General features: G+C 43.8%; 2 protein-coding genes across 3 annotated transcripts; both read right to left on the bottom strand.

Annotated features, from left to right (window-relative positions):
* Positions 1-12,522: 12,522 nt before the first annotated feature.
* On the bottom strand, positions 12,523-136,159 carry VPS26A (VPS26, retromer complex component A). Of its 2 annotated transcripts, XM_029609658.1 has the most exons (10): positions 136,005-136,159; positions 110,275-110,424; positions 101,863-101,938; positions 100,735-100,891; positions 62,088-62,252; positions 46,659-46,765; positions 45,369-45,437; positions 41,383-41,525; positions 14,713-14,756; positions 12,523-13,547 (listed from the first exon to the last, which is right to left on the bottom strand). In XM_029609658.1, exons 1-9 carry the CDS (start codon positions 136,005-136,007, stop codon positions 14,727-14,729), a joined length of 900 nt encoding a protein of 299 aa, XP_029465518.1. In that variant the 5' UTR covers positions 136,008-136,159; the 3' UTR covers positions 12,523-13,547; positions 14,713-14,726. The 2 variants fall into 2 exon arrangements, with proteins under 2 accessions (XP_029465518.1, XP_029465517.1); XM_029609657.1 differs by lacking the exon at positions 14,713-14,756 and having other exon boundaries at positions 136,005-136,157.
* Positions 136,160-170,053: 33,894 nt separating this feature from the next.
* Positions 170,054-179,663, bottom strand: SRGN (serglycin). The gene is made up of 3 exons (XM_029609656.1): positions 179,387-179,663; positions 176,334-176,481; positions 170,054-172,249 (listed from the first exon to the last, which is right to left on the bottom strand). The coding sequence occupies exons 1-3, from the start codon at positions 179,646-179,648 to the stop codon at positions 172,081-172,083; spliced, it is 579 nt and encodes a 192-aa protein (XP_029465516.1). The 5' UTR covers positions 179,649-179,663; the 3' UTR covers positions 170,054-172,080.
* Between the last annotated feature and the right edge of the window lie 57,558 nt (positions 179,664-237,221).

The raw sequence follows: 237,221 nt of genomic DNA, 5'->3' as shown, positions 1-237,221 counted from the left end.
CCTGAAACTGATCGCCTTCACTCCGTCACCAGGAAACCCTGTAATCTTTCATAAAAGAAATCATCAACAGTCTACTTCTACACCATGTCCCTCAAATCGCCTTCGCCTGTACTTCCTCCTGCTGCTATGTATTGTTTTTATTTTATTGTAATTTATTTATTTATTTATTTTTTTAATAATGCCCCCCAGTGTCCTTTCCAGGGCACTGGACGGGCCTGCTTAGTGCGTCTCCCGCCCCTCCTGTTACTTAAGTTCCCCCACTCTTGTTCCCTCCTCTTTTCCCGAGATCCGCTACGGTTTTGGTCCCCTCGTGATTCCTTTGCTCTGGGCCTGGGAGCACTTGGTACTAGGGTGGGCACCATTGCATACTGCGCACGCGTGCCTGAACTTGCACTCTGGAAACAAGCAAGTAGGTCTGTTGAATCTCCAGCAAACATCGCTGATCGTGATGCTTGCCTTTGAATCTCTGACAGGCTTCTGCTCCTTTATCCCCCACTGTGTTGCTCATGCCACCCGTCACGGGATCCCCTAAGCCTACTGATACTCCCGCCCCTAGCTTTCCTTGTTTGGCACTCTTATTCATCATCTGCATGAGCAATAGATTGTCCTGCTTACCCCAGGACATGAATCTATTCCCTGCCGTCTTTTCCCTGAATAGCTCGTCGTAATTGAGCCAGGCCCAACCTTCATAGTCCTTAAACGCTCCCAGAATACTGTCACAATACGCTAGTAGTGCTCCAGGCTGGTAATGCCCCACTACACTCGCTAAGCGAAGGAAGCCTCTCATCCAGTTTAAGATGTTCTTCGGAACTTTATTCCCTGGTACTCTCTCACCCTTGCGTTTACTGCCTTTCCTGGTTCTCCTCTTACTGCCCCTCCTGCCATCCAATAACTGGAAGATGTTTACATACTTACGTCTCTTGATTCTGCTACGTAGTTTCCCTGGCACCCCTTCCCACAATTCTGTTAGAGATGCCAAAGCTGGGTGCCCCATGTCCTGCTCTGGACCCAAACCGCTCGCCCTTTCCCATCTAGCAATCGTGCTGGAGTCTGTGTAGGACTCTGATGACGAACTGCTACTCATATCGCTTGAGGAGGTATCTCTCTTGCGCTTAATCTTGCTTCTATTCCTTGTCCTCTGTTCCCCTATCCTCTCTTTACCTTCTTCCATTACAAGGATCCGGCTCCTGGCAGCTTCTCTTCCCACTCTGCCTGGACACCCTGGAGTCTGTTTTGTGATTTGAAGATAACCCGTTGGTGTTTCCCGCCATTCTTCACTTCTGGATATACCCGGACGCTCCTCAGAGTACCCTGCAACAACAGATGGACTGTCCGCAATATCCACACCTGAAACATGTGGTTGCCCAGGACCTCGGGTACCCAAATTATGCCTCCTTTCACCTTCAGGAATACCAAGGAATTCCCTACCTGCTCGGCTTATATTATCCTCCTGCCCTTTCCGCCCCTCTGTTATCACTATGCCAAGCAGGCCAACCCCCGAAACCCTTATCGCCCGTGCTGTGGCTAAAGGTCGTACACTGCAAATCCATATGCCCACTCCTGGACTCCCTACCCACTTCCCTTTCCTTTTGCATCTGGCCGCACTCACCACATATGTGCTCCGCCTCTGCCCTCCGCCGAGCATTTCCGCTGCCGAACATCTTCTCCGCTCCTTCTTTTTTCCTGCTCCAGCCTCTCCCTTCCGCCTGGATCCCTGTTTGGTCTGCACCTCCCTTCTGCCTCTCCATTCTACTTCTGCTGACGCTGGCTATCCTCCTGGCAACGGCCCCCGGTCCTCGCTGCGTCGCTCTCTTCCGCACAGCTCCCTCTCTCGTGACCCTCTGCTACCCTTCAGCTTGCTTGGCTCCCTCAGTGAGGTCTTCGTTCTGCGTGGTTGCGCTTTTGCCCTGCCCCCACCGTGCTCTGCCGCGTGGGCCCTGGGCGGCTCCCATCTGATCCCTGTCGGCGATTCACTGCCGGACCCGGAGGCATGCAGTGACAAATCCAGGGGGAGGGCCTCGCTGTCTTCCGGTGCCATACCCGGCGTAATGAATGGCGTCGAACTCGCCTCAGGGCCACTCTCTCCAGAGCTAGCCTCGTATCTGCGCTCCCTAGCCTCACCCGGGATGGGGGTAGGTGGGCCTTCTCTGTCTCCCTCAGACCGAGCAAATCTTGCCGCCACTGCACCCCGACTTCCTTTTTTCCTGAAAACCTGCCCCGAAGTGCCCGCTTGCTTCCTCTTTCACCTCTCTCCCTCATGTTCGCTGCCTCCATGCGACGATAAATCCCCTTGCCCTTTGCCTACCGGCACAAAATTCTGGCGCTCCTTCCCTTAGTCTCCCTCTCGGCAAACTGCTGCGCTGCCTGCCGACCCTGACGTCAATTCCCCTCAACCAATCTGTGCCTCCTATTTGAATTTCTCCTAACTGCTTCCCCTCCTCCCCCCGACCTCAGGGCATTGCCTCCTGCACACGCTTTTCCCCTGTTTTATATCCGCCATGCTGTAATCCAGCATGACTTGCTTTCACTAAAGACTCATCAGACTAATAATGTCACTCATTAGAGCTATAGAACACATCTATTTGGAGAAACTTCCCTAACAGAAACTATGTAAACATTATAACATCGATGTACCAACAAAGCATTGGGAGAACAACCCTAACAAAAGAGAAAAAAGAAATTGTGATCACCTGGGACATTCCTACTCCCACCGACAATAAAATCAGATATTGTGGTAAAGGCAAAAAACACAAGAACGGCATCGCTGATAAAGATGTCGGTATCCAGTGACTATTCTGTGGATTGAGATTCTTAAGTACCAAGGGATACAATCAAAAAAATGGCAGAAAGATACAGAAATAGTCCCAATTATATTGGGTGCCAATGGCTTAATTAAGAATTTCCAAGCACACCTTAATATATTACCTGTCGAGATTACATCCTGTGAACTCCAGAAGAAGGTTCTCTTTGGCACAATGAAAGTACTAAGAAGGGTATTAGCAATAAAGTTGAGAGCTTGAGACTGTTCCCATGAAATCCTGGTTTATGAATGAGGTTCATTCCTGTCAAGTTATGTGCAAAACAAACCCTGTTATGTTAGACCACTCCTTATACGTGGGATTTCTCCTCTCCTCTCCTCAGTTGTCTGAGACAGAGGTCATATTTATTTATTTATTTATTTACAGAATTTATAGCCCACCTTATTACCAGGCAATCTGCTCAAGGCAGGTAACAATCAAATAAAATACATTATAGCAATAAAAAACAATGCATTCACTAACATTTAAAATTCAACAAGTAAAAGCCCTGCTGTATAACTGAGCCTTTAAAGCTTTTTGCGTTTTAGAAACAGAGTTTAAAGCTTTCCTAAAACACTTATCTGCCATACCTCTTTTATGACCTCACTCTGGGCTATAGCAGGCTGATTTTAAAACGAGTGGGCGTGCACCCATACACAAGCAGAGATAGCAAGTGTTGCTTACCTGTGACAGGTGTTCTCAATGGACAGCAGGATGTTAGTCCTCACATATGGGTGACATCACAGGATGGAGCCCTGTATGGAAAACCTTTCTGTCAAAGTTTCTACAAAGCTTTGACTGACACTGGCACACTGAGTGTACTGAGCATGCTCAGTCTGCAATTATCCCTGTGAGCCACAGGTGTCTCCCTCAGTCTCATCTTATAGCTAAAAGCACAAGCAAAACTAAAATAAACGTAAAAACGTATATAGACCCAACTCCGCGGGGTGGTGGGTGGGTTTCGTGAGGACGAACATTCTGCTGTCCTGTGAGAACACCTGTTACAGGTAAGGAACACTTGCCTTCTCACCGGACAAGCAGGATGGTAGTCCTCACATATGGGTGAGTACCGAGCTGAGGATGCCCGAGAGTGCACCAAATGTACCCAAAGGCCTGCAACAGGCACAACAACTGGGGTGTAATTTGGTAGAGGGCATCCGCACCCTACCGGGAAGGTGGAAGGGTGTTGGTACCTTATGCTAGAAAAAGGTTACGCAAGACAGACTGGCCGCAGATGGAATCCTGTCTTCCAGCTTTGTCCAGGCAATAATGGGCTGCAAATGTATGGAGGGAACTCCAGGTGGCAACCTTGCAGATGTCAGGAAGCGGCACCAATCGAAGGTGCGCTACTGAAGTCGCCATGGCCCTCACAGAGTGTGCTTTAACATGGTCTTGGAAAGGAATGCCAGCTTGCTGATAGCAAAAGGAGATGCAGTCCGCCAACCAGGAGGAAAGAGCCTGCTTACCCACAGGTTGCCCTAACTTGTTAGGATGGAAAGAGACGAATAATTGAGTGCTCTTCCTGTGGGCAACTGTACGGTCTAGATAAAATGCTAGAGCCCGTTTACAGTCAAGGGTATGCAGAGTCTGTTCCACGGAGTTGGAGTGGGGCCTGGGAAAGAAGATAGGTAGTATGATGGATTGATTAATATGAAACTCCGAAACTACCTTAGGTAAGAATTTAGGGTGAGTGTGGAGTACTGCCCGGTCCTGCAGGAGTTTAGTGTAAGGTGGATAGGTAACTAGGGCCTGTAGTTCACTAACCCTGCGAGCTGAAGTGATAGCCAAAGGGAATAACACTTTCCATGTGAGATATTTTAGGTCACAGGAGTGAAGAGGTTCGAAAGGTGGTTTCATAAGGCGACCAAGAACCAGATTAAGGTTCCAAGATGGGGCCGGAGGACGTAAAGGTGGCTTCAAATGGAGCAAGCCTTTAAGAAAGCGTGTTACAAGGGGTTGTACTGAAATAGGGACACCCCCGATACCTTTATGGAAGGCGGCTACCGCACTGACATGCATTCTAATGGAAGAGGTCTTTAGACTTGATTCTGATAAATGCCAGAGATAGTCCAAGAAATTGGACAGGAAAGGGGATCAAGGGACTGAGAAGTGCACCATGATGTATACCTTTTCCATTTGTATGAATAAGATTTTCTTGTGGAAGGCTTTCGTGAAGCGATCAGGACACGAGAAACTGAATCAGAAAGGTTAAATGGTTGAAGGACTAACCTTTCAACATCCATGCCTTCAGAGACAAGGCTTGGAGGTTGGGATGGAGGAGGCATCCGTCGTTTTGAGTGACCAGATGCGGGTCCTGTCCCAGAGGAATGTGCCTGCGGATGGAGAGATCCTGGAGTATGGGAAACCACACTTGGCGTGGCCAGTGCGGTGCTATCAGGATCATGGTTCCCCTGTCCTGACGTAGCTTCACGAGAGTCTTTGACAGAAGAGGAAGTGGAGGGAATGTATAAAGCAGACCGGTTGTCCACGTGAGGGAGAATGCATCCCTGGGCCGAGAGTGCTGGCTCTGAATGAGAGAGCAGTAATTGTCCACTTTGTGGTTCTGAGGGGACGCAAAGAGGTCTATGTGGGGATAACCCCATTGCTGGAATAGAGTGGTTGCTACCAAGGGAATGAGGGACCACTCGTGTGGGTGGAAGACATGGCTCAGTTTGTCTGCCAAGACATTGTTCACTCCCGGCAAGTAGGTGGCTCTGAGGTACATGGAGTGGGAGAGAGCTTCTGCCCAAATCTGCTCAGCTTCCTGACACAAAAGTAAGGTACCTGTGCACCCCTGCTTGTTTATGTACCACATGGCCACCTGGTTGTCCGTCTGAATCAAGATTACGTGGTTCGATAGGCAATCTTGAAAAGTCCTGAGAGCATGTCGTATTGCTCGAAGTTCCAGGAAGTTGATCTGGTGTTTGGCTTCCTCTGGAGACCAGAATCCTTGGGTTTGTAAATTGTTTACATGGGCTCCCCAACCGACGTTGGAAGCGTCGGTTGTGAGAATTATTTGAGGATCTGGTAGGTGAAAAGGCAAGCCCTGTAGGAGGTTGGATTGAGTTTTCCACCAGACAAGAGACAGACGGAGTGCATCGGTGATGCGAACAATGGAGGACAGAGGCTGAACAGCTTGGATCCATTGTGATCTCAGAGTCCATTGCATGACTCTCATGGCCAGGCGGGCCATGGGAGTCACAAACTGAGGAGGCCATGTGTCCCAGCAGAATGAGGAATTGTCGAGCTGTTGCTGTGCGTTGAGACTGCAACTGGCAAGCTAGGATTTGGACTCGTTGATGAGGAAGGAAGGCTTTTGCCTGTAAGGTGTCCAAGTCTGCCCCAATGAAGGATAAGGTCTGAGATGGGATTAAGTAGGATTTCTCATAATTGACAAGAAACCCTAGAGAAAGTAGAGTTTGAATTGTCAGAGTCAGGGAGGACAGAGCGATTTGCTGGGTTGGGGCCCTGATTAACCAATCGTCCAGATAGGGGTAGAAGTGGACACCTTCCTTCTTGAGAAATGCTGCAACTACCACGAGGCATTTGGTGAAAACTCGTGGTGTGGATGCCAGGCCGAAAGGGAGCACTTGGTATTGATAGTGATTTCGGCCTACTAAAAAACGGAGGTATTTGCGATGAGGTTGAGTGATCGCAATGTGAGTATAGGCGTCTTTTAGGTCTAGAGAGCAGAGCCAGTCCCCTCTTTGCAGCAGAGGGAGAAGCGAGCCCAGGGTTACCATCTTGAACTCTCTGTGAAGGTACTTGTTGAGGGCCCGTAGGTCCAGGATTGGTCGAAGTCCTCCTGACTTTTTTGGGATCAGAAAGTACCTGGAGTAGAACCCTAGTCCTTGTTGTGAGGGAGGAACGGGTTCTATAGCGTTTGACTGGAGGAGAAGGGAAACTTCCTGCTCGAGAAGAACAGAGCGATCGGTGAGTCCCCACGCCTGCATGGGTGGGGAGTCCGAAGGGAGAGTCAGGAAGTTGAGGTGGTAACCGTGTGCAATTATCGCTATCACCCATTGATCTGTGGTGATATGATACCATTTTTCTAGAAAGTGGCTTAACCGACCTCCTACTATGGTTGGAAGAGGGATTTGGCAACTGCTCTCTAATTGAAAGCCAAAAACCCGATGCAGGGCCAGGTTGTGGAGCTGCTGCGGGCTTTTGTTTTCGAGACTGGCGAGGCTGAGATTTATGGTAAGGCCTCGCAGACCTAGACTTGGTTTGTGGGGGATAATACTTCCGTGGACGGAAGGACTTTTTTGGGTCCTTCTTGAACGGCTGTTTAGAAGGTAAGTCAGAAGGAATGGATGAGAGCTGTTTAAGTGTCTCATGATGATCCTTCAATTCAGCAACTATTTGCTGAATTTGCTCACCAAACAAATTATCCCCTAGACAGGGCAGGTCAGAGAGCCTGTCCTGAACCTCCGGACGAAGGTCAGATGACTTAAGCCAAGCCAAGCCCAGCGTATTGCGGAGATGGCCGTAGCAGAAAGTCTGGTGGAAGCATCAAAGATGTCGTAAGCTGTTCTTATCTCATGTTTCCCAGCTTCAAACCCTTTATTTAGTAGGGATTGAAGTTGTGGTTGGAACTGCTCTGGTAAGGTATCTGAGTACTCCTGTATCTGTTTAAGAATGACCCTATTGTATTGGGTCATATATAGCTGATAAGAGGCTATTCTGGAAATTAGCATGGCTCCTTTGTATACTTTCCTACCTATACTATCTAGGAATTTATTTTCCTTAGTAGGAGGTATGGAAGAATGTGGCTTTATTCTTTTAGCTTTCTTTTGAGCTGACTCTACCACAACAGAGTGGTGGTCTAGCTGAGGTTTCTGAAAGGCAGGAGCTGACTGTACAAGATAGGTAGAGTCAGCTTTTTTGTTTACTGGAGCAACAGATCCAGGAGATTCCTAATTCTTTTTTAGAAGGTCCAGAAAAACCTGATGAATTGGAATAGAAGTGATGACTTTAGGGGCATCCAAGAATTGGAGCAACTCCATCATCTGGTGCCTGTCATCTTGCTCCGATTGAAGCTGAAAAGGGACCAACTCCGACATTTCCTTCACAAAATTTATGAAAGAGAGGTCCTCAGGAGGAGAACGCTTTCTACTCCCCGCAGGAGAGGGTGGTGAAGGCAAATCATCGGTGTCTGTGGAGGTATCATCACCCCAGGTGTCATAAGGATCAGGTTGCTGACCTGTAGGACCATGAGGGGGTTGGATACCTGAAGGTCCCGGTTGAGGCTCCGAGAAACTTGAAGGAATTGCCGGGGGTATCGAGAATGTCCTCGATGGCATCGGTGCCAGTGTCGGCATCGAAGGTATGGGTGCCGTCATCGAAATTCTCGATGGAGCTGATGTGCGTATCGCCCCCGTGGAATGTATCGGTGGCGAGGGACGACATGGTACTGATGGTACTACCCCCGAAGGGGGAATTCAGTACGGTGTTTCTCCACCCGATGAGATAGCTGTCGGAGACCCGGGTATCACCGGAGGAAGGGCAGTCATAAGCGCTTCCATCCAGGCAAGCAGCGGTGCCAGTGCTGCTGGAATCGGGTCGGTGACCGGTTCCACTCTCGGTGCCGGAGGAATCTGGAACCGTTGCATCGCCTTGTCGATGGCCTCCTGGACCAGCCGGTCCAGTTCTCCCCGGAGACCTGGGGTAACAATACCCGGCTCCACGGGAGAGGGAGGCTGAGGCTGAGCCGGAGGGACCACCGTCACCGGTGGAGTCGCGGCTCCCAAACCCCGAAGGGGTGAGGGTTGCCTCTGTGTCTGCGAGACAGGAGTGGACGGTGCCACTTCTGGTCGAGACTTCTTCGTAGGAGGCTCGGACAGTACTGAGGTCGATGACTTCGATTCCTCGATGGTCCGAGACTTGTGACGTCGATGGCGGTTTTTCTCTCCGATCCCCGCGATCTTCGGGGGAAGGGACAGGAGTCTATGGCCGCGGAGACATCGATGGCAGGCGGTCACCGGGAGGCTGTCGACGATGGTGAGACTTCGACGGTGCCAGTTCCGATGACATCGATGCAATCGATGGCGTCGGAGTGTGAGCATGGAAAAGGAGTCCCATTTTCTCCATTCTGGCTTTGCGACCTTTTGGTGTCATTAGGGCACATTTGGTGCAACTCAGGACATCATGCTCACTCCCCTAAACACAAAACACAGACTCTATGTGGGTCTGTGATGGACATAGTACGTGTACAGTCCGGGCACAGACGGAACCCCGACGCCATGGCCATAAGCCATAAATTTAGCCGCGGGACGGTAGACTGCTAATAGGCCTTGAGGGCCGAACTCGACGGTAGTCGACAAAAACAACGGCAAAAAACTTACCGAAGTACCGCGGAGCAAAATTTGAAGAGGGGAGACCCCTGAGGGGCAAATTTTTCTTCAAGAAATTAGTTGAAGAAATTCCTGTCAGGAATGTGGTAAGAGCTCCTTAACCGCGTGGCTTACTGCTGCGCAGAAAAAAGAAGACTGAAGGGAGACCCCTGCTGGCTGCAGGGTTAGTGCTGTGCTGGGCATGCCCAGTAGGGGCCAGTCAAAGTTCCTGAAACTTTGACAGAAGTTTTCCGTGGTTGGGCTCCATCCTCAATGTCACCCATTTGTGAGGACAACCTTCCTGCTTGTCCTGTGAGAAAAATTTTAACACCGAATTGCTTTCAATCTCTCTATCTGATACAATCTTAAGGGGTTTTGACTCTGGTCAAAATTACCTGTTAATTTTATTAGACTTGTTGGCTGCCTTCGATACGGTTGATCACCGTATTCTCATAACACGACTAAAAGAAATAGGAATACAGAATTCTGTTCTAGATTGGTTTACATCCTAAGCAATCGCAGTTTCCAAGTAAAAATAAAAAATACCCTTTCTAATACTTTTCCATTGGTAACTGGCATCCCACAGAGCTCTACCCTTTCTGCGACATTGTTCAATATTTATCTTTTACTTGTTTGCCACTTTTTATCAGGGTTAGGGGCCTTAACTTTCATATATATGCCGATGACATTCAGTTTCTTGTACCTATTAAAGATTCTTTAGATAAGGCAGTAAAGACTGTTTCAGTGTATATAGATATGATTAATCAGCTACTTGTACCCCTGAAATTAATTTTGAATACCAATAAAACTGAGATACTATTCTTAGAACGTAAATCTACAACAAGGGTTCTTTCGCCCATCTCGCTTAAAAATAATGTAGAGACACACCCATGCACTTTTGTTAGAGACCTCGGTGTTACAATTGATACAGAACTTGGGATGAAAAAGCATATTGCGTTAAAAGTTAGAGAAGGTTATTATAAATTACTTACCCTTCGTAAGATGAAACCTATGTTAGCACCAACAGAGTTCAGAACAGTTTGATTCTGTCAAATATAGATTACTGTAATGCATTATTGCTTGGCCTACCTAATTGTACCATTAGGCCGCTACAGGTTCTACAGAATGCAGCAGCATGCGTATTAACTGGAACAAAAAAATGTGAACACATCACTCCTGTTCTAATATCTTTACACTGGTTGCCTATAAAATATCGTGTGCAATACAAGGTAGCTTGCATTTTACACAAGATATTATATGGAAATAACATAGAATGGTTAAATTATTCAGTACATCTACATGTTCCACAAAGAGACCTTCGATCTAGCAATAAAGGTCTCCTATCTGTACCAACTATTAAGTCAGCAAGGCTCAGCGAGGCTCGTGACAGATCAATCTCTATCGCAGGCCCCAAATTATGGAATACACTGCCAACAGACTTAAGATTGCAAACAGACATCAAGAAATTTAAAACAGACTTGAAGACGTGGCTTTTCACATGCGCATACACAGAAGCGTAATTTAGTTAAATTTTATTTTAATTTAGTTATTTTAAGATCATAATCACAATGCATTAATGTTTTAAAGTTTCAAAGTTATAGATTCATGGTTTTATTGTTTTAGCTTGATTAAGATTTTCATTTTATGATTAGTCTATTAACTTGTCACTGATTAGATTACTATATTATTGTATACAACTGTATTTTATGTACACAGTTGTGATGGTTGAATAACTGATGTAATGGTATATAAAACCAAATAAACTATGATTACAAATTAAAATGGTTTGTGTCTGAATAGTTTCCATTTTTCCACATATGATTTTCCCTTTTTAAAAAATGTATAAGATATAATGTAGATCTTCACAGCTGGTGATTGCATATTTTATATTTCATTAGCATTTTGGAATTTAATTTTTAATATGCCAATAATACTTAATCTGAAGTCAATTTCTTGGCTTTTACAGAAGTTATAGCCTTAGAAGAGGATCGTCAATTAATTTAAACTGCCTGTTTTTTCATGTCTTTCCTCCTGTACAAGACAGGAAACAAACATAACAATGGTATTGAAGGCTGGAAAAGAAAAGACATTAAAATAACTTAGCAGGCCTTATTAGATTAGCACTAGTCCATACATGCACACATTCACAAATCATACTTTCGGCAAGCATTCTGTATACTAGAGCATTTTTTAAATTAAAATCACACTTTTCATATTATAAATCTTTGCTTTACTGTGCATTATTTAAACAGGATTGTAAACATAGCAGTAATTAAAGAGGCCAGCATCTTAAACTTTTATTTATTATAATAAATGGTTACATAAATTTGAGGCTGGTTAAATACAATCTTTTTCAAAATAGTTTGTAATTGTTTATACATTACATGCAAGTGACCATGAAAATATTTGGCATATTTTGCTTTCCAAACTTCTGAACAGGCACTTACATAAGAATGGGAATTCAAATTTATTTTCATTAACAGACAAACACATTAAAATACATATTCCAGCACATATTACATAGAATTTAACAGTACAGATCAGTGAATGTTATCAAAGTGCCATAGTAGTAAAACGAAAGCATCTTGCTTACTCACAAAGTAAGGTAATTGACAAAACTTGCACTAAGAGAGAAAAATATCCTGGCGCTTAAGCCAAGCTAAAAGTGCAAGTCGGCTTTCCCACAGCAGGCATCCTTGTTGCATATCTATCTCTCTTTTGCATCAGACTTCAATATGCTTGCATGTGAACACATGGATGATGACCCGGCAACTGATACTGATCAGACTTAAGAGCTTAAAGAAGATACATGGCTAATTTTGCTAGGGTGTTTTCATTTTTGTTAACATTTTTCGGATCATTAACTGGATAAGAACACAGATTGAGAAATTATTCCCTCTACCCACACTTGCTAAGGATAGATTCATATCTATATTACATATTATTCTTCTGTGATGGTTTCAAGAAGGTATGATGAGACAATGAAAATAAGGTTATAATTATGTACCACAAAAATAAAATCTTCAGTAGCTGGAAAGCTGCAGTGTATTTAATGTGCTCCTTTTGGGCCATATTCAGCAAGATGTATTAATACACAGAAACCCCGGAGTTCAGTCTGGATTGCAGACTGGCTCACTTAGGGTCTCTGCATACTTAAGGCACCCTGTAGGAACCGATATTTGCTTCTGGATCAGGTCCTCAGTGTACTTTTTTTTTCTTAACAGGAAATTGTCCATTGTAGTATTTATAGCAACTAAAGTGTAATATCTTTTCCTTATAACTTTTCCAGTCAAAATATTATTAAATTATGCAAATAACTACAGCTGTGCTGCAGTTTGTGTTCCTGAGCAGTCACAAGTTACATCATTCTGTAGACAACTTGTCTGAATAACTCTGCCTTTTTTTTTTTTTTTTTTTTTTACTTCTTTTGTAAATATAAGCTATATAATTATTGGAACATAACCCAATGAAAAATATTGCTGTTTTATTTAAATAACTTGTTACAAATCCATGTTAAACCAAAATATGAAGCGCCATTAACCTGTATTACTCAACACTGCTAGATTTTTAGAAAACCTGGAACATGGCTCCTTACTGACATAGCTGAAAGGAATTTTTACAGCATAGTAAGACACTATTTGAGATTGAACAGAGATAAAAGAAGTACAGCTCTATCGATAGAGAAGACTTCATAAGAAAAAAGGCTTTCAAAATTCATATTTCATTCTAGGTGCAGAGTAACATGGGCAGATATACTTAAATTAATCCAGTAGCTACTACTACATAAAGAACATTAATCTCTAGCTTTATTGTTTAGAAAGGAGGTAAGGAAATTTCTCATTTGGGATGTGAATACTGAATGTGCAAAGACAGCCAGAACCTAGAATTTATTGGTAATATATAAATATGTATCTTTCAGAACAGAGGCATATTTACATATGACACACAGAAAGCAAAATGTGCAATCTTTATTTCAGGAGAGTAAAAGGCTTAAGTTAGAAACATACCAGCACATATGCATAGAAACATGAGCTTGAAGCATACATGAGAGGATGAAAGTAAAATCTATGGTACCAAATGGTAGCTTGATGACCTTTCCAGTGTTTTTTTTTTTTTTTTCAGAAAGCTCTTTGCATTTATACACATATATACATACACACTTGAAGAATGTTTAGTAGTATGGTAAAGTAAAAGCAGCAATGTGAGATGACGGAAGACAATTACGTTGGAGTTTTGGCCTTTTGTCTTTTCCTACCAGCTGCTGCCATCTTTAGCCTGCTGATCTTTAACAACTCTTTTTCTTTCTTTACATTTCAGGCTGTTCAGCAGACGCTTGTGGCTCTGGAGATTCAAAACGCTGATGAAAATTTGTTCTTTTCCTCAGTTTCTCTGGTGCTTTTCTCCACAAAATAATCTCCTAATGGAAAAAATGCCAAATATTAACATATTTACATTTTCATTTGTTCAGCCACCAACTTGTAACCACAGCCCCTGGTTTCCTGTGTCAGATTTTTCAAAAATCTGTGACAATTGTGGCAAATTTGTATAAAGATTCACATCTCTCAGAATGAAAAACATAACCATTTCTTTTTATTGAAAATCTTTCACATTGTTTAAAAACAATTAAAATATACAAATACAAAATTTACCAAGTATAAGAATCAAATAATTATTAAGTAAAGACCTAAGTTAAACATTTAACTGCGACTTGTCACTTTGTTTTGAATTAACTAGTGAAACCATCCTTTTTCTTGAGAAAGCCCTTATCTTTCCGAGTATATGAGTTTACATATGCTGAAAATGCTGTCAGTATTAGGAGTCTGTCATGCTGTTAAGGAATCAGATATGATATATTGGATATGTGGTAATAGACACAAAGGGTGTGAATTAGCAAAAGTTTGAAAGGCTCCTATGAACTGAAATTTATGTCCTCTGTCAGCTGTGGGACACTAGCAGTTGCAGACTTCCAAAACACAACCAGGTCTTTCACAGCTGATGGGTACGCAGGAGCAAGAACCTTTGTATAAAGATATCCCTTTAGAAGAATTTCATCACTCCATCCAGGATTTTATTTTAAGAAAAATTTGAGGGCTCTCACATTGACTTTTTTTTCTGTCCACTCCAACCTCACTCTTTCCTCCTGTTCACTTCAGGAGAAGAGGAAAAGAGGGAGGGGACTGCATTAGGGAGCAGAGTGCCTCTTCTCTTCATTAATTTGCTGCTTCAGTCACAGCCTCATGCCCTTCCCCACCTGTTCCCCACAGGCTGCTTGTGAGGGAAGAGGCTGGAGCAGGAACGAGAGAGCGCCAACTGAAGGCAGGCATCCTGCAGCTTTCTTGAGAGGATTGAATTAGGAGGTGTGGGTGGGGTGGGAGCTTTAGGTTTGTTGATTGAGTGGCAAATTGTAAATTATGCAGCAACAGGCTAATTATGCATTTTCTCCCATGGCCACAGAATGAGAAATTACCATTTACCTGATAATTTCCTTTTCTTTAGGATAGTCAGATTAATCCAAAACAAGTGGGTTATGCACCTCTTCCAGCAGATGGAGACGGAGCAAACTGAAGTCACAGTATACATACCCCCTGTAGTGACATCAGCCTGCCAGTATTTTCTTCAAAAGCAACTGTGGACAGATTAGCAAAAAACTTGATTAAAAACAGATAACCATTTCAATACTCAGTCAACAGGCAACACTGAGCTCACACAAGAATGCATTAACACTAGCTTAGGGACTGGACTAACACTTACCGGTAATCACTAACATATAACCATGCAGGATGACCATAATACAATCATTGGTAGCCAAGGGAGGGAAGCTGGATTCATCTGACTGTCCTAAAGAAAAGGAAATTATCAGGTAAGTAGTAATTTCTCATTTCTTAGCATCCAGTCAGATGAATCCAGAACAAGTGGGATGTACCCAAGCTACTCCCAAATAGGGTGGGAGGCTGCCTGTGGTCCAGACAAAACCACATGTGCAAATGCTGTGTCCTCCCAGACTTGTACATCCAGTCAGTAATACCAGGAAAATGTATGAAAGGAAGACCATATAGCTGCTTTGGAAATGTCGACGGGAGACAATTTCACTTTCGCACATGTCACTGCCTGAGCCCTAGTGGAATAAGCCCAAACCTGACTAGGGAACAGCTTTTCAGAATCTACATATGCAGCTGTGAGTAGCTCCTTGATTCAGCAAGCTATTGTAGTCGGTGAAGCCGGTTCTGTCTAGTACCACTATGAAGTACAAAAAAGCAATCCATTTTCCGTAAAGGCTTAGTAACTTCCAGATATTTGAATATGTGTCTCTTCACATCCAAGAGCCGTAAGATGGTATACTCTTCTGCATTTCTTCCTCTATCCAGAGACGGTAGGGAGATAGAGTGTTTCAGGTGAAATTCAGTGACCACCTTCAGTAAAAAGGAAGGAACCATACACAACAATCGCCCCTGGAGTCACCCACAGGAAGGCTCTCGGCAAGACAGGGTTCGCAGTTCAGATACCCTAGGCGCCGAACAAATTGCCACAAGAAACACAGTCTTCAAGGTCCATAACCACATGGACAGAGTACATAATGATTTATAAGTAGGGCCCATTAAAAAATCCAATACCAAATTAAGACTCCATAAGGGCACTGGAAAACTGCAAGGGAGGACGAAGGTGTTTCACTCCTTTCAGGAAATGGGCCACATAAGGATGAGCCAATTGGGAACCCTTATATACCTGACCTCTGAAACAGGCGAGGACCGCTCTTGTATTTTCAAGGAATTGAGGGATAAGCCTTTATTCAAACCATCCTGCAAAATTCCAAAATGAGTGGGATCTTGGCCAAAGAGGGAAGAGTATGTCAATCCTCATACCAGGCCTCAAAAACTCACGAAATCCATGCATAGACCAAGGAAGTGGAAAACTTTCTAGCTTTTAGCAAGGGAAATCACTTCTATCAAGTAACCACATTTCTGCAAGTGAGCTCTTTCCATACCGTAAGACAAAAGAGAGTCAGATCTTTCTGAAAAACAGGTCTCTGCCATAACAGATTCCTGTATATTGGAAATTGAAAGGGGGGGGGGGGTATCCACCAGGAGCTGCCACAGATCCGCATACCATGGTCTCCTGGAATGGAGGAGTAGCCTAGTGGTTAGAGTAGTGGGTTACAAACCAGGGTTCAAATCCCACTGTTGCTCCTTGTGACCTTGGGCAAGTCACTTTACTCTCTGTTGCCTAAGGTACAAAATTAGATTGTAAGCCCTCTGGGAATAGGGAAATATCTATAATACCTGAATGTAATCCGCTTTGAAGTGCCACAAAGCGGAATACAAAAATCTAAATAAATAAATAAACAATAAGGAGCCAGTAAAGCACCATCCCATTCTGGTGCTCGATTCTTCAAATCTATCTGCCCAACACAGGCCATAGAAGAAAGGCATACAGTAAATTGTTTCCAGGCCCCTCCTGCACTAGTGCATCAATCCCCAACGACTGAGTCTCTACTGTGACTGAAGAATCGCGTGACTTTCACATTATGAGAAGTTGCCAGCAGGTCTAGAAACGGAAGACCCTAGCGATCCAGAATCAGCTAGAATGCAGCACTGGCATAAATTAGTGGGCACTCCAGATTGAGAAGCCCAAATGTGACAGGCAGAGCAAAGAGAAAGTTGCTTAAGTTTCTTAGGAACCAGTGCCAGTAGGCTGACAGTGCGCTGAGCGATGACCGGAGGCTTGCATCTAGCAGGTTTTTTTTTTTGCTTGTTTGTTTTCTTTTAAGAAGTCCAAACGTTCTAGGCGTCCAAAAACTTAGGTGTCTCAAATCTAGACGGCCCAATACCTAGGTGCCAGTAATAGGGGCACAGCTCAAAAGTTGATTCACTTGTGTGCATAAGTAAACATGGGCCACTAAAGCGCCTCTTAACTTGGACGCATAACAAGGCTTGACTAGACGTCCAGAAAACTGGATGCACGCATAGATGCACAACTAGACGCACATGCCGAACAGACAATCCTGTAGATGGCAGCCTAAGAACTGCGTGAAAGGCTGTTGAGGCCTACCTCGCGGCATGCAACAAAGAAGCCTGAGAGCATGGCCTAGAATATGGAGGATGCTCAACCTGCCAGGCTGTCCACATCCCTCGACCTCCCATGGAGTGGGACAAACATTGGAATGGCATGCCGAGCATGGAGACTGGGGGGAAGGAGGAAGCCCTATCAAAAAACACTGTCCTTCACTGTCTCTGTATTTATTGTATTCTCTCTTTTTTCCTTTTTTTTTTTTTTTTAAACTTACTGGAGCTCAGCCTTATCTGGCTGAGTACAAAGACGGTCTCTGGCTGTGAGGGGAGAGGGCAATTACCATCGCTGCTGCGCTTGACTTCCTGCCTTTCAGCTGCTTAAACAGCTAAGTCCATGCCAACTCAAAAACCAGCTACTGGTCCAAGGCACTCATCTGAGGGACCATGGAAATCACCTCAAGAATTCTTAACTGGGGGAGGGACCATTTGGTAACAGCAGGATAACGGGGCAAATTATTTTTCCTTATTTCTCCTTCTCAAATTGAAGCAATCCCCAGTAAGGAGATGCATGTCCACCATCTGCTGGAGACAGATAATTCTAACAGATTGATGTCAGTTTGCTCCATCTGCTGGTAGAGGTGCATAACCCACTTGTTCTGGATTCAACTGACTGGACGGTAAGAAGTCATGGAAGCCTGGAGTTACTGCTTGTAACCAAGTAATATGCTGGCTTTTCAACCACCGTATGTGTATGCACAATACCCCCAGGCTCCTGCAATTCTGCAGCCGCCAACAAGAGAAACCACAATAAGCAACATGCTGCACAAACAACAAACTTGAATATCCTCTATGCTAATTTAATAATCTGATGAAATCTACCATGCCTGCGGTCTTAGAACCCTATAATTAATCTCTCAATATCATGCTTCAATCCCTCTCCTTGCAGGTGGCTTTCAGAGGTGAAGCTGGAGCAGAAAAGCCAAACTTCTCTGCTTTCTAATTCAAGGGCAGATGCAATAAGATGCGTGTTGAAAACAGGCGCTTGTATTGAGCGCCCATTTTCCTAATGTGCATGCAATCACATCCCTGGGCACCTGATGTAGTATTTAAATGAGGGACTGTGTAAAAAAGGATGCACTAGGGGAGAATTGTGCATCCCTAGCACTCAAATGCATCAGGCAGCCACAATTGCAATGGGTGCTCATTATGTTCATTTTTATCTCGCTTCTGGCTGATTTTGCTGAGATTGCTGAAGACACCCAATAGCTAAGCACCCCTTGCTATATACATCTAAATTGTGCATCTAGAATGTATTTTTTTTTAATCAAGCCAATATACATTTATTTTTCAACACTGCAAGCAGTAAATTTAAGTGTCACAATGATACTAAGGAGGAGGAACCACAGAGGACTGTATTTTTTAATATCTCATGAGCCCCTGACTTGTGGATGGAGTTAAATTTGCCATATTAAAAAGTGTGTGTTGGGCACCTACCGATTTTCTACATCGGGAGAGAGGGTATTAGCTAATAGCCTCATCTACATGGAATTTACATATGATGGGAGCTCTCGGCTACGCATTTGTTTGGGCATGTGTTTTGGATGCACTAATCTCCTTATTGCATTGGGTGCTAGTCTCGTCCTGTCATGAAGGGAAAAGGAGAGAAAGGGGTGATTGTTGGAGTGGACAGTGCAATCAGTGTTTGATCCCTCAAAAGGTCTCTCTTTTCAACTTAAACCATAGACGATTACGATATATTTCCCGGATGGAGGGATGTCCCCTAAGAAGAAATATATCTGTTGCTAAACATACAACAATAGACAAAGACCTGGATATATTTTAGAAGTCACAACAAATAGAAGCAGCTATCTCTCCAATTAATCACTAAATAGATACAAGGAGAGAGGAGGAAGAATGTAATCCACAACTCCACAAGACATTTTTTTAATTTTTAATATCAACAAATGACAATATCATAAGTCAAGGCTCTATAAATCTTTAATCTGCAGCCTCTCGCCACGCAATGGGCCGCAGGCCATATTCAGCCTTTAGAGTATTTTTCATTTAATCATTTATTGTCATTTGTTGTTTTGTATTTAAACACTTATACTTTATTGTATCAATAGTTCTTTGTTGAATTTTTCACTTTTATATTAAACGCATCTTTCCCTTAAACTCTACCACCAAACACCAAATTTATAAAAAGGAATACTTAGCCCAACAAATCTGTTATATCACCAAGCTATGCTGTTCAAAAATGCTCCCAATATGAATCATGTTTCAACTGAACCTCAGTCTTCTTCAGGGGAAGAAGACTGAGGTTAGCCTTCCGAGAGGGCTAATAGGAAGGCTTCGCAGTTAGAAGATCGAGGATTGGCATCGATGTGAAGATTAAAATCTCCAAGGATTATGGCTGGAGAATCTAGTTTTAAGTATTTGGCTATGATTTCCACCATAGGAGAAGCGTCTTGATCTAAAAGACCAGGGGGAGCGTGAGGAGGATTTGGAGCGACTTGGATTTGAATAAGCCTACCTCCAGTTTAGGTATAGTATAGACAAATTCCAACCTCATTCCACTTTCACCCCCTCTATGCCTCCCGGTTCCATGGTCAGACCATTTCATGATCACCTCCACCATCAGGTCACTGACAGGATCTTCTGCGCCCCCTCAGGCGACCACTCTGTACTACAGAAAACCATGTCCTTCAGAAGACCTCGGCAACTCTCTAATCAAAGAACTTCCTAACCTGGATCTATCTAACCCCAATTCTGCTATTATCTCCTGGCAAAGTATTACTGAAACGATAGCCAATAATTTATGCCCACTGTCAAAAAAAAAACATAAATCCTTCTCAAAAATACAAGCAGCCATGGTTCTCTAATAAGCTCCATACCCAGAAGCAAAACCTAAGACGGAAAGAAAAAGAATGGAGGAAGAATCCCAATCCCCATTCTCCAACCATATACACAGCCGCCCTCCACCATTACAGAATGGCAACGCTTCGAACAAAAAGAGATTTCTATGCCCACTGTATCCACGATATGATGTTTGACGCGAAGGCTCTTTTCTCGTACGTATCGGAACTCACCAAAACTGCTCCCCCCTACCATCCCAGACGATACAGCCCAATCGAAGGCCAACGATCTGGCATTATTCTTTCAGAACAAAATCTCCAACACCCTGGCTAGATTACCTACCAGCTCAAACTCACTGCTTCCGGATACCCTCCACCTACCAAACACAGTCATAAGCTTAGAATCCTTTGATCCTACTCACACTTTAGAGGTGGAAAATCTGATAAAAAGAATGAAACCTCGACCCACCCTCTGACCAAATACCTTCAAAATTTCTGATTCTCATACCAGAAGACATCTCCAAATATCTAGCTAATATATCAATTGTTTCCCTCTCACATGGAATATTCCCAGATGCTCTCAAATCGGGCCACCCTCAAACCCATACTCAAAAAAACCGAACCCTGGACCCGGACGACCTCAACACTACCGCCCATTTCAATCTCTCGTTTTGTAGCTAAGATCATGGAGAAAATCCGTTAAATAAGCAACTTTTCAAATTACTTAGAAGACCATAATATCCTACACCTGTCACAATACGGTTTCCGAAAAGAACACAATACCGAAACCCTCATCTCACTCCTTGATCAAATATACATTGGCTTTGATAAAGGACAATCGTTCCTCCTAGCCCTTCTCGATATCTCTGCAGCTTTCGATACCGTAAATCATAATACCCTTCTAAACCGGCTATCAGACATAGGAATTGCAGGATCAGCTCTTAGATGGTTCGACTCCTTCCTTAGCAATTGAGGCTATAAGGTTAAAATCAATAACAAGGAATCCTCTCACACTAACGCCCCATTCGGAGTCCCCCAGGGCTCCTCCTTATCACCCACCCTGTTTAACATCTACATACTCCCTCTCTGCCCATTTACTCTCAAATCTAAAACTTAAGTTCTATATACATGCCTTTCCGGACTCTGACTGATGCTCTTCCACCAAATACAGAAAGACGGATTATCACCCATTAAACTGATACAGACATACCAAACACTGCACGTTAAACTTCTTGTTAAACTTCTATCATCCTCTTCTTCTTCTCCCAGTTAGAACCATCCTTGTTTTATTGTAACTGATTTTCCTGCGCACTTGTTATAACTTGTTATTATTTGTAAATGTATACTCTCATGTTATATTTATGCACGTTTATAATGTATTGATCACCCCTCGTTTTATGTAAACCGACATGATACGAATCTCCGTGAATGCCGGTATAGAAAAACTCAAATAAATAAAAAATAAAAAAAATATACGCAGATGATGTTCAAATTTTAATCCCCATATCCAATTCACTGGACTCAAACCTCAAATTATGGAACTCTCACCTGCAAACGATCAACCATCACCTTTCAAGCCTCAACCTGGTGCTCAACACTTCCAAGACAGAACTATTGCTAATCACCCCAGAAGGCAGTCCCTTCCATCACCAACTGCAATCTAACATACAAATATCCCACGCTAGAGATCTTGGAGTCATAATTGATAGTCACTTGAACCTAAAGCAATTTATAAAACACACGACAAAGGAGTGCTTCTACAAGCTACAAGTACTCAAAAAACTCAAACCGCTCCTATTCCATTATGATTTCAGATCTGTCCTCCAATCCATTCTGTTCTCCAAGATCGACTACTGCAATTCCATCTTGCAAGGTCTCCCGGCTTCTACTATAAAACCCCTCCAGTTGCTCCAAAATGCAGCGGCGAGAATTTTGACGAATACCAATCAGAGAGCGCATATCTCTCCCATTCTAAAAGATCTTCACTGGCTCCCACTAAACTTCAGGATTCTCCATAAATCACTCACAATTATCCACAAAAATATTCACCATCAGACCCCTCTTGATCTGCTACACCCTCTCAAATTGCACTCGACGGCCAGACCCTTAAGGGATGCCTACAAGGGATCCTTACATGTTCCTCTAATCAAAATTGTACACCATTCAAACATCAGAGACAGGACATTCTCTATCACAGGTCCCTCCATCTGGAACGCCATGCCTCTGGACCTCAGGCAGGAAACTTGTCTACTAACTTTTAAAAAGAAACTAAAAGACATGGCTGTTCTGCCGAGCCTTCCCCGCCTCTAGCCCAACAGCCTGACTTAGAATTGTTCCATCACTTATGTAAATAAACAAATGCTAAATCACGCTTACAAGTTATCATGAGGTCGGCTCCTTGCCTCCCTCCCATACTCTATTGAATATAGTACTTTATCTTCGTTCTCCCTCTCTTTTTTCCTACTCCCAGTTAAGGCATCCTTGTTATAATGTAACTTTATGCTCCTTTTAAATTGTCTCTTGTTGATTGGTTGGTTTATAGTTACTGCTTAGTTCGATGTAAACCGAGTTGATTTGTATCAAGAAAGTCGATTTATAAAAGCCTTTAATAAAATAAATAAATAAATAAAAAATGCTCTAAAGGCTGAATACGGCCTGCGGCCCATTGCGTGGGGAGAGGGTGCAGATTAAAGATTTATAGAGCCTTGACTTATGATATTGTCATTTGTTGATATTAAGAATTAAAAAAAAGTCTTGTGGAGTTGTGGATTACATTCTTCCTCCTCTCTCCTTGTATATATTTTAGAAGTCTGCAGATATTTATATTACAAAACTGGCAGAGATGGCATTAATTTGAATTAACAGCATGACAAACTCTGCTGATGCTGAGTGCAGCTTCAGTATATATAACCTCATAGACTTGGAAAGATGATCACGACTTTTTCAAAAAGATAAAAAGGATGGTTGCACTGTATTTCAAAGCAAAATTTAAAAAGTGGCATTTCACAATTAATGTTTAGTAACTTATATGTCTTTATTTGATAAATAGCCAATATTCGTATATGGTAGAAATGTTGTATTTGTGCTGTATAGTTTAAACGTTTAAAAACAAATATAAAAGGATTTCATTAAAAAATTGACTTTTTGGTATAGTGAGAAATGTGAAACTGTTAGTAAAATGGAGAATTTATCTGTTCATTTTTTCCATGAACCCTGCTACACCAGTCCAGTTTAGTCCAAATAGATGGGTTATGTCCCCTACAAGCAGATGGAGGCATAACACACATTTCCTCCATAACATCTTTGCCACCATGTAGGGTGGTGCAGCACAGATAAAACACAATATACCTATGACAAAGCACTGAAAACAAAACTATATTATTCAATTTAAAAATAAGAAATGTCAAACATACATGGCAAGAAATCCTCTCATATCCACTCTCCAGTACAAGAACTGTGGGGAGAAAAAGCAACAAACAGGATGGGAAACCACAACAGGTAGAAAGGAAGACCTGTTACTCAGAGTTCTACATCTGAGCTTAGAAGCAACTCAGACTCAAATACGCCCAAACTTCCCAGGAGGGTCCTGGACTGGTGTAGCAGGACTCGTGGAAAGAAAATTATACAGATACAAATTTCTCCTTCCATTTCTTCCTACTATAATCAGTCCAGTTTAGTCCAAACAGATTGGAAATACCCAACTACTTATAGAAAAAGAAGGTAATAGCTGCTTTATAAACGCCAACCCCAAAAGCTGTGTCCTCTTTAGCAGGAACATCCAATCAATAATGCTTCACAAAGGAATGTAAAGATGACCAAGTAGCCACCTTGCAAATGTCCTTCAGCGCAGAAAGAATGTTTTAGATACATTGGGGGCTAGGGTCATCTATGGGAACAGTAAGAGGCTCTATGTCAAAGATGGTTTACATCAGTCTGTGGAAGGCAAAAGGATCCTAAGTGAAAAATTTAAATCATATACCCTAAGGCATTTAAACTAGACGATGGGGGTGGCAAAGGAAACTGAAATGTCACCCCCAACATCTCCAAGAAGTGCGTGAAGACATTAACAAAAAACAATTGAATAGGGAAGAAAAGATGTCCAAGGAGAGAAGCTGGGAAGCTATGAGCACAAATGCCCATAGTCTGGACAACAAAATCCCAAATCTGCATGCTCTAATGGTGGAAACAGAGTTGGACATTGTAACTGTTACAGTGACTATGCACTTCTAGGGCAAATGAAAAAACCCCAAAACATTTTGCTGTGTTTTATTTTTTTCCTGCAAGGTTATGCTATAAAGAACTATAGCATTTCCTTGCTTCCCACAGACAGACAAATTCCTACAGTGACCTCCTGTGGCTGTGAGAAGGATTTTGGCACCAACAGAAGACTGCAGTATTGGGCCTAACTTTCTCCTGAAGGCCTGCAAGACTTCTGAATAGCACTCCCAAACAACTATGGCGTGCAAACAGAAAAAAATGATCTAGTCTTTTGCTTGGTAATGCAGAGCACCAACTGCTAATTCTGCTGGCTATTAAAATATTTTTGTCTTAAAAGAAAGCCATACCATCTATGTCAGACACTCAATATTTGAAAAGTAAATATCACTAGTAATATTAACTTTCTATAAAGTAACGTCTTAAGCCATTTTGGACATTCTTTCATCGGCTCAACTATAAAACTTCACTAATTTCCAGGAGAAGACATGTTTAAAACAGTTTGAAAGTTAGTCAGAACATGGCTCATCCAACTGGCTTTTAAAAGAAAAGCTATATTTTTCATTGTTGTATAGTTATTTATTGATTGGTTTTTTTATACCGTTATTCTAATAAACATCACACATTATGAAGGATTTTATTTATATTATGATGGGTTTTTATTTTATTTTATTTTTTTTAAATTTACTCTTTATTAAACGTTTCTCAATTTATAATCAAATATCACATTTCTGTGCATTACATAGGCAATTCAATGTGAAAAGACAATAACAAACATACAATATTCATCCATAATTTTTTCTTCCACAATGAAAACTATAACTGTTGGAGGCCTGATATAGTACATATCATGTATCGAATATTGACTTCAAGGAGAGGGGGTTGTCAAATCTATATTATTGGACTGTACTACTACTGGTTCAGGTGTTCCCAAATTAATCTCATTTTTATCCCTCAAAAAAGTTTGGAGGTGAGAAGGTTCTGTAAATATATATTTTTTCCCCTGAAAATTAATAAAACACTTGCTTGGGTATTTCAAATAAAATGTTGCTCCTAATTCCAAGGTTTTACTTTTCAGGAGTAAAAATTGCTTCCTCCTAGCCTGTGTAGGCTTGGATACATCAGGAAATATAAAAACCTTCTGCCCACAGAATAGAATATCTTTATTTTTAAAGAATTTTTCTAATATGAGTTCTTTATCCCTTTCTAACACGAAAGAAACAAACAATGTTGCTCTTTTAGATATTATATCAATGGATTCTTCCAGAAAGGTGGATACACCCAAGGTGTTGTCCACCTCTCTACCATTAACTCCACTAATTGGGGTTGGGAAATAATACATTTTTGATATTAAGGGAATTTCTTCACATGCTAAGTTTTCCTTCAAATATTTTTGTAACATCTCATATGGTGCAAGCAATCTTGTAATAGGGAAATTTACAAAACGAAGATTTTTAACCCTAAACATATTCTCTAAATTTTCCAACTCATTATGTATCATTACATTATCAGAAGTATGTAAATTTTCCAATAGTTTAACATTATGTAATTCTAAATTAACATTTCCCACTGATTTTTCTACATCCCTCAATTTCTTCTCATGTTCCTGTATAGCAACTTTATTCCCATTAACAACAGCTGAAAGGGAAGAATTCATTAAGGAAACATTTGAGTCCACTTTCAACAGCATCCTCCACAGATCTCCCATGGTAATTTTAGATTCATCTATGACAGTTGTTCGTAGACTATCTATTTTAATAGTTAAAGCTCCTCCACCTGCTTCTAACTCTGAGCAGGGAGGTGTCGCAAATTTCGGTGACAGAAGAACACTTTCAACGCCACTTACTTTTATGCTGTCTTCAACTTCTGTTGTTAAATCTGATCTTCTTCCAGGACTTAAAGAGACATCAAAAGTGTCTCTATTCGAGTCCTCCAATGGCATGTTGAACCTGGAAACATGAGAGTCCATAGGGCCAAATACCTGTGGAGCCGGCGATGAGGTCACAAGTTTCGCCTTCCTTTTCCGCCCCATAAATTATTCAAACTTCCAACTCCAATGCGACAAAGGCGATCAAAGCCGATCTAAGCCGTGCGCGCCAAAGGGGCGCGCGCGGCTTAGGCGACGCGCCGGCGGCTACTTCGCGCCACTACGACGTGGGCTTTAAACCTCGCGGTCCTCAGCTGATGATGTCACGGGAGCCCCGCAGGTGCAGGCAGTTCTTTCACTCTCCCTCCAATCAGCTGGGCAGGTTGTCGGCAGCCCCCTCCTCGGCAAAACAGGCAGGCCCCCTGGGTTTTTATTTTTTAAATTGTGTGTTTTATCACGAGTCTCTTAATTCTGCTGTACTTTATGTAATTATGCTATTCGCTTGAGCATTTTTTAATTGGAAAAAGCAAATAGTGAAGTGCCCCAGGCATCTGTACCTGGGACCACTGCTTTTTAACTTATTTATAAATGACCTACAATGGGAACAAGCAAGGTAATCATATTTGCTGATGATACAAAATTATTCAAGTTGCTAAATCACAAGAACTTTGTGAGAAATTAAGAGGACTTTGCAAGACTGGGCATCCAAATGGCAGATGACATTTAATGTGGACAAGTGCAAAGTGATACACTTAGGGACAGAGCAAATAAAATTATAGCCTACACAATGCAAAGTTCCATATTGGGCGCCACCACCCAGGGAAAGGATCTAGACGTCATTGGGGGATAATATGTTGAAATCCTTTGCTTAGTAGTGTGTGGCAAGGCCAGAACAAGAAAAAAGAAAGCAAATAGAGACGTTGATTAGGGGCTAAGCAGCATGGAATCTATCAACATTTTTGAGATTCTGCCAAGTACTTGTGATCTGCATTGACCTTTGGTCTGACCTGAGTCTGGCAAATCTTATTCCTGTTAGTACTGTTAAACCAGTCCAGACAAGTCTTCTCCCCCAACTGAATCCCTTCAAAAATGTTGATGATGAGATAATTTAATTGCTAAAGGCTCTAGCGATAACAGGAATAATAAGGGGGGACAAGGGACAGCCCTGCCTTGTGCCATGACCCAACTCCAATTTATCAGATAAGGAGCCATTAACCCAGATCTGTGCCATGGGACTATTTATTATACAATACTCGGACATAATCTAGAAAAGCTTTCCCACAATTATATTGCTGTAGTGCTCCACCTTCTGCTCAACTACTGCAAGTGTGTTGTGATTTGCTTCCAATTTGTCATGTAATTCATTCAAAGAGGACTGCTCAAGGATTTGCTTTCGGTTATTTACTCTTTTGGATAGTAGAAAGACTAGGGGGCACTCCATGAAGTTAGCATGGGGCACATTTAAAACTAATCGGAGAAAGTTCTTTTTTACTCACGCACAATTTGTTGCCGGAGGATGTGGTTAGTGCAGTTAATATAGCTGTGTTTAAAAAAGGATTGGATAAGTTCTTGGAGGAGAAGTCCATTACCTGCTATTAAGTTCACTTAGAGAATAGCCACTGCCATTAGCAATGGTTAACATGGAATAGTAGACTTAGTTGTTGGGTAATTGCCCAGGTATCTTATGGCATGGATTGGCCACTGTTGGAAACAGGATGCTGGGCTTGATGGCCCTTGGTCTGACCCAGTATGGCATTTTCTATGTTCTTATTTGGTAGCTGGGATTCAATGCAAAGACATGTAGAGTCACGCATTTGGGTGCGGGTAATCCAAAAGAACTGTATGTGATAGGGAGTGAAAGATTACATATATACAGACTGGAAGAGACCTTGGGATAATAGTGTCTGCCAATCGGAGGAAGAAGAGGCAATACTACAAGGTGATAGCTAAAGCCAGAGGAATGCTGGGATTAACAGAGAGGAAAACCAGTAAGAAAACAGGAGGTGATAATGCCCTTGTACAGATCCTTGGTGAGGCCTCATCTGGAGTAGTGTTCAGTACTGGAGCCCCCATATCTAAAAAAAGGAAAGAGACAGGATGGAGGGGGCCCAAAAGGCGACCATAATATGGGGTCTGTATAGAAAGACTTACTGAGGAGAGGCTGAAGGATATATGAATATGTAGACCCTGGAAGAGAACTGGCTGCAGGGAGGATATGATACAGACCTTCAGTTACCTGAGAGGATTTAACGATGTGCAAACTTTAAACCTTTTTCGATGGAAAGGAAACAGTAGAACTCCGGGTCACAAAATGAAAATCCAGGGGGAAAGACAGAGCCAACAAAAGGAAATATTTTTTCATGGAGAGGTGGTGGATGCCCAGAATGCCCTTCCAGAAGAGGTGGTAGTAAGGACAAGAACAGTAAACTAAGTCAAAACGGTATGGGTTATTAAACACTGTGGATCCCTAAAGGCTTTGAAGATATTAATAAAGAAAAGGAAGCATGGGGTAAAACCTGCACAGAACGACAGTTAATACTCTTAACCAGAAAGCATGAGAGATTAATACCTTTAACCAATTAGCCTTGATTTAGACACAAGTGCAACATCACTCTCCAATCTGACAGCAAGGCAGGGAAAAAAAGGGTATTGCATTCTGAAGACAGCCAATGCTGGACCCTAACTTTTACGGTCTGGGATACTGATATGCTGACACTGGGGATAAAGCTTCTATGGCCAAGTCCAAAAGCAAAGAACATTCAAGCAGCATTGATTGATTTATCAGGAAGGCTGCTCATCATGTAAACAATTTGCAGTAGTTTTGTTATGGGTTTGACAGTTGTTAACATAAGGCATGAGGGTAACATGCACAGCAGTTACTGCCTTTGGCAGACACTTGAGGGTAACCTGCATGGAGCGGCAGTTGCTGATATGGAAAGCTTGCTGGGCAGACAGGATGAAATATTTGGACTTTTTCTGCCGACAATACTGTTACTATTTTTTTTTAGTTTCTGGTTAATAGCAGCTAACACCACTTTAGTTAGCTCCCTCATTAAGGTGTCCAAAATTCTCTCCGCTGCGGAGATTACTTCCTGCACCATTTTATCCTCCACCAGCATGTTTGCCCGTACCCATTCCCATAGGCCCAGTAGACATCTCCTCCAACTTTATTTCAAAATTTTCCATGAAGAGAAGCCAACAATCGATAGAATACTGCAATAGACTCCAGCAGGTGAGTGAAAAAATGGTAAGTTTACCACAGATTCCCAGGGAGCTCTGCGACATCTGCCCAGCAATGCATCATCATCGGACGTGTATTTGTCACATTGTTAATATAAGCATGCTAAATCCTAAACACATTTTGCATTTACTCCATTGAGAAATTACTACTTTCCTGATAATTTCCTTTTCTTTAGTGAAGACAGGTTAATCCACACCAGTGGGTTCTGCACTACCAGCCGACAGAGAATGAGCAAAATTGATGTCACGGTATATATATACTCCTGCACTGATAGCCCACCAATACTCTCTACAAAAGCCAACTGTGGACAGACTATTTGATTATAACTATCAACAGTCAGATAACAGGGAACACTGAGCTCTGACAAAGAGTATAACATCACTAATATAGGGACTGAAAACTGACACTTACCAGTCATCCCCAGAAACTCAGCCATTCAGGATGACAATGACCATAGACCAGTAGCCAAGGGCAGGAAGGTGGATTAATCTGACTTCACTAAAGAAAAGGAAATTATCAGGTAGGTAGTAATTTCTGATTTCTTAGTATTCAGACATGTAAATCTACACCAGTGGGATGTACCAAAGCTACTCCTGAATAGGGCAGGAGGCTGCCCTCGGTCCAACCCACACCGCACGCTCAAAGGCTACTTCCTCCCGGGTCTGCACATCCAGGTGACAGTACCTGGAATGGTATATAATGGAAGATCACGTCACAGCTCGACAAAACTAGATGGGAGACAAAAATCAAAGCTCTGCTCATGACACTGCTCCAGGCCTAGTGGAATGAGCCCTAACCCATCTAAGTAATGGCTGCTCAGTATTCTCATACGCGACTGTGATAACGTCCTTAATCCAGCAGGTTATGGTAGCCCACGACTCCGACTCACCCTGTTTACTGTCACCATTGAGAACAAACAGGTGGTCAGTGTTCTTGAGAGGTTTAGAAACCTCCAACTACCTCATCAGATGCCTCTTGCCATCCAAGGTCCGCAACAAAGGATATTCGTTCATATTTCATTCCCTCCCTGTCCATCACTGGCAGGGAAAAGCAGAGTTGCTTACCTGTAACAGGTGTTCACCTAGGATAGCAGGATGTTAGTCCTCACACACATGGGTGACATCGGATGAAGCCTAGCATTGAAAACTTATGTCAAATCTAGAACTCTGACTATACATACCAAGCATGCCCCAGCATACCCTATACCACTCGTTCACATGAGTGAACGAGTCGTAACATAGAATTAAGATAATAGGAGAAACCCCAACTCCGCGGGGTGGTGGGCAGGTTTCGTAAGGTCTAACATTTACTGTCCTAGGAGAATACCTGTTACAGGTAAGCAACTCTGCTTTCTCCTAGGACAAGTAGGATGGTAGTCCTCACACATGGGTGAATCCCTAGCTATAGGCTGCTCCCCAACGCAAAAAGTGAACTAACAAGCACAAACCAGGCGCCAACGGGCACAACCACCACAGTGCTGTTGGTAACAGTGGGAGACAGCCTGAACCCAAACAAAGGGCCCTAGGAAGGGAGATATGGGTTCTACACCTCAAAGAGATTCCGAAGGACAGACTGGGCAAACCTACCATCAGAAAGGTGTCTTGCTGTTGTTGAGGCAGTTGCTCAGCCGCCTCCTGCACCTGCTTCCAGAAGTTGCGAGAATATTGGCTCATGTAGAGGTGGTAAGAGGCAATGCGGGCAATGACCTTAGCCCTCTGAAAGACCTTCCTCCAAAGGGTGTCCAGCGCTCTGTGATCCCTACCTGGTGGCGCTGAGGCATAGGTATGAGAGCGCTTGTCCTTCTTGAGAGCGGATTCAGCCACTACCGATTAGTGTGCTAGCTGAAGCTTTTCAACCCTGTTGGATGAGGTAAATCCAGTCTGCCTTCCAATTCACAGGAGGTACCACAAAGGGGTGCTCTCAAATCCTTAAAAGCAACTCCTTAAAGATCTCATGTACTGGGATCACAACGTTCTCTTTAGGAGCCTCATCAAATGAGGATTTCCAGCATCTTGTGCCTGATGTCGTCCTCAGTCATCAACTGAAATGGGATGGCCTCCGCCATCACCTTTACAAAGCCTGGGAAGATCAGGAAGATCAGGTCCTCAGGTGGAGACCTCCTTCACTCCTCTGGAGGAGACAGTTCTGAGGGGAGACCCTCCAAGTCCTCTGAGAAGGATTCTGCAGTGTCATTCTCCCAGGGGTCATAAGGGGCCTCATCCAAGCTGTAATCCACAGGGGATGGGGCCCTGGATACTCTGCCTTCATCCAGAAGCCTAGGCACCGGTGGCGGCCCCAGCAAAGCTGGATGGAGGGTTGCAGGCCACAGTGACACCACCGGCCCCGACGGGGCTTCCTCCACGGAGGAACTGGTGATGAGCACCGCATCAGTTGGGGGAGCATTGGTGCCCTGCCAGGCATTGATGGCTTCCTGGGAACTGGCACCAGCTGGGTCGGTAATACATAAGATGCTCCAGTAGCGTTTCCAGCAGGAAGAATGTGGGCACAGACACAGTCTGTGCCACTAGCTCAATGCCCCGCAGAGCCCAATTGATCGCCAGCTGGACTCTGCGCTCTAGCTTCTTCTCAAAAGCTGTCAATGCCAAAATGAACTGAGAGGCAGGAGGGGTGACCAGATCTTCTCGGATCCTTGAGGTGTATCGGTGACCGACACCAGGACAGGTGCAGAGAGTCATGGATCCCCCCTGCATTGATGGAGGATGGGCACTCCTCGCTGCAGGGTTGCTTCAGGGGCATAACAGCAAGCATCGGCGCCAACCCGAGCCTGGCACCGTGCATCGAAAGTGACTGGTGCCGATGCTTCCTCTGCTTCCCTTGGTGCTCGGCCCAGTCTTTTCCCCAGTGCAGAGATCGGCAGGGGCCTGTCCCCTGCACCCTATCTGCCGGTGGCATCGACAGAGCGGATGGCCTCGCCGGTGTCAATGGCTCGGTGTCCACTGGTGCAGCTCCATGGTTCTTCGGCTTTGATGCCACCGATGCTGATGGCTCGGACTTTCTCATCCCGATGAGCTTCTCAATCTTGTTGAGGCAAGCGTGATGTCCCTTCAAGGTCATCTGCTCGCACAGGCAGCACTCCCGAACATCAAGCGATGCCCCCAGGCAGAGGATACACACATCGTGTAGGTCCATAATGGACAGTCCCCTCGGGCGTCAATGAAAACCCAAGACCATGAAAATATGAACTGAAGGGGGAGAAAATGACAATGGAGGTAGCCAACAACAGACACCAGCGGGCACTGAGGCACTGCCGCCATGGGGGGACGGAAGCGAAAGAGAATGTACCGAACCGCCAAAAAACCTGACTAAGGAACAAAAGGGAACTGGAGAGGGACCTGCACCAAGAGAGTTGCGAGAAAAAGAACTTTAACTATTGGTGAAAAATTTTCCAACAACTTTCTTAACAAAAAGAGCACGAGCTCAGTAACCAAGAGGCGAAAGCTCTGCAGGAAAAAAAAAAGTCTGAAGAGGGCCCCCGTGTGGATGTGTGGTATAGGGCATGCTGGGCATGCTCTGTGTGCCTAGTCAAAGTTCTAGAAACTTTGACATGTTTTCTGTGCTGGGCTCCATCCGAATATGTCACCCATGCGTGTGAGGACTACCATCCTGCTTGTCCTAGGAGAAATGAATGATCCAAGAGAAACTCTGAGACTACTTTTGGCAAAAAAGACGGAACACGCCAGAGCTGGACCACCCCTGAAGATACCCACAGGAATGGTCCCCAGCAGAAGAGCCTGCAGCACAAAACTCCACGCACATAATTGCCATAACACTGTCCTCAAACTCAGAAACCTCAAGGAGAGGCGACATAGTAGCCAAAAATTGAAACTTGCCCAGAATTTCTAGAACCAGATTAAGGTTCCATAATAGCACCAGCAGCCGTAAGGGAGAACTGCCTTCAAAAACCAGACCACATCCAAATGGGCTGACAAGAGAGTCTATCATTCACCTGACCCTGGAACCGGGCAAGATCTGGCACTTGCATCTTCAAGGAACTCATCCTGTAAGGATTGCAAAATGAGCGGAATCTTTATCTAATGAGGAACGAGGAATGCTTCCTCTCATCAAGCCTCAAACACACTCCAAAGTTTAATTGTAAGCTAAAGAAGTGGAAACTTCCACGTTTTAAGCAAGGTGAAAAACTTAGCAGTGGAAAATCCACACTTCAGCAACCAAGCCCTTTCAAGGGCCATATCTTAAGGCAAAATCAAGCTGGATCTTTGTGAGAACAGATCCCTGTGGATTATAAACTGGAAGGAGAGTTCACCAGGAACCTCCACAATTGTGTCTACCATGGCTTCCTGTACCAACCTGGAGCCACCAGAAAAAACAAGATTTTGATCTTTTGAATCACTCTGCCCAACATGGGCTATGGGGAAAAGGCATACAGAAGCCTGCCTTCTGGCCTCTCCTGCCTTCGCACTGTGCGATATCGCCAGAAGTCTAAAACCAATAGACCCCCAGAGGCCACAGAGTTGGCACACCTCACCTCATATCTCCCAGTCTCTCGATCCAGACTCTGCCTGCTGAGAAAATCTGCTCTCACCGTGCCCTTTTCTGCCATGTTAGAAGGCAGAGATCTCCTGAAGATATACCTCTGCCCAGTCCCTGAGCTGGGCTATGTCCCGCAACATTTGCTGGCCCTTGGCACTTCCTTGACAATTTGCTTAAAACCACTGACATTGTATAGTCTGAACGTCCTTATAAGAATATAAGAACATAATGCTTGCCATACTGAGTCAGACCAAGGGTCCATCAAGCCCAGTATCCTGTTTCCAAGCTGGCCAAGCCAGGTCACAAGTACCTGGCAGGATCCCATGGGGTAGATAGATTCCAAGCTGGTTTTCCCAAGAATAAGCAATGGATTTCTGCAACTCTCCTTTAACAATTGTTAATGGACGTTTCCTCCAGGATGTTGTCCAAACCTTTTTTTACACACAGCTATACTAATAGCTTTCAGCACATCCTCTGAGAACGAATTCAAGAGCTTAATAGCTCTGGAATTCATGAGTATCAGCCAGTCTTCAGTCCACTTGATCCTGCAAGCAGTTGACGAACCGCAAGCATGCCAGCCAAATGGCATACACTTCCAGACAAGTGATGCCCCAGAGAGTCCTCTGCGCTGCAGAGCCCCTGTGCTATCAACTCCTGACAGTGAGCTCCTTAACCTCACATCCGTCGTGTGTATCAGCCAGTCCAGGGTCTGTAGGGACCACCCTTCCTTAGATTATCCGCTTTCAACTGCTACTGCTGTTGGATGCTTACCTACTCCGGAGGCTGAAATTGCATCGAGTAGTCCTGAGACTTCGTGCAAACAGTAAGCGCTGAAGAGGACCATTATGCGTCCTTGCCCATAGAACCATGTAGACTGCTCTTGGCCAGATCATCACCTTACACAAGGCCTGAAGACTCTCTTCCAGGCTCTTGGCCCAAATTAACCAAGCTAGGTATTGCAGAACCAGAATGCCATTCTCTCTCAGCCCTGCTATCACCACCCTGCCCTTGGCAAAGGTTCTGGGTAGGGTGGCTAGACAAAGGTAGCGCTCAAAACTGATAATGCTATCCCAAAACAGCAAACTGTGGAAACCGCTGATGCTCCATCCAAATAGGAATATGTAGATACGTCTGACAGATCCCAAAACACAGAAATTCCCCTCACTGTACTGCCATTATCACTGAGCTTAAGGTAGCCATACGGAATTGAGTCATTTGCCAATTACGACTGACTCCCTTTTTGGTCCAGGATGAGGTGAGAGGAACCTTTCTTCTTGGGAATAATAAAATAAATAGAATAACGGCCCCTATCTTCTTGTGACTCGGGCACTGGAATCAATGCTTGTCAGTTCAGGCCTCGACAACAAACTCCACTGCCTGCCTCTTCTGCGGAGAGAAGCCGAGATATGCCATGAAGATGTCCCTAGGCACAAAGAGAAGGCTGTAGAGCATAGTCTTCCCTTATCACTCCAGAACCCACTGGTCTGATGTGAACTTGACCCCCTTCAGATTAAAAGAAGATAGGCGACCCCTTATCTCCTGCTCTGTGAGATGGGTCACAGACCTTTGCTGAGGGGGTCGGAAGGCACTTCCACCCAAGCCTGTGCCCCGTCTGGGCTGAAAGGACTGAGCCCTATCTCAGGGACTGTCCTTTGAGAAGCCGCCCTTCTAGCAACCGAGGAACCTGGACTCATTTATTTGCGCCCCCCCCTTTTTTTTTTTTAAACTTGCTCCCAAACGAGAGTGATCCTTTAAGGGGAAATTCCATAAGATTAAACTTTGAAATTGTATCGGCTGAACAGCAGCTCAGCCACAGCTGCCACCTGGCTGCTATCTCCGAAGCCTTTCCTCTGGCAAAATTATGAACCAGGTCCAGTCTGCATCTGCCAAAAAGGTGGCCAGTTCTATCATTGCCCTGATATTCAAACCACACTTCTGAATTTTCTGAGAATGGATCAGACAAGTGTGAGCCACCAGGGAGCAGCGAGAGGCTATCTGCATCCTTCAATGCCATTCCCTCTTCCATAGGAATGATTGTCCACTTGGTGACAGAACTCACCAGGGCATTTCCATTTTATAAAATGCAACTGCTCTCTCTCTTGCTGCCGGATCCGGGAGGTACAGCCCTACCAAGACTCATCCCCCTTTAAAATTAGATTCCGGAGTGTCCCATTCAAGATCATAAAGCCTTGAACAACATCCATAATGGGATAGTAACTTCTTTGGCTCAGAAATGGAATTAACACCCGGCACTCCCAACATCTTTTTTGTCAGGATAAGAAGAGCTGGCAACTTATCTCTATGACAGAATGCTCCGTAAAGATCACTTTCGTTATCTGGGCCACCTGGGTCCCCATCATAGTAACCCATAGCAGGCCAAGACATACTCCAACGCTTACCCGCGGCACTAGATTTGCAGGATTCCATAGCTTGTGATACTAAATTTTTTTTTTGTTTTGTTTTTAGGTTGGCAGCTCCGCCAAACATACCTGTAGAAAGGAATGCTGCCCTGAAAACAATTCCCACCAAGGAAGGGCAGAAGGATCCATACTAAAACCATGGGGCATCGAACTGGCACCCACTGAGTTGCCCTCTCCCTGCTGAAATCCAGTTAGAGGGGCCTCAAAACCAAGCAAAAACTCTGACAGATCCCCTTCCAGACCCATTCCCGCATCCTGCTGGGAAGGGCTGGGCTCGGCAAAAACCAGCAAGAGATGATGTAAGCCACCATTGTCGCATTGTTGGAGAACACTCAAACCATACGTCCCTGAATCCAGGGTAGAAACGCTTGTAGGGCAAGACGTACCGCTCTTGTCTCGAGATGATTGATGGACCATGAGCCCTCTATTGGACACTAAAGCCCTTGGGAGGATCTGGTGTCGCACACAGCTCCCCAACCTGACAGACTCGCATCAGTGGAGACTATCAGCCAATTCGGTGGGTTCAAATCCACCCCCTTCTCCAGATTGTCACGCGAAAGCCACCATGACAGACTGGTTCTGGACTCTGGAAGCAGAGATAAGGGTAGGTGGAACTGCTCCGACACCGGACTCCACTGTGACAACAGCGCACGCTGTAACGGACGTAAGTGAGCGATCGCCCACGGAACCAAGTCCAAGGTGGATGCCATGGATCCCAGCACTTGCAGATGATGCCACACAGTGGGTGTTTGTCTGAGTAGAAGCGCCTGTCTCTGGCTCTGCAACTTGGCTACCCAGTCCGACGCCAGAAAGACTGCCTCGCAAGGTATCGAACCGGGCTCCCAAATAGGTCAGCTCTTGGGTGGGTTCCAGGTGACTCTTTTGAACATTGATGACCCATCCGAGCGATCTGAAGGTGAACATCACCATGCGAACCCATCTTTCGCAGTCCTCTCGGGTCTTGCTGCGAATCAGCCAGTTGTCCAGGTATGGATGGACCAGGATCCCCTCCTTGTGAAGGAAGGCTGCTACTACCACCATGATTTTGGTGAAAGTTCGAGGAGCTGTCGCCAGACCAAATGGAAGGGCCCGAAACTGGAAGTGTTGTCCCAAGACCTTGAAGCGTAAAAACCGCTGGTGACATAGCCGTATCGGAATATGCAGATAAGCCTCCTTAAGATCCAGGGATGCAAGGAACTCCCCCATCCGAACGGCAGCCAGTATCGTTCGCAGGGTTTGCATGCGAAAACGAGAAATTCGGAGACAATGGTTCACCTTCTGGAGGTCGAGGATGGGACGAAACGTGCCCTCCTTTTTGGGAACCACAATGTAAACCGAGTAACGTCCCCGACCCTCTTCTGCCTCCGGAACTGGGACAATGGCCTGTAGCTGGATCAGGCGCTGTAGGGTCTCCTGTATTGCTTCCTGCTTGCTGCGTGAGGCCACACAGGACTCCACGAACACCTCCCGCACGGGACATGAAAACTCTAGAGCGTAGCCTTCTCTGATCACCTCCAGGACCCAACGGTCTGAGGTGATCCTTGCCCATTCTGTGTAAAAGCTGGACAATCTGCCCCCGACAGCTTCGACGACGGAATGGGGACTTGTGGCTTCATTGAGAGGTGTCCAGAGTCCCGGCCGGGACAACGACCCCCTCAAAAGGACTGTTGCCGTCCTGAGGTCTGCTTAGACGTGGAAGGCAAGGAATACCTGCCGGAGCGAATTGGTGTGAATCCCGAAAATGCGACCACGAAGGAAACACCTTTCTGGTGGGCCTTTTATCTTCCGGCAACTTATGCCCCTTAGATTCTTCGAGTAACTTCACCAACTGCTCCAGTTCCTCACCGAACAGGAGATTACCCTTGAACAGGAGGTTACACAGCTGAGATTTTGAAGACAAATCTGCTGACCAATTGCGCAGCCACAGCAGTCGGCGCGCAGTCACCACAGAAACCATGCTGCGCGCTGAAGTTTGCACTAGTTTGTAAAGCGCATCCGCTACATATGCAATGCCCGCCTCCAAATGAGTGCCCTCCAGGGCGGCACCACTGCCAGCTCCTGTAGTGACGTTAGAGGCCTGAACCCAGCACAAACACGCCCTCTGCATAAGGCTGGCGCAGATCGTGGCCCGAAGACTCAATGCAACCACTTCAAAGACTCGCTTCAACTGGATCTCCAGCTTACGGTCCTGCATATCTTTTAAAGCGGCAGCACCCGCTACCGGAATAGTGGTCTTTTTTGTCACGGCCGAAACAGTCGCATCCACCTTTGGAATTTTCAGAAGATCCAAGACATCCATTGAAAGAGGATAGAGCTTGGCCATAGCTCTGCCCACCTTGAGTCCCACGTCCAGTGCGTCCCACTCGCGGGTCACCTGCTTGCAAAATTTAGGAAGTGGAAAGGACGAAGTGGGATCCCTTATTCCGTCAAGGACCAGATTAACCCCATCACTATCTGATTCTTCCTGAGAGATCTTAAGCCCCAGAATGTCCAACACCTGGGGAATAAGGGGTCGTAGTTCCTCCCGCTTAAAAAGGCGGACCAAGCTGGGATCATCCCTTTCTGTGGGTGGCAAATCATCCTCATCTGCATCATCCTGATCAAGGTCCCAAAGATCAGGAACCGAATCTGGAACCTGAGCCGAACCCGGGTCCGGAGCTCCAGAGGGTGGGGGTGGGGTCTGCGGCCCATGGGGACCATCACTTCCCCCGCGGGCCTGCTGTTCCTCGAGTCGACCCTACTTGAGCGACGGCTCGGAAAGACCCATTGACTGAGTTTGCCTCCTGAAGCCCCCTGCTTTCTGGCCAGGAAAGCCTGGTGCATCAACAACACAAACTCAGGCGAAAACCCCTCCAGGTCTCCATCCGCTGGAATGGGATCCTGAGGAGCCGGTTCAGCGCTGTCCTCCCCCACAAGGGCTAAGACTGGAGGGGAGCCCTCCTCCCTCGAGCCTCAACATGAAGACCCCCCCATCCCGGGGGAAGGGCTCAGGGCCCGACGAACTCTCCATCCCTAGGAGTAGGATAAGGGAGGGAAATCAAAACTAAAGTCTGTCTTCGCGCCCACAAGCCTGACAGACCAGGGAGAGAAAGCGAGGGCCCCTTGAAAAACCGCGCAGCCACACAGTCCAGAAGCTGAGGGGAGGAACGGAAAAAATAGAAAAAATGGCACGCTGCTGGCGGTCCGATACCAGAAAGGAGTCGAGGCCGCGATAACTTCCCCCACCGGAGCTGAAGAAAAAATGTGCGCTGAGACTGAGGCAGAAGAAAAAAATGCCGACAGGTCCGTTGCAACGCGCCACGCTGCTGAGCGCAGTGAGCCATGCCAAAATCTGGCTGGCGAAGAAAACACTTACCCCGTCCCTCCAGAGCAACCCGGAGCCCCGGGAGTTGAGGGAAAGGGGACCGGAGGGCTGCCAAACACCCCAGAGTGCCTGCAAGGCTGGCTGTCCTGACCCCTTACCTCAGCCGAAATCACAGAGGAAGTCACACTCAGTTTGGGGTTTTGTTTTTTTTTTAAACTTTACTGAGTCCTGTAGAGCAGAGAGGGTCGAAGGAGCAGCTTTGGGGGAGCAGCCACGGAGGTGAGAAACCAGGAGCCCCTGGTCTTCACACTCCGAGTGGTGACGGACGAAACCCAGACGGAGGTAACCAACCCCACGGACGTCCGGCTTCAACTGAGGGATGGCCCACGAAGGTGCCTAACACCTCAGGAAGCAATCCTGAAGAAAAAACCTGAAATTAAGAGTAAAAATCTAACTAACTAAACTGAAAAATTAACTAAGACTGCAGGTGCCTCTCTTCCAGTTGCTGGAGTCAGAGAAATACTGAGGGACTGAAGGTGGCACTCTTGTATACATGGCAGTGCCCAAAGATTTGCTCTCTGACTTCACCTGCTGGTAGGGATGCACAACCCACTTCTCTGGACTGATCCTTGTACATATAGGGAACCTACTAAGAGTCTTGCTGTGGCATTTTGTAATAGTTGTAGTGGTTTTAAGAGACATGCTAGAAGTCTTAGTAGTAAGGAATTACAGTAGTCTAGGTTTGAGGGAACCCCAGGCTGTAATGCAACAGGGTAAATCACATATATGCCAGCAATATATACGGCAAAAGTATATCTATCTATACCTATGGCAGCAGTGTAAATCGCAAGGCATTTAGGCTTCTTTACTACCAGCGCCATGGAATAAAATATCCACTAGCAGCACACTTACAACAAGCAACTGACAATTGTGCGTCTATACAAGGCGAACCCGTATGGTATGCCCAAGCAGAGGATACCCAAGTATGGGATGTTTAAATATATAAGCACATACTACGGATGCTCAAAACTTGTATGCCCAACGACGCGGCCCAGGCAGACGCGCAGGCGCGAACTGACATCGGGCACTATTTCACAGCAGGCCTGCACAGAAATAAAAAGCACGCGAATGCCACTGTGGTCCACCATGTGGCAACTCAGAAAGCCTGAGAGTTTGGCCAAGCCCAAAAGGTCACTCAACCTGCCAAAACTGCCACGACTCTCCATCCCCTCACGGAGGCAGAGGCAAACGTCGGATTGGCCTGCTGAGGCTCGGAAACCAGAATAGAAGAGAGGATGAGCGGAATCCTAACATTCTCTCTCATTTCCTTCTACTTCTCTCTCTCTCTTTTTTTTTTTTAAACAAGTAATCCCCTGTAGGGAAATGCACGTCCACCATCTGCTGGAGACAGAGATTAATGGAGGGCTGATTCAGTGCAGGGTTATATATACCTTGACATCATGTTTGCTCCGTCTCCATCTGCTGGTAGAGGTACATAACCCACTGGTATGGATCAACCTGTCTGAATGCTAAGAAACTGAATACTAGAATTTGTCCTTTCTAAAGTATTAAATGAAGGTCAGACTTATCATATGGCTCTGTGTTAAGCAGCTATTATGGCTATATTGTCTGTACTTGGAATGATGTTCTAGAATTAAAATCTTTTACAAAACTTTCCTTACAATCAAGTTTCACTTGGAACATATATTCATCTGTATATAGGATACATTTATTAGTGCCTAGGACTCTAGACAGTAATGGTTTCCCCAGTTTTATACATGTAGCAAAAATACATCAAGAAGATGAGATAAAAAATGAAGACAATGTTGTACCTGCTGTTTGAAGTACCGTCTATCTTCTTCATCTACGAGGACCAAGTTCAAAAAGTATCTCACTGAAAATTTTTTATTTACATCTCTCATTGTAGGAGTTGGATCATATCCTGCTAAGAATAATCTGATAGGAATGGATTCTCCTTTAAAAAAAATAATAAAGACCTCAGTAAGTAAAGCTGAAAAAGTGGCATGTCTAAGATACAACTATTCTTTCTGCTATCACCTTTCTACATTTCTTAAACCCCCATAGTTAAAGATTTCAAATTCATTTCATGTAGAATGTGAATTTTATTGAGAAACAATATACAGTTCTCCTATCTCATCCCATTCTGTGTCTGTATTTTTCATTACCTTTATATATGTATAAATTATATCTCATAAATATTAGGTATATTGAACGACTGCCTCAGGACAATTAGAGGCAAACACTGAATCAATAAGTATCACAAAGGAAAAATGGGCACATTAAAAGTGGGAACTATGTAACCCATATTCTAATGAACAGATTAATCTTAAATATGGCCCACTAAGTTATAAAAATTTCAAATATGTTACAAAGTCTTGGACATATCAGACCATAAAGTTTCAAAACTACATCACTTTTGAGAGTAAGTTTTGTCTCTCAAGTAAATAATGCAGTACCCTGGTCGCACAGATAACTTTATAAAAACTTGAAAACACAATTTAAAGTTCTAAAGGTATAACAGGACCTAATAATTTTTAAGTCTTCTGAAAATTCCTTCTGATGCAAAGTCTGAAAGCTGTAAAGCACATGATGTACAAATATTGTAACTGATTACATCTAAAAATATTAGCAGTAGAAATTCCTCTAAAGTTTAGCAGGGGCACTGGCCATATATGGAGTCTTTATAACCGCCATACTGCCTAAAATCATACAAAAATATATAAAAAATTCATCAACAAAAATATAAAATTTCAATGAGCTATAGGTTTATTGTATTCTATTCTGCATTAAAATATTTTAAAAGCCAAAATATTTATTGGCAAGATGTACATGTAAATGTGGGAGGCAAGGATATGACTGATTAATCATCGTATTCATGCTGCCTAACATACAATGAGAAATTACTACTTACAGATAAGTATCAGAGCTAAGGATAATTTTATTTTCCTTAGCTCTGACAGATGAATTCAGAACCGGTGGGTTATGCACCTCTACCAGCAGTTGGAGACAAAGCTGATGTCACAGTATATATACTCCTGAAGTGACATCAGCCTGCCAGTATTCTCTTCAAAAGCAACTGTGGACAGACTAGTAAAAACTTGATTAAAAACAGATAACATATATATAGAAACATAGAAATGACGGCAGAAAAAGACCAATCGGCCCATCCAGTCTGCCCAGCAAGCTCCCACACTTATTTTCCCATACTTATCTGTTTCATTATTCTTCCATACTTATCTGTTTCATCAACCATCAGGTTCAGGGCCCTTGTTGGTAACTGTTTGATTCAAATTTCCTGCCATCCCCTGTCATTGATGCAGAGAGTAATGTTGGAGTTGCATCACAGGTGAGCATAAGGCTTAAAGGTTAAGGGTCGTAGCCGCCGCATCAAGCAAGTTACCCTGATGCTTGGTTACCTAGACTGCACAGATCAATGCCTTGTTGGATGTTGTCTGATGTAAATCCTGTTTACCAGTGCATTTCTCCCTACCGCTGAAGCAAAGAGCAGTGCTGTATATGCATTCAAAGTGATGTATCAGGCCTAATTGGTTTAGGGTAGTAACCACAGTTATAAGCAAGCTACCCGCATGCTTATTTGTTTACCCAGATTGTGAAGTTCAGTCCTTGTTGGTTGTTATCTGAATGCAAATCCTCTTTTCCACATTTCCCCTTGCCGTTGAAGCAGAGAGCAATGTTGAAGTTGCATTAACTGTGCAAAGTCTTATTGAGTAAGGGTAGTAATCATCAGGTAATAGCCTCCACTCCACTACTCCACCCCCATGGCTCTTCTCTTCATTCCCATCCTCTAGCCTTTATGGATCCACAGTGTTTATCCCATGCCCCTTTGAAATCCTTCACAGTTTTAGAAAAACTTTATTAAGCAAACACAAACTTCTCAATAAACTTCTTACCTTAACCCTTATGTTGTAAATGAGTTGGTTATACACTACCTTCCTTCTTGGTCAGTGTACACTCACACCCTTCTCGTAGGCCAGCATGCTTTACAGGAGCTGCCTTCCTTCTGGAGGCTTAGGGAGCTCCTGAGGACAGCTAGGTCTGCGCTCTTATCCCAGCCCAAGCTGGGTCCCACCCTCTGAACTCTTCCCTGACCCCAAAGGGTCCCGCCCACAGAGCATTCTCTGTCTATGGAATTAAGGTAGACTAGGCTTCCAGCCTAGTCCTGCACATAAAACAGAAAGGAAACGTGGTCACTCTGTAACAATCCTTTTGAAGGTGTGATCTCCAGAAATGTATACAGCATTCAAATGGTGTCTCACTGGGGACTTAGAGGGACAATATCACTTTTTTTCTGTTGACCATTCATGACCCTATGCACCCAAGCATCCTTTGGGTTTTTGCTGTCGCCTTATCCATCTGTATGACCATCTTGAGATCTGATACAATCAACCTTAGATCCTGCTCTTGTTTTATGCATTGAAGAATTTCACCCCCTACACCAGTGATGGCGACCTCCAGTCCCTGAGTGCCACAAAGGCTTAGTAAAATCAGAGGAAGGTAATTCTTCCTGAGCCTCCAAAAAGTGCTGGCACAAGTTAGAGGGCACACCAGGCTGAGATGCCCGAATATGACAGGCAGCGCATAAGGAAAGGCATTTGGGTTTCTTAGCTATAGGGCCATTAGTCCATCAGTATGTTTAATGGGCGACTGAAGGTATGCATCCACCTGAACTCTTGCTGTAAATTTTTTTTTTTTTAATTTTATGCATCCAAAATTTAGGCATCCCAAGACTAGGCGCCCCAAACTTAAGTGCACAGACGCACCCAAATTGTGCAAACAGGATAAGATATCGCTATAACCTGGATGCCCAAACAGACGCTCATTTAAATGCTCAAAAACTGGGTGCACAACCACACGCACTGTCTGAACAGACGGTCCTGAAGAGGGCAGCCTAACGCGCAGGCAAAAGTGCGCGAAAACCCCGCCACAGCATTCCACACAGCACACAGTAAAAAAGCCTGAGCAGGGTCTAGCTGATAGAGGCTGCTCAACCCCGCCAGGCTGCCCATGTCCCTTAACCTCTCTCGGGGCGGGAAGAACGCCTGAACGATGTGTCGAGCACAGAGACCGGCAAAGGAAGAAGCCCTACACAAAAACTCTTCCTTTTTTTGTTTCTGTATTTCTTTCTTTTTTTTTTTCTTTTCCAAAACCTTACAGATAAGTATGGGAAAATAAGTGTGGGAGCTTGCTGGGCAGACTGGATGGGCCATTTGGTCTTTTTCTGCCGTCATTTCTATGTTTCTATATATATGTTATCTGTTTTTAATCAAGTTTTTACTAGTCTGTCCACAGTTGCTTTTGAAGAGAATACTGGCAGGCTGATGTTACTGCAGGAGTATATATACTGAGACATCAGTTTTGCTCCATCTCCATCTCCTGGCAGAGGTGCATATCACCCACTGGTTCTGCATTCATCTTTCTGGGTGCTAGGAAATAGCATTATTTTGGAAAGGGACTCCTAATATGTTTAAAATGCAGTCACCGCTAACTGAAATTGATCTCATTGAAAAGATTACATATTTACTTTGGGGGAAAACTGGACAAATATGATCAAACTTGGGGGAAGTACTGGAACAATTTGTATACTTGATTTATGAAGTTTTACTGTAGTACTTTGGGATTGGAAACAGACTTGTGTATGTATGAACTTTGGTAGTTCTAAATTTGTGTATTTGGATATATATTATGTATGATGCCTCTGACTTTGGGTGTATATATCATCTGTTAAATAAAAGTGAGTTAAAAATATATTTTAAAAGCCAAATATAAAAACAAATACCTTTTACTGGTGCCCCATCCATTATTTCATACTTTGCAATTGTTTCAGTTTCCGTCGTAGTGCTGGGTCCTATTCAATCACAGAAGAATTTTTGATAAACTTTTCAGTGTTTCTTGTTCTAAAAAAATGTTCTTCCCCTTTAAACTCATCAGGGCTGGCAAGAACACAATTGTGATTTTTAGTTTTACACAGTGCTGATATTAGAATATAGCACAATATATGGCAAAGTAATAAAACACTAATACGATGACTACAAAGTATATAAGTACAACAGCTAAAGGAATTTTATTCTAAGTCCCTGGCTATTGAAATGTTCATTGAAGTGGGTATGCAAGGCAGAACTTGAAAGTGGAAAGGTACTGCAAGGGAAATAGAGTTACAGAAAGTGCAGACAGAAAAGAAAAATGACCCTTTGGCTAAATATCAAAGGCTCAATTTGAACTGAATTCAGTAATCTTTCTGTACCTCTAAGCCCCAGTTAAAAACAAGCCTGGTATGTCTTAGGATGGCTTCCTCAATCACCAAATTGAGATTTTTTTTGTTAATCCATGGTTTGAATTGCCTTCTTCTACCTACAGCAAGCTCAATTTTGATCATTAATCTCTGCCACTTTAAAAGCTGGGCTGAGGTAAAGTTACATTTCAAAATGAGCTAGAACTGTACTTTTGTAAGTTTAAGTTAATTGTAGATTAGCTAAACAAAAATATTTATAGCAACATATTTTACATTTTCCAAATTACAGTAAAAGCAGAGGCAAGTGGTCAATCCCATTTTGCCACTATAAAACCTTTGGACACTTCAGCCCTATGAACTGAATTTTCAAAGGAGTTATGTGCATAAAAGTAGCAGTTTTCAAAAACCCATTTAGGTGCATAAAACCCATTTTTACACGTGCAAATCCTCCTAAGCTTGTATCTGAAGCAATGGAGGATGGAGTGACTTGCTCAAGGTCACAAGGAGCATCAGTCGGAGAAATGGGAAATGAACCCTGGCTTCCTTGATTCTTAGTAGAAGCTTCGGTTTTCCACAGTTTGGACTTTTTTTCTTTTTTTTCGGCCGCCCTGAATTTCGGGTTAGCACACACTAACCCTGAAAAATAAATTTTCCTGAAATTTCGAGAAAATGTGCTTCGTTTTTCGGGGTTGCCGAAACAGGACGAATGCACATCTCTAATTCTTAGCCTGCTGCTCTAACCACCAGGCTACTCTTCCACTCCTGGAACAATCATACAATAATTATGCAAGTTGAAATTCAGAAATGATTAATAAGAGAATTTTCTTTGTAGCTTACCTATTCCTGTAATCTCCTTTTTTATCACTTGTATCTCCATATGTTGAATTTTTATTCTTACCAAAAGAAAGTAAATTTTCCCAACAATCACATCTTTTAAGTGGTACCTTTGGACAATGCAAACAAAACCACAAATATTAAATTATCTGGGGGGAAAAGTGTGTTTTCCACTAGCAATACAAGTATCAATGCAGATATCCAGCTGTTTGTGCCCTGGGTACCTTTTTGTAACAGATCTCACAAGCCCAACAAAGAATGGGAAGTCAAAAGAAAATGAAATTATGCTCTACTTAAAATGTTTCCATACATCTTTAAAGATGAGCAACTGAAAGTTACTTTTATTTTTAGCCATACAACAGGTGTTACATGTCAGATCACTGGTTTTTCCATTTAAATAAATAACAATCAAATTTCACCACACACCATTTCATTCATGCTATCTAAGCATTGCACTTTTTGAGGTCACCATTTTAATTACATATACATTTTGCTGTAATTCAATTTTAAACGGATAATATTATTTGAATGCACAGTTGAATTTAATGCAACTTCAAAGATCATGTATGTTGAAATCATTTGTTAGGGCTCACACATGGGTGACATCATCGGATGGAGCCCTGGTCCAGAACTTTGATCTCAAAGAATCTATAGCTTTCAAACATGCCCTACTGAGCATGTGCAGATGTAATTGTCACCCTGACCCCTAGGCAGAGTCCCTCAGCCCATAATATAGATAATACATGGAGAAACCAACTCCCAGGTAAGGCGGCTGGATTTTGTGAGAACTAACATCCTGCTATCCTCAGAGAACACCTGTTACAGGTAAGCAACTCTGCTTTCTCAGAGGACAATTAGGATGGTAGTCCTCCCACATGGGTGAATCCCAAGCTATAGGGTGTCCAAGCAGGACAAGCGGGAAACCACACCATGCTGAAAGCATCACTTCTCTCTCTTTTGCCTGTGAGGCAGCCAACCCACTAAGGGGTCTAGGCGGGAAAAGAGTTGTGTTCCACAAAGAGAAAACCATAGAAAAGATGGAGACACAAAACCCTAATGCATAGCAGAGACGCCTAAGGCAGGGGAGTGATGCGAGTGCCAGCAAGAAACATACTCTGCATCATGGAAAACATAACAAGCAGGGTTTTGATTAGTAGACCCTGATGACAGTAGGTCTAGAACCTCCTGGATACAGAAAAAGTCTAGAGATGTAAACAAGAGAAGGAATCTTGGACAAAGACCACACAATTTCCTTCAGTGTTTCAAGACAATCAAAAAACCAACTGGCCCTGAGAACTCCCCAGAAAGAAACTGTGGTCCACCGACATCCAAAGGACATAATGTCTCTGCAGAAATATGCCCATGTTTGGCTAATAGGCATAATGGGCAGAAAACCCAAGCAACGCTTGGAAGAATAAATCAGCAACAATGACAGGGTCTGGGACAGACCTTACGTGCCAAAGTACCAGACATAGCTGACCATGCAGGTCAGCATCAAGAGTTTCAGGGGATGAAAGACAATCCCTGAATGGGATCGCTAGCCCAAACCCCTGAGCAGGGAGATAATTTAGACCTGAAGCTCAGTCACACTGCACCCTGTCAAGGGCAGGGCTATCCATCCTATCTATAGGATAGTTGAGGTGAGCAGGAAGACCCTTTGGGCAATCTAGTGAAGTGAGAAAAGCTAAAGGAAGTTTTGGCCAGAGCTTGGCGAAAATATAGGGGAAAAAGAGGTTCTCTTTCCTTGCAGGTATACAATAAGATATACCAGAATGCTGTAGCTTTTCCTCCCCTCCCCCCGACATTCCAACTGGAAGTCAGAAGAAGCGAAGAACACAAGGAGGCAGATTGCTGGACTTCCGGGTAAGCACAAGTCACCTGGCTGTATATCTCAACCACAAGCGAATAACTCACTGCCAATTCCAGTAGGGAGTTACCCACCGAGAGAGCCCTCAGCTTGCTTGGAACAGCTGAAGTTGAGAGCGAATTCCACAGGGAAGAAATCCAGAAACGCTCCACTAAGAGATAGGAAGCCAGGCTGCCGCAAATGTAAACCCCTGTCGAACAGGATTTCTTCATAGCCTGGAACCCCTAAAGGTACCAGGGTAGGGCAAAGGCGATTGCAAAACGGACTGCCCCGAACCTGGCTTAGTATTAATACCTAAGACATGATAGCATATACCTCCCTCAAGGAAGCACACGGTCCAGTAAATGGAACAATCGTTGCATGAACCAGGACTCCCTTATCCACAGACAGGGTTATCCCTAAAGAGCAGCACCTCTGTTGCAGGGTCCCTCGCCCCCTCCCCCAACTCCCTCAGCCATGGATATGGCAATAGGTTGAAAGGCATACTCGCCAATTAGATGGATTAGAACCATCATCACTGAGGTTAGGTCCTGCAGGCAAGAATGACTAGAATAGTGCTCCTTATCAAAAAACGTCCATTGAGTTCAGCAGGTATGAAAGGTGACTCCTGGACGGGAGAAACCCCTAACCTTCACCAGGGAGCTACTCTGGAAAGGCTCCCTCGCGAAATAGACCTGCTATGTGCCTTAGGACAACCTAAGGAGAGCACTACTGCTCGACTGGCTCTCTGATCCCATGAGGAACCGAGAGGGACCACCAGTCAGAAGCCGGGATATGCCTTCTCCAGGAAACAGTGAACAAGGGACAACCCTTGTAGGCATCCAGAGGGGAACCTATAAGAGTGGCCCTGGAACCCAGTCAAATCCCCCTTTCTGAAGGGACAGGAAAGCAACAGGAATCAGGGCCTCCCGATCCCAAAAAACCTGTCAACTCCCTAGTTGAGAGTTGAGACACAATCACTGATAGCTGAGGTTCAGCAACCAATCTGCCACTGGCAGCCACCCTCGGATGGGGAAGGCCACCACGGTAAATCAACAAAGAGTGCACAGGAAAACAGTCAGATGACTGCTGTTGCCATCCCCCAGCCCACAAGGGGATGCACCGATTCAAAGAATCGAGGCTCTGGTTAAGCGATAAACTTGCCAGGGACAAAGCCCCAGGGTTTCCCCACAAAGGGGTCTTTTGACTCAGAAGGGGTCAAATGGAGAAATTACTTACCTTATAATTTTGTTTTCCTTAGTGTAGACAGATGGACTCAGGACCAGGACCAATGGGTATAGTATGCTCCTGATAGCAGTTGGAGATGGATCAGATTTCAATCTGACTTCAACCCTAGTACATATACCCCTGCAGGACGCCATGCTCTTCAGTATTCTCTTCGAAAAGCAATTGTGGATATATGTGTGACTGAATAACTTGATTAACTTGCATAACTTAGTTAACTTAATTAACTTGAACTGGTTGATGTGGTTATAGCTGGAGACCGCCAGTGCACTCAACCGAGAAACACCAACACCCAGTAGGTATGGGTGCCCTAATTAGAGGGAAGCGTGGCTTATCTGTGTTTGTCTTGCTCTCGGGGATCGTCACCTGAGGTTTCCGTGATTGTCGGCAGCCGTGGGTGGGATGCTGAGTCCATCTGTCTACATTAAGGAAAACAAAATTATCAGGTAAGTAATTTCTCCATTTCCTAGTGTGTAGCAGATGGACTCAGGACCAATGGGATGTAAAAAAGCTACTCCCGAACTGGATGGGAAGCTGCTCGTGGCTCATTTAGTACTGCCCTTGCGAATGCTGTGTCCTCCCGAGCCTAAACATCCAGGCGGTAGAACCTAGAGAAGGTGTGGATGGAGGACCATGTTGCTGCCCGACAGATCTTGGCGGGTGACATCCAGTTGGTTTCCGCCCAGGACACTGCCTGGGCTCTAGTGGAATGGCCTTGACTTGTATAGAGGTGGGGGCTTGCCTGCCTTTACGTAGGCTGCCTTGATAACTTCTTTGATCCAGCGGGCTATGGTTGCCCGCGAGGCCACTTCCTCTTGTTTCTTCCAGCTGTGAGGGACAAATAGGTGGTCCGTCTTTCGTACGGATTCCGCCCTTTCCAGGTATCGAACTAGGAGTCTGCCGATGTTAAGGTGGCGAAGGCGGCGAGATTCTTCCCAGACCTTATGCTCGTCTGGCAATGGCAGAGAGATGGTTTGGTTTAGATAGAAGGGAGAGACCATTTTTGGGAGGAAAGAGGGGACTGTGCGCAGCTGTATGGATCCCGGTGTGAACCTGAGGAACGGTTCTCGACAGGGCAGTGCTTGAATCTCGGAGATGCGACGGGCCAAACAGACTGCCTCTAGAAATGCAGTCTTCAATGTTAGTAGTCAGAGGGACAGACCGCGGATGGGTCTGAAGGAGGCTCCCGCAAGGAAATCTAGGAATAGATTGAGATTCCATAGAAGCACCGGCCACTTTAGGGGTGGACAGATCTGTTTGACCCCTTTCAGGAAGCGGGAGACGTCCGGGTGAGAGGCTAGGCTGCCGCCCTCCACCTTGGCTCTGTAGCATGCCAACGCAGCCACCTGCACCTTGATAGAATTGAGAGGCAACCCCTTCTGTAAGCCGTTCTTCAGGAATTCCAGAATCGTGGGAATTTTGACTGTCCGTGGGGAGGATGTCGCGGTCTTCACACCAGGTTTCGAATATTCTCCATATCCTTATGTTAGAGATGTGGAAAACTTGCGCGCTCAGAGCAGGGTGTCAATCACTGCCCCCGAGTATCCGCTCTTCTTCAGGTGAGCCCTCTCAATGGCCAGACCGTAAGAGAGAATAGAGTTGGGTCTTCGTGGAGGATTGGGCCTTGTTGAGGAAGATCCCTGTGCGGAGGTAGAGGGAGAGGGCTCCCTATCAGTAGTCTTCGCATGTCTGCGTACCACGGCCTTCGTGGCCAGTCCGGGGCCACTAGAAGTACTGGTCCCCAGTGGTGTTCTATCTTGCGTATGATTCCGCCCAGTAGCAGCCACGGAGGGAAGGCGTATAGAAGGATTTCCTGTGGCCAGGCCTGGATGAGGGCATTGATCCCTTAGGATTGTGGTTCTCTGTCTGCGACTGAAGGAGTTGGGAACTTGTGTGTTGGACCGAGTTGCCAGGAGGTCCATGGCTGGTGTTTCCCTGAGGTTTACTATCAACTGGAAGGCTGTGGCCATTCCCCTGGGACTAGACTTTCGCTGCTGAGGTAGTCCGCAGCGATGTTGTCTCTTCCCGTGATGTGGGTGGCTGAGATCTCTCGTAGGTTTGATTCCACCCATGCCATTAGGGGGTCTATTTCCAGGGACTCCTGTTGGCTCCTGGTTCCTCCCTGGTGGTTGATGTAGGCCACTGTTGTGGCGTTGTTCGATATGACTGACCGATTCGCCCTGCAGTCTGTGACTGAACCATAGGCAGGCTAGCCTGACTGCTCGTGCTTCCAGTCGGTTGATGTTCCATCCCGACTCTTCCTTGTCCCATTGCCCCTGGGCAGTCAGTTCCTGGCAGTGGGCTCCCCACCCTCGTAGGCTCGCATCCGTGGTGAGAAGGATCCAGGTCAGCGGGGATAGCCTTACTCCCTTGCTCAGATGGTCTTCTTATAGCCACCACTGTAGCTGAGTTCGAACTTCCTCCGGGAGCTGGAGGCGGGCGGAGTAGTTCTGGGACATCGGATTCCATCGTGACAATAGGGAACACTGTAGGTGTCGCATGTGTGCTCTTGCCCATGGAATCACTTCCAGTGTGGATGACATGAGGCCGAGGACTTGGAAGTAGTCCCACACCTTGGGGCGAAGACTGCTTAACAGGTTTTGCAATTGGTTCATCAGTTTTGTTCTCCTTGTAGGAGTCAGAATGACCTTGTCTTGTCTGGTGTTGAACCGGACTTGCAGGTATTCCAGAGATTGGGAGAGCTGCAGACAGCTCTTGTTCATGTTGACCACCCACCCGAGGTTCTCCAATAGAGTTTTGACTCTGGTGGTCGCCTGATGACTTTCCTCTGGGGATTTTGCCCTGATCAGCCAGTTGTCCAGGTATGGGTGTACGAGGATTCCTTCTTTCCTTAGTGTCGCCATCGCTACCGCCATGATTTTGGTGAATGTTCGGAGTGCTGTGGCTAGCCCGAAGGGTAGTGCCTGGAACTGGTAGTGGTGGCCCAGGTTCGCGAAGCGTAGAAAGTGCTGATGCTCGTGGTGGACCAGGATGTGTGGGTAGGCTTCTGACAGATCCAGATGTGAGAAATTCTCCCGGCTGTATCGCTCTTATGACCGAGCGTAGGGTTTCCATGCGGAAGCGAGGGACCCTCAGGTGGCGGTTGACGGACTTGTGGTCCAGGATGGGTCGGAACGTACCCTCTTTCTTGGGAACAATAAAATAGATGGAATAGTCCCTGGAATTTTGTTGCATGGGCACCGGCGTTATGGCCTTTGAGGCAAGCAATTTGGTCAGCGTGGTTTCCACTGCCATCCTCTTGGAGGGGTCGTGGCAGGGAGATTTCACAAATTTGTCTGGGGGGATATTGTGGAAGTCCAGATAATATCCCTCTCGAAGGATGGTTAGGACCCACTTGTCCGAACTTATCTCGACCCATCTTTGGTAGAATAGGGCAAGTCTGCCCCCTATGGCTTCTTCCTGTGGATGGGTCGGCTGATTTTCATTGCAGGGTGCGGCTGGGGCCTGGACCAGAGCCGGCTCCCCTTTTGTTGTGCTTGTTCCAAAAGGACTGGCCCCTGCCTGCGGAGCGAGATGTTTGATATGTACTCTTGAACGGTTTGAAGCGCTGTGATCCTCTGCCCTTAGATGTTCGGGGAGAGGGGCGCTGGCTTCCCTTGTTCTTGTCCTCAGGTAGCCGCGGTAGTGGGGATTCGCCCCATTTGTCAGCTAACTTCTCCAGTTCGCTTCCGAACAGGAATGTTCCCTTAAAAGGCATTCTCATGAGTCTAGTCTTGGACGTCAGGTCGGCTGACCAGCTTCGGAGCCAGAGTTGCCTTTTGGCTGCCACAATGGAGGAAACGCCTCTGGCTGCAGTGCATACCAGGTCGGAGGTCGCATCCGTGAGGAATGATACTGCTGGTTCTAGTGCTTCGACGGGTGTGGTGGCATTCCTGGTCTTAGATAAGCAGGCGCGTGTCACCACGGCACAGCAGGCCGCGATCTGTAGTGATATAGCTGAAACGTCGAATGACTGTTTGAGGATGGATTCCAGACGTCTGTCCTGGGCATCCTTGAGTGCCGTTCCTCCCTCGACTGGGATGGTAGTGCACTTTGAGACAGCGCAGACCATGGCATCCACTTTGTGGAGTGCCAGGAGATCTTTCGCAGTGGGGTCCAGGGAATACATGGCTGCCAGGGTCCGTCCCCCTTTGAAAGTAGCCTCCGGAGACTCCCATTCCAGGTCAATCAGCTGTTGGACGGCTTGCAGCAAAGGGAAATGGCGGGAGGCCTGACGGAGTCCCTCAAGGAGGGGGTTCGTCTTCGGTTCCCCTGTGGCACTTGTGCCTGGGATAGCAAGCTCTTTCAGCTGTGCGCCACGAGGTCTGAAAGCTCGTCTCTGGCGAAGAACCGCCTCATGGTTCGGTAAGGTTCCGTTCCTGGAGGGATTTCTCCTTCCTCCAGGGAGTCTTGATCCTCGTCCGAGGTGTTCGTATCACCAGTGTTGGGGCTTTTGGGCGCGAGAGGCACATCTCTGGGTTTAGAGGGTCCCGGGATGTTAGGGTCCTCTAGGGGAAAGCTGTGGTTGTGTCATCGGGGGCGCCGGTTGCATGTGGACAAAGTATGTAGGCCTTTGAAGAATTCTACCCAGGAGAAAGATGCTGGGTCCAATTTGAGAGGCGCTGTATCCCCGGGAGCCCGTTTGAAGGAGGCTCTCTGCTGGGGGTAGCGAGGTCTGGTGTACTGAAGGGGGATCCGGATCCAGTACTGGCTGGGGAGGGGCCTTGATCTGGTTCATCCAGAGTCTCCTCACACTGTAGACACAGGGCTGTGGCCTCTTCATGCTGCACAGCTCTAATATGGCATGCTGGGCAGAGGACCTGAGACTTAAGCTTCTTGTCCGGTAGTGCTATGGTTTGTGCGCGTAGGATTGTTGAAATCTCCGGTTTGTGCATTCAATTCTAAGCCGGGAGGCTTAGTTATGCGCTCCGGGTGTGCCAAAGTTGTGCGCCACTGTGCGCAGGGGGTTTACTTATACGCCTGGCACAGTTGAGTGTGTGGCTGTGCACCCGGCGCCCTCGTGCGCATCGCTGGGCACACTGCACTTATGCACGCGCTGGTGTGCGCACAAGTGAATTTGTGCACACGGCCTGCCTATGTGTGTATGGATCGAATCGGCAGACAGGGTGGCGATCAAGCAAAAATGGCGATGACGACCACACGAGCAATATGGCGACCGCCTCGGAGGATCTCCATGTGGGAGGACCCTCGTATCGGACGGGGGTCTAGCCCGGATAGGGCTGATCAACCTGGTAGCACTGACACCAGCTGGCGATTGGTGCGGCTCTTCCAGCCTCTGAGACCGGAGACTTTTAGGAAGTTTTCTACCTTACCGTGTCTCGGCGTTTCCCGGTCTCGTTCCAGGCGGTCTCCGGCTGTGGGGGGAGAGGGAAAGGTACCTTCACCGCCGCGCTCAAAGTTGCACCCGCTGCCTCTCAGCCGCACCCGATGTCGGGGGACTAAGTCCACGCCGGGAACCGGCTGCCAGACTGAGGCTTACCTCTGAGGGATCGCAGAAATCACCTCAGGAATTCTCTACTGGGGAAGGGAGCAGTAGGTATCACCGCAGAAGAACGGGGCTCATCTTTAGAGATACGTGTTGCTTCTGTAGGCTTGTATGAACAGCCATGTTTTGAGTTTTTGTTTGAATTTTTTGGGGCAGAGTTCTTGTCGTAGATCAGGGGGCATGGTATTCCATAAGGTGGGTCCAGCAATAAATAGGGAGCGTTCTTTTGTGGACGTAAGGGCAGAGCCCTCTTTAATAATGCTCTCCAGGAAGCATTGGAGAATTTTGGGTGTGTAGGCTTAGTTAGGCCGCAGTAGTTAGAGGTTGGGGGGAGGAAGGGGGGCTGGGACAAGTCAGGCACTGTCCTCTGTGGCAGGGGTACCCGAATCGGTAGGCACCTTGGGGGTGGATGCCAGGGATTTGGGCGAACTGCATGTCCTATGGGGTGGTACAGGTTGCCCAGTTGTTGTTGCCCCCTTGCTTGGATACAAAGTGGGGGGCTAGAGGCAGCTGTCTTGCTGTGATAAGGCGGTCGGTGGTTCTATATACGGACAGGAGTTTGCAGTATTCGTATGTAGCTCGGGTACTGTACTAGTCTATAAAAGCTGTAGCCTGTTTTTTCCCCAAATACATTTCATAGTGTTTTTTATGACTGTAAGAACATGCCATACTGGGTCAGACCAAGGGTTCATCAAGCCCAGCATCCTGTTTCCAATAGTGGCCAATCCAGGCCTTAAGAGCCTGGCAAATACCCAAAAACTAGGTCTATTCCATGCTACTGTTGCTAGTAATAGCAGTGGCTATTTTCTAAGTCAACTTAATTAATAGCAGGTAATGGACTTCTCCCTCCAAGAACTTATCCAATCCTTTTTTAAACACAGCTACACTAACTGCACTATCCACATCCTCTGGCAACAAATTCCAGAGTTTAATTGTGCGGTGAGTGAAAAAGAACTTTCTCTGATTAGTTTTAAATGTGCTACATGCTAACTTCATGGAGTGCCCCCTAATCTTTCTATTTTCTGAAAGAGTAAGTAACTGATTCACATTAACCTGTTCTAGACCTCTCATGATTTTAAACACCTCTATCATATCCCCCCTCAGCTGTCTCTTCTCCAAGCTGAAAAGTCCTAACCTCTTTAGTCTTTCCTCATAGGGGAGCTGTTCCATTCTCTTCTCTGTACCTTCTCCATCGCAACTATATATTTTTTAAGATGCGGCGGCCAGAATTGTACACAGTATTCAAGGTGTGGTCTCACCAAGGAGCGATAGAGGCATTATGACATTTTCCATTTTATTCACCATTCCCTTACTAATAACTCCCAACATTGTTTGCTTTTTTGACTGCCAGAGCACACTGAACCGATGATTTCAATGTGACACCTAGATCTCTTTCTTGGGTGGTAGCTCTAATATGGAACCTAACATATTGTGTAACTATAGCATGGGTTATTTTTCCCTATATGTATCACCTTGCACTTATCCACATTAAATTTCATCTGCCATTAGGATGCCCAATTTTCCAGTCTCACAAGGTCTTCCTGCAATTTATCACAATCTGCTTGTGATTTAACTACTCTGAACAATTTTGTATCATCTGCAAATTTGATTACTGCACTTGTCATATTTCTTTCCAAATCATTTATAAATATATTGAAAAGTACGGGTCCCAATATAGACCCTTGAGGCACTCCATTGCCCACTCCCTTCCACTGAGAAAATTGCCATTTAATCCTACTCTCTGTTTCCTGTCTTTTAGCCAGTTTGTAATCCACGAAAGGACATCGCCACCTATCCCATGACTTTTTACTTTTCCTAGAAGCCTCTCATGAGGAACTTTGTCAAATGTCTTCTGAAAATCCAAATATACTACATCAATCGTTCACCTTTATCTACATGTTTATTAACTCCTTCAAAAAAGTGAAGCAAGACTTGCCTTGGGTAAAGCCATGCTGACTTTGTTCCATTAAACCATGTCTTTCTATATGTTCTGTGATTTTGATATTTAGAACACTTTCCACTATTTTTCCTGGTACTGAAGTCAGGCCAATTGGTCTGTAGTTTCCCGGATCGTCCCTGGAGCCCTTTTTAAATATTGGAGTTATATTACCCACCCTCCAGTCTTCAGGTACAATGGATGATTTTAATGATAGGTTACAAATTTTTACTAATAGGTCTGAAATTTCATTTTTTAGTTCCTTCAGAACATGGGGTGTATACCATCCGGTCCAGGTGATTTACTACTCTTCAATTTGTCAATCAGGCCTACCACATCTTCTAGGTTCACCGTGATTTGGTTCAGTCCATCTGAATCATTACCCATGAAAACCTTATCTGATACATGGTCTATTCCATGCTAGACACAGCCCTAGCATCCTGGCATAGCCTCACAGAAGACATTGCCAACAAACTATGCCCAATCTCCGAACGTATCATAAACACCGCAGCTAAACCCTCTAAGCCATGGTACACCCAGGAGCTAAAAACCCTAAAAGGCAATCTCAGACAAAAAGAAAGAAAATGGTGCAAGGACCCAACCCCGCAACATTCCTCCATATACAAAACAGCCTTACACACATATAGACAGTCTACCCTCAAACATAAGCGAGACTTCTATGGTAAAAAAATCCATGACTATAATTTCAACCCCAAAGTTCTTTTCTCCTACGTCGCCAGCCTCACCACCCCTGTCCCCCCCACTATCCCAGATTCCGAGGCCGTGGCCAAATGTGAAGAACTGGCCAACTATTTCCAAAGCAAAATCTCCAACCTTCTCTCCAGATTTCCCCCACCAACCCTTCCCCCCCTACTAACCCACCCTTGATCCCCTCCCTGTCCCAACCTTCAATGGCCACAATGGATCTTACTTCCTCTAAAGAAATTACAGGCCTCCTTCGAAAACTTAAGCCTGCCTCTCATCCCAACGACACCATTCCCACCAAAGCGCTAATAGCCATTCCCAACAGCATATCCAGCACCATAGCTGAGATTATCAACTGCTCCATCACCCACGGGATAGTCCCAGATTCCCTCAAACACGCTGTTGTCAAACCCCTCCTCAAGAAACCCTCCCTAGACCCGAAAGACCCTTCCAACTTCCGCCCCATTTCCAATCTCCCTTTTATCTCCAAACTTATGGAAAAGGTGGTAAATTCACAACTCATGGACTACCTAGAAAACCATGATATTCTCCATGTCTCCCAATTTGGATTCAGGAAGCACTTTAACACCGAATCCTTACTGCTCTCCCTCACTGACTATCTTCTCAGAGGTCTGGGACAAGGCCACAGTTACCTCCTCGCCCTTCTTGACATATCAGCGGCCTTTGACACCATCAGCCACCACCACCTCCTGACACGGCTAGAAAGCATCGGCATCTCAGGAATAGCTCTAGCTTGGTTCAAATCCTCTCTCTCTAACAAAGTTCTCTGTCAAAATTGGAAACAACCTATCTGCCTCATATCCCCTACAACAAGGAGTCCCGCAAGGCTCATCACTCTCTTCTACCCTATTCAATATTTACCTCACTCCTCTCTGACCTTAAACTCAAATTCTACCTTTATGCTGATGATGTACAGATCATCATTCCCATTCACAACTCCATATCTGACGCCCTGGAGCACTGGGAAAAGTGCCTTGCAGCCATCAACGCCCTCCTCACCAACCTTCAGCTTGCTCTCAACACCAACAAAACGGAACTCCTCCACATCTCCTCGCACCCCCCTGACCTCCTGCCTAACGACCCTAAACTTAACCTCCTCACAGCTCAACCTTCCGTTAGAGACCTCGGAGTCCTTCTTGATCCCAATCTAAGTATGAAACCTCACATCAATTCCATCCTCAAAACTGGCTTCTTCAAGCTCAATGTGCTAAAGAAACTCAGACCCCTGCTCTACGCCCATGACCTCCGCACAGTGATCCAAACCCCCCCCCCCCCAAGCCTGTATTATTTTCGGCACCAGGATTTCATTGGGTGGATGGCCCTCCCTGATGATGTCTTCAGCAAAAGAGGCAAGGGGGGAATTGTGAGCGTCTTCGTCACGACGGTTGATATCATGAGGTACTGGCGGTATTAGTCATCTTTTGCTGCTGACCGCGTTCCCACCCACTCTCCCTTGGTTAACAGTTGGGTAATCTGGGCAGTTAGCGGATTATGTTAGTTAGCAAATTATCTATACATTATGTATGTATATATTATTGCAGCTGGGGAGGGGGTGGGGGTACCCGAGGCAGTAGGCACCATGGGGGTGGATGCCAGGGATTTGGGCTAACTACATGTCCTACAGGGCGGTACTGGTAGCTCTGGTGGGCATAGGTTGCCCAGATGTTGTGGTCCCCTTGCTTGGATACATGGCAGGGGGCCTGGGGGCAGAGGCTGTCTTGCTGTGACAAGGCAGATGGTGGTTTGATGCCTGGACAGGGGTTTGCAGTATTTATATGTGGTTCGAGTACTGAGGCAGATTAGTTTGTGTTACTAGTCAATAAAAGCTGTGGCCTGTTTTTTCCCCAAATATGTTTTGTGGTGGGGTTTGTTTTTTTTTTTTTAGGAAGGTATTCTTGCTTTGTGGGTTTATGCATTGATGGCTGGTTGGAGGGTGTGGGAGCAGGGTGATGCGAGCTGCCAATGTTAATACCTGTGAGCCAAGAAAATCCACTAAAGTATTTCTGAAACCCTGTAGATAATGATTCAAGCATAGCTCAAATAATTTATTTATTAATCCTCACTATCCGTTGGGTTTATTAAATCTTTGGGAGCAGGCGTATGAGCAGATTACGTGGGGTAGCCTGTGCACATACCCCTGAAAGAAACCATTAAACAGAAAGAAGTAACAGCCTAAAAAAGCAACTGAAAATGGAGTGCCAAATCTTCAGTAAGTAATTATTCCGAGATAAATACCTCAAGAGGTATCAATAATGCACAAAGCCAAACATTTTTCAGAGAAAATAATCCCCTAGAAAAAGAAGTGGTAAGAGCCTTAACATGGGTGTACTCGGAAACAACATTAAGAAATATTTTTTTCACAGAAAAGGTGAACGTATCTCCCCTTCTGGGGGAGATGGTAGATACAAAGTTACAGAATTCAGAAAACCATGGGATAAGCACAGAGGATTCATGATTATGAAGTGAGGGAAAAGCAAAGACCCACTGAGGTTTGGGGCACTGCAGCAGGTAGAGAGTTGGGCAGACTAGATTAAGCTTGAGGTCCTTATTTGTCGTCATATTCTTTGTTTTTATGTCTTGCTTCTGAGTTGATCTCTTCTCCCCCCCCCAATCATGGTGATACAAAGTCCCTTAGTCTCTGAAAACAACATCCCAATAATGTTCTCTGTACTAACTAGCTTTAGATTAGGTAATTAGCACAATCAGTATCTGTAATAATTAGTATTATATCAGAACCCATAAGAATAATTTTTGTAATTTGGCACAAAAGAGACCTCCCGAACTTGGAAACTGGAAAGAAGAACAGATTAGTAAACAGCAAGATGAAACTTTAGTCAAGATGAAGCAAAGCAAGTGGTAACAAATGAGGAAGAAAATGAGGTACATGTAAACTAAGCAATAAGGACCCCAAAGCAAATGATGAGAACTTGGGAATAAAGATCTGAAAAAGCAGATGAAGCACTCAGAAACAGAAGAAAACTTGTATGAGGAACTAGGAAGAAAATGAGGACCTTGTAGCTGTCTATACCTCATCTCTGCTGCAGCTATGATGAGTGTCGATTTGCTTTGTGAATAAAGCTGTAATATTCTAAAGTAGCAAAAAGAACAAGTATGCTTCTGTTACTATATTGGATATGGCTCATAAGGGGATTCTGGTTATACCTCGACCCAACTGCTGCCATTAAGTACAATGAAGAAATGAAAAGCAGAAATGTCCTGTATGAAGAGATACATTTCAACACAAACAGATGCACCCACACTGAGAAGTTGCTACATCATGCATTTGTGGTTTGTTCCTATTTTCATTCTTTTTTTTTTTTTTGGTCCAGTGATTTCCTCCAGTTAATATAGGCTCCCAGTTTAATTAGAACTAGCCACTGTTGTGCTACAATGCTATGAGCCTTCATTCACAACTACCTGGGGATTTTCCTCCTATCCCCTTCTCAATACACATCCCAGTCATTGAAGTAACAGTCCTGAGCTCTTTCCAAAAACTTAAAATCATGAGCCCTAATTCTGGCCACTAGGTGTAACTTTCAAAGTGACTGACTCCCTCCCCAGAACCTCCAGCCCTGGCCAGCCCAGGGAACAGAAGACCTGACCATCAAACCCAAGTCTCCCACATGGCAGTGTGCATCACTGTTGCTGTCAGGGGCAAACTTTCTATTTTCTGTCTTGAACAAAAATGTTCTCCATGTAAACTACAATGCAGTATTAATTAGTAATGTGCATTCATTCTGCTTTATTTTATGCATGCATATTTTTTACGTACACAAAGTGTACTTAGTACATAACATTTATTTTATGCACAGAAATATGACTTTAGATGCAAAACAAAAATGTTGACAAAATGGTGACAGAAAAAGAGAACAATACAATATGACCTGAATAAAATTTTTCTTGTGACACCCCTAATATTAATCCCCATCCTAAACAAAATATGTATAACTGATTGCATTTTGATACTCAAGGAATTACTTTTTATTCAGGATTTCTAAATGTTCATTTTTTTTAAACTATAATATATAAGCATTAACTCGCTTTTATTTTGGTAAAAGTTTTAAAAGTTATATAGCTAAATGTATGTTATGTATATTACTTAGTCTGATTTTCTATGTACTATGATGTAAAATAATCACTTCAAATGGCATCATTTCACTGCAAAGCACTTACTTAGATTTATTGTACTCAAATTCTATATGCAGGCAGTCTTCTATGCCCACTTCCATTTTAATAGAGTTGTTAACATCTGGGTACGTAGCAAGCTGATGAACAATAAGATCATACTCCTTTACCAGGTCTGTTAGTCTCCTTACTACTGTCACTTTAAGAAAATACCTATAAAAAATAAAAAAAAAACCCTTAGTAAACAACCTTAATCACATTGATTTTTAAGACTTCATTAACAACCAGAAAAGATTTGGCAACTCTGTATTTTGTGTAAGCCAGTTATCTCGATGTTATAATTAAAAATATTTGTTGTTTATAATTTGAAAGCAATAAATAAAGAATTTAGAAGATTTGGCAACTCAACTCTATATGGAGCGAACCGAAGATACAATGAGCGGGAAAATGTTTTAATTTTAAAATGTAGGACTTCTCATTGGCTTTAGTCACATAAGCAATCTTCTAATCACTAGTATTCCAAAACAATATTTACAAACTTAAGTTAGATTAGCAGCCTTGCTTAAATTGTGACAAGGAAATTAACTTTCTTTTAATTCTGGACTGGGTTAGTGGCCTATATCCACTACTAATCCAGAATATATGTCTTTAAATAAGGATGCATTTCCAGAGACTGGTTTAACAAGACATAAACAGATACTTGCAATGCTCTACAGTAGTGGAGTGACAGTTCACAGGTTACAGTGCATAAATGACTTGCTCGAGATGACACAAAGCAGTAGACTAGACTAAAGTATCAAACTTGAGTCTCCACTTTCATAGATCTGTGCTACATTGCCAAAAGTATTATAAATGAATGTCCATAGTTTGTGGTGACATGCTGGTAAGCCTTGATGAATTATTTTGGCCACAAGACTATTACTTATTTCAGTAGCGCTACTAGATATTACACAGTGCTGTAAAGATACAAGACCACTCACATTCACCTCTCTCTAGCAGAAAGATGTCTATCAATTAAATGTGGGTGGCAAAGTCTACCAGTCCCTAAATTCAACAAACAAAATCTCCAACCTTTACCAGTCTAAGTTCCATTACAAGTAACGTTTGATGGCATAATTTGGCTTATGCTTGCAACAGTAGACTGCACAGACATATTCTGTAAAGGGCATACAAAGGTTTCACGTAGAGTGTATTTTAAGAGACCATACATGTTTGAAGTACTCAGAAATCCTTGCCATTTCCAAGAGATTATTTGGGAATGCCACCAGCAACATATATTTAAAACAAAAATCACCTAAAGCAGCGGTTCTTAACCAGTGCGTCGCCAAGCACATGCAGGTGTGTTGCCACACTTCCCGATCCCCTGCTGGCCCAGCTGCTCCTCCTGCTCCAGCAAAATGGAACTCTTCCTCCACCCGGGCGGCAGGAGAGCTGGAGTCAGTGGAACTCGCAGCACGGTCTCTTTTTCCTGCCCCCATGGCCCAGAAGAGGAAGTGAAGAGCAGCGGCCACCACGCAGGAAGAAGAGACCCTGTTAGGTAAAGTCTCTGCAGAGTCGGCCCAAAGAAGAGCAGCAGCATCAGCCCGGAGCAAAACGAGGAGCAATATCAGCCCCCACGGTCGATGGGACTCCTTTCTCGAGGCCACGAGGGCTGGAAGAGGAGGAGTCTGTTGCTGCTGCTAGTTCGGTGGAGAGAAAGGGAGTGAGCAAGCGTGTGTGTGTGTGTGTGACAGCATGTATGTAAGTGTGTGATTAAGAACCTGTTCATGTGATTAAGAGTATGCATGTAAGTGTGATTGAGAACCTAAGTGTAAGTGAGAGCATGTGTATATATGATTAAGACTGTGTCTGAGAGAGAGCATGCATGTAATTGTGTGGCTGAGAGCCTATGTAAGTGAGTGAGTGAGCGAGCCAGCAATTATGTAAATGTATGTGACTGAGAGAAAAGGGGAAATTTGCAAACAACCCCCCTCCTCCTAATTCACAACAACTCAGAGCACCTGGAAATAGAACGTATGGAAAACAGAGCAATTTTTAATTCTTATTATTTTAAATTATTGGGTCTTTGTGTCTGCTGTTTTGAAATATTTTATTGGTGTCTAGAAAATGTTTTTATATGAGTTTTTAATTATTGGATATTCATCAGCTTCTTTGAAATAATCTGTTCTTTTTATTTGTATGGTTTTACTGCTATTGATTTTATATTTCTTGCTTTATTTTATGAGGACTGGTGATTTCTTTTTTTCCTTTATTGCACTGCATACAGAGACTCTGGCTTGTTGCGGTTTCCAGTTCAGTTTTTCATTGCATGTTTCTATTTATGCTTTATGGTCTCTTTATTCTTTGTTAGGTGAGCATTTGCACATGTGACCAAGGTGAGGTGTTCAGCTGGCATGTACTTTCTGGATAGGGCTCTAGAACAACCTGGCTTGTTCCATTTTCCTAATAGAAGTATTGGAGTTTTAAGGCCTGGTGTAATATTTTCAGTGTTGCCTTTTCTTAGGTAAGGTGGTTACTGTTTGAATGCTGGAAGTTGGTGCTGTTCTGGTATAGGAGGCTTACTATTTATATAATAAGGGGCGGATTTTCAGAGCCCTGCTCGCCTAAATCCACCCAAAACCGGGTGGATTTAGGCGAGCAGGGCCCTGCGCGCCGGTGAGCCTATTTTACATAGGCCTACCGGCGCGCGCAGAGCCCCGGGACTCGCGTAAATCCCGGGGTTCTCCGAGGTGGGCATGTCGGAGGCGTGTCGGGGGCGGGCCCGGTCGTCGCGGCGTTTCGGGGGCGTGTCAGCAGCGTTTTGGGGGCGGGTACGGGGGCGTGGCTACGGCCCGGGGCGGTCCGGGGGCGTGGCCGCGCCCTCCGTACCCCGCCCCCAGGTCGCGGCCTGGCCCGCAGGAGGCCCGCTCGCGCGCGGGGATTTACTTCTCCCTTCGGGAGGCGTAAATCCCCGGAGAAAGGTAAGGGGGGGGGTGTAGACAGGGCCGGGCGGGTGGGTTAGGTAAAGGAAGCGAGGGGAAGGTGAGGGGAGGGCGTTAGAGGATTCCCTCCAAGGCCGCTCCGATTTCAGAGCGGCCTTGGAGGGAACGGGGGTAGGCTGCGCGGCTCGGCGCGCGCCGGCTATACAAAATCGATAGCCTTGCGCGCGCGGCTCCGCGCGTATCTACTAAAATCCAGCGTACTTTTGTTTGCGCCTGGAGCGCAAACAAAAGTAGGCCTATTCGCGGAGTCTGAAAATCCGCCCCTTTATGTTCAGAGAGTACACTCATTTTACCTTGTGTCATTCTTAACAATAAAAGTAACAGAGGGCCTTATTTATTTATGTTTATTTCCACCATAGATTGTAATGAGCAGTGTGTCACGCATGTGAGAACCATCTGTCAGGTGTGTCCAGACCAAAAAAAGGTTGAGAACCACTGACCCAAAGCATAAAGACCATATAAAAAACACAAAGCTCTGGATTTGTCAATAGGCACCCACTGGGGGGCGATTTAATAAGGTGCGCTGAAGCTGCTGTGGGTTTGTACGTGTGTTTTTCCTCGCAAAGCCCTATACGGGAATGTAATAAGCGCTCACAGACCTGCAGTTTTTCCTGCACGAATGATTGCTAACGGCATGCAAAGGAGGCAATTAACTAATCATAGGCAATGCAGGGAGCCGCGCTAGTGCAGGTTTTTTAATGCGGGTTTTTTACCGTCATAGTCAGGGCACGAGTTAAGTATCAGCGTCTGAGCGTCCTGAAAACCACCTAGCTGAGTGCCTATCTCAGCGGCCGAGTGGCCAGCTTAGCTAGGCGCTTTTCTGGGCATTGGAATGGCTTAAAGTGTTTCCCTAGGCGCTTTTCTGGGTGCCCGATCGTATAGATTCGTGACCAAATAAGTGCCAAGCTCAGCGCCCAAGTGGCAACAGCAGCTAGGCGCTTTACTTGGTCGCAAATGAATGCCGTCAGGTGCCCAGAAAGGCGCCTAGCTACCATTGCCGCTCAGGCGCAATCAAGTAAGCACCTAGCTCAACGCCTGAGCGGCAAGATTAGCTAGGCTCCTTTCTGGGTGCCCGATCATGCAGATTTTTCTGCCACGAACAGAAGAGCACGAGCAGCCTGATAGACGTTCAGCCAGTCACTTATCTCGACTTCAATGGCCAGCTTAGCAAAGTGCTTTTCACAGCATCCAAGGTAGGCGCTTCCCTCGGCGGACAGATACATGGCCAGAAGAGCAGCAAGATTGTTGTGAATTATCACCCATGAAAATATTTACCATCTTTTCTGCAGCATAGTTATTTGAAATATTACTTTCCAGAGTCATACTTTCACTTAATAGGGAGACCCGTTCGTTCGCTCACTTTTATCGTGGATTATTGGCATGGGTTTTGAGTGCGGATGCAGCCACTTATTACTTAGCCCCTTTATCAAGCTTAGGTACGTGATGGATTTCTGCATGCAAGTCATTTGCATAATTTATATTTTTTACATCCCACGGAAGCAGCAGCTTCAGCCGCGCGCAGTGATAAAAACCCGGGAACATAATGAGCATTTGTTTTGCTTCGGGTCTTATTACATCAGCCCCCATTATATCTGTACCCAGTGACGATGCTTACGTGATCTCACTTGGTGCTCAGACTGGTCTTTCCCCAATGCCGAGGAAGCAGAGGATCCCGAAGTCCAGGAGAGTGGTGAGATCATCAAGGCTCTCTCACCGTCCCTATGATCCTTCAAAGGACCGGCGAGAGGAATGGCGATGGGAAGCGTGTCGAGAGGCTCCCTGTGACTTCTCAGAGTTGAGAGATCTGAAGCAGGAGTAGATGGAGCAGACCTGGGTGCCTCGAAAAGTTTTTCCATCTTATCAAGGTGTGCCCAATAGCCTTTGGGGGTCATCTGGTCACCCAGACACCCACAGACGTCGTGAGAGGCCCCCAGGCAGAAGATACAGACCTCATGCAGATCCGTGATGGACATAGTCCGCGGACACCAATGAAAACCGGTTGATGCCATGAAAACACCCGGCATGCAATCGATGACCAGCGGTCACCGAGCGGCAAGGTGTCGGGGATCGACCGCAAACCAGAGGAAAAAACTGTAAGAAGGACCTACCGATCGAGGAGGCACCGACCACGAAGGTGGACCTGACGAGGAAGTTGAGAAAAAACCTGAACTTTGAGAGAAAAGAAAACAACGGAGCTCCATGAACCGCAAGGCAACTGCATTGCGGAAAAGAAGAGGCTAAAAGGGGACCTTGCGTGGACGCGCAGATAGCAGCATGCTGGGCATGCTCAGTGTGCTGGTCAAAGCTTCTAGAAACTTTGACAAGAGTTTTCTGTGCCGGGCTCCATTGGATGATGTCACTCACATGTGAGGACTACCATCCTGCTTGTCCTAGGAGAAACACCTTTATTTATCAGAAAAACATCTGGTAATGGTTGTATAGGCATTGATTTTTGGATGATAGACTATAGCAGGGGTCAGGAACCTTTTTGGCTGAGAGAGCCATAAATGCCACATATTTTAAAATGTAATTCCATGAGAGCCATACAATATGTTTAAAACTAAATACAAGTAAATGTGTGCATTTTATGTAAGATCACACTTTTAAAGTACAATAAGTCTCTGAAAATATTACACCAGGCCTTAAGACACCAATACATCTCCTATTAGGAAAACGGACCAAGTCAGGCTGCTATAGAGTCCTACACAGAAACTACACGCCAGCAGAAAACCTCACCTGAATCACGTGCTGTCCCTCACCTAACATAGAATAAAGAGACCAAAACGCATAACAAGAAGCATGCAGACAAAAACTGAATTGGAAACTGCAACAAGCCAGAGTCTCTGTATGCAGTGTAACAAAGGAAAAAAGAAACATCACACATCCTTATAAAACAAATCAAGAAATATAAAATCATCAGCAGTAAAACTGTACTAACAAAAAGAACATATTTCGAAACAGCTGATGAGTGGAATATCCAATAATTAAAAACTCATATAAAACATTTCCAGATACCAACAAAATATTTCAAAATAGCAGACACAAAGATCCAGTAATGAAAATAATAAGGATACAAAAATTTTTTTGCTCTGCATACCTGGGAACGTTTGATATCCAGGTGTCCTGAGATTGTTCTGAATTAGCAGGAGGTGGGGTGGTTTGCTTGGAACTTTCTCCTCTCTCAGTCACATACCAGCGCTCTCTCTCACACTGGCTCTCAATGACACACCTATACACACATGCTCTCAGTCACTCACATATACAAATGTTTTTTCTCTCTCACTTATATAGGCTCTTAATTACACATTTACACACATGCTGTCTATCTTTTCACGCTTACACACACACAGGCTTTCAATCACATAAATACATGCTGTCTTTTTCTCTCACACACAGACTCTCATTCACATGCTTACAAACATGTCCTCTCTTTCTCTCATTTACACACAGGCTCTCAATCACATACTCACATGCTCCCTCAGCTAAATCAGCTCTCAATCACACACAGACACACATGGTCTCTCTCTCTCATTTAAACACAGGCTCTCAATCACATACTCACATGCTCCCTCACCTAAATCAGCTCTCAATCACACAGACACACATGGTCTCTCTCTCTCATTTAAACACAGGCTCTCAATCACATACTCACATGCTCCATCACCTAAACCAGCTGTCAATCAGACACAGACACACATGATCTCTCTCTTACTTATACACACAGGCTCTTAATCATACATACACATGATCTCTCTCACACATAAAGGATCTCAATCATACACACATACTCTTTCAAACAAACAGGTTTTCAATTACAAACTTCCACATACAGGTTCCCAATGGTAAACTTACATTCATGCTCTCTCTCACAGGCAGGATCTCAATCACAGACATACTCTCTTTCACATATACAGGCTCTCAATCATTCACATACATGCAATCTCTCACTCACACACACAGGATCTCAAACACACATGCTTGCTCGCTCATTCACTCTCTCTCTCCCCCTCCACACCCCCCCCCCCCCCCCGGGACCTCGCGGCAGCAGCAGCCACCTCCCAACACTAACCTCCTTCATTTTCAGCCCTCGCGGAGGCGAAGGCGGAGTCCCATCGGCCGCGGTTGAAGATTTTCATTTTCCTCCGAGCCGCGCTGCAGTCGTCTTCCCGTCGGACACTAGCGTGCCTGCGCGGGTCTTCCCGCGCAGGCACCCGATGACTCCAGCGCTGGCACCCGGCTGACACCCGATGACTCCCGCGCAGGCACCCGGATGACTCCAGTCGGCATGCTCTCTTCTCCTCCCCCCCGCGGCCCGGAAGAGGAAGTGGTGAGCATCGGGTGCCTGCGCGGAAGAAGAGACCACGCTAGTGTGGTCTCTTCTTCCCGCGCAGGCACCCGATGCTCTCCACTTCCGGGCCACGGGGGGGGGGGGGGGGGGGGGGGGGGGAGAGGAGAAGAGAGCACGCCGGTGCCGCTGACTCCAGCTGTCCTGCCGCGTTCCGCCCGGGCTGACAGCATTTTAAGCCCGGGCGGCGGAGGACCGGGGAGCAGCTGGGTCAGCGGGGAACCGCGAAGTATGGCGACACTTGTCTGCGAGCCAGATGCAGCCCTCAAAAGAGCCATATCTGGCTCGCGAGCCATGGGTTCCCGACCCCTGGACTATAGGAATAAGCCAATAAAAAGGAGTGTAAAACTGAATCAAACTTTGCAGGCCTGAGCAGCACACAACAGAAATCAAGATACATGATGGGCCCTGCATAATAAAGATGCAACATTACATCAACTTGAATATATCAGATGAAAAACAGAAGATATTATTTTACTTTGAAATATTGTGAACAGGATCTATCTTCCATACAATTTGCAACATCACATCTTATTTTCTGAAAACAACAAAACCATAAATAGCTGCTGTAGAAGCCACATAAAAAATACATGACGAGACAACCAGTCATTTATATTCATTCAGACAAGTCATGAACAAACAAAAATGAAAGAAACCTAAAAAAAAAGAAAAGGGAAGTAGAATATAACATTTCCAGTGAATTGAATACCATAATTCATTCAATTTCTCTTTAACTTGTAAGAGTAGTAAAAAGTAAAACTGTTTCCCTGCTGCAATATAATCTTTAGATACTCTTCTAGAAGTATACATCAATTCATTCAGATCGCATCTAGCTTACCATCTGGCTAGCTAAATTCGATTTGTGCATTAAAAGCACAAATTCCATTGAGAAATGAGGTTTAGGCTTCCCGGGTAAAGAGGGAGGGGGGGGGAGGAGGTAGGGGAAACAGTTAAATCAGGCTCTCCTACTTCTTGCCCTAAATCTGAAGTAAAAACCCCCACCAAAATGGCCACCGTTCCCGCGGTTTTTTGGGTGTGGAATGGCCTAGCCACGCACTGGGAATGCCGACCCCGGGCCGTCGGTCTCGGCGCTGCTGCAGAGGGACCTTCCCCACCCAGCAGGCACCTGGAGCAGAGCCCCTCATGGGAGAGCCGCAAGGCAGGCTCGGCAGGCAGAAGAATGCGACATGATCAAAGGAAGCCGCCGCAAAGCCGATCAGCTGAGCTGGGCTGCAAGGGTAAGCGTATGCAGGCGAATGAACCCCTGCACGCAACCTCTACTTAATCAGAGCAGGGAGAAATTAAACCTGCTTTGTCTGCCAAGGTAATTGCTTTTATTTTTGGAGCAAATGCAGGGGAATTGATCTTCCCTGCTGGGAGACCCAAGGTATTAGCTTCTCAGGGTCAGTGCATCCAGAAAAGGGGAGTGACTGGACCACCAGTATCACCCCAAACAGCAATCAGGTCACTGGGAAAGGGAGCCTAGGCTGAATAATCAAGGGGCAAGCCTCCCTAGGCTCCCAGCAGAGCGAGGAGACAGAGCTGTCTCCGTCAGAGCAGAAGTTTTGAATGCAATCAGAGAAACTGTGCATATAAACAATTTGGATCCTTTTTTTTTTTTCCAAATTATAAAAGGATAGTGAATACTTGCTTGATCTTGCAAAAATCTTGAGAAGAAAACCTCACAGGGAAAGAGAAATTGAGGAAAAGAAGGGAACCGCAGGTTCGGCTGCCTGCATCTGCTGGAGACAGAGAAATACTGAAGGGATGCAGGGTAGGCTCTGTCCTAATATAAGATACCCTTTCAGTTTTTCTCTGTCTCCATCTGCTGGACAGGAGGCTCAACCCACTGTCTGGACTGATCCGAAAACGTACAGGGAACCATCTATATTCGGAGCCTAAACTATCAATGCCCAGTGCTTTACTGAATTTTAGTTTCCTAACTATAACATCCAGCTCTAATAAGGTGATGGGTAATTCTAAGAGCTCTCTGTTTTTCAAATAACTACAGGAAAGGAAGATCTTAAAAAATGGAATGCCTATCTATTGTCAATTGTGCACAAGAAGAATAAAGCTGAGTGTAGTAATTCTGAAAAATAGCTATGCCCATAATTGCCATATAGGTCTTTCATGTGTGTTGTATCTCTCGATTTTGAAGCCCTTTTCCATGTATGCTAATAGTCTACTAGCTTTATTACCAAAGCAAAATAGTTTACTTTTGTGTTGTATCCAATCTCTCTCATTGCTTATACATACATAGAATAAATAATTTAAATTGCATATAAGAGTTTCTATTTGTTGTTTATCTTCTATGAATAAAGAAGCAATTTTTTTTTCTTAGACATTTAACTTGGTGGTTAAAGCAAATATCTCAGAACCTTGAGTTTTGGCTCTCTTTGCCTCATATGCTATATTAGCTCCTCTTATTACTGATTTACTTGCAGCCCATCATATAGCATCAGATACACTTCCATTATCATTAAGTTCTAAATAATCCATTTGTCTCTCAAAATACACTGTAAATTGTTGATCTGTATAAAAATTTGGATTCATTCACCAATTAATGCTCTATTTATAGTCATCTAAGTGAAAGCTTAAAGTAACTGGAGCATGATCAGAGTGCAGTGATGTACCAATAGTTGCATTTTTTACATTAAAAAATAGAGAAGATGATTAATGTGCCCCAACATGAAGCTCAGTTATTAAAGAGGTCACTCCCGTTTCGGTGGACGAATAAACCTATTAGATACTTGGGCATATATATTGACGCGGATGTCACTAATCTACATGCCCTGAATTATTTACTGCTGCTCAAGACCGTGGATGCTGATCTACTTCGCTGGTATCAGGACTCACACTCATGGCTAGGCCGGATAGCCATCATTAAGATGAATATACTCCCACGCTTGCTGTACCTTTTTATAACGTTATCCATCTTTCTCTCCACTAGTTTTCTGCAGACGGCACAAAGAAAGATATTTGCCTTTATTTGGAGGAAACGACCACCCCTGGTTGCAAGGTCTATTCTTTATCGCTCTCAAGACCACAGAGGGATGAGTGTTCCAAATCTTGAATGGTATTACGCGGCATCCCAACTGAAGGCGATTCTCCATCTTCATAACTGCCGCAATCACCCGGCTCCCTGGCAGTTGATTGAACAGCATTTCCAAGGGGACATGCCTATTACAGCGATTTTTTGGCAGCCTAGCAATACCTGGCGACCGATTCTCACTCTTCCGCCTACGATTCAAACTACATTATGGATCTAGTCCCAAAAGAAGGCACAGTTAGTGGGATCTACTCTGTATCATCACTCCTCTACATTGTTCCATAACACCCAATTCCCAGCCGGTCTCCCCAGGTGAGCTTTTCAATTTTGGAGAGCCCAGAAATTAACCACTATTGGCTCCTGGCTCTCCCAAGGAAGGATTTTATCTTTTCCCACTATTGTACAGGATTGTGGGGCGTCTGCATCTTCTTACCTTGAGTACGCACAAGTGGCTCATTTTATCAGAACCTTACTGTCCTCCTCTCAAGTAGCAACTACTAGGACATTATTTGAAACATATTGTATGCAAACACAGGCTGTCAAATGAGCCGTCTCTAAACTATATAAACTCATTTTGGGTCCACAATCTACTAAACTTGAATCTTCAATCTCTTGGGAAAAGGACCTCCAACTTCAATGGGATTTGTCTGAATGGGAAGGTCTATTTCTCTTAGCTCGAAAAACTTCCATATCTGCCCACCTTCAGGAACAATGCCTAAAAATTCTCTATCGCTGGCATTATGTGCCCACTCGTATGCACCAGATCTACACTCATATTTCAAACACATGCTGGTGTCTTTGTGGTCAAGAAGGCACTTATTTACACATTTGGTGGACTTGTCCAATAGTTATCCCCTTCTGGGTACGAATAGAGACCTGGATCACAGCTATTGTAGGACAGGAGGTTACTGTATCCCCCTTCAATGCCCTACTGGGAGTACCAATAGAAGATTTGACAACACCCAATCAACGTCTCTGCCAGCAAATCTATATTATAACTCTAACGGCGCTGGCCTGCCACTGGAGAACTCCTCATCTTCCCAAACAAAAGGAACTACTGCAGCATCTACACCGCCTACAAGATTTGGAACGACTCACCGCCATACGCCACAAGCGAATGTCTACATTTCATGCAGTCTGGGCCCCTTTCAACTCCTGGTATCAAAACTTTAATTCTGTCCTCGAGTCTGATCAGTAGCCTTGACATTCATGTCTATTTTTGTACACCTATGTTCTGTTTGTATTATTGCTGTGAGTTTCACCTCTGAAGCCTAGCCATGACTCATAGTTCATTTTACTTTTTACTGTATTATATTAGTGAAAGAAATAATGCCACATTTAATATTATGGTTATTGAGGTTCTGCTACTCGCATAATATATGTTTGGTAAAGAAAATGGGAGGGGGGGGGATTGGGTCTAACTGTTTTGAAAACTGTATGGCACAACCTCTTGCTTGTAAATTGTCTCTTGGATTTCATTTATGCCAATAAAAGTTTCAAATACAAAAAAAAAAAATAGAGAAGATGAGAGTAGTATATAATCTATAATGAATAACTAATGTGAGGCACAGAACAGAAAGTAAAGTCTAGTTCCCTTGGGTGACGTGTATACCATATATCAAGTAAATGAAGTTCACGCATAAGAAACTTCAAACCACTATATTCATCATTTGCACAAGCAAGACTAGGTGGTTTTGCATCTTTTGGCATGTCCACTAAGGTACTGAAATCTCTTCCAATTATTACCATATGATTAGAGAATTAACTATTCTGTGTAATTAAATTTGTGTAGAGCATGTGAATAAACATTGGGTGCATATACATTACAAAAGACATAAGCTTGGTTATAAAGATTACCAGCAACAATAATGAATCTCTTTTCTGGATCTTTAACCACCTTCTCAGGCGTGAATGGCAAATCTTAATGAATTAATAGCAAGGTACCTCCTATTACTACTAGGCTACAAAGAAAAATAAGAATCTCCCCCCAGTCTTGCTTAAATTTAAGATGTTCCTTATCATTTAAGTGGGGTTCTTATAGAACCCCACTTAACACCGGATTTCATCTTTTTATACACGGATAGTAATTTTCTTTGTATAGAAGAATTTGTACTATCAGCATTCAGAGATATAACCTGAACATTTCCCATGTTAATGTATGTGTCTACAAAAGGACAACCATTAGATTCCAAAAGAAAAATTACTACAAAAGTTGCAGAATGTGCCGCCTCCCAGCCCAGTCATAATGAAGAAAAAAAAAAAAAGACATTATACATCTGGTACGAGAAATCTTTCATAGCAAAAATGTCTGCTTCCGGTACATAAACACATACATTCCATAATCACAAAGAATATGCAATGCAAAAACAAAAAAAACAAACAAAAAAAGAGACACACATGTTCCAAGGAACTGAATGCAACTGGGGAAATCTTCTACTACTTTCTTCATACTCCAGTCCAAACACCCAGCAAAGTTGAAGAGAATTCGGACTTTCTCAGTCACAATACGGAAAGACAAGTGGAACATAAATAGCATCTCATAAAAGGAAGATGATGATCTTTTGCAGATAATAATGAGGAATTTTATGTCCTTAGAAAAACTTAAGTTCCAAAAGCATTACACTAGAAATTCAACAACAAAGGACACCACTCAATTTGAAGCAGTCAAAAATATCTCCAGCAAAATAATGTTATAAGTATGCAGCATTTATAAGTCGTGTTATCAAACCTGATTTAGGCGGGGTATTGGTTAAAAGACCAAATCAGAATAGCATAGTAACAAACTGTTTATCCTGAAGACTAAGAACAGAATGTCTCCATAAATTTGCTCCACAGTACGTAACGAGATTTACCATTCCAAATAACCTGAAGTTGTTCCGGGTACAAATGAGAAAACGTTATGCTTTTATTTGCCAATTCTGCGCATATAGATGCCACAGCCTTACGTGCTGCCAACAACATTCATAGAATAATCATTGAATGATAAAATGTTTTGTCCCTGATATTCTAATGTATCTGTTTTCCTATATGCGATCATAAACTTCTGCTTCACTGCATAACTGAGAAAACACACTATTACCAGTTTCAGTCTTTTCAATTTCTTCTGTTATACTGAGGCACTCAAATTTGCACTGGTCCATCTCCATTGATAGGCCTAGCAATTCAGGCTACCATACTTGGAAGAGCTGAAACAACTCTGTGCCCTTGACAGTATCAAGTATACCAATCAATCTCAAATTGTTTTATCTTCCATGATTATCCTAGTTATCATTTTTAGCAGATAGCTCTTGCTTTTCTCAGGACTACAATTTAAGTAGTAATGGTATTCATGGTCGATTTATGTAAATGGGTGTCCCCCTAAAATGTCAAGTCTCACTGTATGTTTATCAAGTAATTCATGCATCCGGCCCACCGACGATTTAAGGCTATTTATTTATTTACTTACACGAACTTACTATTCCGCATTCTTCCCAAAACTGTTTCAAGTGGATTACAACAAATTTAAAACAAATATCGTTTAAAACATTCTAAACTTTAAACGAATCATACATTGAAATCAAAACAATACAAAATAAAAAGCATAAATTTGGACAATCCAGAAAAAACATTTAAAAGCTTCCTTGAGCAAATACATTTTTAGCACTTTCCTAAAACATTTACGATCACTTAGCAAACGTATTTCCAAAGGAATACTATTCCATAATCTTGTGCAATATGAGAAAAGGCCTGTTTAGATGTTTGCTGTAACTGTGCATCTTTAATATTCGTAATCACCGACAACTGTTGAGATTCAGAGCGAAAGATCCTGGAGGATGATGTATGTACACCAACTGTTTCAAATAAGCAGGGCTCTGTACAATAACCCAATGAATTAAAAATAAATCTTACACCTTATCCGAAACTCAAAAGGAAGCCAACGTAAATCATGTAAAATAGGTGAAATATGAGCAGATAACGGGCAGCCCGTGACAACCCGGGCAGCAGCATTCATTAATATTTGCAATGTCTCTACATTGCACTTAGGGAGGCCTATGTACAGGGCATTGCAATAACCCAGACGTTAAAACAAATGCCTGCATAACTGTCCCAAAGTCATTGCGATCCAAAATAAACCTCAATCTCCGCAACTTCCATAACTTTAAAAACAAACAAACAAAAAACCTCTATGCACAACCGCCTTAAATGTGGTTGCAATGTGAAACCAACAAGATCCCAAGGTCTTGGACTGTTTCCACAACAGAAACCTCAACCCCACCAATGTGACAATGGATTAAAGGCACTAGGTCAATCTTTCAGGTAATTGGTAAAATTTCAGTTTTCTTAACATTCGCTAATAAACCATTCTGCCTCATCCATAGAAGTATCTCCTTTATACTCTAATAGTATACAGGAGACAATTGTATATATGAATCAGTCATTAGATACAGTAATTGCAGATCATCCACATAAAGATAGATGGAATGAATGTGGCTTTCCAACAATTTACAAAGAGGAAGTAAGAAGATATCAAACAATGTTGTAAATAAACAAGATCCCCGAGGCACACAGCTCTGTAAAACTGTCCACTCGGAAGCATCATCTCCCACTTGAACCTGATATGATTGATTGTTTAAATATGATGAAAACTACTTCCCAACTATACTCCCTATCCCAATTTCTGCCAACCAAGTCAATAATATAGAATGTGAAACTGAATCAAATGCAGATGAAATGTCTAAAAAGACCATAACAATTGCTTGATTCTTATCCAGTTCTTGAAGAACATAATCTGCAAGACACTAACAGGGTTTCAGTGTTCTGCGTGCAATGGAATCCACTCTGATTAATATGTAAAATTTAATTATACTCAAGATAAGTCATCTATTGATTTAACACTAATTTCTCAATAATTTTCCCCACTGATGGTAAAACTGAAATCGGGCGATAATTGCCCAGATCAGCCCTACACAAAGAAGAACTTGAACCCTTTAAAATATGGTACACTGTCGCCTTCTTAAATAAATCCAGAAAGGATCCTTCCAGTAAGGATTGATTCACTAAACAAAAAGCTCTCCGATTGCATAAAACCCAAAATGAACAAGCATCCAAAGGACTCCGAGACTTTTTCAAACCTGACAGAACCCTGTAATTTCAGTTATAGCAGCCGATTCAAAAGAACTTTACCTCATCAACCAAATCAAAATTTGGGGGAGCCAATTCTATGCAATCCACAGTAGTAGCTGTGTAACACTTACCTTCCCAGAAATGCATCAGTTTGCTCCCACCAACCTAAACATTCACTGACAGCTCTGAAAACTCGGTCAGCCGTGTTACAAGAGTAAAGAGCTTATATAGCCAATTCAAGGACACCTTTAACTATGCATTAAAGTATTCTTTCCTTGACTTCAAAAATACAAGTTTATTTGGAGATCTACAATCGTATATCTGTTTTCGGCTTCAACAGTGCAACATTTTTCTCCAAAGATGTTCCGCACTTTGCAAAATTTTTTCAATTGAATCAAATTAGCATTAAACCATGGCACTCTGGGGTAGATTTTCAAATAGCGCGATTTGGCGTACTTTTGTTTGCGCATCAGGCGCAAACAAAAGTACGCTGGATTTTAGTAGATACGCGCGTAGCCGCTAAAATCCGGGATCGGCGCGCGCAAGGCTATTGATTCCGTATAGCCGGCGCGCGCCGAGCCGCACAGCCTACCTCCATTTCCTCCGAGGTCGCTCCGAAATCGGAGCGGCCTCGGAGGGAACTTTCTTTTGCCCTCCCCTCACCTTCCCCTACCTAACCCACCCGCCCGGCCCTGTCTAAACCCCACCCTTACCTTTGTTGGGGGATTTACGCCTCCCGGAGGGAGACGTAAATCCCCGCGCGCCAGCGGGCCGCTAGCGTGCCGGGATGCGACCTGGGGGCGGGTCCGGAGGGCGCGGCCACGCCCCCGGACCGCCCCGGCCCGTAACCACGCCCCCGAAACGCCCCCGAAACGCCACGCGGATCGGGTCCGCCCCCGACACGCCCCCCTCTGAAAACCCCGGGACTTACGCGAGTCCCGGGGCTCTGCGCGCGCCGGTAGGCCTATGTAAAATAGGCGCACCGGCGCGCAGGGCCCTGCTCGTCTAAATCCGCCCGGATTTAGGCGAGCAGGGCTCTTAAAATCCGCCCCTCTATGTCTTATGGTTTTATGCTTAATAACCTTTAAAGGTGCAACTTCTTCCATAACCTTGGTCGATGACGCCTGAAAAGATTCAGCCAAAGCATTAGCTAATGCTTTCATCAGTTTCTTTTACATTATCCCACTCCACTGCAAATTTGCTCATATCTATTTCATCCCCCAGCAAAGGTAAAGCAAAAAGAAATCAAATAATGGTCTGACCATAGAACCTCACTATAGCGTAATTCCGAAAAAATATTATTCGTTAAAAGCTCTGATGGAAGAAATATTAAATCTAAAATATGGCCAGCACGGTGAGTGGGGCTATCAACTGGGTCAACCCTATTGCAGCAATGATAGAGAGAAAATCTCAGGAAAAGGCATCAGTATAATCATACTGGATATTAAAATCCCCAATTAAAAGCAATGATTGATACCGTAGCAATAGAGGAGGAAAACATTTAATAGCACATGTATGGATTCCCTTGTTTTATCTGGAGGTCGATAAATCAATCCAATAGCCCAGTGGGCATAAGTAAGAACTAAACTTTCATTCCCACCTCCAAGCTTATGCTGAGTAAATAATACAGGGACAGTGGCACGGTAAACTAAAATCATCCCTCCACCTCTTCGTTTACTTCTGGCATGATGGAAAATTGAATAACCTAGAGGACACAGTTGCTTTAATTGCTGGACATCAGCATCTGTATGCCAGGATTCTGTAATAAAGAACAAATCAACATCATGCTCTAAGATTAATGTAAAATTGTATTTCCAATTGAATGAGAAATTACTACTTACCTGATAATTTCCTTTTCCTTAAGGTGGATAGATGGATTCAGGATCAATAGGTTATGCACCTCTGCCAGCAGATGGGAGACTGAGCAAATTGTCATCACAGTATATATACTCCTGCAGTGTCATCAGCCTGCCAGTATTCTCTTCAAAAGCAAATATGGACAGACTAGCAAAAACTTGATTGAAAACAGATAACCATTTCAATACTTAGCCAACAGGAAACACTTAGCTCAGACAAGAAATGAATGAATACTAATCGAGGGACTAGACTAACAGTTACTAGTAACCCCTGCAACATGCAGCCACGCCGATGGTCCATAATACAACTCTTCGGCAGACAAGAGCGGAAAGCTGAATTCATCTGTCAGGGCTAAGGACAACAAAATTATCAGGCAAGTAGTAATTTCTCATTTCCTAGCACCCAGACAGATGAATTCAGAACCAGTGAGATGTACTGAAAGCTACTACCGAATAGGGCAGGAAGCTGCCCGCAATCCTGTCAAAACCGCATGTGCAAAGGCTGTGTATTCCCGGGCCTGCACATCCAGACAATACTACCTAGCAAAAGTGTGTAAGGAGGACCTCGTCGCAGCTCGGCAAATGTCGATGGGAAACAACAACAATCTAACCTCCACCCATGACACTGCCTGAGCCCCAGTGGAATGAACCCTATCCCTATGCAGAGTAGGCAACGGTTCTTCAGCATCCACATATGCGGCTGTGACTACCTCCTTAATGTAGCCCATGAAGTTGGTTTATCCTGTTTTCCTCCATCATGAAGGACAAACATACAACCCGTCTTTCAGAAAGGTTTAGAAACCTCCAGCTACTGCACGACATGTCTCTTGACATCCAAGGGACGCAATAGGCAATATTCTTCCGCATCTTTTTCCTTATCCAAAGACGGCAAGGAAATGGATCAGTTCAAGTGAAAATCCAAGACCACTTTATTTATTTATTTATTTTTAGTTTTTCTATACCGATTTTCCTGCATAAAATGCATATCAAACCGGTTTACAATAAAACTGAATAAGCAGGAAGTAAAATTCCTTCGTCTAATACATTTAAACATCTGTAACGAAATAAATTTTTTTTTTTAAACAGTGCAAAAAGATAAACATTAATAAAGATTAAATTGTTAACCAAAACATATACATCGTATATACATATATGTCGTGCGCCTGGTGTAATAGCGCCGTTAATCGGGTTGCCGCTGACTGGTCATCGTGACGTCGGGGCTTACTTGACTTTAGGCAAGAATGAAGGAACAGTATGCAGCTGTATTACTCCTGGAGTCACCCGAAGGAACAGCTCCCGGCAAGACAAGGCCTGCAGCTCAGAAATTCAACACATAGAACATATCTAAACATATCTTACCTCTAAACACCATTCAACCTCTTCAAAACCTGCAGTATGCAGCTGCAAGAATCCTTTCAGGTGCCAAAAAGCATGACCACATCACCCCAGTGGCTGCCAATAAAATACAGGATCGAATATAAAGTTCTTTCCATTCAACATAAAATTATATATGAAGAACAGAAAAATTGGCTAAGCCCCTACATTCAATTCCATACCCCAAGTAGAAACCTGAGGTCAGCAAATAAAGGACTCCTAAAAACACCACCAACGCACTCAAATCAACTCACCTCTACTCAAAATAGAGCGATATCCCTTGGTAGCCCAAAACTTTGAAACTCCCTCCCAACTAAACTCAGAATTCAAGAAAACCTAAAAACATTCAAAAAAGAATTAAAAACTTGGTTGTTCAACAAAGCATATCAAACCACCCAAAGAATCAACTAATCATCACCGCCCTCCATTACAACCTCATGATTAAATGAATATCAGCACAACTATACTTTTCTAAAATAAGAATGAACTCGTTTTGATCTTAAGCATGAATTTGTTTACTATTAAGTCTAACAACATGTTGTTTTTACACCCCTTGTCAACCCCTTTATCCCTATAACCTTATTTTGTAAACCGTTATGATGGCGTTATTTTGAAGTTTCCGAATGACGGTATATAAAACTCGTTAAATAAAATAAAATAAATATCGCCACCAGAAACACTGTTTTCAAGATCAATAACCGCAAGGAAAGGCTACACAGTGGTCAAAACGTAGGGCCCACCAAGAAATCCAAACACCAGGTTAAGTCTCCACGAGGAAACTGGTAACTGCAAGGGAAAATGAAGATGTTCACTCCCTTCAAGAAACAGGCCACATCAGGAATAGACAATCAGGATTCACCATTCACCTAGCCCTTGAAACAGGAAAGAGCCGCAACCTGTACCATCAAGGAATTAAGGACCAACCCTTTATTTAACCCATCCTGCAAAAATTCCAACATTTATTTATTTATTTTATTTATTTGTTTTTTGTATACCGACATTCAGTCATATCCGTCATATTGGTTCACATACAACAAAAAAGATAAACAGTTAGAATGTGAAGAATATAAAAATAATTGTGTTACATAGAATAATAGAGAGAATTATAGTAGAGAGGAAAAATGAAAAAGAATAAGTAGAATATGAACATGAGTGGGATCTTAACTGAATAAGGAAGAACACCTCAATCCTCACACCAACACTCGTCAAACCCACACATAGGCTAAGGAAGTGGAGAATTTTCAAGCTCGTAGCAAGGTGGCAATCATTGCAGAAGAATATCCACGCTTCAACAAGCGAGCCCTTTCAAGGGCCATACTGTAAGACAAAACTGAGACGAATCTTCATGAAGGACAGGCCCCTGCTGCAACAGATCCTTGTGCAGCAGAAGATGAAGGGGTTCTCTACCAGGAGTCTTCGCAGATCTGCATACCATAGTCTTCTGGGCCAATTCAGCACCACCAGGCGCACCACCCCCCTGTGGCCTTCGATCCTGCAAACTACTCTGCCCAACACGGGCCATAGGGGAAAGGCATACAGCAGCTTATCTTCAAGTCAGACCCGCATGAAAGCATCACTACCCAAGGACCTCTGGTCTCTCCTGCGACTGAAGAATCGAGGAACCTTTGCATTGCGAGAAGTTGCCAGCAGGTCTAGGAATGAAAGGCCCCAGTGATCCACTATCAACTGAAACACCTCGTCCAACAATATCCATTCTCCTGGGTCCTGCTGAGAAAGTCTGCTCTTACATTGTCTTTTCCTGCAATGTGAAAGGCCGAGATCACCTGGAGATGCCCTTCCGCCAATTCCATAAGTTGGTCTATTTCCTGCAACACTTGCTGGCTCTTGGTTCCACCTTGCTGATTGATGGAAGCCACCATCGTTGCGTTGTCAGACATTATTGGGACCTCTCAACCCTGCAGCCTGCCAACGAACTGCCAGCATGCCAACCTATCCCCCCAGGCTTCCAGGCGACTGCTGCTCTAAAGAGACTCTTCTATATTCCAGCATCCTTGCACTGTTAGTTCCTGACAGTGAGCTCACCAACCCTGGAGACTCACATCTGTCATGAGTATCAACCAGTCTGGTGATGTCAGGGAAACTCCCTCTCTCAGATGCAACCACTGGAGATGAGAGCAGATTTTTTTTGGCAAGTAGAGCTGAAACCGAATAGTCCTGAGACTGTGGGTTCCAACGAGACAGCAGGAAGCGCTGAGGATGACGCATATGCGCTCTCACCCTCAGCACCACTTCCAGGGTTGCTGCCATCAAACCGAATAGCTGTAGATAGGACCAAACTGTCGGGCATATAGTGTTCACCAAAAGACGCACCTGTGACATCAACTTCTGAATCCAAACTTCTGGAAGGAAAACTTTGTACTGCTTCATGTCGAACTGAACACCCAGATACTCCAACGACTGAGATGGCTGAAGACTGCTCTTGGCTAGGTTCACCACCCAACCAAGCTCCTGCAACAGGGAGATCACCTTGTGAGTCACTGGGTGACTCTCTTCCAGAGACTTGGCTAGAAAAAGCCAGTCGTCCAAATACAGGTGTAGTAGGATTCCATCCTCTCTCAACTCTGCTGCCACCACCACCATAACCTTGGTAAAAGTTCTGGTAGCAGTGGCTAGACCAAAAGGCAGCACCCAAAACTGATAATAGCACCCCAACACCGCAAAATACAGAAAATGTTGGTATTCCAATCAGTTGGGAATATGGAGGTAGGCCTTAGACAGATCCAGGGAGGTCCGAAATTCCCGACTGCATGACTTATCATGGAGCGCAATGTTTCCATGCGAAAATGAGTCACCCACAAATGACAGTCGACTCGTTTGAGATCCAGGATGAGACGAAAAGAGCTCTTCTTCTTGGGCACAACAAAATTAATGCAATATCGATCCATACTTTGAGACGTCGGCACTAGAACCACAGCCCTCAGACTGAAGAGACTTGACAGCATAGATTCTACTGCCTCTTCTGCGGGGAGTGGCAAGGAGACTATGAACATGTCTCGAGGAACACTGCAAAATTCCAGCGCATGTCCTTCTCGTATCACCTCCAGGACCCACTGGTCCGATGTGATCTCAACCCACCTCTGTTAAAAGAGAGGCGTTCCTCTATCTCTTGTTCCAGAGGTTGGTTTGGCAAGCCTTCATTGTGAGGCTCGGGAGAATCCGCTACCTGAGCCTCGCTTGGGCTGTCTGGGACGAAAGGACTGAGACCTGCCGAAAGACCAAGTCCTCTGAAAGTTCGACCCTCTGTAGGGATGAAACTACTTGGAGCCCCTGAGATGACCCCTCATACCAAAGGGACACTGCAACTGCTTCTTATCCACCAGAACCAAGGAACTGGGGATTTGCCCCACTTACTGGCCAGTTTCTCCAACTCATTCCCAAACAAGAGTGAGCATTTAAAACGGCAATTTCGTAAGATTAGCTTTGGTGGTTGTATCAGCCAACCAATTTTGCAGCCATAATTGACGCCGGGCCGCTATTACCAAAGCCACTCCTCTAACCAAGGTACGGACCAAGTTGCAGCCCGCATTGGCTAAAGGCGGCAGCGGGTTCCATAATTGCTCTGGAATTCACTCCAGAATCATCACCCTCCTGAAAGAGAAGCAGACAAGAGTGAGTCACCAGGGAACAAAGGAAAATTATGTTCTTACCTGATAATTTTCGTTCCTGTAGTACCAAGGATCAGTCCAGACTGCTGGGTTATGCCTCCCGTCCAGGAGATTGAGTCAGAGAGAAACTGAAAAGGCACCACTCATATACCCTGGTGCGCCCCCTGCGATCCTTCAGTATAATCCATAACAAAGCAGTATGAATTTAGGAACAATGGCAAACTCTGTGACTAGATCAAGATAAATATGAACCTGTGGAAAACGAGGAAACCAGGCAAAAGCCATGAAACATAACCATATGAAAAATAGAACAAGTGCTCGGAAAAAACAATGGAATCTGAAAACGAAACACGACAGACGCGGGACTCTGCACTGACATGGGCGGGCGTCTGGACTGATCCTTGGTACTACAGGAACGAAAATTATCAGGTAAGAACATAATTTTCCTTTCCCTGTACGTACCAGGATCAGTCCAGACTGCTGGGAAGTACCCAAGCTGCCCTAAACGGGGTGGGATCCTGACAGTCCCGCACGAAGCACACCACTGCCAAACGAGTCTACCGGCGGAGCGCGGATGTCCAATCGGTAATGTCTAGCAAAAGTGTGCAACGACTTCCAAGTAGCCGCCCGGCAAATTTCCTGAGAGGAAATAAAACCACTCTCAGCCCAAGACGCCGCTTGGGAACGCAGAGAATGAGCCTTAAGACCGTCCGGAACGGCGCGACCTTGAGAAATGTAAGTAGAAACAATCGCCTCCTTCAACCAGCGGGCTATAGTAGCCTTGGAAGCTTTATTGCCTTTCTTTGGACCATTCCACAAGACAAAAAGATGATCAGACAACCGAAAAGGGTTGGTAATGTCCAGGTACCGTAAGAGTGTCCTCCGAACATCCAACCTGCGAAGCTCCGGGTGCCGAGACATCTCAGCACCGTCTACCACAAAGGCCGGTAGGTCCACAGTCTGGTTGACGTGAAAGGCGGAAACTACCTTAGGCAAAAAGGAAGGAACGGTACGCAGAGAAACCCCCGAATCAGAAATACGGAGAAAAGGTTCTCTACAGGATAACGCCTGAAGTTCAGAGATTCTGCGAGCAGAACAAATAGCGACGAGAAAAACTGTTTTGAGAGTGAGATCTTTGAGAGTAGCCCTTCGTAGCGGTTCAAACGGAGAAGTACATAGACCCCGGAGAACCAAATTTAAACTCCAAGAAGGACAGATAGGGCGTACCGGAGGTCGCAAATGTTTAACTCCTTTTAAAAATCGTGCAACGTCCGGGTGCATGGCAATGGAAAGTCTGTCAAGTTTACCGCGGTAACAGCCTAAGGCTGCCACCTGCACACGAAGAGAATTATAGGACAAACCTTTCTTTAGACCTTCTTGCAAAAAAGCCAGAATATGAGAGACCGTAGCCTGCCGCGACGACACTTTCAAACCCTTGCACCAAGAGTCAAAAACTTTCCATACCCTGACATAAGCAACCGAGGTAGAGGGCTTCCGAGCCTGTAGAAGAGTAGTAATGACCGACTCAGAATATCCCCTCTTTCTCAATTGCCGCCTCTCATAAGCCAAGCCGCTAGACAAAAGCGATCGGCCTGGTCGAAAAATACTGGACCCTGCCGTAGGAGACGAGGCAGATGACCGAGACGCAAGGGGCCGTCCACCGTTAGGTTGATGAGGTCGGCGAACCATGGCCTCCTTGGCCACTCCGGAGCTACCAGAACGACGGGTCCTGCGTGGGATTCGATCCGACGCAATATTTTTCCCACCAATGGCCACGGTGGAAACACGTACAGAAGAACTTGCGCGGGCCAGGGAAGAACTAGCGCGTCCACGCCTTCCGACCCGTGTTCCCTTCTGCGACTGAAGAAGCGAGCTGCCTTGGCATTCGAACGAGTCGCCATGAGGTCCAACTGGGGGGTCCCCCACCGGTGACAGATGAGTCTGAGTGCCTTGGGAGATAGTTCCCACTCTCCCGGATCTAATCGCTGCCGGCTGAGATAGTCTGCTTGAATGTTGTCGACTCCGGCGATGTGTGACGCAGCAATCCGAGACAGGTGCTCCTCTGCCCAATCCATCAGTTGGCTGGCTTCGGTTGCTACCGGAAGACTCCTTGTACCGCCTTGCCGATTTATATACGCCACCGTGGTTGCATTGTTGGACAAAACCCGAACCGCTCTGTTCCGAATCAAAGGCAGGAAGTGCTGTAACGCTAGGCGAACCGCCCTGGTTTCCAAACGATTGATAGACCACTTGGCCTGAGAAAGCGTCCAACGTCCCTGAGCGGACTGAGACTGACAGACTGCTCCCCACCCCGTCAGACTGGCATCGGTCGTGACAATGATCCATTGGGGTGGTTCCAAATCGATGCCTTGGAGCAAGTGGACCGGATCCAACCACCATTGCAGACTGGTCCTTACTGGGTGTAGGAGTGGCAAAGGTATCTGAAACTCCTCTGATTTGGGATCCCAACGCGACAGAAGCGCCCTCTGTAGCGGCCGCATATGCGCAAAAGACCACGGAACCAAATCCAGGGTGGACGCCATATAACCAAGAACCTGTAAATAATCCCATACCACTGGCAAGGGAAGGGCTAGGAGACGACGAACGTGCGCCATCAGACACTCCATCCTTGCCTGCGGCAGGAAAACTTTTCCCACTCTTGTATCGAACGAGGCGCCCAGAAATTCCAAATTCTGGGAGGGAATCAGTTGGCTCTTGGGATAATTGACTACCCAACCCAAGGAGTGTAGTCGGTGGAGTACTGTCTGAATTGCGGCCTCGCAGAGACGACGCGATTTTGCCCGAATGAGCCAGTCGTCCAAATACGGGTGGACCAATACTCCGTCCCTCCGGAGGCTCGCTGCCACCACCACCATTACCTTGGTGAATACTCTCGGAGCAGTCGCCAGCCCGAACGGAAGGGCACAGAACTGGAAATGAGATCCCAGGACCATAAAGCGGAGAAATCGTTGATGGAACTCTTGTATTCCTATGTGCAAGTAAGCCTCTGTGAGATCTAAGGAAGCCAAATACTCTCCTTTGTGGACCGCAGCGATGACTGAACGCAGGGTTTCCATCCGAAACCGCGGAATGCGCAATGCCTTGTTGACCCGCTTGAGATCCAGAATAGGGCGGAATGTGCCCTCCTTTTTGGGAACGATGAAATAGATGGAATAACGGCCTGTGCGTTGTTCGGCGGGCGGTACTGGCACTATGGCTCCCAGCGCCTGCAACCGCTGCAGGGTTTGAGCAATCCGCTGTTTTACCAGAGAACCGCTGGGAGAGATAAGGAACAAATCGCGCAGGGGCCGTGCAAAATCTAAGGCGTATCCGTGAGTTATAATGTCGAGGACCCATTGGTCGGTGGTAATTGCGGCCCATTCCTCCCGAAAGTAAGAGAGTCGTCCTCCGACCTCCGGGACGGAGGAATGGACCTGCGTCCCTTCATTGAGCCGCCTTAGAGGTGGCGAAGGTATGAGACGCCCCTGCGCGGGCTGGCCTTCTACCACGAAAGGAAGGAGTCCATGCTTGGGAACGCGTAGACGGCTGTCTTGAAGCGTAAGAGGAACCCCTCCCCGATCGAAAACGGCGCTGCCCGCGAAATCGCCCACGAAAGGTACCCGAAGTACGAAAAAATCTCGGCTTGTCCTCTGGCAACTTGAACACCTTATTCTCCCCCAAAGATCGAATAAGGTCTTCTAACTCGGTGCCAAATAATAGTTTGCCCCGAAAAGGAAAGGAACCGAGTTGGGCCTTGGAGGAAGAGTCTGCTGCCCAGTGACGCAGCCAGAGTAACCGCCGTGCCGACACTGCTGAAGACATAGACCGTGCCGAAGTGCGGAGGAGATCATAGAAGGCATCTGCGGCGTAGGCCACCGCGGATTCTATGCGGTTTGCTTGCTCAGCTTCCCCCGGAGGCAGATCCTGAGATGTCAACATCTGTTGTACCCAGCGAAGGGTAGCCCTTTGTACCATACAACTGCAAACGGCCGCCCGTACTCCCAATGCTGAAACCTCAAAGATTCGCTTAAGCAACATCTCCAACTTCCGATCTTGAAGATCCTTAAGGGCCGTACCCCCAGTTACGGGGATGGTGGTATGTTTTGCCATGGCAGTGACCGCCGAATCCACCTTTGGCACCCTAAGGAGCTCCAAAGAATCAGCAGGGAGTGGGTAAAGCTTATCCATAGCGCGGCTGACTCTCAGAGTAGCCTCCGGATTATCCCATTCCTTGGATACAAGCTGAAACAGTTTATTGTGAAAAGGAAAAGCATGTGAGGGTGTGCGAAGCCCGTCTAACTCAAAATCCCCTGGCTGGGAATTCGTTTCAACCTGGGATACCGGAATTCCTAGTTCTTGAAGAACATGAATGATCAAGGGATCTAATTCTTCTTTATGAAATAACCGAAGAATGAGAGGATCGTCCCCTTCAACTGGGTCCGCTGGGTCCGTACCCCCCACCTCCGTACCAGAATCCGGAACGGGTGGGTCCGGTGAAATAGGGTCCGGAGCTATATGCCGTAAAGGTTTAGGAGGAGGAGGAGGAGGGTCTGGATTTGGATCCCCTCCCAAGTTAGTAGAAATTTTGCCACGTTTATCTGGGGCAGGAGCACCCTGCTCCCATTCAGCTTCGGCCTCCATATAGGCCTTATGGAGCAAAAGAACAAATTGTGAGGTAAATGGATGAGGTCTTTTTAAAGAACCTCCCTTGGCTCCCATAGGTGGCAAATCTAGAAGCCCCGATAAACCGCGGGGTCTGTGGGGGCTAAGGTCCGGTGGGGACAGCGGTGGGAGGTCCTCTCCCTCCTCCGATGAAACGGCATCGCAATCAGGCCCTTCTAAAATGGCCGCCGAATTTTCTAAAATGGCCGCCGCCCCTGGTACCGGCAGCGAGGACTGCCGCGTTTTGCCCGACGCTGCCCGAGCCCCAAGACGCGGTGAGGGAGAGCTCCCGGCCACGGCAGGCCCCCGCGAGGAGCCCTCACCCCCGGGAAGGCACCGGGAGCAAAGGCCCTCGCGGGAGAGCCGGCGGCCGGGCTCCCCACATGCAGCACAAACTGACCCTCTGGGCATTTTTTTTTTTTTTTTTTTAAGAAGAAAGAACGGCGCGAAAAGGGGCCGGGTGACAAGCCACCCCTTCCGGAGACCACAGTGAGTAAGGCAGGCAGAGTAAAAATAAATTAAAAAATTACCTCGTTTTTTTTTTTTTTTTTTTTTAAACGTGTATAGCGCTGCTACCGGCAGCTATGAAAAAACCTCACAATTCAATTATATAATGGAGCCTGCAGAGGGTGTAGCATACCCATCTGACTAACTTCTCCGAGGAATTAAACTTCTCAGGAGGCGGAGAGGGAGAGTGACCGGCCCACCGATTAATTCTCCCCTCCTCTCACTGGGCAGGGCAGAGAGAAACTCCGGGAAAAGGCTGTAGGGCAGTGCCCTGCCTTGCCTGCTACTGCTCCTATTAACAGTGTTAAACTAGGTCTGTAATTAAATTGATCCAGTCACAGGATTCCTCAGAAAATCTTAAGTCAAACCTGATAGGGAAAACCCCCTCCCAATTTACAGGAGATCAGGACCGCAGGTTATGCTCTCTCATCTGCTGGAGTCAGAGATATACTGAAGGATCGCAGGGGGCGCACCAGGGTATATGAGTGGTGCCTTTTCAGTTTCTCTCTGACTCCATCTGCTGGACGGGAGGCATAACCCAGCAGTCTGGACTGATCCTGGTACGTACAGGGAACAAGAATCTATCTGCAATGTCATTGCCACTGCTTCAAATACTTGCTTAAGGATGGCTTCAATCCTCCTATCATGCACATCCTTCAAGGCCACTCCTCTCTCCACAAGGATAGTCATCCACTTAGAGACGGCACAGACAAGCGCATCCACTTTTGGAAAATGCAGGCGCTTTCTCACCACTGGATACAGGGGATACAGGCCTTCCAAGGTCTGACCCCCTTTGAAATTTGCCTCTGGGGCATCCCATTCAAGATCAATCAATTCTTGAATGGCTTCCATAACAGGGAATAAAACCCAAGAGGCTTTAACCAAGGAAACCAAAATGGGATTTTTCTTTGGCTCAGACAAGGAATCTGTCCCAGGCACTCCCAGCATCTTCAAAGTCTGGGAAATCAGGGCCTGCACTTCGTCTCTATGAAAAAAACACAATATAGCCCTATATGGTTCCAGTCCCGGAGGAATTTCCGCATCTTCCAGAGAATCAGGATCTGCTTAATCATCAGCGCCATCTGGATTCTTGTCAGGAATACCCGCAGCTAACCAAGCTGTGCTTTGGAGCTTAAACATAGAACCAGAAGAGGAAGAGGCCACTGCCTGAGGATCTGATCTGACAGAATTGGGTGGGGCTGAGGACTGCGCCTGAAGAAAAGATTGCAATCCTTGAAAAAATTCAATCCAAGGAAGGACAGGAGCCATGCCAAAACCAGAAGGCATTTGAGCGGGGCCTACTGAGCTGCCTTCCCCTGTGGAGGCACTAGTCAAGGGAGTTCCAAGGTCAGGGGTTCCTCCAGACATCAGGGAAGAACCAGGCTTAGTAAAATCAGGAGGAAGATAATTCTCCCTGAGCCTTTAAGCAGTGCTGACATGTTAGAAGGCATTCCAAGCTGAGATGCCTGAATATGACAGGCAACACAAAGAGAAAGGCGCTTAGGTTTCTTGGTCACCAGCGCCATTAATTTGTCAGTATGCTTAACACGTGACTTAAGAAGTGCATCCAGCCAATTCTTGCTGAAAAAATGTAAGCACACAAAATTTATGCAAACGCCCCAAGTCTATGCACTAAATGCGCTGTAACCGCGCCAAACTTGGATACACAACCAATACATGTTAGAATGTGCGCACAGGCAGTGCACCCAAAAGAAACTGGGCGCACAATTCGGATGCACAGCCGGATACACTGGGGTACATTTAAAAAAAAAGCGCGAGTGCGTACTTTTGTTTGCGCACCAGGCGCAAACAAAAGTACACCAGATTTCAATAGATACGCGCATAGCCACGCGTATCTTTTAAAATCCGGGGTCAGCGCGTGCAAGTGGGCACACATTTGTGCACCCTGCGCACGCTGTCCGTTCCGTCTGAGGCCGCTCCGAAATAGAAGCGGCCTCGGAGGGAACTTTCCTATCTAAACCCCCTACCCTTAGCGCAAAAGTTAGGTCTGCTCGAGGCAGGCGTAACTCGCGTGCGCCAGTGGCCCACTGGCGTGCCATCACCCGACCCGGGGGCTGGTCCGGAGGCCTTGGCCATGTCCCCCAGAACGCCGCCGGGCCGGCACCACGCCCCCCCAGAACGCCCCGAACGTCATGCCGACCCCGACACGCCCCCTAGCAAAGGCCCGGGACTTGCGTGCCGCCGAGCCTATGCAAAATAGGCTCGGCACACGCAGGGGGTTTTTTTTTTGTTTTTTTTTAAGGGTTATGCGTGTAACCCTTTTAAAATCCACCCCACTGTGCACACCCACGGTCCTGTAGAGGGCAGCTGAACACACAGAAAACGTGAAACCGCCACCACGGCCTACCATGTGGCGCACAGAAAAAAGCCTAACAGCGGGGCCTAGCCCACCAGGGCTACTCAACATGCCAGGCTGCCCAGTCCCCTGAACCCCGGCAGGAGCAGGAACGAATGTCGGAATGGTGCACCGACCACGGAGACCAGAGGAAGTCTTACACAACCCCTCTACTCAGTCTCTGACTTTTTTTGTTTTTAAATTTACCTGAGCTCAGCCCTTCCTGGCTGAGTACAGATTCGGTCTCCAGCTGCGGAGGGAAAGGGTATCTGCCATCACCACCACGCTCGGCTTCCTGCACCCGCTGCCTTTAAGCTGTACAATCAGCTAAGTCCATGCCGGCTGAAAAACCAGCTACCGGACCAAGGCACACATCTGAGGGACCATGGAAATCACCTCAGGAATTTTCAACTGGGGGAGAGACCATTTGGTATCACCACAAGAGAGCGGGGCTTTTTCATTTCTTTGTAAAATTCTCCTTCTAAAATCTAAAGCAATCCCCAGTACGGAGATGCACATCCACCATCTGCTGGAGATGGAGAATACTGGCGGACTGATGTCACTGCAGGAGTATATACACTGTAACGTCAGTTTGTTCCATCTCCATCTGCTGACAGAGGTGCATAACCCCCTTGTCATATCTGAAGCCCACCAATCGTATCCTAGTGGACTATGGTAATACCCAAATCAATATTAACTTTTGGATCCTATGCATGTTAAAGTCCTGAGAATAGAAAAGACTTGGACTTGCAGACTTTGGGACTTCATTAAACACTGCACTGCTCACTGCTATTTGCACAGAGTTCACACCTGTGGACTTGGCACCTGAGACTTTTTATGAAGCTCAAGCCTAAACTTCAAGGCTGAGCTCCCTGCTCAACCCAGCCCTTCTCCATTAACTTTGGAGTACTTGCCAGTCTCATGCTTGCCTAAGCCCGTGCAGACCATGCTCATCTTTGCTTCTGTCCCCTGCCTGCATAGCTTACAGAGGCATCTGCAAGTTCTGGGTCTGCCGCCCTGAGACGATGGTGTTAACCTGTCACTTGCTGCCAGAAGTCCAGCTGGCTGCCCTCCATGTTGAGGCAGGACCCTGTCCTCCAGAAGAATGACCCAACTGTAATGGAGGGTGAGAAAGCCCAAGACCATTTTTGAGACATTTTCCTGCATTCCTCATAAGCGTAAAATAAACTGGTTAAATTAGTACTTTAGGCTGGATAGTTAATTTGAAATGCATTTGAGAAATGCAAGATGGCTTTGAGTTAGATGCAGGGCTTTCCATAATTTTTTAACAAGAGTGATTTACTGTATTAAACCAGAAACTTAAAACAGTATCTACCATATACGGTAAAAAACCATTGTATGTTTATGCTGCTACAATAAATCTATTACAAACTTCTAAAAGGTATAGAATTCTGCTCCCTTTTATATGAACTTGACACTTATGCTATCAGATTTAAATAGTCCGGAGAAACTGAAGTAAAACCCCTTCAAGACTATTGTAATGCTTCTTTTGCATGCATGGAGAAAAAAAAACAAAAACTTTTTCAGGCTACAGTATTTGCATAAAGCAAAATTGCTTACCTTGTAATAGGTGTTATCCCAGGACAGCAGGATGTAGTCCTCACATATGGGTGACATCAATAATGGAGCCCTATGTACGGAAAACTTCTCTCAAAGTTTCTATGAAACTTTTGAATGGCACTGGAGTGCCTACTGAGCATGCCCAGCATGCTATGATATTCCCTGCCACAGGGGTCTCTCCTCAGTCTTGTATTGTAGCAATGAGCGTTAGCCAAAAATAAAATAATAAACGTATGAGGCCCAACTCCGCGGGGTGGCGGGTGGGTTTCGTGAGGACTACATCCTGCTGTCCTGGGATAACACCTATTACAAGGTAAGCAATTTTGCTTTATCCCAGGACAAGCAGGATGCTAGTCCTCACATATGGGTGATTAGCAAGCTAGAGGCTGAGTCATTTTGTGCTGAAATGACCGTAAGGTATTGTTATTGAAATGAATCAGTCGAAATCACAGCAGGTTGGATGTAGAAGGAGTTGGGATTACACTGGAAACAAGTTCTTTAAGACGGATTGTCCATAGGCTGAATCTTGTCTTCCCTCTTTGTCTAAGCAGTAGTGAGCTGCAAAGGTGTGAAGAGAACTCCATGTTGCTGCTTTACAAATGTCCAGAATAGGTACAGAGCGAAGGTGTGCTACTGAAGTTGACATCGCTCTGACTGAGTGTGCTTTTACTCGCCCTTGAAGAGTAAGGCCTGCTTTTTCATAACAAAATTGTATGCAATCTGCTAGCCAGTTTGACAGAGTATGCTTACCCACTGCTTTACCTGGCTTGTTTGGATCATAGGATACAAAAAGTTGACTGGATTTTCTTTGGGCTGTAGTGCGGTGTAAATAGAAGGAGAGCGCACGCTTACAGTCCAAGGTATGTAGGGCTCTTTCACCTTGATGGGAATGAGGCCTAGGAAAGAATGTAGGTAAAACTATTGACTGATTTAAGTGAAATTCTGTAACAACCTTAGGAAGGAACTTTGGATGTGTCCGGAGGACTACCCTGTCATGTAAGAACTTCGTAAAAGGCTCGTATGTGACTAGTGCTTGCAATTCACTGACCCTTCTGGCCGAAGTGATGGCTATAAGAAATACCGTTTTCCACGTAAGGTATTTAAGGTCACAAGTACTTATGGGCTCAAAGGGAGAACGCATAAGTCTAGTGAGTACTACGTTCAGATCCCATTGTATACTCGGGGAATGAACTGGAGGTTTAATGTGAGCTAGGCCTCTCATGAATTTAGTGACGAGAGGCTGTGTAGAGATAGGAGCGTCGTCCAGCTTATTATGGTAAGCTGAGATTGCACTTAAGTGTACCCTTACCGATGATGTCTGAAGACCAGAGTCTGAAAGATGGTAAAGGTAATCTAGTAGTGATGTAGTGGGGCAAGTGAAAGGATTTAAATCCTGCTGAGTGCACCACAGCGTAAACCGTTTCCATTTGTAGGAATAATTCTTTCTAGTGGAAGGTTTACGTGCAGCTATAAGTACTTGAGATATAGCGGATGGAAGGTTGAATTGCTGTAATATTAAGCTTTCAACATCCATGCTGTCAGGGACAGGGATTGAAGGTTGGGATGGCGCAACTGACCCTGTTCCTGAGTTATGAGATTGGGAGCTACTCCCAGGCGAATTGGATCCCTGACTGAAAGATCCAGTAGTGTGGGGAACCATACTTGTCGAGGCCAATATGGGGCTATGAGTATCATAGTCCCCTTGTCCTGTTTTAGCTTCACTAGTGTTTTGGTTATGAGCGGTATCGGAGGATACGCGTATAACAGGCCTGAGTTCCAATGGCGAGCAAATGCGTCCTTTGGCAGGCTGTTCTGCTGTCGGAGTAGAGAGCAGTAATTGTTCACTTTGTAGTTGAGCTGGGATGCAAAGAGATCTATCGTCGGTTGGCCCCAGCGCTGGAAGATTTTGGATGCTATTGTTGGATCCAAGGACCACTCGTGCGGTTGGAACTAACGACTGAGGCGATCCGCCACTGTGTTGTGGATGCCCGCTAGGTAGGTGGCCCGTAAAAGAATTGCATGTGTCAGGGCCCAGTCCCAGATCTGTGCTGCTTCTTGACAAAGGAAGTACGATCCTGTTCCTCCTTGTTTGTTGATGTACCACATTGCAACTGTGTTGTCCGTCTGGATTAAGACAGTCTTGTGTGATAGGCAGTCTTTGAATGCATGCAGCGCATAACGTATAGCTCGAAGCTCTAGGAAGTTTATCTGAAAAGTAGCTTCGAGTCGTGTCCACTTGCCCTGTGTCTTTAGATGACCAATATGTGCTCCCCAGCCTAAGGTGGATGCATCCGTAGTCAACGTCACTTGTGGCACTGGCTGCTGAAAAGGTAGACCTTTGAGCAGGTTGGGCATTAGCGTCCACCAGAGAAGTGCGGCTTTGAGCTCTGGTGTGATATAAACAGGAGTGGACATTGGTTGAGTGGCTTGTATCCACTGTATTTTGAGTGTCCATTGTAGAAGTCGCATGGTCAGTCTGGCCATGGGAGTTACATGAACCGTGGAAGCCATGTGCCCTAGAAGAATGAGGCACTGGTGAGCCGTCACCTTGAATCGGTTGCGGAGCTGGTGAGTTAAGAGGACAAGTGTCTGAGCATGGTCTTTTGGTAGAAAGGCGGTCGCTAGTGTCGTGTTTAGCTCTGCACCTATAAACTGTAGTAGATGAGTTGGTGACAGATGGGATTTCTGGTAATTGATGAGAAATCCCAAGGAATGAAGGACTTGGATGGTGAGCTTGAGGGACGTGACGGCACCTTCTTTTGAATGACTTTTGATGAGCCAATCGTCTAGATAAGGAAACACGTGCACCTTTTGTTTGTGTAGGTGTGCCACTGCTGCAGCCATGCATTTTGTGAACACTCTGGGTGCTGATGCTAGTCCGAATGGCAGCACCCTGTATTGAAAATGCTGATCTAGGACTTGAAACCGCAGGTACTGGCGATGCGGAGGGTAGATGGGGATGTGAGCGTAGGCATCTTGAAGATCCAGAGAGCAGAGCCAATCTCCCCTTTGAAGAAGAGGCAGAATGGAGCCTAGGGATACCATTCTGAATTTTTCTTTCTTGAGAAATTTGTTGAGATTTCTGAGGTCTAGGATAGGACGAAGGCCTCCTGTTTTCTTTGGAATGAGGAAATATCGGGAGTAGAATCCTCTGCCCTTCTGAGGACCAGGAACTGGTTCTATGGCCCTGATTCTCAGAAGGGTGGATAATTCTGTTTGAAGAATTATGGAGTGTTGATTTATTGAATGAGAGTGAAGTGGTGGATTCTCCATAGGGGTAGTTGAGAAATCCAACCTGTAACCGTGGGTCGTGATGGATAACACCCACTGGTCGGTGGTGATGGAGGCCCAATTGCTGAGAAAATGTTGAATGCGGCCTCCTACAGGTGTTTCGGGGAACGGATTTATGCTGCTGCTCTCTGGGGTTGTTCAGAAACCAGACGTGGCCGTTGTTTGTGGAGGCGGCTGAGGCCTCTGCTGCCTTTGCCTAGGTTGCTGGCGCTGTGTTGGACGGCTAGGCCTCTGTCTACCTGCTGGGGGGTAGTATCTTCGTTGGCGATAAGGCCTTCGAGTGTCTCTTTTTGGAAATTTTCTGGAAGAGGCCTGCGACTCCTGAGGCTGAGACGACAATTGCTTCAAAGTCTCTGAATGATCCTTAAGTGTCGCTACCGCTTCCTTTATTTTGTCTCCGAAGAGATTATCCCCTAAGCATGGTAGATCAGAGAGATGATCCTGGACTTCTGGGCGAAGATCCGATGCTTTTAGCCATGCCCATCGTCGTGCAGCTATAGCTGATGCGGACAACCTTGCTGCTGTCTCAAAAAAGTCGTAAGTGGCCCTGACTTCGTGTTTCCCCGAGTCAAGGCCTTTATGTACTAACGTTTGAAATGCCTCTTGGTATTGATCCGGTAAGGCCAGAGAAAGTTCCTGTACTTGCTTCCAAAGGTTTCTTTGGTATTGGTTCATGTACAGCTGGTAAGCTGTAATCTTCGATACCAGCATGGAACCCTGGAAAACTTTCCTGCCGAGGTTGTCCAACAACCTACTATCTTTTCCCGGCGGCACTGAAGCATGGGATTTCTGTCTCTTCGCCTTCTTTTGGGCGGACTCTACCACCACTGACTGGTGGGGCAGTTGTGGCCTTTGGAATCCCGGAGTTGGCTGCACTAAATAAGTGGCCTCAGCTCTCTTATTGATTGGGGAGACCGAACTTGGATGCTCCCAGATTCTTTGTTGAAGTTCCTGTAAGACTTCATGCACTGGGATTGCTAACATCTCCTTCGGTGGGTCTACGAACTGTAAGACTTCCAAAGTTTTCTGTCTTTGATCCACCTCTGTTTGTATAGGGAATGGGATGGTATCAGCCATTTCCCTAACAAAGTTCGTGAAGGAAAGATCCTCTGGTGGAGACTTCCTGTGATCCTTAGTTGGAGATGGCTCCGAGAATAAATCTTCTTCCGAAGAGTATTCTGAATGGGAATCATCCGATTCCTGCTGAGGCTTAGGATAAGGTGCTGATGGTCCTACAGGTGAATGTGGCCTAGGGGGCCTTGGCACCCCTGAAGGGCCTGGAAGTGGATCTTGCGGTGGTTGCCTTGTAAGGATTCCCAGTAGTGTGTCCAGTTTGTTGAAAACTGGGTGCAAAATGGGAACATCCTCCCGAGGAACCGGTGTTGGCATCGGCCTTCCTGGTGAGGGCACCGGCATGGGCATCGGCACCGAGGACGGAATCAGGGGAGGCGTACGAGGTAACGGTGAATCCACCGGGGTTGGAATCGATGTCGGTTCCCGCGGCATCGTCGATGACCCCGGAATCGTTAGTGCAGAGATGGGCATCGATGGATGTGGAATCGGCATCGATGGCGGTCTTGCGTCTCGAAGAGCCTGTTGCACCGCTTGACGAATGAGTATGTCAAGTTCCACACGCACAGCTGGTGAAAACAGAGCAGCTGTGGAGGGAGGCGGTGTTGGCGATGCCGATTCCTCCTCAGGGCCCTGAGGAGGTTCGGAACCCGGCACCGATATCGGTGGGGATCGCCCTTCAGTAGGCCTTGGAGCCTCTGCTTCCGTCCGGGTTTTCTTAGCAGGGGAGGCCTTACCTGTGTTAGTGTCTCCGGACACCGACTCCCGCCGTCGTCGATGGCGATGCTTCTCAGGCTGTTTGTCGCTTCCTGAAGTGGATGCCTTCGATGAAATCGACGGGGATGGAGTGGAAGCGTCCCCCGCAGCCGCAAGTTTCTTTTTTAATAGTAACTGCCGAACCGAGGCCGATGGCGAAGACTGGGCCGACGTCGACGATCTTGGCAGCAGCTGGACTGAAAAGAGCTGCTCCATCCTTTCGGCCCTCAGTCGTCGACCTTTCGTGGTCATTTCAGCACAGGATGAACACGCTTGGATGTTGTGATCCTTGCCGAGGCAAAGAACACATTCACCATGCGGATCAGTAATAGACATTGTTCTATTACAATTCGGGCATTTTTTGAACCCGGAGGCCATGGCGCCGGACAGCCGTCGACGGCGAACCCGAATTTTATCGTTCCCAGCCGGGAATCGAAAGAGAAAAAAGTTACCAGCCGGTAACAAATGGGAAAAACCCCTCGATGGATAAAAATTTAATTGAAATTTTCCGATTTTTTGTGGAGATGAAATTTCACCTCAGACTCCAATCAAACCGCGAGGCTAACCGCTTCGCAGAAAAAAGAAGACTGAGGAGAGACCCCTGTGGCAGGGAATATCATAGCATGCTGGGCATGCTCAGTAGGCACTCCAGTGCCATTCAAAAGTTTCATAGAAACTTTGAGAGAAGTTTTCCGTACATAGGGCTCCATTATTGATGTCACCCATATGTGAGGACTAGCATCCTGCTTGTCCTGGGATAATACTCAGATTAACATCTAACAGATTAAAATCCCCTACCAACACCAGCTCCCCTTTCCTGCTCACCTGTTGGATGTCTTCACCCAGTTTGTCCAGTTCCTCCCCATGCTGGAGGTCTGTAAACCACCCTGGTGTAAATGGAAGTGCCATCACTCCTTTCCAATACAGTACACAGTGACTCCCATTTTTCCCAAGCTCCCTGCATTTCAGTCCCATTTATACTGACAATTACTCCTCCCTCTTCTGCCAACCCTATATCCTTCCTAAATAGATTGTAGCCAGCGCAACTGTATCCCATTCACAAAACTCACTGAACCAGATCTCTGAAATGGCAACAATGTGCAAGTCCTCCTCCACCATAAAGGTTAGAAGATCAGGAGTTTTGTTTAGACTACAAGCTTTTATGTTCATGGCCTTCTATTTATTTCTACTTGACTTGTTTACGTACAGCCTCACATCTGCTCCCCTCACCTTCCTTGCTGCTCAAGAGTAGATTAGTGAGTTTCCCACTTTTGCAATTTTCCCCATTATCTTCATTTGCTTATTTTAAAAAAGGGGGACAGTAGAGACAACCCATATCCATTGGATTCCCTTTGCCACCACTCTTCTCTCGTTTAACCATTTTGTAACATTTGAACTACATTTTTTTTTACGTAGGATCTTTTTTCCTCTACCAAAGATATAGGTTATCTTTACAGTAAAGCCTATTGTTCAACATATGGCCCCAGCCCTTAATATATATAAAACTTTCTTTCTGCTCTACATTTTGAGCCACTTAAAGTTGGCAATTCAGCTAAGCCTTTCATCTACCTTTTTCCATAAGCAGGCAATACCTCTAAAAATGCTATTGTCCTTGCTCGATGCTTGAGCCCATTCCCTAAAGACTGGGAATCTCCCTGTACTTTACTGATTTCATTTACTACCAGGTCATTGGTTCCCAAAAGGATTATAAGATCAGTGTCACAATTCCATTCTCCTGCGATAGTACAAAGACTCCGGTTTTTATTCCTGTTAGCTGAGGATCCCCATAGGCACTTGATAATTTTATTACCTTCCAAGTTTGTCCCCAAGTTACTGTTTTTAATAATGGAATCCCCCAAGAGAAAGATTTTTCTATTTTTGGGATCAAGTGCATGTTCCCCAAGACTCACTCACATGAAATGCTTTAGTCTGCATTGCTACAGCATACAGTATTAAGCAACTGGAGACTTGTGGAAATCTGCAGATAATGTATAGTGTCTCCCATGTGCACCTACAGACTGGCTGTGCAAAGCTCATACATAGCAATTTGCCTTACTGAGAATGTCCTGCTCTTTACAAAGCAAATGGTTAATGTCAGACTTGTCTATTAAAAAAATAAAAGAGAAGTTAATCATACCTTAATCTGACATTCGCACCAATGTACGACTCATATGGCTTTTCAACCTGCATGAATTCAAAATCATAACTTCTGCTTTGTGTTAGCTCTCCAGGTAACGCCAGCTCTTTCACAAGGTTGACAAACTCATGAGTATTGCTCTTGTCATTGAATAGTTCTAAACATTACAGAAAAACAGTAGCAGCCAAAGGTTAATCTTTAAAGGAGAAAGAGGAAGGAGCAAGTCACAACTATAGCTGAATCAAGAAAGAGACAATATCATCAGTTGAAGAGAAGGGTATGAGTACCTGGATAATTTGATTAACTATTAAAAATGCTAATGTTTCTTTTTTTTACGTTGGCCAAGATTAACATGAATAAGTACCTCTTTTATGGCTTACTGGATCAGCAACATAAATACCAATAATCCTGAACAAACACTTGTTTCTTCTAATTATCTTTATACTTTCCAGCTATAGAGAGATTAGGAACTAAAAATGTGAAAAATCAAAAACATTTATTTTTATTTTTACCAACCTTCCATACCACTTGCAAATTGACAAAAGGCGAGTGACATTACTCTGGGTGAGCAACGTGCTTTCAGCAACATTTGGTACTAAAGACAGTAGCAGCTGAGTCAGTGAGGAAGAAGTGTGAAAAGACTAAACACTAAAAACTATGTACTATTCCTCATACAGTGTTGTATAGCCATAGGGTTGGAAGATACAATTTTGTCACATGCATATCTCCTCAGCATCTTTACTACTACTATCTAAAGTACATTTTTTGGAATGTGAATGCTTACAAATTAAATGAATGCACTATCATTGGGAAAGCTTTTGTTGCAATTTAAATAAACTTCGGGGGGTGGGGAATCAGATGTTGACCCATAAACAATCCGTAGTTGTTTCCAAGTAATTTAATTCCTTTCATGATTCTGCAATAAAGAGAGCACCATATGAGATAAAAAGAAAAAGCTTGACCATGTGCCAGAAGGATTTTGGATGAGGGGGCTCACTTTCACTATGCATGATTAGGGGATCCACTATTGCTTCTTGCCTTTCCTTAGTTACTAACTTCATTTAGCAAATCAAAAATACATAGTCACTCAGTATCACAAACCTATCGTTTTGCCTTGTTTACACTCACCAATCTGTCCAACAAATTCAATTCTAATTCCTTGGTGCTCTAGTCTCTTCCCAGGCACTTTAAAGACAATGTTGACCTGTAAAAATGTTTTACAAATAGATAATATTGTCTTTGGAAATTATAAACCTCCCAATTTTCTTTATAATAAATCCTCATTTACATAAACAACTTATCTATCCTAGCAGAAGCTTTATCGTTACAAAGTTAGAAACCAAGGATAAAGTCTGGGCATGAAATTTCCACACACCAGTCACCAATGGCAACTGAATATTCAGAATTTGTGCCAGTACTGCAAGCCTGCTCTAGCATGAAGTGTCTTGGGGGCAGATGGGAAGTGCTCATCACAGCTGCTGCAGCTGCTCCTCCCACGGCCTGTCTTCAGCAGAAGTGCCTGTCACCAAAAGGCTTTTGGAGGAGGTGGGAGCAGTAGCACTTTAGCAAAGCACTTCCTGCCTCCCACTACTAGTTGCTTGCACTGGAGGCATAGTATACTACGACACTAAAGGGAGAAGGGGATAAGGATGAAAATAGGAAAATTGGTTCTTACCTGCTAATTTTCATTCCTGTAGTACCACGGATCAGTCCAGACAGTGGGTTGAGCCTCCTGTCTAGCAGATGGAGACAGAGAAAAACTGAAAGGGTATCCTATATCAGGACAGAGTCCACCCTGCGTCCCTTCAGTATAAATGCTATCAAAGCAGAGAAATATATTAAGATCAAGCAAGCAACAATGAACTGGTAATTTGAACAATTCAAAACACTGTAAATAACCGCTCTTATATATATATATTAAACCGATCCGATATGGTTATCTACTATGAAGGTCGGTATAGAAAACTGCTAAATAAAAAAAATAAATATATAAATCTGACAGATACTTCCAGTGCCTTAGGAATGTGATAAGAAACCAATCCATCCAAAATGATGTGAAGAACAAAAGGAAAAATTTGAGCGGACGAATGAAAAAGTAAACGAGGCCAGGGCAAGAGTCTGGACTGATTCGTGGTACTACAGGAACGAAAATTAGCAGGTAAGAACCAATTTTCCTTTCCCTGTACGTACCCAGATCAGTTCAGACAGTGGGATGTACCAAAGCTTCCCTAAGTAGGGTGGGACCGAGATAGTCCTGCTTGAAGCACCTATCTGCCGAAGGAGCCAAATACTGGCGCCTGGACATCGAGACGATGTCTAGCAAAGGTATGCAGAGACTTCCAAGTAGCTGCTCTGCATATTTCTTGTGGTGAGACCAACTGACTCTCTGCCCAAGAGTGGCCTGTGATCGCAAAAAATGGGCCTTTAAGCCCTCTGGAACCATCCAGCCCCGACAGATATACGCCGATGTAATTGCCTCCTTTAGCCATCTAGCAATAGTAGTTTTAGACACCTTATTCCCCTTATTGGGTCCACTCAATAAGACGAAGAGATGATCAGAGACAAGGAACTCGTTTGTGACCTGTAAATATTGCAACAGTACTCTCTTTACATCCAGTCGCCGAAGCTCTCCGCCCAGCGTGCTGGCAATGTCCTCTGAAGGAAAAGCCGAAAGCTCCACGGACTGATTAATGTAAAACGAGGACACAACCTTAGGTAAGGAGGATGGGACTGTTTTAAGTGAAACCCCTGAATCAGAGAAGCGAAGAAAGGGTTCCCAACAAGACAAGGCTTGGAGCTCGGACACTCTTCTGGCCGAGCAAATAGAGACAAGAAATACAGTCTTAAGAGTCAGGTCCTTAAGAGTGGCACACCAGAGAGGTTTGAATGGTGTCTCGCAGAGGAACCAAGTTAAGGCTCCAAGATGGACAAGTAGCCCGGACAGGCGGATTCAAATGCTTGGTCCCTTTGAGGAACTGATGGGCCGCCACCGCGTAACCATCAACCTGCCCTAGAAGGGAGCCGAGAGCCGAAACCTGCACCCGTAAGGAATTGAAGGACAAACCCTTGGAGAGGCCATTCTGGAGAAAAGAGAGAACCTGGGACACCAGACTCGGTACACATATACTCGAATACTCTCCATACCCAGATATAAGTGAGAGAAGTAGTAGTTTTACGTGCTCGTAACAGTGTGGATATCACTTCATCCTTATAACCCTTCTTCCACAGTCGCTGCCGCTCAAAAGCCAGGCCGCTAGACAAAAGCAATCCGCCCGATCGAAAAATACGGGACCTTGACACAGGTGGTTTGGTAGGTGACCGAGACGAAGAGGGCCGACCGACGTGAGGTTCACAGAGTCCGCGAACCACAGCTCCGGGGCCACTCTGGCGCCATGAGAATGACCAGACCTTTGTGAAGTTCTATCCTTCTGAGTACCTTTCCCCACCAAAGGCCATGACAGGAACACGTCGCCCTAGTCCTACCCTGGCCCAGCATCCTACGCCTTCCAAACAGTGCTCCCTTCTGCGGCTGAATAATCTGGGAGCCTTTTCATTTCCCAAGGTGACCATCAGATCCAAGTGGGGAACTTCCCACCTGCGCACGACCAGATTCATCACTTCTTCGGACAACTCCCACTCTCCGGGATCTAGATGTTGCCGACTGAGGAAATCGGCTTGAATATTCTCTTTCCCCACAATGTGGGAGGCCGCCAGCCGATCCAGATAGCACTCCGCCCAGGTGAGAAGCTTGCTGGCCTCCAAGGCCACCAGACTACTCTTAGTGCTACTCTTAGTGGCGTTGTCGGAGAAGATTCATACCGCTTTGTGACGGATCAAGGGCAGGAAGAACTTGAGTGCCAGACAAACCACTCGGGCCTCCGGACGATTGTTGTGCCACTGCGATTGAACTGAGGACCATATTCCCTGAGCAGACTGATTCTGGCACACCGCTCCCCAGCCAGAGAGGCTGGCGTCCGTCATAACAATAATCCACTGGGGAGTCTGCAGGGGCATCCCCTTCAGGAGGTGAGCGAGAGCCACCACTGCATGCTGGCGATGGTAGAGTCAGAGAATGGTAGAGGTGTCCGAAACTTTTCCGACACCAGCTTCCAGCGGGACAGTAAGGCTTTCTGTAAAGGACGCATATGCGCAAAAGCCCAAGGAACTAGATCGATAGTGGAAGCCATAGAGCCCAGGACCTGAAAGTAGTCCCAGGCCGTGGGTACCGAGAGGGAGAGAAAATTGTGCACTTAATCCATGAGTTAGAGCGCCCGAGCTTCGGGCAGCAACATCTTGATGACACGGGTGTTGAAGCATGCTCCCAGGAATTCCAGGTCCTGAGAGGGCTGAAGGTTGCTCTTGGAGAAGTTGACTATCCACCCGAGGGAGGAGAGGAAAGCCAAGTCTCTGTCGACCGCTGCCTTGCAGAGAGTCTCCGACTTGGCCCGGATGAGCCAGTCATCCAGGTAAGAATGGACTAGGACTTCGTCCCGGTGGAGGGCGGCCACCACCACCACCATGACCTTGGTAAAAGTGCGCGGTGCGGTGGTGAGACCGAATGGGAGCGCCTGGAACTGGAAGTGTTGCCCCAGAATGTTGAAATGGAGATACTTCTGATGTTCGCGGCGTATCAGGATGTGCAGGTAAGCCTCCGTTAAATCGAGAGAGGCCAGATATTCGCCTGAGCGCACCGCCACTATAACCACCCTCAGGGTCTCCATACAGAAATGGGGAACCCTGAGGGCCCGGTTGACTCTCTTGAGGTCCAGGATTGGACGGAAGGATCCGTCCTTTTTGGGAACGACGAAGTAGATGGAATACTGGCCGGATCCCTGCTCCTCCAATGGGACGGGACTATGGCTCCGAGTGCTTGCAGTCTGGCCAGAGTCTGGCATTCCGCTGGATGCTTTCGACTCCCACAGGGAGAGATGAAGTAGTGATCCAGGAGGTCCCGAGCAAAATCTAATGCGTAGCCTTTTTCAATCACATCGAGGACCCACTGATTTGACATAATTTTGACCCATTCCTCAAAAAGCAGGGACAGACGACCACCTAAGTTGGGAACAGAGGAATGGGCCAGCCGTATTTCATTGGGAGGAGGACTTTATGGCCGAGCTTTGCAGGTTACCATCCCGGAAGGGACATTGACCACGAAAGGAATGGGACCATGACTGGGATCTGGTGAAGATACCTCTTTGGAAAGATCCTCACGTTCTGTTATACCAGCGCTGACCTCGGAAACAAGAACGCGAAGGAAAAAAGGCCTTAGACTGTTTTGGACGGTCCTCCGGCAGCTCATGAACCTTGTTCTCTCCCAAGGATTTAATAAGCTGTTCAAGGTCCTCCCCAAAAAGCAACTTACCCTTGAAGGGAAGCGTGCCGAACTGCGACTTAGAGGAGGAATCTGCCGAACAATTTCGCAACCAGAGAAGATGTCTGGCTGACACTGCTGAAACCATAGCCCTCACAGAGAGAAACAAATTGAGAAAGAAAGGGAACCGCAGGTTCAACTGCCTGCATTTGCCGGAGACAGAGAAATACTGAAGGGAAACAGGGTGGGCTCTGTCCTGATATAGGATACCCTTTCAGTTTTTCTCTGTCTCAATCTGCTGGACAGGAGGCTCAACCCACTGTCTGGACTGATCCAGGTACGTACAGGGAATCAGGGATTGGTGCAGAGAAGGAGTATAAAAAGACCAGAGATATGCAAAATAAGCTATGGAAAAAGAAAGGAAAGGGAGTTATGGTGGGAAAGAACAGACTAGGAGAGAAAGAATGTAAGGCATTTCATAGAATTTTCTAGAATATGAAAGCTTGCCAGAAATTACCTTAGCTGCAGGTAGTCATCATCAATAAGGTAAGTCTCTGCCAGGTTCCTTCACCATACCTTGCTGACAGCACTTACCTGTAAGAAAGTCGCCTCAGTCCCTACATGGCACTATCATATGTGCCAGAAAAATACTGATTTTCTCCCTCATGCCCCCTCCCCCCTAAATTGCTAATCTCAGGGTGAGCAGGTCTGGCAATTGTACATGTTTTTGGGTTAATGGTAACAGATCTGAAATTTCATGCCCTTGAAATTATAAAATACATGGCAGTTCTACTTTTGTTTCTTTCATTAGTGCAGATGTGAAAATCATCATTTACTTTATGCCAATGCAGAAGTCTTGAAATCAGAAACAATATACAAATATGTATGGGCTCTGCTGAAATACTCCTTTCATCTTCAGATTCATATTTCATCCCTGAAGAGATAAGTGTTTAAGAACAACTTTCAAAAGCTTTACTCTGTCACTCCTTCTGTTACAAATCTAAATTAATGATGGTGCACCTGTTCTGGCCTTCACAGTTTCACATACGAGCAGGGACGGAAAAATTCTAGGCATTCTGCTGCAACCTGGGGCAACCCCTGGTATCACAGAGGAGAAAAGACTGGCAAGAGAGGAAGGAAGCATAAGGAGAAGCAAAGAGGCCAGAGGAAGAGAGGCTAGTCTGAAATTTCAGGAGAGCTAGGTATAAAAATAAGTAAAACAAAATCAAACAAAAAAAAAAAATGGACAAAACAAAAAAGTTATAAGGATTAAATAAATAATTTCTCCCAGCTCCTAAAAAGTTTCTGAAATATTTTTCCACCTCAGTTTGTTGCTGCACTAACATGAAGACAGATCAATAAAGGGCACTCAAAGAAATATTTTAAAAAACAGATGGCGTGCTTATAAGAAAAAAGGTAAACACTTTTATTAAATAAATAAATGCTGAAAAATAAAATATTGCACCACAAGAAAGGAAACCTAGAGATAAGACCAAAAAAGCAAGCAAGAGGGCCAAGAAACATGCAAGTTGATATTCTCAGTGCTAGTTAGTACTGCTGTTTTCCAGTCTCCAGTCAAATGCTCAGAACGAGTGTAACTTCTTCCCAAGAAGAAAGATTTTCAAAGAACTGAATGACAAAGTCTGCACATCTTGGTAATGCCCATCCACATGAGAAATGTGCTAACTGTAAAATGGCATGTACCTTCATTAGCCTAGGTAAGTATGGATTAATAAACATCAACTGTTGTAACTACCTTTGAAAAAGGGACTGTGAAGCTGAACATAAACTGGGTAATTTTAAAAGCCATTTCCACAGGTAAAACAGTTCTTTATTTAAGGAAATAGGCTTTTAGAAAATGGCTTGCCTCACATGCAGCTAAAAGTATGTGCACAGTGCCTCTGAGTGTACTTTTACTAGAGGTGTGTACATGCAAAATTTTATTCGGGTCATTTCATTCATTTATTCCTTTTTTTCGCCTTTCCATTCATTTCATAACTTTACATGCATAACTTCTGCTTTATGCATATCGTATCAAACTTATGCATGTAAAATCATAAAATTGTACTTGTGTGTGAAAAGTATGTGTGTAACAAAAGTTATACCTACTTGCAGAGCAAATGAAATGAGAAAACAACTAACTTTTACTGGCAGTAGGGAGAGGTTGTCTGCGACAGAGTTGGGGCAGAATTTGCAACAATGTACAGACTTTTGGATTTTCAAAAGAATGCACATAGTTATTATTACAAAAATTAGCACCACACATTAACAGGGGCAAATGTGTGCAGTTACTTTTCCTAGGATAATTTTCAAAGTGAAAGTATGCATGCACATATTTTCACTTTGAAACTGAGTGCAAAATTTGGGGGTATAAACAACCCACAGACTTTGCACTTATATGGCCTGACTTAAAATTACCCCTAAAAATGCTATTGATTCAAGTCAACAGTTTGTGCAAAATGCACACCTTAGAATATATGAGATTGTTCTAAAAGTGGCATAGAGAAACATAAAAGCTATACTGAACACTGACCTAACAAGAGAGGCAGAATGGATTATTATGCTGAAAAACCAATCAGGCTGGAGTTATTTTCCTTAAAAAAAAAAAAAAAATCATGGAAGAATTGAATTGCATTGCACAAATATATCAAAGAACCCTCCAAGGATCTTGCAGACTATTATTTTATTCCATAAGCAAAAGCAAAACAGGGATTGGCAGCCCCAGCATGTGCCAAAGAGCAGCACACAAGATCATTTTGATCAGTACATGGGAGTTGATCTGCTGTTAAGAGCGGCAAAAGCCAGGGCGGGATCAGGCCATTGGTGGGAATAGCGAGGTTTATGGCTGGGCTGCCATGGGAACAGGGCAGAAACTACCAGGTAAACTGTAACCCCAGAGGACATTCATCTCCCCTACTGGATTTCTTTCCCCCTCATGAACAAGATAGGACCTGTAAGGACCCAGAGCAGTCAACTTTGATGTATGTACTGGGATCTTGAAGGAGCTGCACAAGGAAATGTAGCGAGGTGTCTGGGGCTCGGTGCAGGAGGAAATGAAGCAAATTCTGTTTCTACTCACAAGAAACAGAATATGAAAGCCAATTAAGGGCCATAAAGCCTAATTTAATTTTTATTCCATTGCCACAGACCCCAGTTAAACTGTCTTCCCTTCATGTCTTCAAAACCAAGGATCCTCTTGCTTATGTCCCATGCCTTCTTGAATTCTGTTACTGCTTTTTGCCTTCACCACATTCACTGGGAGGCAAAAAATAGTACTGGCTTTTCCCCTCTATTCCCGAGACCCATTCATAGGCTACAGAGCTAGGCCTTTCTGGGTAGTTACTTTGCCATCATCGTAATAGCCCCCTTCTCTCCTGCTTTGTCAGTCAAGTGGTCCCCCACTCCACTTGCCAACCAAATCTCTCTTCTCATCCCTCTCCTGCATGATTAGTACTCCAACATCTTGGAAGAAAGTGTTGCCTTTCTTTGGAACAACACAAAAATGTTGTTGACCTGTAGACAATCCCATCCACAGAAAGGGGTTCTTCACTTGAAAACATGAAATTATGGCATGTTTGCCAAAGGAGATGTTCTTTTGTAGCCATGTATCCACGAACTCTGGGGGCAAGGTTTGGGGTAAAAAAATAGCAAATATGATGTAGTTAAGTTTCACTAACAGATTTTAGGCCAGAGACAGTTACACATCCAAGGATCACTGCATTTAGAAATAAGGGAAATTGTTTACAGATCTTCAGAATGGGCTACAGATGCACAGTATTATTTTTTTTTTTTTATAATTCTTTTCTGGACTACCACTGACACAGATGTTAGGGAAACAAAAAGGACTGTACTGTATGGATTTTTGGTCATCTTCCAATCAGACACTGTAGCTGTCTGCCATTCTCAATTTATTAGGTTTGTGAGTTAGACTAATCCCCCAAAGTTTGTATCATCAGTGCACATGGATGGATACCAACAGCAGCTATGAACTGAAAAAGTGAAAAATGCTAAAAGATAGAAGATAAAAGAAATGCATTTCTGCATTAAAAACTCGCTTTAAATAATGGACTTTACCACCATAAAACAAATTTAAGGTTCATTTCAAGAGAACACCACATACTTAAGGAACTAGATATTCATTTCAGTATTACTTGTTAAGTACGACAGCAATCTAGTTTTAAAAATATACTTAAATGAAAGTCACCCAACAAAAATATTAAGCTTTTTACCTTTCCTGCAACCGATTCTCCATCATAAAATAAAAAGTGTTTTTCTACTTTCCCATCTTCAGTTTTGATTTCTGCCGTTTTCCTCGTTTCTGCATCATTCAGAACAACATCAATCTCACAAATGGGACCAAATAAACCCCCAAGAAAACTCTAGAAAAGAAGTTACAAGACACCATCAAATTATTCACAGATCACACAGAAACGTCAGCATAACAATCTTAATACTACAGTTTTAATATTACAAAGTGCAAAGCACCATTTTCACTTCTATCAGAACCTATATCTGCACATCAGCTCTACAGTTATTCCAATTAGTTCATAATAAGGAATAGTTTGTTTTTAGGAGAACACCTATACAAATTTTACCTATTTACCAAATTTTCTATATTTCCTTTTACTAAAAATATTTTACTCAGTACTCAAACTGCATTTTTCATCTAGAGAGGATTCAACCAAGATTTGTTCTCATTCTAAATTCTGCTATAGTTCAGGTAAAAAGACTTTTTCACAAACAGCATGCTGTAGATTTTAAATTTGTGACATTAGCCAGGTCATAAGTGTTGTTATGAGGAATTAAATCTACCAAGAAGTGCTTATAACTATTCATCTGAATGACAATATTGCAAAATGGCATATACCTACAGAATTATATTTTCTAATTTAAATGTTCTTCATAAATTATTTTATTTTTCATGAAAAAATGTTAATCTTAATCCGAATTCTACCTCCTTTGATCCTCTTGCTCTAGAGCTTCTTTTCCACCGAAAAATGTTGCCTCTTGTGCATTATCTATACCTTTAAGTAGGGTTGGAAAACTATTTCAAGAATTTAGATGCCAGCCCAAGTTTTAAAAAAAACAAAACAAAACAGAAAAAAACCCAACTCATTTCTGAGACCTTCATAACAAGTGAACAGGATTTGAAATAGATCACATATGTATGGTTAGAGGAATACAAATTTCTTCTCGTAACCACTAAGGTGATAAATACCCAACTTTTAAAATCAGTGGTCTCGATTTTTTTTTTTAATTTTTTTTTTTTTTTTTAACATTTTCTTGTTTTTGCATTTACTTGAAAACATGTATTACCCACTCTTATGTTCAGAGCAGTGTTCATTAAGAACACACAAATTAAAAAACATAATAAGCTGATAAAAATAATAAGTAATTAACAAAATGAAAGAAAACCAAACATAACATAACATAGGCATTAACCTCATCAGAAAGAGGACTTACAAACCAAAAGAGGTTAGAAGGGACTCCAAAAAGGATTAGTGCCAGAGATTATAAATTATCGCTTAGTTTTGGAAAAGTTTTTTGTTTTTCTTTTTAAAAAGAGGTGGGTCTTTAGTGCTTTTTTAAAGAAAGCACTTTCGAGGAGGCATCCCACTTCATTTGGCAAACTATTCCACAAGAGGGGACCTGCTGAAGAGAAGGCACGCTCTCTGGTTTCTTCAAGATAAGCCATATTTGGGGATGGGACATCGAGAAATATTAAGTGTGCCGAGGGACCGGGAAGGGGTGTGAATTTTTAGTACCAAAGAAATCCAGGGGGAAAGCAAAATTGCTTACCTGTAATAGGTGTTATCCCAGGACAGCAGGATGGAGTCCTCACATATGGGTGACGCACTGAACGGAGCCCTATCACGGAAAACTTTCTGTCAAAGTTTCTAGAAACTTTTGACTGGCACACTGAGCATGCCCAGCATGCCATGATCCCTCGAGCCACAGGGGTCTCCCTTCAGTCTCATTTGTAGCAATAAGCGTTAGCAAATAATAAAACGTTTCGGACCCAACTCCACAGGGTGGCAGGTAGGTTTCGTGAGGACTACATCCTGCTGTCCTGGGATAACACCTATTACAGGTAAGCAATTTTGCTTTATCCCAGGACAAGCAGGATGATAGTCTTCACATATGGGTGATTAGCAAGCTACAGGCTGAGTCATATTTGTATTGGACCAACAGCGTACAACTTGTGCAACGGGCACAACTGGTGTACTGTTGGAAAAATGAGGCAGCCTGAAATCACAGCAGGTTGGATGTGGAAAAAGTTGGGACTATACTAGAAATAAGTTCTTTAAGACAGATTGTCCAAAGGCTGAATCTTGCCGTCCTTCCTTGTCCAAGCAGTAATGGGCTGCAAATGTGTGAAGAGAGCTCCATGTTGCAGCTTTGCAGATGTCAGTAATCAGTACGGAACAATAGTGTGCTACTGAGGTTGCCATTGCTCTAAGTGAGTGCGCTTTTACTGGTCTCTGGAGAGAAAGGCCTGTTTTTTCATAGCAGAAGTCTATACAATCTGCTAGCCAGTTAGAGAGTGTTTGCCCACTGCTTTACCCGGTTTGTTTTTATCAAAAGAAACAAAGAGTTGGGTGAAGTCCCTATGCACTTTAGTGCGTTCTAGATAATACACTAGCGCGCATTTACAGTCTAAGGTGTGTAAAACTCTTTCGCCTTGGTGCGAGTGAGGTCTTGCAAAGAATGTGGGCAAATTTATAGACTGATTCAAGTGGAAGTCAGTAACCACCTTGGGAAGGAATTTAGGGTGCATATGGAGTACCACTTCCAATATTTAAAAAAGGCTCCAGGGGCGATCCAGGTAACTATAGACCAGTGAGCCTGACTTCAGTGCCGGGAAAAATAGTGGAAACTATTCTCAAGAACAAAATTGTAAAGCATATAGAAAGACATGATTTAATGGAACATAGTCAACATGGATTTACCCAAGGGAAGTCTTGTCTAACAAATCTGCTTCATTTTTTTTGAAGGGGTTAATAAACATGTGGATAAAGGTGAACCGGTAGATGTAGTGTATTTGGATTTTCAGAAGGCGTTTGACAAAGTCCCTCATGAGAGGCTTCTACGTAAACTAAAAAGTCATGGGATAGGAGGCGATGTCCTTTCGTGGATTACAAGCTGGTTAAAAGACAGGAAACAGAGAGTAGGATTAAATGGTCAATTTTCTCAGTGGAAAAGGGTAAACAGTGGAGTGCCTCAGGGATCTGTACTTGGACCGGTGCTTTTCAATATATATATATAACTGATCTGGAAAGGAATACGACGAGTGAGGTTATCAAATTTGCAGATGATACAAAATTATTTAGAGTAGTTAAATCACAAGCAGACTGTGATACATTGCAGGAGGACCTTGCAAGACTTGAAGATTGGGCATCCAAATGGCAGATGAAATTTAATGTGGACAAGTGCAAGGTGTTGCATATAGGGAAAAATAACCCTTGCTGTAGTTACACAATGTTAGGTTCCATATTAGGAGCTACCACCCAGGAAAAAGATCTAGGCATCATAGTGGATAATACTTTAAAATAGTCAGCTCAGTGTGCTGCAGCAGTCAAAAAAGCAAATAGAATGTTAGGAATTATTAGGAAGGGAATGGTTAATAGAACGGAAAATGTCATAATGCCTCTATATCGCTCCATGGTGAGACCACACCTTGAATACTGTGTACAATTCTGGTTGCCGCATCTAAAAAAAGATATAGTTGCGATGGAGAAGGTACAGAGAAGGGCAACCAAAATGATAAAGGGGATGGAACAGCTTCCCTATGAGGATAGGCTGAAGAGATTAGGGCTGTTCAGCTTGGAGAAGAGACAGCTGAGGGGGGATATGAAAGAGGTCTTTAAGATCATGAGAGGTCTTGAACGAGTAGATGTAACTCGGTTATTTTCACTTTCGAATAATAGAAGGACTAGGGGGCATTCCATGAAGTTAGCAAGTAGCACATTTAAGACTAATCGGAGAAAATTCTTTTTCACTCGACGCACAATAAAGCTCTGGAATTTGTTGCCAGAGGATGTGGTTAGTGCAGTTAGTGTAGCTGGGTTCAAAAAAGGTTTGGATAAGTTCTTGGAGGAGAAGTCCATTAATAGCTATTAATCAATTTTACTTAGGGAATAGCCACTGCTATTAATTGCATCAGTAGCATGGGATCTTCTTAGTGTTTGGGTAATTGCCAGGTTCTTGTGGCCTGGTTTTGGCCTCTGTTGGAAACAGGATGCTGAGCTTGATGGACCCTTGGTCTGACCCAGCATGGCAATTTCTTATGTTCTTATGTTCACTCTGTCATGGAAGAACCTGGTATAAGGTGAATATGTTACAAGTACTTGTAACTCACTAACTCTTCTAGCAGATGTAATAGCTACTAGGAAGAGAACTTTCCATGTAAGAAATTTAACATAATATACGCGTATATTAAGTTCACTACGGGCCGGTGCGCGCGATGCAGTATGCAAATTAGGCGACGCGGTAGAAACGGGGAAAAGGAGGCGCTAGGGACACTATCACGTCCCTAGCGCCTCCTTTTTGACAGGAGCGGCGGCTGTCAGTGGGTTTGACAGCCGACGCTCAATTTTGCCGGCATCGGTTCTCGAGCCCGCTGACAGCTATGGGCTTGGAAATTGGACGCCGGCAAAATTGAGCGTGCTTTTCTGTGCACTTTCCCGGTGCCGGAAGAAATTAGCACCAACCTTTGGGTCGGCGCTAATTTCTGAAAGTAAAATGTGCGGCTTGGCTGCACATTTTACTTTCTGTATCCCGCGCGCATACCTAATAGGGCCATCAACATGCATTTGCATGTTGAGGGCCCTATTAGGTGCCGCAGGTTGGACGCGCGTCTTCCTCCCCTTACTGAATAAGGGGTAAGGGAAAACACGTGTCCAATAGCAGGCTAACAGTGCGCTCCAACGGAGCGCACTGTACTGTATTGGCCTGTGTGAGAATAGCCACTGCCATTAGCAATGGTAACATGGAGTTGACTTAGTTTTTGGGTACTTGCCAGGTTCTTATGGCCTGGATTGGCCACTGTTGGAAACAGGATGCTGGGCTTGATGGACCCTTGGTCTGACCCAGTATGGCATTTTCTTATGTTCTTAACATCGCAGGAATTCATGGGCTCAAAGGGAGAACACATGAGCCTTGTTAGGACTACACTAAGGTCCCATTCTGTGATTGGTGGCCATAACGGGGGTTTAAGCTGAATTAAACCTTTCATAAATCTACTGACAAGGGGTTGTGCTGATATCGGTGCATCCCCTACTCCTTTATGGTAAGCTAAGATAGCACTCAAGTGCACCCTTACAGATGAAGTCTGGAGACCAGAGTCTGAAAGTTGCCAGAGATAGTCTAATAAAGATGATGTGGGGCAGGAAAATGGATCAATACCTTTCTGTGTGCACCATGTGGTGAAATGTTTCCACTTACAACAATAGGATTTTCGTGTGGAAGGTTTTCGTGAAGCTACAAGCACTTGAGAGACATTAGTTGAAAGATTGAGTGGTTGCAGGATCAAGCTTTCAACATCCAGGCTGTGAGGGATAGGGTCTGAAGGTTGGGATGGCGCAACGTGCCCTGGTCCTGAGTTATGAGTGGGTGCTGTGCCCAGGCGAATTGGTTCCCTGATCGAGAGGTCGAGGAGTATTGGAAACCATACTTGCTGAGGCCAATAGGGGACTATGAGTATCATTGACCCTTTGTCTTCTTGTAGCTTCACTACAGTTTTGGTTATTAGCGGTATCAGGGGATACGCGTATAGAAGGCCTGAGTTCCAGGGGCGAGCAAAGACGTCCTTGGCTAACTGGTTTCTCTGTTTGAGCAGGGAGCAGAATCTGTCCACTTTGGAATTCAGCTCGGATGCAAAGAGGTCCATTGTTGGCGGATCCCAACGTTGAAATATCTTGGTCACTACTAAAGGATCCAGGGACCACTCGTGGGGTTGGAACTGGTGACTGAGGCGATCTGCAACCATGTTGTGTATGCCTGCTAGATAAGTGGCCCGGAGAAACATGGAATGTGTCGGGCCCAGTCCCAACTTTGTACGGCTTCTTGGCAAAGGAGATAAGAGTCCGTACCTCCTTATTTGTTCAGATACCACATGGCAACTGTGTTGTTGGTTTGTATTAGAACAGTCTTGTGTGAAAGGCAGTCCCTTGAACTCATAAGAGAGCATAACATATAGCTCGAAGTTTTGTCCAAATACCTTGAGTTTGAAGATTGTCTACATGTGCTGCCCAACCTAAGGTGGATGCATCTGTAGTTAAGGTCACTTGTGGAACTGGTTGCTGGAAAGGTTGGCCTACGAGCAATTGTTTATGTTCATCCACCAGAGGAGAGAGAAACGTAACTGGTGGGTTATTTTAATTGGAGACGACAGTGGTTGAATGGCTTGGAGCCACTGTGATTTCAATGTCTATTGTGTTATTCTCATAGCTAATCTGGCCATAGGAGTGACATGGACTGTGGAAGCCATGTGGCCTAGTAGAATTAGGAACTGATGGGCTATAGTCGTTTCTTTTGTGCGCAGAGATTCCGCCAATCTGGAGAGCGTGTCTACGCGGTCTTTTGGGAGGAACGTGGTGTTCAATTCTGCTCCGATGAACTGTAGGAGGCGAGATGGAGTCAGTTGGGATTTTTGGTAGTTGATCAGAAATCCCAACAAGTGAAGCAGATTGATTGTGAGCTTGAGAGAGTTGAGAGCTCCTTGTCTTGATTGGCTTTTGATGAGCCAGTCATCCAGATAAGGAAAAACATGTATGCTTTCCTTGCGTAAATGGGCCGCTGCCACCGCTAGGCACTTTGTGAATACTCGGGGTGCCTAGGCAAGTCCGTATGGCAAAACCCGGTATTGAAAGTGTTGATGACCCACCAGGAAGCGCAGAAACTTGTGATGAGGAGGAAATATTGGAACGTGAGCGTAAGCGTCTTGAAGATCCAGAGAACAGAGCCAATCTCCTGCTTGAAAAAGTGGAAGCATGGTGCCTAAGGAAACCATCCTGAATTTTTCTTCTCTCAGAAATTTGATGAGATTTCGGAGGTCTAAGATGGGACGTAGCCCTCCCGTTTTTTTTGGAATGAGAAAATAGCGGGATTAGAATCCTCTGCCCTGCTGAGGTCGGGGGGGAACTGGTTCCACGGCCCTGGCTCCCAGGAGGGTGGATAATTCTGTTTGCAGAAGAGTGGTATGATCTTTGTGAAGTAAAAGAGACTTTGGTGGGGAGTCCTTGGGCACTGTGAGAAAATTCAGATGGTAACCTTGTGTTATTATGGATAGTACCCATTGATCTGATGTGATGTTTGACCAATTGGGTAGAAAGAAAGAGATCCGACCTCCCACTGGTAGATTCGGGATCGGGTTGGTAGAGTGGCTGCTATCCTCTGGCAGGTTTCCAAAATCTTGATGCTGGGCCTGTCTGAGGAGGAGGCTGGGGCCTAGGTGCCCTTGGCTGTCTGGGTTGACCTCTCTGGGACGGTCTTGATTCCCCTACCACGGGGCGCTGGAGGATATCTCCGTGGTCTGTAATAAGGTTTCCTGGTGTCTTTCCTGGCTGTTCAATGTGCAGAAGAGGGCATCTCTGCTGGATCAGCGGATAGCTGGCGCAGAGTTTCAGAATGCTCTTTTAGCTGCGCCACAGCATCTTGTACTTTTTACCCAAAAAGGTTTTCACCAGTACAAGGCAGATCTGCCAGCTTTTCTTGAATCTCGGGCCCGAGGTCAGAAGCCTTTAGCCAGGCCCATCTACGGGCACTAATCTCCGTTGCAGCCATCCTGGAAGATGTTTCAAAGCTGTCATAGGCTGCACGGACTTCGTTTTGCCTGCTTCTAGACCCTTGTAGATAATGTTATTGAAGGAATCTTGGTGTTATCGAGGTAGTGACTCAGCCAATTCCTATATTTGCTTCCATAAACTGCGTTGATATTGAGTCATATAAAGCTGTTATGACGCAATTCTGGAGACAAGCATGTAACCTTGGAACATTTTCCTGCCAAGAGTATCCAGGAATTTTTGTTCCTTACCAGGAGGCATAGACAAGTGTGGACAGATTCTTTTCTACTTCTTTTGGGCAGATTCCACCACTAGAGATGGTGTGGGAGCTGAGGCTTTTGATAACCTGGTATATGTTGAACCAGGTATGTGGCATCCATTCACTTGTTCACTGCTGGAATTGAACAAGGGTGCACCAACAGTATGTTGAAGATCAACAAGGACGTCATGGACAGGTATTGCCAGAACTTCCTTAGGAGGATCAACAAATTGTAAAACCTCCAGGGTTTTTTGTCTGATGTCCTCTTCTGCCACCAGCTGGAAGAGAACTGTATCTGCCATCTCCTTTACAAAATCTGAAAAGGAGAGGTACTCCAGTGGTGACTTCCTCTGTTCTTCCGGCGGGGATGGGTTAAATAAAATATATCCTCCGATGAAGTATCTGTGTCTCCCTCATCCCAGATATCTGAGGAAGGATGCCGTGGAGGAGTGGAGTGAGGAATGAACAGTGGCATCAACGACACTGATGGTTTCAGCAGCAGCATCGATGGTGGAAGAAATGGAACCGATGGAGAAACTGGAGTTCTTGGATAGAAAATACCCGACGGTCCTGGTATAGGGTCAGGCATCGTCCTCCCTATTAAGAATCGGAGTCTTCGCTCCCAGTGGCAATGGTTGCATCAGGACAACACCAATGAGGGCATCCAGTTTAGCAAGTATCGGTGCAAAGAGTGAAAGGTCCGGTGTCGACATCAGTAGAGGCATCGTGCAGGCATCGGTGCCTGTGATGGTATCTGTGTCTGTGCAGGCATCGGCATCGATGGCTGAAGGTCTCACAGAGCGTCTTTTACTGCCTGGTGGATAAAACCGTCCAGTTCCTCCCTTATAGTTGGTGAGGTCAGAGCAGCTATATGGGGTGGCAGAGAAGGCGGAACCGGCTCTTCCACAGATCCCTGTGGTGGCATGGTACCCAGCATCGTTACCGGTGGGGATCGCCTTGGAGTGAGAGGCATTGAGGGTTATCGATGGCTCTTCCACTCGAGACCTCTTCGGTGATGGCTCAACGGGCATAGAGGGCGTTCTGGGAATCAATCCGACATTGGGGGTCCCGCCGATGACGATGTTTCTGGCGATGCTCGGTGCTCTTTTTCTCAAACACAGATGTAGATTTTATGGATGATCGGGATGGCGTCTGTGATAATCGGTCAACGGTTCCGTCCGGACAACGTTTTCGAATAACTAACTTTTTTGCCGCTCCAGCTGGAGACGACTGATTCAATGTCGATGGCATTAATTGAATGTTGAAGAGATGTTCCATCTTCTCTTGACGGGCCTGTCTACCTTTAGCTGTCATTTCGGCACATTGTGGACAGGTGGATACATTATGAGCCTCGCCCAAGCACAAAACACACTCGACATGCGGGTCGGTGATGGACATGGTGCGAGGGCAATTCGGGCATTTTTTAAAACCAGTTGCCATTTTGAAGGCCGGACAACTGTCGACGACCTTCTGACAGGAAAATTTTGTTAAACAGTATCGACTGGGGGGGGGGGGGGGGGAAAGAAGGAGTACTCACCGATCAGTGGTGAAAGGGAGACCCCTATGAAGGGGATGAATTTGAGAAATATTTTAACTTTTCTCTGAGGAAAAACTGTGTGAAAACTATCACACATGGCTCCTTCACCGCGATGCTAACTGCAGTGCGGAAAAAAGAAAGTCTGAAGGGAGACCCCTATGGCTCCAGGGATCATGGCATGCTCAGTGGGCCAGTCAAAAGTTTCTAGAAACTTTGACAAAGTTTTCCGTGATAGGGCTCCGTCCAGTGATGTCACCCATATGTGAGGACTATCATCCTGCTTGTCCAGGGATAATGTATATTGTAAATACATGAATGTATGATCATAGCAAGCTTATATTGTATTGTATCCGATGTAATTAATCTATTGCTAGTTGTAACTGCTGTAAATAGTCCCCTCTGTAAATAAGTTCCTCCTATTTCTTAATTTTGACGGTTGTTCCTTACTCTCTTTCACGCTACCTATTTTTCTCTCTCTTCTCCTGTCTCCCTTTACCCCCCTCCTTTTTTTCTGGCCTGCTCCCATCCCCTGCCCCCTGTTCATTGTAATTTCCTCCTTTAATTGAGTTACTTGTAAACCGGCGTGATGTGCCATACGAACGTCGGTATATTAAAAGTTGTTAAATTAAATAAATTAAAATTAAATTAAATTAAATTAAGGTATGAGATTGGAAGCCAGTGTAATCTTTTGAGGACTGGAGTAATATGTTCATGGATTGGAGTGCCAGATAGTTAAAATACAATGGCTGATCCAATAAATGTTGAACGCCCACTTTCCTAATGCACACCATGGGCACATAATCAAATATTAAAATGAGGGGTCAAGCTAAAAAGGAGACGCCCAGGAGAGGTGGCTGTCAGAGGGTAAGAAAAATGGACACAATTTTATAAGCATCTGTTTTCCTAACCTATGTACAGCCACGGGTTAGGAAAATGGATGCTCATTAATTGAGCATCCCTTTTCCTTACCTGACCGCCAGCACACTTTAAAAAATTTTTTAAACCTTCCCCCTTTTGTTCTTCCAACTTAATATTGCCATGATATAAAGTCCAAGGAAGTAGAGAAAAGCAGTATTTTCTGCTTTACTGTCAACTTTTTAGGCTCCTTAAAACTCGGCGCAGGCGTTAACTTTTGAGGGTAAAAATGTGCCACGTTGGGCGCACATATTTTTTTGGAACGGGATGAAATAGCCAATAGCCTCGTGAACTTACATGTGATGAGCGCTATCACCTTCGGGGGGGGGGGTGTTTGGTTTGGACACATGTTTTGGACGCATTAATCCCCTTACAGCATAAGGCTGTGGAAGTTTCCCCAAAATGCGAGTCAAACCACGGGTTAACCTGTGTGCTCGGCTGAGCACACAGTATTGCACTGGCCTGTTTAAGATATAAATCACCAGACAAATGAAAACTTTTGTTGTGCCAGATAATGAGCCCAGATAAATGATTATAAAAGTCAGGCATTTATCACCCTAGTGGTTACGAGAAGAAATTTGTAGTCCTCTAACCATACATAAGTAATCTACTTCAAAAACCCATTCACTTGCTATGAAGGTCTCAGAAATGACGGTATGTTTGTGAGTTCTGAAATTTATGTTTTTTTGATAATAGTTATTGCCACATCGAAATCAGGTTCTTGTGACTGTATGCCCAAATTTTTAGGCATAAACAAAATGTTTTTCTCTTATATGTAACTTTTTTAAATAATTTTTTTCTTAGCTTTTTTTTTTTTTTTATTATGGGGGTAGTGGGGTAGTGTTATTTATCTACTTATGCTTTTTTCATTATCCTTCCCCAATCTCCTTGTACCTCATATATTCTCTTTTTCCCCCCAAGTGCCTGTTCCCTTGTAACAGCAAATTCTATATGAGGGCTGGTGGCAGGTGGCTACCTTGAAATCTGGCTCCTCATTACTGCAGTCCAGAAACAGGGGGCCAACCAGGGCACTAGCTTCTAATTCATGTGAACTGGCTGCTGGGGACTATATTACCTCCATATTTCAAAAAGTAATCAACTTGAATGGTGCCTAACACCAATCACGACTTGCTTCTAGCCAATCAAAAATGGGTGGCAAAAAGAATGTAATTACAAGAATGCTAGCCATTCAACTTCCTGGTTCAGACCGAAAGGACCAAACCATGTACAAATTAAACATTGTTAATATTAGAGAAAAGCAGTTTTCAGAGATGCCTTTCTTAAGCAGTACAGTCAGCACAATTCATAGGCAGTTTAACACTCATGCTAATAGCAAACTCATACTATTATGCTAGAGGACCTTTTGGTTTGTCCAGCTTTTGTCTTTTTCAGGTAGCAATTACGTAAAAATGCTGTATTGAATCCTTTGTGCAATTCACTTAAGGCATGTTGAACCTTGTTTTACATAAAAGAATGCTATTTCTCCCAAATTATGATTTTATTGAGAACAGGAATCTGCACTTCAAAGGAGCCACAGTTCATCTCATATTCATTCTTTCAGATAAGTTAACAGAATTGTGTTATACTTTCTAAGCCTAGTAATAGTAAGAGTAGAGAACCTCATATACCAAAGTTCAAATGTACACAAAGAAATGTGAGGAAATAATTTAGATCTCAATGCAGTCGTTCTGATGATACATTGCAATCATGAGAGATCCAAATGTCAAGTTCAAAATAACATCTTCATTAGTTTTGTGCTGATATTATCACTGTATAAGTTACTGAATTTTTAAGCATTAAAGTCCCCTGACAGGGCCATGTTTCGCCAGTCGGCTTCTTCGGGAGGAATCTCACTAGGATGCCATGCAACAGCTTATAGCCTAGTGATATACACAGAACAGTGATATACAAAGATCAGATTTCCAAGACACAATATTCCCCCTGAAGAAGCCATTGAAATAAGAGCCACTTGTAGGGGCTCTTGATATTTTCTTTTGGATACATTAAACACGTTTTTGTTGCTTTTTAATATTAATTTACTGTAGGTGGCTACTTTCTCTGAAACTTTAAATGTTTTTACATTGTGTTATTATAGATTTTATTTCCATCTATCAGTTGCTGACTGAAGAGTGTATATGAACTCATCATTTTATCACTCAGATTTATTTCAAGTTTATGAAAACAATGAACAGTTTGAATGAATTTGTATAAGCTCTAGTAGATTACCTTATATACGTAACGGTGAATTTTCAAAGGGCCGTGTTGTAAAAATCGGGACTTACGCGCATGGCTGGGCTCTATGTACACATTTTCAAAAGGACCTGGCCACACGCATAAGTTCCGAAATTCGCACAAGTGCCGGGCCCTGGTAAAGAGACAGGCCATTAGCCACTATTCCAGGGAAGTGCGCGCTGGTCAAGTTGCTTCTGCTCCGCTGGAGCAGTAAGTAAAAAAACAAAAAAACATGGGGATAGTTAGGGTTAGGTTAGGGGTCAGAGAGGAGAGGGGAATAGGTAGGAAGAGAGTAGGGTTAGTGATAGGAAAGTTCCCTCTCAGTCCGCTCCTTAATTTTATTTATTTATTTAGATTTTTTTTTTTTATACCGAAGTATAGCAGGCAGCCTTCACTCCGGTTTACAGTTTAAACAACTTAATACATAAAACATATTCGAGTAACACATATTAAAAAAGGTTAACAGATAACAAGTTACATTTTGGCATATAGCAAAAGTGGAAAAAAGAGAGATAATAGATTCCAGTCAACACATCAGCTATATGATGAGAGAGCAAGTAGAGTTAGGCATAAAAGGACGTAACAAATGAAAAAAAACCACAGCAGAGATGCGTTAATGAGATTATTCATAGGAGAGATGGAGTAGAGAAGGAAAGGGTTCAAGGGAAATAGGGAAGGAAAAAGTTTTAGGACACAAATTTAATTAGAGAGGGTAGGAGAGGAAGGACAGAAGGGGGGGGGGAGGGAGTTAAATTAAGAAAGGTTTGTAGTGGTACTGAGACAGAGCAAGACAGAGCAAAAGAGATAAGATTAGCCAACTCTGTCTGTGAGAGTTTGTCTAAATAGCCATGTTTTAAGTTCTTTTTTGAAAGATTTGGTGTCCCTGATTGCGCTTAGATAATCTGGTAAAGAGTTCCATGCTTTCGGTCCAGCAATAGAGAAGGCTCTATTCCTGGTGTTTGATAGTTTAGCAGAGGAAAGGGAGGGTATGACAAGTTGCAATTTACTGGCGGTCCTAGTTGTGCGAGGTGTTTTGTGCAGTTGAATCATGTGATCGAGGGCAGTGTTGTCTGCTTTGTAGATTTCATTGTGTAGAGTAGTTAGGGTCTTGTATATGATCCTTTGAGCGACTGGAAGCCAGTGAAGGCTCCTCAGAACCGGGGTGATATGGTCAGATTTCTTTTTGCCGGTAAGTACTCTGGCCGCAGCATTTTGTAGCAATTGGAGTGGTTTTAGTGCAGATTTGGGAAGGCCAATGAAAAGTGAGTTGCAGTAATCAAGACTAGAGAAAATGAGAGATTGTAGGACAGTTCTCAAATTGTGTATGTGTAACAGAGGTTTAAGGTGTTTGAGAATCTGAAGTTTGTGAAAGCCTTCTTTCGTTTTCGTTGCGATGCTCTTTTTGAGGTTCAATTCGCTATCTTTCCAGATACCGAAGATATCTGATAATTGGAGTGGACTGGGAGGGAACTGGGGAAGGCCCGATTGCGTTGCATGTAATTTACTAAAATTCATCCCCCCCACAATGGGAGACTTCAATTACCCCAATATAGACTGGGTAAATGTATCATCGGGTCACGCTAGAGAGATAACGTTCCTGGATGGAATAAATGATAGCTTTATGGAGCAATTGGTTCAGGAACCGACGAGAGAGGGAGCAATTTTAGATCTAATTCTCAGTGGAGCACAGGACTTTGTGAGAGAGGTAACGGTGGTGGGGCCGCTTGGCAATAGTGATCATAATATGATCAAATTTGATTTAATGACTGGAAAAGGAACAGTGTGCAAATCCAAGGCTCTCGTGCTAAACTTTCAAAAGGGAAACTTTGAAAAAATTTGTAACTTATCATTAAAATCATCCATTGTACCTGAAGACTGGAGAATAGCAAATGTAACCCCAATATTTAAAAAGGGCTCCAGGGGCGATCCAGGAAACTACAGACCGGTTAGCCTGACTTCAGTGCCAGGAAAAATAGTGGAAAGTGTTCTAAACATCAAAATCACAGAACATATAGAAAGACATGGTTTAATGGAACAAAGTCAGCATGGCTTTACCCAGGGCAAGTCTTGCCTCACAAATCTGCTTCACTTTTTTGAAGGAGTTAATAAACATGTGGATAAAGGTGAACCGGTAGATATAGTATACTTGGATTTTCAGAAGGCGTTTGACAAAGTTCCTCATGAGAGGCTTCTAGGAAAAGTAAAAAGTCATGGGATAGGTGGCGATGTCCTTTCGTGGATTGCAAACTGGCTAAAAGACAGGAAACAGAGAGTAGGATTAAATGGGCAATTTTCTCAGTGGAAGGGAGTGGACAGTGGAGTGCCTCAGGGATCTGTATTGGGACCCTTACTGTTCAATATATTTATAAATGATCTGGAAAGAAATACGATGAGTGAGATAATCAAATTTGCAGATGACACAAAATTGTTCAGAGTAGTTAAATCACAAGCAGATTGTGATAAATTGCAGGAAGACCTTCTGAGACTGGAAAATTGGGCATCCAAATGGCAGATGAAGTTTAATGTGGATAAGTGCATATAGGGAAAAATAACCCATGCTATAATTACACGATGTTGGGTTCCATATTATGTGCTACAACCCAAGAAAGAGATCTAGGTGTCATAGTGGATAACACATTGAAATCGTCGGTTCAGTGTGCTGCGGCAGTCAAAAAAGCAAACAGAATGTTGGGAATTATTAGAAAAGGAATGATGAATAAAACGAAAAATGTCATAATGCCTCTGTATCGCTCCATGGTGAGACCGCACCTTGAATACTGTGTACAATTCTGGTCGCCGCATCTCAAAAAAGATATAATTGCGATGGAGAAGGTACAGAGAAGGGCTACCAAAATGATAAGGGGAATGGAACAACTCCCCTATGAGGAAAGACTAAAGAGGTTAGGACTTTTCAGCTTGGAGAAGAGACGACTGAGGGGGGATATGATAGAGGTGTTTAAAATCATGAGAGGTCTAGAACGGGTAGATGTGAATTGGTTATTTACTCTTTCGGATAGTAGAAAGACTAGGGGACACTCCATGAAGTTAGCATGGGGCACATTTAAAACTAATCGGAGAAAGTTCTTTTTTACTCAACGCACAATTAAACTCTGGAATTTGTTGCCAGAGAATGTGGTTCGTGCAGTTAGTATAGCTGTGTTTAAAAAAGGATTGGATAAGTTCTTGGAGGAGAAGTCCATTACCTGCTATTAAGTTCACTTAGAGAATAGCCACTGCCATTAGCAACGGTTACATGGAATAGACTTAGTTTTTGGGTACTTGCCAGGTTCTTATGGCCTGGATTGGCCACTGTTGGAAACAGGATGCTGGGCTTGATGGACCCTTAGTCTGACCCAGTATGGCATTTTCTTATGTTCTTATGACATGCGCGTGCTAGCGCACGTATGTTATAAAACTGGCGCGTCCATGTGCACTCCTTTAAAAATCTACCCCTTTTTGTAGTTATAATTTGGGTTTATTTACCTAATGTTCTGACCCTTTAATTTTTTTGCCGTTCTTGTTCTAGCTAACTCAATTTCTTTTTTTCAGGATAATGTGGAGGTTTTCTCTCTCTCTCTCTCTACACACACATTGAAACAATCTGCTGTTATGGCAGGTGTCTGGTGCATAACATTTAAAAATTAAAAGCAAACAAAAGAGGAAAAGATAAATTGTTTCATTAACTAATACAATGCGTATTAAAACTTAAAGAATCTCTCCATAAGAACATAACAAACAAAACTAAAATCAATATGTGTATAATTTTGTTATTTAGCTTAAGTTTCATTTGTAAGTTCATCAATAAAGGATAAAAGTACAATGATAAAGCTAATCTCGTATCCCAAACTGATACAATGAGAAATGGACATGATTCATTACACTTACCAATTAATATTGTTTACAAACTATGTTACCGATCCTTAATGACACCTGTGTAACTTAATATTCTTTAGCATCATTTTTATGTGCCTTAATGTAAACCGTTGTGACGATCCCCACTGAACGACAGTATAGAAAAATGTTAAAATAAATAAGCAAGCAAGCAAGCAAGCATGCCATGCTGGGTCAGACAAAGGGTCCATCAAGCCCAGCATCCTGTTTCCAACAGTGGCCAATCCAGGCCATAACCACCTGGCAAGTACCCAAAAACTAAGTCTATTCCACACTACTGTTGCTGGTAATAACAGTGGCTATTTTCTAAGTCAACTTAATTAACAGCAGGTAATGGACTTCTCCTCCAAGAACTTATCCAATCCTTTTTTTAAACACAGCTACACTAACTGCACTAACCATATCCTCTGGCAACAAATTCCAGAGTTTAATTGTGCACTGCGTGAAAAAGAACCTTCTCCGATTAGTTTTAAATGTGCCACATGCTAACTTCAAGGAGTGCCCCCCGCCTAGTCTATTATCCGAAAGAGTAAATAACCAATTCACATTTACCCATTCTAGACCTCTCATGATTTTAAACACCTTTATCATATCTCCCCTCAGCCGTCTCTTCTCCAAGCTGAAAAGTCCTAACCTCTTTAGTCTTTCCTCATAGGGGAGCTGTTCCATTCTCTTTATCATTTTGGTCGCCCTTCTCTGTGCCTTCTCCATTGCAACTATATCCTTTTTGAGATGCGGCGACCAGAATTGTACACAGTATTCAAGGTGCGGTCTCACCATGGAACGATAGAGGCATTATGACATTTTCCGTTCTATTAACCATTCCCTTTCTAATAATTCCCAACATTCTATTTGCTTTTTTGACTGCCGCAGCACACTGAACCGACGATTTCAATGTGTTATCCACTATGACGCCTAGATCTCTTTCTTGGGCGGTAGCTCCTAATATGGAACCTAACATTGTGTAACTATAGCACGGGTTATTTTTCCTTATATGCATCACCTTTCACTTAGCCACATTAAATTTCATCTGCCATTTGGATGCCCATTTTTCCAGTCTCAGAAGGTCTTCCTGCAATTTATCACAATCTGCTAGTGATTTAAATACACTGAACAATTTTGTATCATCTGCAAATTTGATTACCTCACTTGTATTTCTTTCCCGATCATTTATAAATATATTGAAAAGTACGGGTCCCAATACAGATCCCTGAGGCAGTCACTGGCCACTCACTTCCACTGAGAAAATTGTCCATTTAATCCTACTCTCTCTGTTTCCTGTCCTGGTCCATAAACTACATTGACAGTTTTGTCTGGCAGCAATAGTATATTTGATTTTTCCTGTTGGACAACTCTAGAGAGCACTACATATACCAGTCTGTGGCAGAAACACCACTTCACTTAGGGGCCGATTTTAAGACCCGCACCACATGGACACACTGTTTTTATAACATGCTTGGGCATCAGAGTGTGCTTGTTATAAAATCCGATGGCTGCATGCACATGTGGGGGCAGCCTGCGATGCGCGCAAGAAGGGGGTGGATTTTAAAATATACGCATGTCGACAATCAGCTGGTCCCCAGTTCCCTACCAGTCCACTCCAATTAAGGAGCAGACTGGGAGGTAACTTTCCTACCCCTAACTCTATCCTCCCTCTCTCTTCTCCTCTCCACCCCCTAAACCTACTCTAACTACCCCCAAATTTTTTATTTTCCTACTTACTTCTCCTCTGGAGCAGAAGTAATCTGCGCACGCTGACCGGCTGCTGGTGCTCACTGTCCCGGCCTGCCCCCCGCTCAGACCACGCCCCCGGGCTGCTTCTTTTCCCTCTATCGGCACTTCTACACATACCGGGGTTTACGCGCGTGGCCAGGCCGCTTGTAAAATGCGCACAGTGTGCGCAAGGCCCGGCCATGTGCGTAAACTCCAAAATTTACATGCATAGCTCTTTTAAAATCCGGGCTTTAGTGAAGTAAACATGGTTGAAAAATAATGGAAAAACACTGCTGTTGTGGGAGAAACAACCACTTCACGTGGTGGAATAAAAAGTGATAACAAAATAATATTTCTTCTTTCTAAGACTTGCCAGACAGGATCCCAAGAGGTAGATAGTTTCCATGCTGCCATTAGGAGAAGAAGAAGAGAAGAAGTCTCTGATTGGCCGGTGGGGCAGGAAGAAGGGGCATCCCATAGAAGTGGGGTGGCAATGACAAGGCCAGTGGCGGCAAAGAAGTCTGACCCCACCTAAGTAAAGCCGTCATGGGATCAGCCGTGCTGAAATTTAAACGCGATGCGAACCACAAAGAGAAGAGGCCGGCCACGCCAGGTTTTTCCCCTTCCAAAGCAGCAGGAAGCTGTGATAGAGCAGGGATTCCCCAGCATGGCAGTGAGCCGCAAGCACGAAGCGACTGGTTGCTTCGGGGATTCCTTCCCCCCCCCCCCCCCAACGCAACAATGAGCGCGGAAGAGCCGTGATTAAAGTAAAAGTGGTACTCAGCCTCGATGGTTACAGATGGGGCCATTGGAGCTCCCAGCGGCCATAAAAGCATGCAGATAGGGGCCGCGCGAGCATGGGGATTGGATGAAATTCAATTGTTTTCTGAATTATTATAAATTATTACATCTCTCATCAAGTGCAGGGGCAATCCCAGACATAGGTAAGAAATAAAATTAAACAAAACTCTTCATCTAGGTCCCTAATGCACCTATATTGCAATTATGTTGCAATATAGGTGCCTTGCCTTTATTTCAATAACTGGAAAATTTAGTTTGCACTGTGCACAGAAGTCGCTTACCCATTATTATCCTCCTGAGCAATAATGTTCTGAACTGATAATAATGCTACCTTAGGAAGATTTGTGCAATAAAGTTTGCACTGTGCACAGATATCCCAGCAGCCAGAAGCTCTCACTCTCGCACCTAGGCACCCATTCTACCATACACACACACAAGTTCTCACTCATGCACCCAGGCTCCCATTCTCACATATAAACAAACACCCTGACTGGTGTGTGTGTGAGACAGAGACTGGTCAGTTAAGTGACTGGTGTGTGTGTGTGTGTGTGTGTGTACATGGGAGAGACAGAGACTGGTCAGTTAAGTGACTGGGGTGTGTGTGTGTGTGTACACGTGGGAGAGACAGAGACTGGTCAGTTAAGTGACTGGGGTGTGTGTGTGTGTGTACACGTGGCAGAGACAGAGACTGGTCAGTTAAGTGACTGGTGTGTATGTGGGAGAGACAGAGACTGGTCAGTTAAGTGACTGGTGTGTGTGTGTATGTGGGAGAGACAGAGACTGGTCAGTTAAGTGACTGGTGTGTGTGTGTGTGTATGTGGGAGAGACAGAGACTGGTCAGTTAAGTGACTGGTGTGTGTGTGTATGTGGGAGAGACAGAGACTGGTCAGTTAAGTGACTGGTGTGTGTGTGTATGTGGGAGAGACAGAGACTGGTCAGTTAAGTGACTGGTGTGTGTGTGTGTGTATGTGGGAGAGACAGAGACTGGTCAGTTAAGTGACTGGTGTGTGTGTGTGTGTATGTGGGAGAGACAGAGACTGGTCAGTTAAGTGACTGGTGTGTGTGTGTGTGTATGTGGGAGAGACAGAGACTGGTCAGTTAAGTGACTGGTGTGTGTGTGTATGTGGGAGAGACAGAGACTGGTCAGTTAAGTGACTGGTGTGTGTGTGTGTATGTGGGAGAGACAGAGACTGGTCAGTTAAGTGACTGGTGTGTGTGTGTATGTGGGAGAGACAGAGACTGGTCAGTTAAGTGACTGGTGTGTGTGTGTATGTGGGAGAGACAGAGACTGGTCAGTTAAGTGACTGGTGTGTGTGTGTGTATGTGGGAGAGACAGAGACTGGTCAGTTAAGTGACTGGTGTGTGTGTGTGTGTATGTGGGAGAGACAGAGACTGGTCAGTTAAGTGACTGGTGTGTGTGTGTGTGTATGTGGGAGAGACAGAGACTGGTCAGTTAAGTGACTGGTGTGTGTGTGTATGTGGGAGAGACAGAGACTGGTCAGTTAAGTGACTGGTGTGTGTGTGTATGTGGGAGAGACAGAGACTGGTCAGTTAAGTGACTGGTGTGTGTGTGTATGTGGGAGAGACAGAGACTGGTCAGTTAAGTGACTGGTGTGTGTGTGTGTGTATGTGGGAGAGACAGAGACTGGTCAGTTAAGTGACTGGTGTGTGTGTGTGTGTATGTGGGAGAGACAGAGACTGGTCAGTTAAGTGACTGGTGTGTGTGTGTGTGTATGTGGGAGAGACAGAGACTGGTCAGTTAAGTGACTGGTGTGTGTGTGTGTGTATGTGGGAGAGACAGAGACTGGTCAGTTAAGTGACTGGTGTGTGTGTGAAAGACAGAGACTGGTCAGTTAAGTGACTGGTGTGTGTGTGTATGTGGGAGAGACAGAGACTGGTCAATTAAGTGACTGGTGTGTGTGCGTGTACGTGAGAGAGACAGAGACTGGTCAGTTAAGTGACTGATGTGTGTGTGTGTATGTGGGAGAGACAGAGACTGGTCAGTTAAGTGACTGGTGTGTCTCACTCCATTAAAGCTCCCTTCCTTTTCCACCTCTGCTGTTCCTGGCAGCACTCTTTGCCTTCATGGCTCACTTTTGCTGCTCTTGGCAGTGCTCTTCAGCTCTATGACCAGTTTCTCCTGATCTCTCTAACACTGGTCAGTTAAGTGACTGGTGTGTGTATGTGTATGTGGGAGAGACAGAGACTGGTCAGTTAAGTGACTGGTGTGTGTATGTGGGAGAGACAGAGACTGGTCAATTAAGTGACTGGTGTGTGTGTGTGTACGTGAGAGAGACAGAGACTGGTCAGTTAAGTGACTGATGTGTGTGTGTGTGTACGTGGAAGAGACAGAGACTGGTCAGTTAAGTGACTGATGTGTGTGCGAGAGAGACAGAGACTGGTCAGTTAAGTGACTGGTGTGTGTACGTGGGAGAAACAGAGACTGGTCAGTTAAGTGACTGATGTGTGTGCACGTGGGAGAAACAGAGACTGGTCAGTTAAGTGACTGATGTGTGTGCGAGAGAGACAGAGACTGGTCAGGGAAGTGACTGGTTTGTGTGTGTGTGAGAAAGACTGGTCAGGGAGGTGACTCGTGTGTGTGAGAGAGACAGAGAGGTCAGGGAGGTGACTCGTGTGTGTGAGAGACAGAGACTGGCAGGGAGGTGACTCGTGTGTGTGAGAGTGGGAAAATAAAAGTGGCTTTTTAAGTTTATTTTTCTTGATCGACTGCCATTTTAATTATTGGGTATTGTGTGATGTGTCTCCTGATTTGAAATAGTTGATATTTGGACAATTTTTAATAATTTTTATGATTGTTGGATGTTATTCTGGTCATCAGCTATTTTGTAACAGTTATTGCTATAGCTTTACAATTATTTTTGCGTGGGGATCTATAGCAGCTTGACTTATTCTGTTTTCCTAATAAGAAGTGTATTAGTGTTTAGGGCTTGGTTTAATATGTGTAGTGTTGCCTTTTCATAGATGGGGTTGTTACTGTTTGAGTGTGTTCCATAATACAGGTGTAACTTTGTGCAGATTAGTTTGTGCGCGTTATTACAGATCCTAGGACTATGTTAGGTGCTATATTTCTCTTTCCATTTCTCCGGGTTTGCACTGCATGTAGAATGGCTTTTTTTTTTAGTTTTCCATTCCAGTTTCTGTCTCCATATTTATAAATTGTAGGCTCTGTACTTTGTGAAGGTTAGTTCTGTGTGTATGACCAAGGTGAGGCATTTTACTAGCATGTAGGCATTTATATCAGTCTTATTTGTGGTGTTTTCACAATAGGACATGCATTAGTGGTAAATTACTGTCTTTTCATAAGGAGGGTTATTGTGCCTGATAGTAAAGAGAGTTTGTTTTGCTTTTACTAAGATGTCATCAGAATATCTTTTTTGTATGGTGCGTTGTATGAGTAATGCCCTAGCTCTGTTCTGCAACCATTGGTGGGGGGTCAAGGGGGGTTCTTGTGGATGCAAAGTATATGCTTACATTTAACCCTGTGACAATCACATATATGAGAACCATCTGTCAGGTGTATCCCAGCCGAAAAAAGGTTGAGAACCACTGGTTTACATGAATGTAAGGGAATGACAGCTGGGGAGCAGAGCTGGGGGCAATTTGTATGGCTCACTCCAACCAAAAAGGCATTCCGCTGCCCCTGCTGCAGCATCTTCCAATCCCCACAGGGCTTTCGGACAGAGGATATTGTCCCGGCACAGTGCACCTCCCATTGATCAGAGTGCCAAACTGATACAAGCCTTAAAGATTTTCCTTTTTATTTCCTTATTTAGCCTCATCCACTTCCTTCCCTCTCAAGTCTTCCATTCTCTGTCTCCATCTCACTCCATTAAAGCTCCCTTCCTTTTCCACCTCTGCTGTTCCTGGCAGCACTCTTTGCCTTCATGGCTCACTTTTGCTGCTCTTGGCAGTGCTCTTCAGCTCTATGACCAGTTTCTCCTGATCTCTCTAACACTGCTTCAGCCCTGCAGCCTCTCTCTCTGCTGTTCCAAGCTGCATGATTTACTCTTCAGAGCTCAACGATGAACTACAGTAAATATAGTGCTAAACACAACCTGGCAGATGCCAGGCATGAAAATTTGGTTTCCTAGGCAACCAGGCACCTAGGAATTTTCTACCCCAGTCATATTCTGTACTTATTACATCTTAGCTACCAAGGACTTGACCTTTTCTTTAAGCTTTCAAAGTTCACCCCTCATTCTGACCATTCTTTTAGATCTTAGTGTCATCTGCAAAGGACATAAAAACTTTTCCTACTATCCCCTCTCCAATATCACTCTTGAAAATACTGAAAAGAACCAGTCCCAAGACAGATCGCTGAGGCACTCCATTAATCACTTTTCTTTCATGAGTGAGTTTTATACACCATTACTTTTTTTTATGTAATTCAACTACTTTTTAATCTACCACCTTGGAGCCCATTCCTAGGCTGCTCAGTTTAAGATTATCCTATGCAGGACAATTTCAAAAGCTTTGTTGAACCTACATATATCACATTCACTGCACATCTCTGATCTACTGCTCTGGTAATCAACTCAAAAGAAATTACCTTACATCCTCCAATCTATTAAATTCAAGATACTTTACTATCCTATCCTTTATAGCACATTTACCATTAATTTTCCTACCACTGAGGTCAGACTAACTGGCCTGTAATTGCCAGTTTCCTCCCTATTATCACTTTTAGGAACAGGCACAAATTTGTTTTCCAATCTTCCAGAAACCTTCCCTTCTCCAAAAGGCTGATTGAACAGGTCACTCCATGGAGTCTCCAGAATGATTCTGCTGAAAGATTGGCACTATAGAAATAACTTTATAATGTTTACAAAAGGTCTCCAAACATTTACTGCAGAACTGTAAATGGGCAGTGTAAGCATTTCTCTCTTTGTAACAGTACTACATCCTTATGATTCTGTAACATTTTAGAAGCAAAGATTATCTAGGATCCTCAAAGAGGTAACAGAGCAATGCCCAAAGATCAGATTATGCGAGCATAATTAACAACATAATGAAAAAGTACTGGAATCTGCTTGCATAATTTCAAATACAGCTGCTCAGGTGCATGTTGGTTAGCAGGAATGAAGGCTGCTGTTGCAAGACTGATAAGGCAACTACCAAATCCCTACTCCCACCATAAGAGACAAGCAGAACAATATATGTTTCCCATGCTTCTAATTACTCTAAATTTCAAGCTTTTACCAGCATGTGCTCCCTTAAATAAGTAGAGAGCTCTGTAACATAGCCAGCATGAGCTATGTTACAGAGCTCTCTAACTGCTGACCACGGGTGCAGTGAGGGTGGCATACGGATCAAGAGGCTTGAGACAGAAATAAGATCGCAGTGGGGGAAATGACTGCACACAGACCGATGCAATATAGTGCACAAGGCCAAACCCCTCATGCAATAAGGGGATTAGTGCAACCAAAACAGGTGTCCAAACCAGCACGTAGCTAATAGTGCTCATCATATGTAAATTCATGTTGATAAGGCTATTAGCTATTATCCCCATGCAAAAAAAAAAAGTACCTGATATGCACATTTTTACATTCAAAAATTAACACCTGCCCCGGAGCAGGCGTTAATTCTTGAAGAGCGCCAAAAGTAAACAGAAAAGTAGAAAGTACAGCTTTGCTTTTCTGTAGCTCCTCAGACTTAAAATTGTGGTGATATTAAGTCAGAGGAATAAAAAAAAATGGAGAACAGGCAAAAAAAAAAGAGTCACCAGGGGTCAGGTTAGGAAAATGAGCATGTCTTAAGAGAATGGGCACTCAATCACGAGCACCCGTTTAACACACACTGATAATGCAATCGGCCTGACCAGTCTTAGAGACGTGGAGGGGAATGAATAGCTAGCAGAAAGACACAGAAAATAATAAGATGCCACAAAAATATAAAACAAAAACATTCATACTGAAATTGCTAAAAAACAAAAAACCCTGTTCTATTGCTAAATTTTTTTATTTTATAGATGTGTCTGTATTCTTCTGATGTATTTTAGACTAGTAATGTATTGTATTTGATAGTGATTATTATGATATATTACATTACTGTACTATGTTTATTATAAACTGCTTTGGACAGAACTTTGGTTTAAGGAAGGCATTCTAAGTGTAACATGACAAAACTGTGCCCCTAGCAATGCCTTACTGACCGTATATTATGTGTTAGAAAACTGTAAATAAAGTACATTCATTAAAAGGCAAACCACAGAATGAAATAAAAAACAAAAGAGCGGGTTTACAGTCTTCATTTAGTTGAGAATAAATTAGGTATTCTAAATGGGAATTTTTTTTTTTAAGAGAATGTCGGCAAGTACCAGATCAGCAAACACCTTCCCTCCAATATATAGAAGGATAAAAAAAAAAACAAAAAAAAAAACTTTAAATTTTTAGCAAACAGGCCAACTTTCTGTGAAAGAATAAATCCACGAAGCACAAAGCTGGACATTTAATTGGTAAACATGCCGCCTCAACTTCAAAAGCATTTGTGACACTTGGCGTGTCCCGCAGCTCCTAAGCACAGGGACATCAAGGGACTGAGTAAAGCTCCTCAAACTACTGTGCGGGAAGGAAGTTGATGAAGGTGCCTGGCTCCGCCGTGTATTCCGCGAGGATCTGAGGTTAGAGGGCGAGAGACTCAAACGTCGTCCGTTGCGACGGGCCTCTTGCCTCCCGCCCATCCCTTCTCCAGGAGGCCTAGGCCGGTTTCGGCCGCCCGAGGTGAGAACGGGCTCTTAGCTCACGCCGCAAAAAAAGGAACGGACCACCCGAGAAGCACCCCGACTCCGCCAAGCCCGCTCCCACTCACCATCTTGCGCCTTTTCCCCTTCAGAAGTAAATAACTGTCCACCTTCCACGAGAAAACTCGGGTGCCCAACCCCTCCCCGTCATGTGACCTTACAACTGCGGCTCAGGCAGACGCCGCTAGCCACGTGATGGAATCCGTCGCCTGCGTTCCTACTCCAGCTTGCGATTTCGCTGCGCCGAGCGCGTTCGTCACGTGCGCGCGGGAGTCCGCCTTCACTGCAGGGCGCGCGCCCCAATGGGATTGGTTACTCTTGCCGGCGTAACCAGAAGGCGGATTTTTTTTCTCTCGAGCGTGAGAGCGGCTGGTAGAGGTCGCCTCGCGCACTTGGCCGCAGCTCGCTAGATAGAAAGCTTGAGTTGTTGAAAGGGTACGAAATAGGGGTCTCTTGTGATGTGTATTTCGAAGTAGGCGGGAAAGTGATGCCATCAACAGAGGGATAGGGTTTGTTTCCAAGGGGGGAATGTCATGATTTCCAGTACACCCGTCTCTATCTATGTGTAATCCATTTACCTATAAATACATAGAGCTCTCCCAGATCCTCATCCGGGAGGGGTGGAGAATACGCTGTGAAGCAGAATCCTGACAAAACTCTACAAAGTCCAGGGTCCATTCTAACATTACAAATAGGGGGTGGCTGGGAAACGACTTAAGGACCCTTAGGGTTAGGACTCACATATTCCAAGAAGCATTTTTCAAACCGGAAGTGGTGTTCCCAACAAATATTTTCTTGCCTGACTTTGAGGGTTCTTTATCTTTATAGGACACCCCTTGTAACTGAGATCCAAGGCTTTGAACTGGTCTGCCTTCCTAACTTCTCTGCTATACTAGATGAGCACCCTTTTTCTTCACTCGTCTAGGGTTATATCAGATGGGCACACAGGCCGTCAGATTTCTGCCAGGTTGGCATATGATCTTGCTGGTTGAGCAGCCCAAGATGCAACGCCAAGTTTTCCAATCGCCTCCATGACAAATCCCCAACACAACCCAAAATCTCTCCTGAGCTTCAAAACAAAATAGGACTCTTATCTGCAAAAGTAAAGGTCAAAAAAGCCCTAAGAACTTTTAATTCTTGAAAGGTACTAGATCTTAGGACAGGGACTCCAGAATCTAGGATAGAAAATTGTAATGTTTTTGTTCCTGGAGTGGGAGTCTTGATGAAAGGAGGAGAAATAACTCACCCACCCTTTCCTTTGGAGCAGTAGCTTTACTCAACAGCACACAACAGATCCAGCACTGTTGGGGCCTTTCCTGCCACCTCTTGCAGGGGAGAGTCAAAAAACTGTGCCACTCTTCTGTTGGTTCAGCCCATCTAACTCTTAGGCATTGCTACAGGTTATCACCCTAAAAACTGGCTTGCCACCCCAGTTTCAAACATTGAATTGGGCGGGGGTAACGCAAACCCCTGCCTGATCCAAGGCATTGCTATGCAGACAGTGAAACCGCAATCCCCCTCCTTACATCTTCATTCTAGCCCCTTCCTCCCTGAACCAGCAATAGGAATAGCATTAAAGAAAACATCATCTCCTAGAGCTGCATGGCCAGTTTGTAATAGGATCTGTGAGATAGCACTACCATGAGACTAGCCCCACAGCAGTAGGGAGCACTGAGAAGAGAGGATCACCTTGCTGGTGGCTGAAAGGAATCAGTATGTTTTTGCTTGGGAAATTTCCTTTTTCAAAAGTATTGGGGTGAAGTTAACCATTTGGGAATATTATTTAGTGCAGTGGTCCCCAACCTTTTTTGCACCAGGGACCGGCTTCAAGCAAGACCATTTTTCCATGGCCCGGCAGGGCGGGGTGGGGGCGGGGCTTTGGTCATATGGGGGCGGGGTTATGGAGGGGGTTGGATTTTAGTGCACACTTATCATTTAATTATGACATTTATAATGTGAATGTGACTCAACTCACCATAAGTTCTCACATGCATGACACACTGACCTATGATCGTCACGGGGCTAGATGTAAAAGTACAGTTTGCATCCACGGGAACCCCCCTGACCCACAATAATGGATGTAAAGCAGAATTATGACATTCCCCATACAACTCACCCTACAAAAAAGATATTCTGGTTCTGGTGTCATCTCAGTAACAGCAACTCAAACTCCTACTTCCAGGCTCAATAGCCCTACTTATGAAAAGACAGCAGTTTACCACCAATGCATGTCCTCTTGAGAAAACACAACAAATAAGACCGATACAAACACTTACATGCTAGTAAAATATCTCATCTCGGTAACTGACACAGAACCGATCTAACATACTCCCAGGATCTGTAGTAATGCACATAAACTAATCCGCACACAGTTACACCTGTATTATGGAATACACTCAAACAGGAGCAACCTTATCTATGAAAAGGCAACACTACAAATTTTAAATCAGGTCCTAAAAACCAATACACTTCTTATTAGGAAAACAGAACTAGCAAGCAGCTATAGATCCCCACACAGAAATAATTGTAAAACTATACTAATAAGCAGAATAAATGTTTCAAAACAGCTATGAACAGAATAACATCCAACAATTAAAAACTCATAAAAACTATTAAACATTCTCCAAACACCAATAAAATATTTCAAAAAAGCAGACATCACATAATTAAAATGGCAGTCAATCACGAAAAATAAACTTTAAAAGCCAGCTTTACTTACCCCCTCCAGCAGCTCTCCTACTCCCATGCAGGCCGTGGCACACCCAGAAGCAGCAGTAGAAGCTAAGCTCTATACTTATGGTCCTCTTTCTTAGTGCCCATGTCTCTCACACACACACACACCATACCAGTCATGCCCCCATGACCAGTTTCTGTCTCTCACACACCAATCATCTCCCAAACAGTCTTTGGCACACACACACCAGTCACCTTCCTGAACAGTTTCTCTCATGCCATACACACACAGGCTTCCCACTCCCGTGTTCTACTTACATATATGGGCTTCTCACTCTCATAATCATTTTCTCTGTCTCTCACACTCACACACACACATACTCACACTCACCAGTCTCTCACTCCCATGCTTGTTCTCTCCACATGCACAGGCTTCTCATTCCCATAATCACTTTCTTTCTCTCTCTCTCTCTCTCACACACACAGACATATACACACAAACACACACCAGTCACCTGATCTCTCTCATGCATACACACACACACACACACACACAGGCTTCCCACTCCCATGTTCTCTTTCAGATATACAGGCTTCTTCCTCCCATGCTGTGTCTCACACACACCAAGTTTCTCACCCCCATGCTCACTCTCTTCACATGCACAGGCTTCTCATTCCCATAATCACTTTCTCTCTGTTACACACACCAGTCTCTCTCATTTCCATGCTCACTCTCCACATGCACAGGCTTCTCATTCCCTGAATCACATTCTCTCTCTCACATTCACACACACCAGTCTTTTTCTCTCACACACACTGTCACCTTACCAACCAGTCTCTCTCTCATGCATGCACACACACACACAGGCTTCCCATTCCCAAGCTCTCTCTCACATGATAGGAACCGATACTCGCTCCACGAGGGCCTTTGTTCCTAAACCTCTCCTAGCCTCTCTTCTATTCCAGAAGCCATCTCATACACAGGTATTGTGAGTTCTAATTCAGACTGCCTATAGGAACCAGTACTCGCCTGCGGCTCCTGTTCCTGAATACTGAAGAATCTCTGTTGCATAAGAAGACATTACAGATATCTACAATTGTGAGTGTATCATCTACCACAGGTTATATCCAGCATACCCTATCTGCTCACTACCTATAGTCTCTCCTTACAGCTCAGCAACTCAGAGATCGTAGTTCCAGTATCAGAGGGACTTCAGCCCTGCCGGGCACATCAGCTCACTACTGCCACCTCTGGTGGTCCTACTTCCACTCTAATAAAGAACTATCTGTGTTTGTCTCAATACGCCAGCTAGCCAGTGGTCCCTCTCAGGATCTCCACTTGAGGGCGCTGTCATCTGCCATCGGCCCAGGGATTCACTATTTCTACTAAGTGTTACTCCTTACACTAATAGAGCGGTATTATCATCTGCCACCCTGTGGGAGCCAACCCACATCAGACCATTACTCCTCTCTTTGAGGAAGCTGATACATATCAGATAGCTAACTCCCCGTGGGGATCATACAGTTGCTGGCTCATTTTTCTACAGGAACAAAGCATAACAGTTTCCTACTCCTCCACTCTGGGGAAGCAGAGCACTAACAGATTGCTACACTCCTCCTCCTACAGGAGCCAAGCCTATCAGATTGCTATCTCCTCCCCTTGGGAGGAGCTGATCGTTACCAGACCGTTCACTTCTCCCTCCTGGCGGGGTGAGCGCTAACAGATAGCTAACTCCCTAGCAAGGTCTGTAACAGGAGGCTAGAGTGGCAGACCTGGAGGAGCTGAGACAGACAGAGAGGTATATAGATGAGACCTTCAGGGACATAGTAGCCAAGTTCCAACTTCAGACTGGCAGCCCTGGTGCTGCCTTGGAGGAAGAAGGTCTCATGATTGAAGAGCATCAACTTGATGCAGCAGGAAAGGATCCTGTAGCAAGGACCTGCTGGCCAGGTGGTGCATTGTCCTTTCGCACCGAGGATATCTCCCCAAGGCCTTCTGCCCAGGAGGGAAGGGTTAGGTCGGCCGTCATAGTTGGTGATTCGATTATTAGAAATGTAGGCAGCCGGGTGGCTGGTGGGCGTGAGGATCCCCTGGTAACATGCCTACCTGGTGTGAAGGTGGCAGACTTCACGCGTCACCTAGATAGGATTTTAGCCAGTGCTGGGGAGGAGCCAGCTGTTGTGGTACATGTGGGCACCAACGACATAGGAAAATGTGGGAGGGAGATTCTGGAAGTCAAATTTAGGCTCAGGTAGAAAGCTTAAATCCAGAACCTCCAGGGTAGCATTCTCTGAAATGCTCCCTGTTCCACGCGCAGGTCCCCAGATGCAGGCAGAGCTCCGGAGTCTCAATGCGTGGATGAGATGATGGTGCAAGAAAGAGGGATTCAGTTTTGTTAGGAACTGGGGAACCTTTTGGGGAAGGGGGAGTCTCTTCTGAAGGGATGGCCTCCACATTAACCAGGGTGGAACCAGACTGCTGGTGCTAACCTTTAAAAAGGAGATAGAGCAGCTTTTAAACTAGAACAAAAGGGAAAGCCGACAGTCGCTCAGCAGCGCATGGTTCGGAGGGAGGTATCTTCAAAGGATACTAATGATGCATTAGAATTAGGGCATCCTGACAGTGAGGTTCCAATAATAAGAAAAGTAGTCCAAGTGCCTGTAACTAAAAACTCACCTGAGCTAAAAAATTCTAACTTATCCCTATCAATTAAAAAGCAGAATGAAAATACAAACAAAAAACAAATTTTGAAATGTTTTGGTTCAGGAACCAACAAGAGAGGGAGCTATTTTAGATTTAATTCTTAGTGGAACGCAAGATTTGGTGAGAGAGGTAACGGTGGTGGGGCCATTTGGCAACAGTGATGATAACTTGATCAAATTTAAACTAATAACTGGGAGAGGGACAATAAGTAAATCTGCAGCTCTAACTAAGTAGTGTTTTTCAAGTCTATCTCACAGTACCCTGGTTTTCAGGATATCTACAATAAATATTCATGAGGTAGAGTTGCATGCAGTAGAGGCAGATGGTTCAAGAAATTATTTGCATATCTGATTATTGAGGTTATATGCAAATCTTTGGACGTACAATTAGTATAAGGTAATAGCATAATAAAAATAAGGTAACAAACATGAGCTCATATATTATGTGCACTGCCCTCGATCTCTAGCTTGAGTGCCTAGACAGCCCAGTAAACCTTTTTCCTAGTTTCAGATACCAGAAGAGTCAGTTCTTAAACACCAAACAACACGTATTAGAATGATGAAACAGCTTAATACTCACTGTGAAAGGAAAGACAAAGAATAGCTATACAGACAGCAGTGGTTCAGCTGTTATTATTCTCTGGAAGCCAGTAGTCAGAGGGAAATGAACTACAGCTGTAGTTGAAGCTGTAGATAATAGTGACTAGTAATGAATAGGATAGTTGAATAGGAGTAGGATAGTAATAAGTGAAAAGTGATGCTTCTTAGGAGCTTGTAGAGAAGGATTCAGGTTGAACTGAAAGTCCCTCCAGGCAGTAAATAGTCTTAGTATGCCCCTGGTCAGGGTCCAATAGGAAGAGGAGAAAGAAAGCAGGAACAAATCCAACAGAAAGTTCCAAAACATTCAAACAAAACCAGTCAAGATAGAGAAAGCTTATACCCTGTAGAAAATCTAAGCCAAGCAATTTCACAAAATGACACAGGATGGCAGCATACTAAAAAAAATACACAGAAATACACTGTGGAGACAGAATATTATGCATCAGTGAAGTATTTAGGTGCTTGTGAGTTTCAAAAACGAACAAGAAATGATATAATTTTCCTGATAGAAAATATAGAAATGAAGAAAAGGTTAAAGTTCAGCATGATTTATTGTGCTGTGAGGAAAGTAGCAATAGTGGCTTGCAAAAGTATTAGACCCCCTAAAAAGTCAGCAGTATTTATTGCAAATCAGTATGCTCTTAAAATAAATTCCCAAAGTCACAATACATTTCTCTGCATTTTTTATAAAAAATTAAAAACTGAAAAATGCCCCTTCAGATTAGTACTTGGTAGAACCAATTTTTGCTGCAATAAAAGTTTAAGTCTGTTGGGGTTAAGTTTCTACCAGCTTTGCACACTGTTTGGGAATGATTTTTGCCCATTCTTCCTGGCAGATTTGCTCCAGGTTGTTCAGGTTGATTGGATGAAGTATGGCCTGCAGTTTTCAAACAGTGCCACAGATTCTTGATTGGACTGAGATCTGGGCTTTGACTTGGCCATTGTAGAATATTCACCTTTTTGTTGTTTAACCATTCCTGTGTTGCTTTGGCCTTGTGCTTGGGATCATTGTCCTACAGAAAGGAGAACTTTTTCCCAAGTTTTAATTTTGCAGTATCTCGCTGGATATTGCACCATCCATCCGTCCATCAATTTTAACAAGCTGCCCAGTCCCCACTGAGGAAAAGCATCCCCACAACATGATGCTGCCATCCCCATACTCTACTGTTGGGATGGTGTTTGCTGAGGAATGGGCAGTACTAGGTTTGCGCCACACATACAATGAATTTTAAGAGCCTTGTGCGTGCCAAAACTGGTGAGCCAGCGCTCACCAAGCGGATTTTAAAAGCTGCCTGAGGATGCGCGTATCTCCCATTGTGCACATAAGGAAAACGTTTGCAAAAGGGGTGGGGAAGCAGGCTTGCGCTGGGGAAGGGGAAGGCATCTAGGCTAGTCAGCAGGGTTATAAGGGTTGGGGCTAACAGTGGAAAAGGGAGGCTATTAAATTAGGAGGTTTGCAAGTCATATCCCTGAACTGGGAATGAACTGGGAATATGAAAAATAGCATCGGCATGCATCCCCTATAAATTTACCCCACTTACGTGGTAGGAGCAGCATTTGCATGAGTCCATTTAAAATTGCGAGCACATTGCGAGCTAGGCTTCCAGTGCACTGGGTGTGACCAGCATGGTGCACCACCCTAAAGCGATTTGTCACCTAAACACGTTATCTCAGTTTGAAAGAATGTGCCACAATATATAAAGCAGAGAACTGAAAAAAGCAGAAGCTTTTGTCATTGTAATCTTTCTATAGAATTTGTTCACATCAGTGGCGTAGCCAGAATTGATTTTTTGGGTGGGCACAAGGTTAACATAGGTGGGCACCAGGCATGCAGGTCTACTAGTTGTTTTCTTACTGATAAATAATGCCATATACTGCACCCTAGAATGGCTTTCTAAGTAGTTTGCAACAGCCATTATGTGTCATGTATGAAACTTTAAAATAATTTACTTCAATTATTTCAAGTATAGAAAACAATCAAATCCAATCATATAATAAAACAAAAATTAATGTATTCTTTCATGAACCATCTTTGCAGAAACCCAGAAATCTTCATAAATACAATAAAATATAATTAATCATCAGAACAGGTGCAGCGCAGAGCTAGGGCAATTCACATTACAAGTAACATGAAAAAAAAAATTCAAATTCTGGTGTAATCTCAGCAAAAAATAACCCTCCACTGCTATTTTGTGAAGTAACAAACTCTTGCAAAGAAAGAGGCATCTGGAACCTTGCCAAACAATCTCAGCACTGACGCTCAGGATTCAAACAGCAAACTTATGAAAAAGCAGCAATGCAAATACTACACCAGGCCCTAGAACATTAATACATCACCTACGGGAATAACAGAACAGGCTGGACTACTACTACAGAGAAACTATATGCTAGAAATACTCATTTCTGTCACAAACAGGCAAAACTGAGACCGACCCTTACCTAATATAGAAATAAGAGACTATAAATTAGAAACAGAAACATGTAGATAAAGCCAAAATAGAAAGCCTGAGAAACTAAAATGTCTGAACAGTGGAATACTTAAGAAAGAGCAAAATACAAAAATATAAGAATGCACATTCCCAAAGATGACATATTTAAATTGCTAACATCTCTCTCTCTCTCTCTCTCTCTATATATATATATTTTTTTTTTTTTTTACCTTTGTTGTCTGATCTTTGTATTTTTCTAATCAGTTGGTCCTGGTCTCTCTTTCCCATTTTTTCCCTTGTCGCTCATTTCCTAATTCCTCTTCAGTGTCTTTTCTACTACTGTCTTCTTCCCTTCCACACACACACACATATATACATAAATGCTTTCTCTCACAGACTCCCTCACACACTCAGGCTCTCACTCTCATATGCTCTCCCCCCCCCCCCCCCAAGCTCACATACTCTGCAGAAACACATACAAGCTCTCACTTTCTCACCCCTCCCCAGGCTTATATTCTTATGCACATACAGACGCACATCCAGGCACCCATTCTCATCCACACACACACAAACCCATTCTCCCATTCTCACCCACACATACACACATTTAAGGTCCCATTCTCACCCACACATACACACTTTCAAGCACCCATTCTTACCCACATATTCAAGCTTCCATTCTCACCCACACACACAAACCCAGGCTCCCATTCTCACCCATATATACACATTCAAGCTTCCATCCTCACCCACATATTCAAGCTTCCATCCTCACCCACATATTCAAGCTTCCATTCTCACCCACACACACAAACCCAGGCTCCCATTCTCACCCATATATACACACATTCAAGCTTCCATCCTCACCCATATATACACACATTCAAGCTTCCAACCTCACCCACATATTCAAGCTTCCATCCTCACCCACACACATTCAAGACTCCATTCTCACTCCCATACACACCCAGGGTCCGATTTTCACCCACACACACACAACAAGGCTCCCATTCTCATCCTCACATACACATTCAAGCCTGTGCACAGTTTCCGCTTCCTCCCCCCAGAGCAGGAAGATCAGCTGGCCTCTCCTGCTGCCACTAGCCTCCTGCTATCTTCGGGCCGTATGGCCGACCGATCTTCCTGTTTGGGGGGGGGGGGGAGGAGAGCGGAAGCGCCGCGCACAGTTTCCGCTTCCTCCCCCTAGAGCAGGAAGATCAGCTGGCCTCTCCTGCTGCCACTGGCCTCCTGCTATCTTCAAGCCATACGGCCGACCGATCTTCCTGCTGGGGGGGGGGGGAGCGGAAGCTGTGCGCGGCGCTTCCGCTCTCCTCCCCCCCCCCCAACAGGAAGATCGGTCGGCTGTACGCAGGAGGCCAGTGGCAGCAGGAGAGGCAGCTGATCTTCCTGCTCTGGGGGGAGGAAGCGGAAACTGTGTGCGGCGCTTCCGCTTTCCTCCCCCCCCCCCAAACAGGAAGATCGGTCGGCCATACGGCCCGAAGATAGCAGGAGAGGCCAGCTGATCTTCCTGCTTTGGGGGGAGGAAGTGGAAACTGTGCGCGGCGCTTCCGCTCCCCCCCTCCCCCCGCAAACAGGAAGATCGGTCGGCCATATGGTTGTAGGACCGCTTCCCCACGTGTGCCGTGATGGCGTGCCAAGCATGGGTTCTCCTCTTCACTGTCGCGGGGATGGGATCCCGCGACAGCCTTGCAGTTCTGGTGTCAGTTGGGTGGGCCTGGGTCTAAATTGGGTGGGCAGCTGCCCACCCAGGCCCACCCGTGGCTACGCCACTGGTGCACATACATAGAACCAACCAGTAAACCTAGGAAAAAAGGCCAAAGTAAGATGTGCCAGATCTGATTCAGCTAGTGAGTGGAAAAGATGGTGCCATGTCACCTCATGTCGTGTCACCGCATGTCGTGTCACCTCATGTCGTGTCACCGCATGTCGTGTCACTGCATGTCGTGTCACTCATGTCGTGTCACCTCATGTCGTGTCTTGTTATCAGAAGGCCTGACTTCACCCAGTGAGCATTAAAGTGTTGCTTTACTTCCTGAATATCTTACTTTTTGTGGTTTGTGTAACATACTGTGGTCACTCTAATTTACATAAAGCCAATAACTGAGTTTCTATCCAGGCATAGGCTTGTCCACTAAGTGGTTCCATGTAAACTAATAACTACTTGTTTAATTTAGTTTGTGTGGATTTTTTTTTTTTTTTTTTTTAGCTGTCATGCAAGTAGTCTATGAAATGAGTACCAGTTTTTTATTTTTATTTTTTAAATTGTAATTTTGGTCTTACAGTTTTCTCCTACTCCTTTGGGCTTCTAGCTCAATTGCAATCACCTTCTATTTCAGGGATGGCTAACTTCCAGTTCTTGAGGGCCACACACAAGTCAGGTTTTCAGGCTGTCTCTAATGAATCTGTATGAGATAGCTTTCTAGACAATTGAGGCAGTGCACATGCAAATCTGTCTCATGCAGATTCATTAGGGATGGCCTGAAAACCTGACCAGCGAACAGCCCAAGGGGACTGGAGGCTCCCACTCCGGCTGTATTGGGTAACATAACCATAAGCCTTCATTCACAACTATTTCTGCTGGGTTTTTTTTTTTCATCATCCCCAGCCTAGCCACTGCTGTGATAGCCCTTGACTGGGAGCCACAGGCCATGATTTTCTCTGGAACTCTGTAAGCATGCATCCTAGACCCAACTCATAGGGTTCATCATTGTGCAATGACTTTGACTCCCTCTTCCTCCCAGTGAACACTGCCTCCATGGCCTGGGGAGCAGAAGCCAGGACTGGAAATTGAACCTGGGTTTTCTGCACAGCATTTACCACTGAGCCACTCGGCTAGGCTAGTCTTTGTTGTTGTTGTTGTTAAACTGAGTGCTTTTCTTGGCATGGACTAGCAGAGCTTGAAGTGTACTCTCTCTGAAGGTTATTTGCTAAGGCACACTTATGTCCATCTTCATATTCCGTGGGGCATTTGCGGTTTTAAATCTGATCTGATTTGTAAACTTGATATTCCACAGTTCATTATAATCTCGGAATTAAAAGGAGATATTGTAAGGGCCACTAACCTTTTTGTTAGGACAGTAAATAAAAAGAGAAAAAAAGAGGCCACTATGGTTTTCTAAAGAAGTAGCTGAAAAGGCAAGGGAAAAAAAAGGTTAGCATTCATAAAATAAAGAGATCACAGAAGGAGGAAGACAGGCAATAATGTTTGGAAAAGCTAAGGGAATCTGGGAATGTAAAGGTACAAATGACATAATTGGCATCACAGAGACTTGGTGGAAGGAGGATAACCAATGGGACAGTGCTATATCAGGGTACAAATTATATCGCAATGATAGGGAGGATCAACTTGGTGGGGGTGTGGCACTTTATGTCCGGGAGGGTATAGAGTCCAACAGGATAAAGATCATACAAGAGAGCAAATGCTCAGTAGAATCTATATGGGTAGAAATCCCATGTGTGTTGGGTAAGAGTATAGTGATAGGAGTATACTACCGTCCACCTGGACAAAATGGTCAGACAGATGATGAAATGCTAAGAGAAATCAGGGAAGCAAACCAATTTGGCAATGCAATAATAATGGGAGATTTCAATTACCTAATGCAAAGAATGTGGAAATCAAATCATTATAAACATTAGCCTAAGAAGGTGTCAGCAAGCCTGACGTTATATGTCTTTATGACAGACACTAACCGGTCTACTCAATCATTCACCTTCATCATTTTTTAATGCTTTAATATTTCAAAACTTATTTTTATGAAGTTTTTTCTTTTAATTAAAAATGTCCTCCATGGAATTCAAGTGCAGACTCTTATCAAACAACTGATTCTGAATCAGTTGTTTGATAAGAGTCTGCACTTGAATTCCATGGAGGACATTTTTAATTAAAAGAAAAAACTTCATAAAAATAAGTTTTGAAATATTAAAGCATTAAAAAATGATGAAGGTGAATGATTGAGTAGACCGGTTAGTGTCTGTCATAAAGACATATAACGTCAGGCTTGCTGACACCTTCTTAGGCTAATGTTTATAATGATTTGATTTCCACATTCTTTGCATTAGATTACTTTTGTGGTTATCTACTGACTCCCAGTCTGTTTGTTAGATTTCAATTACCCCAATATTGACTGGGTAAATGTAACATCAGGACTTGCTAGAGATATAAAGTTCCTGGATGTAATAAATGACTGCTTCATGGAGCAATTGGTTCAGGAACCTACAAGAGAGGGAGCTATTTTAGATTTAATTCTTAGTGGAACGCAAGATTTGGTGAAAGAAGTAACGGTGGTGGGGCCACTTGGCAACAGTGATCATAACATGATCAAATTTAAACTAATAACTGGAAGGGGGACAATAAGTAAATCTGCAGCTCTAACACTAAATTTTAAAAAGGGAAACTTTGATAAAATGAGGAAAATAGTTAGAAAAAAACTGAAAGTTGCAGCTGCAAAGGTTAAAAGTGTTCAACAGGCTTGGACATTGTTTAAAAATACAATCCTAGAGGCGCAGTCCATATGTATTCCGCGCATTAAGAAAGGTGGAAGGAAGGCAAAACGATTACCGTCATGGTTAAAAGGTGAGGTGAAAGAGGCTATTTTAGCCAAAAAAACATCCTTCAAAAATTGGAAGAAGGATCCATCTGAAGAAAATAGGATAAAACATAAGCATTGTCAAGGTAAGTGTAAAACATTGATAAGACAGGCGAAGAGAGAATTTGAAATGAAGTTGGCCATAGAGGCAAAAACCCATAATAAAAACTTTTTTAAATATATCCAAAGCAAGAAACCTGTGAGGGAGTCGGTTGGACCATTAGATGACAGAGGGGTTAAAGGGGCTCTTAGGGAAGATAAGGCCATTGCAGAAAGACTAAATGAATTCTTTGCCTCCGTGTTTACTAATGAGGATGTTGGGGAGATACCAGTTCCGGAGATGGTTTTCAGGGGTGATGACTCAGATGAACTGAACGAAATCACTGTGAACCTGGAAGATGTAGTAGGCCAGATTGACAAACTAAAGAGTAGCAAATCACCTGGACCAGATGGTATGCATCCTAGGGTTCTGAAGGAACTCAAAAATGAAATTTCTGATCTATTAGTTAAAATTTGTAACCTATCATTAAAATCATCCATTGTACCTGAAGACTGGAGGGTGGCCAATATAACCCCAATATTTAAAAAAGGCTCCAGGGGCGATCCTGGTAATTATAGACCAGTGAGCCTGACTTCAGTGCCGGGAAAAATAGTGGAAACTATTCTCAAGATCAAAATTGTAGAGCATATAGAAAGACATGATTTAATGGGACACAGTCAACATGGATTTACCCAAGGGAAGTCTTACCTAACAAATCTGCTTCATTTTTTTGAAGGGGTTAATAAACATGTGGATAAAGGTGAACCGGTAGATGTAGTGTATTTGGATTTTCAGAAGGCGTTTGACAAAGTCCCTCATGAGAGGCTTCTACGAAAACTAAAAAGTCATGGGATAGGAGGCGATGTCCTTTCGTGGATTACAAACTGGTTAAAAGACAGGAAACAGAGAGTAGGGTTAAATGGTCAATATTCTCAGTGGAAAAGGGTAAACAGTGGAGTACCTCAGGGATCTGTATTGGGACCGGTGCTTTTCAATATATATATAAATGATCTGGAAAGGAATACGACGAGTGAGGTTATCAAATTTGCAGATGATACAAAATTATTCAGAGTAGTTAAATCACAGGCAGACTGTGATACATTACAGGAGGACCTTGCAAGACTGGAAGATTGGGCATCCAAATGGCAGATGAAATTTAATGTGGACAAGTGCAAGGTGATGCACATAGGGAAAAATAACCCTTGCTATAGTTACACGATGTTAGGTTCCATGTTAGGAGCTACCACCCAGGAAAAAGATCTAGGCATCATAGTGGATAATACTTTAAAATCGTCGGCTCAGTGTGCTGCAGCAGTCAAAAAAGCAAATAGAATGTTAGGAATTATTAGGAAGGGAATGGTTAATAGAATGGAAAATGTCATAATGCCTCTGTATCGCTCCATGGTGAGACCGCACCTTGAATACTGTGTACAATTCTGGTCGCCGCATCTCAAAAAAGATATAGTTGCGATGGAGAAGGTACAGAGAAGGGCAACCAAAATGATAAAGGGGATGGAACAGCTCCCCTATGAGGATAGGCTGAAGAGGTTAGGGCTGTTCAGCTTGGAGAAGAGACGGCTGAGGGGGGATATGATAGAGGTCTTTAAGATCATGAGAGGTCTTGAACGAGTAGATGTGACTCGGTTATTTACACTTTCGAATAATAGAAGGACTAGGGGGCATTCCATGAAGTTAGCAAGTAACACATTTAAGACTAATCGGAGAAAATTATTTTTCACTCAACGCACAATAAAGCTCTGGAATTTGTTGCCAGAGAAGGTAGTTAGTGCAGTTAGTGTAGCTGGGTTCAAAAAAGGTTTGGATAAGTTCTTGGAGGAGAAGTCCATTAATGGCTATTAATCAATTATACTTAGGGAATAGCCACTGCTATTAATTGCATCAGTAGCATGGGTTCTTCTTAGTGTTTGAGTAATTGCCAGGTTCTTATGGCCTGGTTTTTGGCCTCTGTTGGAAACAGGATGCTGGGCTTGATGGACCCTTGGTCTGTCCCAGCATGGCAATTTCTTATGTTCTTATGTTCTTAAAAAAAAACCCTCCTAATACAGTAAAACAGGGGGACAAGACATTTTTTTTAGATGTTAGTGATAGTAGGAAGTGCAAAACATGGCATTGTGAGACTCAGAGGTGAAGAGGAGGAATATGCAGAGGCTGATGAGAAAAAAGCAGAATTGCTTAACAAATATTTCTGTTTGGAGTTCACTGAGGAAGGGCTAGGAGTAGAAAACAGACACAAATAGAAGTGGTGGTGAGGTAAACCTCAAACAATTTTCAGAAGACTGTGTAACATTTTGGCAACTGGCTGCACGCACCCCCAGCTCCACACGCTACAGAGGTGGCGAAAGGCCATCCTGCCATGTCCCCAGGACCTCTTTAGACACACACATGCACAGAGCGGTGCCTCTTAAAGGCCCCATGGTGGGAAACCCATCAGCCTGTGCTCACTGATGATGTCATGAACCCTGTTATTTAAACCCCAGTGCTACAACAAGCAGATACCTCAGCAACAGGTCCTCCTGCAACTTGCAGTGCATGTTGCTTACCATTTCCTTGCTTTGTTTGGCCTTACAGTTATCTTACTTTGCCCTGCTTGTGTCTTGGGCCCCAGTGACTTGTCTTTGTCTTTTCTGTCCATTTCTGCCTGTCTTCTTGTTTTGGCCCTTGCTAAGGATATTGATTACTCTTCTGGACTGCCACCTGCCTGACTCCAGGCATTGGACCTCAATCTGCCTGCCCCAACCTTGGCCTGGACCTGGATACCATTGATTGCCACCTTTCCTAACCCTTAGCTCGGACCTGTCATGACCTTGGCCTGGACCCAGAGATCATTTGCTAGCTGCCTGCCCTGACCTCTGCCCGAGACTCAACTACGTCTGATCACTTCTTAGTACTTACAGGATTCTTGTCTAAGCCCTGCTGGCCCCTAGAACTCAAGGGCTCAACTTGCAGGGAACAGGACTGATGTAGGTGAAGCCCTTGATCCAGTCCTTGTAAGAGCAAGTCCACAAGCTGTCGGCATGGGCCTAGTAGGTTCACCTGCTAGGCTGCATCAACCACGCCACAACCCAAGGTCTCACATCCATGACAGACCGTTGGAGCTAGCTAAAATTAGTTCAAGCGAAAGTCTGCTGGCTGACCTTTTTAATGCTTCCCTAGAGTCGGGTGTAATTTCAGAAGATTGGAGATAGGCAGATGTGGTTCATCTTCACAAAAGTGGAAGTAAGTAGGAGGCTAAGAACTAAGGGTGGGTTGGTCTGACTCAGGGATGCAGGTAAATTTTAATACTTACCGGTATTGTACTGACTTTGTGCCAGACATGGCAAGAACCTGTCCCTGACTCCACCCCCTAGGAAAGATAAATGGGGCAATTGACCTTTACCTGCCATCATTTATTATATGGAATAAAGATGAACAAAAACCAAAAATATATAAGGAGATACCTTTTAATAGACTCTTTTCTGACTCCAGGAAGGGAGTATTAGCTCCTGAAAGCTAGTCAAGAAATGTATTTATTTAGTCCAATAAAAAACTGTTACCATATATATTATTATTATTTTTTTTTGTTTTTATTTGTTAATCTTTATTTCCATGTCTTCAAGTGGATTAACATGGCAACCACACTACTTTCTATCCAAGGGATTCCCAAACCTGCTTTGGGATTCCTCAGCCAATCAGGTTTTCAGGATATCCACTATATAGATGCATGAAATTAATTTGCATATCATGGAGACTCAGTATATGCAAATTTATCTCATGCATATTCATTGTGGATATCCTGAAAATCTGACTGGCTGTGGGGTTTCCAGGACAGGTTTGGAAAGCCCTGTTCTATCATTTACTGTTTCTGCAAATAAAATTTTCATTTGCATGGTGCCAGTTTTTCACATTGTATTGCGTATGTAACACCCCTCTCAGTATACATGTACTTCCTGCCAAGGGAGAGAGGGCTGCACAAGAAGAATAACCTCCATCTGCACTGATAGGAACGAGGGGACAAAGTAGGGGGTTGCAGGATGTGGTAGCGACTCTGGGCTAGATAATCCAAATGCCCCTAATACTCTTTTCTCTGAGTTCTTGTGCTTTGCACCCCACTCCTGGGAACAGGATGCAGGCAAAGAAATTCCTTACTTCACAGCAAACACTTAATGATTTTACTATCAGCTTGGGATTAAAAAAATAAATACAGTACTGAAAAGGCAGGAATATAGGCAAACATATACTAAAAGAAAAAAAATGCAGTAAGGTATAATAATCTGCTAATGGTGTGGTAAGTAAGCTATGATAGGTCAGTACAGGCAATAAACAATACAGATCAGAAAGAAAATCTCCAAAAATGCCTGCTTAGGCTATACCTTGTGAAGGATACCAAATTATATCCCCAAAAACCTCAGGGAAACTTCATACCCTTACACCCAAAAAGGTAAGTATTATACCTTTCCCAGACACAGTCCCCAGTCCAATAAGTGTGCACACACAAAAAGAGAAATCAGGACAAAAAAGTATATATATATGTACATGTGTACATATACTTTTTTTGGTATATACTTTTTTGTCCGTGCACACTTATTGGACTGGGGACTATGTCTGGGAAAGGTATAATACTTACCTTTTTGGGTGTAAGGGTATGAAGTTTCCCTGAGGTTTTTGGGGATATAATTTGGTATCCTTCACAAGGTATAGCCTAAGCAGGCATATATATATGGAAGTTGGGGCCTGTGTATTTTGGTGCAGACAGTTGATTAACCATAGCCTCAAGAGTACTGCTGTAATTTGGTAATTGTTGAACTCTTTGGAGGAAAACTACAGTCCTAGAAATGTTCCATTTGCACAAATAAGCTGGAACCCCAACCTTACGTGGGTACTTGCGCCAGTTCTCAGTCTGGGACAATCAGCAGCCAGGCCAATGCAATATCGGCCGGGTGCTCAGGTCAGTGCGCCGCTTAACATGTGGTTGGACACACGTTTTGGATGCGCTAGACTTATGCCCGATGCAATACAGAGATTAGCATGTCCAGAACACACATCCAATCGAGCACATAGCTAATAGTTCTCTTCTCATGCAATTTCCATGTAGATGAGGCTATTAGTATTAGCTATTATCCTGCAATGCCAAAAACTGCCACACGGCCAAGGCACCGATTTTAATGCAGCAAAATGAATGCCTGCTTGGGCTCATAAAAAAAATAATCCTGCTTTCTGTGATTCCTCCTATTAGGGAAACTAAATAGGAGGAACCAGAGAAAGCAGAATCATGCTGCGCTCAGGGGCTCAACCAATAAACACATCCTGCTTTCTCTGGTTCCTTCTATTAGGATCGTCGTGATACAGTAGGGGGAACCACAGAAAGCAGCATCCACAAGTTCTGGCCCGATTGAAAGAGTGAATAAATTAATATTAAATGTTGGGCCTTAATATTCATTTATTCACTCCATTTACTGCCGATTGGTCCATTCACTGTCACATGTCAGTGAAAGGGCCAATCCCCTTTCAGAAGGCAAAGCCACTCTCCTGGGCGCAGGATGCAGAGCGCTAGGTACGCACAAATTATTCATTGCACGTCCCTTTTAACGTGGCAGCTCATTTGCCTATTGGATTGAGTGCCCAGGAGAGGTGGATGCCCACGCAGTCAAAAAACGTCCACCCAGTATGGACGCATGTTTGATTTTGCATCAGCCTGAGTGTGTATCTGGCAACTTAGCTGGTGAGACAGTCTAAAAGAGTTACTGTGGCTGAACAGATACTGCAGAGGCACAGAAGGCAAGACTGTTAGTACTGCTTCAGGGAATGTTTCTCTTTTCTTTTTAGTGTTATTTATCTTGTTCCTGTGGAAGGAGGCACAGATATCCAGCTCCCCGGCTTCTCATGTATGTGAAGGTGAGGAGGGGTGGGGGGGTCCTTCCAGCAGCCTGGACCTGGCTGCTATTCAAACAAACACTGTTTTTCCTCTTCTGCTTATCTTTCTCTTTCCAGGATACAGCCCTACTCCTCTTCCCAGCCCTCTCCCTCTCTCAGTCTCTCAGTACCATTGGAACTCAGTCCCCTGCCTCCATAGCCAGAAGCCAGGGGTTTCTAGCTTCCTCCTTCCCGATTGGTCAAAAGCCTCCTCCTTTTCCCTGGTAGTCCTGCTGCTCCTCATTGCTTCCTACATTGGCTCAGCTTCCTTATCATCAGGAGGGGAGGGGGCGAGGCTTTGGAGGACATTTCTTGGCAGTTTCCTTCAGTTTTGTTCCCATTTATTGAAGTTGGGGGCTTTCAGCAATTGAGTATCTCATTATATGTGACTTAGAGACAGCACAACAGTTCAGTGTCACTAAGAAGTCTTTGCACTGTTCAAACCTTATACACATTTCTGCTCATGAGGGCAGGTTACATGTATTACAGTACTTTGCCATACTTAAGATTATTAATATCAGATCATGGATAATGTATGCACAGAAAGAATGTTCATAGCTGCCAAGTCACCCAATCCTGGAGGGAGATTTTAGGCCAGTTCTGGTTTTGACAATCCCCATCCTGATGCATTCTGATACCTGCAACGCTGGTTTCAAATAGGAAAAGCAGAGACTACGAATACCAGAATGCATTGAGATGCAAGTTAAAAAATCTAGGACTGATCTAAACTCCCTGCAAGAACTGGCAGCTCTGCATTTCATTTTCATTTGAAGCTCCAGAACCCTAATCTGTTGATTAAACCAGGACTGGCCCAGCTGTTCCTTAGTGCCTGAAGCCAGATCTTACCATCTAATTGTTCCTTCCCCTGGTAGTTATAAAAATAAATATTCTGCTTTTAACATCTTTATATCACCCCATTATTCTCCTTCATATGCAAGTGACTTGAATCATAAAAACCTGCCGTCATTATTATTATGAGTCATTTGTATGGCACACATGAGATGCACACAGCACTGTGCAGAGGCACATAATGGACAGTCCCTACTCCTTGGAATTTACAATCTATTCAAGACAGACAAAGCAGCCAGCTAAAACAAGTGGAGTGGAGGAATAGCCTAGTAGTTAGAGCAGTAGATCACCAACCAAGAGACTAGTGTTCAAGTCCCACTGTCACTCCTTGTGATCTTGGGCAAATCACTTTACCCTCCATTGCCTCAGGTACAAACTTCCAGGGTCATTTATCAAATAGCATTAAAGTGTTTTTGCATGCGTTAAGCATCTTTAACATGTGTGAAAACCCCTTAATGCATGCAAAAATGCCTTTAATGCATGCGATAGCACCATAATGCATGTACTCTCTACCTGGGTAACATCAAGCTAGGTTGCGAGAACATTGCACAAATCTCACCTTTAGTGAGTTTCCTCACTCTGAAGGTCATCAAATCTTCACAAGCGAGAACTGTTCTGTTTGTACAATCACTTTGAATGTCAAAGTGTCCCCTAACCCCTAACTAATACCTAAACCTCACCTCGAATTACTAGGTGGGCCTCCCATAGAGTTATAAATACCTATCTAGTGTGAGGCTAGTCTCTCTCTCTCTCCCTTCCTCTCGCTCATCATTTTCTTCCATGATTCTATCTCTCCTATGAGAATAGAAAGTGATACTGGAAAGTACATATTTTACTGAGCTGGGATCCATGAAAGATACATCTGGAACTGTTTTGTTTTTTTTTTCATTTCTGCATAGACTGAAATCAATAATGCAATGGTGTCGTGCACTTACTTATTTCTGCCAGTCGTACCCATATGAATTGCAAGAAGCTTCTGAAGGAAGAGCAGCTCAGCTTGGACGTTTGTGTTTTTGGCCTATCTCCAGTTATGGAGAGTCAAATTACTGTTCTTTATATTAGCATTTTGAAAAAAAACCCCATGAGGTGTCATCTGCTGCTCCTCAATGTCTTTGCAAAAAGAGTTTGTTGCTGTGATACATGGGGTTTTAATATTTGTGATATTTGAACTGCTCCTTTCCATGCTGAAGTAAAGAATTCTGCCAAAACAGTTTGAGTGTCTCCCTTTATGACTAGCGCCTTTGCAGCTTCTCCATTAGTTGAACTTGGAGTTCACTTTGTGATGTGGAGTCAGTACAGAAATTAAACTTCCTGTTTCAGGGCTGGGTGCTTATTGCTGATACCACTGACATGTGCACTATTAACCACAGGAAATTTCAGGCTCGCCCCCATACTGTGAAATCTTTCTGGATCCTACCTAACATTTTGCCAGTGTGTCAGTAGTTGCTTCTTCACAAACAAGATCTCGTGCACAAAAAGCCTTGTGGTGGAAGTTGATCATTTAATTCCACTCTGTTACTGCTATTTTAAGAAGATAAAGCCTCACAGGTATTAATAGAAGCATTGTCTGATTCTTTCGTACTCTGATTCAGTTTTAAATCAAGTGCTACAGGCACTTTTGTTTCCTTAACAAATGATGTACTTTGTCTACCAAACATCCAGGGTCAAAAATGCAAACGTGCATAGCAGATAATTTAAAACCTGGTTCAATTCATAAAAAGAAGAGGTACTATAAAATGCTACTCTGCCTGCAAAACAATATATTTCCCCTAGATTTCCCTTTCTGATGCCATAGTAAAGTAGCTGGCCTGTGTAGCTAATGTGTCTTGGCCTCACCAAAAAGAATGAAGTAAAAAGATCTACTCTGTGGTTTGTTTTAGAAACAGCTCTGTATGGTAATGATACTATTGCTATTTCCCCACAAAATGATGCCAAGAGAGAGGGAGAGAAAGAATCTCCTTCCAAAACTGTTTTGAAACTGGCACAAAACAGCATCTCTGACAGACCAATAATTTTCATTTATGCTAATTACTTAGCCTGCTTTTAGAGCAGACCAACTGGCAGCAGACAGCCATGTTAGCAAGAATGCCACAATTAAGTTAAACACACCCTTAAATCTTAGTACTCCAGCCAGTATGTGTGATGTCATTTGTCATATTGTAGCCAATATGGACTAATCAGATCCAGTGAGTATGAGGTCCTGGTTTGCTCTTTTTCTAACATGGCTGCTATTGGCGCTTCAGAGGACTTGCAGAGGTGCAGTTCAGAGAATTAAAAAAATTACAGAGACTAATATTCAATGGGTCAGTGAGTAGGAAAGTTATCTGGGCATCTTTAGAACAGATTTTTTTACGAGATTTATGCAGTTAAATTTAGCTGGTTAATGCTGAAATTCAACGGTCACTGTCTAAAATGTAACCAAGCCGCCAGAATTCTTTCATCACTGTCTCTTTTTATCCAACTAAATTTTGTATGGATAATGAGTTCTACAAGAATTAGCCATTATGTATGGTAACCTCATCCTGCAGCACTGACATAGACCCAGACTTTACTGAGAACACATGGGAGTTGCTACACGCACACAGTGTCTTATGAGCCCCTCGGTCCTTCTTTGTGTGAGTTACCACATGGACATGTCCCAGTCTCTCCCTTAAAATTTTCAATTTTTTGGGCCCAGTGCATCTATCTGCCTCTTTGCTTTCTAATTTTCTGCCACTGCCTCAGCAGCCCCTCAAACAGAATTTTTAAGTAAAAAAATTAAAAATCATAAGAAGATGGAGAAGAAGATGGAGAAACTCAAGGCCAAGAAGCCTGCAGTAAGTGGGATCAAGGTCTGCATCTGCGGGTGACAGATGTCCTTCACGGAGATGAACTTGATCTGCTTTTGCTGCTTGGATCCAGACCATGACTCTTCCAACTGCTGCAATGGAGGTCGGATGTCCCCCAGGGTGCAGCATACTGCGCCTGGAAGATGGAGGCCCTAAGGAAGACGCTGGCGGGTAAGAAACCATAAATTTGGTGTGAGGCTTGGCAGCATAGCTGCTCATCATTGACGAGTGAAGCAACGTCAGACTCTTGGCACAAGAAGCTGAGGTGGGAAGCTTGCAGCTCATGGTCCTATACGTGCATAAAGTCTCCCCCTATGGAACCAGCCTCCAGAGCTGCTTCAGATCAGGGGTTGAGTGGAGTGCAGAAGCCTGTGGCGCCAGATGAGGTGCTAAGAAAAGCACCCAAACAGGGCGGAGGACCATCTTTGGGACCATCCTGCTCAGCACCAAAGAAAAGATTACTGCTGTTGGTGCATGCCTCTGCTGAAGCAGGCCCTTCTTTGATACCGAGTTGGGTTGTAGCCTCATTGGTGCAGGTCCCATGATCCTTCATGGCTTAGAAGATTCCCATGATGCTAAACCATTTATTTTGCACAGACCCAGAGCCAACTAAAGCACCATCCATGTCTTCAGCATGGAGCTTGCATTCTAAGGCTCAGTCAGCATGCTTAGGGGTAGATTTTCATACAGGGTGCCCTCGCGTACTTTTGTAGGCGCATCAGGCTCAAACAAAAGTACGCTGGATTTTAGTAGATACGCGCGGAGCCGTCCAATGGACGTTGTCACCGGTTTGCTGAGAAAAGTATAGTGTGTAATACGGAAACGTGAGAATATCTGGTTCCAACACACACAGTGGTTTTACTGCAGCATTCATTGTGAGATATTATGAAATGCTATTTAAATTAAAAGAATAAAAGATTGTAAGTTATATGTGACATTATATTAACAATCAGTGTTACACATTGGTGCTGGGATTTTTATATGATATATTTGTTGTTTTTATAAAAGGGGTTGATGGGAACTGTGATATGTTTGTGGTATGGATGGATGAATGTGTTAGTTTAGGAATCATTGTCTAGATAGGATCTATTTTATGTGTTTTCATGAATAAATTGCATTTTTGAAATTATTTTCTGTGAATGGGTGAGGACTCTTTTGGTTGATTTAAACTCCTCCTATGTTGACATTTGATACAAGAAAAGCATTTGACATTTCTGCCGTTGTCCCTCCTGACACAGCCTTTGGGTGAAACATGGGGTCCGTATCGAGGGACATTTTTAAAGATTGTTAATTGAGAATATTCAGACTAGATGAGTTCTCCTTTGAATAAAGTACTGTACATTACTAGACCTTTGTAAGGACCTTTATTAACTCCACACTCTGCTGATTTCTCAAATAATTCATTGAGTGTGGGATTCTACTCCACTTTTTCCTTTTGGAACAGCACCTGAAGCTGCCATGGTGCCGAGTTCCACTTGGGTATGCAGATGAGCCTTCCAGTCCTCTTCTACTGCAAAGGGTGTGGGGCCTCTGGAAGCTGGGGCTGTGGAGTTCAAAGCCTGGATCGCTCACTGTGACCTTTGCTCATAATCGGGATAAGCAATGGCTTCCTCAAATCTCCATGGCTAATAGAGGTTCATGGATTTTTCCTCCAGGAACTAGTCCAAGCCCTAAGGCCAGAACCTAAAGCCGCACTGGGAGGAGGAGGGGAAATGCACTGCCACCAGCACTTTCAAGAACCACTGCTCCACATGAAAAGAAGCAGCAACAAGCAATGTGATGACCCTGGGGTGCATTTCTGCCCACTGCACATGTATTCTGGCTGTCTTCCTGTCCTGACAGTGAAGGAGAAAAGATGCACTGCATGGCCATGTTAAGGGGTGGGGCAGGAGGGAAGGGGTGAAGAAGGAGGAGACAGGGAAGAGAAGGCAAGAGGGAGAGTACAGGAGCAAAAGCGCTCATAGAGGACCTTAAAAGAGAGGAGGGCAGGTGGGAAATCACTTGGGATGGGACGGTAGGAGGGAGAGGATCAGGTAAGGGTCTGCAAGGGGAAAAGAACAGGAGGGAAGGCACTCAGGAAGAAGCCATGAGGTGCAGCACAGAAAGGGGCTTTGGAGGAAGGGCAGGAGGGATGAAGCACAGTAGGAAAAACACTCAGGAATGGGCTTTAAGGGGGGAGGACTAGGGATTAGGCCACAAGAAGTAGAGGATAGAAGGGAAGGAATTGGGGAAGGGTCCATGGATGGGGGAAAGGAGGGCAGGAGGGAAGACAATTGGGAAGGGGAGAAGACAGGAGGGTGAGCACCCAGGGAGGGATCATGGGGGGGGGGGGTGGACAAGAGAAAGAGAACCAAAAATGTGGCTGCAGGAGAGAAAGGGCAGGAGGTCATGCGGGGAGGGCAGGAGGGAGAGAACCAGAGGAGGAGACTATGGGAAGGCAGTTGGGAAGGGGCCATGGTGGAGAGGGGGCTTAGCTGTAAGAGGCAGGCAGTAAGGAGAGCAGTGGAGTTCAAAGCCTGGAAACCATTTTTCATTTAATATTAACTGTAAACCGTTATGAACTAGTGATTCTCACATGGAATGACGGTATATAAAACATCTAAATAAATACATAAAATAATGTTTTATACATTGCAAAAGATTTTGGATTGAATATTAGTTATTACAGTAAATACAATATGGAATTTAATTAAATGTAAAAATTAATCAGAAGCCTGTAGCAGTCCACAAAATTGTTTGGAGGTTGGAACGGGCTCCATGCTCCCTAAAAGGGTGCAGAGGAAGCCAAATGATAGCATTCTTTAAAACGATCAACCCATTCTCAGTCAGTTTCTAATGTCTCAATTCTTTGCACTAACAGAATAACTATATAGCACCATCTCCTCAGATATTCCCAAATGATTAAGGTTTTAAATGCTATTTCTAACACAGTCAGTTCTGATATATGAGACATTTAATGAGATAAAATATAACACTTTTTGCCAAAACTATAAGGTTGGTAGACAAAACTACAACATATGTTTGTAGATGCCTTCTATCTAACACTTATTAGATAGTGCTACATTAAATTTGCAACTCCTGGAGGGTGTTAGATGCACCTTATGAATTATTTTAAAAGATATCAGCCTGGAGTCACTATCTCTTAAGTAATCCTTTCATAGGTATAACATCTCTTGCCACAGGTTGTCCTCAAATTTAATCTCCAGATCTTTTTCTCATGCACTACTGACAAAATCCACTTACCTTCCCCAATAAGCATACCATATACCCTAAAAGTTGCTCTAGGCTATAACTCCCATTCCCTCAGATATTCATCTAGGATCATCTTGTTATGGGATCTGCTAGCTGGTTAGCAATCTGTTGGGATTTGCTATGCGGATGGGAGGAGCTAGCAGATGAGAATAGCAGTCTGATAGAATCTCCCCCCCCCCAAAGGGGAGGAGTAGCAATCTGTAGTGAACTGCCTTCTATGGGTTTACTAAGGAATGGCAATATGTTATGATGTAGACTGCAGAGTTGGCAATCTGTACCAGCAGAGTACTAGAGATGATGCTCAGCTGGACAGAAAGTAGATAGGTGAATCCTTGGGCCGATGGCAGATGATAGCACCCCCAGGAGGGAGTCCTGAGAGGGACCACCGGCTAGGCTGGAGTATGGAGACAGACACAGATAGTTCTTTTATTGAGATGGCTCAGTAGCTGGAAAGGGTTAGGCCCTCGAGGAGCGAATACCTGGTTCCAGGGAAAGCTCTGAGAGAGCGGTGGCATCTCACAATAATCTGTATCTAGAATAGCTGCTAGTCAATAGAGAATCTTCAGAGTGTTCAGGAACATAGGCCCTTGAGGAGCGAGTGCCGGTTCCTATATACCTTCTGAAATAGTAACTCACAAATGTCTGTTCATGCAATAGCTTCTGGACAAGGAGAACCTTCAGAGTATTCAGGAACATAGGCCCTCGAGGAGCAAGTACTAGTTCCTATCTGTAGTCTGAAATAATCACTCACAATGTCCGTCTCTTGCGATCGTTTCCAGGCAATGGAGAGTCTTCAGAGAGTTTAGGAACATGGGCCCTCGAGGAGCGAGTACCGGTTTCTTTCTGTAATCTGAAATAGAGAAAGAAAATGAGGCCCCTGAGGAGCGGGTACCCCTGGTAGGTCCGGAGAGGCAATGTTGCAAGAGTGAAGTGGGTCCGAAGGAAATCCCGCAAGCAATCTTTTGGGTGCAAAGTAGTCTTGGATAGCCGAAGCTAGTCCAATCGGAGTCCTTGCTAACTCAATCTGTTAGCAAAAGTAAAGACCTTTTATGTTGGAAGCGGATGACGTCAATACAGGGGGATGCCCCTGAGGTTCTCGCCCTTGCTGGTACATACTTTGGAGCGCGCGCGCCCTATGTCATCAGGAACATAGCGGATCTGCAGCGTCGAGCCGGCCCGGAGACGCCGGGAGAAGAGGCATGGAGATGCCACGGCATCAAGCCGTCCATCAGGTACGGAGGGAGTCACCACACAGGTAGAGAGGATGGAGCGAGGGCGAAAGCAGGCACGAACGCAACACATCTTAGACCAAGATACAAGTCCCTCTTGTCTTCTGTCCCCAAGGCAATGTCTTAGTTGAATATGTAGCAAGCTACTATAAACAAGATTCCTGCCCCCATGAGCTTATCATGTGTTGGATCCTTACAATGTGGACTGAGCTACTTCTGTATCTGAATGATGTGTTTTGGACCTTCCAAAAAGGGTTTTTCAACCCTGCAGAGACTGCAAGCTTCCTCAACCAAGGTGAACAAATATAAAAATACATCCCGTGAGACAAATGTTCAACAATAACCAGCATCCAGCACTCACAGTGTTAACAAGTTGGGAAAAGGACTATACTGTTTAGCCTACCCAGAAAACAGCATTACATAGCCAGCAGAGGAGGAACCCAAAGGAATGCCGGGATACCATTTAAGGAAGAACAGGCACAAATTGGCTGGCTCTTGCTGTGTTTGAGGGGTGGGATGGCCAAGAGTTGGAGCCAGGAACCAGAAAGAAAGGAGTGTATCTCGCAGCCCTGCAATCAGTTCTTTTCCTAAAGAGTTAATTATTGAGAAGGAGAGACAGAATCTGTGCTCTGCGGAAATAGAGCAACAGACCGCTGTTCTTGCTTCATAGCCAAGCTACATGTAAAATCCCAACATGGACAACATGTCCCAGAAGAGCTAGGAGCTGAGAAACTGAGACACTTCCTTTCTAGAGATAGCCAGGCCTAGGAGCACATGGCTGGATCATCCTCCTAAATTAAGTAATCTAAACTTTGCACAGAGTGTATCTTAGCAGAGGAGGGAGAAGGTTTATTTCCTTGCCTTTTGTCACAAATTCAGTATCTCATCTTAACTGCTTTAGCCTTTTGGCTGAAGTCAAGCATAAACCCTAACTGGCAGGGTCAATCACATGAAATAGCACTGAGAAAAAAAAGCTGATGAACTGTGGGCTTTCTGTAAGAGACTGAAATCAGGCCAGCTTTCTGGTTAGTACCAAGTAAACCATTTGGGGAAACTCCCCAGGAGAGAGACCTTCCACACACTGCAGTGCTTATTTATTTGGTTTGGCATCTAGCCAACTCCACCATCAAGAGGGACTTCTTCATTTTCTTGATTGTTTTTTTTCCACATAATTTTGTGTTTGGGACAGGGTGCACCCTTTTTTTTTTTTTGGAATACTCAGGAATAAAGACAATTTTTTAAAGTTGTGTGCTTCACTGTTTTCCCCTCACAGCCTTTATCTATTAGCATTCCTTATTTTTTTTTACTATCCATATGAGATGTTGGTTGCCCCAGCTAACAGGCCATAACCAGTATTATTTTTGCATTGCTTGATTTATAATAAGAAAACTGCAAGTTTATATTGTACTTCACTACTGTAATTTTTTTATTTAATTTCTGGTTGCATTTACTGTCTATTTACATAATATTAGTAAAAAGGTTAACTACTGTTTTATTCTGGTGTGATGATTTTATCTGGTCTGTGGCACCAAAAGTGAGAGATTGTTTGGGAAGTGTACAGAATTGTAGTATCAGGGTGACCAGGATCTTGTCTCATCCCCCACTCAGGCTACAAACCCATAGATAAATCATATTCGTAAATATAATTTCTCATGTGGTACTCCCCATCCCAAGCATAGGGGTAATTCATAGTCCAAACCAAAGGGAGGCCACAATCTGGACAGCACTTGCTTAACTTTTTTTTATTCTCTTTGTCTCCCATTGGTCCCAAAATAATTTTTTTTTAATCCCCCAACTCTGGGTTATTCCATATTGAGGCTTCTTGAGATCTCCCTGGTAAAAGTTTAATTAACTTATGTACCTTCTGCCAAACAAACCGAATTGACTTTAATATAAAATTTAATGCAACCCTTCCAGACAAATTCTGGTATAACATATCCAAAAGTGTAAATGGCTTTAGAATTTCTTCCAGTCATACATTGGAGCGATAATTGCAATCAACAAATCTAGTATATAAAGTAAAAGTGCAAACAAATCCTTTTTGTTCTCAATTCACATATAATCTTTATTTTCAAAGTGGCTGCTCCTCTTAATTCAACAGAATGTCATACAACAATTCCCCCAACATGGACTGTGTTTCGCCAGTCCGGCTGCCTCGGTGGGGGGGGGGGGGGGGGAATTTTAACATACAACCATCTGTAATGCAAGAGAGAATACAAATAGACCAAATATGCTATTGGGACTGAAGCAGAACACTGCCAAATAGTATGCATTTATAGATTTGTAAAAAACATACCTGTTTCAAAGTCAGTCTTACAAGTATTTGGGAGTGCATCGGAACCACATCAGCGCAGGAGTTTTAAACCCTATTGTTTTGGCGCGAATACCTGTCCCGGAGGCCGCCGGGTACACGTTAGCCAATCATACTGCAGCAACAGCTGATGACGTCAAGAATGTTAAATGAAATAACTCCATTCAAGTGCGGCATTTAAACCCTGTGGGGAAACAGTGTCGAGGGTATAAATCCATTTTTGTTCCTGTTTAATTAGAATAGCCGAGAGATCGCCACCTCTCATCGGAGGAGTGACCACCTCGATGACAATAAACTTTAAATCTGATAATGTGTGGGACAATTGAGTCCAATGAGGCACTAAGGGAGCTTTTTCTTTGCCTGTTTTGATACTTGTGCTCTATGATACGAGTTTTGATCTTACGAGATGTTTTACCTATACAATTTTTTGCATGGACAATTAATCACATATACCACCCCAATTGATTCACAATCCATATCGGCATACAGTTTATAGCTTTTATTGGTAGTCGGGTGTATAAATTCAGTGACCGTAGAGGTGTGTTCACATACCAAACAATGACCACATGGTCTATGTATTCCTGTATTGGGCACTGTATTGGAAGTGGAATATGTAGAATGTACCAATCTGTTCCGTATATTTTTGCCTCTACGAAAAGTGAATCTGAGGCCACTCTGTAAGTGCTCTTCAAGGGCTAGAGCTGTCCAATGCTTATGAATGATCTGAGAGATAGTATTACTCACAGTTGAAAATGGTAAAATGCAATTAACAGAGGGACTCACATCTCACGGTTGGTGTAAAAACAATAAATCCCCCCCAGTCTTAAAAACGGACCTGTGGGGATATTATTTTTGAGATGTTGAGGATGGAAGCTATCATAGGCTAATAATGTGTTTCTGTTGCGATCCCGGGTCGGCCCCGGGATCGCCACCTACCCCGTCGCGGTCCCGGCTCCAGCCCGCCTTCCCCGGGCCTCCGGGGACCTCTGCCACTGCAGGCCCGACGTCTGCCTACCTCACCCGGGCCTGCAGGCTCCTCTGCCGCCGCGTTTTCGCTCCGTCGGAGCAGCCGGCGTCCCTCTGCGGTTGGCTCCGCCCCCTAGACGCGCGCGCGCGTCTCAGCCCCAAATTTAAAGGGGCCAGCGCGGGAAAGTCTGGTTCCTCCTCCGGCTGACGTCAGACACTGCAGGGCTACTTAAGCCCTGCAGTTACAAGACCCATCGCCTTGCAACGAGGTTCCCAGGGTTGTCCTGCTTCTAGTTGCGGTGTTCCTGCTTTTCTTCTGGTTTCTCTGGCTCCTGACTCGGACTGGCTCTGGTGATTCTCTGGTTCCTGACGCGGATTGGTTTTCAGTGATTCTCTGGCTCTTGACTTGGATTGGCTTTGGTGTTTCTCTGGTTCCTGACCCCGGTTCGGCAAGCGGTGATTCTATGGTGTACGACTTGGCCTGGTAAGCAACGACCCTCCGGCTCTCGACCTTGGACTTCTTCAGGACTCCGTCTCCGAGGATACACCTAAGTCCCAGCGGCCGGGTCCCTACGGGCTCCTCCTGGGGGGACACCGGCTTCCAGGGTGAATCTCCTAAGTCCCAGCGGCCGGACTCTTACGAGCTCCTCTCGGGGGAGTACCGGCTTCCAGGGCGAAGACCTTCTACCACCAGGCCAGTCCCACCATCTCTTCATCTCCCTTCTGGGTCCTTGGTCGCATAGGGCCTTCCGTGGTTTTCCTCCACCAGCCGTCCTCGAGTCCGCCTCTGCCGCCTCCCAGTCGGGGCCACTGCTGCGAACCCTCACAGCATTCCATCCTTCGGTTCCGATCGGCCCAAGGGTCCACGAAGCTAACAGTTTCGGTCTGTGTCCTTATGATATATTGATATGTAAAATTGTTTATCCTGGTATGTAATGAGAACATCTAGAAATGCAGTCTGATTGGGGTGAATCACAAAATTAAACTGTAAATTGGAATTGCATAGGTTCAGCCAATCAATGAACATGAAGAATTGGACATCTGTGTCTGACCAAACTAAAAAGATATCATCGATGTATCTCAGCCAATGATGTATGAAAACTTTCCATCCCGAAGTGTATATGTGACACTCCTCAAAATCCGCTACATATAAACAGGCAAGGCTGGGGGCCATAGTTGCCCCATCACCATGCCTTTAACTTGTTGAAAAAAATCCTGTTGAAACATGAAATAGTTAGGGGCAAGGGCTAACCTAGCTAGTTCAACTAAAAACCTTGTAGGGACCCGTGTATTGGCTGTTCGTGAATCTAAAGTGTGTTCAATTACCACCAAAGCTTCCTCCTGCGGTATGTTGGTATATAGTAAGGTGTTATCTAATGTCACCAGGAAACATGGTCCATCCAGAGGGTCATTATTGTCCAAAATCGTTATAAGGTGGGACGAATCCCTTACATAGATTTACTAAGTGGAACAAATGGTTTAAGGAACACATCTACAAATTTTGAGAGAGGTTCCAAAACTGATCCTATCCCCGAAACGATGGGGCGCCCCGGTGGGTTGTTGAGGGTCTTATGGATCTTAGCTACTATATAAAACATCAGAATTATTGAATGTTCTACAGTCAAAAATTGTGATTCTCGCAGTGTGATATATTTAAGATCAACCACTTCTTGTACCAGGTCTTTAATCTCAGTTTGTAATTCCTTCGTAGGATCATGGGATAAGGGTCTATAAAATGAAATATTTAATTGATGCCTACTTTCAGTCAGGTAATCTAGGCTGTTCATAAGGACAATTCCCCCACCCTTATCTGCAGGTTTTATGACAATGTGAGGGTCACGTGCCAAGGATGTCAAAGCTAAGCTTTCTTCTTTCTTAAGATTATAATAAGTGTATTGTTTATGATTTTTAAGCCCACCACTTTTAGAATTTCTTCCTCAATTTGCACCCAGTCATGTCTCCAGCCAAGAATAAGCTGGCATGTGCACACATTGCTAACTGTAAAACCCCAAAATAAAATTTAACATTAGGGTAGACCTAATCATCCCTCTATTTTGGTCATCTGCAAGACCCGTTTTCTGATCTTTGGTTTCTTCCCTTCTCAGGGAAACTGAAAGTATAATCTATCATGACAAAAGTAGCTGTACTTCTTACCTGCCCAGAGTCGGTTACCTCGTGAATGTTTAAGCTCTGGAAGAGACTAAGGGGCTCACGAGGCATGAAGTCATTCCCACACATGCTCAGTAAAGTTTTTACTGAGCTCTGAAAGCTAGGTCTCTGTCGGTGCTGTTGAATGAGGTCATACATATGTAATGGCTAATTCAACCTGCCGTCTATGGAGAACCCTGTTTACAGATAAGCAAACTTGGATTACCCAGATTAAATATAGCCGGACAGTGGAGAAACATATTCAAATTTCAAAAGTTACCCAGACAAATCCTTTGAACGTTGACTTACCAGTAAGGTTTTAATTTTGACATGTGTGATATGAAACATTTGACTAAGATCAGAGCAGGTATGTATTTACTTATGTCTGTCTGATCTTGAAAAAAAACCCCAAACAGCTGGCAAAACAAAGAAAAATGTATACCTGGAACTTTTCATGTATAGGCAAAATAGGCACCAGACTAATCTAAACTCGAGCATGCAGTAGGCAGAGGATACTCAAGATATCCCTCATGCATATCCCTTGTGGGTAATTTTGTAAATGCCTGCATTGATGCAAAGTACACAAATAGTTTTATTTGTGGACTGAACAATTTTCAAATTGCAAGTATGCATACACTTTCACTTTAAATGTTCTCCCAGAAAATCTACCAGCATGAATTTGCACCTGCTAAGTTGTGTGGTTATTTTTTCAGAGAAAACTTATGCTCTTACTTTTGAAAATTCAGAAGTAAGTGCAAACTCTACCCCCAGGAATGCCTCTTCACAATGTGTGTAGTGGCACTGCAGGCATACTTTACCCACATATAGGAAGAACAATTTTCTAAAATCCTTTTTCCATGGGTAAAGCACTATTTTACCATGGAAATGGTTTTGAAAAGTACTCTCTCCATGTACAAGATGAATATTATAAGATGTTAGTGTACTTTTGAAATACTACAACAAAAGGAGCAGGTATGGCTTTTTAGTCTACTTTCCGAAGGAAAGAAGACATATGAGATTGCTTTGCGTGTGTGGGTGTGTTTGTACCAAATAAATTATTTGTTTGATGTCCTATCCACACCAGATTTTCAGGACATATCAATGGGGACATGAGGACTCTGACGAGTTTGTTTTTTTTCTAGATCTATGCATACGTGTGAAGCACATGCCTCTTGGAAAGTAGGTTTCTTTAGTTCTTCTGGGTGGAACTTCTTCTTATTAAATGGAGTCTTCTCTATTCCTTTTATAAACTAAGGCAGGGGTGGCCAATTCTGGTCTACAAGAGCCATAGTCAGATCTGGTTTTCAGGATATCCACAATGATTATGTATGAAATAGATATGCATGCACTGCTTCCACAGCATGCAAATATATCTTCTGCATATTCATTGTGGATATCCTGAAAACTAGGCCTGCTTGTGGCTCTTGAGGACTGGAGTTGGCCACCCCTGAATTAGGGTACTCATTTCAGATGTTAAGTTTGAGGGTGACTCTTAGAAATGATCCATGTACTTCTTTTCTAACTCGGAGCATGAACCACAGTATTTAATAAAGGGAACAAATGCGTTATTAGTTCCATTTTGATTGATTTTAATAGAGCACATACAACATCTGGAAAATCCATCTACTAACAAGAAGCATAAAAAGAAGAAATGAGTTCAGATTTAATCAGGCTGTTAGCATATGAATAAACACAGGTCTCAAACATTATATTTGTCATTTAGCTTTATCTCATTTATCAAAAATAATTTGTTTTATTTTATGCTGTGGATATTTTGTCATATTTTCTTAATTTAACTGATGAAACATATAATTGTGCATGGTACTGAAGGTTTCACAGATTAATATTACCTTTTTAGATTTAACTGTATCCATTTCACAAAGTGCATATGAACATATTTTGCAAATAACTATCCAAGGATACCCTGATCCTGGAAAGATAAGAGACATTGATGCCCTTTGTAAGCAGTACAATATTCCAGAAGTACACACTACAAGGAAAATAGTCATTTGCTATCAACTAAATATTATAGGAGCAATTTTCAAATGTCTACGAACAGTTGAAAAGTCTCTGTGGATTTTGCACCAGTTCTCAAAAGAAAAGAATGGGGGTACACTACTTTCCCTTTGAAAACTGACTAGGGCAGTGCTTCCCAAACCTCTCCTGGGGGTTTACCTATCCAGTTGAGTTTCAGGATTACCACAATGAATATGCAGGAGATATATATGCCTACATGGAGTGTCCACTGTATGCAAATCTATCTTATGCATCCTCATTACGGATATCCTGAAAACCCGACAGGAAAGGGTTGGGGAAATATTGGTCTAGGGAAAAAGCACCCAAGAGATTTGCACTTGCTTTTTCTGAGGCTATTTTTCCCCTTCAAAACTATGCTTCTAGTTTTGAAAATGCAAAACTTGTATTTGGAAATAATTTTAGCTGCTTCTTTGCGGCCCTATGGAAAGCAACAATGATCACATGAGGAATGGGCTTGGATTTACTTTTTGCAGTAAGTCTAATGCTGTTTGTGATGGTGCAGTCAATCTTAACAAATCAGATTTCAAAAGTATTAGGTCATACATGACTCTTCTATACTGTTGCTCTAGACTCACTGCTGCTTGTATTCACATGAGAAAGGGATCAGAGTGTGAGTTCCACGTTAATGATGGAGCAAATCATCTTACTCATAGAGACAATTTTACTCCTGGATTAGTTATTCCAGAAGTAGTTAAAGCTGAATTAAATGCATGCAGATGGAGTTCTGGAGTCAACTATTCCACATTTGATCCTGGAATAATTCCACATTATTAATGGAACAGAAGTAAAGCAAGATTAACTAAACCAGAACTGAATGCTTGAATAGCTAATACAGAAACAGAAGGGTTTGTGTGCACAACTACTCCTATTGGTGAATACATGTGAATCATTTTGAAATCATTTCACAGCTTAATAGTAACAATGAATTGATACAGCGTGCAAATTACTACTTGTCACATGGAGCTTTGAAATACGGCAAAATTTTAAAGTTATAAAATTTTGTATGACCTGTGTTTCTTTGACTTCCTAAATAGAAATTACTCATTTGTTTCTATTTCTTCTTCATTTTATTTGTTCCTGTAGAACTATTCTGCATTTTGAAATCTCTTTTACTCCAGGAACTCAGAGATACACCTTGTTTTAGATGCTTTAATATGCCAGGCTATATACAGTACATTTTTAAAAAGCAGGGTTATCAGCTGGCTTCATTTTTCCAGGACCAAGTTCTACTCCAGATTTGAACTTGAAGCTGTCTAAAACTATATGAAGTTGTCCTAAAAAATATGGAACAATTTAATAACCCCTACTAAAAAGTCACAGAAGATGTGGGCATACAAATCTGAGCTGGTATCAAGTACAGATTTGTATTAAGAAAAAGAAGCACAACAGACTTGAATTATAAACCATCTTTTGAATGGTGTATGGTGTGTGTGTAATTTTTTTTTTTTTATTTTGTCCTAAGATCAGTCATAATGAGGGTTTCCAAAAAGTAGCAGAATAAACCTTCATGGCAGAAATAAAGCTTCCCTTTCCTAACAGGATGAAATTTTCTCCTTGTTCGTTCAGATCCAATTGCCAGGTTTGCGATTTACGATAAAATCATAATAATCAACATCATTTTCAGTTCCTGATCCAGGTTCCGGTTCTGCCCCAGATGTGACTTCTGTGCCGGATCCTGATTCTTCTTCACTGAAAAGAGAGCTCTCAGGCTCTTCCTGAAAGTTTTTCATCCTGAAGGGTACAAGAAATATTCACATTTCATGCATAAAATTTTCATTTCTCTTTATTTTTATATATTGTGCTAAAAATACCCATCCTGGGGTAAATTTGAAACATTGTGCTTTAATTAGCTGGCAAACATGCAGAGGTTACACTAGTTTTCAAAGTAGATTTACAAAGTAAAAGTACACTTTGAAAGTTATCCCACCAAATCTACCCCGCACAAGTTACACCTGCTAAAATGAACACACAGATTTGCTGTGAACATTTCTAAGCATGTTTGAAAAATTGAAAAGCATGTGTACATGTCATAAGTCCTCCCTAGTTTAGCCCTTGGGCAATGCCTCTGCTCAGTCAGGGTAAACCTATTCACCAAGATGACTTATGTGCATAAGTTTAACCGCATAGGTGGGGAATTATGTAAAACGACATTATTGGGAGTCACACACTGTTTCACTCATGGAGATGCCTTAGAAAATTATTCTTCCTATTTACCATGGTGTTACTTACCTGGGCAAAAGGGCTATTTGAAGCTTGCCCAGCCTGTAAGCGTGTATAAGCATACGTGCATTGTATCACCACCTGCACTTCTGTGGAGGCGTCCCCAGGGTGGAGTTAAGCTGGGGCAGGCAACAATGAGCCTAATTTTGCATTTTCAAAACTTTGTGCATTGATTTGGCTGCAGAAAAAGAAGTCACAAATTTCTGGGGGGGATTTTTTCTTGGGCAGTTTTCAAAAGGAAGGTACACACGTAACTTTCCATGGGTTTATTGGTACGAAATCTGAAGCTGCTTTGAATCTGCCCGCACAGTTTTGAACATTTTCCCTGTATAGACATTTGGTATTTAAAAATTCAAATCCTTTTAAAGAGTTGTCATATTATTTTTAGTTGCATCTCAGACTTTCCACACCGAGAGTCACATCAATGTCCTCCAGCTCAATGAACACACTCAAGAGAAGAAAACATGAAGACCACAACTGTGGGAGGTCTGAGAAAAATGAACAGAGCATTGCTATGAAACACTTTTTTTTGTACTCTTTTGGCTGTGCATGAGCACTGTCCGGTCCCTAACTGCAGAAGCTTAGTGAGTGGCCTTTTCTTGAACTTGGCTTCTTGATATCACCTTGTGCTCCTTGGGGTCTGAATGTGTTACTCCCATGGGTTGCCTATGCCACACGGAACAGCTGAACCCATCTCACAGTTGATTCCAGGGAAAAAAACCCTCCTTTCCCTATACTTAGCAAATTTCAACCCTCCTGCTAGATTTCAGTGACCACAAAATGAAAGTATATTCTGGTCCTCTTTTGTAGTCACCTCTGTCTCTGGCCACATGAAATAAGCAGGAATATCATGCAATGTAAGGAGGGCTCACTACTCATTTTCTGCTGCTGGATTAGCAGTATCTGGAATGAAACTTCAAAGCAGACTGGCTCAGAGATTAAAGTTAATCCTAATTTATTGTAATTAATTACATCTAATAACCAATTTTAAATATAAAATATTGTTTAAATTAATCCATATTAACTGTTGATGCAAAAATAAATGAAAATATACCCAGTTTATGGATGCCAACTGGAAATAAGATTTAGTATTAAGAAAAAAAACAAGTTTAATTACTGATTAGACCTTTTCAATAGCAATCTCTCAATTGTGGAACAGCCTACTTTGTGCCATAAGATCAGAATCAAGCTATTTGAAGTTTAGAACAATTTAAGACATGGTTATTCCCTGAGGGATTATTTATGTACTTAAATTTTTTTTTATCCTGCAATTCTTCTCTAATCTAACAAGTTTACAAACAACATTCATAAAAAAACACCAACAATAATGGCACAGATAAGAACATAAAAAGATGCCATACTGGGTCAGACCGAGGGTCCATCAAGCCCAGCATCCTGTTTCCAACAGTGGCCAATCCAAGATACAAGTACTTGGCAGATCCCAAACAGATAGATCCCAATAAAACAAGGAAGATTGTTCCACACATCCACCTCCCTCTCGGTAAAGAAATATTTCCTGAGTCTACCCCCTTTTAACCTCATTTCATGACCCCTCATTCTAGAGCTTCCTTTTCATTGAAAAATGCTCATCTCCTATGTATGGAAACCTTTGAGATATTTGAATATGTCTGTTAAATTTCCCTTATCTCCTTTCCTCTAGGATATATATGTTTAGATCTTTAAGTTTATCCCCATATGCTTTAGAACAAAAACCAGTGACCATTTTAATAGCCACCCTCTGGACCAACTCCATCCTGTTTATATCCTTTTGAAGGTGCGGTCTCCAGAATTGTACACAGTAGTCCAAGTGAGGTTTCATCAGGGACCTATACAGGGGCAGTATCACCTCCTTTTTTCTGCTGACCATTCCTCTCCCTATGCAGCCAAGTATCTTTCTGGTTTTTGCCATCACTTTATTCACTTGTTTGGCCACCTTAATTCATCAGATACAATTACTCCCAGATCCTGCTCTTCCTTTGTGCTTAGTAGAATTTCATCTCCAATACTGTAACTTTTCCTTTGGTTTTTGCATCTTAAATGCATTACTCTGAATTTTTTATTCAAACCTTAGACCATTCCTTGAGCTTCACTAGATCCCTCCTCATATTTTCCATTCCTTCCTGGCTGTTACAGATTTTGGTATCATCAGCAAAAAGGCAAACCTTTCCCAACAACCATTCCGTTATATTGCTCACAAAAACGTTGAAAAGAATCATTCCAAGGAACCAGTTCCTGAGGCATGCCGCTAGTAATGACCCCCTTTTCAGAGAAAACTCCATTTACCACTTCCCTTTGTCACCTCCTGCTCAGCTAGTTTTTAACCCAATCTGTCACTGTAGGATCCATACCAAGGGTGCACAATTTATTTATGTCTTCTGTGCGGAACTGTGTCAAAGACCTTGCTGAAATCCAAGTACACTACATCTAGCACTCTCCCTGGACTCAGCTCTCCGGTCACACAATCAAAGAAATCGATCAGATTCATCTGATAAGATTTATTTATCTTGGATCTTGCAATCCATTGGATTCCAAAAATTGAATTGTCCTCTGTTTTAACAGCAATGCCATTAGTTTTCTCAACACAGAGGTCAGACTAACTGGCCTGTAATTCCCAGCATCCTCCTCACTTCTACTTTTATGAATAGGAACCACATCTGCCCTTTTCCAGTTCTCCAGAACTACTCCAGACTCTAAAGAAGCACTGAAAAGGTCAGCCAGCGGAGCTACCAGGACATCTCTAAGTTCCCTTAGTACCTCCTAAGACTGAAAAAATTAAAGGTGATGTTACAGAATTTCTTTAAACACTTCTCCAAATAAATGTGTTTGTAAAGCCTTTCTAAATGTCTTCAGACAAGGCTCCTTGCAAAGGGCATTTGGTAATTGGTTCCAAAATACAGGGGAGCCACAGCAAACAGTCTGTCGCGAGATTCTGTCAGCCTTACAGCTCGCACAGAGGGAATGTCTAATACAGGGATTCTCAAACCAGTTCTCATGAGAGAGATTTGCATATAATGGATACAGTTCATGCAAATCTCTCTATGCATATTTATTATGGATATCCTGAAAACCTGACTGGCTATGTGTCTCAGAGGACAAAGTTGTGAACTGGTTTAATAGATAGTGTCCAGATGACCTTAAATTTCTCTGTAAATCTTATGCATGGGATTGACATATTGAGGTAGCTAGCTCATTCAAAGCTTTAATGGACTAAAGTCAGAACCTTTAATCTAATTTGCTACTCAACGAGAAGCCAATGACATGCACAATGTATTGGAGTAATATGCTCAAACTGGCTAGTTTTAGTTAGGATATGAGCCAGTGAGTTTTGGACTATTTGCAGGGCTTTCAGAATAGAATCAGGAAGACTAAGATAGATTACATTGACTGAAGCTGTTGGTTTTCATTGTGCCAAGTAGTGATGAGTCGAAGCCTTTTTTTAGTTTTTGTTTATATGTGTTGCCTTTTTATACTATGGTATTTTTTTATGTTGATTTTTATGTATGTTTAATTTGTTAACTGCTTTAGAAATTTGTTTTTGCTAGTTATACAGTTAAAACATGTTTAAATACATTTTTAAATAAATAGATTTACTTACAGGAAAGGATTGGCCCTAGGAGGGAGGATGTTGTTGGCACCACCTTGAACATACTCAAGCCAGGGTCCTTTTTCCTCAATGCAGTTTGCGGAATTGCTGTCAGGTCTGCATCGCACCCATTGGTATCTTGCCTTGGTCGGTGGAGCACCTGATCAAATTAATTCACAAACATGTATGAAATTTCTGTATTACAAATGCTTGTCCTCCAGAAGCAATAAAACCCCCTGTATGAAATCTACAACTGGGAAAGTTTGTGCTAAAATGCTATGGAGTTTTATTTGACTCCTGTGTATTGGGGATGTCACTTTATGAAAGACACAGTTGCTGGTCCTTGTGCTTTGACTGCAAAATGATATCGTGGCTTTAGAATTAGATGTGTAGTTATGATAAAATTAGGAAGAAAAACCATTATTTCAAATGATGTTTTTCAGCAAGGGTAACGTAAAGGTCTATCTTTTCTTATTTTTGATATGTTTTATGTAGAGGATACAAAGGTAAAATGCTGTCATGTAATTTACATCACTAACCATATACCCTGGCATTAAGGACAAAATGTCCTTAATGTGTTTGCACTGTGGCCAAAATCTGCTGTAGTTTCCAGCCTTTTGTGCTGTGGGGAGGACACCTGTCACTTCAGGAGCTCCTCCTGCTGGAACAGCAGTGTCCCTGAAAGCCTCAGCCTCTGTAGAGACCTACCCTCTAGCCTTCGGTCAGAGGAAGGCACCAGGATCACCTGGGCAATTGTCCTGAGAAAATGGGAAGCAGAAGTAAAAGTCTACAGTGCAAAAGCTATACTGCAACTCCACATGGACAGTGCCATCTGATCAAAAATTACTGGCACCCATAAACAGGAGAACACTAGAGCAGAAGCCCTGCTCCTGGATTTTGAATATAAAGGATGGGTAATGTAGGTTTAGTCTCGCCTTTAACGCCTGTCTTCTACACAGACACAAGATAACACATCACAAATAACTACAAGGCAGCACTTCTGTGGGGGAACATTTTTTAGGACCCGAGCAGTAGATGAATGTCCTTTCATCAGGAGACTAAAAGGGAAATTCAGAACTGTCTAAGAAGGTATATGGTATTTGAAATTATAATGCTCAGACACTTCAAAATAAACATAAAAGTACTTAACAGAGCCCTGGACTTTCTAACTGACTACCAGACATGATTCTGCTGTCTCTCTGTCACCTTGTTAACATGCTGCTAATACATTATCCCCTCTCCCTCACCCCAGCACTCTAATGTAATCTGTGACTCTCTTCTGTAATCAGGTAACATCATCCTTTGCCTTGTTTCAATCTGATAAAGAAGTGTAACTCCTGGAAGCCAGTCAAGAAATGTACTAAGTTTTTCCAAGTAAAAACTTAGTACATTAGTTTTTGTTGACCTTTATTTCCATGCATTCAAGTGGACTAATATATACAAACCTACTACTTTTACTAAAGAAGAAAATTAAGCATCATGAGATGCTCACACATTTCCTTTTGTCTTGAGTTTTAGCATTTCTTCTCGCTCTCTACTGCTTTCTTGTTTTCTTTTATCCCTTCTTCTTTCTCTCTTTTTCTTGGTTTAGCAGCATCTTTCTCTTCCTCATCCACTTTGTCTCCCGACAGCACTCTGTTTCCCGTTTTCTGTCCTCTTACTCATAATCCCAGTCTGTGGGTTTGTCTCTTCCCATCTCCTCACAGGCTGCCTTTCCTTTCATCCAGTCTATGCTTCCCCCAAACTGTCTCTCTGTACCCACTCTCCTAAGCTGTACCAATCTCTTCCCCATGTACCTGCTCAGCTGCTCCCCTCTCTCTCTCTCATACTTTCTTAATCCATGTCTCCTGTTGTCTCCCAAAAATGTTTCTGTCTTCTTTCCTCTCCCTAGTCCATCTCTCTCCCAGTGAATCCCTTTCTCTTCCATTTCTCTCTGTACCTTCAGGGCCCTCTCTTTCTAGCCTGCTTCTTCGCTCACACTTGTCCCTCTTCCCTCTTCCTTTCCAGTTTCTCTGTCTCTCTGTCCTCTGTGTCCCTTCAATGTCTTGCTTTGCCCACCTGCTCTCCCAGTCTTGTTTCTCTTCTCTGTTGTCAGGCCTGCTCACTTTTCTAATGAGAAAAGTGAGAAGTCACTTCTGAGAAGGTGGCCAGGATGTGTTTGTCATCATGAATCAACATTTCCTTTCTAACTGCCTTGAAACAGTGTGTTGCAATTTCTGAACAACTTAGGCCTATCAAACTTTAATATTGATTCATTTCTTACACAACCGTGATGAAAAATTTTGAAATTAGTGGGTTCTCTATCAATATGTGGCTTGTTTAATTTAAAATTAATGCAACTGAACTTGCTTAATAAACCTCTTCCAGAAAGTAGATTATTTTGTTGATAAGGACATACTTTCCATCTGCTGTAAGAAGTCTGCTTAGCCCCTTTGCTTTCAGAAATTTCTTCGCATTATACATTCATATTTGTACTATTCTTGAAATCCATTCAAGGATGGGTCATATAACTCTGTTTTTATGGGTTTCACTTTGACACTTGCACTTCCCACTCGGTTCAAGGAGACAGCATTCTACGTTGATCTCCTGCCCTTCATGAAATATGTCAGTGGAGTAACTGTTTTACAGAATCAGCTTTTAACGTCACTTATTTTTCTATGTAGACCAGGAGCAGAAAATAATCAACTTGTAAAACAAAAAGTTGTGTTTTTCCTACGGTTATAGATATAGTCTATTTTGAACTGCCTGATTTTTGCCTTTATATCTTATTACGAAGAGCCATACAGTGTTATTTTGTGGTTTGAGTTTTAAATGATTTTATGAATGTGTTGGTTTTTTGAGAGCCACCTTGAGCTGTGGATTAAGGCAGTGCATACATTTTGCAAATAAATAAAATAAATATGCAAAATGCTAGTCAATAATTTTTATTAGACATTTCATACAGCAGCTCTGCCTCAAAGTAATCTAGAAACAGAAGAGTTCTTTCAGTAAAACACTGGCTGACTTGTCCCGTGTGCCATATCATAGAAAGAAGATTACAGAAGAAAAATGATTTTGAGTTTTACCTTGTGCCGAGTTTCCAAGCAAGAGGATTAGGGTAAAAGCCAGGAAAATCCTCTTGTTGAAACTGAAGAGAATCTCTCTTGTGACCTGCATTCCTGTTTTGTTCACCAGCTTTCTCTGCTGCTTTGCAATGATAAAATAAGACGGAGTAACGAGGTCGACGTGAAGCAGAGGTTTCCAAAACCTCAAGACCCGTCCCACACCCTGCGTCACAGCTTCCTGAAACAAATTATGTGTTACATCCGCAATGAAACAGAGTTTCATGCAGTAATAATAATAATAATACTATCTTCCAAGCTGAAAACCGCTTCTTCATCTCTTTCTGTGTATGATGAAGTATGGGAGTCCTGAAGTTAGCACTTCTGCATGATTACCAGCATGCCAGAGCAGTTCACTCCCCTGCCTGCTGCCTATGTGGTGGAAAAAAAGATTTGCTTGTTTAAGATACTGTTGGAGGAAGGCCTGACTTTTAAAAAAAAACTGTATATTTCATCCTTGGATCAGAAAAGGAGCTAGTGGAAGAGCATTTTTCAAATTAATGGTTTTAGGCAGAGGCTGACATTTTTATCATGCAAATTATCTCAGAAAACAGGAAAGTAAAGGTGTTAAAGAGAAAGATAACCAAGCCAAACGCCCAGCAAAACGTCTGTTTCTCACTGCGTTCACAGCATGCTACAGGAAAACCACTGTGCAAGGCTCTTGTTAGGCCACACTTAAAGATGTGCTTGGGCCCTAACATTTTACAGAGATATCAGAGAACATTGCAACAACAACAACAAAAAATCACCACATTAACAAAATAGGGGTGGGGAGTATGGCACAAGAAAAGGTTACCTGAGTGGTCCTTTTCTTAATGCACTTTTCTTATGCAAGGGTTTGAATTAGACAGAAAAAAAGTTATTGCATTTTGTCTAGTGCACAAAAAGTGACAGCGTTTCTAATACTAAGCTTTCTGCTGCTTATCGAGGCCCTGCAATTTCACATGTCACACGAACAGAACGGAGTCAGGTTTGGTTTTTTTTGCGGAAAATACAAAGATCTGCAACTAGAGTGGAGTGAAAGGTGACGTGGAAGAAATAAAGCACCATGTGAAGAAACTAAGAAGTGATCAGAAGTGGGGCAACTAAGATGTGCTATGAAAATGTGTAGAACCGATTGGGATGCAGAAAAAAACCCACCTGACACACAAGAACTGTCAGAAAATGACTATAAAGTAAAATACAAATTATCCTTCATGTGCAAATGAATGCAGATGTGCCGCATAATTGCCTCAGAATTTCAGAAACTTTCCAACTCTTGCAGCAGAATTTACCTTGGAGCTGCTACAGAAAATTGGAAACAGTGGATATAATTAAGATCCTCGGTTTCCAGTAGCAGATTATACATAGGAATTTGAAATTTCTGTGGCAAACATTTAAATTCTGTGATGATAATAAACAGTGGTGATTTTGCATAAGATTTCTGTGCATAAAAGTGCTATTATATAAAAAATGTTTCATTTTGTAAACCTATTTTATTTTAAAGAATAAAAATGTTCCGCTTTTTTTTCTGGTCTGGATCATTTTTTCCTCTTTGTTTTAGTATTTCTTTCCTTTTGATTTTTTTGTCCCTCCTGTCTTGTTTTTCTTTCTTTCCTCTGTTATCCAGCCTTCTCGCATAGGAACATAGAAATGATGGCAGAAAAGGACCGATGGTCCAGCCAGTCTGCTCAGCAAGCGTCCCATGGTAGTATCTGCCGCGCCGTGCAGGTTACCCCCCCATGTATCAGTCAGTGCTGCTTCGTGTGCTTTGCTTATGCACTTGGCTGTAGAAGCAGTCCTGTGGTTTTTTTTTTATTAATGTCTGCTCATCAGTACCCCAGAGTGTAAAAAAGTCATGACTCATGTTGGTTGCCCCTGAATCCAAATGTATCTTTCCTTTCAGCCCCCGACCCCCCTCCTTTGAAGCAGAGAGCGGTGTTGCACTTGCATCAAAAGCATCAAGGCTCTCTCTCTGTCTCTCTCTGAAATGTTCTTTTTTTCTCTTCCTGCATTAATCCACTTCCTCTCCTCCTTCCTTTCATCGTGCATATCCTCTCTCCCCATGTTCTGACCTCTTTCTATTCATATATCTGCTTGACCTCTGCTACTGCTTTCTCCCATGTCCCCTTCTCTTCCAAGTATACCAACTCCCCTGCACCTCCCCCAAGGAATACAGTCTTTTCTCACCCCCTCCTCCCCCGGGTCTGCAGACCCTGGCCTCAGGCTTCATTTACTATTTTATGATGCTGCTGTTCCAAAGCTCCTATGGCCGAGTGCCTGTTTATTTTAAGGCACGTGGCCAGTGCTAATTCTCACGAGAGGTTTTGGAGCAGCCACATAGTAAACAGCCAGAGGAACTGTGGAGTTGAACAGAATAGTGGTGGCAGAACGGAGCAAACAAGGAGGGTAGAGGAGAAAAGTTGCTGTTTCCCATGATTTTGCAGAAAAAGAAAAATGAATAAAAAATTACCACAGCTACAGAACTGCAAGAAACTTGGAGCTTGAGTGTAACAAAAAGAGGAAAGGAGGTGCTAATGCTTCTGTTCAAATCATTGCTGAGACCTCATATGGAATATTGTGCCATTTCTGGAGGCCCTATCAAGAGGTGTAGAAAGAGAAGAAGTGAATCAGAAAAGGGCTACCAAAATGATTCACAGAGGACACTGTAATCCCTGTGAATTGAGATTCAAGGACCTAGAGAAGAAGAGAATGAGGGTATATGACAGAGATTGAAATAGCATTTTCTAGTGGGAAGGAAGTTCTAGAACCAGGCTTAAAGAGGTACACTCCATTGTAACAGTAGGAAATATTTCTTCACAGAAAGGGTGAACTTTGATTGTGAGCACTCTGGGAACAGGGAAAATACCTACTATACCTGAATGTAACTTGCCTTGAGCTACAATGAAAAGGCGTGAGTTAAAAAAAAAAAAGATGAGGCATGAAACAACATCCCAGAAAACATCCCTACTTGAGAGGAAATAAAAATAAAACCAGAGAGCAAGTAGCCTCTGTGGTACTGCAACAGGAAGGGGTTATGGGTAGACTAGATGAGCCTGCTAGTCTTTATCTGCCATCACATTCTGTGTTTCGGTTTTCTATAGAAATGATTTTAAAGCAGCAGTGCTAGGAACTTTTTTTTTTTCAGACAATTCATCTAGCAATCAAAACATAAAAAATCAATTTGTACCCTGCTTTATCAGGGTAATGCTGGCATGTATGCTATAATTTAGCTGCAATTTGAATATAAATAAATTGGGGTGCTGCTGCGCTGATTCTTACTGGAATACTCTGCAGTTTTGTATATATATGCAAAAAATTACCCCCAATTTATATTGTAATAAACACCATACATCAAAACATGTTTGATTATATATACAAAAAAAATTATTATTTCAATTCTAAATGTTATAACAACATGCTCCTGATATCGCAAATGCTCTACAATAGAGCTATGAACCACAACGCTGAAAGAAACGCGCTTGGGAGTATATTAAAAGAGAAATCATTCTGGCGGTTGACTAGGATGGCTTATGGAAAGAGCGCTAGTTGAAAACTTTGAGCCTCGTCATTCTTCAATTTTTTGGAACAATTTTTTGTCCATTTCTGAGGTAATCTTCAAACTCATTGTTTACGTGTGGCTCATAGCTCTATTGTAAAGCGTTTGCGATATCAGGAGCATCTTACAAGTAGCCCGATACAGTCGGAGAGAGTGGTCTTGCCAGTGAACACACGGGTTTGGGAAACATGAATTGTGTTTACAATTGAAACTGATTGATTTAGCCATGAGGCAATATTGAACCCGGTGATTTTTCTGACTCGCTGCTTGGTGTTAAGTGGGAGTGAGTTCAGATCTCTAAGAATCAATTGTTTGGGGTGATTTACTCGATGTTGATTGTTCCTTTTGAAAAGTTCCCCTGAAGAAGCCGTGAAGGTGAAACAAGGGCCTTGTTGGGAAAGGATTTAACATAATCAGGAACACCACAGATGGGAATTGAACCACTTGTTACATCTTGAATATTCCCATGATAATTTATGAATTATAAAGCGAGGGACACAATGTTACATTGTATTTCCAAATGAATGTTGAATGTTGATGATAAAATTATCATGGTGATATGATGATTAATGAAGAGCTCTATTTAGCTAATGATGTTCATCAACAGTGATTAATATTGCATGGTTTAGAAGGAGATACACAATTATTGAAGGTTAGCTTGAGCTTAGTAACAGCATAGAGGTGAGGGCTGTGAACAGTGAAGTATCTAGTTTTGTACTCATTATTAAATATATGTTAAACTATTGTTTTACATAAGGTAATAATTGGATCATATTAAAAAATTGTAATCAATATTGGATATGAGAATGTTTTTACAAAATTTATAATTGAAATAATACATTATTTTTTATATATAATCAAAAATATTTTGATGTATGGTATTTATATAACAATATAGATTGAAGTGCTTTTTTCCATTCTCCATTTGGGGGTAATTTTTTATGTAAAGGAATAAGCACTAGTTAGGTATACACATTGCCTTTTTTCTGATTTATATATATATATATATATATATATATATATATATTTTAAAGAGTTTTATATACCGCTTTTACAACGGTTTACATCTGTTAATATATATAATTAAATAACATACAAAGATATATCATAAAACATTGAAATGAAGAATAAAAAGGAACATAATCATGGTCTGGGGCCTGATAAGGTCAAAGAAGAGTTATACAGGTATAACAGATGTTGTTATTACCCCCATATATCTTAATCCAAGTTAATTCGACCTGTTCATTGTAAGACATTTACTTGTCATTGTTGTTATTGTTTAGAATGTAAACCGAATTGATCAGTAATTTTGTTATTGGAAAGTCGGTATAGAAAAATGCTAAATAAATAAATAAAATAAATAAATGTTGTGAAAAACTGCCTATCGAGCAACAGAGAGTGATCCAAAGGCCACTGAGAACAAATATGTCTCTAGGTTTTTTTTAAATTCATTGTGTTATGGTATCTGCCTTAGGTGATCTGGAATAGAGTTTCAGAGCGAGGGGCCCGCAACTGAAAAGGTGCGCACTCTTGTGATATCAAATCTGGCCAAACGGACTGATGGTATTTCTAAAAGATTTCTATGTAGAGAACGTAACTGCCTCTTAGGTTAGAAGATGCAAAGAAGTGAACAAAGCCAGGTAGAAGAATCTTTGTAAATAAGGTTGTGTATGATGGATAGGACTTTATATTGTATTCTGTTTTGAACCGGAAGCCAATGTAGCGAGTATGGAATCGGGGTTATGTGATCTTTTCAAGAGGTACCAGTTAGAATGGGGGCAGCCGTGTTTTGGATTAATTGTAAAGAGTGAAGTGCATTGTCATGAAGACCAAGATAGAGGACGTTACAATAATCTATACCTGTAAGAATAAGAGATTGTAGGACAGTATGAAATTCGTTAGCAAATAATAAGGGATGGAGTCATTTTAATGTATGGGTTTTGAAAAAAGGATTTCTAACAGGCTGAGCAGGATAGGGATCTAATTTTCCAAAAGTATTTTAGGAATAAGGAATTTTTCTTTTGTGGACAAAAGTTACAGGTTTTCTTAGATGTTTCCCGAGCAACTCAATCTCAAAAGAAACCATTTCTTCTATTAAAGCAAAAGGTGGCGTCCTTGGGACAATTTTTTTTCTTAAATTTTCCAGTGTTAAATTATCTTCCAAAATAATACATTTATATTTTTTGATCCATCACATTTGGAAACTTTTATTTTGAATAAGAGTGAGGGAACCTGACCGGAGTTTCATAATGTGGATATTGGTTGTGTAGTTGGATTGTAATAAATAGTCTCTTGATTTCTAATATAATTTATTGATTCATTTGTCTTTTTGTATTTCTCCCTCTTTTGATGTGGACTTGAGCATGATTGTGATTTAATGTTTAAATATGTTATTTACCTGAATGATTACTAGGGCAATTCATGAATATTTGTTATTTCATTGTCTGAAATTGAGTAATTAATAAATGAAAAAAAGAGAATTGCCCTGATTATGAATTTATGCACATATTATTTATAGGAAGTTAAAAATCTACTTAAGCAGAAATGGGCAATTTATGTATGTAACTCATTTTTATGTGTATAAGCTTTTGAAAATTTGTCTCACATGCCAAAATGAGTTAACAATGTAATGAAAAATTGAAATTATTTTTATAAAAATTACCAGAAGTTCACAGCAGCTAACATAATATCACATACATAATCATAAAACAGATTTAATACACAAATGTAGACAGTCAGAAAAAGAGGAAGTAACAGAAATAAGATACAGCAGCAGCCTTCTAGGCCCTCTGCTCTTGGCCTGTGGGCATTCTCTACACGACACTACTCCCTCACTCTTCCTCAGTTGTCACACAGCAGTTGACATCCTGTTCCAGCAGTCAGCAAGTAAACAGCGGTGATGAATGGAAAGGTTGGTTAGTGGACAAGTGAAGCACCAAAATTATTTAAGCTAAACCTGTCTCCTAGATTTTACAGCAGATATGTGCCACCACCTCTGTGTATGCACAGTAAACCTATTAATTTACATATGGCAGAATGCAGGTAGATTGAGTGCCAAATGATGGGGTACAGGGTGGCAGCCTCTATGTCAACTGTCCATGATATGATCTATAGAGAGGAGGCTAAGGAGACCAGGGCCCGGAAAGAGGGAACCTCAAATAGGATTGCCGCCAGGCCTCAGGCACCTGCCAAGCAAACCAACCCCACAACCACCACCTTTCACTGGGTATCTGCTATATGCTGGCACTAACTCCTCCCTAAACCATTTAAGTGGCAGTAGGGGGTCCTTGCCACTCCGCGTTCCTGCCATCCCTGCATCCCCACATTCAGTGGACAACTTCTTAACACACACAACCCCCCTCCCAAATCTGGAAAGCTTCCCTGGCAGCTGAAGCTCTGGGAACCCTTCAAACCCCCAATTTACTGGACTATAAGGCCCACTCCAGGTAGTAGGTGGAGTAGCCTCAGGGGCGGGGGGTGGAAGATGTGCTTTACAGGCAGATGCCAACTCATCCCAAAATGTTAGATTGCATATTTGAGGTCTGACTAAAGGTATAAACAGTGAGTGGCCTAGAAGGAAGGTAAGAGTACGATGTTTGAGCCCATTGATACAGCAGTCCATACTGTCATCTCTCTGAGGCACCCCTTCTCAAGAGTTGAAGCACTGGATCACTGGTGTCCAAAGGCAGTGTGTGCAAAATGAATGCACACACACACACACTGTCTGCTTTGGGGTATGCATTGGTGTGGTAAGAGAGGGACCTACGAGTGCAAGAGCATCCCCCAGACACTGAGAGTGACAGAGGCTAACACAGCATGTCACTTACTGAGATGCACACTGATACATATATTTATTGGGTACTGACTATCTGCAGCACTTTGTGCACGTACACATGGCCAATGTATATGTTTCTGGACTGTTTGTCATCAAACATCATTGTTGTCTGTGGCAGCCTGTCCCTAACTGCTAATGAGGTCGTCTGAGTCCAAATCCGCTTGTAGCAACACGCACAGCGTTTTCTCAGGGTTTATTTTCGTAAGATTTTTCTCCAAATCCGCTTGTAGCAACACGCACAGCGTTTTCTCAGGGTTACTCTGAGGAAACACTGTGCGTTTTGCTACTAGCGGATTTGGAGAAAAATCTTACAAAAATAAAAATTTCTACACATCGAGAGCCCCTGAGGAAGCAGCTGACGAAACACGAGCCGTGTCGGGCAGCTCACTGTGCTACATGTTTGCAATATCGCATTGGCTACAATCCAGCTTTCCTTGATTTGATAAGTGCTATTTTGTGTTTATAACGTTAAAGAACATAAACCAAAAAGCTTAAGAATTATTGTTTGTTCACAAAATTTAAAAAATTGAGGGTTTGGACCAATGATTATAAATGTTGGATGGCAAAAATGATATGCCATAATAAATTGTGCTGTGGAATTTACCACGTGAAAATGTGAGTGCATATTTGTGTACTCTGCACAGTATTATATGAGGTCTTTACCTTCTATACACAAAATATTTTCTGGGACATTTTTAGGTTCCTACCAGCGTCTGATTGTATTGTTGTGTATTTAGAGATTAGCATGTTGGGAATGGCAATGGGGTGAGAAGCCAGGTCCTGCAACCGTACCCAGAATCTCCTGCAGCAAAGACAGATTTAGGGCATTAATCATACCACAGTCACTTGCAGATCTGGTTGGCAAACCACAGCATGCTATAAGACAGTAGAAGCTAGCCTGTAGCTTATCCTGAGCCTTAAATGCCTTTTTCCCTACCATAAGTGCATGCCACATTGTTCTGGGACAGTATATGTCCAGGATAGCAGTAGTCAAATCTACTAAATAGAGTTTGGGATTCCAACAAATGCGTGCCAGGCCCTCACAACCAAGCTAAAGCTACTCGTTCATAGCAGTCTGTCAACCTTGAAGTAATACATAAGAGCTGTCATACCTGTTCTAGCAGGAAAACTTCTACCTCATAGTCTGATTGGCAAGACCCTACCTGCTCTGCAGTATGTCCTCCAGAGATACAAATTTGTGAGCCCTGACATAGGGAATATGCCTGGCTCCCAAAATGCACAGGCCACTGCTTCTGGTTTAGTTGTGTGATGATCCAGACAAACTGTGCCTGATATTCTGGCTGACCCATCACTAACAGGCCACACGTGATCTGGAACTATCAGCAGTGTGGACACTTCAAGCTTGTGATTAACCAGTTAGATTTCAACTGCTCCAAATGGGAGTATAGGAACATAAGGCTTCATTGTACCATGTCTCTGCCAGCATGTTGGGAATGGCATTATTTGCCCTCACAAGATTAGCAGGCCTCTGCAGCATGGGGAGAAAAAGGCAGGCCCTGGGACAATGGCCTGTTGACCTAAGTGTACAAGCTATTTGTCATGTCAACGATGCTGTTACATCACCCCAGCCCCCCCAGCTACACCCCATATCCATGCTGTTTGCCAGAAAACATAGCCAAAGATAGAAAAGAGAAAGAAGTGTCTCTCTTATCTATGAATCAACCATCACTGTAGAAGCCATCCCCAAAATTTTCACACAGGCCCAATTGCCTAAGCATAAAGGAATTGTGCGCGGCTTCTGGGTACCTGATCACCTCATCGAGGAAGCGCATTCAAGCATCACAGACCACTTGCCTGTTGATAAAGTGGAAGAGCTTTCTGTTGCAGTACATCACCTCCCTGTCACAGGGTGGATTGATGGCCACTTGAGTGCAGTCCATAGCTCCCAGAACACTGGGAAGTTTGCAAAGACATAAAAGCCTCTCTTCAAACCCATCAAGTCCTGCCTGTCCTGAGGAAATTCTATGTAGCGATTAATGTGGTCAGAGGCAACTGTTATGACCTGGTCCAGACAGTGGGAAAAAGAGGTTTGGGACATTTCCCTTACAACTCCTACTGTCATTTTGGAAGGAGCTGGTTGCCATAAATGCAGAGTGACCAATAGTTTCGTAAGGCCAGGCACAGCGTGGGACCTTTCCGTGACTAGATCCCTCAGCCTAGCAATGAGGCTCGGGGAGGAAAGATGCACTCCCTGTACCTCTTCCGCCATGGCTGCCTATCTGCCAGGCACTGCCATTGGCTCCGACCCTCTCCCTGTAGGGCCAGTGGCTCAGCCTCCGGTGTAGGGACTTCCCTTGGAGGTGTTGGAACTGCTCTTGTGGTTGTTGTTGTTCCTCTTGTTGTCTGTGGCGAGCCTACCGAAGCACCCAGTATCCCCCAACAAGCAACATTGCCACAAACATTATGGGGCAGATTTTCAAAGGGTTATGCGACCTCGGAGGGAACGGCATCGGGGCTCCCCTAGGGCTCGCTGCATGTGCATGTTATAAAATCAGGTGTAGGTTTGTGCGAACCGGGTTGCACGCACAAATCTACGCCCGCGCGCATGTTATAAAATCTGGCCCTATGGGTTTAGGAAGACAGGCCAGGTGAGAACAGGTGTTTTTATTGGGCCAGGAAGGCTGGTAGGTATGTCTGATAGAATATCTCTTTTTATCACATACGATAATCGTCGTGATAATAGCCGTGATTCGTGATAATGGCCGTAGGCACGTGATAAAAAGTTTTTTTACTGTACCACAAAAAAAAAAAGGTATAGTTATTTCTGACATTAAATCCCACATTACTGTGCATTACTCTACTGCATTCCTTGCTAACAGAACCTCATTTCCATTAACTCCTCCCAAACTCCTCCCACTTACATACTAAATGTAAAATTTGCATACTAACGTGCATTGCAATATTTATCGCAAGCATTATTGCCTTATCGCACATGTTAGGGTCCTAATGCATTTTGATGAATGACCTGGTTGGTTTACTCATTCACTTTTTTGTATTTCCAGTAGGGTTGCCTCCTCACCTCCACTCAACAGGCGGATCTAGTCTTGCTTTTTGCCCCAGTGTTTGCACAAATTTGTAATTTTACCTTTTATTTCAATTTTCTTTGAAAAATCAGAGCTACAAATCTGTGCATGCTATGTGGCAAAACCAAGACTGGATCAGCTGTTTGGCTGAGCAGGGGTGAGATGTTAGCCCTAATTTCCAAGCAGTGTGTCTCTTATTGACATTCCATTCTTAGTGGCCAAAATTGAAGTGAGAGAATATGAAGACAAGTTTAATTGTTTTTTGTGTGTAATGACTCAGAAGAGATGCTTGCTCAAAATATCTGCTTCCCTGTAACTTATTTCTGTTTTTCTTTCTTTTGAGCATGATCATAAATGTTCTTTATTTTATATATCTATATCTATCTGTCTATTTATCTGTATTATAATAGAGTGCATTGCAGCTGTAGACCATCTCTGCTAACTCTCACATCAAAAAACTGCAACATTTCCTGAAATGAAATGATGTTGTTTCAGGATTGTAGTGTTTGTTTCTGCCTACTGTGCAAATGTGAATAATACAATTCAACCTAAATGATAGGTCCACAGCATATAATCAGGACAAACATTGAGAATAAAGGCCAGGGTTCCTGATTTTGACAATTTGGGAGTGGTTTGCATGAACTCAGGGCAGTTGAGATGATGAATTTTGAAAATGGATAGCATCAGTATTAGGCACTTTATAAAACTAATTTTCATGACTTTTCTTTCTGCTTATGTTGACCATTCATTGAAGCAAACCATTTTATATTAAACTTTAACAAACTGAGATTATCCCCTGAATTATTTATTTAATGTTGTCTGTTATAAAAGGCAAATTTGCTACAACAAGTTCCCTTCATAACATTAACTGTTTCTGCTCTGCTCTGAATTTTATTACTTTTTGGAGCCATTGTGTCACTTACTTGGAAACCAGATTAGATCTTTTCTACCTCCTACCCATCCTGTTTCCTGTTCTTATTTTACAGATGTGGATCCCTTAGTGAGGGGCAGGAGCTTCTGGTGTGCCTGCTCGATTAGGTGCCTCTGTATGCCCCAGCCTTTGGTGGCCTGCATTGACTTTTGATTTTCTTAGAGTACATTTTAAAATTCTTCCATTGATTATTAAAACTCTCTTCAGTAGGGGCTCACAATATTTAAAGCAGCAGTTGCGGTTCTGCTCTCTGACTAGTACCCAGTGTTATTCTCAGGACTCTCGACTATGCATCCCATTTTTATGAAGGGCAAAATATAGTAAGACAAAGAAACGGGCTTTTTTCTTTTATGGACCAATCCTTTGGAATTCAGGATCAAGGGAGATTAGTTTTACACTTGATTTTACTGTGTTTCAGAAACTATGTAAGCCATGGCCTTTAAATTAGCTTTTAAATAACTGGGATTTTTATGATATTTTGTTGTTATGGAGTGCTGCAATAAGATTAATTCTTTTGATGCCCTGTTGTACTGTTGTATCCAGTTTGGGATTAGTATGTGTATATGTTAATGTTTGTATCTATGCTCTGCCATGTATTTTATGTGCTGATATTGTAAATGGCCTAGAGACTCTTTTGTGAATAGGTGACATAAAAATACAATGCAAAAAACAAGTATTAAAAGTGTGCTAAGAAATAGTTTAGAAACTTAGTGTTGGATTCGTGGACCCTTGGGCCGGCTAGGACAGTTGTTGGCTAGGACAGTTGGTGGCTAGGACAGGAGACCAAGAGATCTTCACCACTGGAGACCCGAGGTCCCCCCAGGAGGAGCCCGTGAGGACCCGGTCCGCTTGGACTTATGAATGGTCTCCTGCGAGGCGGTATCCAGGGAATGGAGACGAAGAGCTGGAGCCAGGAGGCCAACTGGAACTTCACATCTGGAAGCCCACGGTCCCCCCGAGAGGAGCTCGTGAGGACCCGAGCTGCTTGGACTTAGGGGAGGCCTCCTGGATGAAGCCGAAGTCGGAAGCCAAAGGACGAAGCTGGATCAGAAGTCTGTGGATGGAAGCCGGAGTCGAAAGCTAGGAGTCAGAAGCCAAAGGATGAAGCTGAATCAGAAGACTGTGGACGGAAGCCTGAGTCAGAAGCCGAAGTCAGAAACCGAAGGATCCGAAACAGCAACTAGCAACTCTTAACAGAGTGAACCTCGTTGCAAGGCAAGGGAGAAGTGCGTCCAGCAGGGTTATATACCTGCAGCGTCTGACATCATCCTGAGAGGTGGAGGCTTCCTTTCCCGCGCTGGGCCCTTTAAATGTCCAGGCCTTGTGTGCGCGCGTGCCTAGGGGGCAGGGCCTGAACAGACGTCAGTGGCATCTCCCCTGCAGAGGGAACGCCACGCCGCAGGCTGCAGGCCCGACCAGGCCTCAGCCACGCTGCCACTGCTGCCAGATACCCGGAGGTAGGTGGGGGGCCGGCCCTCGGACCTCCGCGGGTCGGGCACGCAACACTTAATAAACATTTTTAGTGCAAATGTTTAAAAGTTAACTACCAATGTATTAAAGTAATGAGATGAATAACACACGAAAATTAAGAAAAATGCATTAACACTGGAAAAATGCATGCTAAACTTAATGCACGTGTGCTAAGCTTAGCGTACCTTTAGAATGAAGATTTCATCTGGGTTAGCACAGTATTCTTTCAGCTGCTCACTGTGGTTGAGCAATAGGAGTCAGGAGTCACAGATGACACGCCTATTTTGTGTCACCTAGGAAAAAGGAAGATGCTGTGAAGTATGACTTCTATGCGGGGGACAAGCCATGCATCAGAGTGGTGTCTACAGATGTCTCTGGAGGAGGAATACTGAAGAAGAAAGTTGTTCCTATGTATGTGTTGAAAGTCTGTAAAAATTATGAGAATAGAATGGTGCCTCGTAACTACTGGGTATCACCTTCCTTGGTCAGGGCTGAGATAGATTAGGCATGTAGCTGATAAACACAGAGTGTAGATGAAGTGAGGTTTAAATAATAAGGATAGTACTAACCCAGCAGCCAACCATCCATCCCAATATTTGCTAGTCTCAAAGTTCTGTGAGTGTTACTGAATAAAAAATTCATGGCAAGACCATGTATATTTGGCTACCACATTCAGAATGAGCATGTGAGCATCACATGCCACTTGAACATTAAGGGAGTAGAAGAGCTTATGGCTGCAGTATGCCACTCTCTTTCATGACATGGTGTTTGTGTGACATGCATGGAATTAGTAGCACCCATCACATTTGGTAGATCAGCAAAGCTATAACATGCATGCTTGAGGGCTTCCCATTATGTACTCTGCTGCGGGTACAGAAATACCTTCTCAGCCAATTTTTCATAGCCTGGAGAAAGATTCACAATAGACCAAAATTACTTTTTGAGATAGTAAAAGGATTGTTTCAACTAGCTAACCAGGCTGCAAATCTTCCTCCATCTAAGACGCTGTGTGAATGGTTTGCTTCTCATTTCCTTGATAAAATAAGATTAGAGCTTCATAAATTTACTGAACTATGTAGTGGCACAGACTTGTTAAAGTATGACCGGCCAAGTAATGATGCTGCTGTATAGGCAGAACTGGATCTGGTGGAATTTGAAACCAACATAGAAGCTGATCCGGATGCTATTATTCTTAATGTTAGGGGCTTGACTCCTATCCAACCTGGTTAATTATGACAGCTAGAGAAGATATAAAAGGAGGTATTAGATCTATTATCAGTGCCTTACTTGTTGAAGGCCATAAACCTGAATGTTTGAAGCTGTCCATAATTCTTTCAGTTATGAAAAAGCCTAATTTGGAAATGTTAGACTGTAATAACTGTAGGCCCATTTCAAATATCTGCTATTTAAGTAAATTGGTTGGAAAAAAAAACCTGTTGCTATCCAGATGCAAGACTATTTGGAGGAAGGAAACTTCTTTGATCCATTCCTGTCAGAGTTTAGATCTGAGTATTAGGGATGTGAATCGTTTTAGGACGATTAAAATTATCGTCCGATAATTTTAATATCGTCTTAAACCGTTATGGAACACAATACAATAGAGATTCTAACGATTTATCGTTATAAATCGTTAGAATCGTGAGCCGGCACACTAAAACCCCCTAAAACCCACCCCCGACCCTTTAAATTAAATCCCCCACCCTCCCGAACCCCCCCCCAATGACTTAAATAACCTGCGGGTCCAGCGGCGGTCCGGAACGGCAGCGGTCCGGAACGGGCTCCTGCTCCTGAATCTTGTTGTCTTCAGCCGGCGCCATTTTCCAAAATGGCGCCGAAAAATGGCGGCGGCCATAGACGAACACGATTGGACGGCAGGAGGTCCTTCCGGACCCCCGCTGGACTTTTGGCAAGTCTCGTGGGGGTCAGGAGGCCCCCCACAAGCTGGCCAAAAGTTCCTGGAGGTCCAGCGGGGGTCAGGGAGCGATTTCCCGCCGCGAATCGTTTTTGTACGGAAAATGGCGCCGGCAGGAGATCGACTGCAGGAGGTTGTTCAGCGAGGCGCCGGAACCCTCGCTGAACGACCTCCTGCAGTCGATCTCCTGCCGGCGCCATTTTCCGTACGAAAACGATTCGCGGCGGGAAATCGCTCCCTGACCCCCGCTGGACCTCCAGGAACTTTTGGCCAGCTTGTGGGGGGCCTCCTGACCCCCACGAGACTTGCCAAAAGTCCAGCGGGGGTCCGGAAGGACCTCCTGCCGTCCAATCGTGTTCGTCTATGGCCGCCGCCATTTTTCGGCGCCATTTTGGAAAATGGCGCCGGCTGAAGACAACAAGATTCAGGAGCAGGAGCCCGTTCCGGACCGCTGCCGTTCCGGACCGCCGCTGGACCCGCAGGTTATTTAAGTCATTTGGGGGGGGTTCGGGAGGGTGGGGGATTTAATTTAAAGGGTTGGGGGTGGGTTTTAGGGGGTTTTAATGTGCCGGTTTTGCGATTTTTCGATTTTTCGATTTTTCACGATTTTTCACGATATTTTACCCCCCCAAATGGCAACAATACGATTCCCTCCCCCTCCCAGCCGAAATCGATCGTTAAGACGATCGAGGACACGATTCACATCCCTACTGAGTATGGGATGGAGTCAACACATCACTATCAGATGATGTCCTTATAAAGCTAAATAAAGGAAACAATGTCTAATTGGTCTTCCTAGATTTAAGTTCAGATTTTGATACACTGGACAATAACATATTAGTTTCTGGATTGGTGGAGTTGGGCATTAAAGGATCACACAGTGGTGGTTCTCATCTTTCTTCAAAGATCGCAATCAAACTACGGTTTTAGGTGTTTTCAAATCAGACTTGTATGCTGTGAAATGGGGAGTTATCTTGGGTCCATTTGAGCACCTAGGATATCTATGGAATATAAGTAAATAATGTAAAATATGCTTAGGCTCTGGAAAGTGCAGGCTGTCAGGGCTAGCGTTGTGTGCATGCATGTACCCACTGTTATGCATGCCTGACTGAGTCCAGTGAGCACATGGACTGAATGGAGGCTCCTCATGGTGGAAAGACAATGGGCTGTATGGACTGCCCCCAAAAAATCATGTTGTTTGAAGATCTATGTCAGTACCTTCTTCAACCAAGGTGTAGGGGTGCATAACTTGCTGGAATAGGGGCAAGAAATAAATAGGGGTACAGTCAGAGGCATCACAGAGGGGAAAGACTTATGAAGAAGGTTTCCCTTTCCAGCGGGACAAAACAGAAACTATGTAGGGTTGCTAACTGGCACCAGATTTTCAGGACAGGTTAATCTGTTCCTTGTTTTATCCCATTGCATGCAGGGACTTGTAGTTCTGATTTCCCTATTGCAGGCCTTAAGAAATTCAATACCACGTTCCTTCATGCAGTAGGACAAAAGCAGGAATGGATTAATCTATCCTGAAAATCTGGAGCCAATTGACAACCCTAAATCCTTAACCAGGCTCTACTATACCATCTGCTCAGCTATTTTTATTTTTAAACCCATGAAGACTGATGCCTAGATCATCTATTATTTTATGTCAGGGTGGTTCTAAAATGAGGCAGAGTGAGGCGACTGCCTCAGATGGCAAAATTATAGGGGTAATAGCATGTGCCCCAAAAGCACCCTGCTGTACTGCCTTACTTTGAGGAGGAACATAACCAAGATGTCAGTGCTGGAGACATGGCAGGCCATGGCTGAGTCCATTCCATTGCGGCCTGAGAAGACCCAGGGGCAATGGTGGAGCTTATCCTCCTGCAGCTTGAGAAGACCCGGAGGCCCAGTGGAGCAGCAGCGGAGCCCATCCCACCACAGTCTAAGAAGACACTGACAACAAATGTGACCAGAGTAAAGTCCATCCCACTGCAGCCTGAGAAGACACCAATGCCCAATGGGGTCGCAGCAGAGAAGACTTGGAGGCTGTGGCCTAAGAAGACTTGGAGGCCCGGTGGGGCCCACAAAGAAAAGGTCAGGAAGAGAGGGGAGGCTCTGAGAATTTGTTTGCTTCTGTATAAGAGAGTGCCTGAGGGAGTAAGTGAGAGAGACAGGGGTATGAGTATGTGTTTCTAAGGAAGAGAGAGCCTGTGTGTGAGAGAGAGAAAGAGGATATGTGCTTGAAAGCCTTGGTGTATATGAGGGAGACAGAGAGAAAGAGTATGTGTGTGTAATGGAGAGAGAGAGAGAGAGAGAGAGAGAGAGAGAGAGCACTGTATGTGTGAGCATGTGTGTATGAGAGAGACCATGTTCCTGTGATTGAGCATGTGTGAGTGTGTATGTGTGTGTTTAAGAGGGAGCATAATTATTGGATGAATTATTTGTCAGGTGATTTGAAATATTTATTATTTTTATTAGTATGGTTTTACTATTATGATTGTTATTTTATATTTTTTTATTTTGTTTTATGAGAAATGTTTTTGCATTGTTGTACTGCATACAGAATGTGGCTTGCTGTGATTTCCAATTCAGTTTTTGTCTGCACATTTCTATTTATACTTTATGGTCTGTTTAAACTGTATTTGGCAAGGGTCTGTCTGTGTTCTAGAGATGTGAATCGTGTCCTCGATCGTCTTAATGATCGATTTCGGCTGGGAGGGGGAGGGAATCGTATTGTTGCCGTTTGGGTGTGTAAACTATCGTGAAAAATCGTTAAAATCGTGAGCCGGCACACTAAACCCCCCTAAAACCCACCCCGACCCTTTAAATTAAATCCCCCACCCTCCCGAACCCCCCCCAAATGCTTTAAATTACCTGGGGATCCGGCGGTGGTCCAGAACGGCGGCGGTCCGGAACGGTCCCCTCAATAGAATCGTGTTGTCTTCAGCCGGCGCCATTTTTCAAAATGGCTGCCGCAAAATGGCGGCGGCCATAGACAAAAACGATTCGACGGAGGAGGTCGTTCCGGACCCCCGCTGGACTTTTGGCAAGTCTTGTGGGGGTCAGGAGGCCCCCCCAAGCTGGCCAAAAGTTTCCTGGGAGTCCAGCGGGGTTCCGGGAGCGATTTCTTGCCGCGAATCGTTTTCGTACGGAAAATGGCGCCGGCAGGAGATCGAGTGCAGGAGGTCATTCAGCGGCGGTCCGGAACCCCCGCTGAACGACCTCCTGCCATTTTGCGGCGGCCATTTTGAAAAATGGCGCCGGCTGAAGACAACACGTTTCTATTGAGGGGGCCGTTCCGGACCGCCGCCGTTCTGGACCACCGCCGGATCCCCAGGTAATTTAAAGCATTGGGGGGGGGGGGTTTGGGAGGGTGGGGGATTTAATTTAAAGGGTCGGGGGTGGGTTTTAGGGGGTTTTAGTGTGCCGGTTTTCCTGCCCTCCCCCTTCCCCCGATTTACGATTTTTTAACGATAAATCGGGGGAATTGGTATTGTATCGTGGCCCTAAGGATTTTTTGACGATTTAAAATATATTGGATGATATTTTAAATCGTCAAAAAACGATTCACATCCCTACTGTGTTCCTCATATGTTACTGAGGTGAAATATTTTGCCAGCTTATAGTTTCTGTGTAGAGATCTATAGCAGCCTGACTTGTTCTGTTTTCCTAATAGGAGCTGTTGGTGTTTAGGAACTGGTGAAATATTTGCAGTGTTGATTTTTCAAAGGTAGGGTTGTTACTGTATGAGTCCTGGCAGTTAATTCTATTACATTATGGGAGGTTTACTATATTGTAATTGTAATATTATTACTGTTTGAGGACCAAGCCCACATCCAATGTGCTTTACACTAGGCCTAATACCATATGGGTTCCAAGTATCTTTTTTTGCAGGATTTTCTGGTGGCACCACAGCAGTGCATGTAAATTTAATTTACATGTTGTAAGGGATATTTTTACCTCAGATGATGTACTTTGAATGTCCTTTTTTATATGAAATGCCCCTTTTTGGGTCAAGGATGTGGTTAATACATTTTAAAATAAATAAATTCATAATTTTAATTGTGCCTGAGGAGGGCCAGATGGCTGTGGGGAGGGGTGGGTTTGGAAGAGTGGCACAAGGCTGTAAGATTTGTCTAGGACACCTAATGCCTTTTAAACATGCCCTGACAGGATATGCCACACACACACACACATATACACCATATTCACCTATTTCCCACATCCCCAGGGTTCAGATGCTGGAGGAAGGGTGGGAAGCAGATGGCAGAGTTGCCAGCTTCCTAGAAATATTAGCACTGATAATCTGCTGCTTCTCTGGGACCCTGACCCCTATCTCTCCCTTTCCCCAGCATTTCAAATAACCAAATGGGCCAGACTTCACGGGACTGCTGCCCCTCCACACTTGGTTCTCTTGGTGATTTGACCTACGCTGTGTCTTGGGGAGAAGGGAGCGCCATCTCGTCCCTCTCCTCAGGCACTAGATTCGCTTGAGCCTCCCCTGTTTTATGTTCTCCATCAGGGGCTTGCAGAAGCAATTCAGAGAAGAGCTACTAAAATAGTAAACAACCTGTTACACAAACCCTGCTAAAGAATCTTAAGGAACTCACAACATATTTGCTGGAAGGAAGAAAGGGGAAATATCAAAGAAACATTCATATATTTACTGGGCTTCAGTAAAGTAGCCGAAGGTATCATTTTCCACAAGAAAGAGATTCAAGGGAGAGGAGTCATGCTATGAAGTTCAGAGGACATACTTCTTTACAGGAAAGGTGATAGATATCTGGAATTGCCTACCGGTAGACGTGATAGTAACTAGAAATGTGACAGAATTTAAGCCTACTTGGGACATATAGTATAGAGGGCTGTGGTAAGAGAAGGGTTGGGGGTACAGTAGGTAAAAGAAAAGGGGTGCTTGGGTGTTGTTCAGTTCATGGAATCAAATGTTCATCTACCCAGAAGGCCAGAGGTCTGAAAAATGACAATGTCAACTTGCAGAATGGTGGTATGGCTGCACCAGGCTCCCGAGAAGAGAAGGCAGAGTCATCCATCATGCAGCAGTGGCAGGGCTCTGGTACATTCTCAAATATAATTGAAGGCAGGTGATACGTTTTCTAGCATGAGCAGCAAGTTGACTTGATTACAGTTCCCAACTATACCAGAAAAGGAAGAAGCAGAAAAAGGACTTTGCAGATAGTCATGCTAGCCCAGCTGATAGCTGGGATATATCCTTAACTAGAGCAGTATAAGCAGGGACACCCATACAGACTAGGTGGGCCCAGATCCCCCCCATTTCCTGCAGCAGCTCAAGTAGATTCTGTGGCAAGATTTGAAAACTCTGTGGCAAAAGGTTTCTAATTCTGTGGCAATGTGTCATTTATTTATTTATTTAGAGACTTTTATATACCGGTATTAGTAGGGACTTCATACCAGTTCACATTTGAACAGCAGGTTTGAAAGTACATATTAACAGTGTCATATTTGCATAAATGTGAATTAATTAGCATACTACTGTTAATTTGCATTTAAACTTTATACAAATAAAGTTATTTTCTGATATTTCTTGTGTCTGGTTATTTGGTTCTTTGGGAGAAGATGGATGTAAAGGGAACTTACTGACCAGTGCCAGTAATAGAGAAGGGGGATAAAAAATGGGGGGTATGGCTAGGGTAAGGGAGGGGACTTGGGAGATGAAGAAAGGGGATCTTGAAAGGAGGGAGGAGGGAAGATCAATAGGGGATCAAAGCCCAAAGTGAGTGGAGGAGATGGGGAATGAGGGAGCAGAGGGAGAAATATCACAAAGAAAGGTGAAAGAGGGAGGATGTATTGGATAGTAAAGAGGAGATCTGAAATCAGGAGAAGGAAGGAAGGAAAAGCCACTTCTTTCTGACACCAAATACTTCTCTCACTCACAACTCACTCCAAAGTCACTCTGATTCCATCAAACCCCATACTCCCTACAGTTCTCTCGCTCACACCCTATACTGCTGCCAATCTCTTCACTCCACTTACACCCACTGAGATTTCCCTTATTCATTCTCCACACTCACTTCAATCTCCTCCATTCCCTCCCTCATTTTCTCAATGGCTCTCTCCCATCCCTCATTCCCTCAGCCACTTTCTTCTCTTGCTCACTGTTCCCCTCCACCCCCATGATCCCCTCACAAGTCCTCAGACATACTTGCATTCCCAAAATCTCCTTCATTTACTTTCACCTGGCACTCTCCCATCCCCCACCTTCCCTCATTCACTTTTTCCCCTCTTTCCCTCCCCTTCCCCTTTGATTCCCTCATTCAATTCCCTCCGTTTCCCCCTTCACAATCATCTTCCCCCCCCACCCCCCCTGCACCTGCTCTCATTAATTTCCCTATCTCCTCCCCTCCCCCCAAGATTCCCTCATGCTCCCTCATTCCCTTCAATTTCCTGCCCCACCCAGTCCCCTCAATAACTCTCCCATGTCAGCTTGGCTTGGGGGTAGGAGGAGGGGAGCAGCATTACAGGGTCTCAGACTGCATTCCTCCTCCAAAGCTGTCAGGGACCATGTGTTGCACTTTGAACTGCGCGGTTCAAAATACAAAATTCCAGCCCCGCACTAGAGCAGGAGGACATGGCCTGAGGTGCTGTAATCCCACTGTTCTCCTTCTCTCACCGAGGAGGAGGAGGGTGAGTAAGGAAATCAGGAGAGAAAAAGATGCCATTGCAACTGCAACCACTGCCACCAATGCTACCCTGGTTTACCTCAACAATTTGTCCTGGACCAGCCAATTCCATGGCAAGGGTACTACCCTTGCCATGGAATTGGCTACCCCAAACCAAATGTGCCTGATACTTCACTTTCAATGCACATCCAGCATGGCTCTCTGCTTCAACAGCATGGGAGAAGACTGATACTTCACGCATATCCAGCATAGCTCCCTGCTTCAACGGCAGGGGAGAAGAAAAACAACCAATAAGGGCTGTATAACATAGTCTGGGTAAAACAAATAAGCATGGGTGTAGCTTGCTTATTGCGGCGGCTACTACCCCTAACGAATCAAGCTAGATATTTCACTTGGATGCAGCTCCATCACTGCTCTCTACATTAAAGGTGGGGGTGGAAGGGAAATAGAACCAAGAGCTAAGAGAAACAGATAAGTATGAGAGAAAAAATGTGTGAAGCTTGCTGGGCAGACTGGATGGGCCATTTGGTCTTCTTCTGCCGTCATTTCTATGTTTCTATGTTTCTAAGGGTAAATGGTCCTTGTCTGCCAGCATCTATTGTGTTACTGTGTTATAGCTTTGTTTGTTCCCTGCTCATTTGTTATAAGGAGGCACTATCACCCTTTTATAATAATACATACTCGTTTTAGAAATGATTGTGATTACCAAATATTAGAAGGTTCAAGCATTCTTATATAATTGATACATTTACTTCATACTCCATTTATAATGTAACATGAAAAATCTCCATAATACATTTTTACTTTTTTATAGAAGCATAATGAATTGTATTGATAAAAGTGTAGTTGTACTCTTAATACAGCTTAGCCTGATTACGGCTTTTTTCCTTTCTGGACCTCAGGAAGTGGGTGTTAGCTCTTGAATGCTAGACCAAAAAAAAAAGCTATCACCTTACATATATTGTGCCAACCACACATATTTATCCATTATATGTGTGGATGTCACAATATATTGAGCCGAGTAAAAATTTACAAACTCAAATTTGTGTGATAGCACGCACTACTTACCATTTTAGCAAAATTTGTTTTGCAGGCCAAATTTTGCTGAAATAATACAAATAAAATTACACATTGATGAAGTATAGTTACTTTTATTGTGAAATTTAGCCCAACAAAACTTTTGCATGCTATTTTTTCTCTACGTTTCATTTGCGTGTAGAGAAAATAGCACACAAAAAACTCAATAATGTATGCAAACAAATGCACTTTAGTATATGAGCCTTCTTGAGTCTAATCACTGAAATGTGGTATAATCTTGAAATGTTTCTACTCGGACCAGCCATAATGTGTTGCAATATGGCTGTATACTTTAAGATTAAGAAACAAGATATGCCTGACAGCGAAGAGGAAAAAAACTGCAATAGCTCTACAAGAAAAGAGGCCAGAGAAGAAGGAAAATGTGACATTTTACCAAAATAGTTTGTGAAAGTAAGCTGAGGTTTTAAGTCACACTGCCCTTTGCGTACACTCACACCTCATCTTCTTTCTCATCTAAGATCACAGCAGATCTCCCATTACAATAGGAAGGACGATGAAAGTCATCAGATCTGTGTGTTTTTTCTGAGTATTCAAGTACATTACTGCAGGAATTATAGAAACTCCTTTTTTTAAAAACCACCCAAGCCCTCCTAATAGGCACAAACAAACTCCATTGCATTACAATTATGTATTACAATATCTCTTCTCCACAAAGCAGATGGTAGGTTTGCTAGAGCTCAAGATTTATTTAAATGCAATGCTCAAAACTCGGACAATATCAAGATTGGAAAGGTGCACTAAATGGAGTACAACACATTTCCAAAGACTTTTTTTTACTTCCTACTTTTATTCACCACAGCCCAAATGCATTCACCATGTTCTCCTACACCTTCAATAATTTGTTTGAGGGTGGTAGATAGCACAAGTACATGGTGAGTGCACTTCTTCCCTGATGAGTCCACACCTCCCAGTCCATCATGCAATTCCCTCCCCTCCCCTCCCTGTCCTGCTGCAGCCATTTCTCTTCTCTGCTCCCCTTTCACCTTATCCCCTTACTCATGCTCCCCCTTTCCTCACTCACCTCTCTTCCCCGTGCTTCTAGCCTAGGGCACAAGTACTTCTAGCTGGAGAGCAGACGCCAAACTATGGCACCCATCCTGGCTGCTCGATCCAGTCCTCCCTCAATTCTTGCACGAGTTCCTGCTAAAAGTGACTTTTTGTGGCCAGCTGAGTACAGTGGTGGGGGGGGGGGGGGGGAACAGACAAGGCAGAGGTGTAGCTGAATTTTTTAGGGGCCCAAATTTAACATGAGTGGGCAAAGTGGCAGTTGCCCCATCCTTTACCCCATTTTATGTGGGTCTTCCTGGCAGTGGCTACAAAACAGTAACACTTAATTTTTGGCAACACTCTGTCTCTTGTCTCTTCACTTTCTCCCTGACCTGTCTCTGTTGTTTTTCACTCTCTATCTGTAGTTAAGGCAGCTAAGTTTATACAAAGTGTTAATCTCTCAGGATGCTGACCAGCAATTACTGTAAGTAAATAGGTTTTCACTCAGCCCAGGTATTCCTGAACTTTGAAGGGGCTGAGAAGAGAGGGATAGATACCGGTAATTACCTGCCAAAAATAAACAAAAACTTTGATGGCCTCAGACTTTCAAATGTCTAGCTCAGTGGTTCTCAACCTTTTTTCTGTCAGGACACACCTGATAGATGGTTCTCACATGCATGACGCACTGAACACATGAAAGTCACAAGGCTAAATGTAAATGTACACTTTGCATCCACAGGAACCTCACCCCCACCCCGCCCGTGAGCAATGGGTATAAAGCAGAACTAGAACATTCCCCATACATCTCACCATACAAAAAAGATATATTCTGGTGTTATCTCAATAACAGCAACACAAACTCCCTCTACTACCAGGCGCAATAGCCCTACTTATAAAAAGACAGCAGTTCACCACCAATGCATGTCCTATTGAGAAAACACAACAAATAAGGGGGCTGATGCAATAAATGAGCACGGAAAACGGGCACTCAGTGTTGAGCGCCCGCTTTCCGAACGCATGCCCAGGCACCTCTCCTGGGTGCGCAATCGAATACTTAAATAAGGAGTCACGCTGCCAAGGAGGCGCTAGGGACAATTGCGTGCCCCTAGCATCTCCTTGGCAGCTGGCACCCAGGAGAGGTCGGCTGTCAGCGGGTTAGGAAAACAGATGCTCAATTTTACGAGCGTCCGTTTTCCTAACTGGTGCACAACCACTGATTAGGAAAATGAATGCTTGCTAATTGAGTATCCCTTTCCTACCCTGATGCCGGCACTTTAAAAAAAAATCTTGTTTTTAAACCTTTGGTTCCTCTGACTTAATATCACCACTTACACACATGCTCTCAATCAAACACATGCCCCTTCTCTCTCTCGCAGACACAGCCAGCCAGAAACATGCTCCATCTCTCTCACACACACACAGGCAGAAACACCCTCCCTCTCTCACATACACATCACACACACACAAGCACCCTCCCTGTCTCACATACACACCACACACACACTCATCTTCCCTGTCATATACACACCACACACACAAAGAAGCGCCCTCCTTCTCTCACATACATACACACACAGAAGCACCCTCCTGATCTCAAATACATATACACACACACACACACACACACACACCGGCCCCCAGCTGAAAACAGATGCTCAGTTTTATGAGCCGTCCATTGGCTCCGATGTTCTGTCCTGCCGGCCTGGTCTCTGGTGGCAACCAGCAACTCCGATCTTCGGCCCTGCCGGTCTGGTCTCTGGCAGCAGCCAGCGGCTCTGATCTTCAGCCCCGCCTGCCTGGTCTCTGGCCAGCAGCTCCAATCTTTGGGTCTTCAGTCCCATCGGCCTGGTCTCCGGTGGCAGCCAGCAGCTCTGGTCTTCAGGTCTTCGGCCCTGCCGGCTGTGGGTAGCACACAACACACCTGCTGGTGCTTGGCGACACACTAATGTGTCATGCAAACCGGTTGAGAATTGCTGGACTAGCCTAAGGCCAGTGGTGTTTCCTATTCAAGTTACCCTCCTTAAAGGTGCAGCAGATCATGGACTGACAGTGATTCCAATGTCTCCAAACCCTCTAACTCTTGCACCTTAAAGGGGCTCACTCAGATGGGACATGATCCTGCTGGTAGGGATGGGGGGTCTGAGCCAAAATTGAGGGGGTACAGCCCCCCGAGGTCTACCCATGGCTATGCATCTGAGATAGGGAGCTGGTAGACCTTGGAATTCTCTGTATTATTTTCCCCTGTTGATTAATGCTAGTTTCAGTGTAGTCTGGACCAGCCAGTTCCAGAAATAGACAACTCTTGACTGGGGGGAGGGAAAGGGGGACAGACATGAGTTAGTGGACCTTGGAATATTGCTTACTTTTTTCCTCTTCTGATTAATGCTAACAACAGGCTGTCAGTGTGGTCTGTGACTGCGAGGCTCAGGAAGAGAGCCACAGTGGGGCAGATAGGCAGGCAGGCCTACGACTCTCTGCCACCCCCTACAGACCCTTCATCTCTGTGTTAGCAGGGTCAACCTCAGCTGGTGGTTTTCACAGACATAATTCTAACGTATAATTTTCCCATATTTTTGTGTATTTTATTTTTTTTCAAAATGTTTATGCTGCCTTAATCCACAGCTCACGGTGGATCACAAAAATATAACACATTCATAAAATCATTTAAAACACAAATAAAAAACTCTGCATAATTCTCAGATATCGAATATTGTATAAATCCATTCTCTGGTTTATCTACTGATACTAGGTCACAGACAGACAAGCTGACAGACAGATAGACATTACCTGCCTATAAAGCGTTCTTTTGTTTTCCTTTCATAAAGAATGCCTACAGCTGCTGAGTCCGGCATTAATCACACCGCTAACACCCATTTTAACATAAATGGCTATAGACACAGACATGTTTGCTTCATTTTTAGGATCACTCCTAATTCATATGAACTGAACATGATGTTTTTGGTTTTGCTTTTCTGCCGTAAACTATATGATTAACTTTTGCCAGGGTATAATTAAACTAGGAGACAATAACTCCACATAGATACTTAAGTTGTCTCAATGTTACTTTGTGATATTGTTGAGCCAGTAAATCTGGAGTCTCTAATCTTGTCTTAGTTCATAGTATTGCTTTTCCTTACTGTGCCTTATTAAATACTGGACTCTTTTCAGGTTATGATACCTTTTGTGGAACCAACAGGGGTATATGAGATTTGCAGACAAAAGAGGTCTCTTCAGGGTTCATTACACCAATGCATAGAGCTTCTGTATTGATACTATAACTCCATCTCCAGGGTTCATAAAATATTTAGAAGATCTGTCCCAATATTATGACATACAGTCTTTCTAATTTGGTGGGTTCAAACGTTGGGTCATATAGATGGTGAAGTGGGCTTTATTAGAAACAGTACAGGTAGCATGACCATTTTCTGGCTGGTAAGAAGGGACTTTAACCCTGACCCTCTTCCATGTACCCAGCTAGTGCTGGCTCAAACCATCCCTTATTGGGAACAGAGCCACTCCACTCACAGAGTAATCAACAACTTCTAACTTTATTGTTTCCGGGTTTTTCCAGCCAGCAAATTATAAACAATTTAGAAAAGGACACTAATCAGGATTAATGGGATACACAGTCAGATTAAAACATACAAAAATCACTATCGAGCATCATAAAATTAGAGTGCCAGTTTCCCAGTATTCACTTTGTCAGGACATAAAGCTTTAATTCCCTTTATTCAGGTTCTCTCCACCAACAATCTCCCGCAACATTGTAGATCATCTTTAGCAGAATGTAGAGCTTACATCTCTTGATATTCTTGTACCCCAAAGTTTCTCACTCCACAGGAACCCAATTTTCTACATACAGGCCTCCCATCACACAGGGACATATGACTCTCACTCTCAGATTCCTCTTCCTTTTAAACATCAACTCACAATATGGAGCACTGGGTATACATCCCTTACTCTTGGGGCCTCTCTCACTATACTCCATCCTGTTACTTATACCTTCGTTGACCTTTCACACTCCTCATTTGTCTTCCTGACTCCATCTTTCCAGTCTCCTCCACTCTCTGGAACTCACTGAGGCTCTGTTTACCCTGGATCAGCCCCTTTTCTTTCTCACTCCAGCTTTTCCCTCAAGTGGTCCCAAACAATGGAACTCGCTCCCTCTGGACCTTAGGCTGGATCAATGCCCAATCTCGTTCAAAAAAAGGCTCAAGACCTGCTTGTTCAGTCAGGCCTTCTCTTAACATTACCCAGCCTCCTCAGCTCCCATGGACTGCTCTCACTCAGGGCATCCCCTAAATACCTCTTACCTTTTAATAAAGCCTCAACCCATCCTCTGCCTTTCCCCTCTCCAGCTGGCTCTAGGCTATACTAGTCCAACTCTACACTAAACCAACCCCTTCCCTTAAATCTACCTTGTTTTATATACTTTAAGCCAAGATACCGTTGAGTAGGTACATTTTATGTTACTACCACATTATATTGTTGCCACCCTGTTATATTGTTTTTTTTCCAAGTTGTTGTACCTTGTTCTCTGTAAGACATAGCTCATATCATCTGTATGTTGTTTTGAAATGTAAACCGAAGTGATTAGTAACCCTGTTACCTGAACCTTGGTATAAAAAAGCCCCAAATAAATAAATAAGTGCAGGAATTGCCTCAGGCACTCCATTTCTCCTTAACCATTGCCTCAGAGAGAGGAAATCCTTCCTTCCATGCCATGGCCTTGGGCCTACTTCCTTGAGGAGGGCCCTCTTCATACTGGATGGGGTCCACAAGCCCTTTCAGCCCACAGGTTGCCTATTCTAGGCTCCCTATATCCTACATCCTTCTAAATGACCCAGAATGTATACCTTCCTGTGGTACATTTTCCACCAATCACATCAACCATCACTCTTAAGAGGACCAACTCACCACACCCCTCACTCACAAACATTAAAATATCACATTGATCTGTCCCACACCACATGTCATCTAATGGTCACTCAGATGTATTACAGATTCAAACATTTGAAACATTTTAAATAAAACTTTGCACAATGAGAATCCTGGAGTCTCCCCCACTCAGAATATCTTGTGCTAATAACTAAAATGGGACCCATATTTAGGGAGTGGTTCCCCCTACAGTCAGGAACGGTGCTTTCATTAAGCACTCTAGGCAATTGCCTAGAGTGCCAACATTTTGGGGATGGCAAAATCCTGCTAGCATGAGGCACAGAGGATTGCTGTGCCAGAACCAGTTCACCTAGAGTGCCAAATGCTCTTGTACTGGCCCTGCCCATAGCCTAAGAGTGGTATTGCAGCCTGCAAAGAATCCAGCTTTTGCCAGGATGAATATATCTGCCAGAACTTACTAAATACTAAAAATGTGTCTTAGAGATGTCATCAGTTCCATGATTGTCTCTACAGATGTTCCATGAGTACAGCCTCCTGCTTGACATTAAACCAGGGAGGGACTTGAAGGGAGAGCTTTGCCCATTGACATACCACTGGAATGGACAAGAGGTCACTGAGTGGCCAAAGGAGGGAGGGAGTTCCAGATAATAGGCCCAGCAATTGAAAATGTTCTTTCAATAGGTGTGAATGTGAATGTTAATGTTATCCTCAATAAACATGACGTGGATGTTGGCTGTGGCTGGAAATGATTAAGATTTATATTGTTAGAAATGTAAAAGAAATGTGAATCCTGTATTACAATTTATAATGTGGGTTTTGTCCTCATTTCTGCTGAGACCCTGAAGAGAAGAGGCAGCAGATCTGAAATTAGGGCTCAGGCTATCTGCAAGGCAATGCCCTAACTAAAACTCATGTTTTAAATTCTTGCTTTCCAAATGGAGCTAGCAAAAAGATAAGACACAATCGAGCCAATACTGGTTTGAGGAGGTAGTGCATTGTTCCAGAAATCAAACTTCCTGTTTTAAACAAGGGGACCATCTTGGAACTACTCAGGTCTGGAACTTTCCACATTTTAAGAATAGTGAGGCCTAGTCAGCTGTATATATATATTGTAAAAGGAATTCTTGCAAATGGAACCTATTGTAGTCTCAGTGACCTCCATTTTTTCAGAAATTTTAGAGTCACATAAATGGTTAAACATTTGGAGATATTTGGCCCATAGCATTTTGCCACAAGCTGCAGAAAGATATTTAAATCAGCTTGGTGCATAATATGTTGCACATGCACACCTCTAGAATTTTGCAGATTAGGGAGCCAGTAAGAATTACATGTCTGTTCAGTTATTTTAAGTGGGTCAGGCCAAAATAATATGTGAACTAACCAAAGCATCTAATTTTAGACTACTTTAGAACTGAAACAAAGGTTTTATCGGTGTAAGCATTTTCTAGACATTTGCATCTGGCAGACAGTTACATTGATTTTCTGTGTAATTTAAAACAGGTTTGGAGTAGGAACAGAAACTGCTTCAGCTTCTTTTAGAGCTATAGAGATTGTGCATTTATTTTTTTTAAATAATAAACATTTTTGGTTAAGAGTTTGCTTTTTTGTACCCTTGCCCTATTTTTAATTATTTCTGCCAGCAGTGGGCAAGATTTAAAAAAATCCCCATAGAGCTATATTTGTTACTGTTTTAGAGCCTGTTTTAGGCTTTTCTCCCATTCTGACTCTATGAAAAAAATGTTTAGTAAATCAGGCCCTTAGTTTGTTTCTCAAAGTTTATTCTTTTATGTCCTGCAAAGGATTTTCCAGTTGTATTTTCTATCTGACATTAGCATTCTTTGGGTGGATGACTCCTTTGCTGAAATGTACATTTGGTCTTTATCAGTCCATGAACTCCAGCAAGAGCTAAATAAAGGATCAGACTGTATATCTCATACCCAGCAGCTATTAAAGTGTGCTTGCTAATGGATGATGGGGTTATTTCACATTTCTGCCAAAAGTACGACTTTCCTTAACTGAGACCATCCTGGATTGGTTTAAGGGGGAGAGAGATAGAGAAAATTAAGCAGGGCAACTGCCCTGAGGCCACAGTATCACAAGGGATGACATAACAAAGCTGAATGATGTCATGAGGCACTGACTGGGCCCACTGCTTAGTTTTTTTCTCTGGATCACAGGCCTGATGCAATATCAGCGCTCACTAAACGTGTGCTCATGATTGAGCACCCACTCTCTTAAGGCACGCTGATCCACCTCTTCCAGGTGCCCGATTTAATATTTAAATGGGCTGCTGTAGTGTAAAGGAGGCACTAAGGAAATTGTGTGTCCCTAGCGCCTCCTCGGCGTTGTGCGCCCAAGAGAGGTGGCGTTCAGTGCAGGTTAGGAAAATGGACGCTCAATTTTATGAGTCTCTGTTTTCTTAACCTGTGCACAGCCATGGGTTAGGAAAATGGACGCTCATTAATTGAGCATCCATTTTCCTAACCTAACTGCCAGCGACATTTTTCAAATTAATTAATTAATTAATTGTATTTATATACCACTTATCAATAAATTTAAACGGTGTACAAATATAAAACATTCATAATATCATTCATAAAACAATAGCAATCATAATGCTATACAGATATATCATAACACAAAATAAGACAAAACTCTAATTCTAATATATCTCTGGGTTTTTCCTTCAGTACAAAGAAAATTATTACAAGTCAATATTCACCTCCTCAAATATTCTTGAAAATTTTCACTGAAAACCCACATTTTCAGTGCTATTTTAAGTGGTTCATAGTCACCCAAGAGATGCATTTTTTCTGGTAATGTATTCCAAATCACTGGACTGGCAATGGATATAGCTCTACTATGGGTAACATTTAAGTGAGCATCTTTGACTGAAGGGGCAATTAACAACCCTTTATGTAATTCTCTTTGTGATCTGTACCTCAACCCCCTGCCCAAGCTCTATACCCTCATAACAGATCTATGCACTAGGCATAGGATATTAAACTTAATCCTAGCCTCTATCAGTAGCCAATGAACATGACAGAGGACAGGCATGATATGATCATACTTTCCAACTTTGCATAACACCCTAACAGCCGACTTTTGGAGTAGTTGCTGTTAACTTTTGAGGCTCCTCAAGAATTAACGCCTGCTTTGGGGCAGGCATTAATTTTTGAGAGTAAAAATGTGCACATTGGGTGCACATTTTTTTTTGCATTGAGGGGGGAATAATAGCTAATAGCCTCATCAACATAAATTTACATGTGATGAGCGCTATTAAGCTATGTGCTGGTTTGGACATGCATTTTGGATGCGCTAATCCCCTTATTGCATGAAGGGTTTTGGATGTGTGTCCAAAAGACACGTCCAAGCATGTGTAAAGCCGCACGCTCGGCTGAGTGCACTATATTGCATCGGCCTAAGTGTGCGTAATGTGAGCCCTGAGCCCATCAACATGTTCAGCATAAAAGATGATATGCATTTAGTTTAAACAGCAGTGAGTGTGATTTTTTTCCATTGCATATTTTTTCCTTTGTGAGGTTTCTCTCAACCCTCATCACATATCCAGATCTTCGCAGTTCTATATAGCACCACCTTCTATTCATATTCAAGAAACTTTATTAGCATGATAATTTATGGATGCATTTTTGTATTCAGAAGCTTCCAAAAATAAATCTGTTCAGCATAACATAATAAATCTGTTCAGCAAGCATAACATTCATCAATTATGTTACATAATTGAAAATCAAATAAAACATAAAAGCACTCAAATCAACATACTCCTACTCAATGTAATACATTCAGTTTGATATTCAAAGGGCTCTTAGGGTAATTGTGTCTGGTGATCAGAAGATAGTGAAGCAATGTGACAAGGTGATAGCTGAAACCAAAAGAATGCTGGGCTGCATAGAGAGAGGAAGAACCAGTAAGAAAAAGAATGTAGTAATGCTCTTGAACAGGTCCTTGATGAGGTTTCGCTTGGAGTACTGGGTTCAGTTCAGGAGACTGTATCTCAAAAGGGACAGAGACAGGAAGGAGGTGGTCCCGAGAAGGGCGACCAAAATGGTGTGGGGTGTTACGGTTCTGGCCGCGAGCACCGCGACCAGACCCTTACCTCCGTGTTCCTGGACCTATTCCCGCTTCTGCTGGCCTAGTTTGCGGCCAGTTCAGCCATGCCCCCGGGAAGCCTCCCATGGACGCCCTGCCTCTAGGCACGGGCGCGCGCAACTTGGGCGCTTTTCTAGGCCGTTTCCCACCAGTGGTGACTCCGCCCAGTTCCTGACGTCAGACGCCACGGCCTTGATAAGCCGGCCACAGACACTCAGTCTTTGCCTTGCAACGGGCTTACCAACCAGTTCCCTGTTGCTCCGTGCCCCGGAGTGAGCTGCCTTTGGGAACTCGCTCCATTCCTGCTTGCCTGCTACAGTACCTGCTTGGTTACTGCTTGCCTGCTACAGTTCCTGCCTGGTTCCAGTACCCGAGTCTTGCTACAGTTCTTGCCTGGTTCCAGTACCCGAGTCCTGCTACAGTTCCTGCCTGTTTCCAGTATCCGAGTCTTGTTACAGTTCCTGTCAACTGTTCTAGTCTGGTTCCAGTTCTCAGTCCTGCTCATCAGCCTGCCCGCTCCTGTCTCAAGATCATCAACCCTCCTAAGTCCCAGCGGCTGGGCTCCTACGGGCTCCTCCCAGGGGAGCACCAGCTTCCAGGGTGAAGCGCACCTCTACGTCCTGCCTGAACATCTGCCTCCCTGTCTGCTGTGTACCAGAGACATTGAATACCTTTCCCAGTCTCTTGCAGGTCGGCCCAAGGGTCCACTAAACTGAGACTCCATAACAGTGGGGTCAGTATAGGAAGAGTTATGAGGAGAAGCTGAAGGATTTAAATATGTAGACCCTGGAAGAGAGGAGGTGCAAAGGAGATATGATACAGACCTTCAGATACCTGAAAGTTTTAATCATGTACGAATTTCAAACCTTTTCCAATGGAAAGGAAACAGAAGAACTAGGGGTCACAAAATGAAATTCCAGGGGGGACAACTCAGAACTAATGTCAGGAAATATTTCTTCTTGGAGAGGGTGATGGATGCCTGGAATGTTTGACAAAAACAGTGAAAGAATTCAAAGGGGCTTAGGATAAACACTGTGTATCCATAAAGGCTAGAGGATGGAAATAAAGAAAAGTAACTTACTGGTGCAGCAAGTTACTTACTACCCTTAACCAAAAAGCCTTGATGCTTTTGATGCAACTGAAACATTGCTCCCTGTTTCAATGGCAGGGAGAAAAGGGAAATTGGATTTAGACAACAACCAATGAAGGACCTGAGGTTTATGGTCCGGGAAACTGATAAGCATGGGAGTAACTTGCATGTAGCAGCAGTTACTAACTTTAACAGAAGGCATGGGATTACTATCCTTAACCAATAAGCCTTGATGCTTTTGACGAAACTACAACATCCCCCTCTGCTTTGATGGCAAGGGGAAGAGGAATTGGATTCAGATGACAACCAACACAGGCCCTGACTTTTACAGTCTGGGGTACTGATACACAGACGTATGGGAATAAGCACAGGACTGCATCTATGGCCAAGTCCATAAGCAAAGCATGTCAAGCAGCACTGTCTGAATATTCAAGAAGTCTCATCACCCAGTAAAAATGTTTCTAGCAGTACATTTTTTAAGGGTTATCATAAGGCCTGGGGATAATTGCTTGGAGCAGTAATTACTACTCTTAACAGAAGGCACGGGATTAATACTCTTACCCAATAAGCCTTGAAGTTTTTTACTCAACCACAACATCACTCTCTGCTTTGATGGTGGTGGAGGGGGGTGGGGGTGGAAGAGGAATTGGATTCAGACGACAATCAACATGGGCCCTGACTTTTATGGTTTGGAATATTGATATGCAGACATAAGTGAAAAAGCACAGAACTGCTTGTAAGGTCAAGTCCAATAGCAAAACACGTCAGCACTGTGTGAAGTTTCAAGAAGGCTCATCATCCATTAAAAATGTTGCTAGCAGTAATTTTTTTATGGGTTATCAGTTATTTATTTATTTATTTAAAAATGTTTATATGGGAGACCAAGTGACCCGATGAGCGAGTGACACGCACATCAGACTCGCTCCCGGGGCCCGCTCCAAAAATCTCTAAAAAGACCCATTGATCGCGGCGATTGGCCCAGGAAAACATACCCGTGGCTTCCCAAACTCGCATTGTGGACTTCTTCGATCGCGGCAGGGAAGGCATGGCAAGCAAAACTCAGCACGACAAGAAAGTAGGGAGCAAGCCGGCCGATACCAAAATGGCAGACAGGCCTCCAAGCCCTCTCGCTGCGACGGAGAATCATGGCGCTCTAGTAGAGGAGGTATCCCGAGCAGTGGCGGCAGCGCTGAAAGGGAAATTCTTAGAGCTCTCCCAGCAAATTGTTGGGAGAGCTCATGCAGCAGGTAGAGGAGCTCCTCTACCTGCTGCATGAGCGTTATCATGCAGCAGGTAGAGGAGACGCAGCACAGAGTTGCTGCAGTCGAATCTGAAGCTCAGACCCTACACACGCAGCAGGGACAACTGGGAAAGGAAGTAGAAGCCCTGGAAGCAAAAGTTGATGGCCTGGAAAACAGGCCCAGGAGGAGCAACCTATGCTTTGTCGGCTTCCCAGAAACTGTGAGTGACCATGAGTTAAAACAATTATTGGAAGGCTGGCTACTAAAAGAACTGGACTTATACCACCTACTGGGACAGTGCTTTGTTGAAAGAGCGCACCGCCTGGGGGCACGAGCAGTATATTCTGTGGTTCTTGTTATTTCCTACATATCAGGAAAAGGATAAATAAAGGATTTAAAAAAATGTTTATATACCGCTTTTACAATATAAAATTAATCAAAACGGTTTATATATAAAACATACACAATAGAACATAAATTCTCAAACAATATGGTATAAAATTAATAAACATAAACATAAGAAAAATAAAAACTATTAAAACTAAAATAAATATCTCATCTAATCTAATCTAAAATCTCATAAGGCTTGGGGGTAAACTGCACGGAGCAGCAGTTGCTATCCTTAAGAGAAACAAGGGGTAACCTGCATGGCGTGGCAGATACTACCATAAGAAGCTTGCTGGGCAGACTGGATGAACCATTTGGTCCTTTTGTGGTGTCATTACTATGTTACTATGTTTTTTTATCTGGGTAAAATCTGAGATTTGAATATTTGTCCCCTGCTCCTAAGCAAAATTTACCCCAGGTGAAAAGAAGCAATGCTGGGAGTGTTCCTGGGAAGCTGATTTTCGGCATTGACCAAAGAAAACCAACAGGGCAAGTCTGGTCAGAAAAATGCCTATCCTAAAGCTATCGGGGTGAGTTTTTTCTGCCTATATTTAGCAGAACACTTCTCTGGGTATGTTCAGCTGAATACCTGAATAAAGTTATTTGGCAATTTTATCCAGACAACTTTTCTGTTGTCTGGCTTACCCTACGTGGACCTCACAGAGGTTAAAATCAGAGAAGAGGTACTATGAGCTCGCCTTCTCAACAAAGACGTTTATCCTGTTGTTTTGGCTGGGAATAGGAGCAGAGGGAGCAGCATTTCCAGATCCAAGCTGAGGAGGAAGAGGAGCCTCAGTGTAGTATGAAGCCCAGAGTTCTCACATGGCAATGGAGAACATCAAGGTGACCTATGAGATTTGTCACAGATGACTAATATGTGCATGTCATTATATGATGTTCACACTTAAAAGTTTTATAGTTTGATGTGTTTGTACATCAGCTTCTGGTATAGGGAGCTTGTTTTCTATTGCTTTAATTGGCTACTCCCTTTGTAATATCTCCTTTTGCTATGTAATGAAGAATATTAACCACTGTGTCAGAGGCAGCATTTTCCCAGATGCTCAAGGTCCAGGGAATCCTGCAGTGGAGGCACAGGGACTCTGAATCACCAAGAATCTTGTAAAAAATACTAAGCAAAGCAAAATTAGGGAGATCCACCCCTGGAGGCTCCCTACTGGACCAGCACTAGGTGTGTTTCAAATTGAGGGCTATATATAGAAGCTCTAGCCTGATGCACCTTTGCTGGTCCAACAGTCTTCATAGAGTTCACTTTGTGATATTGTGTTGTCTGGCTGATTTTCTGCGTGTTACCGACTCCTGCTGTATCTCTATTCTTGCTCCATTCCTGATCCTCAACTATTCTCCTGGTTCCAGCTCCAGTCCTGGTCCTTGGCTCTTCCCTGGCTCCTGTTCCACCTGATAAGACCTGGTGGATGTCTACACCCAAGGGCTGGAACCATGGGGAATTGTGGCTGCTTCAGGATGCCTGGCCTACCCTGCTCCAGGATGCCTGGCCCCTCCGAGAAATGACCCTGCTGTGGCGCAGCACCTTCTTTCCGCCCTCAGCGGAGTGGGCCATGATGCACTGGGGCACAAAGCAAAATTTGGTTTCTTTTCAGATATCCATTACACACAATGAATTCAGCTTTGAAAATATATTAGTTGTTTTGAACCACGCACAGAGTTACATGCAGAAGTTGACTGTTGCGTCTGTGGACCCTTGGACTGGGATGGGATTGGCTCTTCCTGAAGGGAGGAGCCCTGCAGATTCTCAGTTTCTCACTGCCAGTAGACGGACCCAGGTGATGCAGGGACCTCTACCAGCCAACATTCACCTTGGGTTCACCCTTTGGGTGCTGGGGCCACCAGGACTTAGGTGAGGATCTCGGCTGACAATAACTGGAACAGACTGAAGCAAGCTGAACAGATGAAAGCTGAAGCAGGCTAAACAGGTGAAAGCTGAGCAGAAAAGGATGAAGCAGGCTGAGCAGATGAGGTTGAAGAAGGCTGAACAGGTGAAGGATGAAGAGGTAAAGGCTGAAGAGGTAAAGGCTGAACAGATGAAGCCTGAAGCAGGCACCCAATGCAGGACAAAGGAGGACCTTTTTCTGAGGCGAGGAGAGGTTTTCCAGGAGGCCCTTACATAGGACCTGAACTGGTGATGTCATCACTGGGTGCCGCAGCCTCTTCTTGCTGCAGATGCTTTAAATGTTGGGCTGTCGGGCAGGTGCGTGCCTAAGGAGGGTCACAGGCAAGCAGTAGTCATGCTGGCGTCCTGCCCGAAGGGAGAGAGCAGCAAGGCCCAGCATCAAAGGTGAGTAGTGCGGCTCGCAGGGGCCTCTTAGAGACATGAAATGCAACAGTTACACCATGCTTGGAGTAGGTGTAACTTTCTGAGTTAGTATGTGCATGCTTTTGACAATTGGCCTGTAAATCCTTTCCCTGCTCCTGACTCCACCCACAGAGCAACTTTTGCGAGTGTTGGTGAAAATATGCAAGAAAATGGATTTTTAAATGCACAACTCCCAGTCAATTTACATAAGGCGATTTACATGCATAAAACTAGGTTTCATGCGTGTAAATGCTTTTAAAAATCAGGCCTATAATTCTCTGGATGGTATTTGGTAGAACTGTTTAAGATCATGGATATATATATTTTTCTGGTGGCCCCCCTAAACTGTGAGTTGGTTGTTAGGCTCACTGTTAGAAACAGTTAATTCAAAAACTTTAATGCTTGATATTATTGTAAGAAATGGCTTTGTATATTTCATTTACATAGTTTTCTTCTATATACCTGTAGTTAATTGAAAGTATATTAAAAAGAGAGTAAAAAAAGAGCAGACATTAGGATACAGATGTATGATGATTTAAATGGAAAAGCAGTATATTAAATAAATAATAATTTCATTCGATCTATCCCTTTTTAAATACCCTATCTGATATCATCTGCAAATGAAAAATAGGGACACACATATTGTTAGACAGCATTTTGAAGTGGTATTGCTACTTTATTCTGAACTTAGAGGATATTGCTCAGGGCTGCTTCATGTGATTAGCTGTAGGTTCTCTTGTGACCAATACTGACTCGGACACGCACAATAGATTTTGAAAGAGGAAACGGACAGAATCTCCCCAAAATGCTTGAAACACTGAGGCTTTCCATTGCCCTTGCTGCACTTTGAATTAGATTAGCTCACCAACTACTCTAGCTCAATGTGCATTTCAAAAAACATTTTCAGCAGTCTGTTAAATATTTGCAAGCTTGAAGAACAGTCTACATAGGCTGTTATACCTTTTAAAAGATCAGCAGTAAAGATGTTATAGTATACAAGCTTTCAGGGCCACCCTGGTCCCTTCTTGTGGTGTGACTGAATGCTGTAAAAAGGAAGGTTTAATGCTGGGAGCCAGGACCAAAAGCCCCCTCACCAACCCAACCGTCCTCCCCACCGACACACCTGTCCCACATTAAGCAAGACATTGGAAAATATGCAAAAAATTAACAACAAGTTGATTTTGGCAGTAAAGGCCGCAGCTTTTATTCAAAACAGCAATTAATATGGCAGTTAAAAACCTGTACCTGAGCCGTGGTAATCGATACCTGGGCTATGCCCCCAATTCCTGCCACCGGCTGTGGAACCAAGCAAGACAGCGAACTTCACCAACTGACTTCCCGCCTTGCTACTGAGCAAGGGGTCCACAAGTTTGAGGCATAAACCATGCCCCTGCAATTGCCGTAAAGGCGCTCCCTTGTCAGCGACCGCTGTGACATTACCACCATCGGCTCAGGTACCCGCCCTTGCTGCGACAAGGAAATTAATCGATTCGCAATCATCTAACATTTCATATTGTCTATCAGTGAGAAAAGACTGTGAACAAAGGACATGTAACTGCTACTTAACATCGATTGACTTACTGCCCCTGCACAATTAAAACAAAAAAACTCAAATCCAAGCCCATTAAATTGCAAAACAGAATGCATCGAACAAAATTGTTATATTATTACATGGAAAAAGAAGCGCATGCAAAGAGGATGAACGGCACCAACTATGGGCTAATATTTCAACCCTGACATCATCAGCCCGCGACCGGCATTGCCTGCTGCCCACGTCATCCACCATGCCGGCCAACGTTACCGGTGCATCATGAACTCGTGGATGAACCAGAAGGCCGGAGGGGGGGGGGGGGGGGGGAGGCAGAGAAGGAGAATGGCTAGCCATTGTGCTGTTCCCTTGTCAGCTGACTGCTGTCACATTACCACCATCGGCTCAGGTACCCGCCATAGGCAGAGGTTGGGGTTTCCTTGACTTATGCCTCCCCCACTATACCTCTTCAGGGGCCAAGCTCTACAATAAGCCCTCCAAGACCTCCTGAAGTGCATTGTTAAATATGTTGTAACAATGTCAGACAAGTGTATTCTATCAGGCTGATACAGACCAACGCATTTTACATCAACCCAACAGTGCATAATTTATTGTCCACCCAACCATTGAGTCCACCTGCCGATCTAGCGGTTGTCCTTTTTCCTACTGCTCCCTCAGAGCCTCATGTCCTTCCATTTTGGTCGCTGGATAATGTCTAACTATAATAAAAGGGTATTTGGCCACCAAAAAGCTAGTTTGGCGAGATCCCTCTAAATATATCTGATTAACTGCTGGTGAGTCTGCCCAAGTCATTACTACCAAGATATATTATTAAAGTATTGGGGGGAGCCGATGAATCTTTCTCAATGCATAAGTGGTAGAAACTGGTTCCAACGCATTCCCCGCTTGCCCATCCAGATGATGTATATGCCTTTGGGAGCCAAGCCTAAGTGTGGTCTGTATGATCAAGTCCTAGTCCTTTTGGTTTCCCAGTGCACAAAAAACTGACCGATGATCCATATAACCTTATAACTCCATGAATCTGCAAAGATATTCAAAGGTCATGAGTGACACCCTTAGCTCAGTCAATCTTTACAAACCCATCTGTGGCAGAGAACCTCCACCGTCCTATTTACCTTATTATGTCCATTTGTAATCCTGCCTGCACTGCACTGGTCACGTCTCCGATTCTCAATGAATATGGCGTGAACTTACTGGCATCAAGACCCAATTTGTCCACCATTAGCTGAAGTATGGTGGAAAATTGGTAATGGGTAAGTGGGAATCCGTTGGTGTGGATCAACAGGTGAATTCCGCCCTTGGGCCGGATGGCCAAGTAACTCTCCATGTTCCCAACTGGGCAGGTGATTGTGGAGTCAATGCATTTTAAAGATCGTGTAGCCCCCCGGCCCGCCTGATCTGTCTTGGATCTGTGTATGCGTATGCTAATTGATGATACCGTACAAGTCATGTACTGTAGCAGTAAATCTTTGCCTCTCATGTCCCATTTAGTTGATGCCATGAGCTCGCTCACTCATAATGCTCCAAAAAAGGCCAAGGAAAAAGTCAGTCAAAATAAGGAAGTTTTGAATGCTGACGCACATATGGATAGCAATAGTGCAGATAATTTGACCAGGAAGTCATGCGTGATCAGAAAACAAGGTCATTTGCTCATCCTACCTTTCTGGCCCAGCCTGCAAGCATCTTTTTCACTATGAATGACTTGTTGGGATCCCTCCATGAAAAAGGCTAAGCTGGCTAGGTGTTTGATGACTGAGCCCCTAGAGGCAACCGAATCTTTGGCCGAGGAAATGTACTTGATGATCAAGTCCTGCAGTATGGGCCGGCAAGCCAGTCATACTTAGACAGGAACTTTTCATGTGGTCATAACTCCTGCAGTATGCTGTTTATGTGGCCGAGGATAAGGATCCCTTTATGAGGTCTTTGGTGGTCGGAGACCAATGTCCCATAGGTGGTCCTAAACAGGGGTTCCCTTCTCCTCCACCGTGAGTACCTATTTGCAAAATAATATTCAATTAGCTTGGGATAAGGCATCTGCAACCCCATTACTGACCCCTGGGACATAATGTGCTCATATAGTAGTATTGATTCACAAACTAGCCAATACCACCTCCCTTAAAAGCTCCACTATGCTCAGGCACCTAGCGTATTGGCGATTCAGCTCATGCACCACCACCTGATTGTCGCACCAGAATATGATCTGTTTGTTCTGTAGCTTATTCTTCCAAAGGACTAATGCCACCAGTATCAGGAACAACTCCAGGAATTTAATGTTTCCGGTCAATCCGGCCTTCACCTAAGCATTTGGACAAGATGCGGCGGACCAAGCGCCCTAGCAATAAACTCCATAACCCCATCCTCCTGAAGCGTCCAAGTGAATGTCCAAATCCTGAATTGAAAATACTGAATTGAAAGTAGGTTCTCTTGCCATACCAACACACCTTTGAAGTCGGCCAGGAAGGATACCCCATGTCGATATTGTCACGCATGCACCTCAATATCTTCACAAAATGATGAGGCCTGCGTGTATCTGTAGTCACCACAGTAAGATTCCTCAGGAAAATCCTCCTCATCACTTGACAGGTGAAGTTCAAACTACCCATGATGGATTGTAATGCTCAGAGTGTAATCTTCTTGGCATTCAAGGCTTAGTTCAGCATGTCCCTCAGTTTCGCTAGTTTGTCCTCCAGCAGTCTGGATATCATCTTTTCTGAATTGAGCTTGATACCCAGAAAGCGGATACAGGTGGAAGGGCCTTTGGTCTTCTCATGTACCAAAGGAATGCCAAAGTCAGTGGCCAGAGACTGAAAATCATGAAGAAGGTGCTCGCATGAATTGGATTCTCTCAGCCCGACAAATAGGAAGTCAGTAGTGTATGATGTTATCCAGGCCAGATCATTGCACAGTTACCCAGTGCAAGAAGGAGCTGAAAAGCTCAAAGAAGGCACAGGACACTGAACACCAGATAAGTATACATTTATCGAAATAAAATTGGTTCAGAAACTGAAAACTCAATAACAGAAAACTATCCGGGTGAACTGGGAGCAATCCGAATGCAGATTCAATGTCGTGATAGTCATCGGGCTTTTGTGAAACTCCCTCCTGAAATCTTCTTGGAACACTTGTTCACTGGGTGTGGAGCGAAGCAGACTGAACATACATGTTTGAATCTGCAATCCTGGAAATTGCACGAGGATTTGTTATATCTCCAGCATGTGCTATTTGGTAATTGAAGGATTGCGGTGGCCTGTGCTGGAACTGTGGAGGATTTTTGAAAGGGCCGGTTGCGCACTCCCGCATTGCTTGCTTTGTTCGTCATTTGTTTTAGCCACAAGCTGACATCTTGTGTTTCCCAGGACATGAATCGGTTCTCCTCCATTTTGTCGCGGAATCGTTCGTCATAATTTAGCCACTCTCAACCATCATATTCCTTGTAGGCCTCAAGGATGGTATTGGCATGGGACCATATTGTGAAGGATCTTCGTGTCCTATGACGCTCATCATCCTTAGGAATGACCAAATCCAACTGATTATGTACTTTGGGACTATTTTATTAGTAGTGGATGCGGCATCTATGTCCTTGTCCTTCTTGAGCACAGTCCTTCTCCCTCTCCCCTCCAAAAGCCAGAATATATCAATGTATGTATGTTTTCGTATCTTCTTGCAGAGAGACTTTGGCATGCACTCCCAGAGCTGTAATAGGGTAGTAAGAACTGGTAGTTTCCTGGACGCTGTGTCTGTCTCTGCGGCAGGCCATGATGGGTTGTCATCAGTTGAATTATCTGAATTTGAAGTTTCAGCAGTGCTGCTTGGGCTGTGACTAGTCCTAGGCTTGTGCTTCGCCTTTCTTTTCTTTCTGTTTGCTGGCACGGATACCACCTCTCCTGCGGGACATGTACCACCACTCGTTCTCACCATATACTCACCTACTGCTGTAACAAGGGGGGATATGATAGAGGTGTTTAAAATCATGAGAGGTCTAGAACGGGTAGATGTGAATCGGTTATTTACTCTTTCAGATAATAGAAAGACTAGGGGGCACTCCATGAAGTTAGCATGTGGCACATTTAAAACTAATCAGAGAAAGTTCATTTTTACTCAACGCACAATTAAACTCTAGAATTTGTTGCCAGAGGATGTGGTTAGTGCAGTTAGTATAGCTGTGTTTAAAAAAGGATTGGATACGTTCTTGGAGGAGAAGTCCATTATCTGCTATTAATTAAGTTGACTTAGAAAATAGCTACTGCTATTATTAGCAACGGTAACATGGAATAGACTTAGTTTTTGGATACTTGCCAGGTTCTTATGGCCTGGATTGGCTACTGTTGGAAACAGGATGCTGGGCTTGATGGACCCTTGGTCTGACCCAGTATGGCATGTTCTTATGTTTTTAACAATGCCTGTCGTGGCAGAGCACATCCCTTGAAGCGCTAGTGTTGCCCCCGATGAAAGACTTTGGCTGTGTCTCGATTAGGATCTCAGCATATGTTTTCACTGGCTGTCCTGCCTGTGCTACCAGAGGTAAGATAGAAACAGCACCCGCTCTCCAATAATGCTGCATGATTCAAAAGGGGGCATGGTGGTATGCATTGAATTCTCACCAACATGACTATCGTTGCGTGAAGCAGTGACGTCCAATTGGATTTGCGACTCCATGTGCTGCACCGGTCAACACCCCCATAGGGATTGGGGAACAGGCTAGGCTTCTATTAAATTTTGGGTTGGGAGGAAAATCCCACTAGGAATCGGGTCCCCAACAGGCATTGGGATGTGGATAGCCCTGCCCCCAGCCACCAAGTGTGTAACCTGGCCCATATCCCATAGCTGCATGAATGTTGATATAGGATGAACTGTTGCGTTCGCTCTGGGCGGTGTCCCTGCTGCCACCGCTTGCCTGCAATGCATTAAGATCATGCAGAAAAACTGCTAACAGTCCAGGCTGCATCTCACTGTGTGTCACAGTACTCCTGCCTTGTGGCCGTACAGCCCCCAGGAGGCTCTACTGTTCAATTGAACTCACCAGAGCATCACTGGGGAGGTTCTGCTGTAGACCATATGCCACAACTGAGTCCTGTTCCATGGCTGAGCTCCACAATGGGAGGTGTCCTATACCACTTGGAGGTTGCGTTGATGTGCTCGCTTGTGTCAGAGTGGTAACCTTCATGCCTGCTGCGCTGACTTCTCCTCCCATGAGGTGGGGCTGCCACAACTGGACCGGTGCTGGTCTTCTTACCTGAGTATCTCTGCCACTGCCCCCCCACACACTTTCGATGCTCTCCACTTGGATCGATCTTGCCCATGTGCCCTCCATGCTGGGCAGCTTAAAAATTGTCAGACTATTTATTTATTTATTTATTTATTTATTTATGAACTTTTATTTACTGACATTCGTAGGACACATCACGCCGGTTTACAATGAACTGAAGAAAGGAAAATTACAATGAATGAGGGGGGGAGAGGGGGGAAGACAAGAAAAAGGGAAGAGGGGGGACGGGAGAGAGAAATAATAGGGCAGAAAATAAAGGAAAGAAGATAAGAAGAGCAGCAGAGAACCATTTTGAGAGGTTAGCAAAACAATCAAAAAAAACTACTGCTGTGTGCTCCCTCCTTGCTCTCTGGCTGGTCAGCCTCTCTGGCTGGTCAGTCTCTGACTGCGCCTCTGACTGCGCCTCTCCTTTTTTTTTATGGTTCGGAGAGATGTATCTTTAAAGGATACTAATGATGCATTAGAATTAGGGCATCCCGACAGTGAGGTTCCAATAATTAGAAAAGTAGTCCAAGTGCCTGTAACTAAAAACTCACCTGAGCTAAAAAATTCTAACTTATCCCTATCAATTAAAAAGCAGAATAAAAAATACAAACAAAAAACAAACTTTGAAATGTTTGTATGCTAATGCCAGAAGTCTAAGAAGTAAGATGGGAGAATTAGAATGTATAGCAGTGAATGATGACATAGACTTAATTGGCATCTCAGAGACATGGTGGAAAGAGGATAACCAATGGGACAGTGCTATACCGGGGTACAAATTATATCGCAATGACAGAGAGGAGCAGTCGGGAGGAGGTGTGGCGCTTTATGTCCGGGATGGCATAGAGTCCAACAGGATAAACATCCTGCATGAGACTAAATACAAAATTGAATCTTTATGGGTAGAAATCCCTTGTGTATCAGGGAAGACTACAGTAATAGGGGTATACTACCGTCCACCTGGTCAAGATGGTGAGATGGACAGTGAAATGCTAAGAGAAATTAGGGAAGCTAACCAAATTGGTAGTGCAGTAATAATGGGAGACTTCAATTACCCCAATATAGACTGGGTAAATGTATCATCGGGTCACGCTAGAGAGATAACGTTCCTGGATGGAATAAATGATAGCTTTATGGAGCAATTGGTTCAGGAACCGACGAGAGAGGGAGCAATTTTAGATATAATTCTCAGTGGAGCACAGGACTTGGTGAGAGAGGTAACGGTGGTGGGGCCGCTTGGCAATAGTGATCATAATATGATCAAATTTGATTTAATGACTGGAAAAGGAACAGTGTGCAAATCCAAGGCTCTCGTGCTAAACTTTCAAAAGGGAAACTTTGATAAAATGAGAAAAATTGTTAGAAAAAAACTGAAAGGAGCAGCTACAAAAGTAAAAAATGTCCAAGAGGCGTGGTCATTGTTAAAAAATACCATTCTAGAAGCACAGTCCAGATGTATTCCACACATTAAGAAAGGTGGAAAGAAGGCAAAACGATTACCAGCATGGTTAAAAGGGGAGGTGAAAGAAGCTATTTTAGCCAAAAGATCTTCATTCAAAAATTGGAAGAAGGATCCAACAGAAGAAAATAGGATAAAGCATAAACATTGGCAAGTTAAATGTAAGACATTGATAAGACAGGCTAAGAGAGAATTTGAAAAGAAGTTGGCTGTAGAGGCAAAAACTCACAGTAAAAACTTTTTTAAATATATCCGAAGCAGAAAGCCTGTGAGGGAGTCAGTTGGACCGTTAGATGATCGAGGGGTTAAAGGGGCACTTAGAGAAGATAAAGCCATCGCGGAAAGATTAAATGATATCTTTGCTTCGGTGTTTACTGAAGAGGATGTTGGGGAGGTACCCGTAATGGAGAAGGTTTTCATGGGTAATGATTCAGATGGACTGAATCAAATCACGGTGAACCTAGAAGATGTGGTAGGCCTGATTGACAAACTGAAGAGTAGTAAATCACCTGGACCGGATGGTATACACCCCAGAGTTCTGAAGGAACTAAAAAATGAAATTTCAGACCTATTAGTAAAAATTTGTAACTTATCATTAAAATCATCCATTGTACCTGAAGACTGGAGGATAGCAAATGTAACCCCAATATTTAAAAAGGGCTCCAGGGGCGATCCGGGAAACTACAGACCGGTTAGCCTGACTTCAGTGCCAGGAAAAATAGTGGAAAGTGTTCTAAACATCAAAATCACAGAACATATAGAAAGACATGGTTTAATGGAACAAAGTCAGCATGGCTTTACCCAGGGCAAGTCTTGCCTCACAAATCTGCTTCACTTTTTTGAAGGAGTTAATAAACATGTGGATAAAGGTGAACCGGTAGATATAGTATACTTGGATTTTCAGAAGGCGTTTGACAAAGTTCCTCATGAGAGGCTTCTAGGAAAAGTAAAAAGTCATGGGATAGGTGGCGATGTCCTTTCGTGGATTGCAAACTGGCTAAAAGACAGGAAACAGAGAGTAGGATTAAATGGGCAATTTTCTCAGTGGAAGGGAGTGGACAGTGGAGTGCCTCAGGGATCTGTATTGGGACCCTTACTGTTCAATATATTTATAAATGATCTGGAAAGAAATACGACGAGTGAGATAATCAAATTTGCAGATGACACAAAATTGTTCAGAGTAGTTAAATCACAAGCAGATTGTGATAAATTGCAGGAAGACCTTGTGAGACTGGAAAATTGGGCATCCAAATGGCAGATGAAATTTAATGTGGATAAGTGCAAGGTGATGCATATAGGGAAAAATAACCCATGCTATAATTACACGATGTTGGGTTCCATATTACGTGCTACAACCCAAGAAAGAGATCTAGGTGTCATAGTGGATAACACATTGAAATCGTCGGTTCAGTGTGCTGTGGCAGTCAAAAAAGCAAACAGAATGTTGGGAATTATTAGAAAAGGAATGATGAATAAAACGGAAAATGTCATAATGCCTCTGTATCGCTCCATGGTGAGACCGCACCTTGAATACTGTGTACAATTCTGGTCGCCGCATCTCAAAAAAGATATAATTGCGATGGAGAAGGTACAGAGAAGGGCTACCAAAATGATAAGGGGAATGGAACAACTCCCCTATGAGGAAAGACTAAAGAGGTTAGGACTTTTCAGCTTGGAGAAGAGACGACTGAGGGGGGATATGATAGAGATGTTTAAAATCATGAGAGGTCTAGAACGGGTAGATGTGAATCGGTTATTTACTCTTTCGGACAGTAGAAAGACTAGAGGACACTCCATGAAGTTAGCATGGGGCACATTTAAAACTAATCGGAGAAAATTCTTTTTTACTCAACGCACAATTAAACTCTGGAATTTGTTGCCAGAGAATGTGGTTCGTGCAGTTAGTATAGCTGTGTTTAAAAAAGGATTGGATAAGTTCTTGGAGGAGAAGTCCATTACCTGCTATTAAGTTCACTTAGAGAATAGCCACTGCCATTAGCAATGGTTACATGGAATAGACTTAGTTTTTGTGTACTTGCCAGGTTCTTATGGCCTGGATTGGCCACTGTTGGAAACAGGATGCTGGGCTTGATGGACCCTTGGTCTGACCCAGTATGGCATTTTCTTATGTTCTTATGTTCTTATGACTAGAACCCTTGACCCGCCCTATTGTCAGGGAGGGGGGAGGCTCTTGCCAACTGTGTGGGATAAAATGCAGTTGTTTTGCTCGGCAGAGGAGGGGGGGAGGGCTGACCAGGTGCACTAGAGATCGAGAGACTTACTTGTGCTGATTTCTTTGCTTGAGGATTGCCGTTCACAGGTACGAGGAGAGACACTTGCAGGGCTGGAGATGCCACATGGAAACCCGGCTCCGATACGACACAAACACGCGGCCTCCCAATTGCTTCGGCCTATTTTTAGCCCAACAAGCTATCCAATGCGCAGTCGGGCCTCTCGTGCTCAAAGACCTCTCTGGCGCCTCAAGGTAGCCTTCTTTTGCCCGAGCCGCGAGGCTGAACAGTGAAAAAGAAGCGGAGGCAAAGAGGATAAAAAGTGCCGGCTGCAGGCTGAGATATCAACCCTGATGTTATCAGTCTGCGACCGGTGTCACCTGCCGCCTGCATGATCTGTCACCCTCGGCCGACGTCATTTGTGTGTTGCGAACTCGTGGATGTGCCGGGAGGCCAGGAGGGGGAGGGGGAGGGGGGGTGGAGAAGGAAAACGGCAAACCATCGCGCCGATGCAAGGCGGGGAGTCCGCTATGGTCCCTGCCAGGCCCCGGGTTAGTGGCAGGCTTTGCGCATGGGGCATGGGCCCACACATTCCTATCTAGAGTATATTCTGGGAGTGGGAATTTCCATAAATAAGGTCAACAGGAGATGTCCAGTGGATACACGACTTGTATCGATTAGAAACAATTGGCAGAAGATTAATTGCTTCTTGTTCTTAAGGTAACATTCTAGCAAGACTTGGAACAGAAGGTGTTAAAGGCTTCCATAATAGGCATGGGCATTTGTTTACAACAAATGTGTAAAATGTGATGAATGACTCAATGTTCTGTTTGCTATAGCTAAACTGAAAAGGAAGTAATTTTAAAACATCCAAATATTTTTGGATGGTTTCATTTTGGTAAATAGTGTGCAGTGCACTGTTTACTAATAGAGTCAGGGCCAGTGCAACAGTATTTGGTGCCCCAGGCAAATCATTTTTTCATACATCTCCTCTTCTAACTTACCTATTGGCGGCAGCTCCAGCACAGCACATCCTTCTTTGGCGGTATTAGCTCTAGCACATCACCCCTCTGGGCCTGTGGATTTTGCTGCCTCCAAAATTGTGGTGCTCTAGGTGACTGCCTACTTTGTCTAATAGAAGCACCAGCCCTGAATAGCGTGTACTATTTGTTAGAAGATTAAAAGAACCTCTCCCACCCTCCACCCCCCCCCCCCCTTACCCTCCCCTGTGTGGGACTTTTCATAGCAAAAAGGGGTGCTGTGTCTGTGGACCCATGGACTGAGGAAGGATTGGCTCTACATGCAAGGAAGAACCCTGCAGGTTCTTACTATCTGCAAGCGGACAGTCAGAGACCCGTCAGGACCTTCATCTATACCAGCCCTTGTTCACCTCAGGTTGAGCCTTAGGGTGCCGGGGACCAGCAGGCCTTAGGTGAGGTTTCTGTTGGTGACAGAAGAGGTGGTCCATGGATGGCTAGGATCGTATGCAGGCGGCAGACAGTTGTATCCGAGGTCCAGCAATGGTCAGAGGCAGGCAGCGGTCAAGCATATCTGTGGTTCAGGCAATGGTCAGAGGCAGGCAGTTGTCAAGTGTATCCAGAATCCAAGCCAAGGTCAAACCAGGTATCCATCCAAGGGTAGCAAGGGGGATGGTTAAGCAGGACAGGTGGGCAAGGAAATAAACAAGCAGGCACAAAGGTATGGACAGATTGAACCAGAACTGAAGGCAAGGTGGTCACAAACTGAATACAAACTGGAACACAAATGAAGACAAGACGGAACAAAGCCAAGACGCTGGAGCAACTCGCACTACAGCAAAAAACTGGACCTGTTGCTGAGGCAGTGAAGCAGAGCCAGCGAAGGCCTTTTATAGGCCAATGTGTGTGACATCATCCAGGGTCCTGCGGGGCTTTTCCTACTGCGGGCCCTTTAAATCAGGTAGTGTCAGGAGTGCACGCGCCTAAGGAAGTCGCGTGACTGGTCACGGTCAGTGGCGTCCTGCCGTGCGGAGCCCTGGTGGCGCCTTGCTGCATCGGAGCATGGCATTCTGCCACGAGGAGAGCAGGAGGGCTTCGGGTGTGTCGGAAGCCAGTGCGGGTGGCCCGGCCAGGAGGGTGAGTGTGGTGGTTTGCAGAAGCAGCCTGCGGACCACCAAATGCAACAAGGGGCAAGAGTGGTCCCCAGTTGCTCCTGCTCTATGGCTCCTGATTAAGAAACAGTGCCGACCACCTCTGAGACTGGCATCTTTTTATTTTGCAGCCATATAAAACTGTATGATTTATGGCCATAAAACATATTGGTGCCAGTCTCAGTAACCATGTAGCGGGAGTGATTAGGGACCATTCCTATATCTTTCTGCTATAGAGACCTCTGTAGAAGGAATAAGCAGAGGTTGTGCTCTTTTTTCACTCCTGGCTGGTTGAGCAGCCAAAGCAAAATCCAGACCTAGTTCTCATATTTGTCTCCTCAACAAAAGTGCTTAGTGCTAAGGATATGTCATCTGACAATGAATAGAATTTTTTTTCGCAGCAGCCAGCTGTAAAAGGCATTTTTTGGAGGGAAAACTGCTTTTTGCTGGAACATTCAGGGAGTGCAATTTATAGAGCAGTAATAATAAATTGTTTTTGCTATAATAGGATATACAGTGGCTTGGAATCTGGGATTTCTTTTTGATTTGCACCTAAGTTTTATACTGTGACTAAAATCAGTGTTTAAATCTGGTTTCTTTAGGCTGCGGACTCTTCAACGTGAAATATGTGCTAGACCAAAAGGACTTTTTGTACTTTAGCACAATCGTTTGTACTATCTATAATCAATTACTGCAATGCATTGTATATAGGACTTCCTTCTTTTCATCGCGGAGCTCTGTGAATTTTACAAATTTCGGCAGCTGGTTAGTTAGAAGAGGTTTACCACAGGACCATGCCAGCCCTCTTTTGCATGAACTTCTTTGGTTGCCTTCACAACAACAAATTTGTTTTAAAATTTTAAGTTTTACGTTTTAAGGCAGTAAAAACGGAAGGTCCTATTTACTTGTCTGGGCTTTTGAAACATTATAGGCCTGTTCGAACCCTTTGTTCTCAAGAAATAGGCTTTTTGGAAATTCTGTCAATTAAAAACGTCACGTCTAAAGGAAATCAGAATTGGGCATTTTCCATACTAGGGCCTGCAATTTGGAATTCCCTGTGCTTTGCAAACAATTAATTATATAAAACTATTTTGGAAGCAATTGAAAGCTTATTTATTTGAAGAGGCATTTGGGAAGATTTGATGTATTGACAGGGTAAAGTGCTGGCTTTTGAGAATGCTTATTTTCTGATTGCATTTTTATTTGAAGAATGTATATTTTTTTCTCATGGCTGATTTAATTATGAAATGTATGTGTTGTAACCCGCTTAGCACGACTGGCTTGTTATGAGCGGGCTATGCATCTTTTAAAATAAGTAAGTAAATAAATAATGGTACATGAGCATCCCTCTAAAACACACTCATAGACCCTGCATGGTGGTTAAGCTACGAACTGCTCCCATTCAGTGATGCGCTGAAATGGACTTTAAATTAGGTTTTTGCTGAAAGCCCCTTCAGAAGAAATTTGTGTTTCATAGCACACCACTGCTTCCGTTATGATGTTTGCTAGCAGAGTCAGAGCAGTTTGACTGTGAAATGCTGATAGCTTCTACCTCCCACTTGAGTAGAAAGCAGTTATATTTATAAAAAGCATTTCCTCCTACAACAGGCAGCCTGCTTCCCTTCTCTTGGACCAATAGAATAGGGCATATAGTAGCATGCTTAATTGTTCATTTGTTTATTATTATCAACTAATTTTATTAACGTGCATGATTTATTAATTTGTTAATGCGCTTATTGGCAGTAAGGCTTGGTTGTTAATGAACTCATGATATTTAGCACCTAATGCTAAACTTCGGTTAGTGGAAACAGTTAAGAAGTTTGATAAGCCGTGGCAGCTTTCACTATCAGCAGAGATTGCCTATTCAGTGATACTGTGTCAGAGCGACAGTTGGCCTTGAACAGCCATATACCCATTCTAAACTGCTTTACCCAATTCTAAATTTGTTTCCACTGTATTTCCGTTATCATATCAAGGAAGTACGTTCATATCTACCACATGAGCTGTTTTCTAAACTGATAAATTGTGGAAATTGTAGAAGGGAAATAAAAATCCCATTTAAGTCACTTGTTAAACTTCTGTTTAATCCCTTTGGGGGCTGCAGGTTCTGAGCTCCTGCCATTATTTGGAAAGTTTTTTCTTTTATTATTATTTTTATATTCCACTTTTCAGCACTTCAAAGTGGATTACTTTCAGGCACTGTAGGTATTTCCCAGTCCCCCGAGGGCTTCAATCTATGGGCCTGAGTTTAAACACGCATTTGCATGCTTAAAATTGGGGTTTGCACGTGTAAATGCACTTTATCCGTGTAAATGGCTTTTGAAAATTTCTATGATAGTAGTTACATTTACAGGTATAAATCCTTTTGAAAATTCACCTGTAACTTTGTACCTGAGGCAATGGGGGGTAAAGTGATTTGCCCAAGGTTACAAGGAGTGGTAGTGGGATGAATTATGATTGTAATCAATAGTAATCCATAAAACAGCCTGGGGCTCCACTTGCACAAAACACTGGTAGAATGTGTAACAATTATCAGAGTTCATTTCTGTGTATACTCAAGAACTTTTGTGGGTGATTAAACGAATACATAAACATCACCAATGTCCTCCTAAGAAGCCCATGCCATTTAAAATACAGCTAGAGAGGATATCTCTGTATTGGTTATTGTGAGGATGGAGATTGTAGTTGGTTCATGACCATTTCCTGTAAGATACTGAGCTCTAATTATCATGCACGCACCTATCACTTACACAAATATTCAGTCTGTTCTTTGAGATAATGCTGAAACTGTAATAGTGAACAATCTTTATTCTGAAGGTACCACCTTGTCAGGGCTAATATATGAGGCTTTGAGCTAGAACCTGGGGATAGGAAAACACAGAGATATAAGAGAAAATAGAATTTTATGAACATCAGTGGGCTATGAAAGATACATTCATTCTTGGAAAGAGTTAATACTTGTTGAACTTTCACAAAGGCTGCACATCCTTTTCTCCTCCTTCTCCTCCTCCAGATACCAATCAAAATAAGTAAAAAACAAAATAAAACCCAAAATTCTTTGTGGAAGGTTCAAACATACTCAAGATATCCTTGGAAAAGACAGACCTTGACAGGATGCTGCCCCAAGTTTCCTGTGTACTGGGGTAAAACAAATCCATCTTTGATAAGATCAATGCTGCTATTTATTAGAATGGATTAAAGACAGATTTATCAATGTTTTCTGCTCTGCCGCAAAAATGATTCTGGTTTTCTACCACTATTTTTTCATGTTGAAATGTCTAGGTTTTGGTTTTTTTTATAAAATGATACTGTAAAATTGTGATTTGGTAGAAAGACCACCGCAGCTTCAAAATAAAAAAGAAAACAAAACAGGAAATGTCACAGGAAGAATCAACCCAGCAAACATCATTTTTCAACAAATAAAATGGAAACGGTCATTTGAAGGAGCTGCAGACAGGCAGAATATTATAAAGTAAATCATGAATGATTCCTGTTGTCCAAATAGTAATTTTAGTTAATCATTACAAGTGAAATAGAGATGGATATGCAAATCTTTGAAGTGATATTCTTTTGTCTATTATTTTTGAAATATGGAATAGGAAGGCACATGAAGCCTTACAATTTGGCGCTTCATATTCAAAAGATTTGTCCAGCTAACTTGGTGAGTTAGCCGGGCAAAATTTATTGTTTAAAGTATCCATCCCCCACTGAGCGGGTACATTTTGTCCAAGCAAATCATTGCCTGCACAAAATGGCAGAGCTGGAAGCATTCCTGGGGCACGGTAAACCTTTAGCTAGATGTTGCCAATATTCAGTGCTGTCTGGCAAAAGTTAGATGGGTAAGTCTGGTTGAGCTACAGTTTCCAACTGTCTGGTTTTGATTCAGACAATCCAGTTTTGAGGCTTTTTGTGCAGTATCTCCGGTCGAGCTGAGTAGCTGGAGATCTCAGACCACAACTCTGAATCGCCAAGGCTAGCAGGTGAAAGAAGCCGTCCCTCTGCAATAATGACTGCTTAATTTCTTTCCAGGAATGGGGAGAGGCTGGTAATCGCCACCCTCTGCATCACTGCTTCCTCCCTATGGGCTAGGGGTAGGGGGGGGGGAGGGGGGAGATAGAGGATGCCTGCCCCTATGGTACTGATTGGTTGAGTACGGGAAGGTTGTTAGGAGAGGAGGCGGATTCTCACACTCTGCAGTGCTGAATGGTCTCCTTTTTCCTAGGGGGCAGGGAGAGTTAGCAGCCTCTGATTGTCAGCAAGGTAAGATGGATGCTGACTGGGGTGGTACTCTGAATTTCAGAACTGTGGTGGATGATCGAGAGATCTAGTAAATGTAAACCCTGCTGCAGCCTGTGAGCAGAATCATCGTCTTCTCCAAGCCAGGGCTCGGTGCCTGGACTGCAGCATGAGGGACTGGATTGCTATGGGGCCAGTCATCTGTGCGAACCCTCTAAATCCAGCTCCTTCTGTATAAGCATCTATTAAACATAGAAAACACACACACACAAAAAATGTTTAGTGCACAAAAGGCAAATTTTCACCAGGGCCCCTGTCCTGGCTTTATTGTGCTAGAGGATTATTATTTTGTAGAATGAGCCTGGACTGTTCATAGCATGTTAATGATAGCAATAACTGACTGCATAAAAATGTTAGTGTTGTCATCAACATCATAATAATAATTAGAAAGAAATAAATGGAAAACAAAATGAAGCAACTGGGTCATGACAACCCTCTCTTCACAGGCAACCATGTTCCTCACTCCAGCCCCAAGCATGGGCACCTGGGGCAGGCCAAGGACACATTGCGCCTTCATCACCAGATAATAAAAATGTGTACTTTTTTTCCCCCCATCCTAATTACCTTTAGGCAGCTGACATTTATTTTATTTATTTATTTATTTATTTATTTATTTATTTATTTAGAAAGTCTTTTATACCGATATTAGTGGGGACATCATATCGGTTTACAGCGAACTTATAAGAAGGAAATTACAATGAACAGGGAAAGGGGAGAGGGATACAATTAACTAAAGTCAAGGGAGGAGAAAACAAGAGCAAAATCGCAACGGGCAACAAGAGGAGTGAAATTATCATAAAAGAACGACTATGTACAAGTTAAAACAGCTATGGACAATATTTGAAAGGGAGAGATTATATACAGAGCAATATTCCAGCAGAAGCAAATCATACAGGGGCTGTTAAGTGATGTGGGGGAAGGCTTGTTTAAAAAGCCACATCTTTAATATGGATATAAATTTTGCAGGGCAGGTTTCTAACCTAAGGTGGGTTGGTAGAGAGTTCCAATGCATTGGGCCAGCAATAGAAAGGGCCCGATCTCTCGTGGAGGTGAGGTGTGCCTTCTTTTGGGATGGTACTTGGAGGGTTGCTTTGTTGGAGGTTCTAGTGGGTCGATTGGGGCATAGGAGGCAGAAGGGGTCATCAAGCCAGTTCGAGTTGTATGTGTAGTTTGCTTTGTGGATAATGGTGAGGGTTTTAAAGAGGATACAGGAGGGGACAGGAAGCCAGTGAAGGTCTTTCAGTACCGGAGAGATGTGGTCGTATTTGCGTGTGTTAGAGATAGTTCTGGCTATTGCATTCTGCAGCACTTGGAGGGGTTTTAAGGAGGACAGGGGTAGGCCAAGGAAGAGGGAGTTGCAATAGTCCATTTTTGAAGAGAGGGTGGCCTGAATAACCATACGGAAGTCATTCGCATGAAGTAAAGGCTTAAGTTTCTTCATGATGTTGAGTTTGTAGAAACCCTCCTTAAGGATTGTATTGATGTGTCCTTTAAGGTTCAGTTGCTGGTCAATCTGAACCCCAAGGTTTCTGGCACAATGTTGGGGTTGGAGTGTTTTGTAGGTGGGATCATTAGCAAGGGAGGAATTGATGGGTAAGTGTTGAGAGATGAGGAGCAATTCGGTTTTGGAGGTGTTTAACGCTAAGTGCAGTTTTGTGAGTAAGGTGTTTATAACTGAGAGGCAGTTTCCCCAAAATTCAAGGGTGTTAGATAGAGAGCCTTGGATGGGTATTACGATTTGTACATCATCCGCATAGAGATAGAATTTGAGGCCAAGATCAGTTAGAAGTAGGCAAAGGGGAGTGAGATAAATGTTGAATAAGGTGGAGGAGAGGGAGGAGCCTTGGGGGACACCCTGGGAGAGGGCGTAATAGGTGGATTCAGCATTACCTATCTTAACTGAGAATTGCCTGTTGGCAAGATAGGAGGTGAACCACTGAAGTGCAGTGCCGGTGAGGCCAATGTCAGATAGTCGGGCGAGGAGATGATTGTGGTTAATGGTGTCAAAGGCAGCCGAGATGTCCAGCAGGGCAAGGATGTAGCAGTGTCCTTGGTCAAAGCCTTTGATAATGTAGTCAGTTAAGGAGAGCAGAAGGGTCTCGGTGTTGAGGTACTTGCGGAAGCCAAATTGGGAGGGTTGCAGTAGGTTGTTGGTTTCAAGGTAGTCTGTTAACTGGGTGTTGACGACCTTTTCCATAATTTTAGAGATGAATGGGAGTTTGGAGATGGGGCGAAAGTTGGCCGGGTCCTTAGGATCTAGTGAAGGTTTCTTGAGCAGTGGTTTAATCACTGCATGTTTGAGGGCATCGGGGATGATGCCCGAGTTGAGGGAGCAATTGATAATGTTGGCAATGGGTCTGGCGATGGTGTCAGGTATCATGAGGAGGGCTTTAGTGGGAATAGTATCAGAGGGGTGAGTTGCAGGTTTGATCTTTTTGAGGATAGATACGATTTCAGTAGATGAGACAAGGTCCAGAGAGTTGAGGGTAGCAGTGGAGGCGCTTGAGCCAGCCGGAAGGAGATGGGGGACGGGGGAATCTAGGAAGGATACTAGCAATTTTATTGTGAAAGAAGAGAGCCAGTTCTTCACATTTGCTGCTGGCTTCGTTGTCTGGGATGGCTGGGGGAGCGGGCTTGGTGAGATTGGAAACGTAGGAGAATAGGGCTTTAGGGTTGTATTTGTAGTCATGTATTCTAGCAGCGTAGAAGTCACATTTAGCTTTAAGGGTGGAGGTTCTGTAGTGATGTAGGAAGGATTTGAAAATAGAAGCTTTTTGGGTGGTGGGGTCTTTGCGCCAGGCCCTTTCCTTTTGTCTGAGGTCATTTTTCATTTGTCTCAGCTCGTTTGAGTACCATGGTTTTTGTTTTTTAGCAGAGGGGTTCACTTCATGTCTGGTGATGGGGCATAATTTGTTGGCAATACCTAGGGTGACATTGCTCCATAATTCAAGGGCTGCCACGGGGGAAGAGCAGTCGAGATTAGACAGAGGTTCAGCAAGGGCAGAGATGAGGTCCTCACTGGGGCAGAGTTTTCTGTAGACAATGGAGGTGCTTGTGAGGGAGTTGTGTGAAAAGGGCGCCTTTAAAGAGAGGGAGGTTTTGATCATAGTGTGGTCTGACCACGGAACAGGGGCGCATATAGGCTTGTTGGGGGAAAGGATACTAGAGTTGATAAAGATTAGATCAAGGGTGTGCCCTGCTTTGTGCGTAGGGGAGGTGACGATCTGTCTGAAACCCATGGCGTCGAGAGAATTGAGGAAGGCTTCACAGGATGGGGAAGGGGGGGAGACATCGACATGGAGGTTAAAATCTCCCAGTATGATAGCAGAGGCCTCGGCATTCAGGTTTTTGGAAATGAGTTCAATGAGGGGGG

This window comes from Rhinatrema bivittatum, chromosome 7 (assembly GCF_901001135.1).
Source record: "Rhinatrema bivittatum chromosome 7, aRhiBiv1.1, whole genome shotgun sequence".
Classification (NCBI taxonomy): domain Eukaryota; kingdom Metazoa; phylum Chordata; class Amphibia; order Gymnophiona; family Rhinatrematidae; genus Rhinatrema; species Rhinatrema bivittatum.
This window is presented reverse-complemented; position numbering and strand designations above follow the sequence as displayed.

Excerpts from the sequence above, each read along its gene's own strand:
- VPS26A (XM_029609657.1), bottom strand. Across the intron at positions 62,253-100,734 it reads GGTGCGAATGTCAGATTAAG|GTATTTTCTTAAAGTGACAG; the intron begins GTATGATTAACT and ends TATTTTTTATAG. Across the intron at positions 41,526-45,368 it reads GGATGGGGCACCAGTAAAAG|GAGAATCCATTCCTATCAGA; the intron begins GTATTTGTTTTT and ends TTTTTTTTAAAG.
- SRGN (XM_029609656.1), bottom strand. The coding sequence starts at position 179,648 with ATGAAACTCTGTTTCATTGCGGATGTAACACATAATTTGTTTCAGGAA. Across the intron at positions 176,482-179,386 it reads GCTTGGAAACTCGGCACAAG|GTGCTCCACCGACCAAGGCA; the intron begins GTAAAACTCAAA and ends TAATTTGATCAG. Across the intron at positions 172,250-176,333 it reads CCTAGGGCCAATCCTTTCCT|GATGAAAAACTTTCAGGAAG; the intron begins GTAAGTAAATCT and ends TGTACCCTTCAG.